At 46.4% G+C, this 275,613-nt stretch overlaps 3 protein-coding genes across 15 annotated transcripts in view; 2 read left to right on the top strand and 1 right to left on the bottom strand.

The window, feature by feature from the left end:
- The window catches only part of FAM219B (family with sequence similarity 219 member B), a 79,219-nt gene extending 15,333 nt beyond the window's left edge, over positions 1-63,886 (top strand). For 4 of the 8 annotated variants that reach the window (XM_063926390.1, XM_063926389.1, XM_063926384.1 and 1 more), the window contains exons 3-6: positions 13,268-13,348; positions 13,428-13,505; positions 27,680-27,728; positions 60,854-63,886. In XM_063926390.1, the coding sequence (XP_063782460.1) occupies positions 13,268-13,348; positions 13,428-13,505; positions 27,680-27,728; positions 60,854-61,012 (367 nt within the window). In that variant the 3' untranslated portion in view covers positions 61,013-63,886. Of the gene's footprint in view, positions 1-13,263; positions 13,349-13,427; positions 13,506-27,679; positions 27,729-60,853 lie in introns of all 8 variants that reach the window. The other 4 variants (XM_063926386.1, XM_063926385.1, XM_063926387.1 and 1 more) reach the window with 1 other exon arrangement.
- Positions 63,887-83,458: 19,572 nt separating this feature from the next.
- Positions 83,459-165,768, bottom strand: MPI (mannose phosphate isomerase). 6 transcript variants are annotated; one of them, XM_063926377.1, is made up of 9 exons: positions 165,293-165,469; positions 146,397-146,588; positions 108,302-108,429; positions 96,359-96,559; positions 96,038-96,179; positions 95,751-95,939; positions 95,443-95,616; positions 93,713-93,921; positions 83,459-83,809 (listed from the first exon to the last, which is right to left on the bottom strand). In XM_063926377.1, the coding sequence occupies exons 2-9, from the start codon at positions 146,524-146,526 to the stop codon at positions 83,597-83,599; spliced, it is 1,386 nt and encodes a 461-aa protein (XP_063782447.1). In that variant the 5' UTR covers positions 146,527-146,588; positions 165,293-165,469; the 3' UTR covers positions 83,459-83,596. The 6 variants fall into 6 exon arrangements, with proteins under 6 accessions (XP_063782447.1, XP_063782450.1, XP_063782449.1 ...); XM_063926380.1 differs by lacking the exon at positions 146,397-146,588 and adding an exon at positions 108,558-108,609; XM_063926379.1 differs by lacking the exons at positions 146,397-146,588; positions 165,293-165,469 and adding an exon at positions 165,686-165,768.
- Positions 165,769-165,787: 19 nt separating this feature from the next.
- Positions 165,788-226,989, top strand: SCAMP2 (secretory carrier membrane protein 2). Its single transcript, XM_063926383.1, has 9 exons — positions 165,788-165,995; positions 196,366-196,446; positions 196,958-197,047; positions 197,959-198,070; positions 212,778-212,906; positions 215,212-215,371; positions 217,221-217,322; positions 217,415-217,532; positions 224,550-226,989. Exons 1-9 carry the CDS (start codon positions 165,939-165,941, stop codon positions 224,694-224,696), a joined length of 996 nt encoding a protein of 331 aa, XP_063782453.1. The 5' UTR covers positions 165,788-165,938; the 3' UTR covers positions 224,697-226,989.
- Positions 226,990-275,613: the final 48,624 nt, after the last annotated feature.

The raw sequence follows: 275,613 nt of genomic DNA, 5'->3' as shown, positions 1-275,613 counted from the left end.
GTGTGCCGTTATTGTGGTTTATATATATATATATATATATATATATATATTTATTTTATAATAATTTCTCTTACGTCCTAGAGGATGCTGGGGACTCCGTAAGGACCATGGGGTATAGACGGGCTCCGCAGGAGATAGGGCACCTAAAAAGAACTTAGACTATGGGTGTGCACTGGCTCCTCCCTCTATGCCCCTCCTCCAGACCTCAGTTAGATCTTGTGCCCAGAGGAGAATGGGTGTACTGCAGAGAGCTCTCCAGAGTTTTCTGTTGAAGAAGAATTTTGTTAGGTTTTTTATTTTCAGGGAGTCCTGTTGGCAACAGGCTCCCTGCATCGTGGGACCGAGGAGAGAGAAGCAGAGCTGGCTTGTCAAGTTGGGCACTGCTTCTAAGGCTGCTGGACACCATTAGCTCCAGAGGGAGTCGGAACACAGGTCTCACCTGGGGTTCGTCCCGGAGCCGCGCCGCCGTCCTCCTCACAGATGCCGAAGATAGAAGACATCTTAGGCGGCAGAAGACATCAGATCTTCACTGCGCGCCATTGCTCCCAGTCAAACACACACACAGCAGCACTGAAGGGTGCAGGGCGGGGGGCCCTGGGCAGCAATAAACCTCACATTTGGGCACATGCAGACTGATTAGGTTGCGGAGGCAGTAAATCTATGATCCCCCCGCCATTTTAATTGAAAAATCACTGGGACCGAAGATAGAAGCCGGATAGAGAAGGCAGAAGACATCTTAGGCGGCAGTAGACATCAAATCTTCATGAGGTATGGCGCGCAGCGGTAAGCTGCGCGCCATTGCTCTCAGTCACACACACACAGAGCAGCACTGAAGGGTGCAGGGCGCAGGGGGGGCGCCCTGGGCAGCAATAAACCTCACATTTTGGCACAAATACAGTTGGATTAGACTGCGAAGGCAGTAAATCTATGATCCCCCGCCATTTTATTAAAAAATCACTGGGACCGAAGCCCGCAGTCGGGTGGGCGGGGCTTGATCCTCGGCACTAACCAGCGCCATTTTCTCCACAGAAGCTGCATGAGGTAAACCCTGGCTCCCTGGTCTCTCCCCTGCCGAACTTCACAGGCTGGAAAAAAGAGGAGGGGGGCACATGAGCGACGCAGTGAGTGGGAATTGGTATAATATATATATAATATAGAAAAGCGCTATCTGGTCATATTTTTTCCAGTGTTTTTAAGCGCTGGTGTGTGCTGGCATACTCACTCACTCTCTCTCTCTGTCTCTCCTTAGTGCCTGGTTGGGGTTTTGTCCCCTTATAGGTTAATCCCTGTGTGTGTGGGGTGTCGGTACGTGCGTGTCGACATGTCTGAGGCGGAAGGCTTCTCCAAGGAGGAGGTGGAGCAAATGAGTGGTGTGTCCCCGTCGGTTATGCCGACTCCGGATTGGATGGACATGTGGCATATGTTGAATGCAAGTGTGGCATCTTTACATAAAAGGCTTGATAAGGCTGAATTAGGGGGGACATCAGGGGGTCAATCCTCGGATTGGACCGACTCACAGGGCCCATCGGGGTCTCAAAAGCGTCCCTTAACACAAGACACTACTACCGACACGGATTCTGATTCCAGTGTCGACTACGACGAAGTAAAATTGCACCCTAGGGTGACTAAAACCATTCAGTGTATGATTGTGGCAATAAGGGATGTGTTGCATATTGAGGATGAACCCTCTGTCCCCGACACACGGGTACACATGTTTAAGGAAAAGAAACGGATTATTAACTTTCCCACATCTCATGAATTAAATGAATTCTTTGGAAAAGCTTGGGAGACTCCGGAAAAGAGACCGCAGATCCCCAAAAGAATTTATATGGCATACCCCTTCCCTAAGCAGGACAGGGAGATTTGGGAATCACCCCCCACTGTGGACAAGGCCCTGACGCGCCTGTCCAAGAAAGTGGCGCTACCGTCTCCTGACACAGCGGCCCTTAAGGACCCTGCAGATCGCAGGCAAGAAACTACCTTAAAGTGTATTTATTCTCATACAGGTGCTGTGCTAAGGCCGACAATTGCGTCGGCATGGGTGTGTAGCGCAATTGCAGCTTGGACAGATGAGCTGACAGATCAATTTGATAATATGGATAAGGATACTATATTCTTAACTCTAGCCCATATAAAAGACGCAGTCTTATTTATGAGGGATGCTCAAAGGGACATTGGATTGCTAGCTTCTAGGGCCAATGCCATGTCTATCTCAGCGAGAAGATCCTTATAAACTCGCCAATGGACGGGTGATGCGGATTCCAAAAAACACATGGAAGTACTACCCTATAAGGGTGATGTATTGTTTGGGGATGGGCTGCCGGACCTGGTTTCCACAGCTACAGCAGGTAAATCTAATTTCTCTAACGTCCTAAGTGGATGCTGGGGACTCCGTAAGGACCATGGGGAATAGCGGCTCCGCAGGAGACTTTGCACAAAAGTAAAGCTTTAGAACTACCTGGTGTGCACTGGCTCCTCCCCCTATGACCCTCCTCCAAGCCTCAGTTAGATTTTTGTGCCGAACGAGAAGGGTGCACACTAGGTGGCTCTCCTGAGCTGCTTAGTGAAAAGTTTAGTTTTAGGTTTTTTATTTTCAGTGAGACCTGCTGGCAACAGGCTCACTGCATCGAGGGACTAAGGGGAGAAGAAGCGAACTCGCCTGCGTGCAGAGTGGATTGGGCTTCTTAGGCTACTGTACATTAGCTCCAGAGGGACGATCACAGGCCCAGCCATGGATGGGTCCCACAGCCGCGCCGCCGGCCCCCTTACAGAGCCAGAAGACAGAAGAGGTCCGGAAAATCGGCGGCAGAAGACGTCCTGTCTTCACCAAGGTAGCGCACAGCACTGCAGCTGTGCGCCATTGCTCCTCAGCACACTTCACACTTCGGTCACTGAGGGTGCAGGGCGCTAGGGGGGGGCGCCCTGAGCAGCAATAAAAACACCTTGGCTGGCGAAAATACATCACATATAGCCCTCAGGGCTATATGGATGAATTTTAACCCCTGCCAGAATCCATAAAAAAGCAGGAGAAAAGTCCGCGAAAAAGGGGCGGAGCCTATCTCCTCGGCACACTGGCGCCATTTTCCCTCACAGCTCAGTTGGAGGGAAGCTCCCCTGGCTCTCCCCTGCAGTCACTACACTACAGAAAGGGTTAAAAAAGAGGGGGGCACTAATTAGGCGCAGTATTAACAATACAGCAGCTATAAGGGGAAAAACACTTATATAAGGTTATCCCTGTATATATATATATATATAGCGCTCTGGTGTGTGCTGGCAAACTCTCCCTCTGTCTCCCCAAAGGGCTAGTGGGGTCCTGTCCTCTATCAGAGCATTCCCTGTGTGTGTGCTGTATGTCGGTACGTTTGTGTCGACATGTATGAGGAGAAAAATGATGTGGAGACGGAGCAGATTGCCTGTAATAGTGATGTCACCCCCTAGGGGGTCGACACCTGAGTGGATGAACTGTTGGAAGGAATTACGTGACAGTGTCAGCTCTGTATAAAAGACAGTGGTTGACATGAGACAGCCGGCTACTCAGCTTGTGCCTGTCCAGACGTCTCATAGGCCGTCAGGGGCTCTAAAGCGCCCGTTACCTCAGATGGCAGATCTAGACGCCGACACGGATACTGACTCCAGTGTCGACGGTGAAGAGACAAATGTGACTTCCAGTAGGGCCACACGTTACATGATTGAGGCAATGAAAAATGTTTTACACATTTCTGATAATACGAGTACCACCAAAAAGGGGTATTATGTTCGGTGAGGAAAAACTACCTGTAGTTTTCCTGAATCTGAGAAATTAAATGAGGTGTGTGATGATGCGTGGGTTTCCCCCGATAACTGATAATTTCTAAAATGTTATTGGCATTATATCCTTTCCCGCCAGAGGTTAGGGTGCGTTGGGAAACACCCCCTAGGGTGGATAAAGCGCTCACACGCTTGTAAGAACAAGGGCTCTACCCTCTCCTGAGATGGCCGCCCTTAAGGATCCTGCTGATAGAAAGCAGGAGGGTACCCTAAAATGTATTTACACACATACTGGTGTTATACTGCGACCAGCAATCGCCTCAGCCTGGATGTGCAGTGCTGGGTTGGCGTGGTCGGATTCCCTGACTGAAAATATTGATACCCTAGATAGGGACAGTATATTATTGCCTATAGAGCTTTTGAAAGATGCATTTCTATATATGCGTGATGCACAGCGGAATATTTGCCGACTGGCATCAAGTCTAAGTGCATTGTCCATTTCTACCAGTAGAGGGTTATGGACACGACAGTGGTCAGGTGATGCGGATTCCAAACGGCATTTGGAAGTATTGCCTTATTAAGGGGAGGAGTTATTTGGGGTCGGTCTTTCAGACCTGGTGGCCACGGCAACAGCTGGGAAATCCACGTTTGTACCCCAGGTCGCCTCTCAACATGAGAAGACGCCGTATTATCAGGCGCAGTCTTTTCGTGGACAAGCGGGCAAAAGGTTCCTCATTTCTGCCCCGTGACAGAGGGAGAGGAAAAAGGCTGCAGAAATCAGCCAGTTCCCAGGAACAGAAACCCTCTCCCGCCTCTGCCAAGCCCTCAGTATGACGCTGGGGCTTTACAAGCAGAATCAGGCACGGTGGGGGGCCCGTCTCAATGAATTTCAGCGCGCAGTGGGCTCACTCGCAAGTAGACCCCTGGATCCTTCAGGTGATATCTCAGGGGTACAAATTGGAATTCGAGACGTCTCCCCCTCGCCGTTTCCTAAAGTCGGCTTTACCGATGTCTCCTTCTGACAGGGAGACAGTTTTGGAAGCCATTCACAAGCTGTATTCCCAGCAGGTGATAATCAAGGTACCCCTCCTGCAACAGGGAACGGGGTATTATTCCACACTGTTGTGGTACCGAAGCCGGACAGCTCGGTGAGACCGATTCTAAATCTAAAATCTTTGAACACTTACATACAGAGGTTCAAATTCAAGATTGAGTCACTCAGAGCAGTGATTGCGAACCTGGAAGAAGGGGAATACATGATGTCTCGGGACATCAAGGATGCTTACCTTCATGTCCCAATTTACCCTTCTCACCAAGGGTACCTCAGGTTTATGGTACAGAACTGTCACTATCAGTTCAGACGCTGCCGTATGGATGGTCCACGGCACCCCGGGTCTTTACCAAGGTAATGGCCGAAATGATGATATTCCTTCGAAGGAAGGGAATTTTAGTTATCCCTTACTTGGACGATTCCCTGATAAGGGTAAGATCTAGGGAACAGTTGGAGGTCGGTGTAGCACTATCTCAGGTAGTGTTGCGGCAGCACGATTGGATTCTCAATATTCCAAAATCGCAGCTGGTTCCGACGACTCGTCTTCTGTTCCTAGGGATGATCCTGGACACAGTCCAGAAAAAGGTGTTTCTCCCGGAGGAGAAAGCCAGGGAGTTATCCGAGCTAGTCAGGAACCTCCTAAAACCGAGCCAACTCTCAGTGCATCAATGCACAAGGGTTCTGGGTAAAATGGTGGCTTCCTACGAAGCAATCCCATTCGGCAGATTCCACGCAAGAACTTTCCAGTGGGACCTGCTGGACAAATGGTCCGGGTCGCATCTTCAGATGCATCAGCGGATAACCCTGTCACCAAGGACAAGGGTGTCCCTCCTGTGGTGGTTGCAGAGTGCTCATCTTCTAGAGGGCCGCAGATTCGGCATTCAGGACTGGGTCCTGGTGACCACGGATGCCAGCCTGCGAGGCTGGGGAGCAGTCACACAGGGAAGGAATTTCCAGGGCTTATGGTCAAGCCTGGAGACATCACTTCACATAAATATCCTGAAGCTAAGGGCCATTTACAATGCTCTAAGCTTAGCAAGACCTCTGCTTCAAGGTCAGCCGGTGTTGATCCAGTCGGACAACATCACGGCAGTCACCCACGTAAACAGACAGGGTGGCACAAGAAGCAGGAGGGCAATGGCAGAAGCTGCAAGGATTCTTCGCTGGGCGGAAAATCATGTGATAGCACTGTCAGCAGTATTCATTCCGGGAGTGGACAACTGGGAAGCAGACTTCCTCAGCAGACACGACCTCCACCCGGGAGAGTGGAGACTTCACCCAGAAGTCTTCCACATGATTATAAACCGTTGGGAAAAACTCGACAGGTATTGCGCCAGGTCAAGGGACCCTCAGGCAATAGCTGTAGACGCTCTGGTAACACCGTGGGTGTACCAGTCAGTGTATGTGTTCCCTCCTCTGCCTCTCATACCCAAGGTACTGAGATTGATAAGATGGAGAGGAGTAAGCACTATATTCGTGGCTCCGGATTGGCCAAGAAGGACTTGGTAACCGGAACTTCAAGAGATGCTCACGGAGGATCCGTGGCCTCTACCTCTAAGAAGGGACCTGCTCCAGCAAGGACCCTGTCTGTTCCAAGACTTACCGCGGCTGCGTTTGACGGCATGGCGGTTGAACGCCGGATCCTGAAGGAAAAAAGGCATTCCGGATGAAGTCATCCCTATCCTGATCAAAGCCAGGAAGGATGTAACCGCAAAACATTATCACCGCATTTGGCGAAAATATGTTGCGTGGTGCGAGGCCAGTAAGGCCCGACGGAGGAAATTCAACTGGGTCGATTCCTACATTTCCTGCAAACAGGAGTGTCTATGGGCCTGAAATTGGGGTCCATTAAGGTTCAAATTTCGGCCCTGTCAATTTTCTTCCAAAAAGAACTAGCTTCAGTCCCTGAAGTTCAGACGTTTGTAAAAGGGGTACTGCATATACAGCCTCCTTTTGTGCCTCCAGTGGCACCTTGGGATCTCAATGTAGTTTTTGGGTTCCAAAAGTCACATTGGTTTGAACCACTTAAATCTGTGGAGTTAAAATATCTCACATGGAAAGTGGTCATGCTGTTGGCCCTGGCCTGGGCCAGGCGCGTGTCAGAATTGGCGGCTTTATCCTGTAAAAGCCCTTATCTGATTTTCCATTCGGACAGGGCGGAATTGAGGACTCGTCCTCAGTTTCTCCCTAAGGTGGTTTCAGCGTTTCACCTGAACCAACCTATTGTGGTGCCTGCGGCTACTAGGGACTTGGAGGACTCCAAGTTGCTAGACGTTGTCAGGGCCCTGAAAATATGTTTCCAGGACGGCTGGAGTCAGAAAATCTGACTCGCTGTTTATCCTGTATGCACCCAACAAGCTGGGTGCTCCTGCTTCTAAGCAGACTATTGCTCGTTGGATTTGTAGTACAATTCAGCTTGCACATTCTGTGGCAGGCCTGCCACAGCCAAAAATCTGTAAATGCCCACTCCACAAGGAAGGTGGGCTCATCTTGGGCGGCTGCCCGAGGGGTCTCGGCTTTACAACTTTGCCGAGCAGCTACTTGGTCAGGAGCAAATACGTTTGTAAAATTCTACAAAATTGATACCCTGGCTGAGGAGGACCTGGAGTTCTCTCATTTGGTGCTGCAGAGTCATCCGCACTCTCCCGCCCGTTTGGGAGCTTTGGTATAATCCCCATGGTCCTTACGGAGTCCCCAGCATCCACTTAGGACGTTAGAGAAAATAAGAATTTACTTACCGATAATTCTATTTCTCGTAGTCCGTAGTGGATGCTGGGCGCCCATCCCAAGTGCGGATTGTCTGCAATACTGGTACATAGTTATTGTTACCAAAAAATCGGGTTATTGCTGTAGTGAGCCATCTTTTCTAGAGGCTCCTCTGTTATCATGCTGTTAACTGGGTTTAGATCACGAGTTATACGGTGTGATTGGTGTGGCTGGTATGAGTCTTACCCGGGATTCAAAATCCTTCCTTATTGTGTACGCTCGTCCGGGCACAGTATCCTAACTGAGGCTTGGAGGAGGGTCATAGGGGGAGGAGCCAGTGCACACCAGGTAGTTCTAAAGCTTTACTTTTGTGCCCAGTCTCCTGCGGAGCCGCTATTCCCCATGGTCCTTACGGAGTCCCCAGCATCCACTACGGACTACGAGAAATAGAATTATCGGTAAGTAAATTCTTATATTTTTTTTACCATATATTCCCCAACAGCAAAAGAAAGTAACACCCTATCAGATGCAGTCCTTTCGGTCGCACAAGTCCAGAAGAGGTCGGGGATCCTCTTTCCTCGCCAGAGGTAAGGGCAGAGGCAAACGAGCACCTGCTTCGGCAGGTGCCCAGGAACATAAGTCCTCCCCGGCTGCTCCAAAACCCACAGCATGAGGCTGGGGCTCCCCTGAGGGAGTCCGCATCGGTGGGGGCACGTCTTCGCCTTTTCAGTCAGGCCTGGGTCAGTTCAGACCTGAATCCCTGGGTGTTGGAAATAGTTTCCCAGGGTTACAAATTGGAATTCGAGGAGGTGCCCCCGCACCGATTTTTCAAATCGGCCCTACCAGCTTCCACATCGGAAAGGGATATAGTGTTAGCTGCAATTCAGACGCTGTGTATACAGCTAGTGATAATCAAGGTTCCCCTGCACCAGCAGGGAAAAGTGGTTACTACTCAACCCTATTTGTGGTCCCGAAACTGGACGGTTCGGTCAGACCTATTTTGAATCTGAAATCCCTAAACCTGTACATAAAAAGATTCAAATTCAAAATGGAATCTCTCAGAGCGATAATAGCCAACATGGAGGAAGGGGAGTTTATGGTGTCTCTGGACATAAAAGACGCGTACCTTCATGTCCCCATATATGCCCCCCATCAGGAATACCTGAGATTCGCTGTACAGGATTGTCATGACCAATTTCAGACGTTGCCGTTTGGAATCTCCACGGCCCCGAGGATTTTCATCAAGATAATGGCGGAAATGATGGTGGTCCTGCGCAAGCATGGAGTCACAATTATCCCATACTTGGACGATCTCCTGATAAAAGCGAGATCAAGGGAGAAATTGCTGAGCAGTGTGGCGCTCTCTCTGGGAGTGCTCCAGCAACACGGTTGGATTCTAAATCTACCTAAGTCACAGTTGATTCCGACAACTCGACTACCGTTCCTAGGTATGATACTGGATACGGAACAAATGAAGGTCTTCCTCCCAATAGAGAGAGCCCATGACATCCAGAACATGGTCAGAGACCTGCTAAAACCGAAAAGGGTGTCAGTTCACCAATGCACTCGAGTTCTGGGAAAAATGGTGGCGGCCTACGAGGCCATTCCCTTCGGAAGGTTCCATGCAAGGACTTTTCAATGGAACCTTCTGGACAAGTGGTCCGGGTCCCATCTGCACTTACATCGGAAAATAACTTTGTCCCCAGGGGCTAGAGTGTCCCTCCTGTGGTGGTTGCATAGTGCTCACCTCCTGGAGGGTCGCAGGTTCAGAATTCAGGATTGGATCCTGGTTACCACGGACGCGAGCCTCCGAGGATGGGGAGCGGTCACACAGGGAAAAAAATTTCAGGGTCTTTGGTCAGACCAGGAGTCCTGTCTACACATCAATGTGTTGGAACTCAGGGCCATTTACAACTGCCTTCGATAAGCGGAGAGTTTGCTTCGAAACCTACCGGTTCTGATTCAAAAAGACAATGTCACAGCAGTGGCTCATGTGAACCGCCAAGGCGGGACACGAAGCAGAGTCGCGATGGTGGAAGCCACAAGGATCCTTCGCTGGGCGGAAAATCATGTAAGCGCTCTGTCGGCTGTCTTCATTCCGGGAGTGGACAACTGGGAAGCAGACTTCCTCAGCAGACACTATCTCCATCCAGGAGAGTGGGGACTTCATCAAGAAGTCTTTGCAGACGTAACGCGTCTTTGGGGAACTCCTCAAATAGACATGATGGCGTCACGCCTCAACAAAAAGCTTCGGAGGTATTGTGCCAGGTCTCGGGACCCTCAGGCAGTAGCAGTAGACGCTCTGGTAACACCGTGGGTGTTCAAATCGGTCTACGTGTTTCCTCCTCTTCCTCTCATCACAAAAGTGTTGAGGATCATAAGACGAAGAAGAGTACAGACGATACTCGTTGTCCCAGACTGGCCTCGAATGGCCTGGTACTCTGATCTACAAGAGATGCTCACAGGCCTCTTCCTCTCAGGGAAGACCGGTTGCAACAGGGTCCCTGTGTATTTCAAGACTTACCGCGGTTACGTTTGACGGCATGGCGGTTGAACGCCGAATCCTAGCGAAAAAGGGGATTCCGTAAGAGGTCATCCCTACTTTAATAAAGGCTAGGAAGGAGGCGACGGTAAAACATTATCACCGTATCTGGCGAAAGTATGTGTCTTGGTGTGAGTCCAAGAATGCGCCTACGGAAGATTTTCATCTGGGTCGTTTTCTCCACTTCCTACAGACAGGAGTGGATATGGGCCTGAAATTAGGCTCTGTTAAGGTACAGATTTCGGCCCTCTCGATTTTTCTTTCAGAAGGAATTGGCTTCTCTTCCAGAAGTCCAGACGTTTGTAAAGGGAGTGCTGCACATCCAGCCCCCTTTTGTGCCTCCAGTGGCACCATGGGACTTGAACGTGGTGTTGCAGTTCTTAAAATCACACTGGTTTGAACCGCTTACCAAGGTTGAGTTGAAATTTCTTACCTGGAAGGTGGTCATGCTGTTGGCCTTGGCATCAGCAAGACGAGTGTCTGAATTGGCGGCTTTGTCACACAAAAGCCCCTACTTTGATTTTTCATGTGGATCGAGCTGAATTGAGGTCACGTCCGCAATTTTTGCTTAAAGTGGTTTCTTCATTCCATATGAATCAACCTATTGTGGTGCCTGTGGCTACAAGTGACCTGGAGGATTCCAGATACCTGGATGTAGTCAGGGCCTTAAAGATTTATGTAGCCAGAACGGCTAAAATCAGGAAAACAGAGGCTCTGTTTGTCCTGTATGCTGCTAATAAGATTGGCGCACCTGCTTCGAAGCAGACTATTGCTCGCTGGATCTGGAATACGATTCAGCAGGCTCATTTTACTGCTGGATTGCCGGTACCAAATTCGGTTAAAGCCCATTCCACTAGGAAGGTGGGCTTTTCTTGGGCGGCTGCCCGAGGCGTCTCGGCATTACATCTTTGCCGAGCGGCAACTTGGTCGGGGTCAAACACTTTTGCTAAATTCTACAAGTTTGATACCCTGGCTGATGAGGACCTAGCGTTTGCTCAGTCGGTGCTGCAGAGTCATACACACTCTACCGCCCGATTGGATGCTTTGGTATAAACCCCATGGTCCTTACTGAGTCCCCAGCATCCTCTAGGACGTAAGAGAAAATAAGATTTTAAACCTACCAGTAAATCTATTTCTCGTAGTCCGTAGAGGATACTGGGCGCCCGTCCCAGTGTGGAAACTCTGCAAGACTTGTATATAGTTGTTGCTTACATAAGGGTTCTGTTACAGTTGGAATAGGTCTTGGACCGTTACTGTCGTCTGTTCATACTGTTAACTGGTTATGTATGTTCCAGGTTACATGGTATGATTGGTGTGGGCTGGTATGAATCTTGCCCTTGGATTGCTAAATCCTGCCTTGTATTGTCCATCTCCTCTGGGCACAGTTCTCTAACTGAGGTCTGGAGGAGGGGCATAGAGGGAGGAGCCAGTGCACACCCATAGTCAAAGTTCTTTTTAGGTGCCCTATCTCCTGCGGAGCCCGTCTATACCCCATGGTCCTTACGGAGTCCCCAGCATCCTCTACGGACTAGGAGAAATAGATTTACCGGTAGGTTTAAAATCTTATTTTAATATGGAATTGGTCCCCCTTTTGCAGCTATAACAGCTTCAGGATATCTATCATACCTGATATACGGTATTTACAAAATTATATACATCTAGAGAAAATAAAGTAATCATGCAGTGGTCAATATAAATATATATATATATATATATATATATATATATATATATACATGCCCACGCGTTGTAGGGAGGTCATACAGGCACGTGGAGGCCACACACACTACTGAGCCTCATTTTGACTTGTTTTAAGGACATTACATCAAAGTTGGATCAGCCTGTAGTGTGTTTTTCCACTTTAATATTGAGGGTGACTCCAAATCCAGACCTCCATGGGTTAATAAATTTGATTTCCATTGATAATTTTTGTGTGATTTTGTTGTCAGCACATTCAACTATGTAAAGAACAAAGTATTTAATAATAATTCATTCATTCAGATCTAGGATGTGTTATTTTAGTGTTCCCTTTATTTTTTTGAGATATATAATAAATATATATAATTACTGTATATCTATATCTCTCCGGTTGGTGAAAATATTGTTACCAAAAAATGCTATGCCACCACCACCACCACCACCACCACCACACACACTTCAACTGTGAACATAGGCAGTCTTTTTAATGGAATGTGTATTTCTAAGTGACATGCAAAAACAGTGAAACGTCTATAACTGTGTGTTCTCGCAATCCAAATGTCTAGGCAGCAGGTGGTCAGAAAGCCACTCCCTTGATGGCTGCACCCTGTACATGGCTTCCACAGTTTATGCAAGGATGTTATTGACACTAGTAAGGCCAGGGTTAATAAAAGACAGACTGTGTAGCAGTGAACTGAGTTAAATACTACTAGAAGTTACTTGAGTGTTTATGCCTAACTAGTTATGGCAGATTATCTGCAGTAGGTTACCATGATAGATAGGGTAGAGTGAGATTCTCTGACTATACAGGCTGGCTGACGGGTGGGGGTGGATTTGGTTTGTAGAACTTGGTTGATTACTACACATGGACAAAGCCTGTGGTGATGTGCTGATTCAGCTTATTCACCTGTGTCAGATCCCATTAGGACAGTGCCCTAAAGATGTGGGTGGTACTTTAAACTATGTGTAACGCTACTTAGCAGAGCTGCTGGAAACTTATGGTTTTTAGTGGTCATTTAGATATTAAGGTATACTTTCAAAAGTTTAAAGCTAAATACAAACATATTAGCGCCCCCTTCCCCCTCTATGTATGGTGGTTTTTCTTTTTTTAAACCAAAGATAAAAACAATTGAAAACCTGTCTCTTTTCCCACACCCAGGTTGTGTTACACATTGATTGTCTTCCCTGGATTGAATGCTTGTATATTGGGGCAATCTACATACGGTTTGAAACATGGGCTGGTGTGTAAGAGGTTTCCAGTCCCTAACTACAACACCCATTTCATTTAACAACCTGTTATTTTGTGTTTTTAGCTTTTCTCTGGCTGTGATTTTATGGGACAGGTTATAGAAACAGGCTATACTGGCATGGCACGTTCACAGCCTTTGGGCATATAGCTCATCTATAAATGTAAGAGGATTGAGACAAAACAGATCAGACTTCAGGGTATATTGGACTGAGAGATCATTACTGGCAGTACTCTTGTAGGCATGTAGTAATAGTCTACTTTTTCTTTCAGAAAGGCAGCGGGACTTGGCACGGGCAGCACTTAGAAAGAAAGGCATGCTGGGAGCAACAGGTAAAGGGAAAGCTTCATCTAAAAGGTATGGTTAAACAAGCATTAGTATAAAACAGATTTATAATTTCTGAGTCCAATAAGTTTACCTTTTTTTCTCCTTGCAGGTCAGTAAAGTTTAACAAAGGATATGCAGCCCTCAGTCAGGCATCTGATGAAACGCTGGTTTCCCTGGATTCAGACAGGTGATGCAATTTCTTGTATTTATGAATGGCCTTATTTCTAAACAACTGCTTCAAAGTTAACCTAAAGTACGACGGCAAGTGTTTAATGTGAAAGTTTAACTTAACAGAAAGATAAAGATTACAGGTGCAGTACTAACATTCTTAGGAATAGTGATTTATGATCAGTTGATCACAAGCTTTTTTTTTTTGCGTGGGAAAGATCAGTTCGTTTGGATAGCTCTTAGGGGAAGTGCAAGTAAACCACTTTCTCTAACGTCCTAGTGGATGCTGGGGACTCCGTAAGGACCATGGGGAATAGACGGGCTCCGCAGGAGACAGGGCACTTTAAGAAAGAATTTGGATACTGGTGTGCTCTGGCTCCTCCCTCTGTCCCTCCTCCAGACCTTAGTTTTAATCTGTGCCCGGACGAGCTGGGTGCTACTTAGTGAGCTCTCCTGAGCTTGCTAAAAAAAGTATTTTGTTAGGTTTTTTTTTATTTTCAGAGAGATCTGCTGGCAACACTCTCTGCTACGTGGGACTGAGGGGAGAGAAGCAGCCCTACTCACTGAAGATAGGTCCTGCTTCTTAGGCTACTGGACACCATTAGCTCCAGAGGGATCGTACACAGGATCGCACCCTTGGTCGTCCGATCCCGGAGCCGCGCAGCCGTCCCCTTCGCAGAGCCGGAAGACAGAAGCCGGTGACAGAAGCAAGAAGACTTCGAAATCGGCGGCAGAAGACTCCAGTCTTCATATGAGGTAGCGCACAGCACTGCAGCTGTGCGCCATTGCTCCCACACTAAACCCACATACTCCGGTCACTGTAGGGTGCAGGGCACAGGGGGGGGGTGCCCTGGGCAGCAATTAGAGAACCTCTTGGCAAAAGTGGGCATATATACAGTTGGGCACTGTATATATGCATGGGCCCCCGCCATATTTTTACACAGAAACGCGGGACAGAAGCCCGCCGCCTCTTCCTCAGCACTCGCCAGCGCCATTTTCTCTCCACAGCTCCGCTGAGAGGAAGCTCCCCAGGCTCTCCCCTGCAGAATCACGGTAGAAGAGGGTAAAAAGAGAGGGGGGGGCACATAAATTTGGCGCAAAAACAGTATGTACAGCAGCTACTGGGTTAACACTAAAGGTGCATACACACGGAGAGATTTTGGCTATGAGAGATTTTGACTAACTTTTCCCTTGAACTGGCAGTAGGAAATTTTGACTAACTTTACCAGAGATTTTGTCTAACTATGCAAGAGATTTTGGCTATGGGAGATTTTGGCTATGGGAGATTTTGACTATCTCATTTAAATAAGGGGATGAGTGTCATATATAGGACGATTTTACAGGGTGGCTGGTATTTAAATAGCTGAAAGTTAAAAAAAAATTTTGCGTGGGGTCCCCCCTCCTATGTAAAACCAGCCTCGGGCTCTTTGAGCCAGTCCTGGTTGTTAAAATACAGAGGAAAAAATGAGTAGGGTTCCCCCATATTTAGACAACCAGCACCGGGCTCTGCGTCCGGTCCTGGTTTAAAAAATACGGGGGACAAAAGACATAGGGGTCCCCTGTATTTTCCAAACCAGCACCGGGCTCCACTAGCCAGGGAGATAATGCCACAGCCGGGGGACACTTTTATATTGGTCCCTGCGGCCGTGCCATTACCCCCCCAACTAGTCACCCCTGGCCGGGGTACACTGGAGGAGTGAGGACCCCTTAAATCAAGGAGTCCCCCCCTCCAGCCACCCAAGGGCCAGGGGTGAAGCCCGAGGCTGTCCCCCCCCCCCATCCGTGGCCCGGTGGATGGGAGGCTGATAGCCTTTCAATAGTAATATTGTTCTTTACAGGAGGCCTACAGGTCCCAGCAAGCCTGCCCCAGCATGTTGGCACTTGGAGAACCACAAGTGCCAGCATGCCCGGACATAAAGGGCCCGCTGGCACCTGTAGTCCACCTGTAAAGAAAATATAAAAAGAAAACACAACACATTCTTTTAAAAATCCTTTATTAAACTGGGTCTTCACCTGGGGGCGGCGGCCTTTAAGCTCTTTTGCATGGCCGCCGCCTTCCCAGGGCTTCCGGCGTCTTCACCTGGGGGGGCGCCACCTCCCCAGGGCTTCTGGGGTCTTGCTCCGGCGTCTTCACCTGGTGGGCGGCGGCTGCTAAGCTCTTTTGCATAGCCGCCGCCCATCCAGGACTTTCACGGCGTCTTCAGGAGCTCTTCTACGCTCCTCCTCCGCCGTCGGACTGAAAGCCGCTGCCTCGCGCTGACTTATATAAGTCAGCGGGAGGGGGCGGGGCGATGACGCGGCGAGCCGTGATTGGCTCGCGGCGGCCATCTTGAATTTCAAAAATGACGCTGAGGCGCCATTTTTGAAACTGGTACCGCTCCGCTGCCAAACTCTGCAAGATAAAGGTAAATTTCCCCCGCCCGCACCGCCGCCGCCCGCACCACCGCCTCAACCCGCCGCCGCCCACACCGCCACCGCAACCCGCCGCCGCCCACACTGCCACCCGCCGCCGCCCGCACCGCCGCCACCACCCGCCGCCGCCCGCACCACCGCCAACATCGCTATCGCTGGGAAAAATCGCTGGCCTCTAGCGATTTTAACTAACTTTCCCAGCGACATAGCCAAAATTGACTTGCCTGCACTGACTATTTTTCCCAGCGATAGCGACCTGGCGGGGACGCGCATCGCTATCGCTGCCTGTGTACACACGGAGCGATCTGCACTAACTTTCTGAGCGATTTTGACTATATAGTCAAAATCGCTCAGTTATATCGCTCCGTGTGTATGCACCTTAAGTTACTGTGTGATTCCTGGGAGATATAGCGCTGGGGTGTGTGCTGGCATACTCTCTCTCTCTGTCTCTCCAAAAGGCCTTGTGGGGGAACTGTCTTCAAATAGAGCATCCCCTGTGTGTGTGGTGTGTCGGTACGCTTGTGTCGGCATGTTTGACGAGGAAGGCTATGTGGAAACAGAGCGGGAGCAAATGAATGTGGGGTCGCCGCCGACACCCGATTGGATGGATATGTGGAAGGTTTTAAATGATGATGTTACTTCCTTGCATAAAAGGTTGGATAAAGCTGAAGCCTTGGGACAGCCGGGGTCTCAGCCCATGCCTGATCCTATGTCGCAGAGGCCGTCAGGGTCTCAGAAGCGCCCACTATCCCAAATTGTTGACACAGATATCGACACGGATTCTGACTCCAGTGTCGATGGCGATGATGCAAAGTTACAGCCTAAAATGGCTAAAGCCATCCGTTACATGATTATAGCAATGAAAGATGTGTTGCACATCACAGAAGAAACCCCCAGTCCCTGACAAGAGGGTTTATATGTATGGGGAAAAAAGGCAAGAGGTGACCTTTCCCCCTTCACATGAGTTAAATGAGTTATGTGAAAAGGCTTGGGAATCTCCAGATAGAAAACTGCAGATTTCCAAACGGATGCTTATGGCGTATCCTTTACAGCCAACGGACAGGTTACGCTGGGAATGCCCCCCCTAGGGTAGACAAAGCTTTAACACGCTTGTCCAAGAGGGTGGCCCTGCCGTCACAGGATACGGCCACCCTAAAAGATGCTGCCGATAGAAAGCAGGAGGGTATCCTGAAGTCCGTTTATACACATTCAGGTACCTTACTAAGGCCAGCGATTGCGTCAGCCTGGATGTGTAGTGCTGTAGCAGCATGGACAGATACCTTATCTGAGGAACTTGATACCTTGGACAAGGATACTATATTACTGACCCTGGGGCATATAAAAGACGCTGTCCTTTATATGAGAGATGCTCAAAGAGACATTAGCCTACTGGGCTCTAGAATAAATGCAATGTCGATTTCTGCCAGAAGGGTCCTGTGGACTCTGCAATGGACAGGAGATGCCGACTCAAAAAGGCACATGGAGGTTTTACCTTACAAGGGTGAGGAGTTGTTTGGGGAGGGTCTCTCGGACATGGTCTCCACAGCTACGGCTGGAAAGTCAAATTTTTTGCCATATGTTCCCTCACAACCTAAGAAAGCACCGTATTACCAAATGCAGTCCTTTTGATCACAAAAAGGCAATAAAGTCAGAGGTGCGTCCTTTCTTGCCAGAGGCAGGGGTAGAGGAAAGAAGCTGCCCAATACAGCTAGATCCCAGGAACAGAAGTCCTCCCCGGCTTCCACTAAATCCACCGCATGACGCTGGGGCTCCACAGGCGGAGCTAGGCCCGGTGGGGGCGCGTCTCCGAAATTTCAGCCACAAGTGGGTTCACTCCCAGGTGGATCCCTGGGCTATAGAGATTGTGTCTCAGGGATACAAGCTGGAATTCGAAGAGATGCCCCCTCACCGTTACCTCAAATCGGCCCTGCCAGCTTCCCCCTTAGAGAGGGAAATAGTGTTAGCTGCAATTCACAAATTGTATCTTCAGCAGGTGGTGGTAAAGGTTCCCCTCCTTCAACAGGGAAGGGGTTACTATTCGACCATGTTTGTGGTACCGAAACCGGACGGTTCCAGTCAGACCCATATTGAATTTAAAATCCCTGAACATATACCTGAAAAGGTTCAAGTTCAAGATGGAATCGCTCAGAGCGGTCATCGCAAGCCTGGGAGGGGGGGGATTTTATGCTGTATCTGGACATAAAGGATGCTTACCTTCATGTCCCCATTTATCCACCTCATCAGGAGTACCTCAGATTTGTGGTACAGGATTGTTATTACCAATTCCAGACGTTGCCGTTTGGTCTCTCCACGGCACTGAGAATATTTACCAAGGTAATGGCGTAAATGATGGTGTTCCTGCGACGGCAAGGAGTCACAATTATCCCATACTTGGACGATCTCCTCATAAAGGCGAGGTCCAGAGAGCAGTTGCTGATCAGCGTGGCATGCTCTCGGGAAGTGTTACAACAGCACGGGCGGATTCTAAATATTCCAAAGTCGCAGTTGATTCCTACGACTCGTCTGCCCTTCCTGGGCATGATTCTGGACACAGGCCAGAAGAGGGTTTATCTCCCGATGGAGAAGGCTCAGGAGCTCATGACACTGGTCAGAGACCTATTAAAACCAAAACAGGTGTTGGTGCATCTCTGCACGCGAGTCCTGGGAAAGATGGTGGCATCATACGAGGCCATTCCCTTCGGCAGGTTCCATGCGAGGACCTTTCAATGGGATCTGTTGGACAAGTGGTCTGGATCACATCTACAAATGCATCGGCTGATCACCCTATCCCCCAGGGCCAGGGTGTCTCTCCTGTGGTGGCTGCAGAGTGCTCACCTTCTCGAGGGCCGCAGATTCGGCATTCAGGACTGTGTCCTGGTGACCACGGACGCAAGCCTCCGAGGGTGGGGGGCAGTCACACAGGGAAGAAATTTCCAAGGTCTGTGGTCAAGTCAGGAGACTTGCCTTCACATCTACATCCTGGAACTAAGGGCAATATACAACGCCCTACGTCAAGCGGAGACCCTGCTTCGCGACCGATCGGTGCTGATTCAGTCAGACAACATCACCGCAGTGGCTCATGTAAACTGCCAAGGCGGCACAAGGAGCAGGGTGGCGACTGCGGAAGCCACCAGAATTCTTCGCTGGGCGGAGAATCACGTAAGTGCACTGTCAGCAGTGTTCATTCCGGGAGTGGACAACTGGGAAGCAGACTTCCTCAGCAGGCACGACCTCCACCCGGGAGAGTGGGGACTTCATCAAGAAGTCTTCACGCAGATTGCAAGTCGTTGGGAACTGCCACAGGTGGACATGATGGCATCCCGCCTCAACAAAAAGCTTCGGAGGTATTGCGCCAGGTCAAGAGACCCTCAGACGATAGCTGTAGACGCAGTAGTGACACCGTGGGTGTTCCAGTCGGTCTATGTATTTCCTCCTCTTCCTCTCATACCCAAGGTGCTGAGAATCATAAGAAGAAGAAGAGGAGTGAGAACAATACTCATTGTTCCGGATTGGCCAAGAAGGACTTGGTATCCAGAGCTGCAAGAAATGCTCACAGAGGACCCATGGCCTCTACCTCTAAGACAGGACTTGTTGCAACAGGGGCCCTGTCTGTTCCAAGACTTACCGCGGCTGCGTTTGACGGCATGGCGGTTGAACGCCGGATCCTAGCAGAAAAAGGCATTCCGGATGAGGTTATTCCTACGCTGATAAAGGCTAGGAAGGACGTGACTGCTCAACATTATCACCGTATATGGCGAAAATATGTTGCTTGGTGTGAGGCCAGGAATGCCCCTACAGAGGAATTCCAGCTGGGCCGTTTCCTTCACTTCCTACAATCGGGAGTGACTTTGGGCCTAAAATTGGGTTCCATTAAGGTCCAGATTTCGGCCCTATCCATTTTCTTTCAAAAAGAACTGGCTTCTCTTCCTGAAGTTCAGACGTTTGTAAAAGGAGTGCTGCATATTCAGCCCCCTTTTGTGCCTCCAGTGGCACCTTGGGATCTTAACGTGGTGTTGAGTTTCCTGAAGTCACACTGGTTTGAGCAACTTAAAACCGTGGAGTTAAAATTTCTCACGTGGAAGGTGGTCATGCTATTAGCCTTGGCTTCAGCTAGGCATGTGTCAAAATTAGCGGCATTGTCACATAAAAGCCCTATCTGGTTTTCCATATGGACAGGGCGGAATTGCGTACCCGTCCGCAATTTCTGCCAGAAGTGGTGTCATCTTTTCATATGAACCAACCTATTGTGGTGCCTGTGGCTACTCGTGACTTGGAGGATTCCGAGTAACTAGATGTGGTCAGGGCTTTGAAGGTTTATGTAGCCAGAATGGCTAGAGTCAGGAAAACAAACTATTGCTTGCTGGATCTGTAACACGATTCAGCAGGCTCATTCTGCGGCTGGATTGCCGCTGCCAAAATCAGTAAAAGCCCATTCCACAAGGAAGGTGGGCTCTTCTTGGGCGGCTGCCTGAGGGGTCTCGGCATTACAGCTTTGCCGAGCAGCTACTTGGTCGGGTTCAAACACTTTTGCAAAGTTCTACAAGTTTGATACTCTGGCTGAGGAGGACCTTGTGTTTGCTCATTCGGTGCTGCAGAGTCATCCGCACTCTCCCGCCCGTTTGGGAGCTTTGGTATAATCCCCATGGTCCTTACGGAGTCCCCAGCATCCACTAGGACGTTAGAGAAAATAAGATTTTACTTACCGGTAAATCTATTTCTCGTAGTCCGTAGTGGATGCTGGGCGCCCGTCCCAAGTGCGGACTTTTTCTGCAATGCTTGTATATTGTTTTTTCTTACATAAGGGTTATGTTATAGTTGCATCAGGGTTGATCTGATGCTCTATTGTTCATACTGTTAACTGGGTAAGTTTATCACAAGTTATACGGTGTGATTGGTGTGGCTGGTATGAGTCTTGCCCTGGATTCCAAAATCCTTTCCTTGTACTGTGTGCTCTTCCGGGCACAGTTTCTTTAACTGAGGTCTGGAGGAGGGACATAGAGGGAGGAGCCAGAGCACACCAGTATCCAAATTCTTTTTTAAAGTGCCCTGTCTCCCGCGGAGCCCGTCTATTCCCCATGGTCCTTACGGAGTCCCCAGCATCCACTACGGACTACGAGAAATAGATTTACCGGTAAGTAAAATCTTATTTTCAGCTTATATACAGCATCCTTCACATACTGTAGACATTGCATCCATGGGGTGTAAGTTTTTGATTGTTTAGAGTGTTTGCTAATTGTTATTTCTCTGACGTCCTAGTGGATGCTGGGAACTCCGAAAGGACCAGGGGGAATAGCGGCTCCGCAGGAGACTGGGCACAAAAGTAAAAGCTTTAAGACTAGCTGGTGTGCACTGGCTCCTCCCCCTATGACCCTCCTCCAAGCCTCAGTTAGATTTTTGTGCCCGAACGAGAAGGGTGCAATCTAGGTGGCTCTCCTGAGCTGCTTAGAGTAAAAGTTTAAATTAGGTTTTTTATTTTCAGTGAGTCCTGCTGGCAACAGGCTCACTGCATCGAGGGACTAAGGGGAGAAGAAGCGAACTCACCTGCGTGCAGAGTGGATTGGGCTTCTTAGGCTACTGGACATTAGCTCCAGAGGGACGATCACAGGCCCAGCCATGGATGGGTCCCAGAGCCGCGCCGCCGTCCCCCTTACAGAGCCAGAAGAGCAGAAGAGGTCCGGAAAATCGGCGGCAGAAGACGTCCTGTCTTCAATAAGGTAGCGCACAGCACCGCAGCTGTGCGCCATTGCTCTCGGCACACTTCACAATCCTGTCACTGAGGGTGCAGGGCGCTGGGGGGGGGCGCCCTGAGACGCAATAAAAATACCTTATATGGCAAAAAAAATACATCACATATAGCTCCTGGGCTATATGGATGCATTTAACCCCTGCCAGGATACATAGAAAAACAGGAGATAGGCTCCGCCCCCTTATCGGCGGCCTTATCTCCTCAGCACACTGGCGCCATTTTCCCTCACAGCTCCGTTGGAGGGAAGCTCCCTGGCTCTCCCCTGCAGTCACTACACTACAGAAAGGGTTAAAAAAGAGAGGGGGGCACTAATTAGGCGCAGTATAAACAATACAGCAGCTATAAGGGGAAAAACACTTATATAAGGTTATCCCTGTATATATATAGCGCTCTGGTGTGTGCTGGCAAACTCTCCCTCTGTCTCCCCAAAGGGCTAGTGGGGTCCTGTCCTCTATCAGAGCATTCCCTGTGTGTGTGCTGTATGTCGGTACGTTTGTGTCGACATGTATGAGGAGAAAAATGATGTGGAGACGGAGCAGATTGCCTGTAATAGTGATGTCACCCCCTAGGGGGTCGACACCTGAGTGGATGAACTGTTGGAAGGAATTACGTGACAGTGTCAGCTCTGTATAAAAGACAGTGGTTGACATGAGACAGCCGGCTACTCAGCTTGTGCCTGTCCAGACGTCTCATAGGCCGTCAGGGGCTCTAAAGCGCCCGTTACCTCAGATGGCAGATCTAGACGCCGACACGGATACTGACTCCAGTGTCGACGGTGAAGAGACAAATGTGACTTCCAGTGGGGCCACACGTTACATGATTGAGGCAATGAAAAATGTTTTACACATTTCTGATAATACAAGTACCACCAAAAAGGGGTATTATGTTCGGTGAGGAAAAACTACCTGTAGTTTTCCTGATCCTGAGAAATTAAATGAGGTGTGTGATGATGCGTGGGTTTCCCCCGATAACAACTGATAATTTCTAAAATGTTATTGGCATTATATCCTTTCCCGCCAGAGGTTAGGGTGCGTTGGGAAACACCCCCTAGGGTGGATAAAGCGCTCACAGGCTTGTAAGGGCTCTACCCTCTCCTGAGATGGCCGCCCTTAAGGATCCTGCTGATAGAAAGCAGGAGGGTACCCTAAAATGTATTTACACACATACTGGTGTTATACTGCGACCAGCAATCGCCTCAGCCTGGATGTGCAGTGCTGGGTTGGCGTGGTCGGATTCCCTGACTGAAAATATTGATACCCTAGATAGGGACAGTATATTATTGCCTATAGAGCATTCAAAAGATGCATTTCTATATATGCGTGATGCACAGCGGAATATTTGCCGACTGGCATCAAGTCTAAGTGCGTTGTCCATTTCTACCAGTAGAGGGTTATGGACACGACAGTGGTCAGGTGATGCGGATTTCAAACGGCATTTGGAAGTATTGCCTTATTAAGGAGAGGAGTTATTTGGGGTCGGTCTTTCAGACCTGGTGGCCACGGCAACAGCTGGGAAATCCACGTTTGTACCCCAGGTCGCCTCTCAACATGAGAAGACGCCGTATTATCAGGCGCAGTCTTTTCGTGGACAAGCGGGCAAAAGGTTCCTCATTTCTGCCCCGTGACAGAGGGAGAGGAAAAAGGCTGCAGAAATCAGCCAGTTCCCAGGAACAGAAACCCTTTCCCGCCTCTGCCAAGCCCTCAGTATGACGCTGGGGCTTTACAAGCAGAATCAGGCACGGTGGGGGGCCCGTCTCAATGAATTTCAGCGCGCAGTGGGCTCACTCGCAAGTAGACCCCTGGATCCTTCAGGTGATATCTCAGGGGTACAAATTGGAATTGGAGACGTCTCCCCCTCCCCATTTCCTAAAGTCGGCTTTACCGATGTCTCCTTCTGACAGGGAGACAGTTTTGGAAGCCATTCACAAGCTGTATTCCCAGCAGGTGATAATCAAGGTACCCCTCCTGCAACAGGGAACGGGGTATTATTCCACACTGTTGTGGTACCGAAGCCGGACGGCTCGGTGAGACCGATTCTAAATCTAAAATCTTTGAACACTTACATACAGAGGTTCAAATTCAAGATTGAGTCACTCAGAGCAGTGATTGCGAACCTGGAAGAAGGGGACTACATGATGTCTCGGGACATCAAGGATGCTTACCTTCATGTCCAAATTTACCCTTCTCACCAAGGGTACCTCAGGTTTATGGTACAGAACTGTCACTATCAGTTCAGACGCTGCCGTATGGATGGTCCACGGCACCCCGGGTCTTTACCAAGGTAATGGCCGAAATGATGATATTCCTTCGAAGGAAGGGAATTTTAGTTATCCCTTACTTGGACGATTCCCTGATAAGGGTAAGATCCAGGGAACAGTTGGAGGTCGGTGTAGCACTATCTCAGGTAGTGTTGCGGCAGCACGATTGGATTCTCAATATTCCAAAATCGCAGCTGGTTCCGACGACTCGTCTTCTGTTCCTAGGGATGATCCTGGACACAGTCCAGAAAAAGGTGTTTCTTCCGGAGGAGAAAGCCAGGGAGTTATCCGAGCTAGTCAGGAACCTCCTAAAACCGAGCCGTGCATCAATGCACAAGGGTTCTGGGTAAAATGGTGGCTTCCTACGAAGCAATCCCATTCGGCAGATTCCACGCAAGAACTTTCCAGTGGGACCTGCTGGACAAATGGTCCGGGTCGCATCTTCAGATGCATCAGCGGATAACCCTGTCACCAAGAACAAGGGTGTCCCTCCTGTGGTGGTTGCAGAGTGCTCATCTTCTAGAGGGCCGCAGATTCGGCATTCAGGACTGGGTCCTGGTGACCACGGATGCCAGCCTGCGAGGCTGGGGAGCAGTCACACAGGGAAGGAATTTCCAGGGCTTATGGTCAAGCCTGGAGACATCACTTCACATAAATATCCTGAAGCTAAGGGCCATTTACAATGCTCTAAGCTTAGCAAGACCTCTGCTTCAAGGTCAGCCGGTGTTGATCCAGTCGGACAACATCACGGCAGTCACCCACGTAAACAGACAGGGTGGCACAAGAAGCAGGAGGGCAATGGCAGAAGCTGCAAGGATTCTTCGCTGGGCGGAAAATCATGTGATAGCACTGTCAGCAATTCCGGGAGTGGACAACTGGGAAGCAGACTTCCTCAGCAGACACGACCTCCACCCGGGAGAGTGGGGACTTCACCCAGAAATCTTCCACATGATTATAAACCGTTGGGAAAAACTCAACAGGTATTGCGCCAGGTCAAGGGACCCTCAGGCAATAGCTGTAGACGCTCTGGTAACACCGTGGGTGTACCAGTCAGTGTATGTGTTCCCTCATCTGCCTCTCATACCCAAGGTACTGAGATTGATAAGATGGAGAGGAGTAAGCACTATATTCGTGGCTCCGGATTGGCCAAGAAGGACTTGGTAACCGGAACTTCAAAAGATGCTCACGGAGGATCCGTGGCCTCTACCTCTAAGAAGGGACCTGCTTCAGCAAGGACCCTGTCTGTTCCAAGACTTACCGCGACTGCATTTGACGGCAGGGCGGTTGAACGCCGGATCCTGAAGGAAAAAAGGCATTCCGGATGAGGTCATCCCTATCCTGATCAAAGCCAGGAAGGATGTAACCGCAAAACATTATCACCGCATTTGGCAAAAATATGTTGCGTGGTGCGAGGCCAGTAAGGCCAGAAATTCAACTGGGTCGATTCCTACATTTCCTGCAAACAGGAGTGTCTATGGGCCTGAAATTGGGGTCCATTAAGGTTCAAATTTCGGCCCTGTCAATTTTCTTCCAAAAAGAACTAGCTTCAGTCCCTGAAGTTCAGACGTTGTAAAAGGGGTACTGCATATACAGCCTCCTTTTGTGCCTCCAGTGGCACCTTGGGATCTCAATGTAGTTTTTGGGTTCCAAAAAGTCACATTGGTTTGAACCACTTAAATCTGTGGAGTTAAAATATCTCACATGGAAAGTGGTCATGCTGTTGGCCCTGGCCTGGGCCAGGCGCGTGTCAGAATTGGCGGCTTTATCCTGTAAAAGCCCTTATCTGATTTTCCATTCGGACAGGGCGGAATTGAGGACTCGTCCTCAGTTTCTCCCTAAGGTGGTTTCAGCGTTTCACCTGAACCAACCTATTGTGGTGCCTGCGGCTACTAGGGACTTGGAGGACTCCAGGTTGCTAGACGTTGTCAGGGCCCTGAAAATGTTTCCAGGACGGCTGGAGTCAGAAAATCTGACTCGCTGTTTATCCTGTATGCACCCAACAAGCTGGGTGCTCCTGCTTCTAAGCAGACTATTGCTCGTTGGAATTGTAATACAATTCAGCTTGCACATTCTGTGGCAGGCCTGCCACAGCCAAAAATCTGTAAATGCCTACTCCACAAGGAAGATGGGCTCATCTTGGGCGGCTGCCCGAGGGGTCTCTGCTTAACAACTTTGCCGAGCAGCTACTTGGTCAGGAGCAAATACGTTTGTAAAATTCTACAAAATTGATACCCTGGCTGAGGAGGACCTGGAGTTCTCTCATTTGGTGCTGCAGAGTCATCCGCACTCTCCCGCCCGTTTGGGAGCTTTGGTATAATCCCCATGGTCCTTTCGGAGTTCCCAGCATCCACTAGGACGTCAGAGAAAATAAGAATTTACTTACCGATAATTCTATTTCTCATAGTCCGTAGTGGATGCTGGGCGCCCATCCCAAGTGCGGATTGTCTGCAATACTTGTACATAGTTACAAAAATCGGGTTATTATTGTTGTGAGCCATCTTTTCAGAGGCTCCTCTGTTATCATGCTGTTAACTGGGTTCAGATCACAGGTTGTACGGTGTGATTGGTGTGGCTGGTATGAGTCTTACCCGGGATTCAAAATCCTTCCTTATTGTGTACGCTCGTCCGGGCACAGTATCCTAACTGAGGCTTGGAGGAGGGTCATAGGGGGAGGAGCCAGTGCACACCAGCTAGTCTTAAAGCTTTTACTTTTGTGCCCAGTCTCCTGCGGAGCCGCTATTCCCCCTGGTCCTTTCGGAGTTCCCAGCATCCACTACGGACTATGAGAAATAGAATTATCGGTAAGTAAATTCTTATTTTGTATCTTAAGAAGGTTATCTCTTTTTAAAACTCTTACTGAAAGAGGAATCAAATGAAATCCTGTGTGTCTGTTGCTACATCTCTGCTGGCATTGTTGGTTTCTGAAATACCCCAATGTGAAGAGCTATTTCTGCAGTAGTTTTCTACGTCCTGGCTGTGGCCAGATGATGTGGCCGTGAGGCCACAATCGTCTTTCCTGGCGCGATGGCTACCAGCGTCTGCATTTTAGTTCACACCTCCACAGTGGTGACGAGCTGACATGAGTGAAAAGTGACCCGTTCAGACACTCAAATGGCACTTTTCGCACAAGGTAAAAAATCTGAATTGCGCTCCACAATCTCCAGTCACTTTAGGGTGGGTGGGGTGGGGGGGGGGGGGGGGGGGGGTTGGAGATATTGGGAACTCGTACTAGATTTCCCCAATATCCCTTATGGATGCTAGAGAGAGTGAATTATCTCATAAACATGACTGAGATTAAAAAAAGACATTCAAAACTATCAATCTACGTTTAGCCATAGTAAACAAAAAAATGCAGATAGCCACATATAACTTATTACACAGAATGATGTAGAAACAATTGTTAAAACAATAACAGCATATTAAATGACCATGAGCTTGATATTTTGTGATTTGAGGCATTGCAGCTATACTGACTCCTCTGACACGATTTGTTTGAGAATTGCTATGTACTTGGATAAATGTATATACAAATAAATTGGTACTGTTTTATGTAGTAAAATCTGTCCCTGCAAACTGAACACGTGTGTGTGTGTGTGTGTGTATATGTATGTGTGTATATGTATGTGTGTATATGTATGTGTGTGTGTATATATATATATATATATATATATATATATATAATATAATTTTTTTTTTTTTTTTTCCCCCCCCCCTCTACATACGCCCTATTTTCTTTGGCTGTTGCTTCCTGTTATTTCCTCATCATTTCCTGTTACAGCGATGCTGAGCTGGAATCGAGATGTTCCTCTGGGTATTCATCAGCAGAGGTAAGATTTAACTGACCACATAAATAGTCATAATGCAGGGTATCATTATATACTTAACACAATTGCTTTATATAAAGCAAACTACCATTGCGGAAGCACAGTGGATTTATTTTCAAAGTGAATGAAAGTCAACGTTTAGGGGAGATAATGGGGGGCGGATACTACTGTTAGTACTATTTTTGTGGGCGTTCCCTAGTCACTTACTGTAAATTTGGAGAGGTCACAGGAGAGCTGCTCTGCCTGACGGCCTAGGGTTGGTCAGAGGTTCGATGGTACAACTGGTGTTTTCCGTTTTATGGGCGTGAGTGGCAGATTTGAGACACCGGCAGCAGCTGAGTCATTAACATATTTTTCACAAGTCCACTGTGATCAACTTACAACTGCATGCACCTCTGAATCAATTGTATCAAGTAGAAATAATTAATCTCAGAGCCACAGTCTCAAACTGCTACTTGCAGGGTTTTTTGTTTTGTTTAAGTGGTGTGAAATTTACTCTACAATCTTCTATTTATGATAGGACTTTGCTTGAGTTCTTACATGGAATCTAGATTGTCTATAGCTGGGAATATTAATGTTCATCACCCACCAGCAGATTTAAATACCAAAACCATTACATATGGTGCATCTGAACTCCATGATATAAGAATTCCCTAATCAAGATCTAAAATCCTGATGTCTGTGTATCGTTGCACTTGTTTAAAATGATTCAGGACTTCAGAAGATTGTAATAACGAGATTTATGGTAAGAACTTTCCTTTGTTAAATCTCTTTCTGCGAGGTACACTGGGCTCCACAAGGATAGACCATTGGGGTGTAGAGTAGGATCTTGATCCGAGGCACCAACAGGCTCAAAGCTTTGACTGTTCCCAGAATGCACAGCGCCGCCTCCTCTATAACCCCGCCTCCCTGCACAGGAGCTCAGTTTTTAGTTAACCAGCCCAATGCAGTAGCAGGAAAAGACAACGGTTAGTAGCCACATACACCACACTCTCACGACAAGAGAAGTGTCGGCGGCTAATGCCATACCAACCCAAAGAAGCGAAGTGCGTCAGGGTGGGCGCCTTGTGGAGCCCAGTGTACCTCGCAGAAAGAGATTTAACAAAGGCAAGTTCTTACCATAAATCTCGTTTTCTGCTGCGGGGTACACTGGGCTCCACAAGGATAGACATTGGGGATGTCCTAAAGCAGTTCCTTATTGGAGGGTACGCACTATAGCGGGCTCAAGAACCCGGCGTCCAAAGGAAGCATCCTGGGAAGCGGCAGTATCGAAGGCATAGAACCTTATGAACGTGTTCACTGAGGACCACGTAGCCGCCTTGCACAATTGTTCAAGGGTCGCACCACGGCGGGCGGCCCAAGAAGGTCCAACAGACCGAGTAGAATGGGCCGTAATGTGAGCAGGAGCCGACAGACCAGCCCTCACATAAGCATGTGCAATCACCATTCTAATCCATCTGGCCAAAGTTTGCTTGTGAGCAGGCCAACCCCGTTTGGATTTCACAAACAGTACAAAGAGAGAATCAGATTTCCTAATAGAAGCAGTTCTCTTCACATAGATACGGTGAGCCCGTACCACATCCAAAGACCTCTCTTTGGGAGACAGATCAGGAGAAACAAGTGCCGCAACCACAATCTCCTGGTTAAGGTGGAACGAGGAAACCACCTTAGGTAAATATCTGGGACGAGTCCTAAGAACCGCCCGGTCACAGTGAAATATCCGATATGGGGAACTACAGGACAAGGCACCCAAATCCAACACTCTTCTAGCTGAAGCAATAGTCAGCAGAAACACCACCTTAAGGGAAAGCCACTTAAGATCAGCTGAGCCAAGAGGTTCAAACGGAGACTCTTGTAACGCCTCCAAAACCACCGACAAGTCCCAAGGAGCCACAGGCGGGACACAGGGAGGTTGGATACGCAACACACCCTGAGTAAAGGTATGCACATCAGGTAAGGTCGCAATTTTTCTCTGAAACCACACCGACAAGGCAGAAATATGAACCTTGAGGGAGGCCAGACGCAGGCCTAAGTCCAGACACTGCTGAAGAAAAGCCAACAACTTGGTCGTCCTAAACTTGGAAGCGTCATAATTGTTAGATGCGCAACTAACAAAGTAAGAATGCCAGACCCTATAGTAAATCCGAGCAGAAGCCGGTTTCCGGGCCCGCAACATAGTTTGAATGACCGCCTCAGAAAACCCTTTAGCCCTCAAGACGGAAGCTTCAAGAGCCACGCCGTCAAAGACAGCCGGGCTAGGTCCTGGTAGACACGGGCCCCGAACGAGGAGGTCTGGGCGTTGTGGAAGTAGAATTGGACGCTCTGACGATAGACCTTACAGGTCTGAGAACCAGTGCCGTCTGGGCCACGCCGGAGCTATGAGAAGCAGAATCCCTCTTTCTTGCTTGAACTTCCGAATTACCCTGGGCAGGAGTGACACCGGAGGGAACACGTACGGCAGCCGAAACCTCCACGGCACCGCCAGCGCATCCAAGAATGCTGCTTGAGGATCCCTTGTCCTTGCTCCGAAGACCGGAACCTTGTGATTGTGTCGAGACGCCATCAGATCTACGTCTGGAAGGCCCCACCTTTCCACTAGGAGTTGAAACACTTCTGGATGGAGGCCCCACTCGCCGGCATGTACGGCCTGACGACTAAAAGTCCGCTTCCCGGAATGAAGATTGCCGATATGGCCGGTAGATGGCGTTCCGCCCAATGTAGAATCCGTGAGACTTCCTTCATTGCCAGACGGCTTCGAGTGCCGCCTTGATTTATGTAAGCCACTGTGATGGCGTTGTCCGACTGCACTTGAACAGGACGGTTCTGAATTAAATGCTGGGCTAGGTTCAATGCATTGAAGACCGCCCGCAATTCCTGAATGTTGATTGAGAGGAGGGACTCCTCCTTGGTCCACTGACCCTGAAGGGAGTGTTGCTCCAGCACCTCGCCCCAACCTTTTAAACTGGCATCTGTCGTCAACAGGACCCAGTTGGATATCCAGAAGGGACGGCCTCTGTACAATTGTTGGTCCTGGAGCCACCAGAGCAGCGACAGACGGACCTCCGGAGTCAATGAGATCATTTGAGACCTGATCCGGTGAGGCAGGCTGTCCAACTTGGCTAGAATCAGCCTCTGGAGGGGGCGAGAATGGAATTGAGCATACTCCACCATGTCGAATGCTGATACCTTGAGGCCCAGCACCTGCATCGCCGAATGTATCGACACTTGCGGACGAGAAAGGAAGCAACGAATCCTGTCCTGAAGCTTCAGGACTTTCTCCTGACACAAGAACAACCTCTGGTTGTGAGTGTCCAATAGCGCTCCCAGATGCACCATGCTCTGAGCAGGGACCAGGGATGATTTCTTCCAGTTGATGAGCCACCCGTGGGCTTGTAGAAACCGGACAGTCATATCCAGATGACGTAGGAGAAGTTCTGGGGAATTTGCCAGGATTAACAAGTCGTCCAGATATGGCAGTATCCTGACCCCTTGACGGCGGAGTACCACCGTCATCACCGCCATGACTTTGGTGAAGACTCACGGAGCTGTTGTTAAACCAAAAGGTAATGCCCCGAAACTGGTAATGGAGGTTGCCAGTCGCAAACCTCGGGTATTGCTGATGTGACGCTGCTATAGGAATATGCAGGTAAGCATCCTGTATATCCAGGGCGACCATGTAGCCCCCAGGTTCCAAGGCCAGAACTATAGAGCGAAGGGTTTCCATACGGAACTTGGAAAACTTCACAAACCTGTTCAATGCCTTGAGGTTGAGAATGGGCCGGGAGGACCCATTCGGTTTCGGGACTAGAAACAGCGGAGAATAGTACCCCCGAACCCTCTGCACAAGAGGCACCTGTACTACGACTCCTGTATCCAGGAGGGTCTGTACCACCGAATGTAGAGTGTTTGCCTTTGTCTGGTCCAACGGGACGTCTGTCCGGCAAAATCGATGAGGGGGTTGGTTTTTGAAGGCTATGGCGTAACCTCGAGTGACGACTTCCCGTACCCAGGCATCTGAAGTGGTCTTCAACCATTCATGGGTTATACCCTAGAAGCTGGCCCCCCATCCTGGGATCCCCCAGGGGGAGGCCCGCCCCGTCATGCGGCAGGCTTATCGGCCTTGGAAGCTGGCTGACGGGCCGCCCAGGCTCTTTTGGGCTTTGGCTTACCAGGTTTAGAAGTGCGGGCCTGCTTGTTGTACGCCTGACCTTTTGCTTTACCTGAAGTGCGAAAGGAAGTACCTTTAGCCTTCGACACAGAAGGAGCGGTACTTGGCAGACAGGCAGTTTTAGCAGTAGTCAAGTCAGCCACAATCTTATTTAAGTCCTCCCCAAACAGAATATCTCCCTTGAAAGGGAGTACCTCCAGGGTTTTTCTAGAGTCCAGATCCACAGACCAGGATCTCAGCCGCATTATCCGGCGAGCCAGGACTGACGTAGTAGAGGCCTTGGCTGCTAGAATACCGGCATCAGAAGCCGCCTCTTTAATATAGCGAGAAGCTGTGACAATATATGACCAGCATTGTCTAGCATGGTCAGAGGAGATTTCAGCTTCTAACTCTAAGGCCCATGTTTCAATAGCCTCTGCAGCCCATGTTGCTGCAATAGTGGGCCTTTGTGCAGCAACCATAAGGGTGTAAATCGCTTTCAGAAAACCCTCCACACTTTTATCCGTAGGCTCTTTTAGAGACGTGACGGTAGTGACAGGTAGAGCTGTGGAAACCACCATCCTAGCCACATGTGAGTCTACTGGAGGAGGCGTTTCCCATTTCTTAGACAGCTCTGGTGCGAAGGGATAGCGCGCCAGCATTTTCTTTTGAGGCAGAAACTTCGTACCCGGGTTTTCCCAGAGTTCCTGACGTATATCCACTATCTGGTTTCTTAGGAGTGATGGATGGCTTGGGATCATCCGTAATCTGTAAAATTAATTTAATAGCCTCCAAAAGATCAGGAACATCCACATGTGAACTACCCTCCCCATCAGCCGTATCCGAGTCAGAACCTGTGGGGTCAGTGTAAGTGCTGTCTTCATCAGACGAGGTGTCGGTGGATTGTGAGGAGATAAGAGCTCGCTTAGAGGACCCCTTGGGCTTAGGCGAGCGATGGTCAGACGTTTTAGTAGTCGGGGACTGGTTCAACTTCTTCAATTGAGCAGATAAATCGTCAGCTCGTGGCGGGTTGGCTGCAGTGACCACATACGGTTGTACCGGCATAGGGGGTCCCATAGGGGGGTGTTGGTTTATTAACTAGCGTATGTAGAAGCGTGGAAAAAGCGGCCCGCGGTAGGTCATTATATACCTCTGTTGCCACAGTCCCACTGGGGGCAAGGAGCCCCCAGAACCAGAGCCCACAGCTGCTATATTTTCCTCATAGGGATCTGTTGCTTCAGCAACACCGGCAGTGTTTTCAGCCCCAGAACCGTTACCCTCAGAAGCAGACATGATATAACTTGCAGTATCAGGTAACACCGTACAATTGTCAGCAGCACAATACCTCTTACCCAAACCCCTGCACTAGCAGAGATAAAAGAGAGATATGGTGACTAAATCACAGAGAAAAATACGTATTAAAGTATATCTTTGTGAAAAATCCTATTTCAATATAATACCTGACGCACCAAGCCCCCTCAGATTATAGAATATAGGGATAGCAAGTTGAGTGAAAGACACGAAATGGACACCACTCAGCTAGCTAATGCACACACAGATAGTCTCAGTTTTTACAATGCAGAGGTTATTACTAACCATAATACTGCACTGGACTAGCTTAGAGATAGAGATATATATGTCAATGGATATAACCCTGCACAGTAAGACCTGGATGTATATCACAGGGTAATTGTACTAGAAAACCCTGACTAAATGCACTCTTTCTTAACTAGCACTGTCTAAAAAGGCAGGTAGAATACTCAAGTGTCATATAAAGTCACAGCACTGACAACCAGGCGGCTTTACACAGGAGGATTTGCCCAAGCAGTCCCAGGAACAGTGAAGCTGAGAGATAATGTCGCCCAGACATTGACAGGGAGTGAGGGAGAGACAGATATGCAGCTCCAGGGCGGGAACATTTGCGGGAAATGGTGCCCTGGGGGAGGGGCTTCATGTCTAAGCCTTATCCCCCTGCTGGCAAAACCACCGGGTACTGTGGGCTACTGAAAATGGTTTAGAGAGAGACCCTGACCTGCACCCATGCCCTGGTGATCTAGTGGGATCGCCTGTACTGCCACAGTGTCCACCGCCAGCGCGCGCGGCCCGCCTCCCACTGACCGAGCCAGATCGCGATAAAGACCGGGTCCCGCAAGTGGGACCCACTCAGCACCTCCCGAAGCGCGGCCACGCGATCCAGGAGAGCCCCCGTCGTGTGTGTCTGACCGTGAAGAAAACCGGAGCCTCCTGCTGTAGTTACCCGGCAACCAGGGCTCGGGAGTGTACAGCGCCGCAGGGGAGAGCTGAAGCTGCAGCAGTGAATGTCTCTCACATTTACACACCGCTGCTGCCCTTGTAGTCTTCACTTTTTTCTTCAAAAAAAGCTCTTTTTAGGGCTGCCTGGAGCAGCCCCTCTGTTAAGTGCCTGCTTACTGCAGCACCAACTACAAAACTGAGCTCCTGTGCAGGGAGGTGGGGTTATAGAGGAGGCGGTGCTGTGCATTCTGGGAACAGTCAAAGCTTTGAGCCTGTTGGTGCCTCTGATCAAGATCCTACTCTACACCCCAATGTCTATCCTTGTGGAGCCCAGTGTACCCCGCAGCAGAAATTTAGTTTGCATCGTGTTGCATGTCCTTTCTGTTCATGTCAATGGATGGACATCTTCTCTGTCTACTTAAAGAATCCAACTACCATCCAAAATGCTGGCTGGGTCTGAATTGTACAGTTCTAGGAAGTAGGGGGGTTAATAGGTGCACTGACTTCCCCTAGTGAAAAGGGTTTGCTGATAATGACTCTTGGGCTACAACTATATCTTGCTCACTTGATTTACACACATGATACTAGGATTATATATCCACATCCATTTCCATCTCATCTTAAACAGTGTAAAGGAGGGTACACACGGAGAGATCCGTTCTTAAATTCTAAGCAATCTGACTAGATTGCTTAGACGTTAAGCGCAGATTTGTGTATAATGCCCCACAGCGATAGCGATGTGCGGCCCCGCACGGTGCTATTACCGGTGCTAGATTGGCCTGCATGCAGGCACAATCTAGCAGGTAGCTCATTTCACCACTGGGTGAAACCCCCCTCGATCAGCACACATCACGCTGTGTGCTGAGCGTTCGTGCTAGATCGCTCGGCACACATCTCTCCCCGTGAGTATGGGGCTTTACATCAGCGTTCCCTTAGGGAATGGGCACCTTCAGTCTCAAAAATAAACTGGGTAACAAAAGGAGGACTCCAGAAGAACTGGTTAGTATTTTCCCCAACACTATTTCTGACTCTTTACCCAATAGCAACAGGGAATGGAGAAAAAAGTTGCTGCGCCTGTGTCAATCACTTATACATTATACCAGACTGGTGTCTTATTCTGAGATTTTACAGTGCAAAAAATGTGTACGTTCGCCTCTATAGGGAGTTATGTGTTACTCTCACAATTAATGAAACAGAAAGAAGAAAAAATAGAGGCGCTCATTTCATTTTGACACTGTAGAAATCTAAATTCATCACAACCAAGGGATAATTAAAATTGAATATTTATTCTTAAATTAAATAAATAAAAAATATACAAAACCACTTTGTTATGCACAGGGTTATATATAAAAATCACAATTGATATTCCCTATTCTCACAAATTTGCCATATATAGAATAAATCGCTCACATGGATTGCTTGTGCTGCTACAGCAAACAATTGAGAAAATGATACACACTAATCAGCTGCCGGCAGTCCGAGTGTATCAGCTGTTGTAACACTGTAGCCAAGACTGTTATAAACCACTATTTGGATGAAGCACAGTTACTGGATAGGAATGCATTTATTGAAGGAAATGAATTACTTCTTGTGGATGTTAGGATGTATAATACTTTGTCTCAACGTTCCAGAAACCAATTGTATGGAAATATTATGTTGAATTACCTCTCCAGTAGGGCTACAGAACCCGAGCGTCCTCAGGTAGATACAAATTGCCCAATGAGCAGTAGATCGGAGGGTCTGTCCATACACTCCGGAATCCCACAGTTGTATGATTCTTCCCCTGGGCGTGCACCGCCCGCTGCAGTGTGTGGGGAGAGACAGGTGTGCGGCTGATTAGATCGAAGCCGCTGTGGGGATCCGGCACTCTGTGATGCTTCTCCAATACTCTCTGGACGTATGCTGTCCGTGAATAATGAGAGGGAGAGAAAATGACGTCCGGCCACTGTCCGTATGCTGAGCTGGTGCTGCGGTTTCGTCCTGTGTTTAAGACGTACACTGTTCGCTCCTATAGCCGGTGAAATGGAGCTGTAGATAGTATCCCAGAGCGTGCGGCCAGTATTTGTGCTTCATCCAAATAGTGGTTTATAACAGTCTTGGCTACAATGTTACAACAGCTGATACACTCGGACTGCCGGCAGCTGATTAGTGTGTATCATTTTCTCAATTGTTTGCTGTAGCAGCACAAGCAATCCATGTGAGCGATTTATTCTATATGTGGCAAATTTGTGAGAATAGGGAATATCAATTGTGATTTTTATATATAACCCTGTGCATAACAAAGTGGTTTTGTATATTTTTTATTTATTTAATTTAAGAATAAATATTCAATTTTAATTATCCCTTGGTTGTGATGAATTTAGATTTCTACAGTGTCAAAATGAAATGAGCGCCTCTATTTTTTCTTCTTTCTTTACCCAATGCCAACTGGAAAAACTATTTCTCTAAACTTAAGAATATTCTGCAGAAACAAGAGTATTGTGTATTGCCGGCGTATTCGCACACGTGATCCATACGCATTGCATTGAATAGTCGTGGGCACGAATAGGCACAGGTAGTTGCTACGATGCGTACGCAGCGATGAGCCTGGCTACATCTGTATACAAGATACTTCCGATGTGTCAAGAACAATCAAGGGGTTTTGATTAGAGACGGGATACCTCCTTGCCTCACTGGATGTGGAATCGCCATACACCAGTATAGGACATAACGCAGCCATCTCAGCAGTACAGTATTTTTTTGAGAATAAAGGTTGAAAATCACTTTCACCAAGTTCATGCTAGACCTATTAGAATTTGCCTTTGAAAAGGAATTACTTCACTTTTGCAGACTCGATCTCCAAATCCATGTTACAGCAATGGAGGCGGTGTGCACACCAACCTTAGCAAAGATCTACTTAGGTTGGTGGGAACGAGAAAACGTCTTCTGTGAAGCCAATGAGTAATTTACAAAGAACATCCAAGTTTGGCTAGGGTATATAGATGATATATCAGTGACGTGTGGTGGGGTGAGGCAGAGCCTTTCCTGTCATAGTAACGTTTGTGCCAGAGGTTAGACTGTATAAAGTATATGAAAAATCCAAAGAATGTTTGAAATATCTTCTTTGCATTATTCTAATAATTTTTATAGCTAAAACTCTGGAGTAAAAAGTCTATGGCAGGTGCTAGTCAGTGCCTTCTGAGCTATTTAGCTCACCACACGTCCCTGCGATATACTGTTAATTTGGAGTGACACTGAATAAAGGCTGATTCAATTTATTGACCATTTGAATGCCAATAACCTCAATCTAAAGCTAACATCAGAAGTGAGTACAACATCAATCTCCTCCTTGGACCTGAAAGTCACCTGACAAAGAGAATGGTGAGCTTGCAATAGATTTATTTATGAAAACCACAGCTACGAATAGATTAATCCACAACACTAGCTGCACTTTCCTCCCAACATTAGGACTATTCCTAAAGGGGAGTTTATATGGTTACGTAGGAACTATTCATATTTAGATATAATTCAAAAGAAAAAGTAAAGAATTTAGGGTAAGACTACAAGAGAGGCTACTGTCATCAAAGTATTAAGAACATATTTCACACTTCTAAAATTAGCAGGGACAACCTGATTTTTAACACTCTCAAACTAAGGAAGTCACCTGGAATCAAGTGATGATTCCTGGGTAATTTCTCCCAGGGATGGCAAGAAATATCTTGCTTGACACAGAACTCCTCTGCTTAGTGACTAGGATCTTGTCAACAATCTGGAAGTGAGACTGACCACGAGGTGGCTTGGGTATCAAAATCTTTCAGATATGTTGGTTAAAAGTCATTTTTTGAAAAACAACCACCCAAGTCATGTAAAGTAAAGGGCTCGTACCCATGTGAGGCCTGCCAGTTTATGCCAAAAACCACCAATAATACTATGCACTGTTCTTATTATTAAGAATTACATTAATCTCAGACGGGGTTATATATTGCTTCGAATGCAATATGAAATATAAATGCATGACGTCTAGAGCACTCAAAATGAGCGTACTTAAACATATTGGCAGTATCGGGAACATTTTGTATCCGATCTTGAAAAAATGACGAAGATCCCACCAGTGGCAAGACATGTACTGTATATTCTAAACATGGGAACCGTTATAATAAGCCCAAGAGTATTTGGCTTGGAAAGGGTGAGACTTGGGGTAAAAGGAGGCGATCTGACAACAAGAGAGAAAATGGGGCGTCTCAATGAGAACTTTGGGGCTTTTCACTTAACCCCTATGATAGCAAATACCCCTCCTTCTTTTTTTTTTTTTTTTCTTTTTTTTTTTTCTTCATCTGTGTAGACCCTACACTAAATGTGTATGTGTAAAATAAATAAATATATATATATATATATATATATATATATATATATATATATATTTAATAGCCTTGTGACTCTGTGCCTGGCGTTCTAAGCTGGGAGGAGTCACAGGGCTGGGTGCAGTTAGCAGCTCCTGCCCTGTCCCAGCACACCACTAGCAGAATGGGAGCAGCAGCCACAGAATCCCCCCACCATCCCCAGTGACAACCCACCAGTGGATGGACACCACACAGTGCCTGTTAACCATGCACCTCTCCCTAGGTTTACCCACCAAAATAGCCACCTACACCCCAAATCAACCCCCCCTCCACAAAACCCCAGCCAGTACCCAGAGGCAGCCAGCAGCCCCAGAGCCGATGTCCGCACAACGGACGAGCACACACTGCACACCCTCACCCCACATCTCCCAACACCCCCTCCGCACAGGCCCAGCTCCTACTTGCAGCCGCGCCACACACGCTGCCTGGGACCCGCCGTCCGCCACACAGACGAAGACGCAGCCCAAACCACCGATCCTCCCCTCCGCACAACACCAGCACCCCCTCCTACCTGCAGCTGTGCCACACACACGCTGCCCGGGACCAGCCGTCCGCCACACGGACAAAGACGCACGCCGCAGCCCAAACCACCGATCCTCCCCACAAGCCCAGCACCCCCTCCGACCTGCAGCCGCGCCACACGCACACTGCCCGGGACCTGCCACCTGCAACACGGACGTAGACTCACTCCGCAGCCCACACCACCGATCCTCCCCACAACACCAGCACCACTTCCTACATGCAATGCGCCCCACAGTGCCAGCTATACAGTGCCCCCACAGTGCCAGCTAGACATTGCCCCCACAGTGCCAGATATACAATGCCGACACTGTGCCACTCTGCCTGAGGTAAAAAAGGGGTCTCCCTGTGTAACCCCTGGCAGCAGAGATTACAATACATCCACATCCTTCCCCCCCGATTGTCCTTACATACGGAACTTATTACTCTCCCTACCCGTACCACACCCATCTCTCCTCCACCCACGCACCCGTCCCTTCCCCACCCATGCACCCACACCGCCCCTGCACCACCACCCTCATCCGCTGCTCCCACCTGCGACTACTCCCGACCCCCTCCCCCCCGCACACACACACACACACACACCCTTCCCCCACCTGTGGCACCCACACACTGGCCCCTCCCTCACCTGCAGCACCCACGGACCCCCTTCCTCATCCGCTTGCCTTCCGTAATGTGTAAAATGGTAATTTAGTGTATCAAGGCCATTGCAGTGTGTGGCATAATATGGTGTAGGGGGCATTACTGTGTGGGGCTTATTATGGTGGATTTTTTTTTTTTTTCCTGTGGTGCCGGTGATCTGTTGGTCCAAGGGCACCAACCTGGGTGTGAGGTCATCTTCTTTTTTTTTTCACGCAAGTCCACGCCCATTTTACAGAAATCACGCACATTTTAACAAGGCCACTCCCCTTTGCCATGCATGCACACAATTTTTATTTCTTTTTTATATGTGGGGTTTTTCTTTTTCTTTTTTTATGTCAATGGGGGGGGGGGGGGGGGGGACACACATTTTTAAGACTCCCACTGGGGTCCAAAATGGCTACAAACGGCTCTCAGGTAATACTCCACATAATATAAATATTAAACCCCAGGAAGGCGTGCAGGAGTTAAGGGGCGTAGCCCCTTGCGACTGTGTGAAGAGCGCCCGTAGGGCGCGATGAACCACCTAGTGTGTATGTATGTATGTATGTATGTATGTATGTATGTGTTTGTGTATATAATGAAGAAATGCTTTACAGTGAACCTTAATGAAGTTATATAAGTGCTACTCTGCTCTCTGGTTATCATCCAGCACAGGCTAGAAGTGCCTGGTCTTGGGCTAGCACACTAAGGTGCAACGTGTTCCTTCTATTTTCTTCCCAGCTTTCGTAATAGCAGTAGAGTAAACCGAAATGCACACAGTAGCTGTCACCACATAATTCATTACTATATGAACATCTTTAAGCTGAATGGGCCTGAATTTCAAAGAGAGCTGACTGATTATGCCGCCTTGCCCAGTATAATGCTTTGGGAGACTATATTTACTGTAGTCTTTTGCTAGTGGGTCAAAGGGGAAAAGAATGGCATATTAGTTGCAGGAAAACAAAGCAAATGGTGCATGGCCTACATCACAAAACTTACCCGGAAAGGCTAAAAGATCTTAACATGTATAGTATGGAGGAGAGAAGGGAAAGGGGAGACATGATAGAAACTTTCAAATATACCAATGGTTTTAACAAAGTTCAGGAGGGAAACATTCTTCAAAGGAAGAGAAGTATTAGAACTCGAGGACATACACTGAAACTGGAGGGAGGCAGGTTCAGGGGAAATTTAAGGAAAAATGATTTCACAGAAAGGGTAGTGGATAAGTGGAATAGCCTCCCATCAGAGGTGGCAGAGGCTAAGACTGTAGAGCAATTTAAACATGCTTGGGATAGGCATATGAATATCCTTACAAAGAATTAAGGTTCAAAAAGGGTTGAGATTACCTAAAGCAGGGGTGTCAAACTCAAATTCATCGGGGGCCGCATCAGCAGTTTGGTCCCCATCAAAGGGCCGGTTGTATCTGTAGGTCTATGTGTCCACTCTTTATTATCATAAATTAATGTCACTGCATTCAATTATTACTGTTTTTTGTAATAATGTAAGTAATAACTAGCTCTGAAAGCAGAAACATAGTCAGAATAATGACAAGTAGATATTCAAATGTACAATTATTGTACAATGTATTGAAAAATGTTTTTTGGTAACAAACATTAATTTTTTTTTTAAACATACAAATATTGCCAAACACTGTTTATTAAACATATGGAAAACACAAGGCCATCTGCCCCCTTTTATAGTGCCCAGCCATCTGCCCCCTTTTATAGTGCCCAGCCATCTGCCCCCTTTTATAGTGCCCAGCCATCTGCCCCCTTTTATAGTGCCCAGCCATCTGCCCCCTCCATTTACTTTACTTACCTTTTACTTCTTTCTTTCTTTTACTTCTTTCTTCTTGCTCCTCTCCGCGGCGTCCGCGCGCTCCTCTGATCCCTGGAGATGTCGGGCGGACGTCACGTGATGACGTCACGTCCGACACCCAGGGAGCAGTGCGGGGCAGGAAGAAGTCGGGCCAGGTCCCGGAAGGTAAGTAAATTTTATTTTTATTTTTTAACTTGAGCCATTTTTAAAATGAATTTACTCCGTGCAGGCACGGAGTAAATTCATTGAAAAAAAGAAAGGGGAGGCTGCAAGGCTGGCGGCGGCACCGCGGGCCATCAGACGAGGTCTGGCGGGCCGGATTTGGCCCGCGGGCCTTGTGTTTGACACCCCTGACCTAAAGGATAAAAAATGGGCAGACTAGATGGGCCAAGTGGTTCTTATCTGCCGTCAAATTCTATGTTTCTATGAGCATTAGTATTAATATCTGGTAAAAGATAAATGTCTAGAGTTACAATTATTAGCAAAGTATGAGTTTATTGTTTTAGTTTCCTGCTAAACAGCCTGTTATGGATAGTGGGAGCATGTGCTCCATTAAATACGATGGCTGCCAGGACAAGATTGAAATTTCAGAATTGTCTGACTAAAACTATTTTTCTACCTATGGAAAATGCATCCTAAAATCGTATCTCTGAAGAAACTGTAGATGGATATATACGTTGTGGTAAGAACTTACCGTTGATAACGGTATTTCTCCTAAGTCCAACAGGATAACAGTGGGATATGATGAAGCAACAGTGGATTGGCACCAATCGATCAAAGCTTTCCGGCCTCCCAGCATGCAACAGACCTGTCCATATATCCCCGCCTCCTGGCTCAGGCAAATCAGTTGTATTCCAAAGCACAAGGCAGGAGCATTATGTAGAGCCCTAATCAGGCGAGAAGAACACACGTGCACATCCTTCCGTACAAGAAGGAAGAAGTTAGTGAGTAAAAGGATCCTCAAATCGGGTGCGTCAGGGTGGGATCCCTGTGGAGCCTGTGGACTTAGGAGAAATACCGTTATCAACGGTAAGTTCTTACCATAATGTATATTTCTCCGGCAGGATCCACAGGTTATCCACAGGATAACAATGGGATTTCCCATAGCAATTTAGTGGTGGGGACGCTCCTGATCGGACAGGAGAACCCTTCGCCCGAATTCAGCGTCATGAGAGGCAAAGGTATCCAAGGCATAATGGCCCTCATTCCGAGTTGATCGCTTGCTGCCAATTTTCGCAGCGCAGCGATCAGGTAAAAAAAGGCAAAACTGCGCATGCGTACGGGCCGCATTACGCACGCGCGAAGTATTTTCACACAAAACTATGCAGTTTTACACAAGGCCGAGCAGCGCTTTTCTGTCGCTCTGTTGATCGGTGAGTGATTGACAGGAAGTGGGTGTTTCTGGGTGGTAACTGCCCGTTTTCAGGGAGTGTGCTAAAAAACGCAAGCGTGACAGGTAAAAACGCAGGAGTGGCTGTCTGAACGCAGGGCGTGTTTGACGTCAAAGCAGGAACTAAACGGAGTGAAGTGATCGCAAGGTAGGAGTAGGTTTGGAGCTGCTCAGAAACTGCATGAAAATTTTTACGAGCAGTTCTGCTAACCTTTCGTTCGCGCTTCTGCTAAGATACACTCCCAGAGGGTGGCGGCCTAGCGTGTGCACTGCTGCTAAAAGCAGCTAGCGAGCGATCAACTCGGAATGAGGGCCAATGTCTGATGAATGTGTTAATGGAAGACCATGTGGCTGCCTTACATATCTGTTCTGCTGAAGCACCACGCTGTGCTGCCCATGAGGGACCTACCATACAAGTAGAGTGAGCAGAGACATTAGCTGGAACAGGGAGATCAGCCTGAGCATATGCTTCTGAAATAGTCATCCAAAGCAATCTTGCCAGCGTTTGTTTACTAGCAGGCCATCCTCTCTTGTGAAATCCGTAAAGAAGGAAGAGAGAATCTGTCTTTCTGATGGCACTGGTACGATCCATGTAGATACTTACTGCCCGGACCATGTCCAGCGATGCATCTCCCGCAGAAAGTCCCGGTACCTGAAAAGCCGGGACTACAATTTCTTCATTAAGGTGGAATTTAGACACCACCCTCAGAAGATACCCAGATCTAGTTCTTAGAACTGCTCTATCTGGATATAAAATCAGAAATGGGGAACGACATGACAATGCCCCTAAATCTGATTCTCTTCTAGCTGATGCCATAGTCAGTAGAAAGAGCGCTTTAGCTGTCAACCAGTTAAGATCCACTTTATTAAGTGGTTCAAATGGGGCAACTTGAAGGGCTTTCAGGACTAAACATAAGTCCCACGGCACTGTAGGCGGAACAAACTGAGGTTGAATGCGCAGCATTCCCTGGAAAAAAGTACGTACATCCTGTAAATTGCCTTTTTTTTTTTTACTTTTTTTTTTTTTTTTGGAACCATACAGTCAGTGCCGACACCTTCAAACCTTTATCCATTCCTGCCTGAAGGAATGCTAAGACCCTGGAAACTATGAAAGATTTAGGGTCCACCTTTCTTTCACTGCACCAATGAATATAGGTTTGCCATATTCGGTGATAAATATGAGCTGAGGAAGGTTTCCTTGCTCTGAACATTGTTTGAATTACCTGTTGAGAGAATCCTCTTGACTTCAGGATAGAGGGTTTCAAGAGCCACGCCGTCAAAGACAGTCGATCCAGCTGTCTGTGATAACAAGGACCTTGCGTCAGTAGGTCTGGACGTTGAGGGAGCAGAAATGTAGCATCCATCGACATTCTCTGCAGATCCGTATACCAATGCCTTCTGGGCCAAGCTGGAGCTATTAGTATCACGGCACCCTTTCCTTGCTTTCTTTCTCACCACCCTGGGTAATAGAGTGGTTGGAGGGAACACATAAGCCAGATGAAAGTCCCATTTCACCGACAAGGTGTTCACAAAGATCGCTCTGGGATCCTTTTGTTCTTGACCCGTATGCGAGCACTTTGTTGTTCATGAGATCTATCTCTGGCATCCCCCATTTGTCTACTAGAGTCTGGAAGACCTCCAGGTGTAGAGCCCATTCGCTTGCTTGAATGGTGTGTCGACTGAGAACGTTCCAGGGAAGCAGACTAACACTGCGGACAAGGCTGGATGATGTTCTGCCCACTTTAGTATGTGACTTGCTTCCTTCGTTGCTTTTTGGCTACGCGTTCCTCCCTGATGGTTGAGGGACGCTACCGCCGTTGCATTGTCCGAGTAGATCTGGACTGGTTTTCCTCGAATGTCCTTTGCTTGAATCAGTGCCATGTATATGGCCCGAAGTTCCACTACATTTATTGGCAGGCAACTTTCTTCTTTGGTCCATCGCCCCTTGAAACGCAACCTTCCAGACACTGCTCCCCAGCCCTGGAGACTGGCATCTGTTGTCAGAATTTCCCAATCTGATATCCAAAAGGGTCTCCCCTTGTCCAGATGCGACGTCTGTAGCCACCAGGCTAATGACATTCTTTCTTTTATCGAAAGTACCATAGTCTGTGTTTTTTATCGTCTGATGTAATCCATTCCATTTGGCAAGAATTAGCCGCTGCAGAAGCCTTGAGTGGAATTGTGCATACTCCACCATGTCAAATGTTGACACCATCAAACCCATCACTCGCATTGCTGCATGAATGGATGCTGTTTGACTGTGTAGCAAGTCTTGAATCCTTGACTGAACCTTGGATATCTTGTTCAGAGGTAAAAATACTCTCTGCAGACCTGAATCCAGTACAGCCCTCAAGTGAGTCATCCGTTGTGATGGAATTAGAGACAGTTTTAGCCACCCGTGCCTCTGCAGACATTATTGCCTGTTGGAGATGACATAGGAGCAATTCCTGTGACTGTGCCAGGATTAAAAGATCGTCGAGGTATGTAAAAATTCTTATCTCCTGCTGGCGGAGATAAGCTGCCATAACCATCATAATCTTGGTAAATACTCTGGGGGCTGTGGCTAACCCAAAGGGTGGAGCCAGGAACTGAAAATGCTGTTAGAGGATAGCGAACCTGAGAACACGGAGACAGTGCTATAGGAACATGTAGGTAAGCATCCTGTATATCCAGGAATACCATATCCCCTGGCACCATGGCGAAGACTATGGAACGTTATGTCTCCATGTGAAACCAAGGTACTCAAATGCATTTGTTTAGCATTTTGAGACTGAAAATGGGCCGAAATGACCAATTTTGGCTTCTGAACCAAAAACAGGTTGGAGTAAAAACCCTGTCCTCGTTGTGCAGGGAGGACTGGAATGACTACTCCTGACTGAAGCAATTTCTGAACTGCTGCTTGCAAAGCCCTGGCCTTCGTCTCTACCTGAGACTGGCTGGTACAAAAAAACGTTCGAGGAGGGTGCTTGTTGAGTCTTGAAGTCCCGAGTATACGGGACGAAACGCGTTGACGTCATCCCTGTTGATTGAGCTGATATCCCTGAACCACGGATCGTTACAGTGCTTCAGTTTGAGCTATCTGTGGCTGCTTTCAACTGATTACAGCAACTACCATCATCTGCATGCTGAGCCGGGCCATACGAACAGCAGCGGAGGGTTGATTTGGCTCCACATTACCCTACACGTGTGGGTGGCAGTGTGCTGTAAGCGGCGGCTGAAAAAAGCCAATATGATCAGTGCGGGAGTCTCCAACGGGAGAAAAGGTGTGCCATCCATCCCGCGTGTCAGAATTGGTCACTGACCTAATCATTACTAGTGGCATTGTGGAGCTACATATAGGGTGAACATACACTGGATAATACATAGTCATTTTTGGTATTTGCTTATCCCGCTGGATCGGGCAAATTACCTATTTGAACTGTCTCTGCACCGGGACGCCGGCAGCAGGTGAATAATTACTGCTACAAATTGACTACATAGCAGGACTGTCATTTCACAGCGTGTGTGCTCACTGATTGTAGCAATCCTTCTGCTATTTAATATCAATACGTGGCTGCCGTTATTGAAAGGAATAACACTGTTGCTATTTAGTATCCAATGCGCTGAGTCTATTAGAATCTTGGCTCTGGCCCCGAATGGATTTTTGATATTCAGATCCGTTTTTGATTTATATAATAATTTTATTATCAGTATAGTTTCTTTTACAATTGCTGTTAAATTTGTATTCACTTTTATATTAACTCCAGTAAAAATCTTTTATTAAAAAGCAAGTTTCTCAATTGTTCAATGAATTCAAACATATTCTCTACACACAGGGATCAACAAATGATTAACAATTATTGTCAGTACATCAAGTGCATATAATTTGTTGGTTTTCTATCTTGAAGGGGAAAACATAACCTAGAGATACTGCTACCTGCACCCAAACATCTGTTGTAGGCTGCTGCCAGATCTGTGTAAACTGAAGAAGTCGGGCTCCCTACCCCGGGGTCCCCCAGGAGGAGGCCCGCACCATCAGGCTGATGGCTTGTCTTCTGCTTTGATTTGGAAGCCAGCCCTCTGGTAGCCCAATGCTTTTTTGACTTACCAGACTTGTTGTATTGGGGCTGCTTGCGATCCCTTTTTCCCCATGCTGTTCCTTGAGACCAAAAGGGCCGAAAAGCCGGAACTTTAGGTTTGAAGTTGTATGTGGAAGGAAACTTGACCTTTTTGGAGTCTGCTTCTGACTCCAGAATATCTGCCAATTCTTTAACAAAAAAAATATTTCCAGAAAAAGGCAAAGATTCCAAAACCACCTTAGATTCTGAATCGGCTTTCCACGTACGTAACCAAACTGCTCTGCGAGCAACTATTGTTGAAGCTGATGCCCTGGAGGCAATAGTATCCATATCTAATGCTGCTTCTTCCAAGAATATTGCAGCCTGTTTTATATGAGCTATATGGGATTTTTGCTCTCTAGAAGCTACAGAAAAATCTCCCTCCAATGTATCGGCCCAGGCAGCCGCTTTCTTTTTTCCATCCAAGCTGAAGCCATGGCTGGCCTTATGACTGCCCCAGACAGGGAAAATATAGTTTTTAGAAACCCATCCACTCTCCTATCTGTGACATCATTTAATGATGTTGAATGCAAAAGTAATATAGATTTTTGCACTAATCGAATCACATGCGTATCTACTTTAGGAGCCACCTCTTTTTAAACAATCCCCAGCTGGAAGAGGATAATTGGAATACCATTTTTTTTTTTTTTTTTGGGAATTCTAATCTTCTTATTGGGTGTGGCCTAAGCCTTTTCCATGATCTCAGCCAGCTGATCTGACCCTGGAAACTCTATTCTAACTGTTTTGGGACGTTTAAACACAGGTGCCTTGGTTTTTAACACCGGCTCTGCTGAATCCTCTAAGGATAGAATGGCTTTCATTGCTTTAATTAACTTGGCTATATCCACTGAGCTCTGAGCTCTTCTTCCTCTTCGTATGCAGAAGTAGAATTAATTGAGCTTTCATATTCCGATGAATCCTCCTCCTGCCTCATATGTAGCCTGTGAAGGTGAAGATTTACTTGCCATCAGTTTATCAGCTTGTTTCTTTTGAGAAGCTGCTGGTGGAATTGATATACCGTAGGTAGGGAGCTGCATGTATAAGTTAATAGTGTAACCTATTCCTGGTACAGAAGCTTTAGCAATTATCTGTGCAGCTATACCGGATAAGGTCTGTGCAAACATAGGGGGTCATTCCGAGTTGTTCGCTCGTTGCCGATTTTCGCAACGGAGCGATTAAGGCAAAAATGCGCATGGTTCGCAGTGCGCATGCGGTTAGTATTTTACCACAAAACTTAGTAGATTTACTCATGCCCGAACGAAGATTTTTCATCGTTGAAGTGATCGTAGTGTGATTGACAGGAAGTGGGTGTTTCTGGGCGGAAACTGGCCGTTTTCTGGGAGTGTGCGGAAAAACGCGGGAGTGTCTAGAGAAACGGGGGAGTGGCTGGTGGCTGGGCGTGTGTGTGACGTCAAACCAGGAACGAAACGGCCTGAGCTGATCGCTATTTGTGAGTAGGTCTGAAGCTACTCAGAAACTGCTAAGAAATTTATTTTTGCTATTCTGCGAATCTTTTGTTCGCAATTCTGCTAAGATACACTCCCAGAGGGCGGCGGCTTAGCGTGTGCAATGCTGCTAAAAGCAGCTAGCAAGCGAACATCTCTGATTCGCCCCCATAGCCCAAGGTGGATCCATCTGTACCTGACATACAGGAATCTGCCTTGTACTTTGCTGACAACTAAAACAATTTGCACATAAACCATCCCGAACCAGTCCTGAGAGGATAATACAGTTTTGCAAGACAAACATGATATGAGTGTTGGTGTTGCTGTGAGTGTACCTTCCTCACCTTTGCCGCTCTTAGACATGATAAATAATCAGCACTTTCACAGTGTACTACACACTTTGTGACTAATCACTTTAAAGTTTCTAAAGTGACATACAGTCTGACCCTACCCATGCACCAGCATTGAGGATCAGAAACACAAACAGACATATAGTAAAGTCAGCAATCACACTAGCAGTTGGTCACATGTTATACATTAGTATAATTAGCAATATGAGCACATCATCAACTACAAACACATTTTTAAGTATGTAGGAGAACATATTACTGATCATGTTTGAATGGATCTAACGTATGCAGACGCAAAGCGAAAGAAACAACCGTAAATGTATACAGACTCATATGCAATAGGCACTTATCTAACTATTCGTACTCAAAAGGTAGATAGATATTTAGTGCTGTATAACCCGTACTCAGTAGAGTGGGATACTCTCCTCGCTTCCAGGATTGATCAATGCATTGGCAAACGCTGAGTGGATCCGGACGCTACTAGTGTACACTGCCATTCCATGAACCTATAGTGAACACAGATGCACCCATCACACAGCCGCCTATGCTGTGACCGGGTCCCCTCGTGCACAGCATCTGGGACAGAAGCGAGGAAACCGTTCATTTCGGGAGACTCGGAGTAAACTGGTCATGAACCGGAGGGAGGGGCGACAAGAAGAACGTTTGACTTCCCCCTGCTGACATCAACCCTAGGGATCATCAGATCCTATTATTATCCTGTGGATAACCTGTGGACCCTGCCGGAGAAATGCTTCAGAATCTCACACTATTTCCTATAATGTCACATCATTTTAAATGACCAGTACAGGTTGAGTGGGATCCGGATTGAAAGTCGACAGTAACTAGGTCGACAATGTCTAGGTCGACCACTATTGGTCGACAGTAACTAGGTCGACAGGGTCTTTAGGTCTACATGTTCTAGGTCGACAGGTCAAAAGGTCGACATGAGTTTTTCACAATTTTTTTTTTAAACCTTTTCATACTTCACGACCCACGTGGACTACGATTGGAACTGTAATCTGTGACAAGCGAAGGCACCATGCCCGAAGCATGGCGAGCGAAGCGGTGCACTAATTGGGGTTCCCGGTCACTCTACGAAGAAAACGACACCAAAATAACATTAAAAACTCATGTCGACCTTTTGACCTGTCGACCTAGAACATGCCGACCTAAAGACCCTGTCGACCTAGTTACTGTCGACCAATAGTGGTCGACCTAGACATTGTCGACCTAGTTACTGTCGACTTTCAATGCAGATCCCACTCAGGGTGTGGTATGTCGACTTTCAATACCACACCCGGTTGAGTATTCCTTATCAAAAATACTTCTGGTCCCAAGCTTTTTGGATATCTGCTTTTTCCGTATTTTGGAATAATTGCATACCATACGGAGATCATGGAGATACGACCTAAGTCTAAGCGTAGAATGCATTTGTTTCATATACACCATATACACACAGCTTGCTGGTCATTTTAGCCAATATTTTTAATAACTGTGCATTAAACGGTGTGTGTACATTCACACAAGTCATTTGTTTCATATAGACCTTATACACGCAGCCTGAAGGCTATTTAATACAATATTTTTAATAACTTTTTGTATTAAAGTTTGTGTACATTGAGCTATCAGAAAACAAAGGTTTCACTATCTCACATTCACTCAAATTCTGGATTTCGGAGTATTTGGATATGGGATACTCAACCTGTATAATACAGATGTGTCCTCCCTTGTTGCTGTAGTCACGTTAAACCAGCCTTTCTAGTCATGGCTAGTCCTGAGCCTATTTACTAAGCATCTTTTTGTGCATCTGTGTGTCTGATATTGTGCCTTATTCACATCGCTATGATATTCGGCATGTGTATGTTCTGTGTGCGGCTGTTTCTGCATACGAAATGCTACGTTAATGTTTTCCACTGACCCTAACGATGCATTTTGTTTGCAGCTGCAGTCGAACACAAAATATAGGCATGTCGCATAAAAGTATGATCAGCATAGTCTTCTTATGAGTCTTATTCGCATACTATGTGAATAAGATGCATTTTCATGCCGAGTGGCACAGGATCTGGTGGCTCTCATACGCCATGTGTGTCTCAACTCAAAGTACAGAGGCTTGACCAAGAAGGATGCGTCTGTATGTGCTAGATTTCCACATACTGATCAGACTATTGGGCTATATCTACATAGAGCCCTAGTGCTTTATTTTGGACTATGAAGGCACCATATATGTAATATTTATGCATTTACACGTAATGATCACCATTACTGTGTGAACATGTCCCTCTTCATCCTTTACCACCTCCAGCAACGACCACGTGCTGAACTTTTAAGATTCGTACCATTCGCCACACAAGTAGGGGATCTCTCTCGTGTGTGATTGTTCTATATTGACATGTCCAGTGAGCCCATACCTTATAGTATAAACAGCTTCTGTGGACTGCTTTACTTTGTGTAAGCCTGATTACACAAGTTTATAGAGGGAAACTATAGTCCATCACAAACATGCTAAATGAAATCTGAATGCCCACCCAATGAAATGATGTATTGCTAAGCGCAGAAAATATGATTTCTGATGTGTTAACTGAATGGGGCATTACAGGAGTGATGCAGATCAGAAGAGATGAGAAAAGAAAAAAATGACATCTCTACATGAGCATAGTTTCCACGACATTCCAGATACCAGCAATGATCTTGGTAGCAGCAACAAACCTTATGTCGTGCTGTAATGTGTGATTTCCTAGCATATCGGCAAGTATGTGACTGCTTTGGACAATGCCATTTATCTGCCACTATTCAGAAACAGAAGTAAAGTAAGTCTAGTTGCCAAGATTTTAGGACCAAGAGGCAGATTCAGTTAGTGGCAAGTTACTTAAAGTGAAGTCCAGCATTAATTAATATTCAGCACATATTGCAGGGTTTTTTTGCCATAAAAATATGAACGGCTCATGCAATTCAATGTTAAGTCACAGGCATTCCACTGCTGTCGCACAGTAATTCCTTAGTGTGCAAACTACTGCGTGTCAAGTGTATGAAAGAGTGGGGCTGAACTTCAGTGTCCAATAATAACCATGTAGGAAGCTGTAAGTAGCCATATGTTTATCCTTGACATATATATATTTTTTTCCTGTCCGTTTTCTCTTTAGGTTTCGTTTGCCTTTCCACGCTCTATATGGGTGTTATGAGGGTTGTAAGGAAATTATTACCTTTTGTAAATTGTATTCCCATCTCTTGTGTGGGGGGTTATCATCAGGGCCGGAATGTACAATTATCCCCTCCCCTTTGATGTGGGGTTGGGAACCCTTGTTAGGTTGATATATGGGCCTGGGTCATGATGACGGCACCCCCACAGGGGTTGGACAGCTTTGTATTAATTTATGGTCTCACTCTTTGGTTTCTGTACTAGGTGGTTGGAGGTGGAGGTAGCACTTAGTAATAGGGACTTACTCCTTGAGTCGCATGGGGCGTGTGTGTGGTCGCGCAGGCGCATTGTGGCGGAGACAGGAGTTATGCATGAGCATGTAGCGGTGTCTTTCTATCTAAATCACCTCTTGGTTCTCCATGATTCCTTAGCTAGCGCAAACCTGTGGGGCCAGTTGGTCCGGGGGTTTGTTACCCTGGTTGCTGTGGATACAGTCCCGCCCACGGTTCCTATGGTTACCGTCGGGACGGAGACGGGCGTATGACGTCATTGCGCTGGTGCCGGAAACGCGGGAGCGGCAAGAGGGATTTCTCACGCTCTGGTGGTATAAAGGTATGTGGTTTGTACATTGTTTGTATCCTGACGAAAGGCGCAAATAAAAGCGTCTGAAACGTTGATTGAAAAAGCTTGTGAAGCTGTGTAATCTTTACAAATCCTTGGAGTGCCGCCCACCAACTTGTGCTGTCTGCTGGGCTCTGTAGTGCCACTGGAGGGCACCCAGGTATTTATGCTGTGCTGTTGGAGTGCCGGTCATACATGTGTGTGTGTGTGTATGTGTGTATGTATGTATGTATGTATATATATATATATATATATATATATATATATAATATATTCAAAGAATCTGTTTAATTTACAGTGACAATATGTAAATGTTACACAGGAAAATTTCATTGAAATGGAGCTGCTATTTTCTGTAACATGCAACAAGTTTGCAATGTATACACAGGTGTGTAATCTGCTCAATATCCATCTGTAATGATTAGAAAAACCTTTCCGGAATGACTTTCTCCATGTCTTAATACCAAGACTTATGTGAAATGTACATTTCAATCTGTGTTTATTATAATTACTATTTCATTTGATAATCCCTGTTAGAACGTGGTGAAAGGCTATTTTCAGTGGCTGCTGTAAACACCAGAACATGATCCTTTAACAAGCTCTTCATTGTAAAACTGTGGCTTATGTCCCAGATGTAATGGATGCTGTAAGCTATCCATAAAATAGAGAACTGCTTGTGGGTGACAGGTATTCCTTATACTTACCAGGCTTTGGTGCACACACTAATACTGTGACTGTAGTAACACTAGATTTATGCATCCTATAGAGTGTGTATTTGATGTCATCTTGTCTCTTATGGAGTTTATCACCCTGTCTATACTTTTAGCAATATATTTGTAGTTTTATCCGTTGTATTTGGGGGATCCCTTTAACCGCCAGCAACTTGCCACTGGTGCAGTAGGTCCTTGGTGTCATGCAGGATCTTATGGGGAGAGGAGCGTTTAATGCTCATTTGTAGGCCTTAGAGTGTGGCACATCCCTATGTGGTTGAGGGTGGTAAACGGGAATATAAGGCTATGCATTCTGATACAGCAACATGTGCTTTTTATATTGTGCCAATACCAGCCTCACCCCACCATAAAATCAAATAAGCACTTATAATACTGCTCCAGTCTCAGTGGATGTCTGAGCAGGGTGGCCAAACAGAGTGGGGGCAGATCCCTGCAAACTAGTGCCCCCTTTCAGACCACACAAACAACCTGGTATCCACCCGGTATATTGCCGGGTCGCTGTACGGTGTGAAAGGGTCACTCCCAAATTCCCAGGTCGCCTGACACTGTAATTCAACCCGGGAATAAAGAAGGGTTATTACCGAGTCGGGTGCAGTGTGAACGGGTTACCCGGGTCAATGCGACCCGGTACCCGTTCACAGCATAGGGAGAGGAAGCATGGAGATGATCTCGTGTCCCAGCGCCGCCCCCGATGGCGATATGACTGGTCAGGAAGCCAGTGCTCGGGGTCCAATGCTGCGTCGCACTTGTTTCCAATTCCCGGGTGCGACCTGGCATTTGTGATGTGAAAGTGATATAGGAGAGCTTTCCACCCTGCAATATCATATATTTCTCTGACGTCCTAGTGGATGCTGGGAACTCCGTAAGGACCATGGGGAATAGACGGGCTCCGCAGGAGACTGGGCACTCTAAAGAAAAGATTAGGTACTATCTGGTGTGCACTGGCTCCTCCCTCTATGCCCCTCCTCCAGACCTCAGTTAGAATCTGTGCCCGGCCAGAGCTGGGTGCTCCTAGTGGGCTTTTCTGAGCTTACTAGTAAAGAAAGTATTTATTAGGTTTGTTATTTTCAGTGAGCTTCTGCTGGCAACAGACTCACTGCTACGTGGGACTAAGGGGAGAGAAGCAAACCTACCTGCTTGCAGCTAGCTTGTGCTTCTTAGGCTACTGGACACCATTAGCTCCAGAGGGTACGAACACAGGCACCTGTCCTCGATCGTCCGTTCCCGGAGCCGCGCCGCAGTCCCCCTCGCAGAGCCAGAAGAACAGAAGCTGGAAGACAACGAAATCGGCGGCTGAAGACTCCTGTCTTCATTAAGGTAGCGCACAGCACCGCAGCTGTGCGCCATTGCTCCCAGCACACTTACACACTCCGGTCACTGTAGGGTGCAGGGCGCTGGGGGGGGGGGGGGGGCGCCCTGGGCTGCAATTGAAGTACCTTTGGCATAAAAATACATATATACAGTCTAGCACTGTATATATGTAAAAACCCCCGCCATTATTTTACACTGAAAGCGGGACAGAAGCCCGCCACTGAGGGGGCGGGGCCTTCCTCAGCACACCAGCGCCATTTTTTCTTCACAGCTCCGCTGGAAGCAGCTCCCCAGGCTCTCCCCTGCAGTATCCAGGTACAAGACGGGTTAAAAAGAGAGGGGGGGCACATAAATTTAGGCGCAAAGAATACAAAAAAAGCAGCTATTGGGTATATCACTTATTAGCAGTGAAAATCCCTGTGTTATATAGCGCTGTGGTGTGTGCTAGCATACTCTCTCTCTGTCTCCCCAAAGGACTTTGTGGGGTCCTGTCCTCAGTCTGAGCATTCCCTGTGTGTGTGTGTGCGGTGTCGGTACGGCTGTGTCGACATGTTTGATGAGGAAGGTTACGTGGAGGCGGAGCAAGGGCAGATAAGTGTGGTATCGCCCCCGTCGGGGCCGACACCTGATTGGATGGATATGTGGAAGGTCTTAAATGACAATGTAAACTCCTTACATAAAAGGTTTGATGACGCTGCAGCCTTGGGACAGCTGGGGTCTCAGCCCGCGCCTGCCCAGGCGACTCAGAAACTGTCAGGGGCTCATAAACGCCCTCTATCTCAGATGGTTGACAGATGTCGACACGGAGTCCGACTCCAGTGTCGACGATGATGAGGCACATTTACAGTCTAAAATGACCAAGGCCATCCGATACATGATTATTGCAATGAAAGATGTATTACACATTTCTGAGAGTAACCCGGTTAATACCAAGAGGGTTTATATGTTTGGGGAGAAAAAGCAGCCAGTGACTTTTCCCCCATCTGATGAATTAAATGAATTGTGTGAAGCGTGGCGTTCCCCTGATAAGAAATTAGTGATTTCTAAGAGGTTACTGATGACGTACCCTTTCCCGCCAACGGACAGGTTACGTTGGGAAACATCCCCTAGGGTGGACAAGGCGCTGACACGCTAATCTAAAAAGGTGGCCCTGCCGTCTCAGGATACGGCCGCCCTAAAGGAGCCTGCGGATAGAAAGCAGGAAGCTATCCTGAAGTCAGTGTATACACACTCTGGTACTCTACTGAGACCTGCTATTGCTTCAGCCTGGATGTGTAGTGCTGTAGCAGCGTGGACAGATACTCTGTTAGACGACATAGATTCCCTCGACAGAGATACTGTTTTGCTAACCCTGGGCCATATCAAAGACGTCGTCTTATATATGCAAGATGCTCAGAGGGACATTTGCCTGCTGGGCTCTAGAATTAATGCTATGTCCATTTCTGCCAGGAGGGTCTTATGGACTCGGCAATGGACAGGAGATGCTGATTCTAAAAAACACATGGAGGTTTTGCCTTATAAGGGTGAGGAATTGTTTGGGGACGGTCTGTCGGACCTCGTGTCTACAGCGACAGCTGGAAAGTCCACTTTCTTGCCTCAGGTTTCCTCACAGCTTAAGAAAGCACCGTATTATCAAATGCAGTCCTTTCGTTCCCAAAAAGGCAAGAGGGTCAGGGGTGCATCCTTTCTTGCCAGAGGCAGGGGTAGAGGTAAGAAGCTGCACCATGCAGCCAGTTCCCAGGAACAAAAGTCCTCCCCTGCTTCCACTAAGTCCATCGCATGACGTTGGGGCTCCACAGGCGGAGCCAGGTGCGGGAAGGGGTTACTATTCCACAATGTTTGTGGTACCGAAACCGGACGGTTCGGTGATACCCATTCTGAATTTAAAGTCCTTGAACACTTATATAAAGAAATTCAAGTTCAAAATGGAATCGCTCAGAGCGGTTATTGCAAGCCTGGAAGAGGGGGATTTTATGGTGTCGTTGGACATCAAAGATGCTTACTTGCATGTCCCCATTTACCCACCTCACCAGGAGTACCTCAGATTTGTGGTACAGGACTGTCATTACCAGTTCCAGTCGTTGCCGTTTGGCCTGTCCACGGCACAGAGAATATTTACCAAGGTAATGGCCGAAATGATGATACTCCTTCGGCAGAAGGGAGTTATAATTATCCCGTACTTGGACGATCTCCTCATAAAGGCGAGGTCCAGGGAGCAGTTGTTGATCAGCGTAGCACTCTCTCAGGAAGTGTTGCAACAGCACGGCTGGATTCTGAATGTTCCAAAGTCGCAGCTGATTCCTACGACGCGTCTGCTTTTCCTGGGCATGATTCTGGACACAGAACAGAAGAAGGTGTTTCTCCCGGTGGAGAAGGCCCAGGAATTAGCATCTCTGGTCAGGGACCTCCTGAAACCAAAACAGGTATCGGTGTATCACTGCACGCGAGTCCTGGGAAAGATGGTGGCTTCATACGAAGCCATTCCCTTCGGCAGGTTCCATGCGAGGATCTTTCAGTGGGATCTGTTGGACAAGTGCTCCGGATCGCATCTTCAGATGCATCGGCTGATCACCCTGTCCCCAAGGGCCAGGGTGTCTCTTCTGTGGTGGCTGCAGAGTGCTCACCTTCTCGAGGGCCGCAGGTTCGGCATACAGGACTGGGTCCTGGTGACCACGGATGCAAGCCTCCGAGGATGGGGTCAGTCACACAGGGAAGAAACTTCCAAGGGCTGTGGTCAAGTCTGGAGACTTCTCTACACATAAATATACTGGAGTTAAGGGCCATTTACAACGCCCTGAGTCAAGCAGAGCCCCTGCTTCGAAACCGGCCAGTGCTGATTCAGTCAGACAACATCACGGCGGTCGCCCATGTAAACCGCCAGGGCGGCACAAGAAGCAGGATGGCAATGGCGGAAGCCACAAAGATTCTTCGATGGGCGGAGAATCACGTGCAAGCACTGTCAGCAGTGTTCATTCCGGGAGTGGACAACTGGGAAGCAGACTTCCTCAGCAGACACGACCTCCACCCGGGGGAGTGGGAACTTCATCAAGAAGTCTTCCGACTGATTGCAAACCGATGGGAACTGCCACAGGTGGACATGATGGCGTCCCGCCTCAACAAAAAGCTAAAAAGATATTGCGCCAGGTCAAGGGACCCTCAGGCGATAGCTGTGGACGCCCTAGTGACACCGTGGGTGTACCAGTCGGTATATGTGTTTCCTCCTCTTCCTCTCATACCAAAAGTACTGAGAATAGTAAGAAAGAGAGGAATAAGAACAATACTCATTGTTCCGGACTGGCCAAGAAGGACTTGGTACCCGGAACTGCAAGAAATGCGCACAGAGGACCCATGGCCTCTGCCTCTCAGACAGGACCTGCTGCAACAAGGGCCCTGTCTGTTCCAAGACTAACCGCGGCTGCGTTTGACGGCATGGCAGTTGAACGCCGGATCCTAGCGGAAAAAGGCATTCCAGATGAAGTTATTCCTATGCTGATAAAGGCTAGGAAAGACGTGACAGCAAAGCATTATCACCGTATATGGCGAAAATATGTTGCTTGGTGTGAGGCCAGGAAGGCCCCTACAGAGGAATTCCAACTGGGTCGTTTCCTGCACTTCCTACAGTCAGGGGTGACTATGGGCCTAAAATTGGGGTCCATAAAGGTCCAGATTTCGGCCCTATCCATTTTCTTTGAAAAAGAACTGGCTTCACTGCCTGAGGTTCAGACATTTGTTAAGGGAGTGCTGCATATTCAGCCCCCTTTTGTGCCACCAGTGGCACCCTGGGATCTTAACGTTGTGTTGGATTTCCTGAAATCCCACTGGTTTGAGCCACTTAAGACCGTGGAACTGAAGTATCTCACGTGGAAAGTGGTCATGCTGTTGGCCTTAGCATCGGCGAGGCGTGTGTCGGAATTGGCGGCTTTGTCATGTTAAAGCCCATATCTGATCTTCCATATGGACAGGGCAGAATTGAGGACTCGTCCCCAATTTCTCCCAAAGGTGGTGTCCTCGTTTCATTTGAACCAACCTATTGTGGTGCCTGCGGCTACTCGGGTGACTCCAAGTTGCTGGACGTAGTCAGGGCTTTGAAAATATATGTTTCCAGAACGGCTGGAGTCAGGTAGACTGACTTGCTGTTTATCTTGCATGCCCCCAACAAGCTGGGTGCTCCTGCTTCAAAGCAAACTATTGCTCGCTGGATCTGTAGCACGATTTAGCAGGCTCATTCTGCGGCTGGATTGCCGCATCCAAAATCAGTAAAAGCCCATTCCACAAGGAAGGTGGGCTCTTCTTGGGCGGCTGCCCGAGGGGTCTCGGCTTTACAGCTTTGCCGAGCGGCTACTTGGTCGGGTTCAAACACATTTGCAAAGTTCTACAAGTTTGATACCCTGGCTGAGGAGGACCTTGTGTTTGCTCATTTGGTGCTGCAGAGTCATCCGCACTCTCCCGCCCGTTTGGGAGCTTTGGTATAATCCCCATGGTCCTTACGGAGTTCCCAGCATCCACTAGGACGTCAGAGAAAATAAGAATTTACTCACCGGTAATTCTATTTCTCGTAGTCGGTAGTGGATGCTGGGCGCCGTCCCAAGTGCGGACTTTCTGCAATACGTGTATATAGTTATTGCTTAACTAAGGGTTATTGTTATGAGCCATCCGTTGAGTGAGGCTCAGTTGTTGTTCATACTGTTAACTGGGTAAAGGTATCACAAGTTGTACGGTGTGGCTGGTATGAGTCTTACCCTGGATTCAAAATTTCCTTTCCTTGTAGTGTCAGCTCTTCCCGGCACAGTTTCCCTAACTGAGGTCTGGAGGAGGGGCATAGAGGGAGGAGCCAGAGCACACCAGATAGTACCTAATCTTTTCTTTAGAGTGCCCAGTCTCCTGCGGAGCCCGTCTATTCTCCATGGTCCTTACGGAGTTCCCAGCATCCACTACGGACTACGAGAAATAGAATTACCGGTGAGTAAATTCTTATTTTCAGTTCATATCAAGCAAAAGCTCTGGGCGCAGGCTACACAAGGCTAGCATTTACAATTGTAACTGATTCTTTCCACAAGAAACAAATACACAGACCTACCCTCACCTTCTAGAGATGCAGTTGTTAGTGATAACAATAGCATTGCATGTAACCCTGTTATCAAACTCATTTTATCAGTGATTTGCTAGGGTCGGACATCCTGACTGCAATGTTTTCCAGTGGTATATAAATGTATGTCATCGCAAATATTGTACCTGCCTAGCACAGGGGGGAGCATATGCTAAACAGGCTGTCCCATGGTGCAGACTCTGAGCAAATGTAAGGGATTGTGTGTGCTATATCCTAGCCTGCTGTGTGGCATCTCTTAGTTCCAGTCCATGCCTACACTCACCGCAGTCATACAGGCTGTCGCTGTCCCATTATGTCCCACACTTTCATTACCGCTAAACTTCCCCCAAGATGTATCATTCACACCTGGGCAAGACGGACAGTAGAGCTGTAGATGGTGATAGAGATTACGGGGAAGACTACAATTCATGGCAACTGAAGGGAATCGTCTGCAAACTGACTACCATTTCTGATTACTGGTGTTCTCAAATAAGAATATTTATATGAAGTTTTACTTTGAATAAGTACAAATTATTATAAAATACTTGGTGAAAGCTCCTTTTTCATGCTGCATACATATACAGGGTGAGGCTAAAAAAAAACCTTTCCGATTTAATGTGAACAAAAAATGCATGGTAAATGCGATTTAAAAATGTTAGTACATAATCTAAAAGTGCATGGATTACTCAGTACATAATTGTTAAATAACTGCAAAAATTAGATTGTACAGATTTGGGGCTCAATGTAATATCCTGTGAGAAGCCGGAAGTGTGGGATTTCGTGTGAGTTTGCAGCTTTAAAAATCTGGCCAATCATTTACATGGCACACCAGGTTGGTTTTGCCATGTAAATGATTGGCGCTTTAAACTCTCATGAATTCCCGCACTTCCTGCTACTCGCAGGTTATTACATTTAGCCCGTGGTGTTTTGTCGCCAAGATAAAAGGCTGTAAAACAAGGAGAGTATACAAATGACCAAATTAGGCGTAACAAAATGTGTGGGCACTTACTAACAGGACTTCTATTATGCACAGGAAAAGACATCTGTTTTTACAACAATGTTTAAAATATCTTATTCTTTGTAATAAGCTCAACACACTTATGCATAGTAGATTTCCAAATATTGTTTATATTTGTATGTAACATTACTGCTGGTTTTAGCTGAAGTAATCTTTGATTACTAATATATATTTATGTATTTTTAATATTTTGTTTGTTTCCACAGCTGGTTTCTCAAGACCTTAATAGGCAACTTCTCCAAGATGGATATCACTTGGATGAGATTCCAGATGATGAGGATTTGGATTTGATTCCACCCAAGCCTGTACGATCTGTGTCCTGTCCATGCTGCTTAGGAGAGTCTTGGTCCTGCTGCATCCAGTGATCAAACATGGAGACTGTTCACAAATCCTGCTGTTTTCTTCTAGTTACAACTCCATATTCCCTCTATTTTGCGAGGTCACTGACTGGCCAGTGTACCAAAAAAAAAGGCTTGGGTGAAGAGAGGAGATGGACCAGATATGAGGGATGTGGCCAGGCGCCTCACTGCTTAAAATGAAATAAAATGTCCAAAGATCCTGTTCAGGTCCCATGTAGTGGAGGAGGACATGGTGGGTGGACATGGCTCCACCTTGAATCTTATGTTACAGAGAACGTTTTCAGTCTCGCATGACAATCTAAAGATTACACCTATCTCTTCAGATGGCACGTTTACACCAGTGGTCTTGTGTAAAACATGACATGGCATCTGAATGTAGTTCAGAAGCAACTGTAGAGGATATCTAAATACTTCCTTGCAACAAGGACATTCAACAATGGATCACAGTCGCATATCTGTCTCCTATGCCCCCTACTTTTTTTTTTTTTTATCTTCTTTCTTGGTTTTATATATTTTATCTTAGCTGAATCTGCTTGACTGGCTGCCCAATGGTCTTGAATAACGGACTGTTTCACTTCTGCTGCAAGAAACAACTTGTCCTACTTGAACATCTGTTACCTTAAACTAGACTGTTACATGGTGGCGGTTTTACCTAGGAAATTGTCATCTTGTACTTCACAACAAAGCATTTCTGCGAGAACTTTATTCTAGACTGCACAGGAATCCTGATACATAGTACCAAGCACAATGGAATGGATTTGAATGTTTAGCCAGACCACCTTGTGGTCACTTTGTTACACTATTAGGAATTTAAACATCCCGTTACAAGGTTGTTTGGCTGGCATACAATTATTTTACAGCCTATAAATTGTCTATTTTTAATAGGAAATAGAAGTCTTTCAATGCAAAAATGTTTTACAAAGTTTTCTTGACAAAAACATTTCATTCCACACTTCTAAAACTAATCCAGTAGTTCTGGTCAGCTAGGTAAGTTGGGATAGACACAGGTTTTATTAGGACTTTTCCAATGGTTTGATTAAAAGGGAAAGGAGAGCTCATGACCCTCCCCCCCCCCCCCCCCCTCTGTTTACAGAAATATATAAAATAATAAATAGCAAGGCTCTGTAAAAGATTACTAGTTACTATTGGCAGCTAATAATCAATAATGTGGGCGATTCTGTCAGGGGACTTCAAAATCCATAATTTTAAGAATGCCCGACACTGCTCCTGATCATTTTTTGGTTGTTATTGGTGAATCAAGGCTTTATGACTTGTTCTCCCGATGTCTGGGTAAGGGAAATCAAACAAGGAATTGTCCCAAAACTCCACAGCTGTATAGGCCCCATTAGCTTGTGAAAGTGTAACATCTGTACAAAATATCACATAAAAGAGAACATTGCCTACAATTCAGAGGTGTGGGAGAATGCTGCTTCCCTTGGTTGTGCCAGGCCTCTCTAAGGCCTAATACAAGTGAGGAACATTGACATGTGGAATAGTATGTTTTGTTCTAAATGGATAGGATGAACTGTGCCTCCCCTTAAAGTAAGCTTCTGTATACTGGTAAAGTAAAATGCTTTCTGCTAAATGGGACAGATTTTATTAGAAATATGCAGCTGTATAAAGAGAGACTTCAAAATAATTTTATGAGCTCAAACAGCACCTAGGCTAGATTTATTAAGCCACTGCTTTTACACCTCAATTTTAAAAGCAGTGATATTAAATGATAACATTTCCTATCGGTGCAGTTTTAAAAATTGGTCAAACCCTCTGAGCAGCAAGCCCCCGCCTAGAGTTTGTGCTTCTCTGAAGCCTAAAGAAAATCCTTTTAAATACCGAGCGCGGACAGTTTTTTTTAGTTTTTTTTAAGCAATAACTCACAATATTTTTCTTTTGAAAAACATTAGTAATATATAATTATATAAAAGTATTTTAGATATCTAACACTAATTTTATTCCAACGGATCATTACCTATTATTTTTATTTTATTTTTTATATTCTTGTATAAGACACAGTTGGGCTGTTTGGCAAAGATATTTGTTACCATTTATAAAATGTCTAATATTTTCAGAATTGCTTTATTTTCTTAATCTGTCACCGATAGAATTGCACTATTTTGTCTGATCTACAGCTGGATTAGAATTATTACTATGTTTTTAAGAACCTAACCCAGAACATTGTTCTATAGTAGTCAATGAATTGCTGTTACCATTACGTATTGCTGTACTTCAGAAAAAGCAGGGTATCCCCAACAGATCATGTTGACTGTAATAACCCTTGTGGTGGGGATAGGTAAAATGACTGACCCAGTTAAGTATATGCATTAACCTTTGCATATTTACACATATACTCAAAATGACCTGATTGCTGGTAAAGGACCAGAGCTGGTAGATCCTGAGCTAGAACCCAGCTTACACCCCTACTCCCAACCAGACTACATGTGCTAGTTTCCTTGAGTGAGGACATGAGTGTTCAGTTATCTTTCTCTAACATGGTTTTCACCTATATTGGGAGGAGCTGTATAGTAATTAATTACTTGTTCATTATAACACCACTATATGTGCTACAAATTACTGTAATTCCTTTGGGTTCCTATAAGGAGAGGTAGAAAACCTGCACTGTTAGCAAATGCTGAGAAGCTAAGAATCACAGACTTTAATTGTTTCACCTCTCCACAACAAAGGTAATCAATGAAACATGACCTGCTGTGGTTCCTGGCGCACTGAGTCTGAAGTAGGCCAGAAGTGGCTCTTACACAACAGGGTGGGTCAGGTAAAAGGTGTGTAACTGTATTATAGATATAAAATACATTTTGTTTTTCCTACTGGAGATACAGTATAGATAAATATTGTAAAGTGATAATAAACAGTATTTAGAACTGGTGTTTTCCCATGTATTACACTTCTGTAGATCATTAATTATTTAGAATTGCATAGTACATCAATGAAAGGTGTGTGTGTGTATATTTTAGGACTGTTAGAATACAGACAGCAGCCCGATGGTGAGTACTGGGACTAGGCTGCAAGGTGAAGGAGTGGGGGGAGGGAGGTTAGGTTTAGGTTGCGGGATGGGTGGGTTAGGGTTAAAATTCTAAATTCTCACTGGGATCAGTCCGTATATAGAATATTGGGATGCTGCTGTCTGCATTCTGACCGTCAGAAAGGTGACTGCCAGGATATCTATCATACCTGATATACGGTATTTACTAAATTATATACATCTAGAGAAAATAAAGTAATATTCATGCAGTGGTCATTCTTTATATATATATATATATATATATATATATATATATATATATATATATATATATATATATATATATATATATTTCTCTGACGTCCTAAGTGGATGCTGGGGACTCCGTCAGGACCATGGGGAATAGCGGCTCCGCAGGAGACAGGGCACAAAAGTAAAAGCTTTAGGATCAGGTGGTGTGCACTGGCTCCTCCCCCTATGACCCTCCTCCAAGCCTCAGTTAGATTTTTGTGCCCGGCCGAGAAGGGTGCAATCTAGGTGGCTCTCCTAAAGAGCTGCTTAGAGTAAAAGTTTTGTTAGGTTTTTTATTTTCAGTGAGTCCTGCTGGCAACAGGCTCACTGCATCGAGGGACTTAGGGGAGAGAAGTGAACTCACCTGCGTGCAGGATGGATTGGCTTCTTAGGCTACTGGACACCATTAGCTCCAGAGGGAGTCGGAACACAGGTCTCACCCTGGGGTTCGTCCCGGAGCCGCGCCGCCGACCCCCTTGCAGATGCCGAAAAGTGAAGAGGTCCAGAAACCGGCGGCAGAAGACTTTTCAGTCTTCATAAGGTAGCGCACAGCACTGCAGCTGTGCGCCATTGTTGTCAGCACACTTCATAGCAGCGGTCACTGAGGGTGCAGGGCGCTGGGGGGGGCGCCCTGGGCAGCAATGATAGTACCTTATTCTGGCTAAAAATACATCACATATAGCCCCTGGGGGCTATATGGATGTATTTAACCCCTGCCAGGTCTCAGAAAAACGGGAGAAGCAGCCCACCGAAAAAAGGGGGCGGGGCCTATTCTCCTCAGCACACAGCGCCATTTTCCCTCACAGAAATGCTGGTGGGAAGGCTCCCAGGCTCTCCCCTGCACTGCACTACAGAAACAGGGTTAAAACAGAGAGGGGGGGGCACTTATTTGGCGATATGACTATATATATATTAAAATGCTATAAGGGATAAACACTTATATAAAGGTTGTCCCTGTATAATTATAGCGTTTTTGGTGTGTGCTGGCAAACTCTCCCTCTGTCTCCCCAAAGGGCTAGTGGGGTCCTGTCCTCTATCAGAGCATTCCCTGTGTGTGTGCTGTGTCGGTACGTGTGTGTCGACATGTATGAGGACAATGTTGGTGAGGAGGCGGAGCAATTGCCTGTAATGGTGATGTCACTCTCTAGGGAGTCGACACCGGAATGGATGGCTTATTCAAGGAATTACGTGATAATGTCAACAGAGACGGCCGGCAAAAAAATAGTACCTGTCCAGGCGTCTCAAACACCGTCAGGGGCTTTAAAACGCCCATTTACCTCAGTCGGTCGACACAGACACTGATTTCAGTGTCGACGGTGAAGAAACAAACGTATTTTCCTTTAGGGCCACACGTTACTTGTTAAGGGCAATGAAGGAGGTGTTACATATTTCTGATACTACAAGTACCACAAAAAAGGGTATTATGTGGGGTGTGAAAAAACTACCTGTAGTTTTTCCTGAATCAGATAAATTAAATGAAGTGTGTGATGATGCGTGGGTTTCCCCCGATAGAAAATTATTGGCGGTATACCCTTTCCCGCCAGAAGTTAGGGCGCGTTGGGAAACACCCCTTAGGGTGGATAAGGCGCTCACGCGCTTATCAAAACAAGTGGCGGTACCGTCTCCGGATAGGGCTGTCCTCAAGGAGCCAACTGATAGGATATTTTCCAGCCTCCTAAGAAGTATATACACACATACTGGTGTTATACTGCGACCAGCGATCGCCTCAGCCTGGATGTGCAGAGCTGGGGTGGCTTGGTCGGTTTCCCTGACTAAAAATATTGATACCCTTGACAGGGACAGTATTTTATTGACTATAGAGCATTTAAAGGATGCATTTCTATATATACGAGATGCACAGAGGGATATTTGCACTCTGGCATCAAGAGTAAGTGCGATGTCCATATCTGCCAGAAGATGTTTATGGACAAGACAGTGGTCAGGTGATGCAGATTCCAAACGGCACAAAGAAGTATTGCCGTATAAAGGGGAGGAGTTATTTGGGGTCGGTCCATCGGACCTGGTGGCCACGGCAACTGCTGGAAAATCCACCGTTTTTACCCTAAGTCACATCTCTGCAGAAAAAGACACCGTCTTTTCAGCCTCAGTCCTTTCGTCCCCATAAGAGTCATATCTGCCCAGGGATAGAGGAAAGGGAAGAAGACTGCAGCAGGCAGCCCATTCCCAGGAACAGAAGCCTCCACCGCTTCTGCCAAGTTTCTCAGCATGACGCTGGGGCCGTACAGGACCCCTGGATCCTACAAGTAGGATCCCAGGGGTACAGATTGGAAAGTCGAGACGTTTCCCCCTCGCAGGTTCCTGAAGTCTGCTTTACCAACGTCTCCCTCCGACAGGGAGGCAGTATTGGAAACAATTCACAAGCTGTATTCCCAGCAGGTGATAATCAAAGTACCCCTCCTACAACAAGGAAAGGGGTATTATTCCACACTATGTTGTGGTACTGAAGCCAGAAGGCTCGGTGAGACCTATTCTAAATCTGAAATATTTGAACACTTACAAAGGTTCAAATCAAGATGGAGTCACTCAGAGCAGTGATAGCGAACCAGGAAGAAGGGGACTATAGGGTGTCCCGGGACATCAGGGATACTTACCTCCATGTCCCAATTTGCCCTTCTCACCAAGAGTACCTCAGGTTCGTGGTACAGAACTGTCACTATCAGTTTCAGACGCTGCCGTTTGGATTGTCCACGGCACCCCGGGTCTTTACCAAGGTAATGGCCGAAATGATGATTCTTCTTCAAAGAAAAGGGACGACCTCCTGATAAGAGCAAGGTCCAGAGAACAGTTGGAGGTCGGAGTAGCACTATCTCAATTAGTTCTACGACAGCACGGGTGGATTCTAAATATTCCAAAACCGCAGTTGTTTCCGACGACACATCGGCTGTTCCTAGGGATGATTCTGGACACAGTCCAGAAAAGGGTGTTTCTCCCGGAGAAGAAAGCCAGGGAGTTATCCGAGCTAGTCAGGAACCTCCTAAAACCAGGAAAAGTGTCAGTGCATCATTGCACAAGGGTCCTGGGAAAAATGGTGGCTTCTTACTAAGCGATTCCATTCGGCAGATTTCACGCAAGAACTTTTCAGTGGGATCTGCTGGAAAAATGGTCCGGATCGCATCTTCAGATGCATCAGTGGATAACCCTGTCTCCAAGGACAAGGGTGTTTCTTCTGCGGTGGCTGCAGAGTGCTCATCTATTAAAGGGCCGCAGATTCGGCATTCAGGACTGGGTCCTGGTGACCACGGATGCCAGCCTGAGAGGCTGGGGAGCAGTCACACAGGGAAAAAATTTCCAGGGAGTGTGATATAGTCTGGAGACTTCTCTCCACATAAATATACTGGAGCTAAGGGCAATTTACAATGCTCTAAGCTTAGCAAGACCTCTGCTTCAAGGTCAGCCGGTATTGATCCAGTTGGACAACATCACGGCAGTCGCCCACGTAAACAGACAGGGCGGCACAAGAAGCAGGAGGGCAATGGCAGAAACTGCAAGGATTCTTCGCTGGGCGGAAAATCATGTGAGAACACTGTCAGCAGTGTTCATTCCGGGAGTGGACAACTGGGAAGCAGACTTCCTCAGCAGGCACGACCTCCACCCGGGAGAGTGGGGACTTCATCGGGAAGTCTTCCACATGATTGTGAACCATTGGGAAAGACCAAAGGTGGACATGATGGCGTCCCGCCTGAACAAAAAACTGGACAGGTATTGCGCCAGGTCAAGAGACCCTCAGGCAATAGCTGTGGACGTTCTGGTAACACCGTGGGTGTACCAGTCGGTGTATGTGTTCCCTCCTCTGCTTCTCATACCCAAGGTACTGAGAATTATAAGACGTAGAGGAGTAAGAACTATACTCGTGGCTCCGGATTGGCCAAGAAAGACTTGGTACCCGGAACTTCAAGAAATGCTCACAGAGGACTCATGGCCTCTGCCGCTAAGAAGGGACTTGCTTCAGCAAGTACCATGTCTGTTCCAACATTCCTACCCTGGTCAAAGCCAGGAAGGAGGTGACCGCACAACATTATCACCACATGTGGCGAAAATATGTTGCGGGGTGTGAGGCCAGGAAGGCCCCACGAAGAAATTTCAACTCGGTCGATTCCTGCATTTCCTGCAAACAGGAGTGTCTATGGGCCTCAAATTGGGGTCCATTAAGGTTCAAATTTCGGCCCTGTCAATTTTCTTCCAGAAAAAATTGGCTTCAGTTCCTGAAGTCCAGAAGTTTGTCAAGGGAGTACTGCATATACAACCCCCTTTTGTGCCTCCAGTGGCACTGTGGGATCTCAACGTAGTTCTGGGATTCCTCAAATCACATTGGTTTAAACCGCTCAAATCTGTGGATTTGAAATATCTCACATGGAAAGTGACCATGCTGTTGGCCCTGGCCTCGGCCAGGCGAGTGTCAGAATTGGCGGCTTTGTCTCACAAAGCCCATATCTGATTGTCCATTCGGACAGGGCAGAGCTGCGGACTCGTCCCCAGTTTCTCCCTAAGGTGGTGTCAGCGTTTCACCTGCACCAGCTTATTGTGGTACCTGCGGCTACTAGGGACTTGGAGGACTCCAAGTTGCTAGATGTTGTCAGGGCCCTGAAAATATAGGTTTCCAGGACGGCTGGAGTCAGGAAAACTGACTTGCTGTTATCCTGTAGGCACCCAAAAAACTGGGTGCTCTTGCTTCTAAGCAGACGGTTGCTAGTTGGATGTGTAGTACAATTCAGCTTGCACATTCTGTGGCAGGCCTGCCACAGCCAAAATATGTAAATGCCCATTCCACAAGGAAGGTGGGCTCATCTTGGGCGGCTGCCCGAGGGGTCTCGGCTTTACAACTCTGCCGAGCTGCTACTTGGTCAGGGGCACACCCTGGCTGAGGAGGACCTGGAGTTCTCTCATTCGGTGCTGCAGAGTCATCCGCACTCTCCCGCCCGTTTGGGAGCTTTGGTATAATCCCCATGGTCCTGACGGAGTCCCCAGCATCCACTTAGGACGTCAGAGAAAATAGGAATTTACTTACCGATAATTCTATTTCTCATAGTCCGTAGTGGATGCTGGGCGCCCATCCCAAGTGCGGATTGTCTGCAATACTTGTACATAGTTATTGTTACAAAAATCGGGTTATTATTGTTGTGAGCCATCTTTTCAGAGGCTCCGCTGTTATCATGCTGTTAACTGGGTTCAGATCACAGGTTGTACAGTGTGATTGGTGTGGCTGGTATGAGTCTTACCCGGGATTCAAAATCCTTCCTTATTGTGTACGCTCGTCCGGGCACAGTATCCTAACTGAGGCTTGGAGGAGGGTCATAGGGGGAGGAGCCAGTGCACACCACCTGATCTTAAAGCTTTTACTTTTGTGCCCTGTCTCCTGCGGAGCCGCTATTCCCCATGGTCCTGACGGAGTCCCCAGCATCCACTACGGACTATGAGAAATAGAATTATCGGTAAGTAAATTCTTATTATTTTCTCAAAAAAATAAAGGGAACACTTAAACAACACATCCTAGATCTGAGTGAATGAAATATTCTTATTAAATACTTTGTTCTTGACATAGTTGAATGTGCTGACAACAAAATCACACAAAAATTATCAATGGAAATCAAATTTATTAACCCATGGAGGTCTGGATTTGGAGTCACACTCAAAATTAAAGTGGAAAAACGCACTACAGGCTGATCCAACTTTGATGTAATGTCCTTAAAACAAATCATAATAAGGATCAGTAGTGTGTGTGGCCTCCACGTGCCTGTATGACCTCTCTACAACGCCTGGGCATGCTCCTGATGAGGTGGTGGATGGTCTCCTAAGGGATGTCCTCCCAGACCTGGACTAAAGCATCAGCCAACTCCTAGACAGTCTGTGGTGCAACGTGGCGTTGGTGGATGGAGCGAGACATGATGTCCCAGATGTGCTCAATTGGATTCAGTTCTGGGGAACGGCGGGCCAGTCCATAGCATCAATGCCTTCGTCTTGCAGGAACTGCTGACACACTCCAGCCACGTGAGGTCTAGCATTGTCTTGCATTAGGAGGAACCCAGGGCCAACCGCACCAGCATATGGTCCCAAAAGGGGTCTGAGGATCTCATCTCGGTACCTAATGGCAGTCAGGCTACCTCTGGCGAGCACATGGAGGGCTGTGCGGCCCCCCAAAGAAATGCCACCCCACACCATTACTGACCCACTGCCAAACTGGTCATGCTGGAGGATGTTGCAGGCAGCAGAACGTTCTCCTTGGCGTCTCCAGACTCTGTCACGTGCTCAGTGAGAACCTGCTTTCAGCTGTGAAGAGCACAGGGTGCCAGTGGTGAATTTGCCAAACGTCCTGCATGGTGTTGGCCTGTAAGCACAACCCCCACCTGTGGATGTTGGGCCCTCATACCACCCTCATGGAGTCTGTTTCTGATCGTTTGAGTAGACACATGCACATTTGTGGCTTGCTGGAGGTCATTTTGCAGGGCTCTGGCAGTGCTCCTCCTTACACAAAGGCGGAGGTAGTGGTCCTGCTGCTGGGTTGTTGACCTCCTACGGCCTCCTCCACGTCTCCTGATGTACTGGCCTGTCTCCTGGTAGTGCCTCCATGCTCTGGACACTACGCTGACGGACACAGCAAACCTTCTTGCCACAGCTCGCATTGCTGTGCCATCCTGGATGAGCTGCACTACCTGAGCCACTTGTGTGGGTTGTAGACTGTCTCATGCTACCACTAGAGTGAAAGCACCGCCAGCTTTCAAAAGTGACCAAAACATCAGCCAGAAAGCATAGGAGCTGAGAAGTGGTCTGTGGTCACCACCTGCAGAACAACTCCTTTATTGGGGGTGTCTTGCTAACTGCCTATAATTTCCACCTGTTGTCTATTCCATTTGCACAACAGCATGTGAAATTGATTGTCCACTTAGGAAGCAACACTGATTGATTGACAGTTTGATTTCACAGAAGTGTGATCGACTAATATATATATATATATATATATATATATATATATATATATATATAATAGAGAGATTTCAGTCGCTCCTGCATTCTTACCAAAAATGCCTGATTGTAAGTTTTTAATATCCGCCATTTGTCTGTGTAGAAACAAAACAACTGGCATCACCAACAATCTGTACTGTGTGCATAGAGAGAGCTGGGCTTTTCCCATTTCTGTGTTTCGATGTGATTGTTACCAATGCTGAGATGAGTTCTACTGAACACCTACAATTTGAAATATCCGATGTGGAACTTTTTTTTTAGTACTAACTTTTCTTAGGTTGCACTATAGAAGTGTCTATGAGATTTTTGTCTGTGCAGTAGAATACTTTTTGTATAGATATGTCCACTGCTCTCCAGCAAGAAAAAACTGTGAACTCTGGCAGGATAAAATATCAATAAAACTGTTAAGATTATCTAGACATTAGTAGGTGCTGCCTGTTAGTTTTGCTGGATTTGAGAAACTGTATTCCTACATTTCCAGGCTCTGTCGAAAAACCTGATGAATGTGTAGGATTTTCTATGATCTTGCATTGTAAAATAAATGCAATGAGTTTGCCAATGGAATAGTTTCTGAAGTTGACAATCTATCCATTCTATAAACTTGGTGTAGGCTATTCTAGTTTTATTATTGTAAGAAGGTTAGCACTCTGTATACAAATGTACATTCAGTGGGTGCTTACTAAGAACTGTTGTGTAGGGCTTGCCAAAGCCTAGTGTGAGGATGGTACAACTATAGCTGCTGAGCTTGAATTTCCCATTTCCCATTGCCCGTTTCCCATGCATTTGGGATGTTTTGACACTCAACAGTGAATTATAGTAATCCAGTTATAAATGGCATATTAAGAAAAACTGTTTAGCTGAAATGTGCTGGACACTGTTACAAATAAAAGCTTGAAGAATCTCATTCCTTGTTGCACTGTTACCTCAAGAAATAATGGCTCATGCTTGGTAGGCAATATATTACAAATGGCAAAATGTGAGATAATTGTTTAACATTGTGTGACAGGGTGTTAACTTGTGAACTACAGTAGGTCCAGTGCTTAAGACTGTAAACCAAAATGTGGTGCTAAATGGCCCTAACAAGGTACAGTTTAGACCAACAGGCATTGTAGAAGGGATCCGATAAACATTTCGCAATCAAGTTGTGTAATGACAGTGCGTCCCAGGTTGTATTAGTACTCAATGCATTTATGCCTTTATAGAAAATAGGATTTTGGTTACCTACTGGTAAATCCTTTTCTCGTAGTCCGTAGAGGATGCTGGGGTCCACATTAGTACTATGGGGTATAGACGGGTCCAGCAGGAGCCATTGGCACTAAGAGTTTGAGTGTGGGCTGGCTCCTCCCTCTATGCCCCTCCCACCAGACTCAGTCTAGAAACTGTGCCCTAGGAGACGATATACTTCAAGAGAAGGATTATACACAGATAGTGGTGAGATTCATACCAGCTCACACATACAATGCACGTTAAGTCAACTAGCTTGAACTACTCAGCAACTGCTGAAACATTACTTACCAAATAACAATGCAGTACTCAACTAAAACGAAGTTGTACTGAACCAAATAACATTTGCAGGAGAACGAAGCACTGGCCGGGCGCCCAGCATCCTCTACGGACTACGAGAAAAGGATTTACCGGTAGGTAACCAAAATCCTATTTTCTCTTACGTCCTAGAAGATGCTGGGGTCCACATTAGTACCATGGGGATGTACCAAAGCTCCCAGAACGGGAGGGAGAACGCTGAGGCTCCTTCAGAACTGATTGGCCTCTGATGATCTGAAGTTCAGACAAAGTATCGAACTTGCAAAACTTTGCAAACGTGTTCTACCCAGACCAAGTTGCAGCTCGGCAAAGTTGCACTGCCGAGACACCCTGGGCAGCCGCCCAGGAAGTCCCCACCTTACAAGTTTGAGTGGGCCTTAACAGATTTTGGACAAGGCAGCCCTGCCGTAGAATAAGCGTGCAGGATAGTGAACCTAATCCAGCGAGAAAGTCTGCTTAGAAGCAGGACACCCAATTTTCTTGGGATCATAGAGGACAAACAGAGTCTTGACTTTCTGTGACGAGAAGTTCTCTTCACATATATCTTCAGAGCCCTTACGACAGGGCTGGCCAAACCAGTCCTCGAGATCTACCAACAGTACATATTTTCCAGACCACCTAGCTGGTGCACAGGTGTAGTCATTACTAATTAAGATGTGCTGCATTCATTCCTAACTGACAATTCTACAGATCTCCAGGAGGCCTGGAAAACATGAACTGTTGGTAGATCTCGAGGACCGGTTTGGCCAGCCCTGCCTTACGACATCCAAGGACTTTGGTGTAATTGAGGAGTCAGTAGCCACTGGCACCACAATAGTTTGGTTGATATGAAATGCTGACACAACCTTCGGAAGAAACTGCTGATGAGTCCGGAGCTCAGCTCTATCTTCGTGGAAGATCAAGTAAGGGCTTTTACAGGATAAAGCCCCCAGCTCGGACACACGTCTAGCAGAAGCCAAGGCCAACAAAATGACCGCCTTCCATGTAAGAAATTTGACCTCCTGTAGAGGTTCAAACCAATCCGACTGGAGGAACTGCAACACCACGTTATGGGCCCAAGGCCCCACAAAGGGAGGTTGGATATGCAGAACCTCCTTCAAAAAGTCTGAACCGCAAGGAGGGCAGCCAATTGTTTCTGAAAGAAAATGAATTCGGCTGAAATCTGGACCTTCACAGAACGCAAACTCAGGCCCATATCCACTCCTGCTTGCAGGAAAAGGAGGAAACGTCCCAGTTGAAACTCCACCGTAGGAAACTTCTTGGACTCACACCAAGAGACATATTTCTTCCAAATATGATGGTAATCTTTAGACGTTACCCCTTTCCTAGCCTGTATGAGGGTAGGAATAACCTTCTGAATACCCTTCCGAGCAAGAATCAGGCGTTCAACTTCCATGCCGTCAAACGTAGCCGCGGTAAGTCTTGATAGGCGAACGGCCCCTGCTGCTGCAGGTCCTCCCGAAGAGGAAGAGGCCTCATCTCTTCTTGCAGTAAAGTCAGAAGGTCTGCGTACCAAGCCCTTCTTGGCCAGTCTGGGGCAATGAGGATCGCTTGAACCCTTGTTCTCCTTTATGAGCTTTAGGATTCTTGGGATGAGTGGGAGTGGTGGAAACACGTACACTGACTGACTGGAAGACCCACGGAGACACCAGGGCGTCCACTGCCTATGGGTCCCTCGACCGGGAACAATAATGTTGAAGCTTCTTGTTGAGACGAGAGGCCATCATGTCTATTTGGGGTAAACCCCAAAGATCTGTTATTACCTTGAACACCTCTGGATGGAGTCCCCACTTTCCTGGATGGAGATCGTGTCTGCTTCCCAGTTGTCTACTCCCGGAATGAAGATGGCTGACAGCGCTAACGCGTGCTTTTCTGTCCAGAGGAGTATTCTTGTCATCTCTGACATTGCTGCTCTGCTCTTCGTTCCAACCTGTCTGTTTATGTAAGCCACTGTTGTTAAATTGTCCAACTGCACTTAAATAGCCCGATATCTCAGAAGAGGGGCCGCCTGAAGAAGACTGTTGTAGACGGCTCTTAGTTCCAGGATGTTGATGGGCAGGCTGGCTTCCAAGCTTGACCACCGTCCTTGGAAGGTTACTCCATAAGTGACTGCTCCCCAGCCCCGAAGGCTCACATCCGTGGTTAGAAGGACCCAGCCCTGAATCCCGAACCTGCATTCCTCCAGAAGGTAAGGCAATTGGAGCCACCAGAGGAGTGAAATCCTGGCCTTTGGCGACAGACGAATTCTCTGGTGCATGTGGAAGTGAGATCCCGACCACTTGTCCAGGCGCTCCAGTTGGAAGGTCCGAGCGTGGAACCTCCCGTACCAGAGAGTCACGTAAGAGGCCACCATTTTTCCTAATAGGCGAATGCATAGATGAACCGATACCCGTGGTAGCTTTAGGACATCCCGGACCATGGCTTGTATCACCAACGCCTTTTCCTGCGGAAGAAACATCCTCTGCACTTCCGTATCCAAGATTATTCCCAGAAATGGCAACCTCTGGGTTGGTTCCAAATGTGACTTTGGAAGGTTCAGAATCCAACCATGACTGTGGAGCAGTCGCGTTGTGAGGACAAAGGACTGCCGCAGCCTCTCCGTGGATGATGCCTTTATCAGTAGGTCGTCCAGATATGGAATGATGTTCACACCCTGCTTGCGGAGGAGAATCATAACTTCTGCCATCACCTTGGTAAACACCCTTGGTGTTGTGGAGAGGCCAAATGGCAGTGCCTGAAACTGGAAATTACAGTTCAGCAATGCGAAGCGGAGATCAGCCTGGTCGGCAGCCAGATCGGAATGTGGGATACAAGGAATTCTCCTTCTTCCAGACCTGATATCACCACCTGAGAGACTCCAACTTGAACTCCTTTAGAAAGGGGTTCAATGATTTTAGGTTCAGAATGGGCCTGACCGAACCATCCGGTTTTGGTACCACGAAAAGGTTCGAATAGTAACCATTGTTCAGTATACAGATGTGGATAAATCCACAGGGAACCAGCGCTCAAACCCTATTTGTAGTGGTGAATGATACGGTTATAAAGTGAAACTAAAATCAATAATGAAAAAGCAGGTAATATACTTAAGGTTGTTTATTCTAAGATGCTGAGATACTTTCTTTCCCAACAGATATAAATTCGGTTTAAAAGTCAATCAGTGATTGGGGCACGCTCCTGGTTTGAGCTTAAATTCTGAAGTGCAAGGTTCAATTGAAAGAACAAATGCTGTAATCTTTGTAAAGTTGAAAAAAAGAAAAAGAAAAATGCCACAAAAAAATATTAATAATATGTACTAAAGTCCAAACGGTTTACAAGTCTATACAGACAGCGGCGTCCCGCTAATCTGTGCTCTAAAGTGAAGGATTCTTTTGTGAAGTGATGAACAGTTGACAGCGGTAGTGTATGCTTTGGTTAGAGTCCCACAGTAAGGCGCCCGAATCAGGCCCGCTCTGTGGGGCCGCTGACCTGGGGTGTGCGCCTGTCACAGAGGTGAAGTGGACCCGGCCGGAGCTCTCCGAGCGGCTGGCCGCGCCTCTCCTCCTCCTACAGGGACTTACCTTCTCCCTTCCCCTCCGCCTTCCACTCTCCGCTGTCTCGGGCTTCTTCCGTCGCCTGGCAACCGGTTGCTTCCGGAACTCCGGATCACGTGACCGGATGGTTTGCGGAAAGGATTAGCAGTACTGTCCTTCTTTGTAGTGAATATTCGTCCTCAGTCCAATGTAGTATAGATGGGTAGCTCCAATGCGTTTCGACCTGTTAGGGTCTTCCTCTGGGAGTCATTTGTGTGTTTAGGTTGCAGGAATTTAAGGTGTCCTGATAGGGTGGGATCAATTCCCATTGGTCCTCTGATCTGGCTTTGTGATTGGCTCACAGCTTGTCAATCGAAGTTTATGGGAGGATGTGACATCATCACAGTGCTTTAGAGTGTGCCCAGTATTATCTGGCTTTGTGATTGGCTCACAGCTTGTCAATCGAAGTTTATGGGAGGATGTGGCATCATCACAGTGCTTTAGAGTGTGCCCAGTATTATCTGGCTTTGTGATTGGCTCACAGCTTGTCAATCAAAGTTTATGGGAGGATGTGACATCATCACAGTGCTTTAGAGTGTGCCCAGTATCGTCTGGCTTTGTGATTGGCTCACAGCTTGTCAATCAAAGTTTATGGGAGGATGTGACATCATCACAGTGCTTTAGAGTGTGCCCAGTATCGTCTGGCTTTGTGATTGGCTCACAGCTTGTCAATCAAAGTTTATGGGAGGATGTGACATCATCACAGTGCTTTAGAGTGTGCCCAGTATTGAAAAAAGGAAAATAATGGAAAAATATATCCGTAGTGAAAAGGATATATATAAAGTTACAATATAGCAGTTATATGAATCAATCTTGCAGAATGGTGTTAATACTCAAAATAATGAACCTTGGGATATTTTGAGGCTATGTTCAAAAGCATGAGAATAATGATTAACCCTCTACAGCATTAACCAATGCCTGTCACTACTTTGATGTAAGAATATCATAGAATAGTGAATGTAGCTGCTGTTGAATTGACTTGAAATGGGATATGTCTTCATTTGCATATGACAGACCTAATTTCGTTGTCAATGTTGAGCCCTTTGGGGGCCAGTGTCCCTAAATTAATCATCATGCACAGTTCTTCCTTATTGATTCTGGAGATGTAATCACCTCCTCTCCAGTTCTTTTTGACCTCTTTTACACCAGTGAACTTAAGTAGAGCAGGGTTTGAGTTGTGAAACTCTTTGAAATGTTGGGATAATGGGTGGTCTTCTGTGCCTTTCCTAATGTTGCGTACGTGTTCCCCAATTCTGACATTCAGTGGTCGTACTGTTCTTCCTACGTATTGTTTAACACATGGGCATTGGAGGATGTATATAATGCCCTTGCTGTGGCATGTCAACCTACACGTACGCAACATTAGGAAAGGCACAGAAGACCACCCATTATCCCAACATTTCAAAGAGTTTCACAACTCAAACCCTGCTCTACTTAAGTTCACTGGTGTAAAAGAGGTCAAAAAGAACTGGAGAGGAGGTGATTACATCTCCAGAATCAATAAGGAAGAACTGTGCATGATGATTAATTTAGGGACACTGGCCCCCAAAGGGCTCAACATTGACAACGAAATTAGGTCTGTCATATGCAAATGAAGACATATCCCATTTCAAGTCAATTCAACAGCAGCTACATTCACTATTCTATGATATTCTTACATCAAAGTAGTGACAGGCATTGGTTAATGCTGTAGAGGGTTAATCATTATTCTCATGCTTTTGAACATAGCCTCAAAATATCCCAAGGTTCATTATTTTGAGTATTAACACCATTCTGCAAGATTGATTCATATAACTGCTATATTGTAACTTTATATATATCCTTTTCACTACGGATATATTTTTCCATTATTTTCCTTTTTTCAATACTGGGCACACTCTAAAGCACTGTGATGATGTCACATCCTCCCATAAACTTTGATTGACAAGCTGTGAGCCAATCACAAAGCCAGACGATACTGGGCACACTCTAAAGCACTGTGATGATGTCACATCCTCCCATAAACTTTGATTGACAAGCTGTGAGCCAATCACAAAGCCAGATAATACTGGGCACACTCTAAAGCACTGTGATGATGTCACATCCTCCCATAAACTTCGATTGACAAGCTGTGAGCCAATCACAAAGCCAGATCAGAGGACCAATGGGAATTGATCCCACCCTATCAGGACACCTTAAATTCCTGCAACCTAAACACACAAATGACTCCCAGAGGAAGACCCTAACAGGTCGAAACGCGTTGGAGCTACCCATCTATACTACATTGGACGGAGGACGAATATTCACTACAAAGAAGGACAGTACTGCTAATCCTTTCCGCAAACCATCCGGTCACGTGATCCGGAGTTCCGGAAGCAACCGGTTGCCAGGCGACGGAAGAAGCCCGAGACAGCGGAGAGTGGAAGGCGGAGGGGAAGGGAGAAGGTAAGTCCCTGTAGGAGGAGAGGCGCGGCCAGCCGCTCGGAGAGCTCCGGCCGGGTCCACTTCACCTCTGTGACAGGCGCACACCCCAGGTCAGCGGCCCCACAGAGCGGGCCTGATTCGGCCGCTCTACTGTGGGACGTGCTGCAGGAGGAATAGCGCCAGTCCAGGGTCCTTATTCTCCACTCTAACCAAAGCATACACTACCGCTGTCAACTGTTCATCACTTCACAAGAGAATCCTTCACTTTAGAGCACAGATTAGCGGGACGCCGCTGTCTGTATAGACTTGTAAACCGTTTGGACTTTAGTACATATTAATATTTTTTTGTGGCATTTTTCTTTTTCTTTTTTTCGACTTTACAAAGATTACAGCATTTGTTCTTTCAATTGAACCTTGCACTTCAGAATTTAAGCTCAAACCAGGAGCGTGCCCCAATCACTGATTGACTTTTAAACCGAATTTATATCTGTTGGGAAAGAAAGTATCTCAGCATCTTAGAATAAACAACCTTAAGTATATTACCTGCTTTTTCATTATTGATTTTAGTTTCACTTTATAACCGTATCATTCACCACTACAAATAGGGTTTGAGCGCTGGTTCCCTGTGGATTTATCCACATCTGTATACTTACCATTTAAGGGGGGGTGGGACACCCCTCATTACCAGCAGCACAGCCCGCCTCAGATTAACACCTCAGTGCGCAGAGAACCCATTTCTGTATAACCATTGTTCAGCATGTGAGATGGTAATGGCACAATGACCTGTGCTTCTACCAGCTTTTTGGACAGCGTCTTGTAGTACAGTGCTGTCCTCCAACAGAGTTGGCAAGCCTGACTTGAAAAAGCGATGAGGGAGACTTTGAAATTCCAGCCTGTATCCCTGAGACACATCTACCACCAAGGCCGGACGATACTCGGACATGACTGAAGCGTCGGAGTCTCGCTCCCACTGGCCCCACCACCGAGGCGTGCAGTCCACCGTCATGCGGAGAACTTTGGCGTACCCGAAGCAGGCTTTTGTTCCTGGGAACCTGCAGCGGCAGGTTTCTTGGACTTAACCCGACCTCCCCTAAAGAAGGTATTGGAAGTTCTGACCTTTCTAGGCTTGTTAGGCCGAAAGGACTGCATTGCAGATGAAGAGAGATTTCTATGGAGCAGGTGCTGTTGAGGGAAGAAACGTACCCTTACCCGCTGTAGCGGTGGATATCCACGCAGCTAGAGCTTCCCCAAAGAGAGCCTAACCTGTATAGGGTAGGGACTCCACACTTCTGAATTCTGCGTCGGCCGACCACTGGCGCAGCCACAGTCCCCGATGAGCTGAAACAGACATGGAAGATATTCCCGCAGCCATGGAACCCAGGCCTTTCATGGATTCTACCATAAAACCTGCAGAATCATGTATGTTGCGTAAATACAATGCAACGTCATCCCTATCCATCGTATCCAAATCCTCAAGGAAGGTAGCCGACCACTTTACTATTGCCTTTGCAATCCATGCAGTAGCAATAGTGGGACGTAATATGGCCCCTGAAGCAGTGTACATTGATTTAAGCATGTTATCAATTTTCCTATCAGCTGGCTACTTTAAGGCGGTAGATCCTGGAACAGGTAAAACCACCTTCTTTGATAGTCTGAACACAGAGGCGTCAACAATTGGGTTTTTCCATTTTTTTTTCCTATCTTCCTCAGGGAAAGGAAATGCCACCTGGACCCTTTCAGGGATCTGGAATTTTTCTCAGGGTTTTTCCATGCTTTTTTAAATATAGCATTCAATTCCTTTGACGCAGGGACGGTTAACAAGGCTTTTTTATTTTCAGTGAAAAAAAGCCTCCTCAACCTGCTCAGGTGTGGTATCATTTACATTTAACACATCCCTGATAGCCTCTATCAACAATTGCACCCGCTTTGCAAGAGATGTGGACCCCCGCAACACATACCCATCACCATCTGTAGTGTCAGAATTGATATTTGTGTCGTCTTGTGTGACATGCACAAGCGCACGTTTGTGGGGGTATATAATGGGGCTTCCTGAGGTACCAGAACCCGGCATACTGCCATAGAGCTCTGTAATACCTGGGTTGCAGATTCATTACTTGCAACCCTGTCAGAAATCTGAGAAATCCAAGATTTGATAGAGGAAAATCACTCTGGTTCCCTTGCTGGTATCTGTGCTAAACCAGTGCTATCCTGATTACATGGAATGGGATCATCCTGGGAGGATAAATCCTCTGCAGCATATGACAGTGTCCCTGGACATAGCTAAAGGAGACCATCAAACACTACACACACACACACGCGCACGTACATGGGGGCAGACAGAGTCCCCCCCCCCCCAAGAATGGCAAGAGACACACAGAGATCGGAGTCAACCCACACACAGCGCTTTCAGCAAAGGGAGACCCCTTGTCAGCGCAGACTGTGTCCCTTAATAGGAGACACAATCTGTTTACAGCCTCCCCTCCCCCTTATATAGCCCCCTGGTAGCATGTACTAACAGTTGGTGCTGCTGTGGAGGGACCTGTTCTTCCATCCAGCACTGTGCAGGCAGAAAAAAGGCGCTGGAACGCTGCTGGGTCCGCTCTGAGAAGCTCCGCCCCCCTTAATGGTGCTGTCTTCCCGCTCTTCATAGATTATACTGGCCTGAGGTAAAACTTGCTGGCTATGATCCGCGGACCCCGACAGACTTGTGGACCTGTGTGGTGGTAAGCGCTGGCTCAAGACGCTCCTCACAGCACCGCACCATGTGCCTCTGAACCTTCACAGGAGCGCAGTTAATACTGCTCTCCCTCCCCGTTGCCACCATCTTCACACCGGCCCCCTGCTTGCTAGGGGGGTCGGTGACTCACTCACCACTTCTTCAGCTCTGAGCTCTGTAAGGGGTTGGCAGCATGCTGCTGGGGCGAGTGGTCCCCTGTGGTGGAGAACGATCAGACCCCTCTGGAGCTCAGTGTCCAGTCCGCGGAGACAGTGGCTCAGACCCCGCAGGGCGGACACTGCTTCCCCCCTTAGTCCCTCGCTGCAGGCAGGCTATTGCCAACAGCCTCCTGTAAAATAAAAAAACTCTAAAAATAACTTTTACTAGAAAAGCTTTGTAGAGCTCCCCTAGCTGTAACCGGGTCCTCCGGGCACATTTTCTAAACTGAGTCTGGTGGGAGGTGCATAGAGGGAGGATCCAGCCCACACACTCAAACTCTTAAAGTGCCAATGGCTCCTGGTGGACCCGTCTATACCCCATGGTACTAATGTGGACCCCAGCATCCTCTAGGACGTAAGAGAAATCTATATGTAAGCAGCTATATGGTGACTCCAGGCAGGTGAATGTGTCGCCTAATGTGCACTGCGTGCGCCTGGCCGGTACCATGGGGCCTGGTACTGAACAGGGCTTGGTCAGTGTGATAAAGTTGTCTTACTCTGGAGAGCCACCATGATGACTATTTATAGAACAGATCCCTTGCTCAGTTTTTGTTACTGGAAGAGGAAAGTTGTCTTAATATTTGCTTTTGTTATATATAACAAGGCATGTATTTTTATCTTCACGATTAAGTGCTGCACATGCGGGGGCAGACAGGGGGGGGGCGCTCATTTCACCCGGCGGGTGAAGTGAGCGACCCGCTAGATTGGCCTGCATGCAGACCAATGTAGCACCAGCGATAGCGCTGCGCATCGCTATCACGAGGGGTACACACGGAGCGATCATGCTTAAATTCTAAGCAATCTAGTCAGATTGCTTAGAATATCGCTCCGTGAGTACCCCCCTTAAATCAATGGTGCAGTGGAGCTTACAATCTATATTTCCTACCACACACACACATAATGGTTAATTTATTTTTGTCAAACAAATTAACCTACCAGTATATTTTGGATTGTGGGAGAAAACTTCAGCAAGTGGGGGGAGAATATACAAATTCCACAAAGTTAGGGCCAGGGTAGGAATCAGGGCTGTGAGGCAGTAATGCTGGCCTTTGTTGTGGTTCATGGGATAGGACTGGAATTTTCATGCTTAAAAAAAAAAAAGTGATGCAGTCATGTGACAGTCTGCCCAAAGGTAAGTATTGGGTTTAGGCACTAGAAGGGGGATTGGCTGTAGCTGCCACCCCCTGTGAGTTAGCCCTAGCCACTACCACCAGGCAGTTTAGGGTAGAAGGAAGGGGAGGGGTAAATGAAAGAAATTACCCCCATCGCCTGTCGCCATTCTAATTGTCAGGGTGCCGGCATCAGTCATATGACAGACAGCATCCTGACCGCTAGGATCCTGTGTCCCCCCCCCAAAAAAAAGTACTTCTCGATACACATAGGAATAAACACCCCTGCTCCCTTAAGCAAGGTCATTTAAAGTATCCTCTACCAATTGCAAAGGAATTACTGTAAGTAAAAGGGTACTTTGTTTTCCTAGGGTGGTCTTCAGTATGCCGGCTGTTGGGATCCCGACAGCCGGCATACCGACACTTATTCTCCCTCGTGGGGGGTCCACGACCCACCTGGAGGGAGAATAAAATAGCGTGGCGCGCCACCGTGCCCGTAGCGTGGCGAGCGCAGCGATCCCGCAAGGGGCTCATTTGCACTCGCCACAGTCGGAAAGCCGGCGGTCGGGCTCCCGGCGCCGGTATGCTGGTCGCCGGCATACCGTAGTGAACCCGTTTTCCTACACAATAACATGCAACAATCACTGCAGACAGTGTTGTACTCTTTTATTCAGCTGTAAAAAGTAGATTTATTTTAAAATAACTCATTTCATATTTTCCTTAACACCATAATACTGGAGCTAAAAGGATGATGTAACAGTCATACTACATACAGTAATTTCCTGTATTACAGCAAACAGCAAGCCCTGAACAAGAGGAGATTGTGGGATGGGTCCACATTCAGGGATAAACTTTCATTAGCAGAGATGAAGACTACAGCGCCTGGATGAAGACTTAAACCTCCATTCAATCCTTGGCTTGAGGCCTGGCCTCTGACCAGCAGCAGAATACTTGCAGAATCTATGGGTGGCACATGATACTGTGATACAGTAGAGGGTACCTGCAGGAAAAGAGGAATACATTACAGTTTCATTAAGCATTCATTTCAATGCAGTAAAGAACCTATTAATACACATACAATAATGTCTGTTACCATTAATTAACAGATAACTAAGAAGAATCCTGTCTGAGCCCTCGAATACTCGACAAGTATCTACCATTTATTCTTAAATTGTTTGTGCGCTCAAGAATATACTCATCAGTTAAGGTGTGATGCAAATAACTATGGCTGTGTCAGTGGCCATCTAGTGGTCAGAGGCATTAGAACAGAGAAATCTATGATCAGGCTAAGATGTAATATTGCGATAGGCTGGAGATGGCATACAGATGAGGTCTTTTAGCAAAAAAATTTTATTTCGCTTTTTAAGCATAAAATGCAAACCCTGTTCTGTGTGGAGAGGAGACTGCAATTTTTTTTTCCATTTTTTTTTTCAATCTAAATGTAAAGTTGTATCTGCAGAGTAGTATTTAAAGAACATGTCATCTTTCTGTGTGGACTGATTTCATTTTCTCATATGTTTATGCTTCTGTGAGCCAGCAACCTTAGGGTATGCAAAGCTTAGAGACAATGAGGTAGTCAATGGAACCAAATTATTGTAAAATTATTTTTATTATGGGTAAAATGAGGCAGTATAATATAATGGTAAGGTTGGTTCTAAATCGGAGTGGGAGAAGGGACCTCTGACGTTATTAGGGGAGGAGCTACGGCCGAACAGGGTACCTGAAAAGTTTGCTCGCCACGATTCGGGCTCGGTGGCTTGCTTCGCTCGCCACCGGGTTATTAAAGGTAATAGTTGGCATGGATAGTAGAAGAACTATCCCGCTGGCCTAGCTCCTCCCCCTGGTGTCATGGCTCCTCCCCCTGACGTAAAAGGTCCCTTAGGCCACTTGGATCTAGCATCTACCATAACGGTAATCTTGAAATCACATTCATATGATCACCCAGGCAGCTGTGTTGCATTGCAGTGATCACCAAGAATTAGGGTTGTATTCAATTCAAGTCGGATTTGCCAACTTGTCGGATTTGCCAACTTGAACCTATTCAATCAAGCTCCCATTTATCCGAAAAGTCAGAAAATACTACTTTTCGGAAAGCACGAGAATCGGCGTGATTAGCCGCGGATCCACGTGTTTTGTCGTATTCACGGCCAAATCAGACAGGTTTTATCCCGTTTCTGACCATGTCAATCCGACTTTAAAAAAAGTTGGATTGGCATTGTCGGGAACGGACAAATCCTGTCTGATTTGGCCGCAAATTGAATACTGTAATGTCGGATCCTTTACGTTGGAAAGGATCCGACATCAATTGAATATACTCCTTAATTAAGGATGATAAAGTGCTAATCCCATCGCAAACTGAATAGGACTAAAAGATGTGCCCATAGTGTTGGCAGTTAGTACCAATAATTAACATATCACCAATAGTTTAAAAACATACAGCGCAAAAATGATTCTAATCAACCTATCATGATAAACAAATATTACTAGCATCTATATCCAATTGGCAGCAAGATTTTTGCAGCAGAAATGAACGTGCCTATCACACTCCATATCAGAGTATCAGATTACTGTGGCTATGTGATTCCCACCCATCCAACTAAAAAAAAGGGTGCAATTATTTTTTCTAGTAAAAGCTGCATTTCATATTTAAAAAAGATCAGCCTGTACCCTAAAAACCTACAAATAAATATTGAATGGTAGTATAGCTGTCTTACAGTCCATAAGAAACCTACTTCGAGCTTTTAAAAGACGGTTGATTTTTTGCATTTTAAAAGAACAGTAAAAAAAAAAAAAAATTATATATATATATATATATATATATATATATATATATATATATATTTATTTATTTATATTTGGTCAGACTAAATGTAATTTTCACCATGTCACCGGGAGTGAGAAGAGCATCGCTGGAATCCAAGTTAATAAATGGCACTTCAAACTATCTTTATCTTCTTCGGGTTCCACAGGGATACCATCGGGGTTATAGGATCAGCCAGGATGCATTGGTCCCTCTCCCTATAAACCCACCTCCATGCTCAGGCAGGTCAGTTTTTTGTATGGTGCAGCAGGAAGCTGAATGTACCTCTTACAGGGGGCTGGCCAAAATGGGTTTTCATAGTTTATTTTATTTTTTTCTACTTTTTCACCGAGCCTGTCATCATTGGATGTCTGGCAGACTCCAGCACTCTAGGCTCCAACACTCCCCTACGATGCCGAAACCCCCGCACGGCCTCTGCCAAGATGGCTACTTGCAGCAGGGTCCACAACAATGCGATTAGCACCGCTGCTGATGGGCAACCCCTGGACTGCGTGGCTGGCCATCGGGAAGCAAGTACGGGGTCCCGCACTTAAATCATAGTCTGCCATGCAGGTGCCACCTGTGGACACTGGCGCATGATCAGGGACTCCACTAGACCACCAGGGCACGGTATAAACCTTTTACAGGACTCCACTAGACCACCAGGGCACGGTATAAACCTTTTACAGAGTCCCTCAGTACCGGTGGTTGAAATGCCAGCAAAGGGGAGGGAGAGCTAGCCTGTAGCCCCTCCCCCAGCTTTAGGTGCCAGTCCTCCATGGACTTCCCACCTTTTAGCTGCTTCCTCACACCCTCCTCCCCTCAAGAGACTCGGGCAGCCATCTCTCAAGCAAGCCAGGTCTCCGGTAACGCAGGGTTCAGTCTCCCTGTAAAAACGTCTCCAAGAAGCCAGGTTTTTACATGACTTATATCCTACCTGCCGGAGAAAAAAAAAAAGCTGAGTAGTTGATAAAGTGCTTATTGCAGTAATATGATTGTATTTCCTGCATTACATGTGACCTGTGCTGGTTTTCTGCCGTCTGAATTTCTCCTTTCAGTTTATATCTGTCCCTGTCTTTCTAGCCCTGTGACCAGGCGTGTTCAGGTATTTAACTTACAGTCATCAGTAATATTACAGAATTTCTGTCATATACTCCATTCAGGCTGCCACACCCTTGGACTTACACTACAGTGTGTGTGGGCGACTCCCTATCCTTCCAGCTATGGGGGTCATTCCGAGTTGATCTTAGCTGTGCTAAATTTAGCACAGCTAGGATCATGTTCCCTGACATGCGGGGGGACGCCCAGCACAGGGCTAGCCCGCCCCGCATGTCTGTCCGGCCCCCCCACACAAGTACAAAAGGATCGCGCAGCAGTGATGCTTTTGTACTTGTGGAGTAACTCCCAGCCAGCGCAGCTCTTGCAGCTGGCTGGGAGTTACTCGTCGCTGCCCCTGGTCGCAGTGCCTGCGTGTGATGTCACGCAGCCGCTGCGGCCTGCCCCCCGCACGGTCTGGCCACGCCTGCGTTGGCCACACCACGCCCCCATAACGGCGGCCAAATGCCGCCATGCTGCCCCCTCCCACCCAGCGACCGCCTCTGCCTGTCAATCAGGAACAGGCAATCGCTAGGGTACGACGGCCTTCGGCCGACCGGCATGTGCCGGCGTACTGCAGCAGCGGCGCATGCGCATTTCCGACCCGATTGCTGCGCTGTGATAAACTGCAGCAAGCAATCAGGTCGGAATGACCCCCTATGTCTAACAGTGCTAAAGGTTGCAAACAGCCTGATACCACAGTCTTACTGACATGTAGATTGTGCTCTGCAGGCTTAACTGCGCAGGATGTACTATGGTATGGGCTCTGTGTAAACTGCTATGCACTGGCCAGTCAACATCCCTAGCACCTACTCAAGAACCCCCATGGGCTTCTTTCACTCAGTTATTGGGTGCCTTAGTGGATTGGCTAACACCACCTAATAATGTCCCTATAGCTGACCCACCTTGGGTGGATACACTAAATACTGTTCAGTGCCTAGCCCAAGCATCTCTGGCATTACAAAAGATGTTACCTGGGACTAAACCATCCTCTAGGTCCACTATTAGGACCCCTTCATCTCAGTCCACTGCCATATCAGACTCAAATGAATCATCTGCTGAGGAAGGGGATAACGCACAGTCAGTCTATCACTGACTCCTGCATTCTGGCAGATGATTCTACCAACACTGTGGAGGTCGCACCTTTAATTGAAGCTATTAGACATATCCTTCAACTCACCGAGGATGAACCGGAGCCAGTCGCTAAGAAAAAGGACGGTTTTAAGCAACAAAAGGTTGTGAAGTCTGAATTTCCACATTCAGATCACCTCATGGAAATTAAGACAGGAACCCTGGAAAACTCCATGTAAAAAGTTTCCTGTGTCTAGAGAGGTAGCTTCCCGATACCCTCTTTCTGCAGAGACCCACTGTGGCAGCCTTGTGGGCCACAAAAACCCATTGAATCATGGTTACAGGCCCTAGAGGAGGAATTACCTTCCGATATATCGGAGGACTGCATGTCATACTTGGCTCTTATGCTATAAGCAAGTGTTTACATACGCAAGGCCTTATCTGATTTATCTGATGCCAGAGTACTGGCAGCTAAGGCGTCTACCACCTCTATACTGGCTCAGCGCATTCTCTGGCTCCGTTCCTGGAAAGCAGACCTTGATTCCAAGAAAACTTTGGAATTTCTCCCCTTTACGGGTGAAGTGTTATTTGGGGCTGAATTGGACAAAATTGTCACTACATTAGTCGCACCTAAGACTGCTTTTCTCCAGTCCACACCAACTCCACATGCTAAAAGAGTTTTACTTTTCGTACCTCTCGTCCTCCAGGAAAAGAGAAAGGACATGCTTTCCCCAGACATACTTCTGCCACTAAGGCTAAGCCCAAGGCCATGCAGCTTTGGCAGCTCATCAACCTTCAGTAAAACCAGTCAAGGCCGAAGAGGTGGGCCACCTCCTGGGGGAACCCCAACGTGGCAGGCCGACTTCTTCACTTCACGCATGTCTAGACTGGGACGCCTGGGAGTAAGTAGTCTCACGGGTACGCCGTCTCATTCAAAAGAGCCCCCCCAACGGTTCTTTTGCACAGGTTTCCCCTCAGACCTATAAAAGGCTACAATTCTACAACAGGGTTTGCAATCACTCCTGCAATCAGGTGTGATCATACAGGTGGGGGGATCTCAATGCAGAAAGGGCTATTATGCCTCCCTGTTTCTAGTGCCCAAGCCAAATGGGTCACACCGACCCATCCTCAACATTAAATCTCTCAACAGATTTGTCAAGGTTCCCAAATTCCACATGGAGACCCTTCAATCTATAGTACTTGCTATGGAACCGGGGGATTTTATGGTGTCCTTGGATATACAGGATGCCTATCTGCATATCCCTATTGCTCCCTTGAATCAGCAATACCTGCATTTTGCTATAGGCAGCCAACATTATCAGTCAGGGCACTGCTGTTTGGACTGTCTACGGCGCCCAGAATTTTACGAAAGTTATGGCAGTAATGGCAGCGCAGCTGCATCGTCAGGAGGTCAGAGTACTTTCCTATCCGGACAACTTTCTGCTGCTAGCTATTTTACAAGAAGTTTTGCTCAGACACTTTCAACTCACGATGGCCTTCCTTCAGTCCCACAGATGGCTCATCAATTGGAAAATTGGAACATCGTCCCAGCGGATGTTACACTTGAAAGCCCTATTAGACTCTGCATCTTTTTCTTCCAACAGAAAGTTTCCAAACTGCAGGTCAGGATTCGCAGGCTGCTCCAGCCATGCCGAATGTCCATTCACTCAGCCATGCAGGTCCTCGAACTGACGGTCTCGACTTCGACATGGTAGAGTACGCTTAGTTCCATTCTTGTCCTCTACAACATCTGACTGGAACAGCCAGCCTCATCTGAACAGATCTCAAATGATGATTCTCACTCCGGAGGTTCGATTGTCCCTCACCTGGTGGCTCCACCTGACCAACTTGGACAAAAGTCGAATCTTTTGTATTACGGACTGGGTCCTACTAACCACAGACACCAGCCTCCGCGGTTGGGGAGCAGTGACGTCACACAGCACTCGTTGGACGCTATCAGAGTCCCGTCTCTCAATCAATTTTCTGGAACTGTGAGCTGTATACAAAGCCTTAACTCATGCAAAATATGTTCTTCATGGCAGACCTGTTCAGGTTCAGTGCGACAATGCCACAGCAGTGGCTTATCTCAATTACCAAGGCAGCACTCGCAACCAGATGGCGATGCTGGAATTGTCCCGCATTCTCAGGTGGGCAGAACGTCACCTTCCAGCAATCTCAACAGTATACATTCCAGGGAAACTAAACTGGAGAGCAGACTTCCTCAGTCGCCAAGACATTGACGTGGACGAATGGTCCCTTCATCGAGAAATCTTCCAACTTCTAGTAGACAAGTGGTGTCTTCCAGATGTTGACCTCATGGCCTTGCGACACAACCACAAGGTTCCGGTCTACGGATCCTGATCCCGGGACCCACAAGCAGAGTTCATGGACGCTCTCTCCATCAAGTGGACCTTATGTCTCATGTACATCTTTCCTACAGTATCCCTTCTGCCAAGGGTTCTGCGGAAACTGAAACAAGAAGGAGGTAGCCTCACTGTGGTAGCCCCAGCGTGGGCCAGACGTCATTGGTTCTTGAACCTACAAGGCCTCTCTGTGGGAGTTTCCACTATGCCATGACCTCTTGTCTTAGTGAGATTGTGTCTGCACCTGGACCAGCCACATCTAACTTGGATGGCATGGCTCTTGAGTCTTCCATACTGAGGGCGAAAGGATTTTCTGGCCCAGTTGTGCAAACAAGGACATCTGAATGAGGAAACTGTGGTACCGGCCTTCGTCTCCTCGGATCTCTCCACTGCAGTGTGTTCTTTGGATATGGTTCGTGCCCTCTGTATCTGTGTGGACCGAACAAGTTCACTACAGAAATCGGATTCCCTCTTCATCCTCTATGGGTTTCACAAATGTGATTGGCCAGCTAATAAACAGACTCTGGCCAGATGGATTAGAATGGCAATCGCACATGCATACTCTCAGGCTTGTCTTCAAATCTTAGTTTCTATCTCTGCTCATTCTGTGGCACATCTGCTTAACAATTGTGCAAAGCGGCTACATGGTCTTCTATCCACACTTTTCTTAGGTCTATGCCTTTAATACATTCACCTCCCAGGATGCTTAATTTAGACGCAAATTTCTACTATCCAGGAGCGTCCCCATCCTTGAAGTACTGCTTTAGGACATCCCCGATGTTATCCCTGTGGAGCCCTATGGAACCCAAAGAAGAAAAGGACAGTTATGGTAGATTTACCTTTTGTTAACTCTCTTCCTTCGAGGTCCATAGGGACCACAGGACGCCCAAACTGACACGCCTGGCCTATATGGGTTTACGGCATTGGTCATTAGTTCCCTTCTCCTGTCTGTGAGATTGTGTTCTTATGTGTACCAAATCTTTCTTCTCTCTCTCTATATCCTCTTCCTGCTTTGGGCTTGTTGCCAAACTGACCTGCCTGAGCATGGAGGCGGGGTTTTAGGGACTGATGCATCATGGAATCTCTGAAAATACTTAACTGTATGGTGCCCAGGCTGATCCTATCACCTGTGGACCCTATGGACCTCGAAGAAAGAGTTAACAAAGGTAAGTCTACCATAACTCTTCTTTTTTGCCCTCTTATTTCTCGTTCATTAAATTTACCAGCATTCATGCAAAAACCATGGGGTGAATTAAGATTTTATTCCTTGACATAGATCGAAACAAGTTGGTGGGGATGGTCTGCAAGTGAGCTGCCTGCCATAATGTTCTAGGTGAATGAAGGAACAGAGCCCTGCTTTGGCCTACTGATGACATCTTGACTGCTCCATGTTTTCCCTGTGCTTATGCGGATTCTGAATACCAAATTGTTTCCTTACAAATATTTAAAATGCCCGCTCTAATATATATTGTAAACGCCTGCACCTCTTATTACCATGTGCCATGAATGTGCGCTATACATAGCAAAACACTGCATCCCATAAGAGAAAACAATACACCCACACATTATCTGAGTTCCAAAGCTCATTGATGTATATATTTGTTATTAAAAGGATATGTATTCAATATAACACAATGTACAGTATACACATAATTACAATTTATACAGTAAGCAGTTAATACATACAGTTACAGGCCAGCATACAATACCATTATCTTTCTTATATAAATTTGTCTCTCCATATCACTCTCTCTCTCTCTCTCTGTAAAATCATGCAGGCACTCCATCATCGTCTGGGACAAAAAAAGCAACTGAGAACTGTGTGTCTCTGCAATGTGTTATCTAGTTTGGGGGAGGGAACTTTCTCATTCATGATGAGTCACTAGTCTGTTGGTAAACAGGTTCAGCCTTGGAGACATCAAAAGGGGCTGGCCTGAGCTTCCTGTCCACTACCTGTTTCTGTAAATGTCTATTGTTCTAATAAAAGAGATTTTAGCTTTCATACATTTAATCATAACTCCTTGTTGCAATGTCCTACAACTTAATAACAAGTATCAAATGAATCTACACAATAATCTGGTTGCTTTAATAGTAAATATGACAGGTCTATCTTGCTTTGTTCAAATAATACACATACATGACATTACTTCATTATATAATTTTAAATCATCATGATGTCTGGCGCTTGATATTATTATAATTATGTACTGTATGAAATAAGTGTCGAATCCATCTCTGTGGCATGTCCGTGTAAATGCGTGTGTTACCATATATTGCTGTGCTCGCTGCGCGTATTTGCAAGTATAGCGACTTATATGTGTGTAGTTTGTATGTTCTTTTTATGTAATATTTTTGACTTCGACAGGATTCATTTTGGTAGGTGTCTTGATTCACTGGAATGTGTGTGTTATTCTTGTCTACTTATGTGTGTTTTAAAAAAGGGTATTGAACTATCAAGTTCATATTTCTGGGTACATCGGGGGCCAAAATGGAGGAGAATCCAGAGATATTACTTCCAGTCCATATACACCACAGAGTTGCTTACCCTGTGAATATATAAGTGATTGTAAGCTCTCACGAGCAGGGCCCTCTTTCCTCATGTGCTTATCCTTTGTCTTACTTTAATAATCTTCAACTGCACCAAATCCAGCAGTCTTCTGCCACCTGATACTTATTCCAGTGTCATCTGCTGATGTAACTATGTGTATTTACCCTGTACTTGTCCTATACTGTCATCAACTATAAGTTGCTGTTTTCCGGTTTGATTATTTATGTACTCTGTAATTGGGCGCTGCGGAACCCTTGTGGCGCCATATAAATAAAGGATAATAATAATAATAATAATAGTGTGTCATTTTAAAGTATCTCTCCTGTGAGTTATTTACTTAGGGGACAAACCCAACACTTTTAAGGGTAAGGTGAAGTATCCAACAGGACCCCCAGTGAACAATACCTTGACTCTTTTTTTAAACAGTTCAGTTTTTTTCACCAATATTTAAGGTTTATTACCTAGATTACATTATATAGTTTTTCATTGATCTGAGGTGGATAAAACAAACCCTGAAAACTTTACACAGTGTCAAAATATCCCTTATAAGGAACGTTGTGCAGTGTTTGGTATTCTTTAGCAAAGCTCCATTATCTCCTCCATTCTGTTTTTTAAAGATTTCACATATTGAATTGTTTAAGCAAGTAAGTAAAATATATAACGCAAAAGCAAGAAATTGCTATTTTTTTGTCATATTGCCGAATTTGTCGCAGCCCCTTTAAACAGTGGAATAAAAATGACGGATCTTAAGACCGTCTCCACTGTTGTATCTAAAGAGACTCTAATGAAGTCTGTGCATGATCATTCTTTAGGCCCACATAGGAGGGTTTTTATTTATTTTTTAAATGGAAGGTACCTGGTCACTTTACAAATAATTTCTTATTGAACCTTTGTTGTAATGATTTGGTTTTTCTACTCAGCACTGCAATAAATAGGTACTGGGTTGTTATAGCCATCTCTACAGAAGAAAACAAAATCACTGTTACTGTTTTAATTCTATAAGTATTTAAATCTTAATGATCTTACCTCAATTTTAATGACTGTAAAATCAGGCACGGGAGGGTTGTAGAGGAGAGCATAGGGGTCACTGCTGATTGGTGTAGGAGTGAAATGTTTCGCAGAGGCTGGAGCTGTTATGTAGGTCAGCATCTCACACAGTGTGTCCACATCTATAAACTTAGGCGTGAGTCCAGCACGTACAGTGTTATCAGAACAAGCCATACATTCCACGCAGTCTGTAGAAAGAAAGGTACTGGTAAATAAAAAGATTCAAATCAACATTCAATTACTCACTTAACGGCAGGAGGGGTTCCTTCCATCCATGACCAAATCAAATATTTATTTATTAATGGACCAATGAGTTTTATTTTAATTATTTTAATTTTGTGACAAATGGGGGATTTTTGTAATTTGGTATACATAACCTAAGGGAAATCAAGGTAAAATGTAAAATAAAAACAATACAGCATTCTGGGATGTTTGCTGGGATGTACTTAGGGAATGCCTTGACATTTAGCCCTCAATTACAGTGATAACCAAAGACAAAAGTAATAATGTTAAGATTATCATTGCTGATGAGTTGAGAGATGCCACAAAGCTCTGCTGAACCAGGCAGTGGGGAAAAACAGGCCATACATAAAACAGGGACATACACGGTACACTAATTAAAAGCAGATGTGAGAAACAAAGGATGGGGAGAGTATGAGTAATAATGAGGTGGGTGTATTATCAGACCAGAGATTTAAGAAGGGATCATCAGTCTTGCATCATTTACAATGGTTTGAAGCAAGGATAAATGGGCCAAGACGTTAGGCTGGTGCTGGAAGGGGGGGATGGTCCTGGAGGGGGTGCCACCGCAACCCCCTGTTGTATACATTTCTATAATGCGCTGAAGCATGCACATCAGGGGACATGATCGCAGCACTGATCTAATGCAATCAGTACATAGAGCCTTATTCAAGTTTGTCAGCAAACCAAAAAAAGCTCACTAATGGGCAAAACCATGTGCACTGCAGGGGGGGAGGGGGGTCAGATGTAACATGTGCTGAGATATGGGTGGAGTGTGTTCAAATTTAAATCTAAATTGCAGTGTAAAAATAAACCTGTCCAGTATTTACCCTGCACAGAAACAGTATAACCCACCCAAATCTAACTCTCTCTGCAAATAATATATCTGCGACACCTGCAGTGCACATTAAGGTGCTTTTTTGATTTGCTAACAAACCGGAATAACCCCTATAGTCAGGAAATAGTATATAGAATGGTTATACGATGATATCTCTTTGTTCATTGAGATTCAGCTGAGACAGAGGAACTTGTAAAAAGTATCATGTATCGAATCTGAGAAACAGGTCTCCCCAAAGCAAAATAAAGATATAGCGGATGCAGAAACTTAAGAGCTGAGTATTGTACTTTAAATTGAATTGCCTATTTGTTTTTTGTTTTGTTGTGATTTTCACTTAGCTGCACCATTAAACTGTATTTCTATATAATAACACAAAGCGAATGACGCTTGATGCAAAGTGGCGATACATTACAATTATAGACACACACAGAGGCAGGATGACGAAATGCAGATACTTTAGAATCTGAAATAAATTGCTGACCTTCCCTAAGGAAAAAAAAAAAAATCACTTGTAATCTGAAGTGTCCCACATACAAACACACGAAGTAGTGAGTTGTACTGGCAAATACTCTCTCCAATAAAAACAGATAAGCATTACATTTCCCATGTAGGTCCTTCTAGAGTTACTCACCGCCCTCCAGATAAGCATGGGGCTCGTTGGCTCCTAGGTACATGGCTTCTCCAGGTTCAAGTGTCACTACATTGAGGAAATAAATGGCAAAACAGCCAATATCTCCAGGGAACTGTGAATGCAGTGTAAGGAGCAGATCTCCAATGCAGTAAGACACATCTCCTCCATTCTGAACTGGAAAATAAGTAGTGAAGTAAGAAGCATATCTTGACACAATACTCATTTATTGCAGCGTGATCAGGTGATTACTGCCACTAAGCTGGAGCTGTGCATCGCTAAAGAAAATGTTCCTTAGGACACTTGTGTACCTTGCTGAGTTGCACGCTGAACCAACAAATTAAGCTGTTCTGCACAGTCCTTCTTGCTGCTCTGCATCATACAAGTGAAGCATCTCTGTAGTGCCTTCCGCTCCTCCACCTCTTTACAGGGATCTGCTGCACTAGACTCCAACTGCAGAGCAGCCTCCTCACCAATAAGTGCACGAAACTCTGGAACAGCTGAAAAAAAATAGAAGGTATTACAAATGTTAAGATGATCATCCCCATGTATATGCATTGTATAAAGGGGATTGTATACCCTGTATATATGTTCTTACCCTGCAAGAAGCCTACAATCTCAGATATAGGCCTGAATCCACAAAGACCCCGGAAGGGGGTGAGTGCTATGGCCATCTCTGGTTTGTGGTTGTCATCAGGGTAATGCTGTGGAAACTGAGCATGGAGCTTCTTAGCCAGCGCCTATGTATGAAGATAAATAGATGAGAAGTCTTAGAAATACAATAAGTACAGTACAGGTAGATAATCAATATAAGATGGAAATAGAATTGTTCAGCCCCATCTTAGTTATCTAATATCATACCCCTGTTTTTTCCCCCATTCACTCATATTTCCTCTCTCTCTGTACTGCCACACCTCACCTTGTCTGGATGAGCCTGGATGGATAGTGCAAGTCTAACGGATAGCACTTTAAACAGAAAAGGAAGTTGTTCCTGGAAAGCTTCTCTGACTTTTGACCCAAGACAATCTGGATGAGCTGTAATCCACTGTCCCAGGGTCTTCTGGGTAACACGATTGTCTATGATTAGAGCATCACCTTTGGGGTGAGTTCCCATCCACAACTAATGAAAGAGAATTTTGAAGTATAAGAATAAATGTTGAAGGTAGCAATGCAGTTGATTTTGGGAACATTATGAAATAAAAAATAAAAAAGGGAGACAGAAAAAGTTCATGTAGTTCAGTGATTCCAAATTCTGTCCTCAAGACACCCTAACAGTCCAGGTTTTAAGGATATCAAGGCTGAGCACAGATGGTTAAACCTGTAACTATCAATATGATGGCATCTTAACACAACCAGCAGGTTCCAAGGTACAGCTCTTGCACACAGGATACTGCAGTCTTTCTGGTAGATGCACAGATGGCTTAGTAGACGTTCCCACTCATCTATGCCTTCCCCAAATCCAGATGATACTTCAAGTTCTTCTCAAGTTCAAGAGGGAAGGCAGCACGTTAATTCTGGTGGCCCCGGATTGGCCTCATCGTGGGAAAAACCTGTAACTATTCTCCAGGGCTTAGTAAATAGACCCTGATTCACCTGTTCCCAAGCTTGGTTATCCTTAAAACCTGGGCTGTTGGGGTGCCTTGAGTTTCAGGTTTGGGAACCTCCGATATAATCTGTAGCAATTTAGGCTTGGTCTGTTATTTCACTAGAAAACAAAACAAATGCCATTACTAATGAATACAGCAACGTCTCATCTTTCCCCATCACACCAGTTTTCTCCGGCAGGGTCCACAGGTTATCCACAGGATAACAATGGGATATGATGAAGCGACAGCGGATTTGCACCAATTGGTCAAAGCTTTTCCGGCCTCTCAGCATGCAACGGGCCCGTCCATATATCCCTGCCTCCTTGCTCAGGCAAATCAGTTTTTTGTTTGGTGCGGCAGGAGCCGGACACTGGTCAAAGGGCTGCTGGTTTTTAGCAGCCCTAAGCTTTCTTATTTTATTTTTATAGTCTTACTATTTTTCTGAGTGATCTTTCTAAACAGCATCTTATACGTACCTTAGAAAGCGTCGCTCCAACAACTCTCTGCCGGGTCGCGACAACGCTTACCCACGAGTACAGTGCTGTTTCAGCAGGCGTCTGTGTCGGATATACTAGCAGGTCCAACAGACGTTACCAGGTTGTGGCCGGAGCACAGGGAGAAGGTAAGGCATCGGTTCCCATTAGAAGGAGAATACGGCCACAGCCACACTGTTTTGGGAGGAGACCACCGGCTGCCACCTCGGGTGCACCAGCGCTAGGCCTTAGGGATCAGAGGCTCCAGGAATAGTATGAGGCCGCGATCCCTAGGGTTGATGTCAGCAGTGGGGAGTCAGACGCTCTCCTGGTCACCCCTCTCTCCGGTTCATGACCAGTTTCCTCCGAGTCTCCTGCCATGAACTGTTTCCCGCTTCCGGCTCAGGCGCTGTACACGAAGGGGACCCAGTCGCAGCATAGACAGCTGTGTGACTGGTGCGTCCGTGTTCACGAAGCGTCTGTGTTCACTATACTGTAGGTTCATGGAGTGGCAGTGTACACTAGTAGCGTCTGGATCCACTCAGCGTTCGCTAACGTATTGATCGGTCCAGGAAGCGAGGTGAGTCTCCCTGTATCCCACTCTACTGAGTATGGGTTGGTTATACAGCACTAAGTCTCTATCTACCCTTTAAGTTCGAATAGTTAGATAAGTGCCTATTACATATGAGTCTGTATACATTTACTGTTGTTTCTTTCGCATTGCGTCTGAATACGTTTGATCTTTTTAAACATGATGCAGTAATATGTTCTCCTACATGCTTAAAATGTTGTTGATGATGATGTGCTCATATTGCTTATTATACTAATGTATAACATGTGACTGACCGCTAGTGTGATTGCTGACTTTACTATATTTCTGTCAGTTTGTTTATGCCGATCCTCAAAGCTGGTGCATGGGTAGGGTCGGATTGTATATCACTAAGAAATTTAAAGTGATTACAGTCACAAATTGTGTAGTACACTGTGGAAGTGTTGATTATTTATCATGTCTAAGAGCGGCAAAAGGTGAGGAAGGTACACTCACGGCAACACCAACACTCATATAATGTTTGTCTTGCAAAGCTGTGTATCCTCTCAGATCTGGTTCAGGATGGTTTGTGTGCAAATTTTTTTAGCTTTCACCAGGGGTTAATGGAAAATACAAGGCAGATTCAGGTGCAGATAGATCCACCTTGGGCTATATATTTGCACAGACTTTATAACGGATAATTCTTCCAACTCCTGTACCAGGGATAGGTTACACTATTAACCCTTATATGCAGCTCCCCCCTATGCTGTATAACTTCCAGCAGAAGCTTCTCAAAAGACACAAGCTGATAAGCCAGTGGTAAGTAAATCTTCACCCTCACAGGCTACACATGATGCAGATGAGGATTCATTGGAAGATGAAAGCTCAATTATTTCTACTTCGGCATACGAAGAGGAGGAAGAAGGTCTCAGCTCAGTAGATATAGCTGAGTTAATTAAAGAAATGAAAGCCATTCTATCCTTAGAGGATTCAGCAGAGCCTGTGTTAAAAACCAAGGCACCTGTGTTTAAACGTCCCAAAACAGTTAAGACCGAGTTTCCAGGGTCAGATCAGCTGACGGAAATTATGGAAGTTTAGAATTCCTAGGAAATGGAATTCCAATTATCCTCTTCCAGCTGGGGTTTGTTTAAAAAGGAAGGAGGCTCCTAAAGTAGATACGCATGTAATTCGATTAGTGCGAAAATCTACATTACCTTTGCCTTCAACATCATTAAATGATGTCACGAATAGGAGAGTGGATGGTTTTTTAAAAACCATTTTTTCCCTGTCTGGGGCAGTCATAAGGCCATCCACGGCTTCAGCTTGGATGGCAAAGGCAGTGGCTGCCTGGGCTGATGCATTGGTGGGGAATTTTTCTATAAGCTTCTAGAGAGCAAAAATCCCAAATAGCTCATGTAAAACAGGCTGCAATGTTCCTGGAAGAAGCAGCATTGGATATCGGTACTATTGCCTCCAGGGCATCAGCTTCAACAATAGCTGCTCGCAGAGCAGTTTGGCTACGTACGTGGAAAGCTGATTCAAAATCTAAGAAGATTTTGGAATAGTTACCTTTTTCTGGAGATATTCTTTTTGGTAAAGAATTGACAGATATTCTGGAGTCAGAAGCTGACTCCAAGAAGGTCAAGTTTCCTTCCACATACAATTTCAAACCTAAAGTTCCGGCTGTTCGGCCCTTTCGGTCTCAAGGAAAAGCTAAAGGAAAAAGTGATGGCAAGCAGGTCCAATACAACACATCTGGTAAGAATATAAAGCATTGGGCTACCAGGGGACCGGTTGGGAAGACAGATAATAAACCATCATCCTGATGGTGTGGGCCTCCACCTGGGGGACCCCGGGGTGGGGGGATAACTTCTTCAGTTTGCACAGATCTGGCAGCAGTCTACAACAAATGCCTAGGTGCAGGAAGCGGTATCTCTAGGTTATGCTTTTGCCTTCCAGAAGCACCCTCCTCGAAGTTTTTTTGAACCAGCCCGTCTCGGGTAGAGAGGAAGACCAGGGCTTTTTTAGAAGCAGTTCAGAAATTGCTTCAGTCAGGAGTAGTCATTCCAGTTCCAGAGGATAGGGATTTTTTACTCCAACCTGTTTTTAGTTCAGAAGCCAAATGGGTCATTTTGGCCCATTCTCAATCTCAAAGTACTGAACAGATACGTTTGGGTACCTCGGTTTCACATGGAGACATTTTGTTCCATCATTTGGGCCATGGAGCCAGGGGATTATATGGTATTTGTGGATATAGAGGATGCTTACCTACATGTTCCTATAGCACTGTCCCATCAGTGCTATCTCAGGTTCGCTATCCTCCACAACAGCACTTTCAGTTCCATGATCTACCTTTTGGGTTAGCCACAACGCCCAGAGTATTTACCAAGATTATGGTGGTAATGGCATCTTATCTCCGCCAGCAGGGGATAAGAATTTTCCCATACCTCAACAATCTTTTAATCCTGGCACAGACGCAGAAATTGCTCTTATGTCATCTGCAACAGACAATAACGTGTCTGCAGAACCACGGGTGGCTCATAAATTTGGCAAAATCGTCTCTGGTTCCGTCACAGCGGATGATTCACTTGGGGGCTGTACTGGATTCAAGTCTTCAGAGAGTAATTTTGCCTCTGAACAAGATGTCCAAGGTCCAGTCAAGGATTCAGGACTTGTTACACAGTCAAAAGGTATCCATTCACGCAGCAATGCACGTGATCGGTTTGATGGTGTCAACATTCGACATGGTGGAGTATGCACAATTCCACTCGAGGCCTCTGCAGCGTCTGATTCTTGCCAAATGGAATGGGTTGCATCAGATGATAAAAACACAGACTATGTTTCTTACAATAAAAAGTAAGAAGGTCATTAGCCTGGTGTCTACAGACATCCCATCTGGCCGAGGGGAGACCCTTTTGGATATCAGATTGGGAAATTCTGATGACAGATGCCAGTCTCCAGGGTTGGGGAGCAGTGTCATGAAAGTTGTGTTTCAGGGGCAATGGACCAAGGAAGAAAGTTGCCTGCCAATAAACATATTGGAACTATATGGCACTGATTCTGGCAAAGGACATTCTTCGAGGAAAACCAGTCCAGATCCGTTCCGACAATGCGACGGCAGTAGAGTACCCCAACCATCAAGGAGGAACTCGCAGACGAAAAGCGATGAAGGAGGTAAGTCACACACTAAAGTGGGCAGAACATCATCCAGATAGATCTCATGGCGTCACGTCTGAACAACAAAATACTCACATAAGTGTCAAGAACAAAGGATCCCAGAGCGATCTTTGTGGATGCCCTGTCGGTGAGATGGGATTTTCATCTGGCTTATGTGTTCCTCCAATCACCCTATTATCCTCGGTGGTGAGAAAGCTAAAGGTGCTGTGATACTAATAGCTCTGGCTAAACCCAGAAGACATTGGTACACAGATCTGCAGAGGATGTTGTTGGATGTTCCACTTCTGCTCCCTCAACGTCAAGATCTACTGATGCAGGCTCCTGGTTATCACAGACATCTGGATAGACTGTCTTTGACGGCGTGGCTCTTGAAACCTCTATCCTGAAGTCAAGAGGATTCTCACAGCAGGTAATTCAAACTATGCTCAGAGCAAGGAAACCTTCCTCAGCTTGCATTTATCACAGAATATGGCAAACCTATATTCACTGGTGCAGTGAATGGAAAATGAACCCTAAATCTTTCAGAGTTTCCAGGGTCTTAGCATTCCTTCAGGCAGGAATGGATAAAGGTTTGAAGGTGGCTTCGTTGAGAGTGCAAGTATCAGCATTGACTGTATGGTTCCAAAAATAAATTGCCAATTTACAGAATGTGCGTACTTTTTTCCAGGGAATGCTGTGCATTCAACCTCCTTTTGTTCCTCCTACAGTGCCTTGGGACTTAAGTCTAGTCCTGAAAGCCCTTTAAGTTGCCCCATTTGAACCACTTAATAAAGTGGATCTTAAATGGTTGACAGCTATATCTTTAGGTTACTACATAGAATATTACCAGATCTATGGCTAATTTGAAATTTCTGACATGGAATGTTCGAGGTTTAAATAATAAGATAAAGCGTTCCTTAGTATTAACTACACTTCGGAAATATGGTCCGGATGTTGCATGTCTCTGCGAGACTCACTTGGAGGGGAATAGGTTACTGTCACTTAGAAGACCCTGGGTGGGCTGGGCCTATCACGCTTCTCACTCCTCTTCCTCCAGGGGTGTGTCAATCCTGATAAAGAAATCGGTCCAATTTGAGCTGGTATCGGTCAAGACGGACAAATACGGTCGATTTGTGTTCCTTGAATGTAGACTAAGTTCCCAACCCTACTACATACTGGCGGTTTATATCCCCCCCCCATTCTCGTACGATGTACTACAGCAAGCCGCTTCATTCATAGCCTCCTCTCCGGACACCCCGGTAATCTGCTTGGGTGACTTTAACAATGTCATGAATTTAGCTTTAGACAGGTGGCGCTCTCCGCAGGCTGCTGGGGTCCGCTCTAGTCCTACTAAATTTGCTGATTTTCTGAATAATTTGCAGTGGGTGGATGTGTGGAGAGCTCGGCACCCTACGACTAGACAGTTTTCATGCTTCTTTGGCACGCATGGTTCGTTCTCCAGGATCGATCTGACCCTACTCTCCCCCGTTCTTCTCCCTAGGGTGGTTGACGTCCAATACGAGGCCCGGGGTATATCTGATCACTCCCCTATGGTGTTGACTCTCGCTATGGTGAGCCAGAGGGGTCAATCTTATTGGAAACTGCATCCTTCCTGGCTGCTGCAAATAGGTGACTGCTCTGACCAGGTGACTCAGTGGGAGGGATACTTTACTGACAATGTAGGCTCGGCCCCCGGAACAGTGGTTTGGGATTCATTTAAGGCATTCCTAAGGGGAACGTATATTAGACGTATTTCTGCCCTCAAAATGTCCTGCAGGGAGAGAGAGCGAGCCCTTGAGAGTGACGCCAGGGATTTGGAATCTAGATACTTGGTGGATGGCACCCCTGCGCTGAAGGTACGCTGGCTGGCGGCCCAGTCGGCATGGGTGGCTCATCTGTCTGATAAAAACTCGCGCTCGCTTCTGTTTCAGGCTACTAATATTTTCATGCAGGGCGATAGGCCAGGTGGCCTGTTGGCTCGATTGGTGCACAGTGACCGCCCAGGTTCTACAATTGCTCAGATGACCGGTAGCGATGGCGCCCTTGTGAACACCACGCCGGAAATTGCGCAGCTATTCCGCTCCTACTATGCTGAGGTCTACAGTTCACAACTGGTAGACTCGACATCAGACCTCTCCGCTTATTTAAGTAATATTCCCCTACCCACACTCCCCCCGGAGGCCTCTGAGATGCTGGAGGCACCATTAACTCTGGAAGAGGTAACGGCGGCTATTGGCTTGTCTCCCAGCGGCAAGGCACCGGGCTATGACGGCATCCCCTCAGAAGTATACAAGACCCACATTGATTTCTTCGGTCCTAGGCTTCGGTCCTAGGCTGTATTCTGATATTTTTGTTAATGATCAACTTCCCCCCTCTATGGCGGAGGCGATTATTATAGTGATCCCGAAGCCCGGAAAAGACCCTAGATCCCCAGAATCCTATAGACCGATATCATTGATTCCCACTGACGCTAAGATCCTGGCAAAGATTTTAGCAGTTCGACTCAACACCGTAATTACTTCCATTATCCACTCCGACCAGACCGGCTTTATGCCAGGGATGTCCACTTCTATTAACCTACGTAGATTATATACCATCTTACAAATCCCATATGACTTCCCCTCTGACTCGGTAGTGGTCTCACTGGATGCCGCCAAGGCATTTGACAGTATCGAGTGGTCCTATCTATGGGAGGTCATGACAGCTATGGGTTTCGGGCCTAATTTTATAAAATGGATTAAATTGCTTTATCAGCACCCGACTGCCAGGATCTCAGTGAATGGCTATTTCTCTCCCTCGTTCCGCCTGTTTCGCGGGACCAGGCAGGGATGTCCTCTGTCCCCAACCTTGTTTGCCCTGGCCATCGAACCCTTGGCCTGTCTAATAAGGTCCCACCCAGGCGTGGTGGGCATTCATACCGGCCCTCGTGAGGATAGGATTGCCCTTTATGCTGACGACATGCTGTTGTTTCTGCAGGATTACACCAGGTCTATGCCTACAGTGTTGCAATTGATTGAGGAGTTCGGTGTATATTCAGGCCTTCATATTAACTGGTCTAAGTCCTCTATTATGCCTGTGATTGGCCCCCCCCCCTGCTGCTCCTAAAATCTCCCTACCGCTATGTTGGACGGCGAAATTTAAATATCTTGGGATTCAGGTAACCAATGACCCCTCTGACTTTACACCTTTGAACCTTGATCCGATCATGCAACAAATTACTCGTAAATCCAAGACTTGGTGTAAGCTTCCATTGACTGTATCTGGCAGGGTCAGCCTCGTAAAAATGATAATACTACCTAAGATTCTATATGTGGTTCTGCAATCCCCTGTATATATTGATCCATCCTTCTTTAGAAAATTGAATAGTGTCCTGTCTTCTTTAATATGGGCTAGCAAACGTCCTAGAATACAACTGAACACTCTCACCAGGCTGCGCAGCGACGGAGGTCTGGCCTTGCCAAACTTTCAGATGTACTACTATGCCGCTCAGCTGTCTCATATTAGTGCATGGGTGCAGGATACTGGCGTCACTTCTCTACACTGGGTATTTGTCCGATGCTACTTCCCCGACTTATCCCCCCTGCAGGTGTTGCTGAGTGGGAGCTTGGCCCGGTTCCTCCCTCCTCTTATATACCAAGCCATGAAGGTGTGGCAGGCACTAAAAATTCTTTTGAAATTTGATGGATTGGACCCGGACACCCCCCTCTGGTATTCTAAATGGCTCCCTGAACTGTATGCGCTCGAGGGGAGGGAAGTTTGGGCCCCTAAATCAGTGATTTCCATAAATCACCTTTATACGGATAATACGCTCAAATCCTTCCAACAACCAAAAAGATGAGTTTAATTTGCCTAACTCCTATTTTTTTAGATACCTCCAGCTCAGACATGCCTTGCAGTCCCAATTCGCCAATTCCCCCCCTAAAATTATACCATTTCCCATTAAGACCTTTGCAAGTATGCTGGGTCGAGTTAAGATGATTTCCCATGCTTATGGTTATCTACTCGCCAAACTCCATATAGATCCTTTGACACGTCTCCGTGTCAAATGGGAGCAGGATCTGGGCCCCATAGATGAAGAGAACTGGGCCCTTGCTTTGGAAACTCCGTGCACGGTTACCAAATCCATCAGGTATCAACAGATACAATACTTCCTTTTGCATAGAATATATATGACCCCGGCCAGACTGGCCAAATTCGGGACGGGTCGTGTGGGTGACTGCCCTAAGTGTGGGATGACTGCAGGTACTTTTTGGCACCTCATTTGGGATTGTCCGGTGTTGCGGGCTTTCTGGGCGGGGGTCGGATCGATTCTGGGGAACACAGGGGTGGACGAGGCCATGCTTACTCCGCAATTTTGCATCCTGGGAATGGGTAGCTCTGACTTTGTGTCTGGTCCAGAGGGCCTATATGCTCGCAACATATGTGCAATGGCGAAGGTGAGCATTGCGAGGCTATGGATGGCCCCTAAGGGCCCTACACTCCCCGCTCTTAAGGCACTAATAAACGACACTGTTTTTAAGGAACGATACATTTATATGAAACACAATGCCTCCGCTAAATTTGAAAGAATTTGGTCTCCATGGCTGGAATCCATATACTCCGTCCCAGACCCTACAACTTAATGGTGATAGGGTTACTAACAGGTCCTGGATTTGCCAAGTTATGATCTTCTAGGGCCATAGGCTTCCCTCTCACCCAATGGGTTGTGAATGAGAGAGTGGCTCTGTGCCCATCTGGACAGGGTAGGATTTAGAGTGCTAGTATCCCCCAATGCGTCCTCTTCCCCATAATGTTTTTTGTCTCTTTGTTTTTTTATTTTTTTTTATTTCTGGGGTTCTCTGTGTTTGGTTTCGATTGTTTTCTTCTCTTTTAAAGGGTTTTACTCGGACGGCTTGTCCGTAAGAGTTATATTTGAGGGGGGGGGGGGGGGAAACAAAACAAAGTATAATGTGATTTCATGAATACTAGAGTGTACGGATAATGCAAAATAATGGTATATATAACTGTACATTCCTATGCGCCTATGAGCAAATGACATAGTTTGAAAATAAGTCGAAAGTGAATGCTGTTCCCCGATGAGGACATGTCATTACGTGTTTAATGTGTTCCTGTTATGCAATGTCTGTATGCAAACTACTCTCCTTCAAAATAAAAATACTTTATTTAAAAAAAAAAAATGGTTGACAGCTAAAGTTCTCTTTCTACTGGCTTTCGTGTCAGCTAGAAGAGTATCAAATTTAGGGGCATTATCATGTCATTCCCCATTTCTGATTTTTTTATTCAGATAAAGCAGTTCCCTGAACTAGATCTGGGTATCTTCCGAAGGTGGTGTCTAAATTCCACCTTAATGAAGAGATTGTAGTCCCGGCTTTTCAGGTACCAGGCCTTTCTGCGGGAGATGCATCGCTGGATGTGGTCCTTGTATTATGGATCTACGTGGTTCGTACCTGTGCCATCAGAAAAACAGATTCTCTCTTCATTCTCTACGGATTTCACAAGAGAGGATGACCTGCTGATAAGCAGACACTGGCAAGATGGCTTCGGATGACGATTTCAGAAGCATATTCTCAGGCTGATCTCCCGGTTTCGGCTAATGTCTTTGTTCACTCTACTCGTAAGGTAGGTCCATCTTGGGCAGCACAACGTGGTGCTTCAGCAGAACAGATATGTAAGGCAGCCACATGGTCTTCCATTAACACATTCATTAGACATTATGCCTTGGATACCTTTGCCTCTAATGATGCTGAATTGGGGCGAAGGATTCTCCTGTCCAATCAGAAGCATCCCCACCACTAAATTGCTTTGGGAAATCCCATTGTTATCCTGTGGATAACCTGTGGACCCTGCCGGAGAAATACACGTTATGGTAAGTACTTACTGTTGACAACGGTATTTCTCCTAAGTCCACAGGATCCACAGGGATCCCACCCTGACGCACCTGATTTGAGGATCCTTTTACTTACTAACCTCTTCCTTCTTGTACGGAAGGGTGTGCATGTGTGTTTTTATCGTCGGATTAGGGCTATCTATGATGCTCCTGCCTTGAGCTTTGGAATACAACTGATTTGCCTGAGCAAGGAGGCGGGGATATATGGACGGCCCCGTTGTATGCTGGGAGGCTGAAAAAGCTTTGACAGATTGGTGCAAATCCGCTGTCGCTTCATCATATCCCACTGTTATCCTGTGGACTTTGGAGAAATAACCGTTATCAACGGTAAAGGCCCATACACACTTGACGATGCACACATCATTAACGACCGTCGTTAACGACTTCCCTTGAACAGCTGAGCAAACGACATGAGCATACACACTACCAACGACCAAAGACGAAAGACCAAAGACCATAGACCATTCATCGTTGAAGCATCCAAGCTAAACAGTTTATTAAAATAATGAGCTGGGAACAGGGCTGGTAAACAGTGGCTTGGTCGTTGGTTGTTGGTCTTTCACACCATACACATTCAACGACGTCTCTGGTCGGTAACGACCATAGTGGAAATTGAGCATACATGCTCCACAGATAAGCGAGGGTCGTTAACGTCCCGTGGGGCCGCGCATTGGTGGTCGTCGGATGCATACACACTTGACGATATAATGAGCGACGTCGTTGATGAGGGCTGAAATGAACGACGTCGTTCATTTTATCGTCACGTGTGTATGGGCCTTAAGATCTTGCCATAACGTATATTTTCTAAATATACAATGAAAACAAACACTTTTGTTACTTACATCAATGTCTTATGTTGGGCATACATTATCTGATAAAATGTCCGTCAGTGCAACACACATTTTACCCGACATCCTGAACCCATCATATATTGCGGCCATACACTCAGATCTCTTACAGTGTGATTATCGGCCTGATCCACCGATAATTACATACTACACGTCCAGCATTAGGTACTAAACTTCTTTTACAAAGCTGTATTTGAAACACAGCAATAACTAAACATTAACATAGGTCACCAATTTAATGTTTCAACTTTCAGTCAAAGAAAAATAAATCTGTTTTATTGTGTTCCCAAAGCTAGAAATAAACTCGGGGTTGATGCCCGTTTCTGCTGGATTTTACAGTCTAATACTTTTGTATGTTCCACTTGTTGAAATTCTTGGGTTACCTCTGCATATGGCTTGTCTGGCTTTATCTGCCGCGTAGAGTCACCACTAGCCCACAAATAAGCCACCTCACTATCACTGCCATGCTTGCCCCACGCATAGTCTTGCACTGTACAAGACAGGAGAAATACTGCAAATAAAATAAAGAAAGAAAGAAGAATTAATGATGGAAGTGAAATACCATGTCAACAAATGACATCTACTTCCCACAAAGTATCATTATGTTGGAGTGAGAGTAATTCACGGTCCAAAACTCACCAGTCCTTTTTTTCTATCAAACTGCTCCCTCTGCTGGTTCCACTGTACAAGCCTGAATGGATAAACTGCACATTTGCTTTCAAAGTGTCTATGCAACGCATGTACAACAGTATCTAGCATAGAAGGAAGTTTGAGAGAATCTGGTTCCTGACGTAACAGAATATTTACTAAGACCATGAACGCAGAGCTACAAAAATGCCTTAGTTATACAGCAACACCCCCAGTACAGTTTAATGTGCACACTACTCACCGCTCTGTGGAGATGTATCCCACACTATTGGGGCGCCTATATTAAATCCAGCCTCCTACAACTTTACAACCACCCCTTCAGTAATAATTTTTCTTACTAAAATACGGATTTAATGTTGACATATACCATACTGACAAAAGCATTTGGCCATACCTGTTAATTATTGAATTCAGGTATTTCAATCAGACCCGTTGCCACAGGTGTATAAAATCAAGCACCCAGCCATGCAGTGTCCATTTGCAAACATTTGTGATACAATATTGGTCGCTCTGAAGAGCTCAGTGTCTTCAAGAGTGGTACAGTGGGCCTAAGTCAGACCTGATCGCAGCAGCAAATTTGTTAGCTAATGGGCAAAATCATGTGCACTGCAGGTGTGGCAGATATAACATATGCAGAGAGAGTTAGATTTGGGTGGGTTATGTTTCTGTGCAGGGTAAATACTGGCTGCTTTATTTTTACACTGCAATTTAGATTTCAGTTTGAACACACCCCACCCAAATCTAACTCTCTCTGCGCATATTATATCTGCCCCCCCCTGCAGTGCACATGGTTTTGGCCATTAGCTAACAAATTTGCTGCTGCGATCACGTCTGAATTAGGCCCAGTGATAGGATGCCATCTTTGCAATAAGATGGTTCGTGAAATTTCATTCATGCTGGATATTGCACGGTCAACTGTAAGTGATATTACTAGAAAGTAGAAGTGTTTAGGAACAGCAGCAACTCAGCCACAAATCGGAAGACCACGTAAAATCATAGAGCGGGGTCAATGACGGCTAAGGCGTGGTGTGTAAAAGTCACCAACGCTCTGCTGTTTCCATAGCTGAAGAGTTCCAAACTTCCACTGGCGTTGATTTAAGCAAAAAAACTGTGCGGCAGGAGCTTAATGGAATGGGTTCCCATGGCCAAGCAGCTACATGCAAGCCTCAAATCAACAAGTCCAATGCCAAGTGTTGAATGGAGTGGTGTAAAGCACGACAAAACTGGACTGTGAAGCAGCAGTGGAAATGTAATCTGTTAAGCAGGGCCGGTGCTAGGGTGTTCAGCGCCCCCTGCAAACTATGAATTTGCGCCCTCCCATACTTTACAAAGGGACAGCGCACATATAGCCCCCTGTAGCAGCGACACTTATACATATAATGATCCCTGTAGTAGTGACGCTTACACACGTAAAGCTCCCTGTAGTAGTGACGCTTACACACCTAATTCTCCCAGTAGTAGCGACGCTTACACACGTTATGCCCCCTGTAGTAGTGACGCTTACACATGTAATTCTCCCAGTAGTAGTGATGCTTACACACATAACGCCCCACTGTACCAGTGACACTAACACACGTAACGCCCCTTGTACAAAGTGACGCTTACTCACGTAACGCCCCCCTGTAGCAGTGATGCTTACACACGTAACGCCCCCCTGTAGTAGTGACTCCTCTTGTACCAGTGACGCTTACACATAACGCCCCCTGTACCAGCGATGCTTACACACGTAACGCTCCCTGTAGTAGTGACGCTTACACATGTAACATCCCCTGAAGCAGTGACGCTTACACAACACACGTAACGCACCCTGTAGTAGTGATGCTTACACATAACACCTCCTGTAGCAGTGCCGCTTACATGCGTAACTCCCTCTGTAGTAGTGATGCTTACACACGTAACACTCACTGTAGCAGTGGCACTAATAAACAGTCAGATACACACACTACATACATTCATAGGCGTGCGCACGGGGGGGGGGGGGGGGTTCTGGTGCGCACAGACACCCCCAATGTTCGTCACCCCCCACACGTCTGCTTCAGCAGCACGGTGATGATTGCCATGGCCCGCTGGTGTGTTATCGGACTCCGCTGAGCCCAGCCTGCTGCTAATTTCTGTCACTGTGCAGTGTGTAGCCGGCGGCCGACCAGGTAGGACTAATGTCACACTGTAAAAACCTCCCGGCTCCGCTTCGCGATGTGACATGATGATGTCACACCGCGCGCCCTCCCTCCAGGCTGGCCCGCGCTCTCTCTTCTCACACCCGCGTTCTCAAGCCTCTGTGCTACTGTCATCATGCAACACCACAGGCCGAGGCAGTGTTCCTCTCTGGAGGAATTGGAGCTGCTGCTGGAGGACATGTTCTGCAGGTAAGTCACTGTTCAGCGCTGAGCCTGCTTCTGCTGCACGTGAAACAGAGGGGTTCAGACCAGCCAGGGTAAGGGGAATAACATCATACACAGTCACACATACATATACACAGATACTGTATACACACACTTTCAGTCACTCACTCTCTTTTCAGACACTTACCTCCTGCTGCAGCCTGGTCCCGTGTAGCTCCACCCCCTTTAGGTCCCACACACTGCACTGTAAGTCTGTGATAGGGAGGGGGGAGCGGTAGTGGAGGATTCATGCTGTGTGACAGGCGCAGCAGCCGGCAGCATCAGTAGCTCAGCACAGGGATGCAGAGCAGGGAGAGCACTTCTCCAGCCTGGTGCCTGCCTTGCATCCTTTGCTGAGCAGCTAGTGCTGGGCCTGCTGTTGAGTGACAAATCTCGCTTCTCTGCTTTGCAATCAGATGAGCAAATATGGGTTTGGCGGATGCCAGGAGAACGTTACCTGCCTGAATGCATTATGCCAACTGTGAAGTTTGGTGGAGGAGGGATAATGGCAGAAGGGTGTTTTTCAGGGTTTGAGCTAAGCCCCTTATCTCAATAAAGGGCAATCTTAGTGCTTCAGTATACCAAATGCTATGCCTCCAACTTTGTGGTAACAGTTTGAGGAAGGCCCTTTTCTACCTAAACATGACAGTGCCCCAGTGCACAAAGTATGGACTATAAAGACATGGTTTAAGGTGTTTGGTGTGGAAGAACTTGATTGGCCCACACAGAGCCCTGACCTCAACCCCATCAAGCACATTTGGAATGAACTGGAATGGAGATTGCGAGCCAGGCCTTCTCATCCAACATGACCGCTCCTGACCTCATAAATGCTTTACAGAATAAATGTGCATAAATTCCCACAGAAACACTCCAAAATCTTGTGGAAAGCCTTTCAAAAAGAATGGAAGCTGTTATAGCTGCAAAAGGGGGACCAATTCCATATTAAAATAAGATTTTAAACCTACCGGTAAATCTTTTTCTCCTAGTCCGTAGAGGATGCTGGGGACTCCGTAAGGACCATGGGGTATAGACGGGCTCCGCAGGAGATATGGGCACTCTAAAGACTTTAGAATGGGTGTGCACTGGCTCCTCCCTCTATGCCCCTCCTCCAGACCTCAGTTAGAGAAACTGTGCCCAGAGGAGACGGACAGTACGAGGAAAGGATTTTTGTTAATCTAAGGGCAAGACTCATACCAGCCCACATCATCCACACCGTATAACATGGAATACACGCCACCAGTAAACAGTATGAACAAAACAGCATCAGCCAAAAACTGATCTTAACTGTAACATAACCCTTATGTAAGCAACAACTATATACAAGTCTTGCAGAAATATGTCCGCACTGGGACGGGCGCCCAGCATCCTCTACGGACTAGGAGAAAAAAAGATTTACCGGTAGGTTTAAAATCTTATTTTCTCTTACGTCCTAGAGGATGCTGGGGACTCCGTAAGGACCATGGGGATTATACCAAAGCTCCAAACCGGGCGGGAGAGTGTGGATGACTCTGCAGCACCGATTGAGCAAACATGAGGTCCTCATCAGCCAGGGTATCAAACTTGTAGAATTTTGCAAGTGTGTTTGAACCTGACCAAGTAGCTGCTCGGCAAAGCTGTAATGCCGAGACGCCTCGGGCAGCTGCCCAAGAAGAGCCCACCTTCCTAGTGGAATGGGCCTTTACAGAATTTGGTAACGGCAATCCAGCCGTAGAATGAGTCCGGTGAATCGTGTGACAGATCCAGCGAGCAATAGTCTGCTTAGAAGCAGGGGCGCCAACTTTGTTGGCTGCATACAGGACAAACAGTGCCTCTGTTTTCCTAACCCGAGCCGTCCTGGCTACATACATTTTTAAGGCCCTGACTACATCCAGGGACTTGGAATCCTCCAAGTCTCCCGTAGCCACATGCACCACTATAGGTTGGTTCATATGAAACGATGAAACCACCGTAGGCAAAAATTGAGGACGAGTCCTCAACTCTGCTCTGTCCACATGGAAAATCAAATAGGGGCTTTTGTGAGACAAAGCCGCCAATTCGGACACCCGCCTTGCAGATGCCAGGGCCAACAACATGAACACCTTCCAAGTGAGAAATTTTAATTCAACCAGTGAGATTTTAGGAACTGTAACACCATGTTAAGGCTGGATGTGTAGCACTCCCTTTACAAAAGTCTGGACTTCTCGGAGAGAAGCCAATTCCTTCTGAAAGAATATAGATAGGGCCGAAATCTGTACCTTAATGGAGCCTAACTTCAGGCCCATATCCACTCCTGTCTGTAGAAAGTGGAGAAAACGGCCCAGGTGGAAATCTTCCGTAGGAGCATTCTTGGCTTCACACCAAGATACATACTTCCTCCAGATACGGTGATAATGTTTCGCCGTCACCTCCTTCCTAGCCTTTATCAGAGTAGGGATGACTTTCTCCGGAATACCTTTCCCAGCTAGGATTCGGTGTTCAACCGCCATGCCGTCAAACGTAACCGCGGTAAGTCTTGGAACACGCAGGGCCCCTGCTGCAACAGGTCCTCCCTGAGAGGAAGAGGCCATGGATCTTCTGTGAGCATCTCCTGAAGATCTGAATACCAGGCCCTTCGAGGCCAATCTGGAACAATGAGTATTGTCTGCACTCTTTTTCGTCTTACGATTCTCAATATTTTTATGATGAGAGGAAGAGGAGGGAACACATAGACCGACTGAAAAACCCATAGTGTCACCAGGGCGTCTACCGCTACTGCCTAAGGGTCCCTTGACCTGGCACAATACCTCCGAAGTTTCTTGTTGAGGCGCGACGCCATCATGTCTATTTGAGGAAGTCCCCAAAGACTTGTTAGCTCTGCAAAAACTTCTTGATGAAGTCCCCACTCTCCTGGATGGAGATCGTGTCTGCTGAGGAAATCTGCTTCCCAGTTGTCCACTCCCGGAATGAAGACCGCTGACAGAGCGCTTACGTGATTTTCCGCCCAACGAAGAATCCTGGTGGCTTCCGCCATTGCCACTCTGCTCCTTGTCCCGCCTTGGCGGTTTACATGAGCCACAGCTGTGACGTTGTCTGATTGAATCAGAACCGGTAGGTCGCGAAGAAGATTCTCCGCTTGTCGTAGGCCGTTGTATATGGCCCTCAATTCCAGTATGTTGATATGTAGACAAGCCTCCTGGCTTGACCATAGTACCTGAAAATTTCTTCCTTGTGTGACTGCTCCCCATCCTCGGAGGCTCGCGTCCGTGCTCACCAGAACCCAGTCTTGAATGCCGAACCTGCGACCCTCTAGAAGGTGAGCACTCTGCAGGCACCACCGGAGAGACACCCTGGCCCTGGGGGACAGGCTTATTTTCTGATGAATTTGAAGATGGGACCCGGACCACTTGGCCAGAAGGTCCCACTGAAATGTCCTCGCATGAAACCTACCGAAGGGGATGGCCTCGTAGGTCGCCACCATTTTTCCCAGTACTCGAGTGCATTGATGGACTGACACTCTTTTCGGTTTTAACAGGTCTCTGACCATGTTCTGGAGTTCCTGGGCTTTTTCCATCGGGAGAAAAACCCTCTTTAGTTCTGTGTCCAGAATCATGCCTAAGAAAGATAGCCGAGTCGTTGGAACCAACTGTGACTTTGGTAGATTTAAAATCCAGCCATGCTGCTGCAGCACTCTCAGGGAGAGCGACACGCTTTTCTGCAACTGTTCTTTTGATCTCGCTTTTATCAGGAGATCGTCCAAGTACGGGATAATTGTGACTCCCTGCCTGCGCAGGAGCACCAGCAATTCCGCCATTACCTTGGTGAAAACCTTCGGGGCCATGGAAAGCCCAAACGGCAACGTCTGAAACTGGTAATGACAGTCCTGTACAGCGAATCTCAGGTACGCCTGATGAGGAGGATATATGGGGACATGAAGGTATGCATCCTTTATGTCTAGTGACACCATAAAATCCCCCCCTTCCAGGCTGGAGATAACTGCCCTGAGCGATTCCATCTTGAACTTGAACTTTTTCAAGTACAGGTTTAGGGATTTTAAATTTAGAATGGGTCTGACCGAGCCATCCGGTTTCGTGACCACAAATAGGGTTGAATAGTACCCTTTCCCCTGTTGCATTAGGGGAACCTTGATAATCACTTGCTGTTGACATAGCTTTTGAATTGCAGCTAAAACTATCTCAGTGATCGCAAAATACGCGCTATAGCGCGTTTTTACGCGCTACAGGAAGAGACGTACCCGGTTTTAAAAAATGAGCGGGTCCCATAGGACGCGCTGTGTATCACTGCACCAATAGGAGACTCTGTCTTTCCATCCAATCACCGCCGCGCCTCCTCATCCAATCGCCGCCGCATCTCTCTATCCGCATGCACCCAGAAGGCCCCGCCCCCTACACCGCGCACACACATCACACCGGGGGCAAGATGCTCCGCTGAAGCTGGTTTTCTATAAGTCCTCTTGTGGCGGTGCGGCCCGCCTCCCCCCCCCCCCCCCCGATCACCCGCTGGAGCCTCAAGGGAGCCGGACAGAGTGAGGACGCCCCCCCCCCCCCCGCCGATCACCCGCTGGAGCTTCAAGGAGCCGGACAGAGTGAGGACGCCCCCCCCCGCCGATCACCCGCTGGAGCTTCACGGAGCCGGACAGAGTGAGGACGCCCCCCCCCGCCGATCACCCGCTGGAGCTTCACGGGAGCCGGACAGACAGTGAGGACGGCTCTGCGGCGCGCTACACACTGTGCTGCGGGGATGTTGAACGCCGGTGACCGGGGACTGTGCTTGCTGTGCGGAGGGGTGAGCTGGACTTACGGTGGCGGCAGGGGGGCTGTTCATATCGGTGGGATGGCGGAGATGGGGGCTGCATGGCGCCTGCAAACAGGTGTTAAACGCAACATTTTTGTGGTATGGAGTGGGGGTGAGGCGAGAGGGTGACAGTGCTGCTGGTCTCTGCAGCATACAGGACCCTTGATACAACCACTGGATTCGAGTCATGCTGCCTGTAATTTATGTGCTGACTGATCAACTTCAGTGACACTCACTGTGCTGGCTGCCTTTGTTGGTTACTGCTGGTTGCTGTTGGTTACTGCTGGTTGCCGCTGGTTACTGTAAAGGCAGCCAGCACAGTGAGTGTCACTGAAGTTGATCAGTCAGCACATAAATTACAGGCAGCATGACTCAAATCCAGTGGTTGTACCAAGTGTCCGAAGTCATCGTCAGGATGTTGGCATTTAGTATACCGACACCAGCATCCCGATCGCAGCAAAGCCGACAAGAGTGACGAGTGCAGAGGGTACCCTAACCTCCCACCCCTAACCCTCCGTTTCCCGCAGCCTAAACCTAACCCACCCCCTTAGTGCCTAACACTTATACCCCCCCCCCCCTCTGCAGCCTAACCCTCCCCAACACCATATCCTAACCCCCCCCCCCCCCTTCCCACCCGCACGCTAAACCAGTGGCGGCAGTGCATACTTCCCTTCAGGATCCTGACTGTCAGGATATCGTTGCCGGGATCCTGATCACCTCTGGATGCCAGTGTTGGTATTGTGGCTGCTGTCAGGATTCCGGCATCGGTATTACGGCTGCTGGGATCCCGACAGCCAGGATCCTGAATGCATACTTCCGATATGATAACAGCCCAGCAGCATTGTCACCCTCCCTCCCCCACAACACTTTTGTAGTGTCTAAATCCAGTCTGGGGCTCTATTATAGCGGCACCATAAAGCCATTACATATAGAAAATGTATTATTTAATAATGTTGTCCTGTTTTTTAATCATATAATTGTTAAGTGCTCTGCCTGGCGCAATGTGAATAACGTGCTCTGCCTGGCGCAATGTGAATAACGTGCTCTGCCTGGTGCAATGTGAATAACGTGCTATACCTGGCGCAATGTGTATAACGTGCTCTACCTGGTGCAATGTGTGGCGCAATGTGTATAACGTGCTCTACCTGGTGCAATGTGTGGCGCAATGTGTATAACGTGCTCTACCTGGTGCAATGTGTGGCGCAATGTGTATAACGTGCTCTACCTGGTGCAATGTGTGGCGCAATGTGTATAACGTGCTCTACCTGGTGCAATGTGTGGCGCAATGTGTATAACGTGCTCTACCTGGTGCAATGTGTGGTGCAATGTGAATAACGTGCTCCCCTTGGCTCAGTGTGTATAGGAGGTTCTACCTGGTGCAATGTGTATAAGCGGCACTACAGTGTGGAATAATGTGCATTGGTACTATTATGTGACCACGCCCCTTCCCCACGAAGCTACGCCCCTAAAAAATTCCAGCGCGCCTTCGGCGCGCACTGTCACAGTTTTCAGTCTCAGTGCGGGCGAACCAATTCTCTTTCTGCCACAAGGTCACCAAAATGTCTAATTACATCTAAAGTGCGGGGTGTCCTGTATGCTACACAGCCCAGCAGCATCGTCACCCCATCCTCCCCTTTGCACCCCTTTTGTAGTGTCCAAACCAAGTTTGTGTTTTTATGTTTGAATCATTAATAAGACTAATTAAAACCTTCATTCCGATGGGACCCAGAAAAGGACAAGTAGGACCCCAATTTTTAAAAGTGAGGGGTCCCTGGGACCCACTTTTTTTTGGTCTCAGCGCGATCACTGTATCTCCCTCTCTGGGGGAGAAGCTGGTAAAGCCGATTTGAAAAATCGGCGAGGAGGCACGTCTTTGAATTCCAGCTTGTAGCCTTGGGATACAATTTCCATTGCCCAATGATCCACGTCTGACTGAACCCAGACGTGGCTGAAGAGTCGAAGACGTGCCCCCACCGGCGCGGACTCCCTCAGTGGAGCCCCAGCTTCATGCGGTGGATTTAGTAGAAGCCGGGGAGGACTTCTGCTCCTGGGAACTAGCCGTAGCAGGCATTTTTTCCCCTCTACCCTTACCTCTGGCGAGGAAGGAAGAGCCCCGACCTCTCCTGGACTTATGCGACCGAAAGGACTGCATCTGATATTGTGGCATTTTCTTTTGCTGTGGGGGAACATAAGGCAAAAAAGTAGATTTACCCGCGGTAGCTGTGGAAACGAGGTCCGCGAGACCTTCCCCAAATAAAACCTCACTCTTGTAAGGCAAAACTTCCAAATGCCTCTTTGAGTCGGCATCACCCGTCCATTGGCGGGTCCACAGGGCTCGCCTAGCAGAAATCGCCATGGCGTTCGCTCTTGAACCTAGTAGCTCAACGTCTCTCTGAGCGTCTCTCATATATAAGACTGCGTCTTTAAAGTGACCTAAGGTCAATAAAATGGTATCCCTATCTAGGGAATCAATATCAGCTGACAAGGTATCTGTCCAAGCTGCTACAGCACTACAAACCCAAGCCGATGCTATTGCCGGTCTGAGTAAAGCACCGTATGTGAATAAATTGATTTTAAGGTAGTTTCCTGTCTGCGATCAGCAGGATCCTTGAGGGCCGCCGTGTCTGGAGACGGTAGCGCCACCTTCTTGGACAAGCGCGTTAAAGACTTGTCCACCCTGGGCGAGGATTCCCACCTTATCCTGTCCTGTGCAGGGAAAGGATACACCATAAGAATCCTCTTGGGAATCTGCAGTTTTTGGTCTGGAGTTTCCCAAGCTTTTTCAAATAACGCGTTCAGCTCATGAGATGGGGGAAAGGTTACCTCAGGTTTCTTTTCCTTAAACATGCATACCCTCGTGTCAGAGACAGAGGGGTCATCTGTGATATGTAAAACATCTTTTATTGCAATAATCATATAATGAATACTTTTGGCCACCCTTTGGTGTAACCTCGCATCATCGTAGTCGACACTGGAGTCAGAATCCGTGTCGGTATCAGTGTCTGCTATTTGGGACAGTGGACGTTTCTGAGACCCTGAAGGGCTCTGTGACACAGTCAAAGCCATTGATTGACTCCCTGTGTTATCCCTGGACTCTGCTTTGTCCAATCTCTTATGTAATAAAGCCACATTTGCATTTAAAACATTCTACATATCTAACCAATCAGGTGTCGGCGTTGCCGACGGAGACACCACAATCATCTGCTCCACCTCCTCCTTAGATGAGCCTTCCGCTTCAGACATGCCGACACAGATGTACCGACACTCCCACACACTCAGGGATATCTATATGGAGACAGTCCCCCAATAAGGCCCTTTGGAGAGACAGAGAGAGAGTATGCCAGCACACACCCAGCGCCACCGGTCACTGGAATAAAATCCCAGTTAGTATTTAGCGCTTTTTATATAAATACACTCACTGCACCAATAAAATGTGCACCCCCCCCCACCTCTTTTTTGCCCTCTATAACCTTGTTCAGCAGGGGAGAGTCCGGGGAGCCAGCTTCTCTGCAGTGTGCTGTGGAGAAAATGGCGCCGGTTAGTGCTGGAGGACCAAGCCCCGCCCCCTCACCGGCGGGCTTCGGCCCCGCTCAAATTATTTATACTGCCGGGGTTTTATTAATATACTGTCTCTGCAGTATCTACTGTACATGCCAGTGTCCCTAGAGGTTTTTATTGCTGCCCAGGGCGCCCGCCCTGCACTCTTACAGTGCTCGCTGTGTGTGTCTGTGTGGGAGCAATGGCGCGCAGCGTTACCTCAGTGAAGATCTGAAGTTTTCTGCCGCCTGTAAAGTCTTCTTTTCTTCTTAATACTCACCCGGCTTCTATCTTACGGCTCTGTGAGGAGGACGGCGGCGAGGGTGAGACCTGCATTCCGACCCTCTGGAGCTAATGGTGTCCAGTAGCCTTAAGCCCAGTACTCACGGGCCGATCAAGGAGAGATGCGTGCTGAGCGAACCGCTCAGCACACATCTCTCCTGCCGCTCAGCACAGCGCGATCTGTGCTGAGCGTGCGGGGGGAGACGGGGGGGGCCGCTCACTTCACCCAGCGGGTGAAGTGAGCGACCCGCTAGATTGGCCTGCATGCAGGCCAATCTAGCAGCGGCGATAGCGATGTGCGGGGCCGCGCATCGCTATCGCCGAGGGGGCTACACACGGAGCGATCCTGCCGATATTCTAAGCAATCTAGTCAGATTGCTTAGAATATCGCTCCGTGAGTACCCCCCTTAAGAAGCAGAGCCTATCACTTAAGTAGGTCTGCTTCTCTCTCCTCAGTCCCACGATGCAGGGAGCCTGTTGCCAGCAGTGCTCCCTAAAAATAAAAAACCTAACAAAAAATATTTTACAGAGAAACTCAGTAGAGCTCCCCTGCATTGCACCCAGTCTCCTCTGGGCACAGGACCTAACTGAGGTCTGGAGGAGGGGCACAGAGGGAGGAGCCAGTGCACACCCATTCTAAAGTCTTTGGAGTGCCCATGTCTCATGCGGAGCCCGTCTATACCCCATGGTCCTTACGGAGTCCCCAGCATCCTCTAGGACGTAAGAGAAAATATATGTATTTGAATACAATGTCATTACAGTTAAAAAGTGAGAATGTAGTCGCGTCTACAAAATAATTGGGAGCACCACCAATCAGATACTGTTTTTCATTGACGTCAACAGTTTGGATATTGAGCATTATACAATAAAAATTATTGATAAATTATTGTGTTTGGCTAGTGTGGATTCACAATCCCTTTTCGCAAAAATAAGATTTTACTTACCGGTAAATCTATTTCTCGTAGTCCGTAGTGGATGCTGGGGACTCCGTAAGGACCATGGGGAATAGCGGGCTCCGCAGGAGACTGGGCACTCTAAAGAAAGATTCAGTACTATCTGGTGTGCACTGGATCCTCCCTCTATGCCCCTCCTCCAGACCTCAGTTAAGGAAACTGTGCCCGGAAGAGCAGACATTATAAGGAAAGGATTTTGGAATCTCGGGTAAGACTCATACCAGCCACACCAATCACACCGTATAACTTGTGATACACTTATCCAGTCAACAGTATGAACAACAACAGGGCATCAACAATGGATGCCAACATAACATAACCCATTATTAAGCAATAACTATGTACACGTATTGCAGAAAGTCCGCACTTGGGACGGGCGCCCAGCATCCACTACGGACTACGAGAAATAGATTTACCGGTAAGTAAAATCTTATTTTCTCTGACGTCCTAGTGGATGCTGGGGACTCCGTAAGGACCATGGGGATTATACCAAAGCTACCAAACGGGCGGGAGAGTGCGGATGACTCTGCAGCACCGAATGGGCAAACTCAAGATCCTCCTCAGCCAGGGTATCAAACTTGTAGAATTTTGCAAATGTGTTTGAACCCGACCAAGTAGCAGCTCGGCAAAGCTGTAATGCCGAGACCCCTCGGGCAGCCGCCCAAGAAGAGCCCACCTTCCTTGTGAAATGGGCTTTCACTGATTTTGGATGCGGCAATCCAGCCGCAGAATGGGCCCCCTGAATCGTGTCACAGATCCAGCGGGCAACGGTTTGCTTTGAAGTAGGAGCACCCAACTTGTTGGGGGCATATAGGATAAACAGCGAGTCAGTTTTCCTGACTCCAGCCGTTCGGGCTACATAAATCTTCAAAGCCCTGACTACATATAGTAACCTGGAATCCTCCAAGTCACGAGTAGCCGAAGGCACTACAATAGGTTGGTTCAAATAAAAAGATGACACCACCTTTGGCAGAAATTGGGGACGAGTCCGCAATTCTGCCCTGTCCATATGAAAAACCAGATAGGGGCTTTTACATGACAAAGCCGCCAATTCTGACACACGCCTAGCCGAAGCCAATGCCAACAGCATGACCACCTACCACGTGAGATACTTTAGCTCCACGGTCTTAAGTGGTTCAAACCAGTGGGATTTTAGAAAACCCAACACCACGTTGAGATCCCAAGGTGCCACTGGTGGCACAAAAGGGGGCTGAATATGTAGCACTTACTTAACAAACGTCTGAACTTCAGGAAGAGACGCCAGTTCTTTTTGAAAGAAAATGGACAGGGCCGAAATCTGGACCTTTATGGATCCCTACTTCAAGCTCATAGTCACTCCAGACTGTAGAAAGTGCAGAAATCTGCCCAGTTGGAATTCCTCTGTAGGGGCCTTCCTGGCCTCACACCAAGCAACATATTTTCGCCATATGCGGTGATAATGTTTTGCTGTCACGTCCTTCCTAGCCTTTATCAGCGTAGGAATAACTTCCTCCGGAATGCCTTTTTCCGCTAGGATCCGGCGTTCAACCGCCGTGCCGCCAAACGCAGCCGCGGTAAGTCTTGAACAGGCATGGGTCCTCTGTGAGTATTTCTTGCAATTCCGGGTACCAAGGTCTTCTTGGCCAATCCGGAACAATGAGTATTGTTCTCACTCCTCTTCTTCTTACGATTCTCAGTACCTTGGGTATGAGAGGAAGAGGAGGGAACACATAGACCGACTGGAACACCCACGGTGTTACCAGGGCGTCCACAGCTATCGCCTGAGGGTCTCCTGACCTGGCGCAATACCGTTGCAGCTTTTTGTTGAGACGGGACGCCATCATGTCTACCTGTGGCAGTTCCCATCGATTTGTAATCTGAATGAAGACTTCGTGATGAAGTCCCCACTCTCCCGGGTGGAGGTCGTGCCTGCTGAGGAAGTCTGCTTCCCAGTTGTCCACCCCCGGAATGAACACTGCTGACAGTGCTTGTACGTGATTCTCCGCCCACCGAAGAATCCTGGTGGCCTCCGCCATCGCCACTCTGCTTCTTGTGCCGCCCTGGCGGTTTACATGAGCCACCGCGGTGATGTTGTCTGACTGAATCAGCACCGGTTGGTTGCGAAGCAGGGGCTCCGCTTGACTCAGGGCGTTGAATATGGCCCTTAGTTCCAGGATATTTATGTACAGACAAGTTTCCTGACTTGACCACAACCCTTGGAAGTTTCTTCCCTGAGTGACTGCCCCCCCCCCCCCCCACCCTCGGAGGCTCGCATCCGTGGTCACCAGGACCCAGTCCTGTATGCCGAATCTGCGGCCCTCGAGAAGGTGAGCACTCTGTAGCCACCACAGAAGAGACACCCTGGCCCTGGGGGACAGGGTGATCAGCCGATGCATCTGAAGATGCGATCCGGACCATTTGTCCAACAGATCCCATTGAAAGATCCTCGCATGGAACCTGCCGAAGGGAATGGCTTTGTACGATGCCAACATCTTTCCCAGGACTTGCGTGCAGTGATGCACCGTCACCTGTTTCGGTTTTAAGAGGTCTCTGACTAGAGTCACAAGCTCTTGAGCCTTCTCCGTCGGGAGAAACACCTTCTTCTGGTCTGTGTCCAGAATCATGCCCAGAAAGGGCAGACGCGTCGTAGGAATCAGCTGCGACTTTGGGATATTCAGAATCCAGCCATGCTGTTGCAACACTTCCTGTGAGTGCGCTACGCTGATCTGCAACTGCTCCCTCGACCTCGCCTTTATGAGGAGATCGCCCCAGTATGGGATAACTGTGACTCCTTGCTTTCTCAGGATCACCATCATTTCTGCCATTACCTTGGTAAATATTCACGGTGCCGTGGACAGACCAAACGGCAACGTCTGTAATTGGTAATGACAGTCCTGTACCACAAATCTGAGGTACTCCTGATGAGGCGGATAAATGGGGACATGCAAGTAAGCATCCTTGATGTCCAAAAGACACCATAAAATCCCCCTCTTCCAGGCTTGCAATGACCGCTCTGAGCGATTCCATTTTGAACTTGAATCTTTTTAGATAACTGTTCAGGGACTTTAAATTTAATATAGGTCTGACCGAACCGTCCGGTTTCGGTACCACAAACATTGTGGAATAGTATCCCTTCCCCTGTTGAGGAAGGGGAACCTTTACCACCACCTGCTGGAGAAATAGCTTGTGAATTGCCGCTACCACTACTTCCCTTTCTATGGGGGAAGCTGGCAGGGCCGATTTTAGGTAACGTTGAGGGGGCATCACCTCGAATTCCAGCTTGTATCCCTGAGACACAATCTGTATAGCCCAGGGATCCACCTGTGAGCGAACCCACTGGTGGCTGAAATATCGGTGACGCGCCCCCACCGCTCCTGGCTCCACCCGTGGAGCCCCAGCGTCATGCGGTGGATTTAGTGGAAGCCGGGGAGGACTTCTGTTCCTGGGAACTAGCTGTAAGGTGCAGCTTTTTTCCTCTGCCCCTGCCTCTAGCAAGAAAGGAAGCACCTCTGACCTTCTTGCTTCTTTGTGCGCGAAAGGACTGCATTTGGTAATACGGTGCTTTCTTCGGTTGTGAGGGAATATATGGCAAAAAGTTTGACTTCCCAGCAGTAGCTGTGGAAACCAGGTCCGAGAGACCGTCCCCAAACAATTCCTCACCCTTGTAAGGTAACACCTCCATGTGTTTTTTGGAGTCGGCATCACCTGTCCACTGCCGAGTCCACAGGACCCTCCTGGCAGAAATTGACATTGCATTAATTCTAGAGCCCAGTAGGCAAATGTCCCTCTGGGCATCCCTCATATATAGGACGGTGTCTTTTATATGCCCCAGGGTCAGCATAATGGTATCCCTGTCTAAGGTATCCATTTCCTCAGACAGATTATCTGTCCACGCTGCTACAGCACTACACATCCACGCCGACGCAATTGCCGGCCTCAGTAGAGTCCCTGAATGTGTATAAACAGATTTCAGGATACTTTCCTGCTTTCTATCTGCAGGATCCTTTAGGATGGCCGTATCCTGCGACGGCAGGGCCACCTTCTTAGATAAGCGTGTCAGAGCTTTATCTACCCTAGGAGAGGATTCCCAGCGCACCCTGTCCTCTGGCGGGAAAGGGTATGCCATAAGTAACCTTTTGGAAATCTGGACTTTCTTATCTGGGGAATCCCACGCTCTTTCACATAACTCATTTAACTCATGTGAAGGGGGAAAAGTCACCTCTTGCTTTTTCTTCCCATACATACAAACCCTCTTGTCAGGGACAGGGTTTACCTCTGATGTGTGTAAAATATCCTTCATCGCTATAATCATGTAACGTATAGCTTTTGTCATTTTTGGTTGCAATTTTGCATCATCGTCGTCGACACTGGAGTCAGAATCCATGTCGACATCTGTGTAAACCATTTTGGATAGTGGGCGCTTTTGAGACCCTGAGGGCCTCTGCGCTGTAGGATCAGGCACGGGTTGAGACCCTGACTGGTCCGAGGTATCAGCTTTATCCAACCTTTTATGTAAGGAGTTTACATCATTTAACACCTTCCACATATCCATCCAATCAGGTGTCGGCACCGTCGGCGTGTCAGTCAACTGCACTTGCTCTGCCTCCACATAGCCCTCTTCGTCAAACATGTCGACACACACGTACCGACACACCACACACACAGGGGAAGCTCTAAATGAGGAAAAGACCCCCACAAGGCCTTTTGGAGAGACAGAGAGAGAGTTTGCCAGCACACACCCCAGCGCTATGTAACCCAGGGATTACACAGTAACTTAGTGTTTACCCAGTAGCTGCTGTATTATGATTTATGCGCCTAAATTTATGTGCCCCCCCTATCTTTTTACCCTTCTACCGTGATTCTGCAGGGGAGAGCCTGGGGAGCTTCCTCTCAGCGGAGCTGTGGAGAGAAAATGGCGCTGGGGAGTGCTGAGGAAGAAGGCCCCCTCAGCGGCAGACTTCTGTCCCGCGATTTCTTGTAAAATAAATGGCGGGGGCTCATACATATAACAGTGTGCCACTGTCTATATGCAGCATTCACCAGGAGGTAACAATTGCTGCCCAGGGCGCTCCCCCCTGCGCCCTGCACCCTACAGTGACCGGAGTGTGTGGGTTAGTGTGGGCGCAATGGCGCACAGCTGCAGTGCTGTGCGCTACCTCATGTGAAGACAGGAGTCTTCTGCCGCCGATTTCGATGTCTTCTCCGCTTCTGCCTTCTGGCTCTGCGAGGGGGACGGCGGCGCGGCTCCGGGAACGGACGACAAGGTCAGGTCCTGTGTTCGATCCCTCTGGAGCTAATGGTGTCCAGTAGCCTAAGAAGCGCTACCTAGCCGCAGTTAGTAGGTTTGCTTCTCTCCCCTCAGTCCCTCGTAGCAGAGAGTCTGTTGCCAGCAGAAGCTCTCTGAAAATAAAATACCTAACTAAAATACTTTCTTATTAGCAAGCTCAGGAGAGCTCACTAAAAGCACCCAGCTCTGTCCGGGCACAGATTCTAACTGAGGTCTGGAGGAGGGGCATAGAGGGAGGAGCCAGTGCACACCAGATAGTACTGAATCTTTCTTTAGAGTGCCCAGTCTCCTGCGGAGCCCGCTATTCCCCATGGTTCTTTTGGAGTCCCCAGCATCCACTAGGACGTCAGAGAAATGTCATTACAGTACCTGTCGGTGTAATAGTCATGTGTCCGAATACTTTTGTCCCTATAGTGTATTACACAGCACACAAACAAATTATGTACAGTGAGCCTAGTGAGTTTAGAATCAAATTTTAGCTTCATTGATAGGTATACTTGCTCACTCCACTAGTGTCAAGTTTTTGGCATTTGCCACAAAGGTGATTCCTTTTTTTGGAGCACTCTTTTGTTATATGTATTTGTTATTTTGTTATGATTGTTTACATTAAAACATAATTTTTTATCTTTTTATCTTTTCCTCTTAAAACAGAAAAATAACACGTGACTCAAAAAGCAGATCTGTGGTGGTCCCCCACTTATTGTAATGCCTCGTGTATCAGGGTCCACCTAACACTGATTAAAGGGATACGGAGACGCACTGTAGCTGTTCCTCTATCAGCATGGCACTCACCTCCCACTCTCACCCATCTCCCGCTCCACGAATAATGATGGGAAGCAAATGGCGATGAGTGCGTCTTATGCTGTGCTGTCTCTTTAGCTCCTCAATATTTAGAACGGTTACCCTCACTTTTTCTCGAGTGCTGCAAATATTTTTTTTAAACACGTGTACCAGGCATTTTTTTCAATATGGCAAGGAGAGGTGAGCAATGTATATTGCTGCAGTGAAGAAAGGAATTTTATTTTCACTTCACATATCCCGTGGCCACCTCTCAGATATGGGTACCCACTGCTGAAATTAAATGACAAAATTAAACAGTTATGCACTTTAGGAGTAAGAATATAGGTGGATTTCATTTATTGTTACATAACGATGAATATTGCACTTAATATCTGTTTCGGACCTGCCAACGAAATATGTATTTAACCATCTGTCATATGGATACGTAACGGCTTTGGGACTGCACACTCTATACAACTATTGAAAAATGATGTACAGTATGCTGCACTTTCTTTAATACTGTAGAGGCATTACCACACAGGAGCATTGCACTGTCTATATCATATCAAGTGTTTATAAATGTATACTTAATTTGCATACACCATGGAAGTTTACATATCTGTGATTTATGCTTAACAGAACTTTGATAATTGAAATATATAGTCCCTGATGGGACATTTACTGATATTACCCTCTGATACTTAACCAACTGATACAAGAGACAAGGAACAAAAAGATTACAAGTATAAATATGCAGGTGTATCTGTATTGTTGCATTGTGAATGGAGTGATACACACAGCAACAATGTAACAATAGGCATCAAAGATTATCTGCTGTACAAGATCAGTACATGATAAAACTCTTGAAGGAAGAAATGAATACTCTATATCTTTTTGTAAAGAGGAATCCATGCTGAATGACTTCTGCAGTCATTGTAAAGGGGGGTACACACGGAGTGATGTTCAGATCATTTCTAAGCAATCTAACTAGATTTCTCTGTGCTGAGCGGGGGAGAGATGTGTGCTAGACCGCTCAGCACACATCTCTGGGGAAATCTCCCCGTCAGTACGGCCCTTAAGGCAATATATCTCACTGCAGGGATTGAATACAAATCATTTTCTCATACGTCCTAGAGGATGCTGGGGGCACTTCAAGAACCATGGGGTATAGACGGGATCCGCAGGAGACATGGGCACTTCAAGACTTTCAAATGGTGTGACCTGGCTCCTCCCTCCACGCCCCTCCCCCAGTTTAGATCTGTGCCCAGGCAGACTGGATGCACACTGAGGAGCTCTACGGAGTTTCTCGGAAAAGACTTATGTTAGGTTTGTTATTTTCAGGGAGAACTGCTGGCAACAGTCTCCCTGCATCGTGGGACTTAGGGGAGAGAAGTCAGACCTACTTCTGATGAGTTTAAAGGCTCTGCTTCTTGGCTACAGGACACCATTAGCTCCTGAGGGTTTGGAACACTAGGTACGCCTAGGGGTTCACTCCCAGAGTCCGCCGTCGCCCCCCTTGCAGAGCCAGAAGACAGATGAGTAGAAGAAGATAAGACTTCAGTGACGGCTTTTTAGTTACAGTACAGCGGGCGCGCTGTGCGCCATTCTCCCACACACAGCGGCACTGTAGGGTGCAGGGCGCAGGGGGCGCCCTGGGCAGCATATAAATCCCCAAATAAAGACTGGCAAACACTAATATGAGTGCCTAGGCATTATATCCAACCCCTGCCAGTATAAATATATTAAAGAAATAGCGGGGCTGCAGTGCGCCATTGAGGGGGCAGGGCTTAGCCCTCACAGCTCATATCAGCGCCATTTTCTCTCCACAGAGACACTGGTCCTTCCAAAACACTACTGTACATAACAGGGTGAAAAACGAGGGGGGGCACAGTTGATTGGTGCAAGATAAGTAAAGCACAATATATAAGGGATTGAGCGCTGGGTGGTGAGCTGGTAAACTCCTTCTGTGTTCCCTGACAGAATTTACTGGGGTCCTTCCCTTATAGCCAGTGTAATGTCGGTGGGTGTTTTCTACACGTGTGTCCGCATGTCTGAGGCTGAGTGCTCTGCCACAAACGGCTGTGGGAGTGACCCTGTCGGCACCGCTGACTCCTGATGGTACATGGTACATGAAGAAAAAAAGTCAACATGTCGGTAGATGTTTTTCCCAAGAGAAAACTATATGGGGACACAGAAGTGTGTGGGTGACCCTGTCGGCACCACCAATATCTGACTAAAAAAAAGAAAAAGAAAAAAAGAAAGGGCTATACCTATATGTATATATGTATAGTAAGGTTGCATAAAACTGTGGCCCAGATACAGACGTAGTAATATTTATGGAGGGTGTCATATTCATAGAATATATTTCCCTCAGATCCCTTGGGGTCGCAAAAATGGTTATTTTGCCCAGTTACTACTCCCGGATATCGACACGAATACTGTTCTTCTGTCGACCGTAATGTTTCCTGATTAGATCCACAAAATAATATACAGCATTCAGTACATGTTTCATACACATTAAGAACGCATTAACGTCACTAGGGACCCTGCTGTTCCTGACAAAAAGTTATTATTTATATATATATATATATATATATATATATATATATATATATATATATATAGGCATAGAGGGTCCACACTCACGTTTGCATATGAAGAAAGTGCTGGGGTGGCTTCCAATGAGAGAGAGATCTCACTCCAATATATTTCCAAAATCAGGGAGCACTCACCAGTCTTCAAGTAGATCAAGGCAATTTATTCAGACCATCAGCATATAGTATTATGTCGACGTTTCGGTCACAATTCTGACCTTTGTCAAGATACCAGTGCAATGAACTAGTGTTACCTATATACCCATATAGGTCCCTCCCTCCAATTAATCAAAGCAACTCCCCACACCCCACATAACAAACAGTTACATACAATAAACATATAGAAAACACATATTAAAACCAAGAGGTCACTATATTTTGTTCTACCCCTTTCTTGGCAGTCATTCACTTACCCACTATTGCAGCCAACAAATATTTATCCAGTGAAAGTTAATGTACACGGCGTGCGTTCCACCACCAGCCGTACTTCCGGTCCGTGGAACGCAACTTCCATATTAACATACAGGACATTGTCATAGCGTAGCCTCGGGTCACGTGATCGGCGCTACATAGCGCTGCCTAGCAACAAATACATCAAGCCTAGATGCGTTCCACCATAGACCGAGTATCCGGTCCGTGGGACGCAAAGAGCCCCTAGCCATACAAACGGTGCATCTTAAGGGTGCATACATTTATATTGCATTACTAGTGTACTATTGGCAACACACTATGATATTAGGTCAGCTTGATCGAATTGTAAATATATAGAAAGAGTATGAATATATACACACATCTCCTGCTAAGGCTGCAAAGGGAGTAAGTGCATTTTAGGGGAGAATAACCTACAGTATAATGAGTATCATTATTAATTCCATCATATAGCTTTACCCATATTAGATCCAACCTGCATACATAATGGGTCCCGTCCAAATCACTAAAAAATAAGAATTTACTCACCGGTAATTCTATTTCTCGTAGTCCGTAGTGGATGCTGGGCACTCCGTAAGGACCATGGGGAATAGACGGGCTCCGCAGGAGACTGGGCACTCTAAAAGAAAGATTAGGTACTATCTAGTGTGCACTGGCTCCTCCCTCTATGCCCCTCCTCCAGACCTCAGTTAGGGAAACTGTGCCCGGAAGAGCTGACACAATGAGGAAAGGATTTGGAATCCCGGGTAAGACTCATACCAGCCACACCAATCACACCGTACAACTCGTGATACTATACCAAGTTAACAGTATGAATAACAACTGAGCCTCACGAACAGATGGCTCATAACAATAACCCTTTAGTTAGGCAATAACTATATACAAGTATTGCAGACAATCCGCACTTGGGATGGGCGCCCAGCATCCACTACGGACTACGAGAAATAGAATTACCGGTGAGTAAATTCTTATTTTCTCTGACGTCCTAGTGGATGCTGGGAACTCCGTAAGGACCATGGGGATTATACCAAAGCTCCCAAACGGGCGGGAGAGTGCGGATGACTCTGCAGCACCGAATGAGCAAACTCAAGGTCCTCCTCAGCCAGGGTATCAAACTTGTAGAATTTTGCAAACGTGTTTGATCCCGACCAAGTAGCAGCTCGGCAAAGTTGTAAAGCCGAGAGAGACCCCTCGGGCAGCCGCCCAAGAAGAGCCCCCTTCCTCTTTGGAATGGGCCTTTACTGATTTAGGATGCGGCAGTCCAGCCGCAGAATGTGCAAGTTGAATCGTGGAGCAGATCCAGCGAGCAATAGTCTGCTTAGAAGCAGGAGCACCCAGCTTGTTGGGTGCACGCAGGATAAACAGCGAGTCAGTTTTTCTGACTCTAACCGTCCTGGAAACATAGCTTTTCAGGGCCCGGACTACGTCCAGCAACTTGGAGGCCTCCAAGTCCCGAGTAGCCGCAGGCACCACAATAGGTTGGTTCAAATGAAACGCCGATACCACCTTAGGGAGGAATTGGGGACGCGTCCTCAATTCTGCTCTGTTCATATGGAAGATCAGATAGGGGCTTTTACAGGACAAAGCCGCCAATTCTGACACCCGCCTAGCCGAAGCCAAGGCCAAAAGCATGACCACTTTCCACGTGAGATATTTTAATTCCACGGTCTGAAGTGGCTCAAACCAATGTGATTTTAGGAAATCCAACACAACGTTGAGATCCCAAGGTGCCATTGGGGGCACAAAAGGGGGCTGAATATGCAGCACTCCCTTAACAAACGTCTGAACTTCAGGCAGTGAAGCCAGTTCTTTTTGAAAGAAAATAGACAGGGCCGAAATCTGGACTTTAATGGAACCCAATTTTAGGCCCATAGTCACTCCTGACTGTAGAAAGTGCAGGAAACGACCCAGCTGAAATTCTTCTGTGGGGGCCTTCATAGCCTCACACCAAGCAACATATTTTCGCTATATGCGGTGATAATGCTTTGCTGTCACATCTTTCCTAGCTTTTATCAGCGTAGGAATGACTTCAACCAGAATGCCCTTTTCCATCAGGATCCGGCGTTCAACCGCCATGCCGTCAAACGCAGCAGCGGTAAGTCTTGGAACAGACAGGGCCCCTGCTGTAGCAGGTCCTGTCTGAGAGGCAGAGGCCAAGGGTCCTCTGAGATCATTACTTGCAGTTCCGGGTACCAAGTCCTTCTTGGCCAATCCGGAACGATGAGTATAGTTCTCACTCCTCTCTTTCTTATTATCCTCAGCACCTTTGGTATGAGAGGAAGAGGAGGGAACACAAAAACCGACTGGTACCCCCCACGGTGTCACTAGAGCGTCCACAGCTATCGCCTGAGGGTCCCTTGACCTGGCGCAATATCTTTTTAGCTTTTTGTTTAGGCGGGACGCCATCATGTCCACCTGTCGCCTTTCCCAACGGTTTACAATCAGTTGGAAGACTTCTAGATGAAGTCCCCACTCTCCCGGGTGGAGGTCGTGCCTGCTGAGGAAGTCTGCTTCCCAGTTGTCCACTCCCGGAATGAACACTGCTGACAGTGCTATCACGTGATTTTCCGCCCATCGGAGAATCCTTGTGGCTTCTGCCATCGCCATCCTGCTTCTTGTGCCGCCCTGTCGATTTACATGGGCGACCGCCGTGATGTTGTCTGACTGAATCAGCACCGGCTGGTTTTGAAGCAGGGGTCTTGTGTAAGGAAGCCTCCTGACTCGACCATTGTCCCTGGAAGTTTCTTCCCTGAGTGACTGCCCCCCAACCTCGGAGGCTTGCATCCGTGGTCACCAGGACCCAGTCCTGTATGCCGAATCTGCGGCCCTCTAAAAGATGAGCACTCTGCAGCCACCACAGCAGAGACACCCTGGCCCTCGGGGACAGGGTGATCAGCCGATGCATCTGAAGATGCGATCCGGACCACTTGTCTAACAGATCCCACTGAAAGATCCTTGCATGGAACCTGCCGAATGGAATTGCCTCGTAAGAAGCTACCATCTTTCCCAGGACTCGCGTGCAGTGATGCACCGACACCTGTTTTGGTTTCAGGAGGTCTCTGACCAGAGATGACAACTCCTTGGCCTTCTCCTCCGGGAGAAACACCTTCTTCTGTTCTGTGTCCAGAACCATACCCAGGAACAGCAGACGCGTCGTAGGAACCAGCTGCGACTTTGGAATATTCAGAATCCAGCCGTGCTGTTGAAGCACTTCCCGAGATAGTGCTACTCCGACCAACAACTGCTCCCTGGACCTCGCCTTTATAAGGAGATCGTCCAAGTATGGGATAATTATAACTCCCTTCTTTCGAAGGAGTATCATCATTTCGGCCATTACCTTGGTAAATACCCTCGGTGCCGTGGACAGACCAAACGGCAACGTCTGGAATTGGTAATGGCAGTCTTGTACCACAAAACGGAGGTACACCTGGTGAGGAGGGTAAATGGGGACATGCAGGTACGCATCCTTGATGTCCAGTGATACCATGTAATCCCCTTCTTCCAGGCTTGCAATAACCGCCCTGAGCGATTCCATTTTGAACTTGAACCTTCTTATATAAGTGTTCAAGGATTTTAAATTTAGAATGGGTCTCACCGAACCGTCTGGTTTCGGTACCACAAACATTGTGGAATAGTAACCCCGTCCCTGTTGAAGGAGGGGAACTTTTATTATCACCTGCTGGAGGAACAGCTTGTGAATTGCCGCCAGCACTACCTCCCAGTCCGGGGGAGTAGCTGGCAAGGCTGATTTGAGGTAACGGCGAGGGGGAGACGTCTCGAATTCCAGCTTGTATCCCTGAGATAGTAGAACCCAGGGATCCACCCGTGAGCGAACCCACCGGTCGCTGAAGTTCCGGAGACGGGCCCCCACCGCACCTGGCTCCACTAGTGGAGCCCCAGCGTCATGCGGTGGATTTAGTGGAAGCAGGGGAGGATTTCTGTTCTTGGGAACTGGCTGTATGGTGCAGCTTTTTCCCTCTACCCCTGCCTCTGGGCAGAAAGGACGCGCCTTTAAACCGCTTGCCTTTCTGGGGCCGAAAGGACTGTACCTGATAATACGGTGCTTTCTTTGGCTGTGAGGGAACCTGGGGTAAAAATGTCGACTTCCCAGCTGTCGCTGTGGAAACGAGGTCCGAGAGACCATCCCCAAACAATTCCTTACCCTTGTAAGGCAAAACCTCCATGTGCCTTTTAGAATCCGCATCACCTGTCCACTGCCGAGTCCATAATACTCTTTGGCAGAAATGGACATTGTATTTATTCTAGATGCCAGCCGGCAAATATCCCTCTGTGCATCTCTCATGTATAAGACTATGTCTTTAATGTGCTCTATGGTTAGCAATATAGTGTCCCTGTCAAGGGAATCAATATTATCAGACAGGGAATCAGACCACGCTGCTGCAGCACTGCACATCCATGCTGAAGCAATAGCAGGTCTTAGTATAGTACCTGAGTGTGTATACACAGACTTCAGGATAGCCTCCTGCTTTCTATCCGCAGGCTCCTTTAAGGCGGCCGTATCCTGAGACGGTAGTGCCACCTTTTTTGACAAGCATGTGAGCACTTTATCCACCCTCGGGGATGTCTCCCAACGTACCCTGTCCTCTGGCGGGAAAGGGTACGCCATTAGTAACTTTTTAGAAATCACTAATTTTTTATCAGGGGATGCCCACGCTTCTTCACACACTTCATTTAGCTCATCTGAAGGGGGAAAAACCACTGGTTGCTTTTTCTCCCCAAACATAATACCCTTTTTAGTGGTACCTGGGTTAATGTCAGAAATGTGCAACACATTTTTCAGTGCCGTAATCATGCAACGGATAGCCTTAGTGGAATGTACATTTGTCTCGTCGTCGTCGACACTGGAGTCAGACTCCGTGTCGACATCTGTGTCTGCCATCTGAGGTAGCGGGCGTTTTTGAGCCCCTGATGGCCTTTGAGACGCCTGGGCAGGCACAGGCTGAGAAGCCGGCTGTCCCACAGCTGTTATGTCATCCAACCTTTTATGTAAGGAGTTGACACTGTCGGTTAATACCTTCCACATATCCATCCACCCTGGTGTCGACCCCGCAGGGGGTGACATCACATTTATCGGCACCTGCTCCGCCTCCACATAAGCCTCCTCATCAAACATGTCGACACAGCCGCACCGACACACCGCACACACACAGGGAATGCTCTGACTGAGGACAGGACCCCACAAAGTCCTTTGGGGAGACAGAGAGTATGCCAGCACACACCATAGCGCTATATAATTAGGGATTTACACTATTACAGAAAGTGATTTTTCCCTATAGCTGCTTAACATGTATAGTTTGCGCCTAAATTTAGTGCCCCCCCTCTCTTTTTAACCCTTTGAGCCTGGAAACTGCAGGGGAGAGCCTGGGGAGCTGTCTTCCAGCGGAACTGTGAAGAGAAAATGGCGCCAGTGTGCTGAGGGAGATAGCCCCGCCCCTTCTCGGCGGGCTTATCCCGCTCTTTTATTAATATTATGGCAGGGGATTTTTACACACATATAGTTTATTAGACTATATTATGTGTTTTTTTGCCATGTTAAGGTACTCTAATTGCAGCCCAGGGCGCCCCCCCCCCCACAAGCGCCATGCACCCATCAGTGACCGGAGTATGTGGTGTGCATGGGGAGCAATGGCGCACAGCTGCAGTGCTGTGCGCTACCTTAATGAAGACCGGAGTCTTCAGCCGCCGATTTTCTCCTCGGAATCTTCCGTCTTCTGGCTCTGCAAGGGGGACGGCGGCGCGGCTCCGGGACCGGACGACCGAGGCTGGGCCTGTGTTCGATCCCTCTGGAGCTAATGGTGTCCAGTAGCCTAGAAGCCCAAGCTAGCTGCAAGCAGGTAGGTTCGCTTCTCTCCCCTAAGTCCCTCGTAGCAGTGAGTCTGTTGCCAGCAGATCTCACTGAAAATAAAAAACCTAATAAATACTTTCTTTACTAGGAGCTCAGGAGAGCCCCTAGTGTGCAACCAGCTCGAGCCGGGCACAGATTCTAACTGAGGTCTGGAGGAGGGGCATAGAGGGAGGAGCCAGTGCACACCAGATAGTACCTAATCTTTCTTTTAGAGTGCCCAGTCTCCTGCGGAGCCCGTCTATTCCCCATGGTCCTTACGGAGTTCCCAGCATCCACTAGGACGTCAGAGAAAACATGATTCGTCAGGGATCCCGGGGATCCCCCCTATGCACCGTAGGATCCTATTTCACATCTTAAAGCTTCGGTTTCAGAGCATTGTATAGAAAAAATTATAACCGACGACAGGAACATCAAAAAAAAAGAAAAAGAAAAAACAAAGATATATATGTATATGTACATATATGCATACTTTAAAGAATCACATACACACATATACACAAAAAAAAACAGCCATAGAGCCATAGCAGGACTGTCATTCCAGAAAAATACTGTAGTGTATTGCATCATTAAGGCCACGAGGTCGTATTGTATCCAGTCTGTGGATCCACGCTGCTTCGCGTTTCAGTAGTAATTTTGCCCGGTCCCCACCTCTCCTGGGCATCTGCACTCTAGCAATCACCATGCTCCTCAGAGACGCCAAGGGATGTCGTGCTTCACAGAAGTGCCTGGCCACCGGTTTGTCCGAGTTGCCACTTGTTATGGCATTCCTGATGGAGAGTCGGTGATTAGCCATTCTTTCACAAAATGGACGAAGTCTTTCCAACATATACCAAGGAGCATGGACATGTCAGGGTATACACCACATAATCAGAGGTGCAACTCAATCTATGGCGAATAGATATTTTTGCTCCTGTATGCGGATGATGGAGAAATTGACCTGTGGTCATACTTCGGCAGGTGGTGCAATTTATACACCTGAAGCATCCCAGTTTCTTAGGCCTCAGCCACATATCCGAAGCCTGTGGCACTGGTCTGTCAGGCTGCATTAGGATATCCTTCAAATTGTGAGCACGTCTGAAATTTAATAATGGTTTGTCAGGTAGTTTTTTCATAAGAACCGGATCTGTTTTCACTACTGGCCATAATCTTTTGACCGCTTTCCGAATAGCCGGACCAGCCGTATTGAAAGTGGTGGAGATAACAAAAGGATTGTCCTCCTTGCATTTTCTATGTGAGGCTCCCTCATAAATGTTCTTAGCCTTACTCAGGCACCTGCTTATGGTCTGTTTGTCATATCCCCTTGTCTCAAATCTCACTCTCATCTTCTCCAATTGCATACTAGCCACTTCTTCATCTGAATTATTTCTAAGAACCCTCAGAAATTGTGATAAGGGTAGATTATGCTTTAATGGGCCAGGATGATGACTATCAAATGACAGTATAGTGTTCCTGTCAGTCGGCTTTCTATACAATCTGAAACCATAGCCCTCATTGGTGGTGCATATACTGACATCCAAAAAATCTACTGTTTCAGTACTCGAGTGCATAGTAAATCTAATCGTTGACCCAAGACCATTCAAATGCTCCAACATATTCATTAGGGCTTCCTGGGTATCCACCCATATAAGAAAAACATCATCTATGAATCTCCGATAGAAGGAGATACTATCCCCAAACGGCGGAATGATGTTCATAGTCTCATATGCATCCATATATAGATTTGCATACGATGGGGCTATGTTACTCCCCATCGCTGTGCCAGCCGTTTGGAGATAGTACCGCCCCCCATATGTGAAATAATTACAGGTCAGAATCAATTCCAACAGATCCATCAAAAAATCAACAGGAGGAGAACCCTTATGTGATGAATTCAATGCTCGTCTAGCAGTAGCCAACCCCTCTGTATGCGGCATCACCGTATATAGTGATACCACATCCATGGTGACCAGAATCCTCTGGCCACATGGGGTTGTAGATTTAATAATCTCAAGAAGTCTTCCGTGTCCCTTAGATAACTGTTGGTTTTCTTGACACAAACCTGCAGAAAGCTATCAACATATTGCGCCACTTTAGAAAAAAGTGAATTACGTGCTGATATAATTGGACGACCTGGAGGCCTGTCCAGGGTTTTATGTATTTTAGGTATCCGATACATGATCGGAGTAATCGGTCTTCAGAAAAACAACAGTATCCTCATCTATCCATCCCTGAGAAAATGCCCTATCCAGGACATTATCCAGACGATTTTTAAAGACCACACCTGGATCCCCAGATAGCAATCTGTATGTCTCAGTATCCGCTAATTGTCTTAGTACTTCAGTGTTATAGTCCGCAGTGTTTAGTACAACAACCGCTCCCCCCTTATCAGCGGGTCTCACAGTAATGTTTGGGTTGTTTTTTATCTCATATAGTGCCCTCCTTTCCACTGCAGAGAGATTATGTCTAGTCTTTTTCTGTTTAGCTAAGGTTTCCTTAATGTCAGAGTCAAACATTCTGGTAAAGGTCTTTATGCTTGTATTGTATGATATAGGATCATACGTACTTTTATTTTTAAATGGTTTAACAATTCCAGTATTGGGTTTCACCTTCTCAAATTTCTCAGCAAGTCTCAGTTTCCTGCCCACTTTAAACCTATCCACAGACCACTCAAAGTCGTTAAACTTAGGGGTGGGTATAAAGCTCAAACCCTTAGACAATACACTCATTTCTGCTGTTGAAAGTTTATATGTAGATAGATTTATCACTGATTCTTCTGGGTTTTGGTTGTTTTTTTCTTTTCTTTTGTATTTGCCCCGCCGGAGGTGGGGCCTTCTGCGTTTAAATTTTGCTCACCAAACCGAGAGAGAGTATTGGCTCTTGGTAATGGGGGTTTTCTATATGTCTGGGAATCGAAGATTCTCTCTCAGAAGAAGAGTAACTATCTATTTGTGGGCGATCTTGTCTAAATCTATTGCCTCTATGTCTAAAGTTAGAGTTATTACCCACTAACCATCTGTACACCCTATGATCTTTGTAATCACGGTCCACTTTCTCAAGCTTAGCCCTCTTAAAAGTGATCAGGTCTTTACGGTGTTTATCAAGTTGTAGTTTTAGTTTAATTAACCACTGCTGTGTATTATCTTTCTGTAGGGTTTCTGTTGCTGCTGGCCTAAAGTCTGCAATTTCAGTTCTCAATTTCTTCAAATCACTCCCAACCTCCTTGATAACTAATAGAAGTAAATCAAAGGAGCATTTATTTAAAATAGAGCACCATTTGCTGCAGAAGGCAGGGTTTCCTCTCCCAATCGTAGGGATATTATTGAGGCGAAAGCCTCTAGGGATCTGTTTTTTACGGAAATAATCCGTGCAGCAAAAGGTCTATTTCTCTTTTTTCCAAGTTTAGTAGTTTGTGATATAAATCCAAAGCTCCTTCAGCAGGTATTCGTTCAAAATCATTAAACTCTGACAATACTCTCTCCGCATCATCATCATCAGTGAACACTAACACATCATGCTCCGCTGCAAACAATAATTCAGTTGAAACAAGGCCTTCCATTTAGATGACCAGTATACCACTATACATTATCCGATGGAGAAAGCAGCACTGACAAGTATTACCAAAGTATCATGCACCACCAATTACTAGGCTCCAAAAAGAAAAAATTAAATCAGAAAAATATACAAATCAAAAAAAGATACAAAAACTCAAAAAAAATGAAGTAACTCAAAAAACAAGGGGGGAGCGGTTGTTGTACTAAACACTGCGGACTATAACACTGAAGTACTAAGACAATTAGCGGATACTGAGACATACAGATTGCTATCTGAGGATCCAGGTGTGGTCTTTAAAAATCGTCTGGATAATGTCCTGGATAGGGCATTTTCTCAGGGATGGATAGATGAGGATACTGTTGGTTTTCTGAAGACCAATTTTCCGATTACTCCGATCATATATCGGATACCTAAAATACATAAAACCCTGGATAGGCCTCCAGGCCGTCCAATTATATCAGCACGTAATTCACTTTTTTCTAAAGTGGCGCAATATGTTGATAGCTTTCTGCAGGTTTGTGTCAAGAAAACCAACAGTTATCTAAGGGACACGGAAGACTTCTTGAGATTATTAAATCTACAACCCCATGTTGGCCAGAGGATTCTGGTCACCATGGATGTGGTATCACTATATACGGTGATACCGCATACAGAGGGGTTGGCTACTGCTAGACGAGCATTGAATTCATCACATAAGGGTTCTCCTCCTGTTGATTTTTTGATGGATCTGTTGGAATTGATTCTGACCTGTAATTATTTCACATATGGGGGGCGGTACTATCTCCAAACGGCTGGCACAGCGATGGGGAGTAACATAGCCCCATCATATGCAAATCTATATATGACTGCATATGAGACTATGAATATCATTCCGCCGTTTGGGGATAGTATCGCCTTCTATCGGAGATTCATAGATGATGTTTTTCTTATATGGGTGGATACCCAGGAAGCCCTAATGAATATGTTGGAGCATTTGAATGGTCTTGGGTCAACGATTAGATTAACTATGCACTCGAGTACTGAAACAGTAGATTTTTTGGATGTCAGTATATGCACCACCAATGAGGGCTATGGTTTCAGATTGTATAGAAAGCCGACTGGCAGGAACACTATACTGTCATTTGATAGTCATCATCCTGGCCCATTAAAGCAAAATCTAACCATATCACAATTTCTGAGGGTTCTTAGAAATAATTCAGATGAAGAAGTGGCTGGTATGCAATTGGAGATGAGAGTGAGATTTGAGACAAGGGGATATGACAAACAGACCATCAGCAGGTGCCTGAGTAAGGCTAAGAACATTTATGAGGGAGCCTCACATAGAAAATGCAAGGAGGACAATCTTTTTGTTATCTCCACCACTTTCAATACGGCTGGTCCGGCTATTCGGAAAGCGGTCAAAAGATTATGGCCAGTAGTGAAAACAGATCCGGTTCTTATGAAAAAACTACCTGACAAACCACTATTAAGTTTCAGACGTGCTCACAATTTGAAGGATATCCTAATGCAGCCTGACAGACCAGTGCCACAGGCTTCGGATATGTGGCTGATGCCTAAGAAACTGGGATGCTTCAGGTGTATAAATTGCACCACCTGCCGAAGTATGACCACAGGTCAATTTCTCCATCATCCGCATACAGGAGCGAAAATATCTATTTGCCATAGATTGAGTTGCACCTCTGATTATGTGGTGTATACCCTGACATGTCCATGCTCCTTGGTATATGTTGGAAAGACTATTCGTCCATTTCGTAAAAGAATGGCTAATCACCGACTCTCCATCAGGAATGCCATAACAAGAGGCAACTCAGACAAACCGGTGGCCAGGCACTTCTGTGAAGCACGACATCCCTTGGCGTCTCTGAGGAGCATGGTGATTGCTAGAGTGGAGATGCCCAGGAGAGGTGGGGACCGGGCAAAATTACTACTGAAACGCGAAGCAGCGTGGATCCACAGACTGGATACAATACGACCTCGTGGCCTTAATGATGCAATACACTACAGTATTTTTCTGGAATGACAGTCCTGCTATGGCTCTATGGCTGTTTTTTGTGTATATGCGTGTATGTGATTCTTTAAAGTATGCATATATGTACATATACATATATATCTTTGTTTTTGTTTTTCTTCTTTCTTTTTTGATGTTCCTGTCGTCGGTTATCATTTTTTCTATACAATGCTCTGAAACCGAAGCTTTAAGATGTGAAATAGGATCCAACGGTGAATAGGGGGGGATCCCTGACGAATCATGTTTTTTAGTGATTTGGACGGGACCCATTATGTAAGCAGGTTGGATCTAATATGGGTAAAGCTATATGATGGAATTTATAATGATACTCATTATAGGTTATTCTCCCCTAAAATGCACTTACTCCCTTTGCAGCCTCCCTAGCAGGAGATGTGTGTATATATTCATACTCTTTCTATATATTTACAATTCGATCAAGCTGACCTAATATCATAGTGTGTTGCCAATAGTACACTAGTAATGCAATATAAATGTATGCACCTTTAAGATGCACCGTTTGTATGGCTAGTGGCTCTTTGCGTCCCACGGACCGGATACTCGGTCTATGGTGGAACGCATCTAGGCTTGATGTATTTGTTGCTAGGCAGCGCTATGTAGCGCCGATCACGTGACCCGAGGCTACGCTATGACAATGTCCTGTATGTTAATACGGAAGTTGCGTTCCACGGACCGGAAGTACGGCCGGCGGTGGAACGCACGCCGTGTACATTAACTTTCACTGGATAAATATTTGTTGGCTGCAATAGTGGGTAAGTGAATGACTGCCAAGAAAGGGGTAGAACAAAATATAGTGACCTCTTGGTTTTAATGTGTTTTCTATATGTTTATTGTATGTAACTGTTTGTTATGTGGGGTGTGGGGGAGTTGCTTTGATTAATTGGAGGGAGGGACCTATATGGGTATATAGGTAACACTAGTTCATTGCACTGGTATCTTGACAAAGGTCAGAATTGTGACCGAAAACGTCGACATAATACTATATGCTGATGATCTGAATAAATTGCCTTGATCTACTTGAAGACTGGCGCGTGCTCCCTGATTTTGGAAATATATATACAGGTTGAGTATCCCTTATCCAAAATGCTTGGGACCTGAGGTATTTTGGATATTGGATTTTTCCGTATTTTGGAATAATTGCATACCATAATGAGATATCATGGTGATGGGACCTAAATCTAAGCACAGAATGCATCTATGTTTCATATACATCTAATTCATACAGCCTGAAGGTCATTTTAGCCAATATTTTTTATAAATTTGTACATTAAACAAAGTGTGTGTACATTCACACAATTCATTTATGTTTCATATACACCTTATACACACAGCCTGAAGGTAATTTAATACATTATTTTTAATAACTTTGTGTATTAAACAAAGTTTGTGTACATTGAGTCATCAAAAAACAAAGGTTTCACTATCTCACTCAAAAAAGTCCGTATTTCGGAATATTCCGTATTTTGGAATATTTGGATATGGGATACTCAACCTGTATATATATATATATATATATATATATATACATACATACATACATACACACACACACACGTGTACATGTGTATATGGATATATGTATGGGTATGGAGATATATATATAGATATATAGATATAAATTTATAATGAATGCTGAGGTAAAGTTCCTCCTTCTCAGGTGCTGAGCGCTCTGTTGAAAAAAGTCGGGGTCAGCCCTGACAAGATGGTTTCAAATCCTCGAGAAATTTCCGAGTGTTTATTCTTTTCCCGCAGCGGAGAGGATAAAGTGGGTGTTACCCCCTGTTCTGCACGGGGCCCTGTCACAAAGGATCGTATGCAGAAAGCTACGTTATACTCTAGTTATGTGTCCACGCGTACGTTAATTATACCTGCTATTGCATGTGCATGGGGGAGTAGTAGTAGTCAGAAATGGTCGGTTACCTTGTCATCATCAGATACAGATCATCATCCGATACAGATACCCTGGGGAGAGATGGGATACTCCTTAAGTTGGGTCATATCTAGGACACTGCAGCATACTGCCGTGCGACTACAAGGGATATAGGACTCTTGGGTTCGCAGGCCAATTCCATGGCGGTCTCGGCTAGGAGGGCGTTGTGGATTCACCAATGGAATGCTGGTGCTGACTCCGAGAAGAAATGGAGTTTTCTTTCCTATGAAGGTAAAGCCTGGTTTGGTGACGGCCTCGTTAGTTTGATCTCGGCAGATGCCGCTGGTAAGTCTACTTTCTTGCCATATGTTCCCTCACAACGGATGATGACGCATCATTGTCGGATGCAGTCATTTCGGCATAATAGACACAGATCCCCCTTTTCTTTGCAGGTAGAGGAAGGAGGAAAGGGAAGAGGTCAGCAGCCTCTTCAAGATCACAGGAGCAGACATCATCCTCTGTTCGGTCACATCCACTGCATGACGCCGGGACTCTCTTGCAGGAGCCCACACCTGTGGGACCACGTCTAAAAACTCTTCAGTCAGTCCTGGAACGGACCTGGACCCGTGGGTTTTACGAATAGTGTCCCAAGGGAGCATACTGGAGCTTCCAGACGTTTCCCCTCACCAATTTTTCAAAATTACCGATTCTCCTCCGGACGGGGAGGTAGTATGCGACACAATACAAAGGTTGTATCAGGATCAGGTCATTGACCTGGTTTTTTCCCCTGGCACAACAGGGAGAAGGTTTTTATTCAAGCCTCTTCGTGGTCCCAAAGCCAGACAGCTCGGTCAGGCCAATTCTAAATCTGAAATCCCTCATTTTCTACTTAAAGAAATTCAAATCCAAGATGGAATCTCTCAGGGCAGTGATCTCCAGTCTGGAAAAAGGAGGTTTTTTCATAGTCTCAGTAGACACAAAGAAGGCCTAGTTACATTTTCCTCCGCATTAGGCTTGCCTGAAGTTTGCAATTCAGGGGTGTCATTACCAATTTCAGACGTTGCCGTTGGTCTGTCCACGGCTCCAAGGATTTTCACCAGGGTGATAGTGGTAATGATAGTTCTCCGTCGCTAGTACGGAGTCACAATTATCCCGTACTGGGACGATCCCCTGATAACGGCGAGTTCAAGGAACCAGTTGGTGCAAAAACATTGCACTCTCCCTGTCAGTTCTTCAACAACAGGGTTAGCTCCTGAACTTGCCAGAATCACTGTTGGTCCCAACGACGCGGTTGTCTGTTTTGGGAATAATACTAAACACAGAGCTACAAAGAGTTTTTTTTCTTCCAGTGGAAAAGGCTCTGGAGATCCAGAGTCTGGTCAAACAAATTCCGAGTCCAGCAAGGGTGTCATTTCATCAATACATTCGGTTGTTGGAAAAGATGGTGGCAGCCTACGAGGCCACTCGATTTGGCAGTTTCCATGCGAGGGTGTTTCAGAGGGAGCTGTTGGACAAGTGGTCCGGTTCCCACCTACACATACACCGAAGGATAATCCTGTCTTCCAAGACCGGAATCTCACTCCTGTGGTGGCTGCGCAGTTCTCACCTCCTAGAGGGGCGCAGGTTCGAGATCCAGGACTGGATCCTAGTGACCACGGATGCAAGCCTCCGAGGCTGGGGGGCGGTAACTCAGGGGGAAAACTTCCAAGGAAGATGGTCAAGTTAGGAAACTTGTCACCACATAACCGGTCTAGAATTAAGGGCCGTTTACAACGATTTTCTACAAACGAAAAGCAGAACAGCAATGGCAAAAGCCACAAGGATTTTCCGCTGGACGGAGAAACATACAATCGCTTTGTCAGCGACGTTCGTTCCAGGAGTGGACAACGGAGAAGCAGACCTCCTCAGCAGACGGTCTCCATCCAGGAGTGGGGAGACCTCCTTCAAGTAGTCTTCGAAGGGGTGACATGTCGTTGGGATTTCCTCAAGTAGGAATGATGGCATCTCGTCTCAACAAGAAGCTTCAGAGCTCCAGGTCAAGGTACCCTCAAACGGGAACAGTGAATACACTGGTGACACCGTGGGTGTTTCCAGTCAGTATCTGTATTCCCTACGTTTTCTCTCGTTCCAAAAGTTCTGGGTTCATACAAAGGAAATTCGGCCGAGCCTCATGGTCCCAGACTGGCCAAGGAGAGCTTGGTATCCCGAGCTCAGGAATTACTCATAGGAGATCCATGGCCTTTTCCTTTGCGCGAGGACCTGTTGCGACAGGAGCCATGCGTGTATTAGGACTTACCGCGGCTACGTTTGACGACATGGCGGTTGAACGCCAGATCCTAGTCCGTAAAGGCATTCCCACGGAAGTAGTTCCCACACTTATTCGGACTAGAAAAGGGGTAATGTCTAAACATTACTACCGTTTTTGGAGGAAATAAGTTTCTTGGTGTGAATCCAAGAAGACTCCTACGGCAGAGTTTTCAACTATTAAAATCGGCCGTATCGGTTTTCTTTCAGAAACAATTGGACTCCTTGTCAGAAGTTCAGACTGTCATGAAGGGAGTGTTGCACATCCAACCTCTTTTTGTGCCCCAGTGGCTCCGGGGAATCTTAATGGGGTGTTGCAGTTCCTTCAATCACATGGATCCGAACCTTTACGTAAGGCGGAGTGAAATTCCTCACTTGTTCAGGGGTCGTCAGGTTGGCCTTGGCATACGCAAGGCGAGTGTCTGAGTTAGCGGTCTGGTCTCACTAAAGACCTTATTTGATCTTCCATGAAGATAGAGCAGAGTTGGAATTTCAACCGAAGGTGGTTCCTTCTTTCCACATGTACCAACCTATTGGGTGCCTGTAGCTACGGATGTCTTCGCTGAATCAATGTCTCTGCATGTGGTCAGAGTTTTGAAAATCTATGTCGCTAGTATGCCTCCGTTTAGGAACACAGGCTCTGTTTGTCCGGTTTGCTCCCAGCAAGAGTGGGGCTTCTAAGCAGACTGTTGCACGCTGGATCTGTCATACAATTCAGCATGCTCATCTCACGGCAGGTTTGCTGTTACCGAAACAGGTGAAGGCCCATTCTGCTAGAAAGGTGGGCTCGTCCGGTGCGGTTGACCGGAGAGTTTCGGCATTGCATCTTTGCAGAGCAGCTATTTAGCAAACAATTGGGCTAAGTTTTACAGTTTTAATACCTTGGCCGAGGTTGACCTCACGTTGGTCATTCGGTACTGCAGAGTCATCCGCACTCTCCCGCCCGTTTTAGAGCTTTGGTATAACCCCATGGTTCTTGAAGTGTCCCCAGCATCCTCTAGGACGTATGAGAAAATAGGATTTTAATACCTACCGGTAAATCCTTTTCTCTTAGTCCATAGAGGATGCTGGGAGCCCGTCCCAGTGCGTACTGTATCTGCAGTTATTGGTTGTGGTTACACACAGGTTGTGTTACGATTTTTGTCAGCATATTGCTGCATATTCTTCGTGCCGTTGGCTTGTGTTCTGTTGAATGCCACGTTCTGCGGCATGCTTAAGGTGTGAGCTGGTAAAATGCTCACCGTGGTTTAACAATAAATCCTTTCCTCGAAATGTCCGTCTCCCTGGGCACAGTTCCTTAGGCTGGGGTCTGGGGGAGGGGCGTGGAGGGAGGAGCCAGGTCACACCATTTGAAAGTCTTGAAGTGCCCATGTCTTCTGCGGATCCAGTCTATACCCCATGGTTCTTGAAGTGTCCCCAGCATCCTCTACGGACTAAGAGAAAAGGATTTACCGGTAGGTATTAAAATCCTATTATGCCAATCATTTTAATAACCTTCTGATCCTAAGAGGCAAATAAAAATGCTACAACGAAATTATTATTTCTAGGATTTAAGTCGTAAGACCCAGGAACAAATCATTTAGTCGTAAGATTAAAGAACAACTCATTTATACACTATAATTTTACCACAGAGACAGTTTGGGGGAGATTCAAATGTTTGAAAAGTCAGTTGGGATTCTGTTTTTTCCTATCTAATAGACAGGAAAAAACGGGTGGTCTTTAGTATGCCGACTGACGGGATCCCGGAGCACAGTATACCGGCGCCGGAATCCCGAAAGCCGGCATACCAACACTTATTCTCCCTCGTGGGGGTCCACGACCCCCCTGGAGGGAGAATAAAATAGCCCCGTGCCCGTAGCATGGCGAGCACAGCGAGCCCGCAAGGGGCTCATTTGCGCTCGCCACACCGTCGGTAAGCCGGCGGTCGGCCTCCCGGCGCCGGTATGCTGGTCACCGGGAGCCCAACCGCCGGCATACCATACTGAACCCGAAAAAACAGACACCCAACCGACTTTTAATACATTTGAATCTCCCCCTTTATGTCGGTTATATATTTATTTAATTTAATAACAATAAGGGGGTGACCACCACAGATCTGCTTTTTGAGTCAAGTGTTATTTTTCTTTGCCCCTTCTGTTTTAAGAGGATAAGATTAAAAGTTACATTTTAATGTAAACAATCAAAATAACAAATACATATAACAAAAGAGTGCTCCAAAAAGGAATCTTCTTTGTGGAAAATGCCAAAAACTTGACACTAGTGAACTGAGTTCATGATTCCAGGACCACCTCCAGCCTCACAATACGTTGATATAATTAGAAAAGGTGACGGCCAGTGGCTAGTTTTCTTTAAATACTACATACCAAACCATTTAGTTTGGTGCAGGATAAAAACATTTTTACTGTGTAAATACTTGCCGACTCTCCTGAAATTTCTGGGAGACTCACAGATTTCTAGGAGGTGGGAGATTCTCCGGCCTCCCAGGAAAGAGCGCTACCCTCCCATAGCCTGCCATTTCCCTGCCAAAGTAGGTGCCTGCCATTTCCCTGCCAAAGTAGGTGGGACATTGGTACATGGACACAATTTGCAACAAATCATCTATTTCTGCTGTCTGAAGGTTAGTTCTGGAATATCATACATCTAAAGGTCCATACACACTTAACGATTAAATGAGCGACGTCGCACATTTTCCCCCTCCTTGAGCGACGTCGCTCATTTTATCGTCAAGTGTGTATGCCGCCAGCGACGACCGATGCGCGGCCCCGCAGGTCGGCAACGATCGTTGCTGTCGGTAGGGCATGCATGAAGGATGTGGACTGTCGTCCACGACCTTCATGCAGGGCTGGCGGGGGCGTGACGTCACTGAGCGATAGGAGCGGTCATATTATTATTATTATTATCCTTTACATATATATGGCGCCACAAGGGTTCCGCAGCGCCCAATTACAGAGTACATGAATAATCAAACAGGAAAACAGCAACTTACAGTTGATGACAGTATAGGACAAGTACAGGGTAAATGAACACAGTTACATCAGCAGATGACACTGGAATAAGTATCAGGTGGCAGAAGACTGCTGGAGTTGATGCAGTTGAAGATTATTAAAGTAAGAAAGGATGAGCACATGAGGGAAGAGGGCCCTGCTCGTGAGAGCTTACATTCTAAAGCGCTCAGTGCGTACAGGCGGCCGCCGACCGGCCGGCCCGGGAGGGGGAAACATTAGACCATGTCGCTCACAGAGCGACATCGTCTAATGTGTATGAGCCTTAATTGTACTGAAGTTACATTCTAACAAGTGGTACTGTGTTCAAAGAAATCTTTAGGCTGATTTTCCAGTCCATGGATTTTAAACTGAAGTTCTGAATGTTGATCATCTGTCTAACATAGCAAAAGATATTTATAGAGCCCAGAACTGAGAAAGTCAAATTTGTCCTTTATGTCATGAAGGAAATTCAATATGTTCATCTATAAGTCTGCCTCGATAATCTCTCTTTTTCTATTTCTTTTCATGCCTGTAACTGATGAGTGGAAGGCTAGGCGTTGTGAGGTGATTATTGAAGGGGCTGGGGTGAGTGATTTGGGGTGGACACTGACATGGGGATCTGTGAGCGGTAGACACTGAAGGGGTGTAGGCTGTGAAAATAAGATTTTACTCACCGGTAAATCTATTTCTCGTAGTCCGTAGTGGATACTGGGGACTCCGTAAGGACCATGGGGAATAGACGGGCTCCGCAGGAGACTGGGCACTCTATAAGAAAGATTTGGTACTATCTGGTGTGCACTGGCTCCTCCCTCTATGCCCCTCCTCCAGACCTCAGTTAGGATACTGTGCCCGGAAGAGCTGACACAATAAGGAAGGATTTTGAATCCCGGGTAAGACTCATACCAGCCACACCGTATAACTCGTGATACTATACCCAGTTAACAGTATGAAATATAACAGAGCCTCTCAACAGATGGCTCAACAATAACCCTTTAGTTAGGCAATAACTATATACAAGTATTGCAGACAATCCGCACTTGGGATGGGCGCCCAGCATCCACTACGGACTACGAGAAATAGATTTACCGGTGAGTAAAATCTTATTTTCTCTGACGTCCTAGTGGATGCTGGGGACTCCGTAAGGACCATGGGGATTATACCAAAGCTCCCAAACGGGCGGGAGAGTGCGGATGACTCTGCAGCACCGAATGAGAGAACTCAAGGTCCTCCTCAGCCAGAGTATCAAATTTGTAGAATTTAGCAAACGTGTTTGCCCCTGACCAAGTTGCAGCTCGGCAAAGTTGTAAAGCCGAGACCCCTCGGGCAGCCGCCCAAGATGAGCCCACTTTCCTCGTGGAATGGGCTTTCACTGATTTAGGATGCGGCAATCCAGCCGCAGAATGCGCCAGCTGAATTGTGCTACAAATCCAGCGAGCAATAGTCTGCTTAGAAGCAGGAGCACCTATCTTGTTGGGTGCATACAGGACAAAAAGCGAGTCAGTCTTCCTGACTCCAGCCGTCCTGGAAACATAAAGTTTCAAGGCCCTGACTACATCCAGTAACTTGGAATCCTCCAAGTCCCTAGTAGCCGCAGGCACCACAATAGGTTGGTTCAAGTGAAAAGCAGATACCACCTTAGGGAGAAACTGGGGACGAGTCCTCAATTCTGCCCTATCCATATGAAAAATCAGATAAGGGCTTTTACAAGACAAAGCCGCCAATTCTGACACACGCCTGGCCGAAGCCAAGGCCAATAACATGACCACTTTCCACGTGAGATATTTCAGATCCACAGTTTTAAGTGGTTCAAACCAATGTGATTTTAGGAAACTCAACACCACATTGAGATCCCAAGGTGCCACGGGAGGCACAAAAGGGGGCTGAATATGAAGCACTCCCTTTACAAAAGTCTGAACTTCAGGCAGTGAAGCCAGTTCTTTCTGGAAGAAAATCGACAGGGCCGAAATCTGGACCTTAATGGAACCCAATTTTAGGCCCATAGTCACTCCCAACTGTAGGAAGTGCAGAGACCGACCCAGCTGAAATTCCTCTGTTGGGGCCTTCCTGGCCTCACACCACGCAACATATTTTCGCCAAATACGGTGATAATGGTTCGCGGTTACTTCTTTCCTGGCTTTTATCAGCGTAGGAATGACTTCCTCCGGAATGCCCTTTTCCTTTAGGATCCGGAAATCAACCGCCATGCCGTCAAACGCAGCCGCGGTAAAGTCTTGGAACAGACAGGGCCCCTGCTGTAGCAGATCCTGTCTGAGCGGTAGAGGCCATGGGTCCTCTGATATCATTTCTTGAAGTTCTGGGTACCAAGCCCTTCTTGGCCAATCCGGAACCACGAGTATCGTTCTTACTCCTCGCCTTCTTATTATTCTCAGTACCTTTGGTATGAGAGGCAGAGGAGGGAACACATAAACCGACTGGTACACCCACGGTGTCACTAGAGCGTCCACAGCTATCGCCTGAGGGTCCCTTGACCTGGCGCAATATCTCTTTAGCTTTTTGTTGAGGCGGGACGCCATCATGTCCACCTGTGGCCTTTCCCAACGGTTTACCAACAGTAGGAAGACTTCTGGATGAAGTCCCCACTCTCCCGGGTGTAGGTCGTGTCTGCTAAGGAAGTCTGCTTCCCAGTTGTCCACTCCCGGAATGAACACTGCTGACAGTGCTAGTACGTGATTTTCCGCCCATCGGAGAATCCTTGTGGCTTCTGCCATCGCCATCCTGCTTCTTGTGCCGCCCTGTCGGTTCACATGGGCGACTGCCGTGATGTTGTCTGACTGGATCAGTACCGGCTGGTTTTGAAGCAGGGGTTTTGCCTGACTTAGGGCATTGTAAATGGCCCTCAGTTCCAGAATATTTATGTGTAGGGAAGTCTCCTGACTTGACCATAGTCCTTGGAAGTTTCTTCCCTGTGTGACTGCTCCCCAGCCTCGAAGGCTGGCATCCGTGGTCACCAGGAACCAGTCCTGTATGCCGAATCTGCGGCCCTCTAGAAGATGAGCACTCTGCAGCCACCACAGTAGAGACACCCTGGTCCTTGGAGACAGGGTTATCAGTTGATGCATCTGAAGATGCGATCCCGACCACTTGTCCAAGAGGTCCCACTGGAAGGTCCTCGCATGGAACCTGCCGAATGGAATTGCTTCGTATGAAGCCACCATTTTTCCCAGGACTCGTGTGCAGTGATGCACCGATACCCGTTTCGGTTTTAGGAGGTCTCTGACTAGAGATGACAGCTCCTTGGCTTTCTCCTGCGGGAGAAACACTTTTTTCAGTTCTGTGTCCAAAATCATCCCCAGGAACAGTAAGCGAGTGGAAGGAACCAGTTGTGACCTTGGAATGTTTAGAATCCAGCCATGCTGTTGTAGCACTTCCCGAGATAGTGCTACTCCGACCAGTAACTGCTCCCTGGACCTCGCCTTTATAAGGAGATCGTCCAAGTACGGGATAATTAAAACTCCCTTTTTTCGAAGGAGTATCATCATTTCTGCCATTACTTTGGTAAACACCCTCGGTGCCGTGGACAGTCCAAACGGTAGTGTCTGGAATTGGTAATGGCAATCCTGTACCACAAATCTGAGGTACTCCTGGTGAGGAAGGTAAATGGGGACATGCAGGTAAGCATCCTTGATGTCCAGGGATACCATGTAATCCCCCTCGTCCAGGCTTGCAATAACCGCCCTGAGCGATTCCATCTTGAACTTGAATTTTGTTATGTAAGTGTTCAAGGATTTCAAATTTAAAATGGGTCTCACCGAACCGTCTGGTTTCGGTACCACAAACAGTGTGGAATAGTAGCCCCGGCCTTGTTGAAGTAGGGGTACCTTGACTATCACCTGCTGGGAATACAGCTTGTGAATGGCCTCTAGCACAGCCTCCCTGCCCGAGGGAGTCGTCGGTAAGGCCGATTTGAGGAAACGGCGGGGGGGAGGCGCCTCGAATTCCAGCTTGTACCCCTGAGATACTACTTGAAGGATCCAGGGATCCACCCGTGAGCGAGCCCACTGATCGCTGAAATTCTTGAGGCGGCCCCCCACCGTACCTGGCTCCGCCTGTGGAGCCCCACCGTCATGCGGCGGATTTGGAAGAAGCAGGGGAGGACTTTTGGTCCTGGGAACCTGCTGTGTGTTGCAGCTTTTTCCCCCTTCCTCTGCCTCTAGACAGAAAGGACCCGCCTTTTCCCCGCCTGTTTTTCTGGGGTCGAAAGGACTGTACTTGGTAATACGGTGCTTTCTTAGGCTGTGAGGGGACATGGGGCAAAAATGCAGACTTCCCAGCTGTTGCTGTGGAAACAAGGTCTGAGAGACCGTCCCCGAATAACTCCTCACCCTTATAAGGCAAAACTTCCATGTGCCTTTTAGAATCTGCATCTCCTGTCCACTGCCGAGTCCATAAGCCTCTCCTAGCAGAAATGGACAATGCACTTATTCTAGATGCCAGCCGGCAGATCTCCCTCTGTGCATCTCTCATGTATAAGACTGAGTCTTTTATATGCTCTATGGTTAGCAATATAGTGTCTCTGTCTAGGGTGTCAATATTTTCCGACAGGGAATCTGACCAAGCAGCAGCAGCACTGCACATCCAGGCTGAAGCAATAGCTGGTCTCAGTATAACACCAGTGTGTGTGTATATAGATTTTAGGATAGCCTCCTGCTTTCTATCAGCAGGTTCCTTTAGGGCGGCCGTATCCGGAGACGGTAGTGCCACCTTTTTAGACAAACGTGTGAGCGCTTTATCCACCCTAGGGGGAGTTTCCCAACGTGACCTATCCTCTGGCGAGAAAGGGAACGCCATTAGTAATTTTTTTGAAATCACCAATTTTTTTATCGGGGAAAGCCCACGCTTCTTCACACACATCATTCAATTCCTCAGATGGGGGAAAAACTATTGGTAGTTTTTTCTCCCCAAACATAATACCCTTTTTTGAGGTACCTGGGTTTATATCAGAAAGGTGTAATACCTCTTTCATTGCCTCTATCATGCCACAAATGGCCCTAGTGGACATTAAATTTGACTCATCGTCGTCGACACTTGCATCAGTATCCGTGTCGACATCTGTGTCTGCCATCTGAGGTAGTGGTCGTTTCAGGGCCCCTGACGGCCTTTGAATCGTCTGGGCAGGCCGAGCTGAGAAGCCGGCTGTCCCGCATTTGGCATGTCGTCAAATTTTTTATGTAAGGAGTCGACACTTGCACGTAATTCCTTCCATAAGTCCATCCACTCAGGTGTCTGCCCCGCAGGGGGTGACAACACATTTATAGGCATCTGCTCCGCCTCCACATAAGTCTCCTCATCAAACATGTCGACACAGCCGTACGGACACACCGCACACACACAGGGAATGCTCTTAAAGGAGACAGGACCCCACAAAAGCCCTTTGGGGAGACAGAGAGAGAGTATCCCAGCACACACCAGAGCGCTATAATAATACAGGGACTAACTGAATTATGACCCTTTATAGCTGCTTATTGTATTAAACTGCGCCCCAATTTTAGTGCCCCCCTCTCTTTTTTACCCTTTCTGTAGTGTAGACTGCAGGGGAGAGTCAGGGAGCTTCCTTCCAGCGGAACTGTGAGGGAATAATGGCGCCAGTGTGCTGAGGGAGATGGCTCCGCCCCTTTTTCGGCGGCCTTTTCTCCCGCTTTTTTCTGTATTCTGGCAGGGGTAATTACCACATATATAGCCTCTGGGGCTATATATTGTGGTTATTTTGCCAGCCAAGGTGATATTATTGCTGCTCAGGGCGCCCCCCCCCCAGCGCCCTGCACCCTCAGTGACCGGAGTGTGAAGTGTGTATGAGGAGCAATGGCGCACAGCTGCAGTGCTGTGCGCTACCTTGGTGAAGACTGAAGTCTTCTGCCGCCGATTTTCCGGACCATCTTCATGCTTCTGGCTCTGTAAGGGGGACGGCGCGCGGCTCCGGGAACGAACACCAAGGACGGGTCCTGCGGTCGATCCCTCTGGAGCTAATGGTGTCCAGTAGCCTAAGAAGCCCAAGCTAGCTGCAAGCAGGTAGGTTCGCTTCTTCTCCCCTTAGTCCCTCGATGCAGTGAGCCTGTTGCCAGCAGGTCTCACTGTAAAATAAAAAACCTAATTTAAACTTTCTTTCTAGAAGCTCAGGAGAGCTCCTAGTGTGCAACCAGCTCGGTCCGGGCACAGAAATCTAACTGAGGTCTGGAGGAGGGGCATAGAGGGAGGAGCCAGTGCACACCAGATAGTACCAAATCTTTCTTATAGAGTGCCCAGTCTCCTGCGGAGCCCGTCTATTCCCCATGGTCCTTACGGAGTCCCCAGCATCCACTAGGACGTCAGAGAAATGTGGACACTGAAGGTGGGCTGTGAAAGGTGGACACTGAAGGTGGGCTGTGAAAGGTGGACACTGAAGGTGGGCTGTGAAAGGTGGACACTGAAGGGGAGAGTGCTGTGAAAGGTGGACACTGAAGGGGAGAGTGCTGTGAGAGGTGGACACTGAAGGAGAGAGTGCTGTGAGAGGTGGACACTGAAGGGGAGAGGTGGACACTGAAGGGGAGAGTGCTGTGAGAGGTGGACACTGAAGGGGAGAGTGTGGTGAAAAGTGGACATTGAAGGGGAGAGTGCTGTGAAAGGTGGACACTTAAGTGGGGGGAATGTTGTGAGAGGTGGACACTGAAAGGGGGAAGTGCTGTGAGGTGGACACTGAAAGGGGGAAGGGCTGTGAGAGGTGGACACTAAAGTCTTGTGAGAGGTGGATATTGAAGGGGTTGGGGGGTGTGCTGTGAGTTGGAAGGGAAGGGGCCGGTGGGAGTGTTGTGAGGTGGACATTGAAGGTGGCTGGGGTGATGTGAGGTGGATAGTGTAGGAGAGCGAAATGCTGTCAGTTAAACTGAAAGGGGGAAGTAGGTGCTGTGAGGTGGACAGTAAATAGATCAGTAAGTGCTGTGAGGGGGATCAGTGAGTGCTGTTACAGAGGCAGTGAGGAGGTCAGTGAGTACTCTGACGTGGACAGTGAGTGCTGTTATGGAGGCAGTGATGCAGTCAGTGAGGGAAAGGGTTGGTGAGTGCTGTGAGGTCAGACTGTGCTGTGAGTGGCTCAGTGGTATATAGAAGGAACTGGCAGTGAGAGAGAGCTATGGTTGGGGTAATGAGAGATGGCTATGGAAGGGACAATCAGAGAGATATGCAGTGAGGGCTGGTAGAAAAGCCGGGGCCACTTAATTGCATTTGCCCCAAGGCTAAAAGTTGCCAGCCAGCAGACCTTACTGGTGACATACACAAAGAATACACATGCAATTATAATACTTGTACTTCTAATTGTATTTATTAATCCATACTTAATGGAGGTCTACAGTATATGGCTGCTGTTTGCCTAGTCCAATACAGTGTAATCTATCGCCTTTCATCAACATCACATTTTTCTCATTGGTAGCCTGTATTAATTAGCCATAGTATTCATTACATGCAATCTAGGTTCAGATGTGCTGGTCAACGTGCATCCACATTAATAAGGTGTTTGTAAATAAACAGCTGAACAACACCAGTAATCAAGTATTTGAATGTTCAACTTAAAAACTTGAACATACATTCATGCTCTAGCCTCAATACCTTCTTTCACAAACACACCATGCACCTCAAATTGCTGTACTTCATTGCACTCCATGGTATACACTTCAAAGCACATACATTGTCTACTCTCCCTGCAACCCACCCCTCTGTACACATTGCCGCCTCAATTATCCACACACCTCTTATTAACATTAATGAGCTTTTTACTCACAACTGGACACCATAAAACACATTCACAAACCTCATACAACTATACAGGTTGAGTATCCCTTATCCAAAATGCTTGGGACCAGAGTATTTTGGATATCAGATTTTTCCGTATTTTGGAATAATTGCATACCATAATGAGATATGGTTATGGGACCTAAGTCTAAGCACAGAATGCATTTATGTTTCATATACACCTTATACACAGCCTGAAGGTAATTTTAGCAAATATTTGTATTCAATTTGAGCATTAAACAAAGTGTGTGTACATTCACACAATTAATTTATGTTTCATATACACCTTATACACACAGCCTGAAGGTCATTTAATACAATATTTTTAATAACTGTGTATTAAACAAAGTTTGTGTGCATTGAGCCATCAGAAAACAAAGGTTTCACTATCTCACTCAAACAATTCTGTATTTCTGAATATTCGGATATGGGATACTCAACCTGTATTTACTTCTCTCTCTTACTGCTATTAGCTGGAGATATTTCACCTAATCCAGGCCCCAAACTCCTTCCCCACTCACATTCACCTGATTCACAGCAATATAGAAATACAGCTAACATCAGCTCCCTTGTCTCTCCAAGCTACTTCAGAAACTTGCCTACACTCGCCTCACACACTTTCTTAACTCATACAACTTTTTGGACCCACATCAATCAGGCTTTCGCTCCCAACACTCCACAGAGACAGAACTGACTAAAGTAGTGAATGATCTGGTCACTGCGAAGTCTAAAGGCCATTACTCACTACTTATTCTCCTAGATCTCTCTGCTGCTTTTGACACTGTTGACCACTCTCTTCTCATACAAACACTGCAATCCCTAGGTCTCCAGGACACGGCCCTCTCTTTGTTCCTATCTAATCGCTCTTTCAGTGTCCGTTTCTCTGAATCCCCCTCCTCTTCGCTACCTCTTTCAGTTGGAGTACCGCAGGGCTCAGTCTTTGGTCCTCTGCTTTTCTCAATCTATACCTCATCTCTTGGGAAACTAATCAGCCCTTTTGGATTTCTGTATCATCTGTACGCAGATGATACTCAAATCTACCTATCCTCCCCTGATTTGTCTCTATCTGTATTGGGCCGGGTCATTGAATGCCTTTCTGCTGTTTCATCTAGGATGTCATCTCGCCACCTCAAACTTAATATTTGTAAAATAGAGTTAATTATACAGTATTTCCACCAGCCAATTGCAGTTACCAACCTGATATTTCTATCGCTGTCGAGAACTCTACAATCAACCCTACACCACAAGCTCGCTGCCTAGGTGTCATACTTGTCTCAGAACTGTCCTTTGCTCCCCACATTCAATCTGTCTCAAAATCATGTTACATGCATCTAAGAAACATATCCAAAATACGATCATACCTTACACAAGACACTGCTAAAACTGTAATCCACACTCTCATTATCTCCTGCATTGATTATTGCAATAGTCTTCTTACTGGTCTTAATAGGAAGAGATTCTCACCATTACAATCCATTCTGAATGCAGCTGCGAGGCGAATATTCCTCGCTAGACGTTCATCTGCAGACCCATTATGTCAGTCCCTCCATTGGCTACCAGTATTCTACCATATTCAATATAAAATAATGCTACTTACACACAAGGCTATTAACCATACTACGCCAACATACATCTCTTCGCTTATTTCAAAATATCTCCCAACCAGGCCTCTTCGCTCTTCACAAGATCTACGTCTCTCATCCACACTTATTACTTGTTCCCATGCACGATTACAGGACTTTCTTCGGGCTACGCCCACTCTGTGGAATGTCCTACCACGTACATTAAGACTCTTCTCTAGTCTTCAAACCTTCAAGCGTTCCCTGAGAACTCACCTATTCAGACAAGCTTATCAAATTCCAGAACCACTCACATTACCTTCATAGCTTTCCTACACATATCCCCCACCTATTTAATTCTTCAGTCTCCCTTCCTCCTGACCCTGGTTCATCACTGCTGTGATGTGATATCATGCAGCCCACCAAAAACCTTTGCAATCTGGTGGACAACTATCCGATAGGCATTGATACACAAGGATAGGTGCTATTTCCCCATAGATTGTAAGCTTGCGAGCAGGACCCTCATACCTCTATGACTGTTTTAACCCAGTTTTGTCTTCTGATTGTGTCCAGTTGTAAAGCGCAATGGAATCTGCTGCGCTGTATAAGAAATTGTTAATAAAGAAATGTGCATCAGCAATGGGCAGCAAAAACCCAGAATGAGCTAAGGTGCAGTGAGTGCTGCACCTTACTCATCTGTATATGAAATCCTTTGGCTTGTGAGGGCACCAGGCTAAGCTGTGTTGTACTCTGAGAGACGATCATAGACATATTTATATATGTCTCTTTCTAAAAACAAAGAAAATGCGCATGTCTAAAGGCTCATACACACGGTGAGATTCGGGCTATGCCCAATTCTCACTATGCGACAGGGGCTAGGTCGGCACGTAGCCAAAATCACATAATGAGTGTGCTTGCGATACTGACTAAGTGTCAATTTTGACTATCTCTTCTATAGAGAGAGTCAAAATTGATTTGCCCGCACAGTCTATCTAGTCTTGCGATCGGGACCGCGCATCGGCATCGAATCGGGATCGCAAGGTGACTTTCACCTTGCGATCTGCACTAACTTTTCTAGTCAAAATCATAAAGAAAATATCTCACCGTGTGTACACACCATTAGAGATGCTTCGTTCAAGACCTTTTCTTTCTCCGGCAGGGTCCACAGGATAACAAAGGGATATGATGGAGCGACAGCGGATTTGCACCAAACAGTCAAAGCTTTCCGGCCTCCCAGCATGCAACGGGCCCGTCCATATATCCCCGCCCCCTGCCTCAGGCAAATCAGTTTTTTTTTGGTGCGGCAGGAGCTGGACCATGATCAGAGGGCTGCTGGATTGTTAGCAGCCCCAAGCTTTCTTATTTTATTTTTTATAGTCTTACTGTTTTTGAGTGATCTTTCTTAACAGCGTCTTATACGCATATTGGAAAGAGTCGCTCCAACAACTCTCCGCCGGGTCACGACAACACTTACCCACGAGTACAGTGCTGTTTCAGCGGGCGTCTGTGTCGGATAAACTAGCAGGTCCATCAGACGTTACCAGGAGCACGGGGAGAAGGTAAGGCATCGGTTCCGCGTAGCACATGGAATACGGACACAGCCGCACTGTTTTGGGAGGAGACTACCAAACAGTAGCTGACGCACCGCCACCACGGGTGCTCCAGCGCTAGGCCTTAGGGATCAGAGGCTCCAGGAATAGTATTAGGCCACGATCCCTAGGGTTGATGTCAGTGGTGGGGAGTCAGACGACCTCCTGGTCGCCCCTCCCCCCGGTTCATGACCAGTTTCCGCCGAGTCTCCCGCCATGAACTGTTTCCTCACTTCCGTCTCAGACGCTACCAGCTACACTGGAAGATGAGGGGACCCGGTCGCAGCTTATGCGGCTGTATGACCGTGGTGTCTGTGTTCACTGATTGCTACCACGAGGGGACCTGGTCGCTGCATAGGCGGCTGCGTGACCGGTGCGTCCGAGTTCACTGAGGGCCCGGTCGCAGCATAGGCGGCTGTGTGACCGATGCATCTGTGTTCACTACAGCTTCATGGGGCGGCAGTGTACACTAGTAGCGTCTGGATCCACTCAGCGTTCGCTAACGTACTGATCAATCCTGGAAGCGGGGTAAGTCTCCCTGTATCCCACTCTACTGAGTATGGGCTATACAGCACTAAATCTCTATCTACTGTTTTAAGTATGAATAGTTAGATAAGTGCCTATTGTATATGAGTCTGTATATCCTTACCGTTGTTTATCTGTCGCATTGCGTCTGAATACGTTACATATGTTAAACATGATTCAGTAAATGTGTTCTCCTACATACTTAAAATATTAATGTAGTTGACGATATGCTCATATTGCTTAATATACTAATGTATAACATGTGACTGACTGCTAGTATGATACTGACTTTGCTACAGGTTTGTCAGTTTGTTTTGTAGATCCTCAATGCTGGTGCATGAGGAGGATCGAATGGATATCATTTTAAAAGGTAAAGTGATACAGTCACAAAATTGTGTAGTGCTGATATTTATCCTGTAATAAAGCGACAATGGTGAGGACAATCATACCATGTTTAAAGCTGTATTATCCTCTTATTATCTGGTTCAGGATGGCTTGTATGCATAAGGTTTAGCTCAGCAGGAACAATCTGCAGCCACACCACACTGGGGGCCTGGTTGGTTCTTGGATGTGGGGCCACCTGGGAATACCAGGTGCTGAAGGAGTGCATCCACCTGGGGCTATATTTACACAAGCTTATCCAGGAAGTTAGATGGATAATTCCCCAAAATCATGTACCAGGAATAGGGTTACAAGCCCTTACATACAGCAGCAGCTTCTCAGAATCAGTGGTAAGTAAATCTTCACTCTCGCAGACTACACATTGTTTAGATTCATCAGTAGATGAAAGCCCTATTATTCTACTTCATCATATGAAAAAGAGGTAGGTCTCAGCTCTCGAATATACCAGAGTTAATTGAAAGCAATAAAGCCATCTTATCCTTCGAGGATACAGTAAAGCCTATGTTAAAAACCAAGGCACCTGTGTTTAAACATCCCAATACTTGAGTTACAAGAAAATCATGGCAGAGGTTGGGTTACCCCCAATAAAAAAAATGTCAGAATTCCTAAGAAATGGAATTCCTATGATCTGCTTCCAGCTGGGGACTGTTTAAAAAAAGGGAAGATGGCTCCTAAAGTAGATAAGGAGAATCTACAATAGCTTTGCTTTCAATTTTCCTGTCTAGGGCTGTCATGAGGCCAAGCCTTGGCTTCGGCTTAAATGGCAAAGGCAGTGGTTGCCTGGGCTGATGTGGTGGAAGCACTGGGTATGGGCAGAATATTTACTCCAGGGCATCAGCCCTAACTTTACCTGCTCATAGAGCAGTTTAGCTGGGTATGTGGAAGATCTACAGCCACACCATACTGAATATGCCCAATCTCACCAGATCTTGGAAGCTATACAGTGTGGGGCCTGGAAAGAAATACCAGGTGCTGTAGATGGAATCATTGTCTTGCTCTAAAAATATTCCTTTTTTGGTAAGAATTGACAGAATTCTGGAGTCAGAAGCAGACTCCAAGAAAGTCAGGTTCCTTCCATATACAGTTCATGCGTTGATATTACACTATCAATAAAAGCCTGTCATAGGCTGAATCACACGTCAGTGTGTTTTCAAATTAGGAAACCATTGAGCTACCAGAAGATATACAGTGTGGCCCTGGTTAGTAGTACTCGGATATCAGGGAATACCAGGTGCTGTAGAAAAATAAAACCATCAGCGGATGGTGTGGTCTCCGCCTGGGAGACAGACTTCACCAGGTCACAGACCTGGCATGGTATCTCTAGTTATGTTTCGCCTTCAAAACAGCCTCTCGGCTACAGACGAAGGCCTGGCTTTGCAAGAAGCAGGTCAGAAAATTACTTTGGTCAGGAATAGTCATTCCAGCTCCTCTGGCAAACAAGGACAAGGTTTTACTTCAACATGGCTTAATCGGAAGACAAATGATTAATTTTGGCTCATGCTAAATCCGAAAAATGCTGAGCAAATACATTTGGAAACATGGAATCATATGTTCCTTATGTGGTGCATGGAGCCAGGGTTTTTTTATGGATCCCTGGAGATGCAGGAGGCTTACCTACATGTTCCTATACCTTTGTCCATCAGTGTTATCCAAGGTTCGGCTATTCCTCCAGAAAAGCATTTTTTCAGTTTAGGCTTTACTTTTTGGGTTAGCCACAGTCCCCGGACTGTTTACCAGAAATAATAAGAATTTACTTACCGATAATTCTATTTCTTGTAGTCCGTAGTGGATGCTGGGAACTCCGTAAGGACCATGGGGAATAGCGGCTCCGCAGGAGACTGGGCACAAAAGTAAAGCTTTAGGACTACCTGGTGTGCACTGGCTCCTCCCCCTATGACCCTCCTCCAAGCCTCAGTTAGGATACTGTGCCCGGACGAGCGTACACAATAAGGAAGGATTTTGAATCCCGGGTAAGACTCATACCAGCCACACCAATCACACCGTACAACCTGTGATCTGAACCCAGTTAACAGCATGATAACAGAGGAGCCTCTGAAAAGATGGCTCACAACAATAATAACCCGATTTTTGTAACAATAACTATGTACAAGTATTGCAGACAATCCGCACTTGGGATGGGCGCCCAGCATCCACTACGGACTACGAGAAATAGAATTATCGGTAAGTAAATTCTTATTTTCTCTGACGTCCTAGTGGATGCTGGGAACTCCGTAAGGACCATGGGGATTATACCAAAGCTCCCAAACGGGCGGGAGAGTGCGGATGACTCTGCAGCACCGAATGAGAGAACTCCAGGTCCTCCTCAGCCAGGGTATCAAATTTGTATCAAATTTGTAGAATTTAGCAAACGTGTTTGCCCCTGACCAAGTAGCTGCTCTGTGGATACGAGGTCCCAGAGACCATCCCCAAACAATTCCTCACCCTTATAAGGCAGAATCTCCATGTGCCTTTTATAGGCAGCATCACCTGTCCACTGCCGGGTTTCTAATACCCTCCTGGCAGAATGGACATTGCATTAATTCTGGATGCCAGCCGGCAAATATCCCTCTGTGCATCCTTTATATATAAGACGACGTCTTTAATATGCTCTATGTTAGCAAACTATTTTCCCTGTCTTAGAGTATTAATATTATCTGACAGGGTATCAGACCACGCTGCAGCAGCACTATTTATGCTGAGGCGATTGCAGGTCTCAGTATATAACCTGAGTGTGTATATACAGACTTCAGGATAGCCTCCTGCTTTTTATCAGCAGGCTCCTTCAAGGTGGCCGTATCCTAAGACGGCAGTGCCACCTTTTTTGACAACGTGTGAGCGCCTTATCCACCCTAAGGGATATCTCCCAACGTGACCTATCCTCTGGTGGGAAAGGGTACGCCATCAGTAACTTTTTAGAAATTACCAGTTTCTTATTGGGGGAACCCACGCTACTTTACACACTTCATTCATTCATCTGATGGGGGAACAAAACACTGGCAGCTTTTTCTCCCCAAAAATAAAACCCCTTTTATGTGGTACTTGGGTTCATGTCAGAAATGCGTAACACATTTTTTATTGCCGAGATCATGTAACGGATGTTCCTAGTGGATTGTGTATATGTCTCAACCTCGTTGACACTGGAGTCAGACTCCGTGTCGACATCTGTGTCTGCCATCTGAGGCAACGGGCGTTTTTTGAGCCCCTGATGGCCTTTGAGACGCCTGGGCAGGCGCGGGCTGAGAAGCCGGCTATCCCACAGCTGTTTTACGTCATCCAGCCTTGTAAGGAGTTGACATTGTCGTTTAATACCTTCCACCTATCCATCCACTCTGGTGTCGGCCCCACAGGGGACGACATCCCATTTATCGGCCTCTGCTCCACCTCCACGTAACCTTCCTCATCCCACATGTCGACACAGCCGTACCGACACACAGCACACACACAGGGAATGCTCTGACTGAGGACAGGACCCCACAAAGTCCTTTGGGGAGACAGAGAGAGAGTATGCCAGCACACACCAGAGCGCTATATAACAGAGGGATTTACACTATACACAAAGTGAATTTTCCCCCAATAGCTGCTTATATCACAATTTGCGCCTAAATTTATGTGCCCCCCCTCTCTTTTTTACCCTTTCCGTAGTGTATACTGCAGGGGAGAGCCTGGGGAGCGTCCTTCCAGCGGAGCTGTGAAGAGAAAATGGCGCTGGCTGTGCTGAGGAAGATAGCCCCGCCCCTTCAGCGGCGGGCTTCTCCCGCTTTTTTAATAATAATTATGGCGGGGGATTAGGCACATATACAGTTTAGAACTGTATTATGTGCATTTTGCCACTTAAGGTATACTAATTGCAGCCAGGGCGCCCCCCCCAGCGCCCTGCACCCACCAGTGACCGGAGCGTGTGGTGTGCTGTGGGAGCAATGGCGCACAGCTGCAGTGCTGTGCGCTACCTTATTGAAGACCGGAGTCTTCAGCCGCCGATTTTCTCCGGAATCTTCCGTCTTCTGGCTCTGCAAGGGGGACGGCGGCGCGGCTCCGGGAACGGACGATCGAGGTCGGGCCCTGTGTTCGATCCCTCTGGAGCTAATGGTGTCCAGTAGCCTTAGAAGCACAAGCTAGCTGCAAGCAGGTAGGTTTGCTTCTCTCCCCTAAGTCCCATGTAGCAGTGAGTCTGTTGCCAGCAGATCTCACTGAAAATAAAAAACTTAACAAATACTTTCTTTTTAGTGAACTCAGGAGAGCCCACTAATACCCCTTTCACATCGCACTGAAAACCCGGTACCGACACGGCATATTGCCGTGTCGAAACGGGTCCGTGTGCGATGTGAAAGGTCCAATTGTGAATTAGCGGGTCGCCTGACCCGGTAATTCAACCCGGTAAAAAAGAAGGGTTCTTACCGGGTTGATTACCGGGTCAGGCACAGTGTGAATGGGAGCCGTTCCGATGCGAATCGGCTCCCATTCACAGCATAGGCGGCGCAGGAGATGAGCTCATCTCCCGGCGCCGCCTCCACCCCTGCCCCTGCTGCTCCCTCCGCTGCTATGGCAACCGACCCGGTATATTGCCGGGTCGGAAAGCCAGCAGAGGAGCGCAAATACCGGATCCCACCCGGTAAGTACACGTTTGTCTTACCGGGTAGGATCCGGCATTTGCAATGTGAATGCGGTATAAGTGCATCCAGCTCTGGCCGGGCACAGATTCTAACTGAGGTCTGGAGGAGGGGCATAGAGGGAGGAGCCAGTGCACACCAGATGTAGTACCTAATCTTTCTTTTAAGAGTGCCCAGTCTCCTGCGGAGCCCGTCAATTCCCCATGGTCCTTACGGAGTACCCAGCATCCACTAGGACGTCAGAGAAAATATAATTGCTTTCTCCACGTGTACTGGCTGTCATAGATGCGCAGATGCAAAACCTACCTCTGTGCAGCATGTCTATCTGGGAGCTATGATTATCCCCATGGACACAAATCAGTGGTTTGTTAAGCCAATACAGTGTATATCAGCATAAAATAAAAGCATTTATGGAAAGACCGCTACAATGTTGTGCTTTGAGTCAACAGCAATATGAGTAAATACATTAACAATAGGTGTACAGGAGCCAGGGATGGATGACTTCATTTAATACATCACGTTTTATACATGCACAATTAAGTTGAGTACTGTTGCTGGGTTACACTATGTCCTCCAGAGCGGCCGCACTGTACTATGGGCCTCACCCTGGAGCTGCTGTCTGTCAATATGCGAGTGCCAGCATTTCCCCGCCGTGCATCTGTGACCTGTATCCTGCCTCCTCCACCACTCACCTCGGGGCTCAGCCATCGCTCTCTCTCCGCCACACTAGTCCCAGCTCCCCACCTCTACCGCCTCTCACTGACGGTTGGTTCTAAATCTAGCATCTACCCTCACTGACAGGTCACTAAGACAGCGCGCAGAGCACGCCGGGACATGTAGTCCACACACAGCCAGTGACGTTAGCGCCAACGGTGACACACTCAGAATTACTGGTGCGCTGCTGCCGCTCAGGCTGTGCTGAGGAAGATCAGCCTCTGTGTTACACACGACTTCATTGTACGCACAGTTCATCACACTGCGCCAGGAAGCTACCAGCCCTGTAACAAGAAGCCTGGCTAGGACAGCGTCATCGGAGTGACGTCAGTGTGTGACGTGCAACCACCTCACCTCACTATGCGTCTTACCTGCTCGCACACCTAGCTACGCTCCCTGTCAGTCAGCTCCGCCCCCTCCCCATACTGCGCACACGCTGATTGGGCAGCCAGCCTCGCCCATTGCCCGGCCACATCGCTGTACTGAGCGGCTATTGGGCGGTATACACACCCTGTACTCTGCGGCCACGCCTACCAGAAACTGCCCCGTCACATCCAGGAAGGTTCCTGTGCGAGGAGGAGTCACGGCTGGAGGACCCAGCTTCAAGCTCTCAGCCCCGCAGTCATGGCCGGTTATGACACCAACCCCTTCGCGGACCCGGTGGAAGTGAACCCTTTCCAGGTAAGGATGGGGCGCAAACTGCCCCGGGCGTGCACACACGGTAACTATTACATGCCGGACATAAGCGGGGGCTACCTGGCTTCTAGTCCGGAGTAGTAACTCCTCGTAGCCAATAGCAGGGCAGAGAGCAGGGCTGGGTCGGAGCAGGTGGACAGGGGCGTGGCCTGGCACTCGTCACCCGGTGTCTATAGGCCCCATAGTTTGCATATCTGCAGCCATGAAGGCGCAATAATCCTGTGTCTCATATGTGTCTGTTCTGCTTCTGTATGTACAGAGCACTTATTATGGAGCAGCTGTACTAAGCCGTGGAGAGAGATAAAGTACCAGCCAATCAGCCAACTGCTATGTTACATGCTATGTTTGAAAAATGACAGGAGCTGATCGGTTGGTACTTTATCATTCTCCACTTTATCACTCTCCAAGGGATAGTACATCTCCCCCATAGAGTGTATGCGCTGCACTGAATTATTAATACTGTTTTCTGGTAACAGTGAATCCGTATATGGAAGCAGGTTGCACAGTCTATGCCCCACTCAAAACATCTCAGACTGCGCTGTCAGCCCTCTCACGTTCTCATTCGCTTGTTACAATGGGCGGGATGTACTAATGTACATCGCCGCCCTGCGCCACGATGCTGATCGCATATGTACTAACATATGCGATCAGCATTGCGGAGGACAGCTCTTCCGATAAGAGCTGTCCTCCGCGATGCGCAGCGGCAGCCTGACTTCCGGGATTCGGCCCCAGGAGTCAGTCTGCGCATGCGCGGGGTGACGGGGGCGGCCGCAGGGCATGCTGGGAGGGATCCGATCGGATCCCTCACACAGCGCCGCGGAGAGAAGCCCATAGGCTTCTATGGACTATCGCCAGCTAAAGGTGGCGTACCCCGCCGCTGTCCTGCCGGCCGGGGGTTAGTACATCAGGAAAATGCGGTAAACAGGGAGTTTACCGCATTTTCCGCTTAGTACATCCCGCCCAATATGTAGATTTACAGAAGCTAGAAGGTATCAGTATGAGAGGTTTCTTTGTATGATTGCAAAAGTGACTTGGCTGCTTATGTTCTTGCACATGTACTCTTTGTGCAGTAATGGCTGTAACACACGCTCCAGTTTTCCCCGAATGGCAAAAAGCCGGAAAAACTTTGTTTGGCTTTTTGCCATCTGGCAGGGTCTTTCACACACAATGGCTTTGAGCCATGTGTAAGTCTGTGCGCATGCGCAGCAGCAGCGGCGGCTAAAAAAACCTGTTGTGTGTGTGTGAAAGCTCCCCATTCACACACACGGTTCACTGACTACAAAGACGGCACGGCCCCGGCTCGGCAGCCGGACCTTCCAGTGGATATTCCCGGTAGCCGTGTCGGGGCCGTGCCGTGTGAGTGGACACATTGCGCTGCATGTGTCTCTGCAGCACGGCAGCGTTAGAAAGCCGTCTGGGATTTTGCCAGGCGGCGGGAGCCGGCGCGTGTGTTACAGCCCTTACGCAATGTAACCTGAATTCAGTTCTCAGTAGTAATGTCTGGCTGCCACTGATTATGGTAAGCAGTCTTCACTCATGTTCCTGAGCACTTCTGTACAGTGCTAGAAAATGTTATTCCATCACCATAGATGTGACAGTTCTATCCAGGGGCATATCCCGGAGAATAAACTCACCCACTAACAGTCTGAGAACAAGGAATAATGTTTTAATCTCCACAAGTATATTAACATTAAAAAAATAGGTCTTAAATGTGTTTTATTGTTACACACTTATATGTATATAAATGGGAGGCAGTCAGTTGACACCGGAATCCGGACACCTGGTGAAATACCGGCGTTCGGAATTCTGACTGCCGGCTGGAATCTCCACTTGGTTGGTGGTCCACGCCATCACCCGAGGGGGAATATACCGGGCCTGAAGCGTGACGAGCCCACAAGGGGACACGCTGCGCTCGCCGCTGGTATCCCGGCTGTCAGGATCCCGGCGTCGGTCTCCTGGCTGCCGGGATCCCGACAGCTGGTATATCATACTGAACACATATAAACATTATCTCTGTTTAACCTCTCATGCATTAGGGTATTCTTGTGACTAAGGGGTCTATTCATGAAGCAGTGAAAATCCCTTTATCAGTGATAACAGGGCTTTTTTCTGCTTTCTCCCCTTAACAGAAGGGGTTACCGTGAAGAAATCTCAGATTTCTCCAGTGGTGCCCCAGCTTCATGTCAGGATCGCTTCCCCATACATTAGTATGGAGGGAGCAATTCATAGAAGCATGGAAATCTCAGCTTTCTGTTTCGCTTCTCTAAAAGCATTCGCCATCTCAGGATGGTGTAGAGAGCCTACTGAGGGAAGAAGAGAAAGGAAGACTACTATTTCCCTACCTCCTCCCTGTTCTCGTTGCGCCCCCCCCCCCCCTCTTTTTTTAATGCCAGCCAATCAAGGGAGAGCAGGTAGAAAGTGGCAAATAGTAGTTAATGAAGTGACCCAGAATATGTTGGGTCACTTCAGAATGCAATGCTGACTTCCTAATGGCCCATTCGGCCCCCAGCCCTGCCACTTCTCCGACTAGTATAAGTAAGGTGACCAGGCATATGCCGGGTCACAGTCTGCTGCCCCTACCCCTGCCGCCTCTCTGAACTGGCTGTGCTTTACCTCAGCGCACGCGCTGAAATGAACTCCACTATGGATACACCAGACAGTGCATGGGCAGTCAGGACCTCTATTCCGTCTCTACGGTAACACGGGACCACAGCAGAAGACGGAATCCCAGGGACCCCACTTCTTCTAATCGCTCCACCAGGAAGGTGAGTATACATGAATTGTTATTTAACTAAGCTATAGATCTATATATCAGTGAATTGTTGCAATTCAAAGTGAAAAATAACAATTCTATTTTTACTTAATGAATAGACTCCCATGTCTGTAATTTGGGTTGAGTAATGTATTGTGCTGTTATGATGAGGCAATGTTAACAAACATGTTTGTGAGTATATTCTCATGTCAGACCAACATTTTCCTTTTTAGGCCTAGTGGCACTATGGTAGTTTGAGTTTGCATATTTGGTGTTGTAAAGATTTGTGGTAATTTAAAAAATGATCTATTAATAAAAAAATATTGTATTAAAGGTATGCATACACGACACATATTAAAAAAAAAATTGTATACTTAAAAAAAAAGTCTTAATGTGACTGATCACTGTCATCATGTGTTTGTGTCATAGTCCATTTCATTATACTGCTTGTGCTGAAGGAGGAGGGGACTGCACACTTGTTTAGTAAATATCTAGGAATGTATGATATGGCTGCACCCAATACTCGTGACACAGGCTGTACAATCAACCCAGGCATTTCTGTAAATTTGAGGGGGAATTTTAATAGAATGTCTGTAATCTAGAATAGTCATCTGCATCTAACTGATATGCATTCATTCTATTTCTAGGCTTACCATAATATCCCTTTAATCCAGGACACCAATGAATTCCACAGGTTCTGTGGCTGGCTGACATCAAGCCTGCATTCCTCCTGGTTTTAAGCAGCCACAGAACCTGTAAAATTCATGAGTGTCCTGGTTTAAAGGGATAGTATGGTAAGCCTTTCTATTTCTATTCTGTAAGGCATTTTCAATTAAGTACTTTTAACAGGCATTAAAGAGTAAATCTACAGGGATCGTTTTCAGTGCTTCTGGAATCCACTACAAAAAAAAAAAAAAAAAAGTATGTCTAGACATACCCCCTGTGCATGATGTACATGTTAAATTTAGTATGAAGTAAGTCACTATTGGGTCAATAAAATTTTAATGCGGATTGAATAGCGCCGGGAGGGAGCTCTCGGAGCTATTCAATTCAGGGTGTTAAGTCGCGAGAACTGGCATTCTCCATCTAAAGTGCCTCGCCACAATGCTGTTTGCTTGGCGCTAGGTCACAAAACAGCATTGCAGACCTAGTTTTGTCGGATTTCTGCTTGCACCCTCAAGGGGTGCGAGAATAAATCCTCTAGTCGGGAACTGCATCACGCTGAATGTATTAGCTCCGGGAGCTCCCTCCTGGCGCTATTCAATCCGAGTTGAGTTGAATTGAATTGACTCCTTTAATAGGATTGATCATTTTAATATTTGTGCTTTTCTTAAGTTACTATATATTACACTGCTGTTCAAAATGTAGTTTGGTTCATCGGAAATATAACAAATATTTATGTGGACCAGATCAAAATAAAAAGTTTATTCCCTTGCCTTATAATATGATCCATTGACGCTCTCAGGAAGGCCTGGGCTCATCCAGTGGAGCATTAGTAATATGTTTTATGCTTTTTCTTATATGTGCCAGATGTAACCTAGCCATCAGGAAAGCAGTGTCTAAAAGCTACAGGCTATATACTATTGAACCCTATAGTAAAATGTGTATGCTGTTCACATGGAAGCAATTTCATTCATGGCTCTGGGAGAAATGCTAGTTAATTGCTTAAGCATGTAAATGTTGCAAGGAAGGCATAAAACACTAGTCATACATTGGTGATGCAGTTAATATACCGGCATTCAGGATACCGACGCCGGAATCCCGACAGCCGGTGAAATGCCAGTGGTCACAATCCCGACCGTAGCCTGTCCACACCACCACCCGAGTGAGAATACATGTGGTGAGCTAAGCTCGCCACCGGGCCCGAAGCATGGCGAGCGCAGCAAGGCCGCGAGGAGACTCGCTGCCTTACAGCCGGGATTTCAGATGACGGGATGCCGCTGTCGGTATAGTGACAGCCATCTGCTGGTCTGCCATAGGTATTCAATAATGCATATATAACTGCTGACATAAGGTTGAGCTTTGGCATATTTGTATTTTTAATACGCGTAACTGGCTCCTATATATTTGATGATACTATTTGCGAGGTGATCGCCTTTAACCAAAGTTTTACATCTGGTGTAATATATATGATAGTGCACACATATTATGCAGGGAATACATATGATATACCAGCTGTCGGGATGCTGGCTGTCAGTATCCCGCGGCAACATACCAGCAGCAAACGCTGCACTCGCCACAGGTTATATCCCCACTGGAGTGGTGGCGTGGAAATACGGGGCTGCGGTCTGTATTGTAACCGCCTGCATTTAGCCGCCTGCTAGGATTCCGGCGTCGGGATCCTGAACGCCGGGATCCCGATAGGCGATATATTAACAGCATACCATTATTCAGTGCTTTACAGAGACTATATAAATATTCACATGAGACCCTGTCCTAGTGGAGTTTACAATCTATATTTTTTATCACATGGACACACACACACACACACACGTAGTAACTTTTTTGCAGAAGGCAATTAACCTAACTGGTATGTTTTTTGGAGTGTGGGAGGAAACCGGAACACTAAGGCTACGGCCATACATAGAGGCCAAGCGGGTCCCACTGAACGGGACCCGCTTGGCCGGGAGGGGGTTTTGTGTTCACACGGATCCTGTTCAGCTGAGTCACGCAGAACAGGATCCGGCCAGTGACGCAAGGGATTTCAAGAGCACACAGTGCACCTTGAAATTCCGTCGTCCAGCAATCCGGCTCAACCACAGCATGCTGCGGTTGGATCCGGCGGTGGCAGGACTGCCGCACGTGTGGGCGCCTGCGTAGGCGCCCATGTGCAGTCTCCTTGCGGCCAAGTGGAACCCACGTAGCCTAAGAGGAAACAAACGCAAGCACAGGGAGAACATATAAACTGGGTGTGGTGTCGGCCTAGTTACTGTCGACCAATAGTGGTCGACCTAGAGACCGGATACCTATAAACTTCACCCAGTCCCTTGGCTAGGAATTGAACTCATGACCTTATGCATGGCTGTGAGACAGTAATGCTAACCCTTTTTGCCATGCCTATGATAAGAAGGATAGATGAAATTATCCCTCAGCAGACTTACAGCCTCTTTATTATTTTACAGTTCCACATGAATTCTCAAATATTTACTTGTCACACTCCAGCTGTAGATTTGTATTCCTCCTACCATTTTAGGCTGGGATAATTGCCAGAAGCCAGCTTTGATCTGTCCTGTAAATTTGGCACTACGGCTTGTTCCCCTTCTCCCTCAACTCAAGTACAGGAGCAAACGTGTGCAGAGCTTAGTGTCTGACCAGCGATCATTGATTTTTACTACTGGCACTTGGCTATTAATAATGATTCTGCATATGTGTTTTATTGGCTTCAGTTATTGTGTGTTTGGTTGTTGGCCTTAAGTGCTAGCCCATACCTAGAGTCTATACTTAGACATAGTGGTACTGGAGCAGTGCATACATTTACTAAACTGCAATGAAATCTACCAAAAAATAACTACATAATCCTCAAAAAATTATATTATAATGTGTAACAATGTGCAGTATAAAACACTGCTATTTAAAGTCCTTATGAGTAAAAATACCTTTTTATGATTGTTAATATATTTGGGGGGTAATTCAAATACATGCAAGGTTGTGGTTACAGTGTGCCACACTTACAAGCGCCCCCACACCGTTCTGACCGCACATCGTATTTGATTGTATCCTCCTCATATACTGACAGTCTACTACAATCCCGGCACTTGCTGTCATAGAGCTGCCTCTCTCAGGGCAGTTTTATTTTGTGTGTATCCTAAGAGATGGCAATTTACCATCATTTTGGTAGCACTTATGTGTTTGTAAATGAACCAGACTAGATGCCAACAGATAGTTCAGATTCACCATGGATGTTTATAAGCAATATGCCATTCGTACAGAGCAAGTGAAATTCTGAGCCCGGACTATTTCCCACTATCAAGAGGCAAATCTGCAGTGTGCTGTGATAGCCCAGGCTTGTTATCAGGGGGCTGAAGCTGCTATTGAAGGGATGGCGCATAAAAATATTGCTCGCCTTTCCCCTCAGTGGCTACCAACTTCTGTGCACTTCATCATATGTTTTGTGGTGGTGTTCCTCTTAATATAAAATAATTTTATGGACGTTAAATTTGGGATTTCTAACATTGTTCTATCCAAAATAATCCCCAAGGTCTTAATTGAATTGTGCCTAGGTAATGGAATATTCCAGGGTTCCAGAAGTGGCCATGCCCTTTATTCTACTAGGAGATCTTTTCTGATAGCGTGTCTTGTTTTTTTTTTTCTCTTTCACAAGGAACTGTAAGATTATGCAGCAAGAATATCAAGGGAATAGAACACAGGGCATCTCTGCCATGTTAAACATGTCTCTCTAGTAGTGGTATCTCCTCATCCCTCACGGATAGGCACTCCTTATTCTAAATCTTTTTTACTTTTTTTTTTTTTTTTTGTGTGTACAGTAATTGGTCACCCTGGAATTTCTAATAAATAAATAAATACAAATTCTGTCACTCTGCTGGCAGGTCTTCTCTACACTGATTATACTGAACACCTGAAGCGAGATGTGTTTGTAGTGGGCTGGAGGTATCCGGACTCCAGGTCGACACACCTTAGGTCGACGTCAATTGGTCGACACACCTTAGGTCGACATGGACAAAAGGTCGACAGGGACAAGGTCAGCATGAGTTTTTCACAATTTTTTTTTCTTTTTTGGAACCTTTTCATACTTAACGATCCACGTGGACTACGATTGGTAACGGTAATCTGTGCCAAGCGGAGCGAAGGCACCATGCCCGAAGCATGGCGAGCGAAGCGGTGCACTAATTGGGGTTCCCGGTCACTCTACGAAGAAAACGACACCAAAAATATAAAAAAAACTCATGTCAACCTTTTTCCATGTCGACCTTGTTCCTGTCGACCTTTTGTCCATGTCGACCTAAGGTGTGTCGACCAATTGGCGTCGACCTAAGGTGTGTCGAACTTTTTGTTGTCGACCTGGAGTCCCAGACGGGCTGGATACATACAGTACAGGTGACTTCTTACCTGATTCCTACTGCACAGTGAGATCCTGGTTGGGCCCCACCCTGCTACTTCAGCTACAGGGTTTGCAAAGGGAGTGCTTAGTGCTTGCACTTCTTACTACGTTGTGCAAGAATAGATCCTTTGTATCTACTTACTTTCACTTGGGAAATGTTCGCCTATGTGTGCATCAGTAGACTAAGCACACAATTAAAAATGCTTTGAAATGAAAACAATTATAGTCAACTGAAGTAACCGCTTTACAAGTGTAGGTAGACCTAACTTTTGAAGTCTATAATACCTTCTGGGGTTGGGAAAGGGAGAGAGAGGAGTGTTGTCTACCAAAACTACATTTATAGCGACCATTAAGTTGGAGGGAGGAGAACATTTCATTCCCTGTGTTTCAAAAATGTGTATATCATTACTGTATTTGTCTTATTGACAGTCTAGTAATTCATATACTAACTGTTAAAGGCTGCGTATCCATAGGCATCACATTAATGTAACAAAATGCAAATGCGCATCACATGTGGAAGTAGCTAGAAGCAATATGCAATTTACTTGCAGGAAGGGCATGGTTGAAATGCTCTTGATGCCTTTGAATGTGTTTGAGAGCGCATCCAGAAACCAGCAACAGAGAAGTTATCATTCATTTTGTTTCAAGAATGTTGAAACCCCAATGAAATTAATGAGTTATTGAAAGGACCACTTTTTCCTCAACCAGTCCCAATGGTAGACCAGTTATCCTCACAACACATGAATAACAAGTTTACCCCTCTAGAAGGCTTCTTGGTCTCCTCTATTGCATAAACCTGTAGTCTGTGCTCTTTCTTACAGCAAAATTATACCAAGGCTGGAGTCTTTATTGAAAGGACAGCCAAGAAAAAGTGGAGACCTGAACTGAATAGCACTCCCTCTGACACCCCTGTGTTAGAGTAGAAAGGTTTCAGTAAATATTAGAACCTCTCTAGAGGCAACTTTACCATTAGTGGTCCCTCATTAATGTAAAAGGGGTCCCAAAGACCCTGCCTATTATACAAATATAATCTAAAAAAGTAAATAACATACATGGACTAATTTTGTGGTGGAAAAAAAACCTTTCATAATTTTTTTTACATTAAATATATCTTGCAAATTAGTGTGATCTGTTGCAGCTTTGGATTCTATACAAAGGGTAATATTTTTAATATAAAAGGAAACCCAAAACAGATCTTTTATTGGATGAGGGAATCATTTGGCCAGCAGTACTTTTAGCTAATCAACCTGTAATATACAATCTTTTTTTCTGAGATATATGCAATATGGTTGACTGGTGGTAAAGGGGTCCCAGGAAATCACTGTTTTGACCACACATAACTGGAAATTAAATGAAAATCTTAGTGTAGTTAAAAATGAATAGGCCATAGATATCAATGGGGAAATATAGTAGAACGCTGGTTACACTACTTTTGTTGACCCCTGGTAGGTATGTTCAGAAAGTGGTCTCATAGAAATCAATGTACTATTTGAAGTGCAATTTGAATGTAGTGACTAAAAAAAAAAAAAACCTAGATGTCATATGAATGCACATGACTATCTTTTTGTGATTCATTTTTCACATCATTTAAATGTGTTGCACTTTTGCCAATACAATTTCTTGGACGGTAGTGGGCACAACGCAGGCAAATTTGGTTTGTGGCATTTTAAAACCTACATTAACATTTTAAGGATCTATTTACTGAACATCCGTTTTCCTAAACTGCTTAATCTTGCCAATTCTGAGAATTTTATTTAAAAGGGCAAGGATAAAACATGTAAAACAAGCCTGATTTTTCATGTCTGTCCTCTTGTCCCAGGGGCGGATTGGGTTGGAAAATCATCCAAGGAAATTTATGGAAGCAACAGTAATTGGGTGGGGTTGGAGGGTAGGGTGGGAAGTGTACGTTCTTGGTGCCAGGGGTAGTTTAGGTCAGGGGGTAGGGTAGGGAATTTATGTTTGGGGGAGGTTCAATCAATGTTCCTCGGTGGGGGCACTTTGTCTAGGTGTAGGGCTGGGAGTATGTTTTCCTTTTCCCTGAAGCCAGGGATGCAGTTTAGGCCTATGGGGTCAGGGGGGTATGGTTGCTAATATGTCACACAGCATAGCATGCTAGCACTTAATAGCATGTCACACATCCTCCTAGCAGAGCCAGTGCTGCTTCTGTAACAGTAGCTGACCATACCTGTCTAGCAGTAGTGTAGTCATGGGGAAGATCAGGGAGAGTCCGTGGCGTATCTATAATAGGTGCAGTGTGTGCACACACTGCACCCATTTTTTGTATACTTACCTTCCTGGTGTGCTCTGTGTGTGGGCCCCTTCCTCTTCCGTAGCCGGCAGTGCTGTTAGCGCTCTGAGCACTAGAGACTGGCACAGTGCCGGAGTCTACAGCGCTTGCGCAGGTCTCCGGAAAAATGGCCACCGTGCCATTTTTCAGACACCTGCGCAAGCGCTGTTGTCTCTGGCACTGTGCCAGATTCTACAGTGCTCAGAGCGCTAACAGTGCTGCCGGCTACAGGAGAGGAGGGGGCCCACACACACAGACTGCTCATGGGTCCCTTCCTCCGTAGATATGCCCCTGGGGAGAGTGGATGCTTCTTCCTAACAAAGTTATTCCGAAATTTTGAGCCACAGCGTGCAATCTGGGGTACCGCTGTTCCCAACTAACGGCACCCCAAAGTGCCTAGCGGAGCAGATGACAGCGTCTGGTTTGCGCTTTACCTTGTGGAATGCAAATCCCAGAAGTGCGCCAATTTGCCTGGCAGATGCATTACTAAGCCCGGGCCAGGCAGAGGACGGGGTGGGACCAGCCTGGCCAGAGCTTGCCCGACGACCCAATCTGTCCCTGTCTTCTCCCCATTGTGTCAACCCATATTTCCTATAGATTTTAAACTCATATGCGGGCTCTTAGCTTTATCTTCTCTATGTAATTATGGTAACAGCACACTTTATTAAACTGTGTGAATTTATATACTGTCTGTATAAGTCTGTAGTTACTTGTGTAGTAATAATAATACAATTCCTTTTTAAATCCAGCTCTCAAAGCGCCAGAGAATCCGAGACTTTGAAAATATGAAAAAATGCAATAAGTAATGGGCTACCCCTTAGTATGCATTAGTGTGTAAGATTGTGATCTAACGTGTGCCTCCTACAGAACTAGCTTTTCAACACTTGCAAAACCAAAGGAAGTCTAGTGCAATTTAATAATTACTTCCTCCTTTATTTCTCTGAGGAGATATTAGGCCAAGCCAGGTAACTGTTACAACACAGAGCTGAAAGTCCCGAGTGTGTATAAGGTAATAACAAACTTCGTTTAATAATTTAACAATTGGTGCAGTTAGGTTCTGTCATTGTCACAGCTATAAGTCTTGTGAGTCCTGTCACTGGGTGGTCTTCAGTATGCCGGCGGTCGGGCTCCCGGCGACCAGCATACCGGCGCCGGGAGCCCGACAGCCGGCATACCGACACTTATTCTCCCTCGTGGGGGTCCACGACCCCCCTGGAGGGAGAATAAAATAGTGTGGCGCGCGTAGCGTGGCGAGCCCGCAAGGGGCTCATTTGCGCTCTCCACACTGTCGGTAAGCCGGCGGTCGGGCTCCCGGCGCCGGTATGCTGGTCGCCGGGAGCCCGACCGCCGGCATATTGTAGTGAACCCCTGTCACTGATAGCCTGGATCTTTGTGCATTACAGTGATCAAAGTAGCTAAAATAAGTACAGTAGCTCACTATTAACCTGCATGATGCAAACTGTCAACAAACTGAGTAACTCAGGGTCACCACCTATTTCACTATTGCCTCTCAGGGCTGTTTCTAGCCAATTTGGCTCCCGGTGCGAGATTTAAAAATGCATACCCCCCCACCCCCCATGACATTAAAAAAAAGCCCCTCCCCCAGATAAAAAAAAAACAACAACCCTGAGCACGCCCCGACAAGGGGGTGTGGCCTCGTTTTAATGGGCGTGGCCTCATCTGAAAAGACTACTTCACACCCCAGTATTTGACCCTGCACCAACAGATCACGCCCACCATAAGAAAAAATATTCTACCATATTAAGCCACACACAGTAATGCCCTTGATACATTAAATCCCCACATCACGGCAGGCAAGTGTCCCCCATTTTACACATCACGGCAGGCAAGTGTCCCCCATTTTACATATCACTGCAGGCAAGTGTCCCCCATTTTACACATCACGGCAGGCAAGTGTCCCTCATTTTAGAGAGAAAGAATGAGAATACTTACAGAGGTGATTCCCGCTCTTCGGTCCGCCTCACCAGTCGCTCCTCGCGCTGGCAGCCTCTCCTTCTTAGCTTGGCTCCTCCTTAGTACTCCGCTCTGGGGGGGCGGAGTTTTGGGATGAAGCGGTGACGTCATGACGCAACCACATCATTCCGTGAAACTCCGCCCCCCGAGCTGGGTACTCTGGGAGAGGGAGAAGGGAAGCCAGGGAGCCACAGTCAATGCCGCAGCGGGCGCCCCGTGCGATTGCACGGCTTGCCCGCCCCAAGAAACGGCCCTGCGGCTCCTTTGGCTACTTGTTTTTCAGCTCCACTTCCTATAATATAATCTATGAAGAGGAAATGGCAAACATTAATTTAAAGACCAATGCTGGCTAATGTAATTGAAACCCATACGCAGACTTTAGCATTTTTACGTTTAAGTAATGTCATGTTTTGTGCTGTATTTATTAGTGAATGTCTTTAACTGGTGATCATCACTCAATTATGTCTTGTTTAATATGAAGCCTTGTGCATCTATTTAACTTTTATTCAATCCTATATGTGAGAAATCAGGGACAGATAGAGATGGAGCAAGAGGGAGAGGCGGTGAATGGGGAGATAAGGATAGGACAGAAGGATAGACAGGCGGGGGAGCCGAGAGAGAGAAAGAAAGTGTAGTTGCCCATAGATACCAGTCGTCTTGTAACTGTCATTTCTCTTACGTCCTAGAGGATGCTGGGGACTCCGTAAGGACCATGGGGTATAGACGGGCTCCGCAGGAGATAGGGCACCTAAAAAGAATTTTGACTATGGGTGTGCACTGGCTCCTCCCTCTATGCCCCTCCTCCAGACCTCCGTTAGATTCTGTGCCCAGAGGAGAAAGGGTACACTGCAGAGAGCTCTCCAGAATTTTCTGTTTTAAAAGAATTTTGTTAGGTTTTTTATTTTCAGGGAGTCCTGTTGGCAACAGGCTCCCTGCATCGTGGGACTGAGGAGAGAGAAGCAGGGCTGGCTTTACGGTTGGTCTCTGTTTCTAGGCTACTGGACACCATTAGCTCCAGAGGGTGTCGGAACACAGGTCTCACCTGGGGTTCGTCCCGGAGCCGCGCCGCCGTCCTCCTCACAGATGCCGAAGATAGAAGCCGGGTGAGTATGAGAAGGCAGAAGACATCAGATCTTCATGAGGTAAGCTGCGCGCCATTGCTCCCACTATACACACACAGAGCAGCACTGAAGGGTGCAGGGCACTGGGGTGGGGGCGGGGGGTGCGGGGGGGGGGGCGGCGCCCTGGGCAGCAATATTCCTCACTTCTGGGCATGTTAAAATGGATTAGGCTGCGGAGGCAGTAAATCCAAGAATCCCCCGCCATTTTAATAAATAAAAGCACTGGGACCGAAGCCCGCCGTCGGGTGGGCGGGGCTTGATCCTCAGCACTAACCAGCGCCATTTTCTCCACAGAAGCTGCATGCTGAACGCTGGCTCCCTGGTCTCTCCCCTGCTGAACTTCACAGGCTGGAAAAAAGAGGAGGGGGGCACATTGGTGACGCAGTGAGTGGGAATTGGAATATTATTATAAATTTAAAAAAAAAGCGCTATCTGGTCATATTTTTCCACAGTGTTATTAAGCGCTGGGTGTGTGCTGGCATACTCTCTCTCTGTCTCTCCTAAGGGCCTGGTTGGGGTTTTGTCCCCTTGTAGGTTAATCCCTGTGTGTGTGGGGTGTCGGTACGTGGTGTCGACATGTCTGAAGCGGAAGGCTTCTCCAAGGAGGAGGTGGAGCAAATGAGTGGTGTGTCCCCGTCGGTTGTGCAGACTCCAGAATGGATGGACATGTGGCATATGTTGAATGCAACTGTGGCATCTTTACATAAAAGGCTTGATAAGGCTGAATTAGGGGGGACATCAGGGGGTCAATCCTCGGATTGGACCGACTCACAGGGCCCGTCGGGGTCTCAAAAGCGTCCCTTAACACAAGACACTACTACCGACACGGATTCTGATTCCAGTGTCGACTATGACGAAGTACAATTGCACCCTAGGGTGACTAAAACCATTCAGTGTATGATTGTGGCAAAAAGGGATGTGCTGCATATTGAGGATGAACCCTCGGTCACCGACACAAGGGTACACATGTTTAAGGAAAAGAAACAGATTATTAATTTTCCCACATCTCATGAATGAAATGATTTCTTTGGAAAAGCTTGGGAGACTCCGGGAAAAGAGACCGCAGATCTCCCAAAAGAATTTATATGGCATACCCCTTCCCTAAGCAGGACAGGGAGATTTGGGAATCACCCCCCACTGTGGACAATGCCCTGACACGCTTGTCCAAGAAAGTGGCGCTACCGTTTCCTGACACAGCGGCCCTTAAGGACCCTGCAGATTGCAGGCAAGAAACTAGATTAAAGTGTATTTATTTTCATACGGGTGCTGTTCTAAGACCGACAATTGCGTCAGCATGGGTGTGTAGCGCAATTGCAGCTTGGACAGATGAGCTGACAGATCAATTTGAAAATATGGATAAGGATACTATATTCTTAACTCTAGCCCATATTAAAGACGCAGTCTTATTTATGAGGGATGCTCAAAGGGACATTGGACTGCTAGCTTCTAGGGCCAATGCCATGTCTATCTCGGCGAGAAGATCCTTATGGACTCGTCAATGGACGGGTGATGCGGATTCCAAAAAACATATGGAAGTACTACCCTATAAGGGTGAGGTATTGTTTGGGGATGGGCTGACGGACCTGGTTTCCACAGCTACAGCAGGTAAATAACATTTTTTACCATATATTCCCCAACAGCAAAAGAAAGTAACACCCTATCAGATGCAGTCCTTTCGGTCGCACAAGTCCAGAAGAGGTCGGGGATCCTCTTTCCTCACCAGAGGTAAGGGCAGAGGCAAAAGAGCACCTGCTTCGGCAGGTGCCCAGGACCAAAAGTCCTCCCCGGCTGCTCCAAAACCCACAGCATGACGCTGGGGCTCCCCTGAGGGAGTCCGCACCGGTGGGGGCACGTCTTCGACTTTTCAGTCAGGCCTGGGTCAGATCAGACCTGAATCCCTGAGTGTTGGAAATAGTTTCCCAGGGGTACAAACTGGAATTCGAGGAGGTGCCCCCGCGCCGATTTTTCAAATCTGCCCTACCAGCTTCCACATCTGAAAGGGATGTAGTGTTAGCTGCAATTCAAATGCTGTGTATACAGCAAGTGATAATCAAGGTTCCCCTGCACCAGCAGGGAAGAGGTTACTACTCAACCCTATTTGTGGTCCCGAAACCGGACGGTTCGGTCAGACCTATTTTGAATCTGAAATCCCTAAACCTGTACATAAAAAGATTCAAATTCAAAATGGAATCACTCAGAGCGATAATAGTCAACATGGAGGAGGGGGAGTTTATGGTGTCTCTGGACATAAAGGATGCGTACCTTCATGTCCCCATATATGCCCCCCATCAGGAATACCTGAGATTCGCTGTACAGGATTGTCATTACCAATTTCAGACGTTGCTGTTTGGACTTTCCACAGCCCCGGGGATTTTCACCAAGATAATGGCGGAAATGATGGTGGTCCTGCGCAAGCATGGAGTCACAATTATCCCATACTTGGACGATCTCCTGATAAAAGCGAGATCAAGGGAGAAATTGCTGAGCAGTGTGGCACTCTCTCTGAGAGTGCTCCAGCAACACGGTTGGATTCTAAATCTACCGAAGTCACAGTTGATTCCGACAACTCGACTACCGTTCCTAGGTATGATACTGGATACGGAACAAATGAAGGTCTTCCTCCCAATAGAGAAAGCCCAGGACATCCAGAACATGGTCAGAGACCTGCTAAACCGAAAAGGATGTCAGTTCACCAATGCACTCGAGTTCTGGGAAAAATGGTGGCGGCCTACGAGGCCATTCCCTTCGGAAGGTTCCATGCAAGGACTTTTCAATGGGACCTTCTGGACAAGTGGTCCGGGTCCCATCTGCACTTACATCGGAAAATAACTCTGTCCCCAGGGGCCAGAGTGTCTCTCCTGTGGTGGTTGCAAAGTGCTCACCTGCTGGAGGGTTGCCGGTTCGGAATTCAGGACTGGATCCTGGTTACCACGGACGCGAGCCTCCGAGGATGGGGAGCGGTCACACAGGGAAAGAACTTTCAGGGACTTTGGTCAGACCAGGAGTCCTGTCTACACATCAATGTGTTGGAACTCAGGGCCATTTACAACGGCCTTCGACAAGCGGAGAGTCTTCTTCGAAACCTACCGGTTCTGATTCAGTCAGACAATGTCACAGCAGTGGCTCATGTGAACCGCCAAGGCGGGACAAGAAGCAGAGTCGCGATGGCGGAAGCCACCAGGATTCTTCGCTGGGCGGAAAATCATGTAAGCGCTCTGTCGGCTGTCTTCATTCCGGGAGTGGACAACTGGGAAGCAGACTTCCTCAGCAGACACGATCTCCATCCAGGAGAGTGGGGACTTCATCAAGAAGTCTTTGCAGACATAACACGTCTTTGGGGAACTCCTCAAATAGACATGATGGCGTCACGCCTCAACAAAAAGCTTTGGAGGTATTGTGCCAGGTCTCGGGACCCTCAGGCAGTGGCAGTAGACGCTCTGATAACACTGTGGGTGTTCAAATCGATCTACGTGTTTCCTCCTCTTCCTCTCATCACAATGAGGATCATAAGGCAAAGAAGAGTACAGACGATACTCGTTGTCCCAGACTGGCCTCGAAGGGCCTGGTACTCAGATCTACAAGAGATGCTCACAGGAGATCCCTGGCCTCTTCCTCTGAGGGAAGACCTGTTGCAACAGGGGCCCTGTGTATTTCAGGACTTACAGCGGTTACGTTTGACGGCATGGCGGTTGAACGCCGAATCCTAGCGAAAAAGGGGATTCCGGAAGAGGTCATCCCTACTTTAATAAAGGCTAGGAAGGAGGTGACGGTTAAACATTATCACCGTATCTGGCGAAAGTATGTGTCTTGGTGTGAGACCAAGAATGCACCTACGGAAGATTTTCATCTGGGTCGTTTTCTCCACTTCCTACAGACAGGAGTGGATATGGGCCTGAAATTAGGCTCTGTTAAGGTTCAGATTTCGGCCCTCTCGATTTTCTTTCAGAAGGAATTGGCTTCTCTTCCAGAAGTCCAGACGTGCACCGTGGGACCTCCAACGTGGTGTTGCAGTTCCTAAAATCACACTGGTTTGAACCGCTTAACAAGGTTGAGTTGAAATTTCTTACTTGGAAGGTGGTCATGTTGTTGGCCTTGGCATCAGCAAGGCGAGTATCAGAATTGGCGGCTTTGTCACACAAAAGCCCCTACTTGATTTTTCATGTGGATCGAGCTGAATTGAGGACACGTCCGCAATTTTTGCCTAAGGTGGTTTCTTCATTTTATGTGAATCAACCTATTGTGGTGCCTGTGGCTACAAGTGACCTGGAGGATTCCAGATCCCTGGATGTAGTCAGGGCCTTAAAGATTTATGTAGCCAGGACGGCTAGAAGTAGGAAAACAGAGGCTCTGTTTGTCCTGTATGCGGCCAATAAGATTGGCGCACTTGCTTCGAAGCAGACTATTGCTCGCTGGATCTGTAATACGATTCAGCAGGCTCATTCTACGGCTGGATTGCCGGTACCAAATTCGGTTACGGCCCATTCCACTAGGAAGGTGGGCTCTTCTTGGGCGGCTGCCCGAGGCGTCTCGGCATTACAACTTTGCCGAGCGGCGACTTGGTCGGGGTCAAACACATTTGCTAAATTCTACAAATTTGATACCCTGGCTTATGAGGACCTAGCGTTTGCTCAGTCGGTGCTGCAGAGTCATACGCACTCTCCCGCCCGATTGGATGCTTTGGTATAAACCCCATGGTCCTTACGGAGTCCCCAGCATCCTCTAGGACGTAAGAGAAAATAAGAATTTAAACCTACCGGTAAATCTATTTCTCCTAGTCCGTAGAGGATGCTGGGCGCCCGTCCCAGTGCGGAAACTCTGCAAGACTTGTATATAGTTGTTGCTTACATAAGGGTTATGTTACAGTTGAAATCGGTCTTGGACCGTTACTGTTGTTGTTCATACGGTTAACTGGTTATGTGTGATCCAGGTTACATGGTATGATTGGTGTGGGCTGGTATGAATCTTGCCCTTGGATTTCTAAATCCTGCCTTGTATTGTCCATCTCCTCTGGGCACAGTTCTCTAACTGAGGTCTGGAGTAGGGACATAGAGGGAGGAGCCAGTGCACACCCATAGTCAAAGTTCTTTTTAGGTGCCCTATCTCCTGCGGAGCCCGTCTATACCCCATGGTCCTTACAGAGTCCCCAGCATCTTCTACGGACTAGGAGAAATAGATTTACCGGTAGGTTTAAAATCTTATTTTTATACACTGCTCTAGATCAGAGGTTCTCAAACTCGGTCCTCGAGGGCACACACAGTGCATGTTTTGCAGGTCTCCTCACAGAATCGCAAGTGAAATAATTAGCTCCACCTGTGGACCTTTTTAAAATGTGTCAGTGAGAAATTAATACACCTGTGCACCTGCTGGGTTACCTGCAAAACATGCACTGTGTGTGCCCCCGAGGACCGAGTTTGAGAACCTCTGCTCTAGATAGTAACCAGAAGCTAATTAGTTGTCATTAGGTAACTTCTCCATTCTCTATTTTAAAGGTCTGATACAGGACTCCTACAGAGTGGTGTAGTACGGCTGACCGGCGGTCTCCTGACCGCCGGTCAGCTTACCGACGCCGGGATCCCGGCGGGGAGTGGCGAGTGCAGCAAGCCCCTTGCGGGCTCGGTGGCGACCTGCGGTCGCCACGGGTTCTATTCCCACTCTATGGGTGTCGTGGACACCCACGAGTGGAAATAGTCCCTGTTGGTCGGCATGCCGACCATCGGGACAGTGACCCGTCGGGCTGGTGGAGGAGGTCATGTGACTGTCGGTCAGCTGACCGGCGGTCACATGAATACCACCCCTACAGAGAGATGGGGGGGAAATGCTAGCTAGCTACTTGGCGAATGACTGGTCTAAATTACGAGTACTTATATAATACTCCTTGGTATTGCTTTTTTGTTTCTTTCTTTAACATGTTTCATTTTTGCTTTGGCATGTTTCGCTTGAAAATATAGAAAATAAGAAATCTAATTAGCATGTAGTTTACGCTTTAGCTGCATCCAAACTTCCAAAGCTAGCAGGCTATTATTATGTATTAGTAAGGTAATATTGTCGGGTGTGGATCATAGGGTCGACAGGGTCTCTGTCGACATGACAGAAGGTCGACATTATTAAATTTTTTATTTTTTTACATTTTGGTGTCGTTTTCTCCGTACAGTGACCGGGAACCCCAATTAGTGCACCGTGTCCCCTCGCATGGCTTGCTTCGCTCGCCATGCTTCGGGCAAGGTGCCTCACACCGCTACTGCTGCGCTCGGCACAGGTTACCGTTCCCATTTGTAGTCCACTTGGATCGTAAAGCATGAAAAAGTTCAAAAAATTAAAAAGTGAAAAACTCATGTCGACCTAGAGACCATATCGACCTAGAAACAATGTTGACCTACTTACTGTCGACCAATAGTGGTCGACCTAGACATTGTCGACCTAGAGACCGGATACCAATATTTTCTCACCTTGGTTGTGCAGTTACATTTTGCCTACTAACAAAAATGATGTTTGGAATTTGAAGAACATGCAAAGTAGGGCATGGAAGCTGTGTTTGGAGTAGATACAGCGAATATAAATATATACTGTACTATTGAAGGAAAGTTTGAGTATTGGTGATGTCACTCAATACTAATGTCACTTAATCATGTTGGTTTGTATGGCCTTTAGGTGTCTGACACTGATCTCAGGATGGTATTTCCAGTGTCTCACTTTTCTATTATGTCACTGGGTCATGTGTGACTCATTCACTGGTGGAACCAGTTTTAAAGAGCATGGAGTGGCCACATGATAGTGCACCCTCTCAAAACAGGGATTGCTACCACAAGACTATGAGGTTACTCCACATCTACCAGCAACATGAGTGTGCTGTCTTTTGCCACTGTTGGGACATGTTAATACACAGCATAGAAGCCATTAATTCATTCCTATAGTCATCAAAATGTTTACTGGTTAAGAGAGATTATTTAGCTTTGCCTAATGTACAACCATATATGCCTTTAGCTGACTTTAAATAGAACCGTTTATAACAGAGATGTATTCAATCTTCCACATTTTTTCATGCAATGAATGGTTAATAAATAGTATCTTCCAGTGCTGTAGTTACTGTGTGACACTGTAATTGTGTTTATGTATATATAATATACAGTACTGTGGAAAAAATGCTGCAAAGTAAGAATTATTTAAAAATTAGAAGTGTCAATAGTTTTTTTTTTATCAATTAACAAAATGCAAAGTGAATGAGCAGAAGAAAAATCAAATCAATATTTGGTGTTATCGTTCTTTGCCTTCAAAACGCATCAATTCTTCTAGGTACAGTTGCACACAGTTTTTGAAGGAACTCTGCAGGGAGTTTGTTCCAAACATCTTGAAGAACTAACCACAGATCTTCTGTGGATGTAGGCTTGCTCAAATCCTTCTGTCTCTTTGTGTTATCTCAGATGGACTCTATAATGTTGAGATGAGGCACTGGGGGGACTATATCATCACTTCCAGGACTCCTTGTTTTTCTTTACGCTGAAGATAGTTCTTAATGGCATTAGCTGTGTGTTTGGGGTCATTGTCCTGCTGCAGAATAAAGTTGGAGCCAATCGGACGCTTCCCTGATGGTACTGCATGATGGTTAAGTACCTGCCTATATTATCCAGCATTGAGGACATCACTAATCCTGACCGGATCCCCAACTACAGTTGCTGAAATGCAACCTCAAACTTGCAAGGAACCTTCACCATGTTTCACAGTTGCAAGCAGACACTCATTATTGTATCGCTCTCCAGCCTTTCAGCAAACAAACTGCTTTCTTTTGCAGCCAAATATTTAATATTTTGACTCCTCAGTCCAGAGCACCTGCTGACATTTTTCTGCTCCCCAGTTCCTATGTTTTTATGCATAAGGTATGGCTTTTTGGCTGCAACTCTTCCATGAAGATCACTTCTGTCTCATCTTCTTTGAACAGTAGATGGGTGTACCACTGGTTTCTGCCAGTTCTGAACTGATGGCACTGCTGGACATCTTCCGATTTCAAAGGGAAGTAAGCATGATGCGTCTTTCAACTGATGCACTAAGTTTTCTTGGCCGACCACTGCCTCTTCTGTCCTCAACGTTGCCAATTTCTTTGTGCTTCTTCAAAAGAGCTTAAACAGCTCATTTTGAAACCCTGGCTGCTTTGAAATCTTTGCCTGGGAAAGAATTTCTGATGCAGTATAACTACCTTGCTGTACCCAGTCTTGCCATGCTCCTGAGGAAGCTGGATATTTATGGACCAGCGAAACGCGTTAGCCTGAGAGACTCTACCTTTTTGCCAGCGGGACTCCTGAAATGTCTGCTCTGGTATTATCTGGACTACTACTCTCCATTGGGAAACAAGTGCAGCATTTAAAACTACCTGGATTACCCCTTCAGCATCCATCTATATACATTTACTGCTGAGAAACAACTGGGGACTGCAATAGTACATTACTGCCTGGTAAATTCTGCTGCTAATGGTGACCTACTATGGACACTGTAAGGAGAGGGTCCTAGCCAGGGCATGATAATATAACATAAAGGAGTTTGAACAGTTGCACTATATGCCATATAAATTATTCTCTGTACTCTTAGATGTACTGTGGTATTTTAAGTTTTTCTTATAAATTATATTGTATTTTTATGACAAGCTGTCCATTTATAAGTTTATTGTTCAGCTACTGTAGCTCTGGTATCCACTTTTTTTTTTTTTTGCCTAGCCACTATTTATAGGGGATTTGACACCCCCTCCCCTCATATTAGCTGCTGTTGTTGACAGCGCACCTAACCTCTATCTCTATTTTTGCCATGAAGTATGACCTGTGAAATTAAACTCTTCCTCGCCTTTATAGCAGTTTGGCTGTTCCTCACCCAGTTTTAAGCCTCCTACACAACTGTTTCTGTTAATGACTGTGTTTCAACGGGTCTGGGACTCCAGGTCGACAACAAAAAGGTCGACACACCTTAGGTCGACGACAATTGGTCGACACACCTTAGGTCGACAGGAACAAGGTCGACATGGAAAAAGGTCGACATGAGTTTTTTATGTTTTTTAGGTGTCGTTTTCTTCATAGAGTGACCGGGAACCCCAATTAGTGCACCGCGTCCCCTCGCATGGCTCGCTTCGCTCGCCATGCTTCGGGCATGGTGCCTTCGCTCGGCACAGATTACCGTTCCAATCGTAGTCCACGTGGATCGTTAAGTATGAAAAAGTTCCAAAAAAGAAAAAATTTGTGAAAAACTCATGTCGACCTTTTTTCCATGTCGACCTTTTTCCATGTCGACCTTTTGTCCATGTCGACCTAAGGTGTGTTGACCTTTTTGTTGTCGACCTGGAGTCCGGATACCATTTCAACCTACATATGATCATTATCACCTGTTTGGTATGATTGGTTAATCATACATCTGATTATAATCCTACAAAATCCCTGACTTTGTGCAAATGTTCCTAGATGAATTGATGCTGCTTTAAAGGCAAAGGGTGGTCACACCAAATATTTATTATTAATTTAGATTTAGCTTTTGTTCATTCACTTTGCATTTTGTTAATTGATAAACATAAACTATTAACACTTCTATTTTAAAACATTATTACTTTGCATCATTCCTTCCACACCTGCCTAAAACTTTTGCAGTGTATTGTATACGTTATAAAATTTCTGCAGCCTAGTTCAGTGGGGTGGGGGGGGGGGGGGGATAGGGCATAGGTCATAAAATTATAGAGGTCACCAAGCAGAATGCATGACCTTCGAGAATCATACATGTGACCATACCAAAAAAGTATACATTATAGAAGAGGTGCAGAACAAACAAGTGTACTGAATGTGCAAGATCATAATACAACGGTGGACAAGGTGGGTGTTGATAAAAACAAATTGGGAATATAGAGGCTACTGAGGGCAGACACCAAATATGGATAGGGTGATATATAGTAAAGTAATGGCAGAGGCAGCTTGTGTTTGTGGCTGTATTTAATGAAGAGGCAGCTTTTTAAGGAGTTTTAAAACTTTGGAGGCTGGTGGAGAGTTTGGTTGGTACTGTAATTGTATTCCATAGTTGGGTAGCAGCCCAGGAGAAGTTTGGAATAGGAGTCAAGGCGCCGGTCATTGGTAGAGCGGAGGAATTGTGAAGAAAGATGCGGTAGGAAATGGAGAAATGGCAGCGGGCTTTGTCGGTGAGTGTGAGGATTCTGATAGGAACAGGAGTGAGTAAAGGGACTGGCAGATGTGGAGCATCCAAGACGTTTGGACATCGACTTTGAAACCTTGATGTATGTAAATCTTCTATGTTCCATCCCAGTAGTGGAGTGTGTGGTGTTACTCATATCAGAAACATATGGAAATTGAATCAGAAACTCTAGAAGGGAAGATGTGTAGCTCACTTTGAAACAGGTTGAGCATTAGACTGTATTGAGACATACACTAGGAAATCACTGAGACGGTGAACAGATAAGTGAGAAGGGTCGAGAAGTAGATTTCGTTGGCTTTAGAGTTAGATGCTGGAGACTAAAGAGGATGATTATTACTCAATGAGAAGGGAGATGTACAGCATGAAGAACAGATGAGAGAGTTCTGGGCTTTGAGGAAGTGAGGTGAAGCTGGTGGTAGATGAAAACAAGTAGGATTGGAGTGGTAGGAAGTGAACCAGCACATCTACAGCTCATTTAGAGCATCATTGGCCAAGCATCACGAACTGAGCGTTTAAAGAGCACTAAAGTGTTTAAAAAAAAAAAACTATGAAAAAGTACACTTGGACGTGCCAAATGAGATTTGTCCTAGTAAGATGTGGATGGTTATTGCTTACTCTATAATGTCGCAGGTTATAAATGGAGAAGGCCAGGCGGTTTTAGGATAATATAAAGAAGTCCGGAAAGCTATACCTGTAGTCATCTTTTTCCAGACAGTAGGCTTACATGGCCTGTTGTTGTAGGTACATGTGAAATCATAGAATTGCAAATACTTACACAATGTCAATAGGTGGGAGCAGGAACCTAGTGCGAAGGCTGGTCCACATCCTGGCTTGGTTTAATGACTGTGGCACAGTAAGGGGTCACAAGAGAAGCATTTGAGACAACATAAAGCTTAAATAATACACCTCAGAGGAGGTGTGTTTCTGTACATCAAGTTGAACAATAATGTTAGAAATGCAACACTCAACTGGACCTAATATATTTTGTACTTCTGATCTTTTTTTTCTTTTTCATTTTTATTGAAGATTGTAGTTCTGCCAGCTGATTAAGTAGATTTGTTTGACTGCGGTATTTGACAAAACTTTGTTTTCATGTTTACTATATGTTGACACTCAAAAAAAATTATGCTGGATATCATTCCTCTTACTGCGATGATAAGGTGTGAAATGATCAGGAGATTGGTCATACTACAAACATTTGAGATATTGATTATGGGTACATATTACACTGCTTCAGTCACCCTGCTCCAAAAAATATCTTTCTCTGACGTCCTAGTGGATGCTGGGACTTCCGTAAGGACCATGGGGAATAGCGGCTCCGCAGGAGACTGGGCACAAAAGTAAAAGCTTTAGACTAGCTGGTGTGCACTGGCTCCTCCCCCTATGACCCTCCTCCAAGCCTCAGTTAGATTTTTGTGCCCGAACGAGAAGGGTGCATGCTAGGTGGCTCTCCTGAGCTGCTTAGAAGTAAAAGTTTAAATAGGTTTTTTATTTTCAGTGAGTCCTGCTGGCAACAGGCTCACTGCATCGTGGGACTAAGGGGAGAAGAAGCGAACTCACCTGCGTGCAGAGTGGATTGGGCTTCTTGGCTACTGGACATTAGCTCCAGAGGGACGATCACAGGTTCAGCCTGGATGGGTCCCGGAGCCGCGCCGCCGGCCCCCTTACAGAGCCAGAAGAGCGAAGAGGTCCGGAGAAATCGGCGGCAGAAGACGTTCCTGTCTTCAGATAAGGTAGCGCACAGCACTGCAGCTGTGCGCCATTGCTCTCAGCACACTTCACACTCCGGTCACTGAGGGTGCAGGGCGCTGGGGGGGAGCGCCCTGAGACGCAATAAAACACTATAGAAACCTTATATGGCTAAAGAAATGCATCACATATAGCTCCTGGGCTATATGGATGCATTTAACCCCTGCCAGTTTTCCTGAAAAAAGCGGGAGAAAAGGCCGCCGTGAAGGGGGCGGAGCCTTTCTCCTCAGCACACAAGCGCCATTTTCTTTCACAGCTCCGCTGGAAGGACGGCTCCCTGACTCTCCCCTGCAGTCCTGCTACAAGAATCAGGGTAAAACAAGAGAGGGGGGGCACTATTGGCAGCTAATATAAAACAGCAGCTATAAAGGGAGAAACACTTATATAAGGTTATCCCTGTATATATATAGCGCTCTGGTGTGTGCTGGCAAACTCTCCCTCTGTCTCCCCAAAGGGCTCGTGGGGTCCTGTCCTCTTTCAGAGCATTCCCTGTGTGTGTGCTGGGTGTCGGTACGATTGTGTCGACATGTATGAGGAGGAAAATGATGTGGAAGCAGAGCAATTGCCTGTGTTAGTGATGTCACCCCCTAGGGAGTCGACACCTGACTGGATGGTCGTATTTAAAGAATTACGTGACAATGTCAGCACTTTGCAAAAAACTGTTGACGACATGAGACAGCCGGCAAATCAATTAGTGCCTGTTCAGGCGTCTCAGACACCGTCAGGGGCGCTAAAACGCCCGTTACCTCAGATGGTCGACACAGACCCAGACACGGATACTGAATCCAGTGTCGACAGTGAGGAGACAAACGTAATGTCCAGTAGGGCCACACGTTACATGATCACGGCAATGAAGGAGGCATTGAATATTTCTGACACTACAAGTACCACAAAAAAGGGTATTATGTGGGGTGTGAAAAAACTACCAGTAGTTTTTCCTGAATCAGATGAATTAAATGAGGTGTGTGATAAAGCGTGGGTTTCCCCCGATAAAAAACTGCTGATTTCTAATAAATTATTGGCACTATACCCTTTCCCGCCAGAGGTTAGGGCACGTTGGGAAACACCTCCTAGGGTAGATAAGGCGCTCACACGCTTATCAAAACAAGTGGCGTTACCGTCTCCCGATACGGCCGCCCTCAAGGAACCAGCTGATAGAAGGCTGGAAAATATCCTAAAAGGTATATACACACATACGGGTGTTATACTGCGACCAGCAATCGCCTCAGCCTGGATGTGCAGCGCTGGAGTGGCTTGGTCGGATTCCCTGACTGAAAATATTGATACCCTGGATAGGGACAGTATATTATTAACTATAGAGCATTTAAAGGATGCATTACTATATATGCGAGATGCACAGAGGGATATTTGCACCCTGGCATCTAGAGTGAGTGCGATGTCCATTTCTGCCAGAAGAGCGTTATGGACGCGACAGTGGTCAGGTGATGCGGATTCCAAACGACATATGGAAGTATTGCCGTATAAAGGGGAGGAGTTATTTGGGGTCGGTCTATCGGACCTGGTGGCCACGGCAACGGCTGGAAAATCCACTTTTTTTTTACCCCAGGTCACCTCTCAGCAGAAAAAGACACCGTCTTTTCAAACTCAGTCCTTTCGTCCCCATAAGGGCAAGCGGGCAAAAGGCCACTCATTTCTGCCCCGGGGCAGAGGAAGAGGAAAAAGACTGCACCAGGCAGCCTCTTCCCAGGAGCAGAAGCCCTCCCCCGCTTCTGCCAAGTCTTCAGCATGACGCTGGGGCTCTACAAGCGGACTCAGGCACGGTGGGGGGCCGTCTCAAGAATTTCAGCGCGCAGTGGGCTCACTCGCAAGTGGACCCCTGGATCCTGCAGGTAGTATCACAGGGGTACAAATTGGAATTCGAGACGTCTCCCCCTCGCTGGTTCCTGAAGTCTGCTCTACCAACGTCTCCCTCCGACAGGGAGGCAGTAGTGGAAGCTATTCACAAGCTGTATTCCCAGCAGGTGATAATCAAGGTACCCCTCCTACAACAGGGAAAGGGGTATTATTCCACGCTGTTTGTGGTACCGAAGCCGGACGGCTCGGTGAGACCAATTTTAAATCTAAAATCCTTGAACACTTACATAAAAAGGTTCAAATTCAAGATGGAGTCACTCAGAGCAGTGATAGCGAACCTGGAAGAAGGGGACTATATGGTATCTCTAGACATCAAAGATGCTTATCTCCATGTCCCAATCTACCCTTCTCACCAAGGGTACCTCAGGTTTGTGGTACAAAACTGTCATTATCAGTTTCAGACGCTGCCGTTTGGATTGTCCACGGCCCACGGGTCTTTACCAAGGTAATGGCCGAAATGATGATTCTTCTTCGAAGAAAAGGCGTCTTAATTATCCCTTACTTGGACGATCTCCTGATAAGGGCAAGGTCCAGGGAACAGTTAGAGGTCGGAGTAGCACTATCTCAGGTAGTGCTACGTCAGCACGGGTGGATCCTAAATATCCCAAAATCACAGCTGATTCCAACAACACGTCTACTGTTCCTGGGGATGATTCTGGACACAGTCCAGAAAAAGGTGTTTCTCCCGGAGGAGAAGGCCAGGGAGTTATCCGAGCTAGTCAGGAAACTCCTAAAACCAGGCCAAGTGTCAGTGCATCAATGCACGAGAGTCCTGGGAAAAATGGTGGCTTCTTACGAAGCGATTCCATTCGGAAGATTCCATGCAAGAACTTTTCAGTGGGATCTGCTGGACAAATGGTCCGGATCGCATCTTCAGATGCATCAGCGGATAACCCTATCTCCAAGGACAAGGGTGTCTCTCCTGTGGTGGTTACAGAGTGCTCATCTTCTAGAGGGCCGCAGATTCGGCATTCAGGATTGGATGCTGGTGACCACCGATGCCAGCCTGAGAGGCTGGGGAGCAGTCACACAGGGAAGAAATTTCCAGGGCTTGTGGTCAAGCATGGAAACGTCTCTTCACATAAATATCCTGGAACTAAGGGCCATTTACAATGCCCTAAGTCAAGCAAGGCCTCTGCTTCAGGGTCAGTCGGTAATGAGCCAATCGGACAACATCACGGCAGTCGCCCACGTCAACAGACAGGGCGGCACAAGAAGCAGGAGTGCAATGGCAGAAGCTGCAAGGATTCTTCGCTGGGCGGAAAATCATGTGGTGGCACTGTCAGCAGTGTTCATTCCGGGAGTGGACAACTGGGAAGCAGACTTCCTCAGCAGACACGACCTCCACCCGGGGGAGTGGGGACTTCACCCAGAAGTCTTTCAAGTGATTGTAAACCGTTGGGAAAAACCAAAGGTGGACATGATGGCGTCCCGTCTCAACAAAAAACTGGACAGATATTGCGCCAGGTCAAGGGACCCTCAGGCAATAGCGGTGGACGCTCTGGTAACACAGTGGGTGTACCAGTCGGTGTATGTGTTCCCTCCTCTGCCTCTCATACCCAAAGTACTGAGAATCATAAGAAGGAGAGGAGTAAGAACTATACTCGTGGCTCCGGATTGGCCAAGAAGAACTTGGTACCCGGAACTGCAAGAGATGCTCACGGCGGACCCGTGGCCTCTACCTCTAAGAAAGGACCTGCTCCAGCAGGGACCTTGTCTGTTCCAAGACTTACCGCGGCTGCGTTTGACGGCATGGCAGTTGAACGCCGGATCCTGATGGAAAAAGGCATTCCAGATGAAGTCATCCCTACCCTGATCAAAGCCAGGAAGGATGTAACCGCGAAACATTATCACCGCATTTGGCGAAAATATGTTGCGTGGTGTGAGGCCAAGAAGGCCCCCACAGAGGAATTTCAACTGGGTCGTTTCCTGCATTTCCTGCAAGCAGGACTGTCTATGGGCCTAAAATTAGGATCCATTAAGGTTCAAATTTCGGCCCTGTCGATCTTCTTCCAGAAAGAACTGGCTTCAGTGCCTGAAGTTCAGACGTTTGTCAAGGGGGTACTGCATATACAGCCTCCTTTTGTGCCACCAGTGGCACCTTGGGATCTCAATGTAGTTTTAGGGTTCCTAAAATCACATTGGTTTGAACCACTCACCACTGTGGAATTAAAATATCTCACATGGAAGGTGGTCATGCTGTTAGCTCTGGCGTCAGCCAGGCGTGTCTCAGAATTGGCGGCTTTGTCATATAAAAGCCCTTACCTAATTTTTCATTCAGACAGGGCAGAATTGAGGACTCGTCCTCAATTTCTCCCTAAGGTGGTTTCAGCGTTTCACATGAACCAACCTATTGTGGTGCCTGCGGCTACTAGGGACTTGGAGGACTCCAAGTTGTTGGACGTAGTCAGGGCCCTGAAAATATATGTTTCCAGGACGGCTGGAGTCAGAAAATCTGACTCGCTGTTTATCCTGTATGCACCTAACAAGCTGGGTGCTCCTGCTTCTAAGCAGACGATTGCTCGTTGGATTTGTAGTACAATTCAGCTTGCACATTCTGTGGCAGGACTGCCACAGCCAAAATCTGTTAAAGCCCATTCCACAAGGAAAGTGGGCTCATCTTGGGCGGCTGCCCGAGGGGTCTCGGCTTTACAACTTTGCCGAGCAGCTACTTGGTCAGGGGCAAACACGTTTGCAAAATTTTACAAATTCGATACCCTGGCTGAGGAGGACCTGGAGTTCTCTCATTCGGTGCTGCAGAGTCATCCGCACTCTCCCGCCCGTTTGGGAGCTTTGGTATAATCCCCATGGTCCTTACGGAAGTCCCAGCATCCACTAGGACGTCAGAGAAAATAAGAATTTACTTACCGATAATTCTATTTCTCATAGTCCGTAGTGGATGCTGGGCGCCCATCCCAAGTGCGGATTGTCTGCAATACTTGTATATAGTTATTGTTACAAAAAAATCGGGTTGTTTATTGTTGTGAGCCATCTTTTCAGAGGCTCCTACGTTTATCATACTGTTAACTGGGTTCAGATCACAGGTTGTACGGTGTGATTGGTGTGGCTGGTATGAGTCTTACCCGGGATTCAAAATCCTTCCTTATTATGTACGCTCGTCCGGGCACAGTATCCTAACTGAGGCTTGGAGGAGGGTCATAGGGGGAGGAGCCAGTGCACACCAGCTAGTCTAAAGCTTTTACTTTTGTGCCCAGTCTCCTGCGGAGCCGCTATTCCCCATGGTCCTTACGGAAGTCCCAGCATCCACTACGGACTATGAGAAATAGAATTATCGGTAAGTAAATTCTTATTATTAGGTTAGTATTTTTTAAAACGTAAAACTATTTTATGTGTGCTCATCTCCCCAGGATCCCTCAGTGACTCAGATAACTACCGGTGGTCATGGGAACATTGAAGAGTTTAACCCTTTCTCAGAGAATTCACACTTGGTGGGTATGAATAATGTTTTTCATGAATATAGAAAGTTTTGTTCAACTAGCAAAGATGAATACATTTCATGAACCAGATTTTCATATCTGGACCATGCCTCCTTCCTGTTGTAGGAGATGGCTGGAAATTAGGACCTTTCCCATGTCCTGTGATTGTAGGAAATGTAGTACTTACAATATATGCATTCTGGTATTCTGATAAAGACAGCATTGGTGCCATATAGAGTGACTGTTCTGCCATCCATTGACCTCCTGCCTAACTATCACTTATACCCAATGTTTATCCAATCTACACAGGAATGTACAGTGGTTGTAGAGTCTGTGTGTTTTTGAGTGTTCATAGCATATGTGGGTATATCATGTGTTACACACACAAGTTGTGTTTTTCCAAATCATTTACTTTGAGAAGGGGAAAGGGGGTTGGGGGGACTTGGTTAACTTTCCCCTTAAACGAAAACGTGGACATGTGGTCATCACGTCTTGTTAATAGAATTCTATTGCTTGCTTACAGACACCAAGCAATCAAAAAACAGTCCCAGTGCAGCCTGTGATGCCTTCCCAGCCAGCTGTTCTCCAGCCATCCATTGAACCATCACCACAGGTACATTTTGTATATAGCGTCTTTTGAATCATTTCTGTATTTAAGCTTTTTTTTTTTTATTGTAATCATTGCTGCACTGATGTGTCCTTTTTTTCATTTGTGGTAGTAGTGTAGTAATTCTCTAATTGATGTGGCAATTCTGTAATGTGATTGTATTAATTCAGACTAATGGATATTTTTGGTTTTGAATGATCTTTAGCAAATGTATTTAGAGAAAAAAAAATACAAACTTCTATGTGCAAGGATGTATTTTGTCTCCTACTTGTAGTCAGCAGTGAGCAGTATTTCCAAAATTACTTTTTCAAATGTTCCTCGTGCACATATGAACCTGTCATGCAGATTGAAAAGATCTAACATTAAGGGGTATATCCAATTAGTCGCAGTAATTTACTGCGGCTAATTGTCATGCCAAGGGCTATCTAATGAAGCCCCGATAAGTCGGAAAGCAACGCGGCTTATCAGGGATTTTGTTTCACCTGCCTAGGGTAGGCGAAACCAAATCCCCAGAAACAGCCCCGTTTTTATGCGAAAATGGGTCTTTCTACCTAAAACACACTGGTTCAATTAACCTTTGTGTTTTCGGGAGGAATGCTATTTTTTTACGGGTGATCCAAATTATAAAACCTGTAAGAAAAAATACCTGTGTAACATCAGAATAAAGTGCAAGAAATGTTTGTTTTCCGCACCCGATGTTGTTTCACCACTAATTGGATAGCCCCGCAAGGATAACTTGTCACCAGGGACCAGACTTTATGGTGCAGCGTCTTGTGCTCTGCGCATGTGCCAAAATGTCTCACTGCTCTAAAATAACACGTTCAGTATTTGCCTATGCGCTGCTTTATCATAGGCTGGCTTGCTGTATACATGTGTAGATGTATCCTAGACACCTTCTCTTTCACCTTTCTCTATAGGCAGTAGCAATGGCCGCACAAGCTGGCCTCCTGCAGCAACAGGAAGAGCTAGACAGGAAAGCAGCTGAAATAGAGAGGAAAGAGAAGGAAATGAGGAATGTAAATATCAACTGTGAGTATGCAGTCATTTGTACTGATTAACTTGTTTGTGTGATCGTTTGCATTGTATCTTGTGGTATGTAGCGTTCTGTTTATGTCAGAGCATTTGTGACCTATTGTAAAGTGAAGCTCCAATCAATTACATTTTAAACAAAGCAATGTGTTGGATAATCCATTTAGAATGTTAAAGTTGGTAAATATAACAATTGCTACCTTGGCTACTGCTAATTGTTCTTACACTGTTTTTGAAAAATATATACAGTTCTTAAAACACACACACGCAATAAAAGAAAATAAACATTGACAACTAGCAACATTTTAAGGTGGGCTTCAATTTTAAGCAATTGGCGCAGAGTGTCTGCCAGGGGTGGTATTCATGTGACCGCCGGTCAGCTGACCGACAGTCACATGACCTCCTCCACCAGCCCGACAGGTCACTGTCCCGATGGTCGGCATGCCGACCAACAGGGACTATTTCCACTCGTGGGTGTCCACGACACCCATGGAGTGGGAATAGAACCCGTGGCGACCGCAGGTCGCCACCAAGACCGCACACGCAGCGTGGCGAGCGCAGCGAGCCCGCAAGGGGCTTGCTGCACTCTCCCCTCCCCGCCGGGATCCCGGCGTCGGTATGCTGCCGGGATCCCGGCGTCGGTAAGCGGTGTAGTCACCCGTACTACACCCTCTGCCAGAATCAACGGCCAAAGGCACTTTGTGCACAGAAAGCTCACTCATTTCTCTTTCATCCATCTGGGGGACGCTGCGCCGTTACTTGTGGGTTAGAGGTGTGTGGTTGTGGAGTTTGGCACAGAACTATTAAGAACTGACCCCTCCCCCCTCTAACCCCTCCCATCTCCTTCCTGCCCAGCCAGCACCTCGGTTTTAGTTTTGTGCCTGTGGAGTACAGACACAGATTTTTCTCTCTGAAGATTTTAGTTAGGTATTTTATTATTTTATCACTTGGAGTGCCTAGTCCCTGTATACAGGTGACAGGTGCTACTAGAGTGGGGTTAGCTAGAGATTCCCACTCTGTTCTGCCGCTGGAAGCCACCACACTTCGGTCACTGGGGCTGGATTCCTGTTCCTAAGAAGTCGGCAGTGAGGAGGTACAGGATAGACACAATCTGTCTCTGACAGTATTGGTCTATCCTTCCTATATAATATAGAATATATATTTATTACTGTGTCCTTCATATTTATATTTATACTTGTGTGCCTCTCTCCCCCCCCCCCCTCCCCCTCCGCTCTCTCTCCGGAGGTGAGCGTTGGAGTGCAGTCACATATTCCTCTGTGTTTTGACTGAAGGAAAGGGGAAGAGAGTGGTGAGTCACTCTCCGGGGGATCGCTAGAGGCTGCCCGCACAGAGCCGCTGTATGTAGCGGTGTGCGGGAGCCACTGCCCGATCAGAGCCGCTGGGGAACCGCTGGATGTAGCAGTGAGCAGGAGACGCAGGCTTCCGGCTATAGCAGGGGGACGCGGCGCTTACTTCAAAAGGACGGATTCCCGCACTGCACTGCCTTGCGCGCCCTCCCGGCCAGCGTCTGCAAAGCACCGGGCGCCATCTTCTATGGAGACAGTACGAGGGGTGCTGTGCAGCACACACCTAACAGCAAGTATACTTTGGGGGCATAGTGTTACTCTACACTTGTAATGAGAGTTAACAGATTTAATTTTTGCACAAATTACTCTACTGAGCTTATAGTTCGTTTGTAGTGCACTTGTTTAAAAAAATAAAAATAAAGAATAAATAAAGTTTAATTATGTCAATACGTCAGAAGGATCTACAAAGAGGAAAGACCTCCTCGGTGGTTATTTTTCTGCTTACAATGTGAGTCAAGGCTAGCTAAGGGTAAAGCGGATGCTGATACCCTCTGTGCTTCATGCTCTGGTGCATCTGTGGTGATCCAACAGGGAGGTTCCGCGGATCAGTCTATGTCTGCTTGGGCCAGACACATCTGGTGTGGGCTTAAAATATGGGCAGATGTCTTGCTGATTTAATTCAATCCCAAAACAAGTTTGTAAACTCTGCCGGCAGTTCTTCTGCTACAAAACGGCCATAGCCGTTGCCGCTATAACTTTCTGGGGGAGGAGTTGGAGTAATTCCCATTGGAGGTTCTGATTGACACAGCGCATGTGCTGTCTGCATGCACCTAGAACAATGTTCAGGTGTGGTTTTTATAAAAAAGGGGAAGTAGACCCAGAGTGGGGCGAGATTTCGGTCTGGGAAGATGACTTTTCTACTAGCTCAGCTGTTAGATTGCTGATAGACTCCATCCGTCACCTTAATAACAGGGATATTTTAAAGGAGCCTGACTTAAGCCGGATTCTCGTTTCCAAGCCCCTACGGCATAAAAATTTCTATATCCTTTTATAGAGGGAGGATATCAGATTTTGGGAAACAGGCCAAAAGGTAGACGTTCCCATTTCAAATTTAGCAGGAACTACGGTTATTCCTTCTGTACATTCTGGGACGTTGAAAGATCCTACAGATAGGAAGATTGAAGCAATGCCTAAATCTGTTTTCTTTATCAGGTGTTTCTCTTCACCCACTTTTAGCTGGCGCTTGGGTCCTCAAGGTAGCGGATGACTGACTAGCACAGGTCATCTCTGGAAGGTAGTCTGACGATCCATCGGAAGCCATTCAGTTAACAGAACAGATTTCAGAAGGTTCTTACTTATGTGGGTGAGGCCTTGGTTGATCCTGCTGCACTACAATCCCGTATTTCTGCCTTGACCGTGACAACAAGACGGTCTCTTTGGTCTCGGGTTTGGAATGACGATTTTGACTCCAAACAGACCTTGTCGGCGGTACCCTTTGAAGGTGAGTACTCTTTAGGTCGGAATCAAAGAAGATTATCTCACATTCTACAGAAGGAACCCCTTTCTTCCAGTTGCTCCTCCGAAACCGAATTCTACAAGGTTTCGGTACTTTCATATACAGGGGATACCCACGAAGGGAGGCATTCAGAGGTAGACGTAAACCTGCCAACAAACCTACTGCATGACGGTTCACGATCCTCGGAGGAGTCAGTGACGGTTGAGACTCGGTTACTACAGTTCAAAGAAGGGTGGTTCCTATCGAGACCAGATCGGTGGGTGACGGAGGTCATATCCAGAGAATATTTGTTAGATCACGAGGAACCAGTCCCATATCGGGTGTTCATCACACCTCTTTCATATGGTTCCTTCGGACGTCGAGCTCTTCATCATGCAACAGCCATTTTGCTTACGAAATGAAGTAATTCTTCTAGGTCCCGCTCGGCAGAGAGGTCGGGATTTTACTCGTGGACAAACTGGAGGGTTCATTTCAACCCAGAAGTTCATAATGGAATCCATCCTCTCGGTTATTGTCGCCAAGGAAACGGGGATATTTGGCCTAATTGGACGTAAGACGCCTATCTGTTTGTTTCTATTTGGACGGGTCATCAATCTCTTCTGAGATTCGCGGTCGGCCTTGACATTTTCAGTTTCAGGCAGGGAATCAACATTATTCTGTATTTGGGTAATCTGTTGATCAAGGCAGGGTGGATTCTTCATCAGAACTTGCGTCTCGCTATGGAGTCTCTGCGGTCATTCGGATGAATCATTTATTGTCTGAAGTCATCTTTGCTTCCTTCCCGGAAGATGATGTTTCTGGGACTTTTATTCGACACCAACAACCAGAAAAGTGGTTCTTCCTCAGGACAAGATTCAGGACATACAGTCCAGAATTCGAACACGGCTACATTTACCGGTGGTTTCGGTTCTCCGTTGCATGCAACTGAGACAAGATGGTGGCAACCTTCAAGGCAGTTCCATATGCCACGTTTCAGACTCGACCCTTTTCAGACTCAGATTCTCAACTGTTGGACTCGGACAGGGCCTCATCTCGAATTACTGTTGGTCCGCGTGTCTGTACAGACTCGTCAGTCGCTTCGCTGGGGGTTTCACAGATACAATTTGACCAAAGTAGTTCCGTTCACAATTTGGTCTTGGGTGATGGTCACCACAAACACCGGCCTCAGAGGTTGGGGGGCGGTGTTTCAGACTCATCACTTTCAGGGACTCTGGACCAGTCAAGAGTTAAAGTTGCAGATCAGCATCTTGGAGTTAAGGACAATCCGGTATGCACTACTTCGGATTCAAACCATGGTTCAAGGTCATCCAGTGCGGATTCAGTCCGACAGCGCCTCAGCAGTTGCTTACATAGACAAGGAAGGAGGTACTCGAAGCTGGTCCGCAATGAACGAAGTCGCTCAGACTCTCACATGGGCGGAACATTGGTTCCTGGCTATATTCGCGATTCATATTCCAGAAATAGAGAACTGGGAAGCGGATTTCTTCAGCCGTCACACGATGCATCCGGGAGCGTGGGAGTTTCACCAGGAGGTGTTTCTGACTCTAGTAGCCCGGTGGGGGTTGCCCGATGTAGATCTGATGAGTCTCGTCTCAATAATAATCTTCCTCTCTACGGGTCGCGTACTCAGGACCCTCAAGCAATTCTAATCGATGCACTGACAGCACCGTGGCACTTTCAACTGGGATATGTGTTTCCACCATTTCCACTGATTCCACGTCTGCTTAAACACATTCAGTAAGAAGGTCTCCCAATCATTTGGGTAGCCTCAGCTTGGCCACGCTGACAGTGGTACATTCTTCGTCACAATATGGTCGTCGAGGAACCTTTCCGACTCCCTCTGTGTCCGGATCTTCTGATTCAAGGACCAGGTCACCACCCAGGTTGGGTCGGCTGGCTTTGACGATTTGGTTCTTGAACCCAACCTTTTAAGGGAAAAGGGTTTTTTTCTCGTCTTGTTGTGTAAACGATGACTCAGGCTAAAAAACAAAAAAAAAAAAACGGTGACTTCTAGAGTATACCACAGAGTGTAGCGTATTTACTTTGATTGGTGTGAAAAGCGTGGTTTAACACCGGATTTGTTTCGTATTCTCGTCTGTTATACTTCCTTCAGGAGGGTCTCAATAAGGGTCTGAGACTTCTTCACTGAAGGGTCAAGTTTCTGACTTATCGGTTCTTTCTTTCTAAAGAGACTGGCTATCTTTCCAGAAGTTCAGACGTTCCTTCAGGGAGTTCTTCGGATTCAGCCACCTTTTGTTCCTCTGGTTCCTGCTTGGGACTGTAACTTAATCTTTACGGCTCTTCAGTATTCTCCATTTGAACTATTTGGAATCTGTAAAATTGCGGTATCTAACGTTCAAAAGTTGTCTTCCTATTGACAATTGCCTCCGCAGGACGAGTGTCTGCATGGACAGCTCTTTCTTGCAGACCACCCTTGTTGAGGTTTCATGATAGCCGGGTGATTCTGCGAACAAAAACCTTCCTTCCTTACGAAAGTTGTGTCAGCGTTTCATCTAAATTAGGACATTGTCCTTCCAGCGTTTACTCCTTCTCCTTCCGGGGAGGATTCCCATTTAGCTCTCTTAGATATGCTTAGGGCCTTACGGATTTATTTATCTTGTCCAAATCCTGTCTGTCGTACGGCTGCATTGTTAGTTTTTAATTGATGCGCCCAAACGAGATTGGCCGGCTTCCAAGAACACAGTGGCTCGTTGGGTGATTTCGCCATAAAAACAGTTTTCTGATATTTCAGTTTCTGAATCGATTCCAGCTCATTCGAGTTGGAGCTTCTTGGGCTGCTCGCGGGAATGCATCTATTGAGCAGCTATGTAGGGCGGCGACTTGGTCGTCTGTGCATACGGTTCAAAAAGGGTTTACCGTTTTTTGTCATATTTTCAATTTGGAAACTGCCTCTGTTGGGCGTCAAATTTTACGGACGGCTATGCCGTCTACTTCTCCCTCCTCTCATTAGCTTGCTTTGGGAAATCCCACAAGTAACGGCGCAGCGTCCCCCAGATGGATGAAAGAGAAATAGGGATTTTTGTTTACTTACCGTAAAATCTCTTTCTCTGATTCCATCTGGGGGACGCTGCGATCCCTCCCATATGGTTGTCTGGTTTAACCAGTAAATTTTTGCGGTCTATCTCCTTTGGCTTGGCTAAACGTTAACTGAGGTGCTGGCTGGGCAGGAAGGAGATGGGAGGGGTTAGAGGGGGGAGGGGTCAGTTCTTAATAGTTCTGTGCCAAACTCCACAACCACACACCTCTAACCCACAAGTAACGGCGCAGCGTCCCCCAGATGGAATCAGAGAAAGAGATTTTACGGTAAGTAAACAAAAATCCCTATTTTTCCTCACAGCTCATGGTAATGTTCAGTGAAATATGCGTTTTCTACTGTGCACATCTAATCGTCCCGGCAGCATAAAGTGTATTGATCATCTTAAAAGTCTACTTTATTTAAAGATAGAATATTCTGTTTTTATGGGAACAAAGTATACAATATATTTAATGCTCAAGCAAACTTACTTTCTAATGTCGAACTTGAAATGTATGTCATTATTTTGTCTCTGATTCTCCATTCAACAGGAGAATCTGCCCTGACCTGTTCCCTTAACTGCTTCTATAGTTTTTTTTTTCCACCGTTGCTATGTAGTACTGTAGAAACAGTGTGTCCCTACCAGCAATTGTCTGCTAAAGGAGGCCAACTGCAGTGTTCCTCAATGCCAAGAAAATCTACCCTGGGTTCTGTTGGAGTACTCCTTTTGTTTAAGTCAACTAGTATTTTAGAGTTACTGGTCTTTTAAATGGCTGAATTTTGAATGAATTCAGCAAGTCATTATTTCATGATTTATAAGCATTATCCTGATATATGATCATCATATGGTATTTGTTGTATTGTATTCTAATTAACTATTCATACTTAGGCTAGGGCCACACATATCGGCCAAGCGGGTCCCGTGTGGCCGGAAGGAGCCTGCACCCACACATATGCAGCATTCCCGCCACCACCGGATCCAACCGCAGCATGCTGCGAATGAGCCAGATGGCAGGACGACAGGATTTTAAGGTGAACGCATACATTTCTATGTATGTGTTCATTTCTATGTTTGTGTTCACACTGTGCATTGAAATCCTGTTGCTCTGGTCGGATCCTGTTCTAGGGCATCCTGCAGAACAGGATCTGTGTAAACGCAAAACCCTCCTTCCGGCCATGCGGTTCCCGCTGGCCGCTATGTGTGGCCCTAGCCTTAGTGTGTATGGTAAAGGGAGGGGGGATAGGGACCTGAGCACTGGTTCAGTAACAGTGTAGAAGGGGGGGGGGGGGAAAGTGTAGTGGGTAACTCCAAATAAGGCTAAATATATCCTAATCAAGGAATAATAGTTCTGCTACAAGGAGGTGCTCCCCTGGGAGTAATGCTTGAGTATAGGTAGTAATAGAGGAAAGAATACTTTTCTTTCCTCCATTGCTAACTATTCATACTGTAGAGGAGGTCTTTAAAAGTCTTAAATGTATTTATTTTGAATTGTTTTGTCCAGACATGTGATTTGTTATTCAGAATAAAATTTGTCCAAAGTGACTTAAAATAAACTATTGACAGTTGCTTGTTCTTTCAGAATATTTTAAGTGGGTTCTGAAACTGGGTTCCATAGACCAGGTTTAGAAAGAACTGATACAATTCTACCAATTTTGTAGAAGTGATTAGATATTTAATAATTTGGGAAATGACCGTATTGGCAATATACATTAATACTAAGCACATACTATTTTCCCAGTAATAAACTAGAACAGCCGTAGATAGATTTCTGATCATCAGATTAGTATACAAACCAACAATTTCAACATATAGAATAAACTACAGTGCCCTAATAGGACGCATTATTACAGATATATAGATTGATATACACATTTACTAGTGTTGCATATAAGAAACACATACCCAATTTTACCAACGTAAATATGGTGATTGTGTGTGTGTGTATATATAATATACTGTGTGTGTATATGTATGTATGTATGTGTATATGTGTGTGTGTATATATATATATATATATATATATATATATATATATATATATATATATATATATATATATATAATCATCAGATAGCACTCAAGATTCAGAGAAAATATACAATAGCAAGTAAATATGATCCAAGGTTTCAGTGTATAGTTCACATTGTCCTTAGGAATACAAAGTAACCTGTCTAGAGAAGCTTTATACCCCCGCTAACTTACCTCATATGATTCTGGCATCCGGATATTACTTCTACATTTAATATAGCTGGTAGTAAAGTTGGATAGAGTACATACATAAGCATTGTCAATTTTGCTTACTCCAAAAACAAGAGTGGAAGAAATGTGTGGCATTAACATGGAATTGTTGACTCTGAGTAATTAGTTTGCAAATAATGTTGGATCACCAGGTATTATTATTATTATTATTATTATTATTATTATTATTATTTTCTCTAACGTCCTAAGTGGATGCTGGGGACTCCGTCAGGACCATGGGGTTTAGCGGCTCCGCAGGAGACAGGGCACAATAATAAAAGCTTTAGGATCAGGTGGTGTGCACTGGCTCCTCCCCCCATGACCCTCCTCCAAGCCTCAGTTAGATTTTTGTGCCCGGCCGAGAAGGGTGCAATCTAGGTGGCTCTCCTGAGCTGCTTAGAATAAAAGTTTAAGTTAGGTTTTTTATTTTCGGTGAGTCCTGCTGGCAACAGGCTCACTGCTACGAGGGACTTAGGGGAGAGAAGTAAACTCACCTGCGTGCAGGATGGATTTGCTTCTTAGGCTACTGGACACCATTAGCTCCAGAGGGAGTCGGAACACAGGTCTCACCCTGGGGTTCGTCCCGGAGCCGTGCCGCCGACCCCCCTTGCAGATGCCGAAGTTGAAGAGGTCCAGAGGTCCAGAAACAGGCGGCAGAAGACTTTCAGTCTTCATAAGGTAGCGCACAGCACTGCAGCTGTGCGCCATTGTTGTCAGCACACTTCATACCAGCGGTCACTGAGGGTGCAGGGCGCTGGGGGGGGCGCCCTGGGCAGCAATGTATTATACCTTTTTTATGGCTAAAATAGATCACATATAGCCCTTGAGGCTATATGGATGTATTTAACCCCTGCCAGATCTCACAAACTCCGGGAGAAGAGCCCGCCGTTTTAGGGGGCGGGGCCTATTCTCCTCAGCACACGGCGCCATTTTCCTGCTCAGCTCTGCTGTGAGGAAGGCTCCCAGGCTCTCCCCTGCACTGCACTACAGAAACAGGGTTAAAACAGAGAGGGGGGGCACTTATTTGGCGATATGATTACATATGTAAAAATGCTATAAGGGAAAACACTTGTATAAGGGGTTGTCCCTGTATAATTATAGCGTTTTTGGTGTGTGCTGGCAAACTCTCCCTCTGTCTCCCCAAAGGGCTAGTGGGGTCCTGTCCTCTAGCAGAGCATTCCCTGTGTGTGTGCTGTGTGTCGGTACGTGTGTGTCGACATGTAGGAGGACGATGTGGTGAGGAGGCGGAGCAAATTGCCTGTATTGGTGATGTCACTCTCTAGGGAGTCGACACCGGAATGGATGGCTTATTTAGGAATTACGTGATAATGTCAACACGATGCAAGGTCGGTTGACGACATGAGACGGCCGGCAAACAAATTAGTACCTGTCCAGGCGTCTCAGACACCGTCAGGGGCTTGTAAAAACGCCCATTTACCTCGGTTGGTCGACACAGACACGGACACTGACTTCAGTGTCGACGGTGAAGAAACAAACGTATTTTCCTTTAGGGCCACACGTTACATGTTAAGGGCAATGAAGGAGGGGTTACATATTTCTGATACTACAAGTACCACAAATAAGGGTATTATGTAGGGTGGGAATAATCTACTTGTAGTTTTTCCTGAATCAGATAAATTAAAGTGTGTGATGATACGTGGGTTTCCTCCGATAGAAAATTATTGGAGGTATACCCTTTCCCGCCAGAAGTGAGGGCGAGTTGGGAAACGCACCTTAGGGTGGATAAGGCGCTCACACGCTTATAAAAACAAGTGGCGTTACCGTCTCCAGATACGGCCGCCCTCAAGGAGCCAGCTGATAGGAAGCTGAAAAATATCCTAAAAAGTATATACACACAGACTGGTGTTATACTACGACCAGCAATCGCCTCAGCCTGGATGTGCAGCGCTGGGGGGGCTTGGTCGGATTTCCTGACTGAAAATATTGATACCCTTGACAGGAACAATATTTTATTGACTATAGAGCATTTTAAGGATGCATTTCTATATATGCGAGATGCGCAGAGGGATATTTGCATTCTGGCATCAAGAGTAGATGTGATGTCCATATCTGCCAGACGATGTTTATAGACACGACAGTGGTCAGGTGATGCAGATTCCAGACGGCACATGGAAGTATTGCCGTATAAAGGGGCGGTCCATCGGACCTGGTGGCCATGGCAACAGCTGGAAAATCCCCTTTTGTTACCCCAAGTCACATCTCAGCAGAAAAGGACACAGTCTTTTCAGTCTCAGTCCTTTCGTACCCATAAAGGCAGGCGGGCAAAAGGCCAGTCATATCTGCCCAGGGTTAGAGGAAAGGGAAGAAGACTGCAGCAGGCAGCCCATTCCCAGGAACAGAAGTCCTCCACAGCTTCTGCCAAGTCCGCAGCATGACGCTGGGGCCATACAAGCGGACTCAGGTGCGTTGGGGGGTCATCTCAAGAGTTTCAGCACGCAGTGGGCTCACTCGCAAGTGGACTCCTGGATCCTACACGTAGTATCCCAGGTGTACATTGGAAATTCGAGACGTCTTCCCCTCACAAGTTCCTGAAGTCTGCTTTACCAACGTCTCCCTCCGACAGGGAGGCAGTATTGGAAAAAAAAATTCACAGGCTGTATTCCCAGCAGGTGATAATCAAAGTACCCCTCCTACAACAAGGGAAGGGGTATTATTCCACACTATATTGTGGTACTGAAGCCAAACGGCTCGGTGAGATCTAAAAGATTTGAACAATTACATACAAGGGTTCAAATCAAGATGGAGTCACTCAGAGCAGTGATAGCGAACCAGGACGATATGGTGTCACTGGATATCAGGGACGCTTACCTACATGTCCAAATTTTGCCCTTCTCACCAAGGGTATCTCAGGTTCGTGGTACAGAACTGTCACTATCAGTTCAGACGCTGCCGTTTGGATTGTCCACGGCACCCCGGGTCTTTACCATGGTAATGGCCGAAATGATGATTCTTCCTAAAAGAAATATGGACGCTTTCCTGATAAGGGCAAGGTCCAGAGAACAGTTGGCGGTCGGAGTAGCACTATCTCAAGTAGTTCTACGACAGCACGAGTGGATTCTAAATATTCCAAAATCGCAGCTTTTTCCGACGACACGTCTAATGTTCCTAGGAATGATTCTGGACACAGTCCAGAAAAGGATGTTTTCTCCCGGAGAAGAAGGCCAGGGAGTTATCCGAGCTAGTCAGGAACCTCCTAAAACCAGGAAAAGTATCAGTGCATCATTGCACAAGGGTCCTGTGAAAAATGGTGGTTTCTTACAAAGCGATCCCATTCGGTAGATTTCACGCAAGAACCTTTCAGTGGAATCTGCTGGGAAAATGGTCCGGATCGCATCTTCAGATGCATCAGCGGATAACCCTGTCTCCAAGGACAAGGGTGTTTTCTTCTGCGGTGGCTGCAGAGTGCTCATCTATGAAAGGGCCGCAGATTCGACATTCAGGACTGGGTCCTGGTGACCACGGATGCCAGCCTGAGTGGCTGGGGAGCAGTCACACAAGGAAAAAATTTCCAGGGAGTGTGATCAAGTCTGGAGACTTCTCTCCACATAAATATACTGGAGCTAAGGGCAATTTACAAGGCTCTAAGCTTAGCAAGACCTCTGCTTCAAGGTCAGCCGGTATTGATCCAGTGGGACAACATCACGGCAGTCGCCCACGTAAACAGACAGGGCGGCACATGAAGCAGGAGGGAAATGGCAGAAACTGCAAGGATTCTTCGCTGGGCGAAAAATCATGTGATAACACTCTCAGCAGTGTTAATTCCGGGAGTGGAAGACTGGGAAGCAGACTTCCTCAGCAGGCATAACCTCCACCCGGGAGAGTGGGGACTTCAGCGGGAAGTCTTCCACATGATTGTAAACCGTTGGGAAAAACCAAAGGTGGACATGATGGCGTACCGCCTGAACAAAAAACTAGACAGATATTGCGCCAGGTCAAGGGACCCTCAGGCAATAGCGGTAGACGCTCTGGTAACACTGTGGGTGTACCAGTCAGGGTATGTGTTCCCTCCTATGCATCTCATACCAAAAGTACTGAGAATCATAAGGAGATGAGTAAGAACGATACTCGTGGTTCCGGATGGGTCAAGAAGGACTTGGTACCCGGAACTTCAAGAGATGCTCACGGAAGAACCGTGGCCTCTACCTTTAAGAGAGGACCTGCTCCAGCAGGGGCCTTGTCTGTTCCAAGACTTACCGCGGCTGCGTTTGACGGCATGTCAGTTGAACGCCGGATCCTGAAAGGGCATTCCAGATGAAGTCATCCCTACCCTGGTCGAAGCCAGAAAGGATGTAACCGCAAAACATTTTCACCGCATTTGGCGAAAATATATTGCGTGGTGTGAGGCCAAGAAGGTCCCTACAGAGGAATTCCAACTGGGTCGTTTCCTACATTTCCTGAAAACAGGACCGTCTATGGGCCTAAAATTAGGGTCCATTAAGGTTCAAATTTCGACCCTGTCGAATTTCTTCCAGAAAGAACTGGCTTCAGTGCCTGAAGTTCAGACGTTTGTAAAAGGGGTACTGCATATACAGCCTCCTTTTGTGCCCCCAGTGGCACCTTGGGATCTCAATGTTGTTTTGAGTTTCCTAAAGTCACATTGGTTTGATCCACTCACCACTGTGGAATTAAAATATTTCACATGGAAGGTGAAGATTCTATTAGCCCTGGCTTCAGCCAGGCGTGTGTCAGAATGGGCGGCTTTATCATATAAAAGCCCTTACTTAATTTTTCATTCTGACAGGGCAGAATTGAGGACTCGTCCTCAATTTCTCCTTAAGGTGTTTTCTGTTTTTCACATGAACCAACCTATTGTGGTACCTGCGGCTACTAGGGACTTGGAGGACTCCAAGTTACTTGACGTTGTCAGGGCCCTGAAAATATATGTTCCAGGACGACTGGAGTCAGAAAATCTGACTCGCTGTTTAGCCTGTATGCACCCAACAAGATGGGTTTTCCTGCTTCTAAGCAGACGATTGCTCGCTGGATTTGTAGTACAATTCAGCTTGCACATTCTGTGGCAGGCTTGCCACAGCCAAAATCAGTAAAAGCCCATTCCACAAGAAAGTGGGCTCATCTTGGGCGGCTGCCCGAAGGGTCTCGGCTTTACAACTTTGCCGAGCTGCTACTTGGTCAGGGGCACACCCTGACTGAGGAGGACCTGGAGTTCTCTCATTCGGTGCTGCAGAGTCATCCGCACTCTCCCGCCCGTTTGGGAGCTTTGGTATAATCCCCATGGTCCTGACGGAGTCCCCAGCATCCACTTAGGACGTTAGAGAAAATAAGAATTTACTTACCGATAATTCTATTTCTCGTAGTCCGTAGTGGATGCTGGGCGCCCATCCCAAGTGCGGATTGTCTGCAATACTTGTACATAGTTATTGTTACAAAAATCGGGTTATTCTTGTTGTGAGCCATCTTTTCAGAGGCTCCTTCGTTGTTATCATACTGTTAACTGGGTTCAGATCACAGGTTGTACGGTGTGGCTGGTATGAGTCTTACCCGGGATTCAATATCCTTCCTTATTATGCACGCTCGTCCGGGCACAGTATCCTAACTGAGGCTTGGAGGAGGGTCATGGGGGGAGGAGCCAGTGCACACCACCTGATCCTAAAGCTTTTATTATTGTGCCCTGTCTCCTGCGGAGCCGCTAAACCCCATGGTCCTGACGGAGTCCCCAGCATCCACTACGGACTACGAGAAATAGAATTATCGGTAAGTAAATTCTTATTATTTGGTTCTATCACAAAATATATTCTTCACATCTTAGGTTCCTAAACAAGAAAGCGCTACAAAGAGAAACACACTGAGTAAAAATGAATAAAACATATTCAGAACCAAACTAAGCAAAAACTGAGCAAAAAAGTTGCTTTGAAAGTTTAATTATCGTAATAATCAGATGAAGAAGAGGAAACAAGCAGCTTTCTTTGTTTCCCAAATAAAATCTGAAACATTGTATGTCATTCTAAATTCTACAAATAATAAATGTCCAATTATCCCTTTTGAAATGATTTAAAAAATATATACATTTTTGTGGATTAACATCACTTTGTACTGAATCCTAGGTTACTAAAAATGGAATCCATATATACTGTACATGCCAAAGGATTAAGTAACCTCACATAGTAGAGGTGTTTTGCTTAAACACTTGGCTCTACGATTACTTGTGGTAGTTTCATGCTTCTGTTTTTATCTTGTGCTTTATGTCCAAAGATTGTCTCTATATATTTGAGAATCTTATGTTTCCATTAAGTTATTAACACCAGTTTAAATCTATAACTTGTTATAAGTGTTTTGTTTTTTTATTTTAATTGTATCTTTCTCTTGTTTGTTACAAATCCATCATACCCTCCAACTGTACCTTTTTGGCCGGTACAGTACTGTGGTTTTTTTTTTTTTTCTTCTTTTTTTATGGTCTGTACCGGCCAAAAAGGGATTTGTAACGGGTCTTGGCATCTCCCAATCCTATTCATTCCTATGGGAGCGTCGCAGGGCCATGTCCCCTTTCCGAATTTGTACTGGTTTGCGGCACAGCAGTGTTGGATGGTATTACAGTACAATGTGTCTGCTACCTTATCTTTCTCTTTCTGCAGTACGACAGAATAACTGGCCCCCACTTCCTCCCAAGTGTCCTATCAAACCCTGCTTCTACCAGGACTTCTCTGCAGACATCCCAGCTGATTTCCAGCGCACGTGTAAAATGCTCTACTACCTCTGGATGTGTAGGTATCAACCATTTCCTGAGGTTTGTATGGCGAGGACAGAATGGTAATACAGATGCGTATTCATACAGTTTGCCTCAATGCGAGGTGACTGGTGTGAGTGAGCCGCCAGGTCCTGTACAGCTTTGCTAACATTGGGTGACTTGTTCTGCCAAAAATGTGTCTTGGTAGCAATGCAATGCAAACTAGGATGCACGAGGAGACTGTGCTCTTAAGTGATATGACACTTGTATATTGTATGTGACTGATTCTGTGTACGGGGCAGAATAGAACTTTTATTGGGAAAAAGCTGCGGCTGCTACATTGTAGCACTTAGTGTACAGATTCAGAGACTCAGTTGCACACAGATTCACAAGTGTCATATATCACATATCGCTTTAATCAGCACAGTCTCCTCCTAGCTGGATTGCATTGCGACTAAGATGCATTTTCGGCAAAAAAAAAGATGCCCAACAGTAGAAGATTCTCATGCGACCTGGCATGCCGAGAGGGGCTGTTTGGCGTGACTGCAGCAAAGATGTATGAGGACACATCTGTATGTTTATGGCTATATAGCTACTGTATGTGCATCAAGGAAGATCTGTGTGCTGCTCACTTTGGGGAAATATAGGGGGTAATTCCAAGTTGATCGCAGCAGGAATTTTGTTAGCAATTGGGCAAAACTATGTGCACTGCAGGGGAGGCAGATTTAACATGTGCAGAGAGAGTTAGATTTGGGTGTGGTGAGTTCAATCTGCAATCTAAATTGCAGTGTAAAAATAAAGCAGCCAGTATTTACCCTGCACAGATACAAAATAACCCACCCAAATCTTACTCTCTCTGCACATGTTATATCTGCCCCCCCTGCAGTGCACATGGTTTTGCCCAACTGCTAAAAAATTTCCTGCTGCGATCAACTTGGAATTACCCCCATAATAAGCTGCATTGTGCAGGCATTGGTGAGATCCCGGGGAGTCTGCCCAATGTTTTAAAGTGGTAATCATTTCAAAGGCAAAACTAGGTTGGTTTCGCCTTTTAAATGATTGGCACTACATTAGGCAGCGCCGCCGGAATCTTGCTGATGCCTGCAAGTCGTAGGCTGTTACGTATACCCCTGTATCTGACTCAATAAAAATGAATCACATCTTCCTAAAAGTGGAGAAGTTGCCTGTAGTGCCCTAACAGCTTCTAGCTAGCATTTACCAAGAACATTATATGAAATTATAGGTAAAAGCTGATTGGTTACGATGGGCACCAAAAGCTGATTGGTTACGATGGGCACCTTCTCCTCTCTTTAGAAGGTTTGATACAGCTCATCCTAAAGTCTCCATTTAAACAATGAGACATAACCCCTTTAGTACTTGCTAAAAGAAATGTGTCCTCTGTTCACTTTGTAACACCTAGCAGTATGCTTAGTTTGCAGCTGTCTGTCACTGTACCACTTGCGCTACCCATAGATGGCATTAGTGGTACAGTCATCATTGGTGGCAATGTGGATACAGGAAAAGCCTTTTTGGCTTCCACAAAGCTGAATCCCAGCCAAGTGGTTATGCAGTGTGCAAGTGCAGGCAGCCCTCACACATTACACAGCAGCTTGTCGCAGGCCGCCAGCAAACAGAGGATGGGGAATAGCGCAGGACCTCACTGGAAAAGTAAGTTATAGAAGTATTGATGGCATATTCTTTAGTGTTAACCCCACTAATGAGCATAGTTGATAAATGTATCCCTTAGTGTTATAGGGTTCCTTTGCAATATTGGATTTAGAACCTTAAAATTCATAAAGTGCTCCTTCCCGTGATTGTCATGTTGTGGAGTGGCTATTAAACTCTGCCCTGACAGTCCTCTACATATCTTACATACAATTTTAGTACAGTGTTCTAATCACATCTCAAAGAGGTAATGAACAGATAGTGCAGTCTTCTGAGCTGCTGAGTTATCACTGGCTCTGTCCCCCTGTACTGTACATTGCATTTCTGTGTCTGCTCACATTAACATGGCAGTATTCTATAGAGGAATGGTGGACTTAGACAAATATAAGTATTCTTTTTATGTAATATATATTCTTTAGCTCAATAATATGCAAACATGTTAATATTAAATTTAAATAAACCAATATTCATGAGAATACAGCATCGGTCAAATCACTATGAACAGTGATGTCATTTCTTTTAGTGAGAGAATCAAAAAATTGCTGTTCCTAAAGATTGTAGATAACTTGCATTTATAACAATACGTGAGAAGCTTAACCCCTAAAAATGCAGAATATGTACTAGAAATAAATTGTGTGCATCAATTAACACTGTTTTACTTTCTCCTGTTTCTCCAGTACACTCATTCACTCTGCTACTTAATCTTCTGGCCTGCTTGGCGTATTTCACCCAAACCTCTGATGGTGGTGTGGATTTTGGCCTATCCATCTTGTGGTTTATTATGTTCACACCCTGTGCCTTCATGTGCTGGTACCGGCCGATCTACAAGGCTTTCAGGTGACTTTTGAACTTGCGCAATGCAGTGGGTTATTATGTATGCCTATAGAACTATGGGGTCTATTTACTAAGCCTTGGATGGAGATAAATCTGATGGAGATAAAGTCCCAGCCAATCGGCTCCTAACTGCCATGTCACAGGCTGAGTTGACAGTTAGGATCTCATTGGCTGGTACTTTATCTTCATCCACTTTATCTCCACTCAGTGCTTAGTAAATAGACCCCTATATTTTGTATGTTACTCTTCCTTATTCCATTTCACAATGATTTACCATCACTAAACATATGTTGGTAGTACTAACTAAAATGACAATGGTATAGGAGATTCCTGGAGGAAGTAAGGTGAGCAGCACAAAAGACCACTGGTCAGTTTTAAGGAGTTGTCCCAACTATTCAACCAAATTTCTGGAGACACTTGTGTTCTCAACCCTGTTGGTGTTTACACACAATGATTCTCTGGGAACGGACAAGCCGTAGCAGTGATGGAAGGAGGTATGGCTGGTGTTTCCGTTTTTATGGTTGATCACCTTCAGTAGATAAGTCATGTATTTGGGCATACCTCCTAACATTGAAGATGGGGGAGCCGGGACCTCCTTGTGCGGCAAAGGGGTGTGTGGCCTCGGCAAAAGGTGCGTGACTTCGTAGGATCGCAAGCCATGACTCCCGTTTTGGTGACTGAGGGGGCATGTCCAGTGCTCTGTGAGCTGCTGGCATGCCCCCAGTCCCTCTGTCTCCTGGGAATAGAAGCTGTGGTGGGACTTCGGGACAGTCCCACAAAAAAACAGACTGTCCCACAAAAATCGGGACAGTTGAGAGGTATGAGTAGGGTGTTCTCTACATCCTCATTATGTTTACTTGATATTTTTTGACTCTCTGAACAAAATGTAATAGGCTCTGATTTGCTGGTCCTGTCGAGATCCCGGCAAGATAGACGCTAGATGTAAAGCGGCAATTAGTTATAATGCAAAAACATCCTGGAATTAGTAGTTGTAAAGAAAGCAAATGATACTAAATATATTAGCTGAGGAGTCACTAATTGCCTTTTATCCAGTTTTCTGTTAAACCTGTGTTTCTTGACCCAGTTATGCAATTAGTTCAGATTACATTTCGGAGCATTCGCCCCACTCGTATTCATTTAGGGCCGTTTTCTGCAGTTTTGAAGGCATTTTCGGCAATGCCTTTTCACCTTCTTTTATTAAGTGAAAAGGAATTGGCGAAAATGGCCCGCATATTCGGCAGAAAACAAGTGGATTTGCTGATCCACGTGTTTTCTGTCCATCATATTTTTCGCCTAGGCGAAAATATTGCATAGGGCGAATCTCCATTCGCCCTAAAAATAGCGAAAAAGCTCAGTTTTTTCACCTAGGCAAAAAAACGGAGCTAATTGCATACGCTCCCATGTCTTTTAAAATACATTTTATACAATAGAGGGGTGTGGTATGGAGGGTCGACAGTAACTAGGTCAACATGAGTTTTTTATTTTTGGGGTCGTTTTCTCCATACAGTGACCGGGAACCCCAGTTAGTGCACCTTGTCCCCTCGCATGGCATATTGCGCTCGGCACAGGTTACTATTACCTGTCGTAGTCTGCGTGGATAGTTAAGTACGAAAAAGTTCATAAAAAGAAGAAAATTGTGAAAAACTCATCTCGACCTTTTGACATGTCGACCTAGAAACCCTGTCGACCTAGTTACTGTTGACCAATAGTGGTCGACCTAGTTACTGTCGACGTAGAGACCGGATACCCAATAGAGACCAACTTTAAAACAAAAACAATAATAATTTAGGCAAAACTCACACTAAACTATCCAAGGCTCAAGTTTACTTGCTCTTTATTTGCTTTTCCCCAGGACGGACAGTTCCTTTAACTTCTTTGTGTTCTTCATAATCTTCTTCTGCCAGATCGTCATTTACATCATACAAGCAGTGGGCATCCCTCATTGGGGCGACAGGTGACAACGTTATTCCACTCCTGGAACCAGTGTTATGCTTATTTTTGTTCTGATCTCTCATCACTGTATGCTTTTTGTTTTTATTTCTGTAGTGGCTGGATAATAGCATTAACCATGCCCAAAACCAATATTGCTGTTGCTGTAATCATGATGGTCGTAGCTTCATTCTTCACAGTCTTATCCGTGTTCTCACTTTTCCTGCTGAAGCGGGTGAGTCTTCTGTCACACACACCACCCAGAGACTGCAACCATTCCTTAGATGTTAAATTATGCTAAATATCATGTAGCCTTAATAATTATTAACATTTTCAGCATTAAAGCAAAAAAGGAGATCTGTGCATATTACACTATACTTAAACAGATGAAATATGTTGACGCTCTTAGGGAAGAGGAATTGCTGAACTAATTGGAAAAAATAATAAAAGTTATCAGCCCTAATGTTTCGAAAAGGGCATAGAGTGTGAGCAGCCTGTTGCACTCAGAGAGGTCGGCAGTCACAGAATCTGTAGACCTGATGGAGATTGGGAATTAATATTTCTTACCTACATAGTTTTATAATTATGCAGGTATGGGGATACTTCGTTCTTAAATTTGTTCTCCAGAAAGTAAAATAAATAAATACTTGATGCTGCTTGGTGTGTCATTTAAACATGGACACTGAATAGCAGCTCCTACGGTCACTATGAGGAGCCCCGAAAATAATCTGTTGAGACTGGGCAATACCGGGCAGTGTGGGGAAGAGGCGGCGGATTTAATAAGGGGAAAAAAATGCAGTTTAGTATATTTTGAGAATGGCGCTTCCCAAGTCTGTAAAACGTTCATCCCTCTTATTCCGGGAATCTTTTTGATCAGCACAGTGATTAGCATTACTGATTTACAGCACTGCGGTCACGGGTAGATTCCAACCAGGGCCCTGTCCGAGTAGAATGTGTTTTTCTCTATCGTCCTAAGTGGATGCTGGGGTTCCTGAAAGGACCATGGGGAATAGCGGCTCCGCAGGAGACAGGGCACAAAAGTAAAGCTTTTACAGGTCAGGTGGTGTGTACTGGCTCCTCCCCCTATGACCCTCCTCCAGACTCCAGTTAGATTTTTGTGCCCGGCCGAGAAGGGTGCAATTCTAGGTGGCTCTCATAAAGAGCTGCTTAGAGAGTTTAGCTTAGGTTTTTTATTTTACAGTGATTCCTGCTGGCAACAGGATCACTGCAACGAGGGACAGAGGGGAGAAGAAGTGAACTCACCTGCGTGCAGGATGGATTGGCTTCTTGGCTACTGGACATGAAGCTCCAGAGGGACGATCACAGGTACAGCCTGGATGGTCACCGGAGCCACGCCGCCGGCCCCCTCACAGATGCTGAAGCAAGAAGAGGTCCAGAATCGGCGGCTGAAGACTCCTGCAGTCTTCTTAAGGTAGCGCACAGCACTGCAGCTGTGCGCCATTTTCCTCTCAGCACACTTCACACGGCAGTCACTGAGGGTGCAGGGCGCTGGGGGGGGGGCGCCCTGGGAGGCAAATGAAAACCTTTAAAAAGGCTAAAAATACCTCACATATAGCCCCAGAGGCTATATGGAGATATTTACCCCTGCCTAAATGTACTAAATAGCGGGAGACGAGCCCGCCGAAAAAGGGGCGGGGCCTATCTCCTCAGCACACGGCGCCATTTTCTGTCACAGCTCCGCTGGTCAGGAAGGCTCCCAGGTCTCTCCCCTGCACTGCACTACAGAAACAGGGTATAACAGAGAGGGGGGGCAAAATAAATGGCAATATATTAATATAAAAGCAGCTATAAGGGAGCACTTAATCATAAGGCTATCCCTGTCATATATAGCGCTTTTTGGTGTGTGCTGGCAGACTCTCCCTCTGTCTCCCCAAAGGGCTAGTGGGTCCTGTCTTCGTATAGAGCATTCCCTGTGTGTCTGCTGTGTGTCGGTACGTGTGTGTCGACATGTATGAGGACGTTATTGGTGTGGAGGCGGAGCAATTGCCAAATATGAGGATGTCACCTCCTAGGGGGTCGACACCAGAATGGATGCCTTTATTTGTGGAATTACGGGATAGCGTCAACTCGCTTAAGCAGTCGTTTGCCGACATGAGGCGGCCGGACACTCAATTAGTGCCTGTCCAGGCGCCTCAAACACCGTCAGGGGCTGTAAAACGCCCCTTGCCTCAGTCGGTCGACACAGACCCAGACACAGGCACTGATTCCGGTGGTGAAGGTGACGAATCAACCGTATTTTCCAGTAGGGCCACACGTTATATGATTTTGGCAATAAAGGAGATGTTACATTTAGCTGATACTACAGGTACCACTAAACAGGGTATTATGTGGGGTGTGAAAAAACTACCAGTAGTTTTTACCGAATCAGAAGAATTAAATGACGTGTGTGATGAAGCGTGGGGTGCCCCGATAAAAAACTGCTAATTTCAAAGAAGTTATTGGCTTTATACCCTTTCCCGCCAGAGGTTAGGGAGCGCTGGGAAACACCTCCTAGGGTGGACAAAGCGCTAACACGCTTATCAAAACAAGTGGCGTTACCCTCTCCTGAGACGGCCGCACTTAAAGATCCATCAGATAGGAGGATGGAAAATATCCAAAAAGGTATATACACACATGCAGGTGTTATACTACGACCAGCTATTGCGACTGCCTGGATGTGCAGTGCTGGGGTAGTTTGGTCAGAGTCCCTGATCGAAAATATTGATACCCTGGACAGGGACAATATTTTACTGTCGTTAGAACAAATAAAGGATGCATTTCTTTATATGCGTGATGCACAGAGAGATATCTGCACACTGGCATCACGGGTAAGTGCTATGTCCATTTCGGCCAGAAGAGCTTTATGGACACGACAGTGGACAGGCGATGCGTAGAGGAGTTATTTGGGGTCGGTCTATCGGATTTGGTGGCCACGGCTACGGCCGGGAAATCCACCTTTCTACCTCAAGTCACTCCCCAACAGAAAAAGGCACCGACCTTTCAACCGCAGCCTTTTCGTTCCTTTAAAAATAAGAGAGCAAAGGGCTATTCATATCTGCCACGAGGCAGAGGACGAGGGAAGAGACAGCAACAGGCAGCTCCTTCCCAGGAACAGAAGCCCTCCCCGGCTTCTACAAAAGCCTCAGCATGACGCTGGGGCTTCGCAAGCGGACTCGGGGGCGGTAGGCGGTCGTCTCAAGAATTACAGCGCGCAGTGGGCTCACTCGCAGGTAAATCCCTGGATCCTGCAGATAATATCTCAGGGGTACAGGTTGAAATTAGAGACAGAGCCACCTCGCCGTTTCCTGAAGTCTGCTTTACCAACGTCCCCCTCAGAAAGGGAGACGGTTTTGGAAGCCATTCACAAGCTGTATTCTCAGCAGGTGATAGTCAAGGTACCTCTTCTACAACAAGGGAAGGGGTATTATTCCACTCTTTTTGTGGTACCGAAGCCGGATGGCTCGGTAAGGCCTATTCTAAATCTGAAGTCCTTGAACCTGTACATAAAGAAGTTCAAGTTCAAGATGGAGTCACTCAGAGCAGTGATAGCGAACCTGGAAGAAGGGGACTTTATGGTATCCTTGGACATCAAGGATGCGTATCTCCACGTTCCAATTACCCCTCACACCAGGGGTACCTCAGGTTCGTTGTACAAAACTGTCACTATCAGTTTCAGACGCTGCCGTTTGGTTTGTCCACGGCACCTCGGGTCTTTACAAAGGTAATGGCCGAGATAATATTTCTTCTTCGAAGAAAAGGCGTATTAATTATCCCATACTTGGACGATCTCCTAATAAGGGCAAGGTCCAGAGAACAGCTAGAGATGGGTTTAGCACTATCTCAAGAGGTGCTAAAGCAGCACGGATGGATTCTGAATATTCCAAAATCCCAATTAATGCCGACAACTCGTCTGCTGTTCCTGGGGATGATTCTGGACACAGTTCAGAAAAAGGTTTTTCTTCCCGAAGAAAAAGCCAAGGAGTTATCTGACCTGGTCAGGAACCTCCTAAAACCAGGAAAGGTGTCTGTACATCAATGCACAAGAGTCCTGGGAAAAAATGGTAGCTTCTTACGAAGCAATCCCTTTCGGCAGATTCCATGCAAAGGGATCTGTTGGACAAATGGTCAGGGTCGCATCTTCAGATGCACCTGCGGATAACCCTGTCGCCGAGGACAAGGGTATCCCTTCTGTGGTGGTTGCAGGAGGCTCATCTATTGGAGGGCCGCAGATTCGGCATGCAGGATTGGATCCTGGTGACCACGGATGCCAGCCTGAGAGGCTGGGGAGCAGTCACACAGGGAAGAAATTTCCAGGGAGTGTGGTCGAGCCTGAAAAAGTCTCTTCACATAAGCATTCTGGAACTAAGAGCAATCTACAATGCTCTAAGCCAGGCGGAACCTCTGCTTCAAGGAAGACCGGTGTTGATCCAGTCGGACAACATCACGGCAGTCGCCCATGTAAACAGACAGGGCGGCACAAGAAGCAGGAGGGCAATGGCAGAAGCTGCCAGGATCCTTCGCTGGGCGGAGAATCACGTGATAGCACTGTCAGCAGTATTCATCCCGGGCGTGGACAACTGGGAAACAGACTTCCTCAGCAGACACGACCTTCACCCGGGAGAGTGGGGACTTCATCCAGAAGTTTTCCACATGCTATTAAACCGTTGGGTAAAACCAATGGTGGACATGATGGCGTCTCGCCTCAACAAAACACTGGACAGGTATTGCGCCAGGTCAAGAGATCCGCAGGCAATAGCTGTGGACGCGCTGGTAACACCTTGGGTGTACCAGTCGGTATATGTGTTTCCTCCTCTGCCTCTCATACCAAAGGTATTGAGGATTATACGGCAAAGAGGAGTAAGACTAGTGGCTCCGGATTGGCCAAGAAGGACTTGGTACCCGGAACTTCAAGAGATGGTCACGGACGATCCGTGGCCTCTACTTCTGAGAAGGGACCTGCTTCAGCAGGGTCCTTGTCTTTTTCAAGACTTACCGCGGCTGCGTTTGACGGCATGGCGTTTGAATGCCAGATCCTAAAAGGAAAAGGCATTCCAGAAGAAGTCATTCCTACCTTGATAAAGGCAAGGAAGGAAGTCACCGCGAAGCATTATCGCCGTATTTGGCGAAAATATGTTGCGTGGTGCGAGCAGCGGAGTGCTCCGATGGAGGAATTTCAACTGGGTCGTTTTCCTACATTTCCTGCAATCAGGATTGTCTATGGGTCTCAAATTGGGATCTATTAAGGTTCAAATTTCGGCCCTATCAATATTCTTCCAAAAAGAATTGGCCTCAGTCCCTGAGGTCCAGATTTTTATCAAAGGAGTACTGCATATACAGCCTCCTGTGGTGCCTAAGGTGGCACCGTGGGATCTAAATGTAGTTTTAGATTTCCTCAAATCCAATTGGTTTGAACCACTAAAGAATGTGGATTTGAAATATCTCACATGGAAAGTGACTATGTTACTGGCCCTGGCTTCGGCCGGGAGAGTATCTGAACTGGCGGCTTTGTTTTATAAAAGCCCTTATTTAATTTTCCATTCGACATAGGGCAGAGCTGCGGACGCGTCCGCATTTTCTCCCTAAGGTGGTATCAGCGTTTCACCTGAACCAGCCTATTGTAGTGCCTGCGGCTACAGACGACTTGAAGGACTCCAAGTTGTTGGACGTTGTCAGAGCCTTAAAAATATACATTTAAAGGACGGCTGGAGTCAGAAAATCTGACTCGCTGTTTATACTGTATGCACCCAACAAGTTGGGTGCACCTGCTTCTAAGCAGTCGATTGCTCGTTGGATTTGTAACAAAATTCAACTTGTACATTCTGTGGCAGGCCTGCCACAGCCTAAATCTGTTAAGGCCCATTCCGCAAGGAAGGTGGGCTCATCTTGGGCGGCTGCCCGAGGGGTCTCGGCATTACAACTCTGCCGAGCAGCTACGTGGTCAGGGGAGAACACGTTTGTAAATTTTTACAAATTTGATACCCTGGCAAAGGAGGACCTGGAGTTCTCTCATTCGGTGCTGCAGAGTCATCCGCACTCTCCCGCCCGTTTGGGAGCTTTGGTATAATCCCCATGGTCCTTTCAGGAACCCCAGCATCCACTTAGGACGATAGAGAAAATAAGAATTTACTTACCGATAATTCTATTTCTCGGAGTCCGTAGTGGATGCTGGGCGCCCATCCCAAGTGCGGATTATCTGCAATACTTGTACATAGTTATTGTTAACTAATTCGGGTTATTGTTTAGGAAGCCATCTTTCAGAGGCTCCTCTGTTATCATACTGTTAACTGGGTTTAGATCACAAGTTGTACGGTGTGATTGGTGTGGCTGGTATGAGTCTTACCCGGGATTCAAAATCCTCCCTTATTGTGTACGCTCGTCCGGGCACAGTACCTAACTGGAGTCTGGAGGAGGGTCATAGGGGGAGGAGCCAGTACACACCACCTGACCTGTAAAAGCTTTACTTTTGTGCCCTGTCTCCTGCGGAGCCGCTATTCCCCATGGTCCTTTCAGGAACCCCAGCATCCACTACGGACTCCGAGAAATAGAATTATCGGTAAGTAAATTCTTATTTTCTTCCTGTGTTTCCATGTTTTCCTCCCACACTCCAAAACATAGTGGTAGGGTAATTGGCTTTTAGCTACATGTGGTAGGGAATACAGTACCCTATTAAGGTCCAGTAGCAGAATCTGCTACTGCTTGTGTCCAAGTCCCGCCCAGCGCTGCGATCGCAATCTAATTGTGATCGCATCGCTGACCAGGGAATAGCAGATGCCCCCCTGTGTGCTGTGTATGCAGCTGCACCACTTCCATTTTCTTTATCGGAGTGGCTGCTTGTGACATCTTGCATCCACATGGAAAACGGTCCGAACACACCTGCGTTGGCCGGACCACTCCCCCGCAACGGTCCATCGTCACCCACCCCACTGCTCCTGCTTTCAATCAAGGTGCGATTGTATACCTCTGGGATGCAATCGTACTTTGCTAGTTCACACATGCGCTGTGCAAACGCAGCATATGCACAGATGTCCAAAAATCACCTGTTTGCGATTTTCTGATAATCAAACCTGAATGAGGGCCAGTGCTTGTAAGCTCCATTGGGTCAGGGTCTATAGTAAATGACTAAATATTCCCTGTAAAGTGTACACTACATAAATAATTTTAACAAATAATACCTACATAAGTATTTTTTTATTCATGTAAGATGCGTTTGCTCTGACATTTAGCTTATGTATCACTTTTACCCACCTGACAGGTTCACTCGATGTACCGCAGAACGGGTGCAAGCTTCCAGAGGGCACAGGAGGAGTTCTCGCAGGGCATCATTGCCAACCGCGGCGTCCAGAATGCTGCAGCTGGAGCTGCCAGTGCGGCTGCTAGGGGGGCATTCCAGGACAACTGAAGCTCTTTATTCCATTTCTTCTCCCTTTTCACCCACCTGACGCCTACTCTTCCTCCTTCTCATGTTTCTCCAGAGAGGAAATTCATTGCATCTCAAAAGCAATTGCCTCTGGTGGCAGATTCCAGCACTCCACATTTTACCCTTTCCACCAAGAGACTATATATATATCGATGAAGCACCTAGTATATATATATATATATATAGAACAGACAGTAGAGGCACTCTCCAGAATTCATAAAGATGCAAAAAGGTGAATTTATTTATACGTTACACAATACACTCGAATGGTATTCCTTGATATGTCCTCAAGCGCTTTCGGCCCACAGAGGGCCTTCCTCAGGAGGCAGTATGTAATAATTCCATCAGAACATAAGACCAAACACAGGGTCTACCCGGATATCCAGCAGTAAGCTGGGTTATGCCTGACAGGCTCTATATACACCAGTGATCAATTAGAATTTGGCGCTAAACACGCCCCTAATATGACCTCATATCAAATGCGACATAATTATACAAACTAACATCTAAAGCAATCAGTACAAAATAAATACCAAAATTTCCCAACCAAGAAGGGGTAATGCAGGACACACTTATACTTAGCGGCCAGGCTCCATGTGACACAAGTGGGCAAAGCCCGTCCGTTGTAAACACTAATAGCGGACATTCCCCGTCCACAGCTGCTGAGTACAGACGGACCGCAGTGACGTGCGTAACTAGGCAACAAGCCGCACTTCCTGTCTGTGAAACGCACGTGTCACAAAGACGGAAGTAAAGCTGGAACGCATATCGGAACTCTCTTAGACAGAATAAAGACATCCAGTCTGTCAAATCCAAGTAAATTCTGAATTAATTCACTCCAATACGGAATCTATATTAAATAACATGGGACCTAGCCAGTTTAGTGTGTACCTCATTCCCCGGTGTAAAGAGCCAATCAGCTGCAGTTAAAAACCCCAAAGTTAAAGATAATAAACACACAATATACAAACCATAAGGGAATATACAAAAAATACACAAAAGAATTTAGTATTGATCAGACCATACAATGGGTACCCACTATTGCTGTATTATCTCTATGCAAAACTTGATATATAAATAAATAAATAGGATACCTCTTCATACAAAGATGAAGAAAATCTTATGATCCAATTAGTGGGTAACCCCAGTCGACCAATATTAAATCAAAAAAAACAAAAGAAACAGCCTTAGCTATAAAATATCATAATCACCACATATCCAGACAATAAAAATTCCTACATATGTATATACATATACCTATAGGTGTCGGTCAGAGCATATCACTACCCCTAATCAAAGATATTTTTTTAAAACAAACATCTATACGGGAAGATATGTATCAAAAGTGCTATTGCACAATCTATATCCACCATAGTCAACGTAGAAAAAAATTTGGATATATATATATATATATATATATATATATATATATATATATATATATATATATATATATATATATATATATATATATATAATAAATACATATAAATATGCAGACATGATGAGCTACATTACTCGTTGCTTTTCATGATCTTTTCGATGGGTTGAAATTATTATTTTTTTTCTGGTTCTTACTTTTTATTTAGTGGGATAGGTTATTGAAAAAGTGGTAAATGACTTATCTTTTTCAGATTTCTGTGTAAAATCTCACTGACATGCAGCTTGTGAATAATCCAATAATGAACTGCTTTTTCTGTCATTTGCTGTACAGTATATTGACTCAATCCTGAGATGTAAAATATGTAGATTCCTATTTTCTCCTCTTGTACATTTTCCCTGATATTGTATTTCTTTGTATTTGCTGGAATGCTGCAGCAGCCATTTTAAGTACCAGTGTTACTTTTGCAGTGGAAACTACAAGATGGTGGATATACAATTTCAGATGTGTTCTAACAGCTCAATTTGGCATTCCAAAAAGTAATACTACTTGTGCATTTAAAGACGCAATCCAATTTCAAATACAGCAGCAAAAGCTACCTATTACTACCCCAGTTAAAACTCTGCTGGCGCAATAGTCGTGAATTTATCTGACCTTCTTCATGGTGCAAGCAAAATAATGGTGACAATATCCAGGTCGGGGTAGTGGCCTGTTTTTTTTTTTTGTTTTTTTTAAGTTTCATTTTTTATTTTTTTTTATGCAGAAACTAAAAACCAGTGAACTAAATGTCTGTTCTGTGATATACAGACTGACTGCACCAGCTTTGTATAATGTTAGATGTCATTGCCTCACAGAGCTTTATAAGTGAAGTCTAAATAAACCTCTTTTCTACAATTTTGTATGGATCATTTTTTTTTGTTTTTTTTTTTGTTAGAGAGTCCTGTTATTTGCAAAGTTGTTGTCCTACAGTATAACTTTTTCTGGAATGAAATGAGCATTACACCCTGTTTGTGTTTGACAGGGATTGACAGAGATAAGATAACGGGAAATTCATTGTCAAAGAGGGCTCCATGTGACCTAGGTGCCACTCTACTGTTTGCTGCAGTCAAAGCTCTGCTGCTAGTCTTAGTGGAAAAACAGGCATTGGCACTTGCATACACTACAGTGAGGATGGATAATCTATATAAAGGTGGAATACTGTATCTGTAGAACATCTAATAATCGGTCTCCACTGCAGCAGACAGGACTTTTTTTTTTTTCTATAAGCGTTCCATATAAAATGGTATATACTAAGTAGTAAAAGTCTATGTACTACAGCAGACTTTCCTGACTAAGCCATTATGTTGTTCCTAAACAAAGTGTGTGTGGGTTATTCAGAGTTGTTAGCAAATCAAAAAAAGTTAACGATTTGGCAAAACCAACCTGCATTGCAGGTGGGGCAGATGTAACGTGCAGAGATATTTAGATTTGGGTGGGTTATTTTGTTTCTGTGCATGGTAAATACTGCCTGCTTTATTTTTAGACTGCTATTTAGCTTTCAGTTTGAACACGGAACATCCAAATCTAATCTCTCTGCACATGTTACATCTGCCCCACCTGCAGTACAACATGGTTTTGCCCATTAGTGTGCTGCTTCGGTTTTCTAACAACTCTGAATAACCCCCAAGGTGCAGAAACCTTTAAACTAAGGGTGTGTACACACGGTGAGATCCTTGCTATGCCCGATTTTCACTTGCGATTTCCCCTGAACTCCCTGGAGCCCAGCACCACCGATTTTGACTATCTTTTCTTGAGATATGGACTGTGTGTGCTTACGATTTTGGCTTATGTGAGATGTCATTGACATGTGAGATGAACGCGATAGTACACCGATCTAGCAAGGATTGACTTGCCTGCACAATCTATCTTTTCTTGCGATGCCGACCTGGCGGAACCGCGCATCGGGATCGAATCGGGATCTGCACTAACTTTTCTTGCGATTTTTACTATATAGTCAAAATCGATAGAAAATATCTCACCGTGTGTACACACAGATTTGTTAAGGCCTTAACAGAGAGGTACTGTAGGTTTAAACAATGGGGGTTAACTACAATTCTGTTAATAACTGTCTATTTTCTACCATGTAGTTGCTTTCATTCAACAGTATCGATCACAGCAATATTTTTTTTCACTATGTTGGACATCTCTATTGGGCATATTACGCATATTGCAACTATTAAATAGGACAGATTGCACTTTGATATTCCAAATGGCCAACGGCAGCACCTATCTACTTGTAGGAGAAGGGCTACCGCTACCCCCGTGCCCGGTGAGGAGACAGCCAGGTCCAGGAACCTGTGCAATGGATCTGGCAGCACACTTTCTGCTTATCACAGCCTGGTCTGGTAGTCCCAGATGGAGAAAACACCCAGTGGGACTGCCTGTAGTGTTAGGTAGAACTTCCAATAAGAAGTTTCTGCCAGTCACAGTGAAGCCAGTTCAGTCACGGTCGGACTGCATCTGAACCAACACTAAGCTGAGGTGGAGGATTTTACTGGGGGGGGGGGGCTACAGTCCTGCAGCCCACAGGTAAATTCTGCCTATGCAAGTGTTGTTTGTGTATTATTATGTGTGACAGTGTTGTTTGTGTATTATTTCTCTAACGCCCTAGTGGATGCTGGGGACTCCGTAAGGACCATGGGGAATAGACGGGCTCCGCAGGAGACATGGGCACTTTAAGAAAGAATTTAGATTCTGGTGTGCTCTGGCTCCTCCCTCTATGTCCCTCCTCCAGACCTCAGTTTGAGACTGTGCCCGGACGAGCTGGGTGCTGTTCAGTGAGCTCTCCTGAGCTTGCTGTGAGAAAGTATTTTGTTAGGTTTTTTTATTTTCAGGGAGCTCTGCTGGCAACAGACTCCCTGCATCGTGGGACAGAGGGGAGAGAAGCAGCCCTACTCTCTGAAGCTAGGTCCTGCTTCTTAGGCTACTGGACACCATTAGCTCCAGAGGGATCGTACACAGGATCTCACCCTCGTCGTCCGATCCCAGAGCCGCGCCGCCGTCCCCCTCGCAGTGCCGGAAGACAGAAGCCGGGTGAGTATGAGAAGCAAGAAGACTTCGAAATCGGCGGCAGAAGACTCCGGTCTTCACTGAGGTAACGCACAGCACTGCAGCTGTGCGCCATTGCTCCCACACACCTCACATACTCCGGTCACTGTAAGGGCGCAGGGGGGGGGGCGCCCTGGGCAGCATATGGACCTCTTTTGGTAAAAGTACACATATATACAGTTGGGCACTGTATATATGTATGAGCCCCCGCCAAGAAAATGTATATTTAAGCGGGACAGAAGCCCGCCGTCGAGGGGACGGGGCTTCTTCCTCAGCACTCACCTGCGCCATTTTTTCTCCACAGCTCCGCTGAGAGGAAGCTCCCCAGGCTCTCCCCTGCAGATACACGGTAGAAGAGGGTAAAAAGAGAGGGGGGGCACATAATTAGGCGCAAAAATCTATATAAACAGCAGCTACTGGGTTAACATTAAGTTACTGTGTTATTCCTGGGTTTATAGCGCTGGGGTGTGTGCTGGCATACTCTCTCTCTGTCTCTCCAAAGGGCCTTGTGGGGGAATTGTCTTCAGATGAGCATTCCCTGAGTGTGTGTTGTGTCGGTACGTGTGTGTCGACATGTCTGAGGTAAAAGGCTCCCCTAAGGAGGAGATGGAGCAAATGTGTGTGTGAGTGGTGTCTCCGTCGACAACGCCGACACCTGTTTGGATATGTGAAATTAAGTGCTAAGGTAAATTTATTGCACAAAAGATTAGAGAACAGACAGGGAATCTACCCATGTCTGTCCCTATGTCGCAGAGACCTTCAGAGTCTCTCAATGCTCACTATCCAAAATAATAGACACTGATATTGACACGGAGTTTGACTCCAGTGTCGACTACGATAATGCAAAGTTACAGCCAAAATGGCAGGAAAGTATTCAATATATGATTATTGTAATAAAAAATGTTTTGCATATCACTGATGACTCATCTGTCCCTGACACAAGGGTACACATGTTTAAGGGAAAGAAAGCTGAGGTAAATTTCCCTCCTCTCATGAAGAAAAACAGCGGGAATCTCCAGACAAGAGACTGCAGTTTCCCACAAAGAATTCTCAGGGAGTATCCTTTCCCTACTAGGGCCAGGATGCGATGGGAATCTTCCCCTATGGTGTCACGTTTGCCCAAAAGGTAGCGCTGACTTAACAGCTATCCTCAGGGATCCTGCAGATAGCATGCAGTAAAAGTACTTTGAAGTCCATTTACACACATTCTGGTACTCTACTCAGACCGGCGATTGTGTCGGCATGGGTTTATAGCGCTGTAGCAGCGTGGACAGATACCTTATCAGCAGAGATTGAGACCCTAGTATGTGTGTGTGTATATATATATATATATATATATATATATATATATATATATATATATATATATATATACATATATATACATATATATATATATATATATATATATATATATATATATATATATATATATATATATATATATATATACACTGTGCAGTGGGGTCCGGCACTCCTCGTACCTGCTCCGGTGCCCTCCTTAAGCTGTGTGAGCTCAGTATACGTACAATGGAAGGCGGCACTCGGAGACTGTTATCAGGTGAAAAAATTGGTGCTTTAATCGACGTTTCGGGAGACGTACTCCCTTCCTCTTGAGGAAGGGAGTACGTCTCCCGAAACGTCGATTAAAGCACCAATTTTTTCACCTGATAACAGTCTCCGAGTGCCGCCTTCCATTGTACGTATATATATGTATATATATATATATAAAAGATGCTGATATATATATATATATATATATATATATATATATATATATATATATATATATATAAAACATGCCCAAAGAGACATTAGTCTACTGGGTTCTAGAGTCAACGCTATGTCGATTTCTGCTTGACGTGTCCTGTGGAACATGCAATGGTCAGGTGATGCCGACTTAAGAGGCATATGGAAGGTTTACCTTACAAGGCTGAGGATTGTGTGGAGAAGGGATCTCAGACCTGGTCTCCACAGCTATAGCTGGTAATTCTGATCTTTTGCCTTATATTCCAGCACAGCCTAGGAAAGCACGACATTATCAAATGCAGTCCTTTCGATCACAAAGAAACAAAGTCCGAGGTGCGTCCTTTCTTGCCAGAGGCAGGGGCAGAGGAAAGAAGCTGCACAACACAGCTAGTTCCCAGGAACAGAAGTCCTCCCCGGCCTCTACAAAATCCACCGCATGTCGCTGGGGCTCCACAGGCGGAGCTAGGCCCGGTGGGGGCACGTCTTCGAAATTTCAGCCACAAGTGGGTTCACTCCCTGTTGGTTCCCTGGGCTATAGATATTGTGTCTCAGGGATACAAGCTGGACTTCGAGGAGATTCCCCCTCACCGACGGCCCTGCCGGCTTCTCCCCACGAGAGGGAAAAAGTGTTAACTGCAATTCACAAATTGTATCTTCAACAGGTGGTGGTCAAGGTTCCCCTCCTTCAACAAGGAGGGGGTTATTATTCGACCATGTTGTAGTCCCGAAACCGGATGGTTCGGTCAGACCCATATTGAATTTAAAATCCCTGAACATATACCTGAAAAGGTTCAAGTTCAAGATGGAATCGCTGAGAGCGGTCGTCGCAAGCCTGGAAGGGGGGATTTTATGGTGTCTCTGGACATAAAGGATGCATACCTTCATGTCCCCATTTATCCACCTCATCAGGCGTACCTCAGATTTGTGGTACAGGATTGTCATTACCAATTTCAGACGTTGCCGTTTGGTCTCTCCACGGCACCGAGAATATTTACCAAGGTAATGGCGGAAATGATGGTACTCCTGCGGAAGCAAGGGGTCGCAATTATCCCATACTTGGACGATCTCTTCATAAAAGCGGGATCAAGAGAGCAGTTGCTGATCAGCGTAGCACTTTCTCTGGAAGTGTAACTGCAACACGGCTGGATTCTAAATATTCCAAAGTCGCAGTTGGTTCCTACGGCTCGTCTGCCTTTCCTAGGCATCATTCTAGACACAGACCAGAAAAGGGTTTATCTCCCGATAGAGAGAGCTCAGGAGCTCATGACACTGGTCAGGAACCTATTAAAACCAAAACAGGTGTCAGTGCATCACTGCACTCGAGTCCTGGGAAGGATGGTAGCATCATACGAGGCCATTCCCTTCGGCAGGTTCCATGCGAGGACCTTTCAATGGGACTTACTGGACAAGTGGTCCGGATCACATCTTCAGATGCATTGGTTAATCACCCTATCCCCCAGGGCCAGGGTGTCTCTCCTGTGGTGGCTGCAGATGACCTCCACCCGGGAGAGTGGGGACTTCATCAGGAAGTCTTCGCACAGACTGCAAGTCGGTGGGTACTGCCACAGGTGGACATGATGGCATCCCGCCTCAACAAAAAAACTACAGAGGTATTGCGCCAGGTCAAGAGACCCTCAGGCGATAGCTGTAGACGCCCTGGTGACACCGTGGGTGTTCCAGTCGGTCTATGTATTTCCTCCTCTTCCTCTCATACCCAAGGTGCTGAGAATAATAAGAAAAAGAGGAGTGAGTACGATACTCATTGTTCCAGATTGGCCACGAAGGACTTAGTATCCAGATCTGCAAGAAATGCTTACAGAGGACCCTTGGCCTCTTCCTCTAAGACAGGACTTGTTGCAACAGGGGCCCTATCTGTTCCAAGACTTACCGCGGCTGCGTTTGACGGCATGGTGTTTGAACGCCGGATCCTAGCGGAGAAAGGCATTCCGGAGGAGGTCATTCCTACGCTGATAAAGGCTAGGAAGGACGTGACAGCTCAACATTATCACCGTATATGGCGAAAATATGTTGCTTGGTGTGAGGCCAGGAATGCCCCTACGGAGGAATTCCAGCTGGGCCGTTTCCTTCACTTCCTACAGTCAGGAGTGAATTTGGGCCTAAAATTGGGGTCCATTAAGGTCCAGATTTCGGCCCTATCCATTTTCTTTCAAAAGGAGTTGACTTCTCTACCTGAAGTTCAGACGTTTGTAAAGGGAGTGCTGCATATTCAGCCCCCTTTTGTGCCTCCAGTGGCACCTTGGGATCTTAACGTGGTGTTGAGTTTCCTGAAATCCCACTGGTTGAACCACTCAAAACGGTGGAGTGGAAATATCTCACGTGGAAGGTGGTCATGCTATTAGCCTTGGCTTCGGCTAGGCGTGTTTCAGAGTTGGCGGCTTTGTCACATAAAAGTCCCTATCTGGTTTTCCATGCGGATAGAGCAGAATTGCGGACCCGTCCACAATTTCTGCCGAAAGTGGTTTCATCCTTTCATATAAACCAACCTATTGTGGTGCCTGTGGCTACTACGGACTTGGAGGATTCCGAGTTGCTTGATGTAGTCGGGGCTTTGAAGGTTTATGTAGCCAGAACGGCTAGAGTCAGGAAAACAGAGTCTTTGTTTATCCTGTATGCTTCCAACAAGCTTGGTGCTCCTGCTTCAAAGCAGACTATTGCTCGCTGGATCTGTAACACGATTTAGCAGGCTCATTCTGCGGCTGGATTGCCGCTGCCAAAATCAGTTAAGGCCCATTCCACTAGGAAGGTGGGCTCTTCTTGGGCGGCTGCCCGAGGGGTCTCGGCATTACAACTTTGCCGAGCGGCTACTTGGTCAGGTTCAAACACTTTTGCAAAGTTCTACAAGTTTGATACCCTGGCCGAGGAGGACCTTGTGTTTGCTCAATCGGTGCTGCAGAGTCATCCGCACTCTCCCGCCCGTTTGGGAGCTTTGGTATAATCCCCATGGTCCTTACGGAGTCCCCAGCATCCACTAGGACGTTAGATAAAATAAGATTTTACTTACCGGTAAATCTATTTCTCGTAGTCCGTAGTGGATGCTGGGCGCCCATCCCAAGTGCGGACTTCTTCTGCAATGCTTGTATATAGTTATTGCTTAAATAAGGGTTATGTTATGGTTGCATCAGGGTTGACCTGTTGCTCTGTTGTTGTTCATACTGTTGACTGGGTATGTTTATCTCAAGTTATACGGTGTGATTGGTGTGGCTGGTATGAATCTTGCCCTGGATTACCAAAATCCTTTCCTTGTACTGTCAGCTCTTCCGGGCACAGTTTCTCTAACTGAGGTCTGGAGGAGGGACATAGAGGGAGGAGCCAGAGCACACCAGAATCTAAATTCTTTCTTAAAGTGCCCATGTCTCCTGCGGAGCCCGTCTATTCCCCATGGTCCTTACGGAGTCCCCAGCATCCACTACGGACTACGAGAAATAGATTTACCAGTAAGTAAAATCTTATTTTTTTGCTCTTATTATATTGCATGTATAATATTGATCGAAGACAATATATACTCTTTTATGCAAAATAGGTGTAATATAACAATAATATTCTATAGCTCCCACAGCTGTATGTTTGGCATTTAACTTATTGTCTATATGAGCGCTTCTTATCACTCCTTGGCCTTGTTCTTTCTCATGCTGCTATTTAGAGGTCCTTTTTTGCAAGATAATGATCAGGCTCATGTGCTCATAGACGCATGACACTGATCTGGCAGAGTGTCTGGCAAATGGAGAATGATGAGTCATAGATGCCTGTACAAGTGCTATAGATAGTCTGAGTCAGTACAGACTCCAACTTAAACCAACATTGACTCCAATGACACATCCCTGGTGCAAACAGTAATATAACTATTCATGTAGACTGATTGAGGGTGAACGATGTATGCTGAATTCCAGAGTACACATAAGTCACTTCCTGTTGGCAATCCACAAAAGTACATTGGCACATCTGCACTTTGGTCAGTGGTCACATGTACACACTATCAGAGTCCCACAAGTGACACGCCTATAATTACTGGCATTTTTGTATTTTTATTATCCTAAAAATATGGATACCTTAAAGCAAAGTATTACATGTTATGTAGCCCTGACAAGTTACTCATGGAGGTTGTGTTCCTGAACTATAATGGAAGATGCATAAATGTTGTATCATGCTACATCAATATCTGTGAATGTGTGTGTACAGTAGGTCTACGTGTCTTATGGAATGTCACACAGAGCAGATACAATTCTGTATATAGGTTATTTTTATCAGTATGCCTAGGAAACCATTAGCTAGATACAGAGCCAACTACCTGTTATTTAGCCAAGATGTGACTTTATCATAGTATTACTCAATACAGATGGCAACAGATGATTGCACCCAGTGCGTCTCGTTCCCTCTGCTGACAACACACTATGAAGGTAGGCTACTTTGCACACACAGTTGTGGGATGGTTAGCTATGTAACTTTTAGCCCCAGTACAATAGATGAGAGGCTTAAAGCCAAATACTTTAGTGACATGATTTGCTAAATATTTTTTCTTACTTTATTAATGAAAAACAAAATGGCCCCTACCACTGCCAGGCTTTCAAATCTTCCCTCTGCACATGCCTAGTGTGGGGCACTTTCTATACGCTCCCCTCTTACTGTTTCTAATGGTTGGGATGAGTTGTTGGAGCCAGCAGACGAGAGTGAGATGAAATTGGCTAGTTTATTTACACTGGGAAACAAAATACTTAGGGAATTTAGGGCCTATCAGATCAGATCTGATCACAGCAGCGTTAGCTAATGGGCAAAAGCATGTGTACTGCAGGGGGGCAGATATAATATGTGCAGAGAGAGTTAGATTTGGGTGGGTTGTATTGTTTCTCTTACGTCCTAGAGGATGCTGGGGACTCCAAAAGGACCATGGGGTATAGACGGGATCCGCAGGAGCTTGGGCACACTGAAAAGACTTAAACTGGGTGTGAACTGGCTCCTCCCTCTATGCCCCTCCTCCAGACCTCAGTTAGACTTTGTGCCCAGGACTGACTGGACACTCACTAGGGAAGCTCTCCTGAGTTTCTCTGGAAAAGACTTCTGTTAGGTTTTTTATTTTCAGGGAGACCTGCTGGCTACAGGCTCCCTGCAGCATGGGAGTGAGGGGGGAGAAGCAGACCTACTTCTTCTTAGTTTAAGGGCTCTGGTTCTCGGCTACTGGACACCATTAGCTCCAGAGGGTTCGATCACTTGGTGCGCCTAGCTGCTTGTTCCCGGAGCCACGCCGTCACCCCCCTCACTGAAGCCAGAAGAAAGAAGTCGGGTGAGTATGAGAAGAACAGAAGACTTCAGGACGGCAGAAGACTTCAGTAACCAGGTACAGCGCCCGCCGGGAAGGGGCGGAGCTTAGCCGCGCAGCTCACAGCGCCATTTTTCTCCACACGCAGCTGAAGGAGACGCTGGCCCGGGACCTCCACGGCTCCTCTCATGTAATGGGGAGCTAATCGAAAGGGGGGGGGGGGGGGCGCAGTTGTGGTGCATATTTATTATAGTTTATGCAGCGCTGGTCAAATATATCTCTTGAAGGGATATTGGGGCGCTGGGGTGTGAGCTGGCATACTCCCTCTGTGTCCTCTATCTGGGCTTCATTGTGGGCCTGTCCCCTAGCTGAGACATTCTGTGTGTGTGTCTGTGTGTTGATTTTACGTGTCTGCATGTCTGAGGCGGAATGTTATTCACCGGAGGAGGTTGTTGGGGGAGCGGATGCGGGTCTAGATTTGGGCCTGTCAGCGCAGCCGACACCTGATTTACTCACATTGCTAAGTACAATCAATACGAATGTAGCTTCTTTATCAAAGAGGTTGGATAAGTCTGAGTCACAGACGCAGGTGTGGAAAAAGTCCATAGAGGATGCTTTGTTTCAGGTGCAGACCCCATTGGGATCGCAAAAGCGGCCATTTACTCAAGTGGCAGATACTGATACCGACACGGACTCTGATTCCGAGGTCGTTTTCACTGAGGCTGCTTTGCATCCACGTTTAGTGAAGAGTATTCAATACATGATTGTGGCTATAAAAGATGTTTTACACATTTCTGATGAACCGGCAGTGCAGAAACAAGGATTTGCTTGTTCAAAGGGAAAAAACCTGAGGTGAAGTTTCCCCCCTCTCATGAAATGAATACTCTTTGTGAAAAGGCTTGGGAGTCGCTGGATAAGAGGTGGCAGATTCCCAAGAGGATTTACATGGCGTATCCTTTCCCCTCTGATGACAGGGAAAAATGTGAGTCGTCTCCAAATGTTGACAAAGCTCTATCTCGTTTGTCTAAGAAAGTGGCGCTTCCGTCTCCTGACACGGCAGCTCTCAAGGATCCGGCGGATCGCAAGCTGGAGACGTCTCTGAAGTCCATTTTCGCTAATTCGGGTGCATTGCTCAGACCTGCGGTGGCGTCGGTATGGGTGAGTAGTGCTATTGCTAAATGGGCCGAGAATTTAGCTAATGATGTGGATACCCTTGATAAAGATAATGTTCTTTTGACTCTTGGTTATATCAAGGACGCTGCAGATTACCTGAAGGATGCGGCGAGGGATGTTTGTCTCTTGGGATCAAGAGCCAATGCCATGTCAATATCGGCAAGGAGGGCGTTGTGGATCCATCAATGGAATGCTGATGCCGACTCCAAGAGAGCTATGGAAGCTTTATCCTTCAAAGGTAATGTCTTGTTTGGGGACGGCTTGGCGGACCTAGTCTGTACCGCGACGGCGGGTAAGTCCTCTTTTCTTCCCTATATTCCCACACATCACAAAAAGGCACCACATCAGCAGATGCAGTCCTTTCGTCCCAATAAATATAGGCGTGGAAAAGGTTCGTCTTTCCTCGCTTCTAAGGGTAAAGGAAGGGGAAGGAAGTCGCCTGCCGTGTCCGGCGCCCAGGACCAAAAGTCCTCCGCTGCCTCTACCAAGTCCACCGCATGACGCTGGGGCTTCCCTGGGGGAGTCCGGACCGGTGGGGGGCCGTCTGCGAGTCTTCAGTCAGGTCTGGATTCAATCAGACCTGGATCCTTGGGTCCTAGAGATTGTGTCTCAGGGATACAAACTGGAGTTTCGGGAGGTGCCCCCTCACCGTTTTTTCATTTCGGCCTTACCAGTGTCTCTTCCGGACAGGGAGCTGGTGCTGGCAGCGATACAAAAATTATGTCAACACAGGGTCATTGTTCCCGTTCCCCCGTCACAACAGGGGGAGGGGTTCTACTCGAGCCTATTTGTTGTGCCGAAACCGGACGGTTCGGTCAGTCCGATTCTGAATCTAAAATCCCTAAATCCATACTTGAAAGTTTTCAAGTTCAAGATGGAATCTCTTCGAGCGGTGATTTCCAGCCTAGAAGGGGGGGATTTTATGGCGTCAGTCGACATAAAGGATGCCTACTTGCACGTCCCGATATTTCCTTCGCATAAGGCCTTCCTCAGGTTTGCGATACAGGATTCTCATTACCAATTTCAGACGTTGCCGTTTGGGTTTTCCACGGGCCAGAGGATTTTCACCAAGGTCATGGCAGAAATGATGGTTCTCCTTCGCAAGCAAGGGGTTACAATTATCCTGTACTTGGACGATCTCCTGATAAAGGCGAGGTCCAAGGAACGGTTGCTGAGGAGTGTAAATTTGGTGCTGCGAAAGCACGGTTGGGTGCTCAATTTGCCGAAATCTCAGTTGATTCCGACCACTCGGCTGTCTTTTCTGGGCATGATTCTGGACACGGAGTTACGGAGAGTATTTCTTCCAGAAGAAAAAGCTCTAGAACTGCAGTCGATGGTCAGGGAACTTCTGAAGTAGACGAGTGTGTCCATCCATCACTGTACTCTGGTTCTGGGGAAGATGGTTGCGGCGTACAAAGCCATTCCGTTTGGCAGGTTTCATGCCCGGGTGTTTCAGTGGGACTTGCTGAGCAAATGGTCTGGGTCTCACCTGCACATGTACCAGAAGATAAGTCTATCTCCCAGAGCCAGAATTTCTCTCCTGTGGTGGCTACAAAGTTCTCACCTCCTAGAAGGACGCCGGTTCGGTATCCTGGACTGGGTACTTCTGACAACAGATGCAAGTCTCCGGGGATGGGGTGCAGTCACCCAAGGAAGAAACTTCCAGGGGAGATGGTCGCTCCAGGAAGCGTGTCTCCACATAAATGTTCTCGAGTTAAAAGCCATTTACAATGGCCTGCTACAAGCAAGAAGCCTTCTTCAGGGTCGATCTGTCCGGTACAGTCAGACAACATCACAGCGGTGGCACATATAAACCGTCAAGGCGGTACAAGGAGCAGAGCGGCAATCGCGTAGGCCACAAGAATCCTTCGCTGGGCGGAACAACACATGAGCGCACTGTCAACAGTCTTCCTACCGGGAGTGGACAACTGGGAAGCCGATTTCCTCAGCAGACACGATCTCCATCCGGGAGAGTGGGCTCTTCACCAAGAGGTATTTGCGGAGGTGACGAAGCGCTGGGGAATTCCGTTGATTGACATGATGGCGTCTCGTCTCAACAAGAAGCTCCCGAGGTATTGTTCCAGGTCAAGGGACCCCCAAGCCAGTGCGGTGGACGCCCTGGTGTCTCCGTGGGTGTTCAAGTCGGTGTATGTGTTCCCTCCACTTCCTCTCATTCCAAAGGTACTGGGGATCATTCGTCGAGCAAGGGTTCAGGCGATTCTCGTCGTTCCAGATTGGCTAAGAAGGGCCTGGTACCCGGATCTTCAGGAATTACTGGTGGAAGATCCTTGGCCGCTTCCTCTAAGAGAGGACCTGTTGTTGCAGGGTCCATGCTTACCAGACTTACGTTTCCAGACTTACCGCGGCTGCGTTTGACGGCATGGAAGTTGAGCGCCAGATCTTAGCTCGTAAGGGTGTTCCCGGGGAGGTCATTCCTACTCTCATTAAGGCTAGGAAGGAGGTTACGGTGAAACATTATCACCGTATTTGGAGGAAGTAAGTTTCCTGGTGTGAGACTAAAATGGCTCCAGCGGAAGATTTTCATTTGGGCCGTTTTCTCCACTTTTTGCAGGCAGGTGTAGATGCAGGCCTGAAATTGGGCTCCATCAAAGTGCAGATTTCGGCATTGTCTATTATCTTTCAAAAGGAATTAGCTGTCCTCCCAGAGGTTCAGACGTTTGTGAAAGGAGTATTGCATATCAATCCTCCGTTTGTGCCTCCTGTGGCTCCATGGGGATCTTGACGTGGTCTTACAGTTTCTCATGTCTTCCTGGTTTGAACCCTTGCGTAAGGTTGAGTTGAAGTTTCTCACCTGGAAGGTAGTCATGCTGTTGGCTCTGGCGTCTGCTAGGCGAGTGTCAGAGTTGGCGTACTTGGTTTTTCATTCGGATAGGGCAGAATTGAGGACTTGTCAACAATTTTTACCGAAGGTGGTGTCTTCGTTTCACATTAACCAACCTATTGTGGTGCCGGTGGCTACGGTTGCTGTGGCAGTTCCAAAGTCTCTGGATGTGGTGAGAGCTTTGAAGATCTACGTCGCCCGTACGGCTGTTGCCAGGAAAACTGAGGCGCTGTTTGTCCTGTATGCTTCTAACAAGATTGGTCATCCTGCTTCAAAACAGACTATTGCACGCTGGATTTGTAGTACGATTCAGCAGGCTCATTCTTCGGCCGGGCTACCGGTGCCGAAGTCAGTAAAAGCCCATTCTACCAGAAAAGTGGGCTCATCTTGGGTGGCTGCCCGAGGCGTCTCGGCTTTACAGCTTTGCCGAGCGGCCACCTGGTCGGGTTCAAACACTTTTGCTAAGTTCTATAGGTTTGATACCCTGGCTGATGAGGACCTTGCCTTTGCTCAGTCGGTGCTGCAGAGTCGTCCGCACACTCCCGCCTGGTCTGGAGCTTTGGTATAAACCGCATGGTCCTTTTGGAGTCCCCAGCATCCTCTAGGACGTAAGAGAAAATAAGATTTTGGTACTTACCGGTAAATCCTTTTCTCCTAGTCCGTAGAGGATGCTGGGCGCCCATCCCAGTGCGGACTGTTACTTGCAGTGTATTCTTGTTGGTTAACTTGGTTTATACACGGGTTGTGTATTTCTGGTTTCCAGCTTGTTGCTGTTGTTAATTCATACGGTTATCTGGTTTACTGTTACTCCGGTTGTACGGTATGTTTGTGGTGTGGGCTGGTATGTTTGTAGTCCTTAGTTTACACACAAATCCTTTCCTCAAAATGTCCGTCTCTCCTGGGCACAGTTCCTATAACTGAGGTCTGGAGGAGGGGCATAGAGGGAGGAGCCAGTTCACACCCAGTTTAAGTCTTTTCAGTGTGCCCAAGCTCCTGCGGATCCCGTCTATACCCCATGGTCCTTTTGGAGTCCCCAGCATCCTCTACGGACTAGGAGAAAAGGATTTACCGGTAAGTACCAAAATCCTATTTTCTGTGCAGCGTAAATATTGGCTGCTTTAGTATTACACTGCAATTTAGATTTCAGTTAGAACACACCCCATCCAAATATTAGCCTAGGTACACACTATACAATTATCTGGTAGATTATCTGCCAGATCTGGCTGGTTGGAATGAAAATCTGGTGATGGATGAGAGCAAATGACAATCTACCATTTGTTCCCAAACACTGGAAAACTAACAAAACCTGCTGTTCATACAAATTGGTTGGGTCTGGGACTCCAGGTCGACAACAAAAAGGTCGACACACCTTAGGTCGACGCCAATTGGTCGACACACCTTAGGTCGACATGGTCAAAAGGTCGACAGGAACAAGGTCGACATGAGTTTTTTATGTTTTTTTGGTGTCGTTTTCTTCGTAGAGTGACCGGGAACCCCAATTAGTGCACTCGCTTCGCTCGCCATACTTCGGGCATGGTGCCTTCGCTCCGCTCCGCTCGGCACAGATTACCGTTCCAATCATAGTCCACGTGGATCGTTAAGTATGAAAAGGTTCCAAAAAAGAAAAAAATTGTGAAAAACTCATGTCGACCTTTTTCCATGTCGACCTTTTTCCTGTCGACCTTTTGTCCATGTCGACCAACTGGTGTCGACCTGGAGTCCGGATGCCAAATTGGTTAAACACAAATTTAACCAACTTGGATGAACGACTGTTTTTGTCCATTTTGCAGTTTTTGAGAGCAAATGGTCAATTGCTATTTGCTCTCATACATTACCAAATTTTCATTCCAACCAGCTAAATCTGGCAGATTATCTGACAGATAATTGTATAGTGTGTACCTAGGCTAACTCTCTCTGCACGTGTTATATCTGCGCCAACTGCAGTGCACATGGTTTTGCCCATTTGATAACAAACTGCTGCCGCGATCAGATCTGAATTAGGCCCTAAGTTTTGATAGCTTTCATGTTAAATATACCATTTTATGTGTATACCACAGTGATTTATGAACAAATTGTGACAGGGAAATGTAAGATTTTGACCAGGCAACTTGCAATTTGAAAGTGGAATAACGTGCTTACACCATCAGTCATTAAACAAATGAGATGGAGCTGATCCACAAGCACTATAACTGGCTTTTTACGTTAAGGAACTCCTCAGTTGGTAATGCTGATGGAGGAGCAGGTTTTACTTTCCTGAAGCAGGAGTTTTAACTGGGTGAAGAGCAGTAGCCTTGTTGTTGTTGTGACGTACGTGGACCCAGATGTTATGATCTTGACAGCTGTGTGTGGTGCTAGTATGGCCCAATAACCAATGGTTCATTGAAGATTTTCCCAAGTGCACCTTTATATTTAAACCTAGTTTCTTGGTTCAGTTAAGTGGCTTGGCTGGTCTGGTTCCTTCTCTGTTCTTCGCATTGAAACAACATTTTATTAAGGTCCTGCAGCAATTCAGATCCAGTTTGTAAGTCAATCGCAAATAAAGAGAGCAGTATTTTCTTATTTCATTTTATGAGCGCACAGTATTATCAGTAAATGGACTATGCTGAAAACAAGACATTTGGGTTGTCCTAAGAGATCCTGTTGAAATGAGGTAAGCTGTCCGCAATCATAAACAATTTCAAAGAAATATCTAGCGTCAGTAAAGATATTAATGGACTTGCCTTTTGTAAGGACACGTGCGCTTCTCTGGAATATAAGCTTCTCTACCTATGCTGAATAGACTGTGTAAGTAACCAGTATGTTATGCTGGGTACAGACCGCATAACCAGAAACAAGTGTACCAACTTAATTTTTTAAACAAGAGCCATTGACTGTCATGGCTTTGTAGAAGTAAGCTCGGTTATACACTATACTATATCTGCCAATGTTGTGATCCATGATGGATCACAACGACCATTGTATACTGTGTACCCCAAAATCCCCCCAGTTCATTGTGGTCAGTTCATTTCACTACAAAAAGTGAATATCTCCGGGAAGATGGTCCCGGCGCTATTCAATTCAGCATGCTGCTTTGGAGTTCTAGTGGAAATCCAACAAAACTAGTGTTGTGATGCTGTTTTGTGGGGTACTTATGTCGGAGAGTGCCTGTTCTCGCGCCTAAACACCCTGTTTTTCCAGCAGGGTCCACAGGATAACAATGGGATATGGTGATGCGACAGCGGATTGGCACTAATCGATCAAAGCTTTCCGGCCTCCCAGCATGCAACGGGCCCATCCATATATCCCCGCCTCCTGGCTCAGGCAAAACAGTTTTTTTTTTTATTTGTGCGGCAGGAACTGGACCATGGTCAGAGGGCTGCTGCTTTTTAGAAGCTCAAAGCTTTCTTATTTTATTTTTATAGTCTTCCTAGTTTTTTGAGTGATCTTTCTAAACAGCGTCTTATACGTATATTAGAAAGAGTCGCTCCAATGACTCTCCGCCAGGTCGCGACAACGCTTACCCATGATTACAGTGCTGTTTCGGCAGGCGTCTGTGCCAGATATACTAGTAGGTCCAGCAGACGTTACCAGGCTGTGGCCGGAGCACGGGGAGAAGGTAAGGCATCGTTTCTGCTTAGCTAGGTGGAATACGGACACAGCCACACTGTTTTGGGAGGAGACTACCAAACTAGCGGACGCGGCTGCCACCGTGGGTGCACCAGCGCTAGGCCTTAGGGATCATAGGCTCCAGGAATAGCATGAAGCCACGATCCCTAGGGTTTTATGTCAGCTGGGGGAGTCAGATGCTCTCCTGGTCGCCTCTCCTCCCCCGGTTCATGACCAGTTTCCTCCGAGGCTCCCGCCATGAACTGTTTACTTGCTTCCGTCCCAGACACTGTGTACGAGGGGACCAGGTCGCAGCATAGGCGGCTGTGTGACCAGTGCGTCTGTGTTCACTATAGGTTCATGGAGCGGCAGTGTACACTAGTAGCGTCTGGATCCACTCGGCGTTCGCTAACGTATTGATCGATCCTGGAAGCGAGGTGAGTCTCCCTGTATCCCACTCTGAGTACGGGTTATACAGCACTAAATCTCTATCTACCTTTTGAGTACGAATAGTTAGATAAGTGCCTATTGCATATGAGTCTGTATACATTTATTGTTTCTTTTGCATTGCGTTTGAATACATTAGATCCATTTAAACATGGTCAGTAATATGTTCTCCTACATACTTAAAAATGTGTTTGTAGTTGATGTGCTCATATTGCTAATTATACTAATGTATAACATGTGACTGACTGCTAGTGTGATAGCTGACTTTACTATATGTCTGTCAGTTTGTTTTTATGATCCTCAATGCTGGTGCATGGGTAGGGTCAGATTGTATGTCACTTTAGAAATTTAAAGTGATTACAGTCACAAATTGTGTAGTACACTGTGAAAGTGGTTATTTATCATGTCTAAGAGCAGCAAAGGTGAGGAAGGTACACTCACAGCAACGCCAACACTCACATAATGTTTGTTTTGCAAAACTGTATTATCCTCTCAGGATCTGATTCAGGATGGTTTGTGTGCAAATTGTTTTAGTTTTCAGCAAAATACAAGGCAGATCCCTGTACAACGGGGGTAATTCTGAGTTGATCGCAGCAGGATTTTTGTTAGCAGTTGGGCAAAACCATGTGCACTGCAGGGGAGGCAGATATAACATGTGCAGAGAGAGTTAGATTTGGGTGTGGTTTGTTCAATCTGCAATCTAAATTGCAGTGTAAAAATAAAGCAGCCAGTATTTACCCTGCACAGAAACAAAATAACCCACCCAAATCTAACTCTCTCTGCACATGTTATATCTGCCTCCCCTGCAGTGCACATGATTTTGCCCAACTGCTAACAAAAATCCTGCTGCGATCAACTCAGAATTACCCCCAACGTCAGGTACAGATGGATCCACCTTGGGCTATGTTTGCACAGACCTTACCCAGTATAGCTGAATGGATAATTCCTACAGCTTTTGTACCAGGAATAGGTTACACTATTAACCCTTACATGCAGCTCCCTACCTGTGGTATATCAATTCCACCAGCAGCTTCTCAAGAGAAACAAGCTGATAAACCGATGGTAAGTAAATCTTCAGCTTCACAGGCTACACATGAGGCAGAGGATGATTCATCAGAAGATGAAGGCTCAATTAATTCTACGGCATACGAAGAGGAGGAAGAAGGTCTCAGCTCAGTGGATATAGCTGAGTTAATTAAAGCAATAAAAGCCATTTTATCCTTAGAGGATTCAGCAGAGCCTATGTTAAAAACCAAGGCACCTGTGTTTAAACGTCCCAAAACAGTTAAACCTGAGTTTCCAGGGTCAGATCAGCTGACGGAAATCATGGATGAGGCTTGGGCTACGCCCAATAAGAAGTTTAGAATTCCTAAAAAATGGGATTCCAATTATCCTCTTAAAGCTGGGGATTGTTTAAAAAGGGAGGTGGCTCCTAAAGTAGATACGCATGTAATTCGATTAATGCGAAAATTTATATTACCTTTGCCTTCAACGTCATTAAATGATGTCACGGATAGGAGAGTTGATGGGTTTCTATAAACCATATTTTCCGTGTCTGGGGCAGTCATAAGGCAGCCATGGCTTCAGCTTGGATGGCAAAGGCAGTGGCTGCCTGGGCTGATACATTGGAGGGGGATTTTTCTGTAGCTTCTAGAGAGCAAAAATCCCATATAGCTCATATAAAACAGGCTGCAATGTTCTTGGAAGAAGCAGCATTGGATATGGGTACTATTGCCCTCAGGGCATCAGCGTCAACAATAGCTACTCGCAGAGCAGTTTGGTTACGTATGTGGAAAGCTGATTCAGAATCTAAGAAGGTTTTGGAATCTTTGCCTTTTTCTGGAAATATTATTTTTGGTAAAGAATTGATAGATATTCTGGAGTCAGAAGCAGACTCCAAAAATGTCAGGTTTCCTTCCACATACAATTTCAAACCTAAAGTTCTGGCTTTTCGGTCTCAAGGAAAAGCTAGGGGAAAAAGGGATCACAAGCAGCCAAAATACAAGAAGTCTGGTAAGTCAGAAAAGCATCCTCCTCAAAGGCTTTTTCTTTTTGTACCAGCCCGTCTCGGGTAGAGACGAAGGCCAGGTCTTTGCAAGGAGCAGTTCAGAAATTGCTTTAGTCAGGAGTAGTCATTCCAGTTCCCCCTGCACAATGAGCACAGGGTTTTTACTACAAAATGTTTTTAGTTCAGAAGCCAAATGGGTCATTTCGGCCCATTCTCAATCTCAAAATGCTAAACAAATACATTTGGGTACCTCTGTTTCACATGGAGACGTTACGTTACATAATCTTGGCCATGGAGCCAGGAGATTATATGGTATACCTGGATATACAGGATGCTTACCTACATGGTCCTATAGCACTGTCTCATCAGTGTTATCTCAGGTTCGCTATCCTCCAACAGCATTTTCTGTTCCAGGCCCTACCCTTTGGGTTAGCCACAGCCCCCAGAGTATTTACCAAAATTATGGTGGTTATGGCAGCTTATCTCCGCCAGCAGGGAATAAGAATATTTCCATAGCTCGACGATTTTTTAATCCTGGCAGAGTCACAGTAATTGCTCCTATGTCATCTCCAACAGACAATAACATGTCTACAGAGGCACAGGTGGCTCATAAATTGGGCAAAATTGTCTCTAGTTCCGTCACAACGGATGACTCACTTGGGGGCTGTACTGGATTCAGGTCTGCAGAGAATATTTCTCTTACGTCCTAGAGGATGCTGGGGACTCCAAAAGGACCATGGGGTATAGACGGGATCCGCAGGAGCTTGGGCACACTAAAAAGACAATCTGGGTGTGAACTGGCTCCTCCCTCTATGCCCCTCCTCCAGACCCCAGTTAGACTTTGTGCCCAGGAGTGACTGGATGCACACTAGGGGAGCTCTACTGAGTTTCTCTAGAAAAGACTTTTGTTAGGTTTTTTATTTTCAGGGAGACCTGCTGGCTACAGGCTCCCTGCAGCGTGGGAGTGATGGGAGAGAAGCAGACCTACTTCTGTGAGTTTCAAGGCTCTGCTTCTCGGCTACTGGACACCATTAGCTCCAGAGGGTTCGATCACTTGGTGCGCCTAGCTGCTTGTTCCCGGAGCCACGCCGTCACCCCCTGACAGAAGTCAGAAGTCGAGTGAGTATGAGAAGATCAGAAGACTTCAGGACGGCAGAAGACTTCAGTAACGGAAGGTAAAGCACAGCGGTAACGCTGTGCTCCATGCTCCCACACACATCACCAACGGTAGTTACTGGGTGCAGGGCGCTGGGGGGGGGGGCGCGCCCTGGAAGGCATGTTACTGGAGTTCAGGGTGGCATATTATGGTAGTGGGTGCCTAGGCACCCTTTACAGACCCCCACCGGCATTTTTAGCTAGTTTGAATTTGGCGGGCCGTTGCCGCCGGGAAGGGGGCGGAGCTTCGGTCCGCTGCTCACACGCGCCATTTTCTCCCTACACGCGGCTGAGGGAGAGACGCTGCCGGGACCTCCACGATTCACAACAAGTAATGGGGGCATCTCCAGAGGGGAGCCGCAGTGGGGTGCTGTTTTTTTTATCAAACAGGCACTGCTGGGTACATATATCGTTATACCGATATATGGGCGCTGGGGTGTGAGCTGGCATACTCCCTCTGTCTCCTCTTTCTGGGCTGCAGTGTGGGCCTGTCACCTTGCTGGGACGTTCTGTGTTTTGTGTGTGTCGGTACTAAGTGTCGACATGCCTGAGGCTGAATGTTATTCACCAGAGGAGGTTATGGGAGGTGCGGATGCGGGGCTAGAATTGGCACTGTCGACGCAGCCGACACCTGACTTACTAGCACTTCTTAATACGATCAATTCCAATGTAGCTTCTTTATCGAAGAGGTTAGATAAGTCTGAGTCACAGACGCAGGTGTGGAAAAAGTCCATGGAGGAGGCTTTGTCTCAGGTACAGACCCCATCCGGGTCCCATAAGAGGCCATTTACTCAGGTGGGGGATACTGATACCGACACGGACTCTGATTCCGAGGTTGATTTCACTGAGGCTGCGTTACATCCACGTTTAGTTAAGAGTATTCCGTACATGATTGTGGCTATAAAAGATGTTTTACACATTTCTGATGAATCTGCGGTACAGGAAACAAGGATTTGCTTGTTCAAGGGAAAAAAACCTGAGGTAAAGTTTCCCCCCTCTCATGAAATGAATACTCTTTGTGAAAAGGCTTGGGAGTCACCGGATAAGAAATGGCAGATTCCCAAGAGGATTTATATGGCATATCCTTTCCCCTCTGATGACAGGGAAAAATGGGAGACATCTCCAACCGTTGATAAAGCTCTATCCCGTTTGTTTAAGAAGGTGGCGCTTCCGTCTCCTGACACGGCAGCTCTCAAGGATCCGGCGGATCGCAAGTTGGAGACGTGTCTGAAGTCCATTTTCGCTAATTCGGGGGCTCTGCTCAGACCCGCTGTGGCGTCGGTAAGGGTGAGTAGTGCTATTGCTAAATGGGCTGAGAATTTAGCTAGTGACATGGATACTCTTGATAAAGATAATGTCCTTTTAACTCTCTGTTATATTAAGGACGCTGCAGATTACCTAAAGGACGCGGCGAGGGACGTCTGTCTCTTGGGTTCAAGGACCAATGCCATGTCGATACCTGCTAGATGGGCCCTGTGGATCCATCAATGGAATGCTGATGCCGACTCCAAGAGGTCTATGGAAGCACTACCCTTCAAAGGTACGGTCTTGTTTGGGGACGGCTTGGCGGACCTAGTCTCGACCGCGACTGCGGGTAAGTCCTCTTTTCTTCCTTATGTTCCCACACAACAGAAAAAGGCACCACATCAACAAATGCAGTCCTTTCGTCACAACAAATACAGGCGTGGGAAAGGTTCATCTTTCCTCGCCTCAAAGGGTACAGGACAGGGAAAGAAACTTCCTGCAGCCTCAGGCGCACAGGACCAAAAGTCCTCCCCTGCTGCTACCAAGTCCACCGCATGACGCTGGGGCTTCCCTGGGGGAGTCCGGACCGGTGGGGGGCCGTCTTCGGATATTCAGTCAGGTCTGGATTCAATCAGACCTGGATCCTTGGGTGTTAGAGATCGTGTCTCAAGGATACAAACTGGAGTTTCGCGAGATGCCCCCTCACCGGTTCTTCATTTCGGCATTACTTGTAGTTCTTCCGGACAGGGAGGTGGTCCGGGCAGCGATTCAAAAATTGTGTCTGCAGAGGGTCATTGTTCTTGTCCCAGCGAGGGGGGGGGGGGGGGGTTCTACTCGAGCCTCTTTGTGGTGCCGAAACCGGACGGTTCGGTCAGACCAATTCTAAATCTATAATCCCTCAATCCATACTTGAAAGTGTTCAAGTTCAAGATGGAATCCCTTCGCGCGGTGATTGCCTGCCTGGAAGGGGGGGGATTTTATGGCGTCAGTCGACATAAAAGATGCCTACTTACATGTGCCGATATATCCTCCGCATCAGGCTTTCCTCAGGTTTGCAATGCAGGATTCTTATTACCAATTTCAGACGTTGCCGTTTGGGCTTTCCACGGCTCTGAGGATTTTCACCAAAGTCATGGCGGAAATGATGGTTCTTCTTCGCAAACAAGGGGTTTCAATTATCCCGTACTTGGACGATCTCCTGATAAAGGCCAAGGTCCAAGGAACGGTTGCTAAGAAGTGTAGAGTTGTCACTCTCGGTTCTGCGACAGCACGGTTGGGTGCTCAATTTGCCGAAATCCCAGTTGATTCAAACCACTCGGCTTCCTTTTCTGGGCATGATTCTGGACACGGATTTACAAAAGGTATTTCTTCCAGAAGAAAAGGCTCGGGAACTGCAGACGATGGTCAGGGAACTTCTGAAGCCGACGAGTGTGTCGATCCATCATTGTACTCGGGTTCTGGGGAAGATGGTTGCGGCGTACGAAGCCATACCATTTGGCAGACTTCACGCCCGGGTGTTTCAGTGGGACTTGCTGAGCAAATGGTCCGGGTCTCACCTACACATTCACCGGAAGATAAGTCTATCTCCCAGAGCCAGAATTTCTCTCCTGTGGTGGCTACAGGGTCATCACCTCCTAGGGGGACGTCGATTCGGTATCCAGGATTGGGTACTTCTGACAACATATGCAAGTCTCCGGGGCTGGGGCGCAGTCACCCAAGGAAGAAACTTCCAGGGAAAATGGTCGCTCCAGGAAGCCTGTCTCCACATAAATATTCTCGAGTTAAGAGCCATTTACAACGGCCTGCTACAAGCAAGAAGCCTTCTTCAGGGTCGACCAGTTCTGGTACAGTCAGACAACATCACAGCAGTGGCGCATATAAACCGGCAAGGCGGAACGAGGAGTAGAGCGGCAATGGCGGAGGCCACAAAGATCCTTCACTGGGAGGAACAACACGTGAGCGCACTGTCAGCAGTTTTCCTGCCGGTGGTGGACAACTGGGAAGCAGATTTCCTCAGCAGACACGATCTCCATCCGGGAGAGTGAGCTCTTCACCAAGAGGTTTTTGCAGAGGTGACAAGACGCTGGGGAATTCCGTTGATAGACATGATGGCGTCTCGGCTCAACAAGAAGCTCCCGAGGTATTGTTCCAGGTCAAGGGACCCACAAGCCACTGCAGTGGACGCCCTGGTGTCTCCGTGGGTGTTCCAGTCGGTGTATGTGTTCCCTCCACTTCCTCTCATTCCAAAGGTGCTGGGGATCATTCGACGAGCAAGGGTTCAGGCGATTCTCGTCGTTCCAGACTGGCTAAGAAGGGCCTGGTACCCGGATCTTCAGGACTTACTGGTGGAAGATCCGTGGCCCCTTCCTCTAAGAGAGGATCTGTTGTTGCAGGGTCCATGCGTCTTTCCAGACTTACCGCGGCTGCGTTTGACGGCATGAAGGTTGAGCGCCAGATCTTAGCTCGTAAGGGTATTCCCAGGGAGGTCATTCCAACTCTCATTAAGGCTAGGAAGGAGGTTACAGCGAAATACTATCACCGTATTTGGAGGAAGTATGTTTCCTGGTGTGAGGCTAAAAGGGCTCCTGTGGAGGTTTTTCACTTGGGTCGTTTTCTCCACTTTTTACAGGCGGGCGTAGATGCAGGCCTGAAATTGGGTTCCATCAAAGTGCAGATTTCGGCTTTATCTATTTTCTTTCAAAAAGAATTAGCTGCCCTCCCGGAGGTTCAGACCTTTGTGAAAGGAGTAATGCATATCAATCCTCCGTTTGTACCTCCTGTAGCTCCATGGGACCTTGATGTCGTCTTACGGTTTCTCATGTCTTCCTGGTTTGAACCTTTGCGTAAGGTTGAGTTGAAGTTTCTCACCTGGAAGGTGGTTATGCTTTTGGCACTGGCGTCTGCCAGGCGGGTGTCGGAGTTGGCGGCTTTATCTCATAAGAGCCCGTACTTGATTTTTCATTCGGATAGGGCGGAATTGAGGACTCGTCAACAATTTCTACCGAAGGTGGTTTCTTCTTTTCACATTAACCAACCTATTGTGGTTCCGGTGGCTACGGAAACGGTGGCGATTCCGAAATCTCTAGATGTTGTAAGAGCGTTGAAAATCTACGTCTCTAGGACAGCTGTTACTAGGAAGACTGAGGCGTTGTTTGTTTTGTATGCTACCAACAGGATTGATCATCCCGCTTCAAAACAGACTATTGCACGCTGGATTTGTAGTACGATCCAGCAGGCTCATTCTTCGGTCGGACTACCGGTACCGAAGTCTGTAAAAGCCCATTCTACCAGGAAAGTGGGCTCATCTTGGGCGGCTGCCCGGGGCGTTTCGGCGTTACAACTTTGCCGAGCGGCTACTTGGTCGGGTTCTAACACGTTCGCTAAGTTCTATAAGTTTGATACCCTGGCCGATGAGGACCTGGCGTTTGCTCAGTCGGTGCTGCAGAGTCGTCCGCACTCTCCTGCCCGTTCTGGAGCTTTGGTATGATCCCCATGGTCCTTTTGGAGTCCCCAGCATCCTCTAGGACGTAAGAGAAAATAGGATTTTGGTGCTTACTGATAAATCCTTTTCTCCTAGTCCGTAGAGGATGCTGGGCGCCCGTCCCTGTGTGGACTATTACTTGCAGTGTTTTTTCTTGCTGGTTAATTTAGTTTATACACGGGTTGTGTATTGGTTTATTGCAGCTTGTTGCTGGCATTAATGCATACTGTTATCTGGTTTGAGGTTATTCCGGTTGTACGGTATGTTTGTGGTGTGGGCTGATAGTTTGGTAGCCCTTAGTTAAAACAAAAATCTTTCCTTGAAATGTCCGTCTCTCCTGGGCACAGTTCCTATAACTGGGGTCTGGAGGAGGGGCATAGAGGGAGGAGCCAGTTCACACCCAGATTAAGTCTTTTTAGTGTGCCCAAGCTCCTGCGGATCCCGTCTATACCCCATGGTCCTTTTGGAGTCCCCAGCATCCTCTACGGACTAGGAGAAAAGGATTTATCGGTAAGTACCAAAATCCTATTTTTTACCTCGGAACAAGATATCTAAGGTTCAGTCAAGGATTCAAGACTTGCTACACAGTCAAACCGTATCCGTTTATGCAGCAATGCAAGTGATGGGTTTGCTGGTGTCAACATTCGACATGGTGGAGTATGCACAATTCTACTCAAGGCTTCTGCAGCGTCTAATTCTTGCCAAATGGAATGGATTACATCATAAGATAAAAACAGAGTCTTTGGTACTTTCGATAAAAGTAAGAAGATCATTAGCCTGGTGGCTACAGACGTCCCATCTGGACAAGGGGAGACCCTTTTGGATATCAGATTGTGAAATTCTGACAACAGATGCTGGGGAGCAGTGTCAGGAAGGTTGTGTTTCCAGGGGCGATGTACCAAAGAAGAAAGTTGCCTGCCAATAAATGTGTTGGAACTTCGGGCCATATACATGGCACTGATTCAGGCAAAGGACATTCTTAGAGGAAAACCAGTCCAGATCTGCTCGGACAATGCGACGGCAGTAGCGTGTCTTAACCATCAGGGAGGAACTTGCAGCCAAAAAGCAATGAAGGAGTTAAGTTGCATACTAAAGTGGGCAGAACTTCATCATCCAGCCTTGTCCGCAATGTACGTTCCGGGAGTCCTAAACTGGGAAGCGGACTTTCTCAGTCGACACACCATTCAAGCAACCGAATGGGCTCTACATCAGGAGGTCTTCCATACTCTAGTAGACAAATGGGGGTTGCCAGAGATAGATCTCATGGCGTCCCGTCTGAACAACAAAGTGCTCACATACGGATCAAGGACAAAGGATCCCAGAGCGATCTTTGTGGATGCTTTGTCGGTGAGATGGGACTTTCATCCTCCAACCACTCTATTACCCAGGGTGGTGAGAAAGATGAAGCAAGGAAAGGGTGCCGTGATACTAATAGCTCCGGCTTGGCCCAGAAGGCATTGGTACACGGATCTGCAGAGAATGTAGATAGATGCTCCGTTTCTGCTCCCTCAACGTCCAGACCTACTGACGCAGGGTCCTTGTTATCACAGACATCTGGATCGACTGTGTTTGACGGCGTGGCTCTTGAAACCTCTATCATGAAGTCAAGAGGATTCTCACAACAGGTAATTCAAGCAATGTTCAGAGCAAGGAAACCTTCCTCAGCTCGTATTTATCACCGAATATGGCAAACCTATATTCATTGGTGCAGTGAAAGAAAGGTGGACCCTAAATCTTTCAGAGTTTCCAGGGTCTTAGCATTCCTTCACGCAGGAATGGATAAAGGTTTGAAGGTGGCTTCCTTGAGAGTGCAAATGTCGGCATTGACTGTATGGGTCCCCCCGAAAATTGACAATTTACAGGATGTGCGTACTTTTTTCCAGGGAATGCTGTGCATTCAACCTCCGTTTATTCTGCCTACAGTGCCGTGAGACTTATGTGTAGTCCTGAAAGCCCTTCAAGTTGCCCCATTTGAACCACTTAACCATTTAAGATCCACTTTATTAACAGTTAGTGCTTTCTTCCTGCTGACTATGGCATCAGCTAGAAGAGTATCAGATTTTAGAGGCATTGTCATGTCGTTCCCCATTTCTGATTTTTTTATCCAGATAGAGCAGTTCTCAGAACTAGATCTGGGTATCTTCCTAAGGTGGTGTCTACATTCCACCTTGATGAAGAAATTGTAGTCCCGGCTTTTCAGGTACCGGGACTTTCTGCGGGAGATGCATCGTTGGACGTGGGCTATGCATTAAGGATCTACGTGGATCGTGCCAGTGCCATCAGAAAGACAGATTCTCTCTTCTTTCTCTACGGATTTCACAAGAGAGGATGGCCTGCTAGTAAACAAACGCTGGCAAGATTGCTTTGGATGACGATTTCAGAAGCATATTCTCAGGCTGATCTCCTGGTTCCAGCTAATGTATTTGCTCACTCTACTAGTAAGGTAGGTCCCTCATGGGCAGCACAGCGTGGTGCTTCAGCAGAACACATATGTAAGGCAGCCACATGGTCTTCCATTAACACATTCATTAGACATTATGCCTTGGATACCTTTGCCTCTCATGATGCTGAATTCGGGCGAAGGGTTCTCCTATCCACTCAGGATCATCCCCACCACTAAATTGCTTTGGGAAATCCCATTGTTATCCTGTGGATAACCTTTGGACCCTTCCGGAGAAATATATGTTATGGTAAGAACTTACCGTTGATAATAGTATTTCTCCTAAATCCACATGATCTACAGGGATCCCACCCTGACGCACCTGATTTTGAGGATCCTTTTACTCACTAACCTCTTCTTTCTCTGGCAGGGTCCACAGGTTATCCACAGGATAACATTGGGATATGCTGGAGCGATAGCGGATTGGCACCAAACGATCACGAGCTTTCTGGCCTCCCAGGATGCACCGGGCTCATCCATATAATCCCACCCACCGACTCCGTCAAATCCGTTTTATGTTTGGGGCGGCAGTAGCCGGACCATGGTCACAGGGCTGCTGTGTTTGGCAGCCCTGAGCTTTATTTCATTTATTTTTATAGTCTTACTATGTTTTGAGTGATCTTTCCTAACAGCGTCTTACACGCTTATTGGAAAGAGTCACTCCAACAACTCTCCACCGGGTCGCAACAACGCTTATCCACGGTACAAGTGCTGTCTCGACGGATGTCTGTGTCGGATGTTGCTAGCAGGTCCAGCAGACGTTACCAGGCTGTGGCCGGAGCACGGGGAGAAGGTAAAGTATAGGTTCCACTTAGTAGAGGAATACGGACACAGCCGCTCTGTTTTGGGAGGAGACTATCAAACAGTAGCTGGCGTGCCACCACCTCGGGTGCTCTAGCGCTAGGCTTTAGGGATCATAAGGCGCCAGGATTAGTTTTAGGCTGCGATCCCTAGGGTTAATGTCAGCAGTGGGGAGTCAGATGCTCTCCTGGTCGACCCTCCCCCCAGTTCATGACCAGTTTCCGTGCATCTCCCGCCATGAACTGAATGCCTCACTTCCGTCTCAGACGCTACCACGAGGGGACTCGGTTGCAGCATAGGCCGCTGTGTCTGTATACACTAAGGTTTACCGCTAAGAGACTGGGTCGCAGACATGAGCGTCTGCATGCACTAATGTTCACTGAGCGTCTGTCCCCACTAAAAGCTACCGGAGTGGCAGTGTACACTAGTAGCGTCTGGATCCACCCAGCGGTTGCTAAACGTATTGATCGATCCTGGAAGTGGGGTGAGTCTCCCTGTATCCCACTCTACCGAGTAAGGGTTATACAGCATTACATTTCTATCTACTGTTGTAGTATGAGTAGTTAAGTTTAGTGCCTATTGCATATGAGTTTTGTACGATACTGTGATTTTCTCCGCAATTGCATCTGAATACATTGAAATAACTGTATAGTACAGAAAACAGTAAATGTACGCCTACATACTTGAAATGTGTTTGTAGTTGATAACATGCTCATATGACTAATATATAACATGTGGCTGACTGCTAGTGTGATTGCTGACTTTATATATGTTTGTCAGTGTTTTTTCTGAACCTCAATGCTGGTGCTTGGGTTGGGGTCAGATTGATATCACTTTTATGCGCATAAAGGTGGTCATTCCGAGTTGATCACTAGCTGCTTTCGCTCGCAGCGCAGCGATCAGGCAAAAAAATGGCAGTTCTGCGCATGCATATGCGGCGCAATGCGCATGCGCGTCGTACTCTTACAACGAAGATGTCGTTTCACACAGGGTCTAGCGAAGCTTTTCAGTCGCACTGCTGACCGCAGAGTGATTGACAGGAAGTGGGTGTTTCTTGGTGTCAACTGACCGTTTTCATGGAGTGAGTGAAAAAACGCAGGCGTGCCAGATAAAAACGCAGGTGTGGCTGGCCGAACGCAGGGCATGTTAATGACGCAAAACAGGAACTAAATAGTCTGAAGTGATCGCAAGCTAGGAGTAGGTCTGAAGCTACTCTGACACTGCACAAAATTATTTTGTAGCCGCTCTGCGATCCTTTAGTTCGCACTTCTGCTAAGCTAAGATACACTCCCAGAGGGCGGCGGCTTAGCGTTTGCACGGCTGCTAAAAGCAGCTAGCGAGCAACCAACGCTGAATGAGGGCCAAAGTGTTTTCAGTCACAGATTGTGTAGTACTGTGGAAATGTGGATTGTTTGTCATGTCTAAGAGCAGCAAAGGTGACGAGGTTACATTAACAGTAACACCAACACTCAAAACATGTTTATCCTGCAAGGTGGGGTTAATAACTCAATCTTTGACAAATGAGGGGTTATGTGCAAATTGTTTTTCGTTCCAGTAGATTACAAGGCAGATCCCTGTTCAACAACAGATAGAGCCACCTTGGGCCATATTTGCACAAACTCTATCTAGTATAGCTGACAGGTTGGTCCCTGCAGCTCCAACCACAGGAATAGGGTACACTATTAACCCATACATGCAGCTCCCATCTTATGGTATAGCCCCAACAGCTTCTACAAATCAACAAGCTGATAAACCAAGGGTAAATATATCATCAAATTCACAAGTTACACAGGATGATGTAACAGATGATGACTCCATATACTCTACTTCACCATATGAAGAACAAATGGAGGGTTTCATCTCAGAAGATATAGCTGAATTAATTGGAGCAATGAAGGCTATTCTGTCTCTAGAAGATTCAGCTGAGCCAATAGTTAAAACTAAAGCACCTGTGTTTAAACGTCCCAAAACAATTAGGGTTGCGTTTCTAGGGTCAGAGGAACTGACTGAAATTGATAAAGCTAAATATTTATCTTACTTAAAACCCTTTAAGAGGTCTAAGAACACAGTACGCTATTTACGTATGGTATACCGTAAGGGTACGCACGTTGCGTAACAATCGCTTAGCCGTAGTCGAGACGCTCGAGCGTCACGTTCGCTTACGGCCAAGGGATCACAGGCAGGCACGCTATAGGCTGCCGACTAGATGAAGCCAGATATTTATCCTATATAACACACTATACAGAGGTTAAGAAACACTGTACGCAACTGGCGCACGAGGTACCGTAGGGGTACGCTCTTAGCGTAGCGGACGCTGTATCGGGAGCGAGCTGCTCGAGCGACACAAACGCTCGCGAGAATACGCTGTTGGTATCGGGCACACTATAGGTGAGCGAATACCGTAATGCTACGCTATCAGCGTAGCGGACGCTCGAGACCACGAGGAGATCACGAGCGGCGCAGACGCTCACAAGATAACAATCAGTAGGCCTTGAATGTAACACACAGAAATTATATTCTTATACTGTAAACCCTTTTGTAGTGATAAGGTGAAAATCCAACACAGTTTAAGCTGGTTTACACTAAAGCTGTTTGAGCGATAGAGACGCTCCTATTACCCACTGCAATAAACACACAATACCGGTCTAAGGGTCTAAGGCCTTTTAAGGAAATGAATGAACGTTCAAAAAGAATAATACAATACAAGTCATACACTACAATATAACATAGACTACCTAACCAGATAACTACACAGGAAATACAATATCAGTACAATAACTATATAAGAGAAACGAGAGAGAAAAAGAAGAGAGAGAGATATGGCTCACAATAACAAGAAAGACAATATGATTGCGGAGAAAACTTACGCACAAAGGGGAACGATCGCATGCGCCTCTGGACATCCAGCTCCCGATTATCAGCAATGAGAACCGTTGAAGAGTAGAGCTGGATGTGATCGGCTTGTCTATTTATGTCCCACACACAATACAATTCAATGGTCCCTACAATCTCATTGTTCATTGGACACAGGAATTCGTCTTCGCACTAAAACAAAAGGTCATAGGTTGATTCATACAGGTGGGCTGTGTCTACTTCCAACTGCTCAGGTGGGTGGGAAACTAGGTTTCCCGCCGCATGGATAAGTAAGTGAAAATAATAGTAAATGGACATAAACTTCTTATGTCCATAACTATTCGCACGAGCGATTAATTCGCTTCAAACCAACACCGGAATATTGCTAATTAAATACTCTTCCGATGGATACTAAACACCACTGTATAATCCTTGTCTGACCCCCTGTATCAGAAAAAGAGGGATCTCTCTGTCCATGAACATGCTACATTAACTAAACTTTCAGAATCTATCAAAGGGACCATGATCTACAAAATACATTATATGGTTAAAATATATATCGATTGAGTCGCCCGCTAGACGCATACAAACTCTACCGTAAATGCGCATATCGTGCGCCTGCGGGTGCCCGCGAAGGTGAGTATGCGCACGCATGGGAGAGCTCTTGCACGCGCAGCGGGAGCTCGCATGAGGTGCAAATATGGCAGTGTGCATAGTGATATTTTTCTGACTTTGACAGTCCACCCTTTGGCAGTCAACAATAACTGCCACTTCCTAAAACATTTCAAAACGAGAAAAATATATGTCAAGTGTAAATACATTTCCATGATTGGGTAGGGGAGGAGAGGAGAAGGTAGGAAAAGGGTATGACCTAGTGAGATAGCAGAAGCATGTGTGTATGAATCCATGTTTGGGGGGTCATGTATCATCGTGCCGTACGTGTTTTAAATCAAGCTTCGAGGTATTGCGAAGTATACATTTGAATTCCTTCTTATCCCGTGTTACGGGTCTGTGGATGGGCTGTCAAACTTTACCGAGCTCTCTTCGGCTTTTGGTTGCAACAAAATGGGGGAGCACATTTTAGTTGATGATACATGAATGGGGGAATATGTGATTGCTGATATCTGTGCTGGTATTCCCTATCGACTATGTGTGTCATTACCTGAAGGTTGTAGAGATGAAGATAAGACACAATTATGGTAAATGCAGTGGTATTCTATGTCAGGTTAATGAACATTTGTTGGTTGAAGTCTTGTCTGGTGTCTGTTGAATGCAGTCTTCTTTGGGCTTTTGCCAATAGGTGTGGGCAAAAGCTTTGTCAATGTCCATAGACTTACAAAAAGTGTTGGGCTAGCGTAAATTTAAAATTTCTAGGGAAACTGGGGGTCTATGGCATAGTTCATCAAATATCTGTGTATAAGGTTGTCAAAACTTCTTTAATCCATCAGTTGTCTGTATACAGGCTCGTCAAATTCCTCGTCCAGGTGGGTCTTTTTACCTTGGAGAAAACGGAAAAACAGGTGAAAGAAACGGACCGTATAATCGCATTTTCATCACATCATTGTTTCTACCGTTGGGTCATAAATCAAATCCATTGGAATTACAGTTTCCTCACTCCTTAAACTCATCACCCTAGTACTTCGTTTACACTTCGTTAAAGCCTGACCGCATCTAAATATCAAGCCAATCGTTATGACAACACCTAAGATACATAGGAGAAACTTCCCTACATCCATTATGACTCCTTGAGCCCATTCTCCTAAACCAGAGAACCAATTTCGCGGGTTCAACCATGACACCCAACCAGTCAGCTCATTACCCACAGCAGCAAGGGTGAGATTGTGTCTCCTGCGAAATTCCCACTTTAATTGGAGAATATCGTCCATCTTTTGGTCTATGACCTCGACCGGGTCCTCGGTACTATTCGTTATATATGTGCAGCATTTCACGCCGTACTGCGTTGCCAGTGTGACACAATATCCACCTGTCACTGCCGTGAGATAATTGAGAATCATTCTATGCTGAACCAGTTCTGTTTTATAAGCTTGAAGCTCTCTTCCAGTATACCTAAAAGTGTCATCATACATTTCTGTGATATTGTCTAACAAATTTGCGAGCGCAGATATGTATTTATAATTCAACACTCCTCTGGCGGTGCGAGTGATGTCTAACGCAAGTAGAAACTGAATCCCGGTGGATTCATGGATCATGTCAGAGGCCGGATGCTCTGTTCTTTCTATCAGGTGCCGTTTAACTACGTGCTCGTAATGAGTATGAGTATAAGGAGCTTGGGCAACACGGTGTATATCTTTCATTTTGGCATGTGATACAGTCATTACTTCAGGCAGTACTTTTCCAATATAACAAAATCCTTCAGAGTTTGGGGCAAGCCACTTATACGCCTTCCTCCCGCATATGAAATATGCATCATCGGGGAGAACATATGGGACGGAGTAGGACATAACCATATTACACATCTTCCATGTGAAATCTCCTAACCCTAATTCTCCCATCTGTCTAGTACACGTATCAGCTTGTACGATATGTGCACAGTATCCTGGTGATACCTCTCCAACTCTCGTAATCCTACTTCCTAGGGTATACCTATATCGGAAAGATTTTCCTCTACTGGCTATGTGGCGTATAAGCTCTGTATCTGTCGGCATTCTATCTGCTCTATATGAAAAGGTCATGGTTTGGTTACTCCATGACACTTCCCAATTTCCCGGCTTTCGGGGATTGGAAATGTTAAAACATATTAGGGATCTATCCACATGATATTGGTGGAGCTTCAAGCTAGGAGGACTGGAGATATTAAACCTCCTGTCCACCGGCCTCCCACCACTTAGCTCAAGTACCTCCCCTATCGTTAAAGGAAATGGTACTAGTCCTGATTTGCTATGACCTTGAGGTACTTGAGAGCATACCCAACAATCTGTTTGATTTAACACACTACCCACTAAGGAGTGATAGTCACTCAAGGGATGCCGGTCCATGTGGATATTAAAACTGGATTGGCATTTCTTGATGCACCCATCCTCAACTACATTGTCACAGAGCCTACAGATACAGTTTTCTTCAGCTAACAATCCTTCACAATTCCTTCTATGGTCTATGTTATCGGATCGTTTTCTGATACTCGCCTTTGCTTGTTGATTATGTTGTTCTCGGAAAACTACGCCTCCATCTCTGTCATCAGAACCCATTCCAGAACCTCTCTCGACCTCCATGGTACTCTCGCCGGAACAGACTGCTCTGGTCAACATCATGGTCAACAGGAAAATCCGGATCACAGTCTCTTGAGGCAAGTCCATCTTAGGAGGAAACGAAGAAGAATGAGAAGGGGGGAAAATAATTTGAGGGAGAGGGGATGGGAAGTGGAGAAAAACAATAAAAGGGAAACGGGGGATCGACAACTGCTTTTGATCTTGTGATTCTCAATGCTTAGGTGCCGCCTCAGTCCTCCTGGAACAGACACTCCAGTGATACAACTTCCTCTACCGTCTGTTCCTTATCACGGGACCTCTCTGGATCAGCAACCTTCTTACAATGGGATGAATGAACCCAAGTCTCTCTCTCGGCAACCTTCAATGCTGTAGTGCTAGTCAATAAGACTTGGTATGGTCCTTCCCATCTGTCAATAAGGCAACCTGAGCGTAGAAAATTCCGTATCATTACATAATCCCCAGGTTCAATGTCATGACAATTACTATCTGGTAAATCAGGAATCACCAACTTCAAATTATCATTTTGATTCCTTAGCTGTTTACTCATGTTAATCAAGTATTTTACAGTCACTTCATTGTTACACTTCAAATCATCCTGAGGGTTAATCATAACATGCGGTTGTCGACCAAACAAGATTTCAAAGGGAGACAGATTAAGAGGGGACCTGGGAGTAGTTCTGATGCTGTATAGTACAATGGGTAAAGCTTCTGGCCATGTCAATCCTGTCTCTGCCATAACTTTGCTCAGTTTATTTTTAATAGTGCTGTTCACTCTTTCCACCTTCGCACTCGCCTGTGGACGGTATGGAGTGTGCAGCTTGCTATCAATTCCCATCAACTTACACATTCCTTGAAAGACATCACCTGTAAAATGGGTACCCCTATCACTTTCAATTATTCTAGGGATACCATATCTACATACAAATTCCTGCACAATTTTCTTAGCAGTAAACATAGCGGTATTTGTGGCCGCAGGAAATGCTTCGACCCAATTTGAGAACACATCTATACAAACAAGTACATATTTCAAATTTCGACAAGGGGGTAATTGGATAAAGTCAATCTGTATTACCTGAAAAGGGCCGCCTGTAGGTGGGATATGCGATGGTTCTGTTGGTATTGCCTTTCCGATATTCTTTCTCAAGCAGGTAAGGCATGACATTGCTCTCTTACTTGCATGAGATGAAAATCCTGGGGCGCACCAATATGCTCTTACCAACTTACACATTCCTTCCTTGCCCAGATGAGTCAGCCCGTGTGCTGCCTCAGCTAAACATGGAAGATATGCTCTGGGGGCCACTGGTTTACCTTGTCCATCCGTCCAGAGTCCTGAGGACTCCTGGCCATATCCCTTTGCCTTCCAGACTGCCTTTTCCTGTGTGGAACACAAATTTTGAATTTCACACAGCTTCTGTGTGTTGATGGTATTAAATACCATCAATTGTGTGGTGTCTGCCTGTCTGGGGGTACCAGCTGCTAACTTAGCAGCTTCATCTGCTCGGCTGTTACCAAGTGATACTGGGTCTTGGCTATATGTGTGTGCTTTACACTTGATAACAGCCACTCTGTCGGGTTCCTGTATCGCTGTTAGAAGCCTTTTGATGTGAGCTGCATGCGCTACCGGTGTACCAGCTGCCGTCATGAAATTTCTGAGGCGCCATAGGGCTCCGAAATCATGGACTACCCCGAATGCGTATCTAGAGTCGGTGTAGCTATTGGCTGATTTGCCCTTAGCCAATTCACATGCTCTGGTTAGGGCGACCAGTTCAGCAACCTGGGCTGAGTGAGGTGGGCCTAGCGGTTCTGCTTCTATGGTGCCTTGGTCAACTACGACTGCGTATCCAGTACACAAGTCTCCCGAGTCTGACTGTCTGTGACAACTACCGTCGGTGTAGAAAGTAAAGTCTACCTCTTCTAGTGGGTTGTCACTGATGTCAGGCCTTGCCGTGAAATTTTGGGTCAAATATTCCATACAATCATGTGTGTCATCCTTTGTATTAAATCCTCCTTCCCCACCACTCTCATCCTCCACCCTTTGTGCCTGTCCAGGCACACCTGGGAGATATGTTGCAGGATTTAATGCACTGCATCTCCTTATGGTGATGTTTACGGGGGCCATTAGTGCCAATTCCCATCTTGTAAACCGCGCTGATGAGACGTGTCTGGTTTGGGCAGAATTTAGCAAGGCTGACACTGCATGTGGTGTATGAATTGTGAGGTTGTGACCTAGCACTACATCTTCGCTTTTCGTTACTAGCAATGCTATCGCAGCAACGCTTCGCAAGCATGTGGGGAGGGATCGCGCTACCGTATCTAGCCGAGCGCTGTAGTATGCTACTGGCCTGCTGGCATCACCGTGCTTTTGAGTTAGGACGCCTGCCGCGCAACCAGCACTTTCTGTTCCGTACAGCTCAAAGGGTTTCCCATAGTCTGGCATACCTAATGCTGGTGCCTGCGTTAGGCACTGTTTAAGTCTCTCAAATGCCATCTCGGACTCGTCTGTGTGCGAAATACGATCAGGCTTGTTTGAGGAAACCATCTCCTGCAAAGGTAATGCTAGAATGGAAAATCCTGGGATCCAGTTACGGCAATACCCACACATTCCTAAAAATGTTCTGATTTGTTGCTGGGTTTGTGGCAGAGTCATGTCTCTAATTGCTTGAATTCTATCAGCGGTCAGGTGTCTCAGTCCTTGTGTTAGACAGTGTCCCAAATATTTTACTTTAGTTTGGCATAATTGTAACTTGTCTTTGGAAACCTTGTGTCCTGTGTCTGAAAGATGAAACAGGAGCTGTTTCGTATCCTTCAGGGATGCTTCCAATGAATCAGAACACAGTAGTAAATCATCCACGTATTGTATTAATACTGATCCACTCTCTGGTTGGAAAGACTGTAAACAATCATGCAAAGCCTGGGAAAATATACTTGGACTGTCTATGAAACCTTGTGGTAATCGAGTCCATGTGTATTGGACTCCTCTGTATGTAAATGCAAACAAATATTGGCTGTCAGGGTGCAGAGGTACCGAAAAGAAAGCGGAGCAGAGGTCAATAACAGTGAAAAATTTTGCAGTGGGAGGGATTTGCATAAGGATGACAGCTGGATTTGGCACTACGGGGAACTAACTCTCAACTATTTTGTTAATCCCCCTTAGATCCTGCACTAGCCGGTAACCCCTCCCCCCACTCTTTTTCACAGGGAAGATGGGACTATTGGCAGTGCTGGACGTTCTTACCAGAATGCCCTGTTGTAGCAAGCGCTCTATTACTGGGTATACTCCTAACTCCACCTCTGGCTTCAGAGGGTATTGTGGGATTTTTGGAGCTATCCTACCATCTTTTACTTGCACAACTACTGGAGCTACGTTTGCCATCAATCCAGTGTCTTGTCCGTCTTTAGTCCACAGTGACTCTGGTATCTGGGATGTCATTTCTTCTACTTGGGATGGAGTCCTATTTGTCATAATGGTATGTGACATTAATTTTGATGGGGAGTCTAACATGTCTCGCACTTCCTGAGCGTGATTCTCAGGTATGTCCAAGAATACACCTTCAGGAGTACAATAAATGACGCACCCCATTTTACACAATAAGTCTCTTCCCAGGAGATTAGTCGGTGCCGATGCAGCCAGCAAAAAGGAATGCTTGGTATGTAAAGGCCCTATTGTAATCTCGGCTGGTTTGCTAACAGGGTAGTGCTGGACTACTCCCGTTACTCCCATGGCTGGAATTGTCTTACCAGTGGTTCTCATGCCCACTGTCGAATTTATCACTGATTTGGCAGCCCCCGTATCTACAAGAAAGTTTAATGATTTACCAGCTACATTAATTGCAATTTCGGGTTCACTACCAAGACTTGCAATCAATTTTACTGGCTGCAGATTACAGGTATGGCCACACCCCTATTGGGTATGGTGACCTCCCTGAATCCCGCTGGCAGCAACTACTTGTGAAGGGGTTAAATGGGAACTACCAGAGGCTTGCCAGTCTCTGTTCGGGGGGTATCTTTTTGTTTCCCCTGCATGTGGCTCATAACTCCGTTTCTGCGGACCCTGCTCCCAATGTCGTGTGTCGTGTCGTTGTCTAGGGGGTTGATAAGGCTTTTGTATGTTTCTTGATTTACAGTCTCGTGCAAAGTGTCCCTCTCTATGACAAAAATAACAGGTTACCACATTTGACTTACCCACAGGGTTTGGTGATCTATACAAAGGCTGCCTTGTGGTCAGGGCCTGTATACTTACGGCCATTAACTTATCACCTTGTAATTCCCTGTGTCTGGTGATATTCCGATCGTGATCCACAGCTGCCTCTCTCAAAGTAGCCAACGTCAGACCTCGCCAACATGGTTGCGTGGTCTGTATCCTTGTCTTTAATGCCTCTTTTAAACCATCCATTAGTACAGATACTGCTACCTCTCGATGGTTTATGTTTGTTTTAATGTCCTCTATGCCTGTGTACTTTGCCATATCTAATAATGCCCTGTGAAAATATTCTGCAGCAGTTTCTGACTCTTTTTGTTTAATGGAGAAAATCTTGTTCCATTTAACTACAGCTGGAAAATACTCCTTTAACTGTAAACTTATCCTTTTTACATTGTCTTTGTTGTACACATCTGTAAGAGGTACATCCTGATCCAATCCACAGTCAGCTAAAAATTAAGCCGAGTCGACATTGGAGGGTAAACAAGCCCTCAGCAATACCTGCCAGTCTTTGTTATTGGGCTCTAAAGTGTTCCCTAGGTCTCTGATGTATTTCTGGCTAGCAACTAGATCTTTTCTAGGATCAGGGAATTCAGACACTATGGTTCTTAATTCCATTCGGGAAAACGGGCTGTACATGGCAATGTTCCTGATAGGAGTGACTCCTGTAGTGTCCGTTTTCCCATTTGGACCTGCTATTACCCTCACGGGAGCAAGTTTAATAACCTCATTCTGTGTAGATTCTACAGCCTGTGGTGAAATGGTTTCAGCATAGTGTATGGTGCCGTACTTACCCGTTGATACGACCTCACCTGTCCCTCCGCTAGGGGGCTTTGTTACTAATCTTATGGGTTGGGCCGTGCCTACTGTTGTTTCTGATATGGTGGCTGCTAGAGAGAGCGCCGATATGGTTGCCGATTCGTCCTCTTGATCGCACTCCTGGGGAAAGTTCAAAACAGGGTACAACTTGCACGGGTTAATACTTGCATTGGTTAACTTATTAACATTTACACAGTTGCTAAGTGTTTGTTTGTTACACCCTAATGCGTCATTCTCCGCAACCAATTTCTCTCCTGATATGTATGGTGGCGGCGGGGCCGTGGCCACCAGTTTCCTGGTAGGATTAGATCCCGCCGCCTGAGCCAATCCTCTCTGTATTTCACCCTCCTGTTGCCATAACTGCAAATAATCATAATGTTTGATTCGTCTCTTTGTTGATTTAATGAGACATATCCTCCTCCTTAAATTTTGTAACACTTCTGGGCTAAAGCTGCCTACTCTTGGGAACTTCTCCCCGTCATGCACAGTCATTCTCTCCCATTCATCACATAAAACTTCTGTGTGTGAACCGTATTTTTCACACATTACGTACCTTGCCGACCCGATTGGTCGGTTTACTGAATCAACCCGAACCGAGGTTGATCGCCCCCTACCTGAACAATTGGCCCCCATAACTTGCAGGTGTTGCTTTCACCACCTCTGACCTTCAATCAGGGTCTTCAGCGAACCCTTACAAAAACCAAAATGTTCACGATAGGCTGACGGTGTCGGTTTACCGAGTACCCCACTCACTCGCCCACGCCGACCAATACGACCTACACACTGCCCTAGTGCTGGCGTACTCGACCCAGGGCCCCTATGAACCTTCGTTTACTGGAACATGTGAGTGTGTTCCGCAGAGCATTGACCCTTTCCAGTAACTGTTGGCTGTTGGATAATTCCTGAGTGACCAGCGAACTTCCCTTCAGAAAATAAAAAATTACACAAATCACGTCAGAATGTACAAATAGTGTTTGTGACCCGTTTCGTACACAAATGGTACTGGTCAGATTTACTAATGCACACAATTACGTGCGGTACAATCGTTCAGCACATAAGCAACTAATCTTATGTGCGGAGCGACCAGTGGAATCAAAAATTGCGGCTGCGAATTCCTTCAGCATGAGCTTTATTGGCCTATATGGGTTCTACACCAACCCCCTGGGTTGTGCTCTCTTCTCTATTTATAGCGGACTTCCTAGTCTGCTGTACCTGGACCTCCTGGTCAATTCCGGACCTCCTGGTCTGTGCTACAATAGACCTCCTGGTCTGCTGTACTCTAATGCTCAGATTTTATGTTTAACAAAGGATGCCTCCCTTGCCACCATGCACGTCACTTACATGTATGTACCCTGCGAGAACTCGACTTCCTGTGGTTCAAACCTCAAAATTGTATAAACTTATATATGCAAACACTCACTCACCACATGTACACTTTTGTTTCTATTTCTATTTCTGCGCAGAAATTTTCTTTCCTTTAGACCAGATGTGTTGTAAATTTGGAGAAGGATCTGTTAATCTAAGTTTCGGACACTAAAATAGATTTGCGCTATTTATCGCGTTGCCACCTTTTCGCCTGTTACAATAACACTAGCGTGTGATTTGAGTTACGTGGGCGTACCCGGACGCTCCGTTGCGTAATATACGCTGCGTGCGTCGGCCTTTGAGTTGCGTACGCGAGTCTCACCCTTTGTTAGAGACACGTGTACACAAAGCAAATATCCACCGTAACACAATGTACACGTTTATCAATGTAGATGATCCTTGATCATCTACCGAACACCACACCAATCTCTCCTTGTATCTTTAGGCAGAGCTGCGTGTGTGCTTTGCAATTTATCTCTTAATGTATTACTTTTATACTTTAACTATGAAATAGCGGCAGATCTCTCTTAGCACGTTTTATCAATTATAGAATGGCAAACAGAAGAGTGATATATGAAAATACACGAATGAAAAGAAATGCAGATATGTGCGTGCGTGCGTACGCAAGACAGAAATAAACAGTTTTAAAAGACACTAGCGTGTTGTTCTTACCTCCGGTTCCGGATTCCCTCAGCACCCTTTACTAAGCGAAGCAGATGCTTATCCAGACAGCACTACGAGGAATATGATCTCCCGCCCTTTGCTGATGGATAATGTCTGCTGGAATTACCTAGCAGAGATATGTGAAGGACGGACGAGCCGCCAATTGATTAAAGCTAAATATTTATCTTACTTAAAACCCTTTAAGAGGTCTAAGAACACAGTATGCTATTTACGTATGGTATACCGTAAGGGTACGCACGTTGCGTAACAATCGCTTAGCCGTAGTCGAGACGCTCGAGCGTCACGTTCGCTTACGGCCAAGGGATCACAGGCAGGCACGCTATAGGCTGCCGACTAGATGAAGCCAGATATTTATCCTATATAACACACTATACAGAGGTTAAGAAACACTGTACGCAACTGGCGCACGAGGTACCGTAGGGGTACGCTCTTAGCGTAGCGGACGCTGTATCGGGAGCGAGCTGCTCGAGCGACACAAACGCTCGTGAGAATACGCTGTTGGTATCGGGCACACTATAGGTGAGCGACTACCGTAATGCTACGCTATCAGCGTAGCGGACGCTCGAGACCACGAGGAGATCACGAGCAGCGCAGACGCTCACAAGATAACAATCAGTAGGCCTTGAATGTAACACACAGAAATGATATTCTTATACTGTAAACCCTTTTGTAGTGATAAGGTGAAAATCCAACACAGTTTAAGCTGGTTTACACTAAAGCTGTTTGAGCGATAGAGACGCTCCTATTACCCACTGCAATAAACACACAATACCGGTCTAAGGCCTTTTAAGGAAATGAATGAACGTTCAAAAAGAATAATACAATACAAGTCATACACTACAATATAACATAGACTACCTAACCAGATAACTACACAGGAAATACAATATCAGTACAATAACTATATAAGAGAAACGAGAGAGAAAAAGAAGAGAGAGAGATATGGCTCACAATAACAAGAAAGACAATATGATTGCGGAGAAAACTTACGCACAAAGGGGAACGATCGCATGCGCCTCTGGACATCCAGCTCCCGATTATCAGCAATGAGAACCGTTGAAGAGTAGAGCTGGATGTGATCGGCTTGTCTATTTATGTCCCACACACAATACAATTCAATGGTCCCTACAATCTCATTGTTCATTGGACACAGGAATTCGTCTTCGCACTAAAACAAAAGGTCATAGGTTGATTCATACAGGTGGGCTGTGTCTACTTCCAACTGCTCAGGTGGGTGGGAAACTAGGTTTCCCGCCGCATGGATAAGTAAGTGCAAATAATAGTAAATGGACATAAACTTCTTATGTCCATAACTATTCGCACGAGCGATTAATTCGCTTCAAACCAACACCGGAATATTGCTAATTAAATACTCTTCCGATGGATACTAAACACCACTGTATAATCCTTGTCTGACCCCCTGTATCAGAAAAAGAGGGATCTCTCGGTCCATGAACATGCTACATTAACTAAACTTTCAGAATCTATCAAAGGGACCATGATCTACAAAATACATTATATGGTTAAAATATATATCGATTGAGTCGCCCGCTAGACGCATACAAACTCTACCGTAAATGCGCATATCGTGCGCCTGCGGGTGCCCGCGAAGGCGAGTATGCGCACGCACGGGAGAGCTCTTGCACGCGCAGCGGGAGCTCGCATGAGGTGCAAATATGGCAGTGTGCATAGTGATATTTTTCTGACTTTGACAAAATCATGGAGGAACCTTGGACTACACCCAACAGGAGATATAGAATTCCAAAAAAATGGGATTCTTACTACCCTTTTCCAACTGGGGACTGTTTAAAAAGAGAAGTTCCTCCTAAGGTAGATACGCACATCATTTGACTAGTGCGAAAATCTATTTTACCCTTGCCATCTACATCATCAAATGATTTCACAGACAGATGAGTGGATGGTTTTTTGAAAAACATATTTTCTCTTTCAGGGGCAGTCATAAGGCCTGCTATGGCCTCAGCCTGGATGGCAAAAGCGGTTGTTGAATGGGCTGAAGAATTGGAAAATGGGCTGTCAGCACCTACTAGGGAGCAGGAGTCCCATATAGCCCATATGAAACAGGCTGCGCTATTCCTAGAAGAAGCAGCAATGGATATGGGTACGATTGCTTCTAAAGCGTTAGCCTTAACGATAGCTGCTCGCAAAGCAATTTGGCTACGTACATGGAAAGCTCATTCAGAATCCAAAAAGGTTCTGGAAGCTTTACCTTTTGTTGGGAACATCCTTTTTGGTAAGGAATTGACAGATATTCTGGAGTCAGAAGCTGAATCCAAGAAAGTCAGGTTTCCTGCCAGCTATAATCCTAAAACAAAGAGCTCGAGATTACGGCAATTTCGGTGGCAGGGTAAAACAAAAGGTAAAAATGAATCAAAACAAACCCAGTACAATAAGTCTGGTAAAGCAAGGAAGCAGTGGGCCACTAGAGGGCCAGCTTCCAAACCAGAACAGAAACCATCAGCCTGATAGTGCGAGCCTCCACTTGGGGGACTCCAAGGTAGGGGGCCGTCTTCTTCAGTTTGCACACATATGGCAGCAGTCGACAACAGACGCTTGGGTGCAAGAAGTAGTAGCTCTGGGTTATGTTTTCCCTTTCAAGAAGCAGCCTCCTCGAAGGGTTTTTTGTACCAGCCCATCTCATATAGAGGCAAAGGCCAGGGCGCAAGAAGCAGTTCAGACATTGCTTCAGTCCGTGGTAATTATTCCAGTACCCCCGGCACAATGGGGTCAGGGTTTTCACTCCAACCTATTTTTGGTCCAGAAGCTGAATGGGTCGTTTTGGCCCATTCTCAATCTCCAAATGTTAAACAAATACATTTGGGTCCCACGGTTCCACATGGAGACATTACGCTCCATAGTTTTGGCCATGGAACCACGGGATTACATGGTATCTCTGGATATACAAGATGCTTACCTGCATGTGCCAATAGCATTGTCCCATCAGTGTTACCTCAGGTTCGCTATCCTCCAGCAACATTTTCAATTCCAGGCATTACCCTTTGGGTTAGCCACAGCCCCCAGAGTATTTACCAAGATCATGGTGGTTATGGCAGCTTGTCTCCGCAAGCAGGGGATAAGAATCTTTCCATACCTCGACGATATTTTAATCCTGGGACAATCCCAGGAAATGCTCTTGAGCCATCTCCAACAGACAATAACTTGTCTACAGAAACACGGATGGCTCATAAATTGGGCAAAGTAGTCTCTGATTCCGTCACAACGGATGATTCACTTAGGGGCTGTATTGGATTCAAGTCTGCAGAAAATATTTTTACCTGTGGAAAAGATATCCAAGGTGCAGTTAATGATTCAGGAATTGTTGCAGTCAAACAATATCAGTTCATAAGGCAATGCGAGTGATGGGATTGATGGTGTCAACATTCGACATGCTGGAATATGCACAATTCCACTCAAGACCTTTACAACATTTGATTCTGACCAAATGGAATGGAGTACATTAGACAATAAAGAAACAAATGATGGTACTTCCAGTAAAGGTAAAAAGGTTGTTAGCCTGGTGGCTACAGGCATGCCATCTAGACAAGGGGAGACCCTTTAGGATATCAGATTGGGAGATCCTGACCACGGATGCCAGTGTTCAAGGCTGGGGAGCAGTGTCCGGGAATTCATGGTTCCAGGGACAATGGACCACAGAAGAAAGTTGCCTGCCAATAAATCTGTTGGAACTCCAGGCCATATACATGGAACTGGTTCAGGCAAAGGTCACTCTTCAAGGAAAACCAGTCCAGATCCGCTCGGACAATGCAACGGCAGTAGCGTACCTCAACCATCAGGGAGGAACTTGCAGCCAAAGAGCAATGAAGGAGGTAAGTCACATACTAAAGTGGGCAGAACTCCATCTTCCAGCATTGTCCGCAGTGTTCGTCCCAGGAGTCCTAAACTGGGAAGCGGACTTTCTCAGTCGACACACCATTCAAGCAACCGAATGGGCTCTACATCCGGAAGTATTTCAGACTCTGGTAAACAAGTGGGGTTTGCCAGAGATAGATCTCATTGTGTCCCGTCTGAACAACAAAGTTCCGGTATACGGGTCAAGAACAAAAGACCCCGGAGCGATCTTTGTGGACGCTCTGTCAGTGAAATGGGAATTTCATCTGGCTTATCTGTTTCCTCCAATTATCCTGATACCCAGGGTGGTGAGGAAAATAAAACAAGCAAAGGGGGCCGTGATTCTAATAGCTCCGCTTGGCCCAGAAGGCATTGGTACATAGATCTGCAGAGGATGTCGATGGATGCTTCAATTCTGCTCCCTCAACCTCCAGATCTACTAATGCAGGGTCCCTGTTATCACAGGCATCTGGATCGGCTGTCTTTGAGGCATGGCTGTTGAAACCTCTATCCTAAAGTCAAGAGGTTTTTCACAACAGGTAATTCAAACAATGCTTAGAGCAAGGAAACCCTCTTCTGCTTGCATTTATCACCGAATATGGCATGCCTACATTCATTGCTGCAGTGAAAAAAGTATGGATCCAAGATCTTTCAGAGTATCCAGAATCTTAGATTTCCTTCAGGCAGGAATGGATAAGGGTTTGAAGGTGGCTTCCTTGAGAGTTCAAGTTTCAGCATTGTCTGTATGGTTTCAAAAGAAAATTGCTACTTTACAAGATGTGCGTACTTTTTTCCAGGGAATGCTGCGCATTCAACCACCTTTTGTTCCTCCTGTAGTACCTTGGGATTTTAGTCTGGTCCTCAAAGCCCTTCAAGGGGCTCCATTTGAGCCACTTAAGAAAGTGGATCTTAAATGGTTAACAGCTAAAGTACTCTTTCTACTGACTATGGCATCAGCCAGAAAAGTATCAGATTTAGGAGCACTGTCATGTAATATTCCTTTTCTGATTTTCTATCCAGATAAAGCAGTTCTCAGAACGAAGTCTGGTTATCTTCCAAAGGTGGTCTCAAAGTTTCACCTTAACGAAGAAATTGTAGTCCCGGCTTTTCAGGTATCGGGACTGTCTGCGGGAGAAGCGTCGCTGGACGTAGTCCGTGCATTAAGAATCTACGTAGCTCGTACCAGTGCCATCAAAAAGACAGATTCTCTCTTCATTCTCTACGGATTTCACAAGAGAGGATGGCCTGCTACTAAACAGACGCTAGCAAGATGGCTTCGAATGACGATTTCAGGAGCATACTCTCAAGCTGATCTCCCTGTTCAGGCTAATGTCTCTGCTCACTCTACACATAAGGTAGGTCCTTCATATGCAGCACAACATGGTGCTTCAGCAGAACAGATATGTAAGGCAGCCACATGGTCGTCCATTAACACATTCATTAGACATTATGCCTTGGATACTTTTGCCACTCATGACGCTGAATTCAGGCGAAAGGTTCTCCTGTCTAATCAGGAGCGTCCCTACCACTAAAAATTTGCTTTGGGAAGTCCCAATGTTATCCTGTGTGGACCTTGCCGCAGAAATATACGTTATGGTAAGAACTTACCGTTGATAACGGTATTTCTCCTATGTCCACAGGTTTCCACAGGGATCCCACCCTGACGCACCTGATTTGAGAATCTTTATACTCACTAACCTCTTCGCTCTTGCATGGAAGGGTGTGCATGTGTGTTCTTCTCGCCTGAAAAGGGTTCTACATAATGCTCCTGCCTAAATGCTTTGGAAACAACTGATTTGACTGAGTCGGTGGGCGGGATTATATGGATGAGCCCGGTTTATCCTGGGAGGCCAGAAAGCTTGTGATCGTTTGGTGCCAATCCACTGTCGCTCTAGCATATCCCAATGTTATCCTGTGGAAACCTGTGGCCATAGGAGAAATACCATTATCAATGGTAAGTTCTTACCATAACGTATATTTCTTGTACGGAAGGGTGTGCATGTGTGTTCTTCTCGCCTGATTAGGGCTCTACATGATGCTCCTGGCTTGTGCTTTGGAATACAACTGATTTGACTGAGCCAGGAGGCGGGGATATATGGACGGGCCCGTTGCATGCTGGGAGGCCGGAAAGCTCTCATCGATTGGTGCCAATCCGCTGTTGCTTCATCAAATCCCCTTGTTATCCTGTGGACTTAGGAGAAATGCCATTATCAATGGTAAGTACTTACCATAACGTATATTTTAGGCACGAGTATGGGCATTCTCGGACAAAGCAGCTTGCTGAATTGAACAGCGCTGGGAACCTCCTTTGTGGTTCTATTAACTTCACAATCAATTGAATTGACCCCATTGTTTTATGAACTGTGTGGTTATAACTTCCCATCTTATGTGATGCACAATGTGGTTAGCTAACATTAAAACTGTAACGATATATCATGCCATACAGGAGAGTGTTGGGAGTCAAAATTGATGATCTGTAAATTGATCAAATTTATAATGAATTATCAATTGAATGTGATGGGTAAATGTGGTGCTGCTGATCTCTGCAGAACTTTTATTTGTTGCCAAACACTCCCAAAGGTCTGGAGTCCCAGCTGATAGGAGGAGTGTCTCACAGTCCTATTTATATTTCACGTCAGTATGGTTCAGCCAGAAGAAAATACACAGATGTACACTAATTTTGCATATCTTCCAACAATGGGGAGTTTGTAATCAGGTTGGGGGTATAATGGTGACATAGTGGGTGTGGAAACCTAATCCTCCAATCAGTGTTTTAAGTAAAACACCCTTCCATCTTCGGGCTGATGCCTGCAAACCACCACGGAAACTGAAACAATCATGCAGATCACAGGATTGAGGGGACTTTTGGTGGGAGATTCCACTCAAATCTGGACTTTTTTGCCAAAGCTGGGACAGTTTGGATTTATGCATTTTCTGTAATAAACCACATATGAAGGAAAGGTTAGATGGGCAGTTAGGGGCGTAACTAGAAATTTAGGAGCCTCATAGCAAAGTTTTGAAGGGAGACAAAATCTTAAGGAAGGGACATACTTCACTCCCAATATCGTCCTTAGAGGTAGATGATAGCAGGTTCCATAGTAAAATGGGTGGCACAGCTACCTAACCAAGCAACAGAGAGGCCCAATAGTGTCTGGTGCCCCTGGTCATTGAGGTAGCTCTGTGGTCATTGTTATCTTATTTGATCATATTGTAGCAAATA

The sequence above is a fragment of the Pseudophryne corroboree genome, chromosome 6, assembly GCF_028390025.1.
Source record: "Pseudophryne corroboree isolate aPseCor3 chromosome 6, aPseCor3.hap2, whole genome shotgun sequence".
Classification (NCBI taxonomy): domain Eukaryota; kingdom Metazoa; phylum Chordata; class Amphibia; order Anura; family Myobatrachidae; genus Pseudophryne; species Pseudophryne corroboree.
Note: the sequence above shows the minus strand (reverse complement) of the source record. Positions and strands in the feature narration are given on the sequence as shown.

Coding starts and splice junctions, on each gene's coding strand:
- MPI (XM_063926377.1), bottom strand. CDS start 146,526: ATGGGCACTTCAAGACTTTCAAATGGTGTGACCTGGCTCCTCCCTCCA. Junction 93,922..95,442: donor CCATGCTTATCTGGAGGGCG/GTGAGTAACTCT, acceptor TTCTTTCTACAG/ACTGCGTGGAATGTATGGCT. Junction 83,810..93,712: donor TTACAGTCATTAAAATTGAG/GTAAGATCATTA, acceptor CTTTTCCTGCAG/GTACCCTCTACTGTATCACA.
- SCAMP2 (XM_063926383.1), top strand. CDS start 165,939: ATGGCCGGTTATGACACCAACCCCTTCGCGGACCCGGTGGAAGTGAAC. Junction 197,048..197,958: donor CCATTGAACCATCACCACAG/GTACATTTTGTA, acceptor CTTTCTCTATAG/GCAGTAGCAATGGCCGCACA. Junction 212,907..215,211: donor GCTCTACTACCTCTGGATGT/GTAGGTATCAAC, acceptor CTGTTTCTCCAG/TACACTCATTCACTCTGCTA.